The sequence below is a fragment of the Aedes aegypti genome, chromosome 3 (genome assembly GCF_002204515.2).
Source record: "Aedes aegypti strain LVP_AGWG chromosome 3, AaegL5.0 Primary Assembly, whole genome shotgun sequence".
Classification (NCBI taxonomy): Eukaryota; Metazoa; Arthropoda; class Insecta; order Diptera; family Culicidae; genus Aedes; species Aedes aegypti.
In genome coordinates this window covers 117093697-117345348 of record NC_035109.1, presented here as the reverse complement: position 1 = coordinate 117345348, position 251652 = coordinate 117093697, and the positions used below count along the sequence as shown (strand labels likewise).

The following is a 251652-nucleotide window of genomic DNA, read 5'->3' as shown; positions in this document are numbered from 1 at the left end:
ATGACGTCACTCTTGTTTACAGGCACTCTAGGTGGCACCACTAGTCCTTAGCTGTGATGTTAAATTCACCAAAATGGCTTTGGTGAGTGAATTTGACGGACAGCGCCGACAATTTTTGTCGCATAGGATGCATCGAATGTAGCGCGGTTGTTGCACCATGACCAGATTCATTTCCCAAGCGCGTGCACGGAAAGAAATAAAAATTGTGATTGAAAACAAATCTGTAGGGGAAAATCAACTGATGATGATTGTTGTTCTACTATAATCACACGTTGCGTGAAAAATTATTGCAAACAATATCTATATAAATAAAAATGGAGTGGTGTTTGTATGTCACGAAATGGCTTCCGAACGGGTCAATCGATTTGAATGATTATTTTTCCGTTTTGTTCGTCAAGTGTTCCGACGTGTTTGTGTGTATAAAAATCCCAGGATATTCACCGGGAAAGTTGGAAAAACGAGCGTGAACAAAACTGTCATTTTGTATGGGACGATTTTCAACAGCCTACTTGATGGCAAGACGAAGTTTGCCGGGCCCACTAGTTATCAATAAAAATAAAATGTTTTTAGAAGTGCGCAGCAATGGCAAATCGGTCTGATGTATTCTGCGCAGTTCATACTTATTTTCCACACGCTCTCCTATAATTCAAGCGTGTGCTAGAATAAGGGCGTAAGTCACATGATCGATTTCTCTTCATCGATCCTCTCTTCTGTGAAAAAAAGGTGACAAGATGCGGCTTTGTTAGCATTTTTTTCACTTCAAGGCGCTAGGCAGTGATACAATCTTGCGTCCTGATTTGAAAAAATATGGACAAACTTGCGTCTTGTCGCTTTTATTCCTAGAAGAGAGGATCGATGAAGAGAAATCGATCATGCGACTTACGCCCTTATTCTAGCACACGCTTGAATTGTTTTTAATCCACTTTCATACCGTCGATCCGCCCCAAACCGGATGGCGTACAAGTCACTCAGCTCGCCGCAATTTGTAATTATGAATTAAGCATTGCTCATCATTCATGTACAGTGCTGTTCTGAATAATAGCAGCGCATGTCGATTTTCATACAAAATGCTCAACTTTGACATGCTGTAGTTTTGTTCCCATTCAAGCAATCGAGCTGAAATTTTCTCCACAGAACTACAAATATGATCAATTTTGTAACTACAAAATTTCATTTTTTTCTGAGTCCCTGCCGAAAAGTGAGACACTAGGTGAAATTTTTCGAAAAAATAGCAGTTTTTCATTTTAAAATTTTTCTTCTACAAATATTTTAAACATTTTCGGTTTAGGTGTAGGTTTGATAAGTAGGAGGAGATTGTTCCAATGGTAAGTGATATACAATTTAAAACTATAATGTCAAGCCGAAATTCAAATTTTTAAAACTGCTATTTTTTCGAACAATTTCACCTAGTATCTCACTTTCCGGCAGGGGGTTAGAAAATTTTGAAATTTTGTGTTTACAAAATTGGGCATATTTGTAGTTCTGTGGAGAAAATTTCAACTCGATTGCTTGAAAGGGAACAAAACTACAGCATGTCCAAGTTGGGCATTTTGTATGAAAATCGACATGCGCTGCTATTATTCAGAACAGCACTGTACGTGACGTATTTATGCTATATGTTACAAATATGTTAATATATTAGTTGTGGTGCTAGAAGACTTCTTGAAAATCTACTGAAAATCTTTCAGAAACCCTTCTGAAATTTTTATATGTGTTTATTTATCTGATCGCTCTGTGATTCTTCCAATAACCTCCTTGGGACTTCCTATTGGATTATCCCTGAAAACCCTCTTGGGTTTTTTATATCCTTCAGGATTATTTCCGTAAAATTTCCGTAGAATTCTGCCGAAAATTATATGTTGATTGCTTTCTAGTGGAATGGAATTTATTTTAAAAATCTGGGTTTCTTCTAGGTTCGGGGATTCTCACAAAATTCCTCGGGATTTCTTCTGGAAATCCATCCGAAATTATTATTTAAATCCTTATGATATTTTCACCGAAATCCTTTAGTAGTTCTTTCGTGAAACTCTTTGAAATTTTTTCGAATATCCCTCTGAGTTTCTTTCAGAAAAATGTCTTGAATTATACCTATTTATTTATTTCATTTATTAAATTCATGTAACTTAAGACATTCATCTTTTTTAATGTTACAATATGGCGTTAAACTAGAAAAGCACTTAATAATCTCTTAACAATATGTTCTCTTTAACAACACCTATCTACTGAAAGTTCTGCAAGAGGTTCTTCTTGAAGCTAGGAAATGAATATTCATCTGAAATATTCTCGGAAACACGCCAGAGACTATAATAATAAAAATCTTTTCTTTCACTTCACTTTCTTCCGTGCAAATTCTTGGGAGTGTTTCGGATATTCCTCAGATATTCTTTTGTAAATCCCAATGAAATTCTTCCAGGAATCCGTGTGGAATACTTCCGAAAATCCTGTTAAGAAACTTCCAGGTGTCTCTCGGGGATTTTTTTTTTGAAAATCAATCTTTATGGAATTCTTGCCGAAACTCTTCGGCAAATTTCTCTGAAATTCATCCGAAAAATCCTCTGAAATTGTTTGAAAATTCTCCTAGCACTCTTTAAGAAACCCTTTTTATATTCTTACAGATTTAAGGTGATTGATTTTATAGATTTATTGTTTCTTCCTGAGATAATTTTGACTATCCGGATTTTTTTCCGGAAATTCCCTCGTGATTATTTAGAATTTTTTTTTCGAAGATTCTTTGAGAAAAAAAACTCTGTGATTCTTCTGGAAATTCATAAGGAAGTGTTCTTGACTTTTTCGTGATTTTTGTGTGATTTTCATTGGAAATTTTCTAAAATCCTTAGCGGAATCTTCTGAAAATCCCTCTTGAGTTCAAATAGAAATCCTTCAAGAAAACTACCCGGCAGCCCCTGGGACTTAAAAACACCTATGAGATTCTTTGATTACTGATTTCTTTTTCTGATAATCTTCTTAAAGTTAAATGGTTCTAAAAATTCCATTTGAAATTATTCCGTAAATCTTTTTGGAGTTCTTTTGGATATCGGAATTATCTGTGAATTTTCTTTGAATCTTTCAGGGATTCTTGTGAAATAACTTCTGGGATTCTTATGGATATCACTGTAAAAAACATTTAAAATCCATTTGAATTCTCCTCGGATTTTTTCAGATATTTACGAAAATCCTCAAGTAATTCGTTTATAAATCTCCCTGATAATATTTTAGTGATTTCTCTGTGGTTTTTCTGTAAATCGACCTGGGGTTCTTCCGGAAACCCTTCTTTAATTCCAAAGCAATTTCCAGAAGAATTTTCAGAAGGATGGGATTGGGCTGCAAAATGGTGAGTCGACAATCAGGAAGGAGCGACCAACACAGCTCTGGTCCTCACAAGTTCCTACCTCGCGCTTCCACGGGTCAAATGATGACAAAGACCGCCAGCTAAGAATTGCGAACTTAGCTGGTAGTGCAGCCTGGGCACTGTTGTCCTTCTGACATCAGCTAGAGTGAGGAGGTGCGTTTCGAGCGTCTGTACACCAGGAGGTGCGGCTCAAACAGCGTCTGTTCTGGCATCCAGCGGCTGAGTATGAAACGCTGTATCACGTCAGCTACACCTAAGATGGCAGTCGCATCAACGTGATGTAGGTAGAGCGACCCCGGTAAGGTAGCATACCGAATTCATTATCCACCACGAAAAATGGAGAAAGAAGAAGAAACGAACGTTATTTTCGGCAACCGACCTGGCAACGAAATAAGGACTATGATTGGAAACTCGGTACCTGGAACGTCAGGACCTTAAATGAACCTGGACGAGTGAGCCTTTTGGCTCGTGAATTGCGAAAAGTTGGTGTGTGCGTGACTTCAATTCAGGAAGTGCGTTGGCTAAGATCTGGAGAACGTGAATTCAGAGCGGTAGACCCCATCGCTAACACGACTTTCAAATACAACATCTACCACAGCGGTGGCGATAAAGCTGAACACGGAGTCGGTTTCATAGTGATCGGGAAGCAGATGAAGCGCGTTATTAGGTGGAAGCCGATCAACGAGCGGATCTGCGTATTGAGGATTCGGGGCAAGTTCTTCAACTACAGCCTGATCAACGTATATGCACCGACTAACGACAAACCCGATGACGTGAAGGACGCGTTTTACGAATGTCTCGACAAGACCTATGGAGAATGTCCAAAACACGACGTGAAAATTGTCATCGGCGACGCTAATGCGCAGGTCGGAAAAGAGGACTTCTTCCGCCCTATCATTGGTAAAGAGAGCCTTCACTCTGTTACCAACGACAACGGCCTACGTTTAGTGAACTTTGCTGCCACCAGGGGGATGGCCATCAGTAGCACTTACTTTGCACGCAAGGATATCCGCAAGCACACCTGGCAACACCCAAATGGCGAACTTTGCAACCAAATCGACCATGTTCTGGTAGACGGCCGACATTTTTCCGATGTCATCGATGTTAGAACTTTCAGGGGTCCTAATATTGACTCAGACCACTATCTCGTTGTAAACAAAATTCGAGCGCGATTATCAACCGTTTCGAGTTCTAGAAATCGACAATCGTTGCGTTTCAATATCCAACGCCTGTCAGCAGATGGTGTAGCAGCGGACTACCATCAAAAGCTCGACGAGCGGATGAGCGAAATCGACGAAAGCGTCAACCTCAGCGATCTGTGGGAGTCAGTCCACGGAGCGGTGAGCACAGTAGCGCGAGAAGTGGTGGGCACTGCTCAACGGAGACCAAAGAACGGTTGGTTCGACGAGGAGTGCCAGAGAATGACGAACGAGAAGAACTTGGCTAGAAGCCGGATGTTGGTGTCTGGTACCCGTCAGAGCAGCGAGCGGTACAAGGAAGCAAGGGCAGCCGAAAAACGGATCCATCGCAGAAAGAAAAAGGAGCATGAAGAGGCAGTAATTGCTCAGGCGCAAGGAGCTATGGAACAGAACAACATGCGACGGTTCTACGAGTCCGTAAATGGTGTGCGGAGAAAAACAGCGCCGTCTCCCGCCATGCGCAACGATAGCGAAGGAAACTTGCTGACGGATAAAATAATGGTGGCCGCCAGGTGGAAAGAGTACTTCGAGTCATTGTTGAACGGAGATAATGGAAGTAGATCCGGTTGCAGAATTCAAATCGATGACGATGGACAGGCTGTGGAACCTCCAACGCTAGATGAGGTAAAAAAAATGGGCTGAAGAACAACAAGACTGCTGGGAAGGACGAGCTCCCGGCCGAACTTCTCAAACACGGGAGTGAGCAGCTGCACGAACTCCTTCACCGTATCATATTGAGGATATGGGAGGAAGAACAAATGCCTTCTAGTTGGTTGGAAGGTGTCATTTCCCCTCTGTACAAGAAAGGGCATCGACTGGAGTGCGCCAATTACCGAGGGATAACACTCCTTAATTCGGCGTACAAAATCATGTCTGGAATTCTGTTCAACAGATTGAGACCGTATGAGGAGTCCTTTGTCGGCGAATACCAAGCTGGTTTTCGAGAGGGCCGATCAACGACGGATCAAATGTTTACCCTGCGTCAAATCCTAGATAAATTCCAGGAGTACAACTTGCAGACTCATCATCTGTTTGTAGATTTCAAAGCAGCGTACGATTCAGTGAAGAGAAACGAGTTGTGGCAAATTATGTCCGAACATGGCTTTCCGGTGAAGCTGATTAGACTGATTCGTGCAACGCTTGATGGATCGAAATCAAGTGTGCGGGTGGTGGACGAGATTTCGTCATCGTTCGTAACCTTAGATGGATTGAAACAGGGTGATGCTCTTTCTATCTTGCTGTTTAACATAGCGCTCGAAGGTGCTATCAGGAGTGCCGGTATGCAGAGAAGCGGTACCATTATCACACGTTCTCATATACTCCTTGGCTTTGCGGACGATATCGACATCATCGGGATTGACCGTCGGGCAGTGGAAGAGGCGTTCGTGCCTTTCAAGAGGGAGACAGCGAGGATTGGGCTCACAATCAACACCACAAAAACGAAGTACATGTTAGCTGGTGGTCAACGTGGGTCCGGACATGATAGTGGTAGCAAAATGGTGCTAGCTGGTGAAAAGTTTGAAGCGGTGGAAGAATTTGTGTATCTTGGAACACTAGTGATATGCGATAATGATGTTACCCGCGAGGTGAAAAGACGTATTGCAGCTGCGAGTCAGGCTTTCTACGGGCTCCGTAACCAGCTGAAGTCCCGTAGCCTGCAAACGAAAACAAAACTCGCGTTATACAAGACACTGATCCTTCCGGTTGTCCTATATGGCCATGAATCATGGACATTGAAGGAAGTCGACCGGAGAGCTTTCGGGGTGTTTGAGCGTAAAGTGCTGCGAACAATACTCGGCGGTAAACTAGAAAACGGCATCTGGCGGCGTCGCATGAATCACGAGTTGTACCAAGTGTATAAAGAGGTGGATATTGTCAAGCGCATAAAACACGGCAGGCTGCGTTGGGCTGGTCACGTTGCCCGTATGCCGGAAGAACGACAAGCAAAGATAATATTCAACAGAGAACCCGGACGAGGCCGCCGACTTCGTAGCAGGCCGCGCACACGATGGCTTTTTGCGGTTGAGGAGGACTTAAGGGCACTTAACGTTCAGGGCGACTGGAAGCGATTGGCCCAGGACCGAGCCCAGTGGAGAAGACACATCCATTCGGCGCAGATTCATCTTAGCGAATTGTAGCCCATCAAGTATCAAGTAAGTAAGATATTTTTCCCGAAGAATCTCAGTGCAATTTCTGGAAAAATACCAGAACGATTCACGGTTGATCTTACGAAAACTTCCGGTAAAATTCTTGAATGCTTATCTTTCAAGCAGAATTCCAGTCGTATTTCCGAAAGAATCTCGGCAGAATTTCATGAAAAATTCCAGCAAAATTTGTGGAAGAATCTTCGAAAGATTTTTTGAAGCCCTCCAGATAACAGAGAGAAATCAGGGGGTATTTCAGAAGAATTTCCGAAATCCTAGGGAAATACTCGAAAAGAATTTCTTCAGGAATCCTCAACAAAATCTAGTTGAAAGGATTTGAAGGATCCTCATAAAGATTTCCGAAAGAATCCCAGAAGGTTTCCCGAAAGAATGCTAGAAAGATGTCCGGCAAAATTCATACAGGATTTTTGGAAGGGTCCCAGAAAAAAATCAAGGATATTGCCGTAAATATCTCAGTGGAATTGCTAGGAGAATTTCAGAAAGATTATCGAAAGCATCCTCCAAAGTATTCAGAAATGATTTTCGAAAGCATCTCAGATGTTTTCCGGAAGAATACCAGAGGCATTCTTATAAGAATACCAGAAATATTTCCGGAAAAAATCCAGGGTTATTTTCGGAGGAATTCCCAAAGAATTTCTAGTAGAGTTGTGCATTTTTTGGCAAAATCATCTAAAAATATCCAAAAGAATTGCATCAGGATTTTGATAAATTTAATTTATCCCCATAATTAAAAGACAATTTTAATCAAAATGAGCCCAAGATTAGTTAAGCCGAACATGTTGCTCCTTCGACAAATACCAACAACAAGCATTGCTATAAGTTATGAGATTTTTTCGTAATGCACAACCACACACTCAGCTGAGCTCGGTTAATTTTCATTCTTTTGCCGAGATCCGCACAGCTGAGCGGTCAGCAACTCAGATGTAGCTGATATGTCAGCAATCAAGTTTGGTTATAGCAGCACCTTTGGGTGCCGTTGACATCAAACGTCACTTCTGCTGAGATGTCAACAAACGAACTTTAACCGAGATTTGCACAGCTGAGATCGGCATTCTGATTTAAGAGTGCAGTATAAACGTTCTCCCCTTCGTTTGTGTACTACTTATAACTTAAATCATTTTAATTAAATACGTTATTCTGTCTTCTATTGTACATGGCGACATGTTGGAGCTGCTTTCAAAAAAAAACTTTTACATCGATCAACCAAAGCATAGAACGTCCAACAGCGGAAAATAATTATAACCGATTTCAAATCGTGCCGACTGCCGCTTTTTCTGTCCGCGCTCGCTTTCTGCAGAGCTGTGAAAACAGACTTTTGTGCCTTTTCTTTCGCTCTCCTTCAACTCAACAACTCAGCACGATCCACCTTGGGGTGGATTGGTTGTTGCAGATGAACACTTATCGTGTAGCGCGACATCATCATTGCTACCAAGATTGCAACTCACCAGAAAAACGATAGGTATAATTAACAACAGCCCTTTTATTTAGCTTAAAGTTGCTGCTGAAAATGTTCTGCACTGGAAACATGGGGATTTTTCCGTCGCTTCGTCGGTGCTTGAAGTCCTCGTTGAAGAACATCGTGACCTGTGTAGAATAACAAAAAAACTAATGGAAAATAAGCGCCCTTACCTTTGAGCTGGGATCCATCACATATCACATGAAAACTCACCTATATCCTTTTTTTAAGGTGATTATGATAGATCCGCGGTTTCGACATCGTAGCGTTGCAGGAGGTTTGCTGGACAAGTTCGATGGTGCGAACGTTTGGAGGTAATCATACCATCTACCAGAGCTGCGGCAACACACGTGAGCTAAAAACAGCTTTTATAGTGATGGGTGTTATGCAGAGGCGCGTGATCGGGTGGTGGCCAATCAACGAAAGAATGTGCAAGTTGAGGCTCAAAGGCCGGTTCTTCAACTTCAGCATTTTAAACGTGCATAGCTCTCACTCCGGAAGCACTGATGATGACAAGGACGCATATTATGCGCAGCTCAAACGTCAAGATCCTCGTAGGGAATTTTAATGCTCAGATTGACCAGAAGGAGGAGTTCAGACCGACGATTGGAAAGGTCAGCGCCCACCGGCTGACGAACGAGAACGGTACGACTAATAGATTTCGCCGCCTCCAAGAACATGGCCATTCGTAGCTCCTACTTTCAGCACAGCTTCCCGTATCAGTACACCTTGAGGACTGCTGAAGCAACATAAAAGCAGCCATCAAAACGCGGCCAAGAGCATCGTTGGGTAAGTGGAAAGGTGGACATGTAACCATAGATTTGATGAAGAATGCAGGCAGGTTTTGGAGGAGAAGGATGTAGCGCGGGCTGCAATGCTGCAGCAAGGAACGCGACAAAACGTGGAGCGATATAAAAGGAAACAAAAGCAACAAACCCGCTTATTCCGGGACAAAAAGCACCGCCTGGAAGAAGCGGAATGTGAAGAAATTGAACAGCTGCATCGTTCACAAGAAACGCGAAAGTTCAACGAGAAGCTCAACATATCCCGAAAAGGCTTAGTGCCGCGAGCCGAAATGTGTAGGGATAAGAACGGAAGCTGGAGTATGTAATGATTGTGCCTCGTATGTTAAGTGGCAACACTTATGTGAAGAGTATGGCGAATGACGCATGCGCCGGTAGGGCAGTCGGCGAGCGCGCCAAATAGAAGGAAGAATGTAATGTTTGCCATTCATCCATAATGTGATTCTTGATCGGTACATACGTGTTTAGTAAAGCTTTCTCGTTGCGTACAGTAGTCAAGTTGCAGTTGTTTTCTTTCCTACCGAAATTCTGGTTCCGCGTTCGCTTCGGCGACCCTGTTTTGCGTTGTGGTGTATCCACCTTTGCCCAAAAATCTTGACGGACGGACGTGAGGTAATTGAAAGGTGGAAGCAGCACTACAATGAACACTGAAGTGACTACGTCAGCACGGTGGATGAAGGAAACCAACCAATTCCCACATTGAGGGAAGTTAAGGATGCTCAAGAACAACAAGGGCGCTGGTAAGGATGGTATTGGAGCTGTACTCATCAAAATGGGCCCGGAGAGGTTGGCCTAGATTGTCAGAATCTAGGAAACGGAACAGCTGCCGGAGGAGTGGAAGCAAGGGGTCAGCCCCATCTACAAGAAGGGCGACAAACTGGAATGTGAAAACTATCGTGCGATCACTATCCTATGCCGCCTACAAAGTGCTATCCCAAGTGCTCAATTTAGCGAATTCATTCTCCAGTTAGTCTTGAATTGAATTTTGTTTCCAAAATCGCATTTTACAGCTTCACAAACTATTTACTTTTGCATATCGCTGCCCAAACTTGCATTGAAAGAAAAGTATTCTATCATCTTTACTTAAATAAATCAAATAGTTATTTTTTTAATGAGTAAGATAATTGTACCTATTTGTAATTTGTTCTTTGGTTCACCACCATTACACTAAAGCATTCTGTCACTACAACTTGTTGATCTTTATTTTCAACAATCAACAATCGTATATTTATTTCCACATGGCAACGCGGATTTGAATATCGCGGGTAGCTAGATGAATTAGATTGCAGCTTTGCAAGGCAGACACAAAAGTGGGTATTGAGTTTGTTTCTCTTATATGGCAAAATACAATACTTTTCTAAAACACCAAAAAATTACTTTTGGGCATCGATAGCATTATGAACATTGCTGACAAGAATTGTTAAACACATAAAGATTGAATTCTGTGGCAAATTTAGCAAATAAATTGACTTACAAGCTGGGAAACTTGCATGCAAGTTGGCTGATATAGTCAACTTTTGGATTTTCAACAGGAAATATTTCAAAACTAGACTGTAGTGTCCGGAAGGAGGAACCAGCACATTTATTTATTTATTTATTTATTTATTTAGGTTTACATCAACAGACTATGGATAGTCCCAATGATATTAAAAATAAAAACAAAAATACATATTATATAACAAAACAAACATGACAAAACATTGAATATAAAAAAGTCAAGATCGTAAAACATTTCAAACTTAAAATATGTCTTCAGTCCCTCCGGCCAGCGAAACAGCTAGAAAATTTACGACGAAGCATATTTCGTGTCAGATGGAAATCGAAGATCGACGCCACAAGATTAAAAACACGTTGCAGACCATGAACAGCATTGCTCAATCCATAATTGGTGCGACGAAATGGAAGCCTCATCATCGAACTATTCCGCAGTGGACGAGGTTGCACGTTCAGATGCATTTGTTGCAGGATAGCTTCGCAATCGATTCTTCCGTTTAGAGTATCGACGACGGCTAAAGCTCTACAAACGCCTCTTCGAATTCGCAAAGGTTGCAAATCGATCAGTTGGCAGCGGCTCTCGTAACTCGGAAGGCGTAAAGGGTCTTTCCAAGGTAGCCTCCGAAGTGCAAAACGAAGAAATCTCCGTTGAACTGATTCGATTCGCTCGCATCCGTTGTTGTAGTTCGGACTCCAGACCGCAGACCCATATTCCAATGTTGCTCGAACGAGGGAACAGTATAACGCTTTCAGGCAATAGATGTCGGTAAAGTTCTTTGCAGTTCTAAAGACGAAGCCAAACGTTCTTGATGCTTTATCGACAATATAAGCGATAAGATGGGAGAATGTCAGTTGCGAATCCAACAGAACACCCAAATCCTTAACGCACTGCACTCGTTCGATTGGCGTATCAAAAATGCTATACTCGAAGATTATCGGCTGTTTCTTCCGTGAAAAAGTGATTACGGAGCACTTTGCTGGATTGACGACTAGTCGGTTGAGATCACACCATCCAGCGAAGACGTTTATCTGGTCCTGGAGATAACGGCAATCTTCAATTGAGCATATTCGCAGAAAAATTTTTAGGTCGTCTGCGAACGTCAGTCGACGCCCTTCCACAACAAAGTGTACGTCGTTAAAATACAAAAGGAAAATCAACGGACCCAGATGACTGCCTTGTGGTATGCCTGATGACGCGTAAAAGCAGGGTGATCGATATTCTCCTAAAGCTACCTCCAACTCCAAGCCTATCGAGTTTGGCGATTGCAATTTCGTGGTTTAGCTTATCGAATGCCGCAGATAGATCGGTGTAAATCACGTCCGTCTGGGCCCGAACATTCATACTCTCAGTGATGTACGACGTAAGGCATAGCAGGTTGGTAGTAGTAGAACGGCCGATAGTGAATCCATGTTGATCAGCACTCAGATACTGTCTGCAGTGTGCGCTTAGCAAATCCATGACCACCAGCTCGAACAGCTTAGCTACAGCATTCAACGATGTAATCCCACGATAGTTGTTAACGTCACGCTTGCTTCCTTTCTTATACACGGGAAACATTTCGGCTGTTTTCCAGCAAGTCGGAAATGTACCGCTGGTTAGCGAAAGCTGAAATACCTTGAGAAGCGGTTCCAACAAGCTGCCAATCATTCTTTTCACAAAAGCAGCTGGAACACCGTCTGGCCCCGGCTTGAACGAAGTTTTGAGCTGTGATGCCGCTTTCGAGATCGTTTCTTGAGTAAGGTGTATGCTGCTAAGCGTTTGATTAGCCAAAGGCACATTGTTAGCCGCGGAATTGATGGAATCGACGGAAAGTTGTTCGTTTACAAACACACTTGCAAACTTGTTTGAGAACAGATTGCAGATTTCCTCTAGGTTAGACCCAGTAGTGCCGTTGAATGTCATGGATGATGGCAAACCAACTTCCTTCCGCTGTTCGTTCACATAATTCCAGAAGGATTTGGGATGCAATTTTAGTCGGCGTTGTATTTTACTCTGATGACGATGAAAACAGAAACGACTCAAACGCTTGTATTCATAGTTGAGTCTAACGTAGTAGCATTTCGATGACCATGTGCGAAATTTGGTAGACCGTCTGAGCGCTGCTTTCTTCTTCCTCTTCAGCAAAACAAGATCGTTGGTCATCCACGGAACACGTGAATCGGTCCGAATGACTTTTTTAGGAACGTGCCTCTCAATGACATATGCCAGGACGTGAGAGAAGGTTAGTGCTGCATTATTGACATCCGTTATTTCTAGAATGCAATCCCAATCTGTCTCGGACAACAATTCAGCTATACTATGGATATCAGCTTTGCGAAAGTCATATGCAACAACCAATGGACTAGAGATGAAATCACGAACAACATTGGTTTCGATGGCGACTACTAGCGGCGGATGATGAGAAACAACCTTGACCAAAGGTGCAGGGGCCATCGATATGAAAGGAGCAGTATCACGACCACTCACGAAACAGAGATCCAGGTAGCGGCCATTTTCGTTCATCACGTGGTTGATCTGAGCCAGAGTAGCAGTACTGTAACAATCAAGAACAGTGATTCCCAAAGTGGGCGAATTCGCCCCCCTGGGGGCGATTTTTAGGCACAAGGGGGCGAAAATTTGTAAAACAGAATTTGGGGGCGAAAAATCAAGAAAGGGGGCGAAAAAGCTAACAAGGGAGCATTTGAAAATAATTACTCGTAACCTTTGGAGGACACACATCTGAAGGTTAATCAATTCCAAACTTAAATATTTCCAGGACTATTTTACCTAAGATCGTTATATCTCTAATCATGGTCATTTTAAAATTATTATAGACAACAATACATGATTGTCAAACACAAAATACTTGTGTTATTCATTGAGCTTTCTAAATATCATGTGAGTTTTAAGAATTGTCAGCATTTGAGATTTTCACGAGATTTTGCAGATGGCCAATATATATAAGGATATTTTTTTGTATGTGAACTTTAAGGTTTGGAAGTTAATATTGCTGGCATCCAGATTTTTACAAAATAAATCTACAGTACCATTTGTGATGTTTCAAATCATTTTTCAAACAAATTTTGGAAAATTTAGCCTACAAAAATCGCGTTCCAGCGATGCTAAAAACAAAAAAAAACTCTATTATTAAATAGATATGAAGAAATTTCAGATATGCGTTGTATTTGTACGTACCTACAGAACGTCCGAAAAATTCGAGTTTTTCTTGGTGTTAGAAAAACACCCTTTTGATAAATTGAATTGAAAAATGAGTTGAAAAACATTCTGGATTTTCATATAATTTTCAGGATTTTTGGATTGGATAAAGAAAAGCGTTAGAAACGTCAGGCATTTATTACTCTGAAAATTGTTCCAGTAATTTTAGAAATAGCAGATACATCACAATTCACGGGGTGGGATCTTTCAAAAACGAACACCTCTGAATACATACATTACATTACATTTGTTAAGTTGAAACTGGACCTAACTTTTACCAACTAAATCAGTGGCCTGCAATGTACGCAACATATTTTTAAAATCGATATTATAATTTACAGCCCAGGTCACTGATATTTAGGAAAATATTTTTAAATGTATATAATAGTTATTGTATTATGATTCTTTGGATATGCTAGACGAAGGCACTTTTTGAACTTATTAAAATATTTGAATCGCATATCAGGGGGGCGATTCCAGATTAATATTGGCCTCAAGGGGGCGAAAGTTGAAAAAGTTTGGGAAACACTGATCAAGAAGATTGACAGCACCAACGTGAAGCGAAGTGCGTTGATAATCGGGACACAGAAAACCACTGTGAGTTGGAGTCCATGCGATGTCTGGCAAGTTAAAATCACCAAGAACGATCATTTCGTCACTAGGGGTGGCATATTCCGAGACGACGGCGATAGATTGACAGTGCGTGTTGATGTAATCCATATCACGAGTCCGGTCCGGAGGGATGTATACCACGCATAGATAGAGTTTGCGGTCGCTAAGCTGAATAGCCACCCAAACTTGTTCCACAGAAATCCAGGATTCGTTTTCGATTAGACTTGCTTTAAGCCGGGTATGGACTCCCACAAGCACGCCACCTCCAACCGTTTTGCAGCTGTTATTCGTATTTCTATCGCAGTGGAATACCTCGTATCCTTCTCCAAAAATGTAGCTCGAAACTGTTCGAGAATCAAGCCACGTTTCGGTCAAGACTATGACATCATAGCCGTGGTCCAAAAAGGCTAAATGATAGTCGTCTATCAGACCGTTCATTCCTCCAACATTTTGATAGTAAATTATGACGTCGGATGCAGTTTGTTGAGCAGCGGCAGCACTGGAAATGGGATTACTATCAGGTGCGGAAGCATTGGATTGCGGATGGTACTTGCCGACATTCGGACTTCGGAAGACCCCGTCACCCACCCCAAGCACAGGACCGGGACGGCTGCAGGTCGCTGGCTGGAGAGGCTCGACTGTGTTGGGAGGATCAGGGGCTTCCTTAGTGCCGACGGTGATTTTGCGTCCCGGTGATGAAGTATCTCCATTAGAGGAAAGCAGTTGAACGGAACGGTGAAGCGACTGTTGCGTGAAAGAAGTAACTCCATTCCATGGAAAAGAGCGTTCAGGTTGGCTGGAAACCGAAAAACTATCAGGCGATGCAGAATTCTTTATTTGATCATACTTGCCGATATTAGGAGTTCGGAAGACCCCGTTTCCCACACCAAGCACAGGACCGGGACGACTGCAGGTCGCTGGCAGGAAATGCTCGACTGTGTTGGGAGGATATGGGGCTTCCTCGAGGCTGGCGGTAATTGTGCGTCCCGGGGATGAACTGGTTGGAAACGTTGCGACTCGAAACAAAGGTGATGTATTTGAAGGCTGACTGGAAACCAAAATGCTTTCAGGCGATGCAAAATTCATTTTATGTTTGTACTTGCCATTACTGGGAGTTTGGAAGACCCCTTCTCCAGACTCACACGCAGGACCGGAACGGCTTCCTCATTCCTCACTTCCTACTCTTCACATCTGAGTCCTAATTATTCATTCCTCACTCTTCATTCCTATTATATTTTAAAAGACAATTTACATTTATTTGGTAAATAGTGGTATTTTGGTGCTTGAGACAAAACCGTGTTCCGCAGAGCTATTGGACAACAATCCTGCAAAGATGGTGTTCGCGTCAAATCCGGTTGGCACAAGAAGGTGGAGAGCACAGCGCGTGCGAGGTGACTTGATCAGGTGCAACAAGATCTGGAGAGCATATGGGCCAAAATCGAAGTTGGAGGGCCTCAGCCATGGACCGAGTAAATTGGCGTAACATCGTTAACGAGTTTTATCATATTAATTGATGTAACATCAACTAAATAAATAAATAAGGTGATTATAAAACGAAGCCAAAATTCGAATTTTCAAGTGCACAAGACTGGAAAATCTGACGACAGTTCGCGTTGAAAATCAATCAAATTACTTGCTTGCTGGTGGGATAAATTTTCAACGCGGAGCGCTGTTTAGTTCTCAAGTCTTGTGCTCTAGAAAATTTGAGGTGTGGCTTCGTTCTATGACCACCTTAATATTAATAAAACATAATTCAACTAATAAGCTCACTGTTGTAAAACGGTAAACCACAAATGGAAGACTTTGACGGCTTTTACGCAGATTCACAAAATACACATTTAAATGCTTATTCCAAAATTGTTATAATAAATTCTAAAACTTAGAATCAAAATGCATATTTAATAGAATATGTAATGAATAAATACTGTTTAGATATCAAATGATTGAAAATAAGTGCATGAATACTGCTCTTGTTGAGTGAACATCATTTTGAGTACTTTTTATCTCGATTTTGAGTTGTCTTGTTTCTCCGTGTAGCACACGCTTGACTTGATCATCGATTTTTTTTGTTCGATATTTTTGATGCAATCGCCCATTGCTGAACACTGACAGATTTTCAGTTTGTTGTTTTTCAGTTCGGTTGAGTTTTTCTTTCGATTATATTACATTCCTAAACATTAAATTTTTTTTCATGTTATAGTCGTTTGTTACAGTTTAATTTATTATAATAATCTATAGTGTCATGGATCCAAGTGCTGGACCGTCTTCATCCCGAGGGCGCGGTCGACCATCTCGTGGTGCTTCACGAGGCAACAGTACTGGTCGGCCTTGGCGGGGTCGCGGTTTTTGGCGTCCATACAATCGTGGTGGTGGATCAGGGCCTCCCCGCGAGCGTCCCGTTGGCTATGCCCTGCCTCGAATGGACGGCAATGGAGAACAGACCGACGATCCTCCCACGTCTCCGGGACTGTTGCCGGTTGGGTCTCAATCTCAGCCGCTGCTCTCAGTTATGCTGGAAAAGGAACCGTGCGAATATCCTGGTTGGAAGCTGTATCTGCCTCAAGAGGGTTGGTATCTTTAATCCTTTCAAATTTTAATGTTCACTAAAATGCTCAAATATTTTAGGATATCGTGAAGGTTCATCCACTTTGCAGAAAATTCAAGCAGCAGAACGACATTACGCCAAGTGTCCGGACCAATACGAACTATCCGCAATCAAGACAAACTTGTGGTTTGAGTTGGATATTGGAGTGGGTGAATCGGATTCCGCATTTATGCAAGATTGGCCCACATTCCGACAGGATTTGGTTGACAATCCCGAGCAAACTTTGGCCATGGCTGGTCTGGCGATGCACCAAGTTGTTACCAAAGCCCTTATGGGAGATCTCACTTCGCAATCGTCCGAACTATCTCAATCCCACGACAAACTGATGCTTCAAGCCATCCGGCCAAGAGTTGTGGGTCACGGACCAGAGGTTCACCTGCGACACATGAAAATCAACAGCTTCGGAAAGTTGTTTGCCGTACGAGGAACCATCATAAGAGCGGGGAATTCTCAGGTTAGTTTTAACATAAACATGAATTCTCGAGGTGAATATGAATCGAAGCCACAATCCAAGTCTTCAAAAGCACAAATCCAGGGCTGGTAGGGGAAGAGCAGCAGTTTTCGACCAATTCATACGATTTAGGCCTACTTGGTAAGAAAATCTGGAAATTGGCCCAGATTCCTTGTAGGTCGAAAATCAGTGCTTTTCCTCTAGTAGATCTCTTTTTAGAAACTTGGTCACTATTTTATTGCAAGTCTTTCAAAAGGCTCCTTCAGAGACTTACGCGAATATTCCACCGATTTTTTCAAGCAAACACTTTAGGAATTCTTCAGATATCTACTGGAGTTCGTTCTGAAACTCATCGGCCGATTTATCATGGGATTTTTTTTTATTGATTTGGTTTTACATCAATTAGCTTGCCAGAGTTGCTTAATATCAATCATATCAGCTGATGGCTGATGGTCTAAAACTATCACTATCACTTCCGAGCTATCAATATCACTTTGATTTGACAACCAACAGCAGTGATGCGACATCGCACTCTAGATCATAATCACTGCGGAACGAGTGATCACGTGGTAATTATCCATGCTATTACTGTTTTTCAGTGACCAACAAATAGTTTCATCCTACCTGCAACACTGTCAAAAATATCGTACTGATAAATTGCCATTTTAACTGCTTAATTTAAAGCTAAACTTAACCCATCAGTGATATTTATTGTCTATCGCCATCAAGGCACATGTGATGGAGTAGACAGCATGAAATTGATATGATGTAGATTGATCCGAATTGTATCGCAGTCGGCCTGTACAAATCAGCAAATTTTAAGCGTTGATAGTGACAGCGAGCAACCTCGCCAACAATATTTCGCCAATTCACTGGGTTCATGGCCGCTTTTCTCCAGACATCCTTTTGTACGATGACATGACCAGTCGATCAGTGGCTAGAATCTGGGTTGTAATTTTGGGATTGCCTTGAGTGAACCTTGAATTTTAACAAAGATTTGTAACAATCAACTGGATAACATCATACAAAGAGGACAGTCTACTGTCTAATGGCTGTGCCCTGCAATAATGAGTGGTAACCCTTACATACATACATACTTTGATAACAAAAGGCACCATCAGATCATTTGCAGGGCTGTTACAAAAATTCCAAATCGGTATCCGCGAAAATCGCGACATCTGAAATAGAAGCCATTTGAAGTTATGAATGACTTTCCAAGGTTTCCGCAAAAAACATAACATTCAAAAATTTGTTGACTGCTTTTTTTTCTGATAAGGAATATTAAATACACAATGTCTTTCAGATCTACAGCTGTGTTAAGAATACTAGTAAAACAAGCCGGTTTCCATACAAAATGATCCACTTTGATATGCTGTAACATTGATTCCCCATGACTAATCGGCATGAAATTTTTAAAGAGAGCTACTAATATGCTCAATTTCATTATCACAATATTTTTTTCCGAAACGCCGGTTCAAAAGTTATGCACCACGCGAAATCGCTCAAAATAATAGCAGTTTTTGTTTTAGGAATTATTGTTCAGCAACAATTTTGTAAAATATTGATTGGTGTATACAAGTGTAGAGATTGTTTAAACGACGAGTGAAGAAAATTTTTAACATTAAAAATACAGCAGATATTTGAAATATTAAAACCCTTACAGGTCGATTATCCGGAGTATCGAATCCTCCGGATAATCCAATCACTAAAAGAATATCTTAAAGTTGCAAAAGCAACTCCTGTTTTTAAATCCGGTGAAGTGCCTGATCAGTAAAATTCAGCCTGTTATCAGTAAATTTTTTGAAAAAATGCTGGTAAACAGGTTAGTAAAATTCATGGATAAGTACAACATATTATACAAATTTCAATATGGCTTCAGAAAAGGTTCCAGTACCTCTACAGCGATAGTTGAACTTGTCGATTTTTTAATTGACATAATTGATAACAAGTGTGTTATTGGTGGTCTTTTTATAGATCTTAAAAAGGCATTTGGCACCCTAAATCACAATATTCTTCTGCAAAAATTAGAATACTATGGAACATGAGGTGTAGCAAATAATATCATTAAGAGCTATTTGAGCAGTCTTGGGAACTGTGACCGCAATTCACCACAGTTCATCGATTCTGCCATTCCACCAAAACACAAAGCAGCAGCAGCATCAATACCATCAGGCGTTGCGCTGCCAACAGTTCACACACTGCTTGACTGTTTTTGTCTCTCCACTATGACCATTTTCGGGCAGCCATTCCAAGCTGAATGATTGAAAAAAGTGTAAAATCATTCAATCGCTAATATTTTGCTTGTGTTTTCAACTAATTGAAATCTATTAGCTCTAACAGAAAGACCACAATCATTCCGTTACGATACATATAAACAAGTTCAATTTCATACTGCCTTTATCGAGCAAAAATGCAAAACCCCGAAAACCGCAAAAATCGTGTCACCACTGTGCTCGAGTCATTTCGCATTCGGGGTTGAAAAACGTTAGGAAGAAGAAGATTACATTTTTGAAGAGCCGTGACATTTTTTTGTTTTGAACCGTCATGGTTTGCTTTGGATTTTGATGGTCGTGTAGAAAGATGTAAATGTAGAGGCGGTAAATGTTTGCTCCAGTACTTTTCTCATCCCTGTATTTGAGTAACAGACATCAATTTGTAGCAATCTAGGACTTTCGAGGTGCTTTAAAGACGATCAATATTGGCGTTCCCCAAGGCAGTAATATAGGTCCTCTTCTGTTCCTTTTATATATAAATGACCTTGGAAGACTACCTTTAAAGAGAATTCCGAGACTTTTCGCGGATGATACAGCGATTTTCTATCCTAGTCTGGATCCTTCTGCTATCATTCTGAGCATGAACAGTGATCTACGCATTCTTATGCAGTTTTTTGACTCCAATTTATTGTCACTAAATTCAATGAAAACAAAATATATGTTGTTTCATTCCCCACGGAAAAAAGTAAACTTTGATATACATATTTGTATAGGACAGACCGTAATTGAAAGGGTGTACAATTTTAAATATCTTGGTTTAGTATTAGATCCGTCACTTTCATGGGGTATCCATATTGATCAAATTCAATGAAAGGTCTCATCTCTTTATGGGCTAATATATCGAGTGAAATCATTTGTTCCTCGTTATGCACTGCTTAAATTTTATTTTGGATGCGTACATTCTCATCTCCAATACTTCATCATCGTTTGGGGTCATGCCTGTCAGTCTAAATTGAAAAAAAAACTGCAAGTTTTGCAAAATCGATGCTTTAAAATCATTTATTCCTTACCACGACTATATCCTACCATTCAAATCTATACAAGCTTACCACATAGCGCTTTACCTCTACGTGGCCTTTGCGACTTACAGTCTTGTTTGTTTGTTTATGATATTATAAAAAAAAATCCTAACATGCATACTAACATGGTATTACCTGCTAGTTCCCACAGCTACAATACAAGACATGCAAGTAACTTGGTCAGATCTAGAGCCTTGACCTGTATCGGTCAAACGCGGATATCATTCAACGGACCTTCTATATACAACAAAATACCAACGCGATTGAAAGCGATCAACAATAGAATTTTATTTAAAACTAGTTTAAAATAGTACTAAAGATCCAAAATCAACACATTCCTGAATTGATTTCGTATCAACTGCTTGGCAGTTTCGGATGCTACTTGATTCTCCACTTGGAGAGACGCTTTCGCTTCCGTATCTGTATTTCCTTTCCAGGTTTACCAAGCTACTTTTTTCTCCAGTAAAGGAGAGAACTTTTCACTTGGCTGCTGGATTTATAATTACCTTGTACTTAGAGTCCGTGGTTTCGGATAAATATGAACCCTGGAGTGAGCTTTGAACTTGATTTATTTCGTGTCAAATGTACAAAAGTCATCTTAACTCTACAGGTTACACTATTGATGTATAATTATGTAAAACTGAAATGATGTTGAGTGGAAATTTCCATATACCTTTTAGGTCCAGGGATTCACAAACGTTTTATTAATTTTACTTGCAAATTTGTTGGTAGTGTATTCGTCCCTGAAGGGGCTAAATTTTATTTGTCTTATGCTTATATACTATGTCCCTTTCGAACCTGGTAGAACTCCTAAATTATCGTTGTTTTCATCGTTTTTCTCCGCCAGATCCGAAGAGCCTATTCAAATAAGACGAGGTTCCAAGTGATAAAATTGCGCGACATTTGTAACGCTTAAAGGATCTAATTGTATACTTTCTGAAGAATAAACAGAGATAAAATCTTAACCTATGGGCTTCGTGGCCGTGCGGTTAGTGTCGTCAGGCAGTGATCTAATCGTGTCATGGGGTGTGGGTTCGATTCTTGCGTTAGCCATAGAAACTTTTCGTAAGGAATGTTTCTCGGCTGTGCCACTGGAGCATGCTTGTCCGTTGTCTAGTGTTAGGTTACAGTCTGTGCAGCTAAATGGCTGAAGACGGTGTCCGTGTCTCTTTATGCGCACTCGTCTCACGCGTGGGCGTGTTTTCTTATCTCGAGCGCAGACCTAAATGCTTAATCGTTCCTAGACGGATGATGCAATTGCGTTATGTAAATGTGATCCTTTTTATCGTAGTTTGCTTTTCATTCCATCTTATCGTCTTTGATATCGACATCGAACGGGTCTCGACAGGCTGTTAAAATTTTACTGATTTTATTATTTGAACCGCTGCTAATTATCTCGCGGCGATAACTGCCAGTTTTCTGATCTTTTCATTTAATTGATAGCACTATGTTAAATGTTCTATGTATGTTTTACTTAATAGTGTATAATTATATTTTTAGATTAAACCAATTTAGTTTCTACTGGGACACATTAAAAGGAACAAAGTTCCACTGGGCATCCCTAGATATATTTAGTTTTTTTGTAGTATTCATCACTTGCGTTCACACACCAATATAATAATGTAAAAGCAAGTGTAATTATTGTAAATTTAGATGAGTCCAGTACCAGGGGGCTCGATGCAGAGTGTTTTGGTGTGGGGGTTGTCCACCAGTAACCCTCACACCAAAACACTAAAATAAAAATTAAAATCTGCTATATAAAAACTTAAATACAGGTATGTTCCGTTTTTATCACGTTCCGATTTTGTTATTCCGTTTTTATCAACACAAAAAATGTTTTTTTTATTATTTGTTTTTAAATGGTTAAAATATAAACTGAAAACTTATTTGTAGCTATTTAAATGTTTTTCAATAGCCTCAGGGTTGAATTTTCGACATTATGTTGGTGTTGATCACCTACGATACATAAAAGGTGTCAAGTTATATACGATTGAATAAGGTTTGATTCCTTCCTTTCCCAAGTTTTCAAATTTAGCATGGGCTGATGGACAAGATTGATGCATCTTTCAACACTCGAGAGTTGCTCTGGCCACGTCCTAGCAAAAATGCAAAAATGTGGCGATTTTGATCTTTTATTGAGGAGTAAAAATTGCACTCAACATTTTCAACAAAGATCCTCAAACGATTCGAATGAGAGTGCAAAAAAATACGAGGATTTTTTTCTGGTACTCTTTCTCTCTTGTTGCTAAGGTCACATTTACCCACACTTTGAAAGAACACTTGAGTGTCCCGCCCGAACACTTTTGTTATTGAATTTTGCTCTGTTCTGCATCTTCCTCGCTGATTTCTTAGATCTTATACCAACTACCTTACGCTTATTCATAAACCTTAGCCAAAGAGATTCTAACCAAAAGTTCTATTTTGGTTAAGCTTGTTCTGGAGTTTGTACACTTTTGTGTTCTTGAAAAAAATATTCACTATCCTTTTACCAAACAAAATAGTAGGACTTTAATTTAGGTTAGTGCTAGCCAATTCGTGATTCATTGCAGAGCTAAACGGTAAAGGTGACGCTATAACGGTGATTAGTGCATCCCTGGAGGATGCGAACAGAAAATCTACAAGCAGCCAGGCTGTTGTCAAACTAAAATTTTCATGAAAATGATCAGAGTACGCTTAGAAATATACGGTCGTGAATTGGACACGTTAAAAATTGTTATACAATTTATGTAACACAAATACCGCCAACTGTCAAATAATTATTATGCTTGGTCCATATTATGCATGAGTATTGTACAACTGCTCAAAATATGTTTCTATATAACAACTTTTTGATTAAGTCTATTCATTGGGTTCATTTGCTGCATTGAACTGAAGGAGCTTTGTGCGAAGTATTTTAAGTGTGCATTTTGATTGTAGATTCCTACGAGACAAGCAAACACACAAGGGTTAGCACTCGTGGAAAAGATTGTGTTCAATTTGAACAACCTAGCCTAAAGAGTCCGCACCCCCTAGGTGCATCCCAGTCGAAGTTGGTAGTGATAGTGAAGAAAAATCACCCAATCATTCTACAGAATAGATTTTGACAGGAAACCGTTGTTATTCATAAAAGCTTGCAAAACTATCGCAACATATTCCCACATTTAATCACCAATCGGATTGTGTGCAAATGTGGAGTGAAGAACTAGCCATATGTGTTAGAATTCACGTTAATAAAGAAAAAAAAAGAAAATGTGCCTTAACAAAATAAAAAAAAAACTCTCAGTTGATAACTGCGGAAGTGTTTATAAGAACAGAAGGTGAGAAAAGGCTATTCCTCAGTTGCGATGTAATGTCTGTATGGTATTACATCCCAACTGAGGAAAACCCTTTTTCTCAGATTACTGTTCTTATTAAAAGAAAAAGGATGAGCATAAACAGAAGAAAAAGAAATTGTTTCGTGTCTTTTCTTGAAAAAAAAAAAAGACAATCATCAGCTTGACCCACTTCCTTGTAGTTAATTTTACAAATATGACGCATCTCATTATGTAAAGCACATTTATGTAATAATCGGTTTAATATTCCATATTAAATACAATGAATATCTAACCAACAAAATATAAACTATTAAAGATTTATAGCATAACAAATAATCATATTGATTGATTGGAGTCTGCAATCAACTTTATTTACGATATTATACGAATAAACAATCTTAATACCAATCACAGCTCCGAAACATCAATACTGTGCATGTATATGATGAAATTATGTATTATCCTGGCAAAACCGCAATTTTGTTTTAAAATTTGTAAAATATTTTGTCTAAGAAAATTATTCCGTTTTTGTCACGGTTCCGTTTTTATCAACTGAAAATTGCCGATCGTGTTGATAAAAACGGAATATACCTGTATTATCTTTTTTTTTTGTTTTATTTATATGATGCGGTGGCGTAGCCGGAAATTATTTCTGGGAACATTAGGGGTCTTGGCCAGCATACACAAAAAAAAACCTTTTTAAAACCCCATCCGGATGATCGAGTCTAACATTCCGGATAATCGAATCACCGGATAATCGAGTCCGGCCTGTATTATTTGAGCGATTTTACCTTTTAATCGGTGCTTTGAAAAAAAAAAAAATTAAATCTTGTGATAATGAAGTTGAGCATATTTGTACTCTATTTAAAAATTTCATGCCGATTGCTAGTAGGGAAACAAAGTTACAGCACCCTAAAGATGAGCATTTTGTATGAAAAAGGGCTTTCACTATTATTATTCGGAAAGGTTTTTAAAATACCACTAGTTACGTTATCGAAAAACAGATAAAGTTTAACTAATTTAAATATGATGATAAATCTTCGAGCTGTTTAGTAGAATACCTATAAGTAGATAAAAAACTAATTTAATACTATACCATTTAATTCCACTAGAGTTTGTATCCTTTGACAGATACGCGTATTTAGACCTCAACTGTAAGGCCGTCTTCATTGTCGTGTACTAGACAGGTCGAAATACGCGTATCTGTCAAAGGATACCAACTCTAGTGGAATTAAATAGTATAGTACTAAATTCGTTTTTTTCATCTACTTCCCTCCCCTTGGTTATGCGACCTTGCCGCGATGGGAGGGCATAATCCATTAGCCCATATGATGGAAACCAAAGGCGTAACCTGTAGTGGTGGTATCACATTTTGGCACTTTTTGCTTAAAGCCGCGTCATAATTCATATGGCATAGACGCAATAATATCTCGGATGTGATCCAACGGACATTCTGCGTCATTGATAGAATTGATGCCCATTTCAAATAATTAATCTATTCGAAGTGGACATTAATACTATTGGTGACGTTCAGTTTGCCTTTTGCTGACCAGAATGATCCGTAGCCACTCTTACTATTAGCTAGCTAGATACATCGTTATCATATACGACGTAGGGATTACTTAGGAACTCTTAGGAAAATGACTAGCAGATTCACTGAGTAGAAATAAGTGGCGACAATCTTATTTTAATATGGTTTTTACATTGCCATAATGAGAAATACCTCTTTTGTAAAAGCGGTATAAATAATCTAATTCCAGCTTCATTTTCGCAAAATTTACAAGTAGAAAGTAAGCGTTGTGAAGCATCGCATTTGCCACCAAAAAGTGAATCTTGTAGGAGACTGTAATAGAAGCCTAAGGTAACTTTACTCTTCAATATTCACTATAAAAATGACTATGAAAAGTAAAACGCTGAAATCGATCATTAGGGTACACTTGCTAGTTTCGAAAAATTGTTGAACAGACAAGGAAAGCGACTTTTTTCTTTAAGGATATATGAACGTAATGACCAATAAATACTTTTAACAACAAAAATGAAATTAACTAGAACTACTGCTAAACAGCCTAATTTTGTTAAGACTTGACGACAATTGACATTTAAGATTCTAATCTTACGTAAAAGACAGGAGTAATCAGAATAGCACTTGAATGACAAATTATTCAAAACCATTTCGACTAAAGCCAGACCGAGGGTTCAGCCTTGACAAGTTAAGCTGTCAGGCAGCTCCAACTGAATACCATACAAAAAAAAAAAAATCGTTTTTTCCATCTACTGAGTTTAAATATTTTATATAAGGTACCGTGGGGTAAGTGGATACAGAAAAATCAATAGTTAACTTCATTGTTATATACAGCTAAAGTGAATAATGTAATTCAAACTTTTTTCTGTGGATAACAAATGAGGGACTATTATACTTCAAATCGTCATTAATTTCTATTTTTCTAATTGTTATGTATTGAGTATGAGAGACTTAAAAATTTGCGCCAAATGATCCACTTGCCCCACCATGGTGGGGTAAGTGGATCATCAATTAAAAAAATCTGTTCTCGAAACAAATGTGGTGTGATTATGTTTAATAAAAATGATATTACTCTCGTTCTTGCTATTAGTGCTAGTAATGTTATATTATAATACTTCAAAATTAAAAAAGTACCTTTATTTAATCAAAACATAATAAAAAGTATGTATATATTAGTTCATACTAAATCTAACAAAAAAAAAAAACATTGACTCTAGAAAAAAAAAATGGAGAAAATTCATCCATTTATACGCATAAGTTAAACAGAAGTATTGTTGGATTATTCCTAACGATATTTTCAAAAAACACTCTTAGTTTAAAAATATTAGTTACTTTTACTTTGGAATAACAAACCGAAATCCTTCAGTTGCTATCCGTCTCCCAGTCAGATCAGACGTACACGGGTTTCGTTTTTCGCTTTTGAGATTCTTTTGTTCGTACTAAAATGCCGGTACCGCGTAAAAATTGTGTCGTGTTAGACACTTCAATTTTACCAAAACATCCGACTGTAGCGGATATCAAGAAGTTCATCGATGAGGAACTCAAACTTGAGATGTCCGTAGTGAAAACTGTGCAACTGCACAATGTTAAAAATGTGGTGTACCTTGCAGTGCAAAGCCAAGAGTTGGCATCTAGAGTTGTCGCTGCGCACCATCTAAATCACTATATGGAATGTGCTGGGAAGAAGCAGGCAATCCCTTTGCCAATATACGTTGAAAGCGATGCCGTCGATGTGCGTCTCCACGACCTTCCAGAGGAAATGGATAATCTTGTGATTGCCAATCATATGCGTCAATATGGCGAAGTGATTAGCATCCGCAACGACGTCTGGAGAGATTACTTTCCGGGCCTCAGTAACGGCGTCCGCGTGGTGCGGATGCAGCTTAAAATCCCGATCCCATCCTTCATAACGGTTGCGGAAGAAGTCACGTCAGTATCACATTTTTCTCAAGTGCGCACCTGTCGCACTTGCGGTAATAAATCTCACCCGAAAATGCGATGCTCAGAAGCGGCAATAAAATATCAATCGCAACAATCCCAAAAAACATCCAAACCCACACCGCAGCCACCGTCGGCCGTACAGCAGCAAAACCCCGTATCCGAAGAACAATGGCCATCTCTTTCTCAAACGACAACCGCTGGAGGCAAAACAACTAAAATGAAAACCAACAAAAACGACGTTAAGCGTCAGCGGTCAGTAGATTCGGCCGACTCAGAATCAACCAAACAGCTGAAAAAACCTGCAACATCGACCTCAAGCGAAAGTGATAGCAGCCTCATTGTTGTTCCTGATACTCGTCCCGCACGGATAGGGAGACGATTATCGTACTCGCACATCGAAGATGAAGACTTGCGCCGCCAATACATTGAAGAGGACGATAGGCGAATTGAGGAATTAATTAGACAAGGCTATTAATGAATTGTCAATTATTCTAATGGTTTTCGGCTCCGTTATGCTAACGCGATTGAGCCTTTAAAATAAATAAATAGAATAAAAAAAAAAAAACCGAAATCCTTCTATTTTATTTATGAACATATGTGTATCATCTGTCTAGAACAATTTATATGGTCAAATAAGGTACGATACTATGCATTTAATTGGAAAATTAGTATATTTTGCTCTTTTACAACTCAACTTAGATAACACACGAAAAATTTCGTGTAAATTTTGAAATTATTATTTTTTATATTTTTTTATTCCAGAAAGGTTGAAAAAAGTTTTAGGTGGATTAATTCAAATTTTCTATGGTCAATTTTACTAATTCAAGCTGGGAATGGAAGAAAACAAAGGAAAACAACATTTGCGGATATTAAATCTTAATAAAATTCTCGTAAGCAGTCTACCAATAAATGATAATAATTCTTGATCCACTTACCCCACCCCATTAAAAAGTAGGGGTAAGTGTACCATGTCCAATATATTTGTATTTATTTATAAAAATCACATATTTTTCATTGTGATTCATTCAATAAGAACTGAAGTGCTCACCATGTGTCGAAAAAAGTAGAATTCGATTTAAGACTGAGATACAATGGATTTTTGATTGATGGAAAACAATTTTCAAATTAATTACTTTTTGCAGCTTACAAGTTTGCTTGTGTTAGTGTACGTGTAGTACCAGTTTTGCAATAGTATCAGTGTGGGCATAAGAATATAACCTAAAACGATGCTATGGTGCGAAAACATTCAACATATTCAAGTATTTATGCTTTATATTGACAAATTATCCACTTACCCCACTGATACCCTTCCCCCACTGTACCTTAAATATGTTTTATATATAATTATTCGTAACAAATCAATAGGTATCGCAGAAAACTTTTAAGTAAGCATTTAAACAGCCAAAGAGGATACCTAGAAAGTAAAAATAGAAAATCTGTGACTGTAAAGAGACTAATTCTTCGAATTTTAAAGTTTTCAATAGGAAGACGTAGATTTACTTTTACAACAAGAATTGCCTCATGATGAACGATTGTTGGTATCTAACCAATTTGGTTTTTCTATGATTTGGTAAATCCGCAATTTTTGCGACAGTGTTTTATGCACTCGCGATTTTCGCGTCTGGCGTACCAAATCCGCAAAAATCGCGAAATCCGCGAGAATCACGAAATTCGCGACTGTTGTAACAGCCCTGCATTTGATTATCAAACAGATATATTTTTTTATTGAAGTGATAATACTTATCGTTAGCCAAACTCCTATCATTGAATATAAATTTTTAGTCATCTAATATAGAAAATTCATCAATCATTTATCTATTTTGAAGAATTTCTTGAACCTGGAATTATTTTTCAGATCCTTGAAAAACCTGTAAATATCAGGGAATTTTATTTCTGTGAATGAGTAGACACCCTGTGAGAGCTGCTTGGTTTCCACTGTCCGCTGTGCTGACGTAGCTGTCGCTTTCGCTGTCCTGACCTTCTGTGCCTGTGTTCTCTGCGCCATTCAGGTGTTCATCGTAGTGCTGCTTCCACATTTTGATCACCTCACGCTCGTCCGTCAAACTGCTCATCGTAGTGCTGCTTCCACATTTTGATCACCTCACGCTCGTCCGTCAAACTGCTCCCATCCTTATCCCGGCCCATTTCATCTTGCGGCACGAAGCCTTTACGGGATGTGCTGAGCTTTTGATAGACCTTTCGCGTTTGGGGACGGCCCTGGTGTAGTGGTTAGAATACACGCCTCTCACGCCGAGGACCTGGGATCGAATCCCATCCCCGAGATAGTCACTGACAAAAAAGTTATAGTGACGACTTCCTTCGGAAGGGAAGTAAAGCCGTTGGTCCCGAGATAAACTAGCCCAGGGCTAAAAATCTCGTTAATAAAGAAAAAAAAACCTTCCGCGTGTCTCGCGAACGGTACAACAACTCCATCTCTTGGCATTCCAGCCCTTCCAGGCGGTGCTTTTTGTCCCGGAATCGGCGGGGTGCTGTTTCCGCTTCAGTATGTATCGTTCCACGTTTTGCCGCGTAGGGTCGGTGTTCCCTTAGTGGACGGTCCCCTATAGTCGCACTAGTACCTTTTTACGACCGTTTCGCTGGCAATCGTAGCAAAATAATTTTTGACATGAAGATCAGTAGCTATTTATCTAAGTACCATTGACACACAGCTCGATTTTGTTCAAAATATGGTCGAAATAAATAGTTTTGCTTAAAATTTTAGCTCCCTTGCACCTATAGTTAACCTATTGTTCCTATAGTAGCACTACTAAGAGAAACTATTTTGTTATTAAACAAAATAGTTGATAAATTAGGAACTTTTTTACATCAATCGAACGCTTTCGTTCCACACTTCAAAGGAAAAATATATAAGTTTTGTAAAAATACGGTTTTGATTTGTGTTTTGCCTATTCCGTGAGGCTAGTGCTACTATAGGAACAGAAATTAGGAATAGTGCTACTATAGGCACATGTGTTCCTATAGTGGCACAAGCGATAATAAATACAAAAACATGAGTTTTCTTATGTTTCATAATTTTTCCACAAAGCCAAGATAAAAAGCTTTCAGATGATCTAAAAGTAATTCCGCAGGCTTTATTTTTCGATATTATACGAATATTTGTTCTTAGCTATGCGGCTATTGGTACATCGACCCTACCATGCTGCAGCATTGCAGCCCGCGCTGGATTCTTATCCTCTAAAACCTCCTGGCACTCCTCGTCGAACCAATCCTTTCTTGAGCTCAATTCCATATATCCGACAATGCTTTCGGCAGCATCGCTAATGGCTGCTTTGACTGTTCTCCAGCAGTCCTCAAGAGGGGCCCTGTCGAGCTCGCCCTCATTTGGCAACGCTGCCTCAAGATGCTGCGCGTACGCATTGGCGACATCCGGTTGTTTCAGTCGCGCTAGATTGTACCGAGGCGGGCGTTAGTACCGTACATCGTTGATGACGGATAGTTTTGGGCGCAGTTTCACCATCACCAGATAGTGGTCGAAGTCAATATTAGCGCCACGATAGGTTCTGACGTCGGTTATAAACTAAAACCATGCGAAGGGAAACTTTAGGTTCGTTCAAGTTTGATAACATCGTGCGTGTTACACTTTACTTTTTTTAATGAGGGTGTTCTACACAGCGTAACAAAAACGACATTTTTGTGTGTCTCAAGGATCAAATTATGTGTCTATAGTCGTTTTGGGGTTACTGAATCTGATGTCGTTGTCAGAAATATTCCAGCACGTCACAATTTTGAACCGTAGGTTGCCAAAGTTGTATACATCATTGGTATCATTGATCTTTACATGAAATATAAAGTATGATTTATCAAACATTCAGTGATCTAATTCAATAAGTATGCAGAATAGGAATTCAGCTTTTATTTTAGATACAATTTGGTTTAAATTGTCCGATTAAATTTATTTAAATCTTCTTGTTCAACATGATTGCAGTCTCCATACAAAATTCCTCGTTTTTCTTATATGGCAAAATACAGTACTTTTCTAAACCAAATAATGAAGATTGAATTCTGTAGCAAATCAGTTCGTAAACGGTACGGATCGATAATGCTACAGTCAATAATACTATTTAAACATATTTATGGTTATTAACTCTTGCTCAAGAACGTGTTTTTGGATAAAACTACAAGAGATTCATAAAACTGTTGCCAAGTTCACTAGTACTTATCAAACATGAAGTTTTTTGTTATGCATCTGAATTATTCTTGAAGAAGTGATCAAAATTACTGTATAAACTAGAGGAATATGCAAATCTACATAAAACAAAAATAAAACCAGCCAGAATCTAAATTGTTAAATGGCTTACGAAAAAAAAAATCCAAAATAAGGGATCGACTTTTTACTTTTAAAAATTCTAGTTGTGGCTTCATTTCGTATTAAATTAGGTAAAGATATAGATGAAAACCCGTTGATCATTTTCAGGTACTGAACTCGTGGATGGCATTCCGTTGTTCTCTGTGCCATGGTCAGCAAGCGATTCGTCAGACAGACGGAATGTTGACTCTCCCCACATCCTGTCGAGAAGGATGTAAAGCTAGGAGCAATTTTATTCCACTGCGATCATCCGTATTCACGAGGACGGAAGCATTTCAAACTGTACGCTTGCAGGAATCTATGCTTGGTGCTCGCTCAGGACACGGCCAGGTTCCCAGAAGCATTGAGGTGGAGCTTACTCATGAGCTGGTAGATGCTGTTTGTCCTGGAGATGATGTAACCATAACGGGAATCTTGAAAGGTCGTCCTCAGGAGGAGAATAGCTCAAAGGCTCGCACCACAGCCAGTATGTATAAGATGTACATGCAAGCAGTGGCTGTTCGTAGCAACAAAAATTCCTTGGCCAGTTGGCATCGAGCGGCAGAATTCTCCGATTTGGATATGGAAGCCATACGAATGATTAGATCTGAACCCTGTCCGTTCCGTTTACTGGTTCAATCTCTATGCCCGATGATATATGGCCACGAAATGATTAAGGCTGGACTATTACTAGGATTATTTGGAGGTGCCTCTATAACCAAAGGCCGCCGTTCTGAAATTCACGTTCTCATTGTTGGCGATCCCGGCATTGGAAAGAGTCAAATGCTGCAATCCTGTGCAGAAGTGTCTCCGAGGGGCATTTTTGTTTGTGGTAATAGCACCTCAAATGCCGGATTGACTGTTGCTGTTCGAACAGAAAAATGTACTGGAGGAGCATTGGAAGCAGGTGCTTTGGTACTAGCAGATCAAGGTGCTTGTTGTATTGACGAGTTTGATAAAATGTCGGGAAATCATCAGATATTGCTGGAGGCTATGGAACAGCAAGTGGTAAGCGTAGCTAAAGCTGGAGTCATCTGTTCATTGCCCGCACGCACATGTATCCTTGCTGCAGCCAATCCATCCGGAGGCCATTATGATAAATCGAAAACCGTTTCGGAAAATTTAAAAATGAAGCCAGCTCTCCTGTCTCGATTTGATTTGGTTTTCATTCAACTGGATCGACCAAATGCTCACCTAGATAACTTGCTGGCCGCTCATGTCCAGCGATTGCACGGAATGCAAAATGGACAACAACCACAGGGTGCCGCTTTTCAGGCACTTCTCATCGGAATGGGGACAACAACTATACACGGATCGCAAGCCGAAACACCTCTTCACGAACGATTGAAAATCAGAGCCAACGAGAAAATGGACTTACTACCAGTGGAGCTTATACAAAAATACATAGCTTACGCTCGTAAGAACATCCATCCCAAGCTAACAGAAGCTGCAGCCCTAGAGATTAGGAATTTTTACGCCGAAATGCGCAGAGCTCAGCAGGGAATGGACTCCATACCGGTGACAACTCGCCAGCTAGAGGCCTTGGTGCGTCTTACCCAGGCCAGGGCACGAATGGATCTCGAATCAGAGGCAACTCTTCAACACGCCCAAGACGTTATCGCTATTCTGCGGTACAGTATGATCGATGTGTTCAGCAACGACGTGGGCGATCTGCAACCGAATCGTCTGATGAACGGCGCCGGTGTGAGTCAGACTAGTTTGGTGAAACGATACGTGCGGCTGTTGCAGTCCAAGGTGGCGACGCAGAACAAAACCATTTTCTCGCTGGCGGAACTGAAGCAGATGGCTGGCGTTGGTACGGATTTCAACCGGTTGCTGGATGCGCTAAACATTCAAGGCTTTTTGCTCAAGAAGGGACGCGATTTGTACAAATTCATGGCGGATTGAAAGTAAGTGGGAAATACGGATATTCTCTATAAAGCTGTTGGTACATTTAAAACTTGTATTATTTATATTAATATGAAATATTTTCAGTATGTTGAAATTAAGCTCTTGATTTCTGTATAAATATATCCTATGAAAAATTGATCTCGATGAAGTAGCTGGTACTACAATGAAATTGATCAAACTAGCATCGGTTTTTTTCAGTGTACCTGTTTTGAAGAAATTCCTCAAATCATCTGTGCATCCCTAGTGAAGCGCTGCCTATATTTGATTTGCTATTTACATTCATATTCAATCTGAGACATGTACTTTATAGGTACTAAGTTAATTGAAATAAACAGTATTGACACTGTACTGTCAAGTTAAAAATTGTTCTGTCCCGGATAATCCGGGACGTCTGGTCACTTTAAACTAAACTTATTATTTTTACGAGCACAAAACTTGAAAACCAGACAACCGTTTGTGCTGAAAATTTGATCGACCACCTGCGAGTGACCAGTGAGTTAAATTTTAGCGTTAGCGTAGCTACGTTATACTTCGTAGATTGGATACTAGCAATATTAATGTGTCATTTGATAATCTCATCCAGACTGCTTTCTGGAACAAGACTGACCTAAACCTAAACCTTGGCCATGCCCATCTTTACCGTGACTTGGGATAGGGGAAGGAAATGTTGATGCAGTACAGTAGAGGCCACCGACTCAGCAACGCCCTCATAAGTGCTACGGAGGTGGAAGTTGGTAGGGATATATGGGATGGTGAACAAACTATGTCACGCTAAATTTCAACTTTTTCGACCCCCTCCCCCCCTTTGGACGTTTTTTGTATGAGCCCTCCGAAATTTTTGTAAGGCTGGTCACACTTGGTTTAACCCCCTCCCCCCCTCGGAGCGTGACGTAATTTGTGCATGATCCCTAAGATCAGGTCAGGATTTGCCTGTAAAGCTGGCGATGGACCCAGAGCATTTGTGGTTAGGTGTTAATATTTTAATTATTTGAATGCCGGCATTCAAATGAGGAAAACAAATGTTTTATTCACAGTTTAATTGATTACACTTCGAAAACGGTAGAGATTGTCTGCTCAGAAAATTGTAACAAACAGAAACGATCCCTCCAGGGTCATCGGGTGAATCCAAATAAAAAAAGTAAAATTGCCTACATTGAATACAAGACACTATTATGCGTATCAATCGACTCGCAAAAAAGCGTCCTCCATCGATTCACCATAGACTACTAGGGTGATATCGTCGGCGAAGCCAACAATCTTAACACCCGTCGGAAGGGGCAGCCTCAGTACGTCATCGTACATCACATTCCATAACAGCGGGCCCAGGATTGAACCTTGTGGTACTCCCGCGGTAATTCGAACGCTTTTCTGCCCCTTCTCTGTGTCATACAGTAGAATCCTACCATCAAAATAGCTTTCTAGAAGCTTACACAACTGCACCGGTACCTTGAGGCGATGAAATGCGTGGGCTATCGCTTCCCAGCTTGCGCTGTTGAACGCATTCTTCATATCCAGAATGACAACCGCGTAGTAACGGATGCCGCTCCTTTTATGGTCGATTGCTACCTCAGTTGTCTGAACGACCGTCTGGATAGTGTCCAGAGTAGATTTGCCTTTCCTGAATCCAAACTGGTTGTTGGCCATTCCATATACGGTATTATCCTGTTGAAGATCAACCTCTCCAATAACTTGCCCGTCGTACCTAGTAGACAGATAGGTCTATACTTGACGCGAATGATTTCACGACTTCTGCCAGCTCTTCGTTCGTCACTCTCGCCACTTCTTCTCCTTCATCTGCCACATACGGCGCTGGGGGTCATGAGCTTATGGGATGGTGCGGGAAGAGTACATCGATTATCGATCGCAGCAACTCGGATGACTACTCTTTGGGCGCTATGGCGCCTTTGGTCTTAGCCAGGCGTAGGCGTCACCCCATGGACTCGAATTGGCACTCTCGCATAGAAGCATGCCCCAGAGTCTATAAATGGAGAGTTGCGCGAAGAGACTTCTTTCATTGATTGTTCTTCCTTGTCTTCAAAAATAGCCCCTATCTGTTTGGCTGGTCTGCTCGATAGGTAGATGGTTTGACAGTTCGATAGGTAGATTTGGTTTCAATCTTCGCGCAACTCTCCTTTCATAGACTCTGGCATGCCCGTTTTCGACTCTTGATTTCCTTTTTGAGAGCCAACTTTGCCTCTCTGAATGCTGCACCGCGTTTTTCTCTTTGGGTGTCGGCCAGGGTAGACGCGTCACGCGAAGCGACGTGAAAATCCTTTGGAGTTTGACATTTCATTATTAATAATTGTTATTCCTTCCCGTGCAATTTTCGCTTCGTTTCGCAATTCGCGTCTACCCTGGCCGCGACCTTGTGCTTCTGTGCGTACGCGATGCATTCTTCGTCTAGCCCGAAGGCAGATTGCTCGAATATTTGCAATTGATTCGCACCATCAGTACACCGGCGGCCTGTGCTCTCTAGTATACTGCCCATAAACGCATGTCAGTCCCATGTTTGCTGGATTTCCTATTCACATGGGACAGTTATGCGTTTATGGGCAGTATAACCGTCATCAACGCGCAAGTTCATGGTATCTAAAAGGTTAGGACTACAAAACGTCACGTCGATAATCGATTCTGCACCATTTCTGCGGAAGGTACTCACTGTACCCACATTTTCCGGCTCTACATTTAATGCGGCCAGGGATTCCAACAATAGCTGGCCTCTTTGGTTGGTGCAGTGGCTACCCCACAGTGCTGCCACATACACAGATTTATCTGTAACTAGTGGTCCCGGCAAACTTCGTCCTGCCATCAAGTAGGCTGTTAAAAAACACTATGAAACATCCCATACAAAATAAAACTTTCATTTACTCTCATTTTTCCGACCTTCCCGGTGAAAATTCTAAACTTTTTGTGCGCACAAACACGTCGGAACACTTCTCGAACACTTCAGTCAAAGAGTTACTTAAATCCGTTGACCCGTTCTCGAGCCAATTCGTGACATACAAACACCATTCCATTTTTATTTATATAGATTACACAGATTTTTTCCCGTTCTTGCCACAGATTTTTAAAATAAAAAAGATTTTTAGGATTTTAGGATATTTCACGAGTTTAGGACACCATTTTGGAAGATATAAATCAGATATGCCTTTACTCTGTTTAGTATTTCTCAAAAACTTAACTATTTTAATATTTTAGAAACTATTATGAGCATGAGCATGAGCATTGATGACCGTACAGTTCGTAGTTGCTACTCCGTGATTGACAAGAATCATCGAAATTGTACAGGGAACCAACAGATGTAGCTTGGGAGTAGCATACCATCTTCAATGTACATTTTCGAGGACTCTGAAATTAGTAATGCCAATATCGGCGCCGGCCACGTCCTTACGGTCATCGGGGAAGGGAAGGAATGTTAGTGTGACATCCATTGTTACTAAAGACCGAGTATACCTCTGCATCTTCATGGTTGCCACGGGAAGGAGTTTTGTTAGTGGGAGGGCTTCAAAGCTACATGATCAGGATTCACCTTGGTAAGTGATGCGATTCATGTAACCTCTGTTTAGAAAGTTATCTATCAATGCGTCGACATCTTAAACATCGAACTATTCAAAGGTTTGAATCTCGAAATTTTATAAAATATGAATAAGCGCTTATGTCAACACTTAAAGTGACGAACTATTCATAGTTTGTTCAACAAATTCATAAAAAACACATGTTATGATACAAATGTGTTATTACAAGCATGAAACGAGCTCACCAATTGGTAATCCATTCTCGTATAAGCAGGAATATAAAATAACCCCGATGGCGCGCGAATGAAGTGCTAACTGAAAAAAACCCTCTGAACGCGAAAATGAATCGGACAGCTTGGGTCTTCGCAAAGCACTGGGCAAACGAACGAAGCCAGCGAAAAACACTCCGAGTGCGCAAAAATGAATCGGACTGCTCGGGTCGTCGCAAAGCACTAATCAAGCGAACGACGTCACCGAAAAAACACTCCGAGCGCGCTAAAATGAGAATCGGACTGCTTGGGTCTTCGCAAAGCACTGGGCAAACGAACAAAGCCAGCGAAAAACACTCCGGTCGACCATGTGGGAAATTCCTCAATCTACCACCTTGGGGGCGCGTATCAACTGCAACTGTTGATTTTTGCTATCGCAAAACCGTCATTTGAGCTAGAGAATACTTCTTGGATTGGGTATCGTCCTGTCGTCCCTATAACTGCTAGCTGTAGAGACCTATCCGCCACCCAGCTCCCGTTGCTGGCTGGTATGCAGTATGGATCCGATAGTAACACAACGTCAGTCTTGGTTTCCGAGACTGACTGCCAAATCAGCTGCTGGGATGCATCATGAGGTGTCCTGAGTAAAAATGTATATAATATGACTAAATAAGCCCTTCAGAATAAATGTGTAAAAACACGAATGAATTCCGTTGAACGGTTAACGAATGCATAAAAGGTTGTCTGATGATGACCACGCAGACGAAGGTCTGAACAGAGCCGAAATAAAGAACGATAAGCAGTCGTATTTGATACTTCAAAGCAACAAGTTTACTTTTACCAATCGTATCACAGTCTTGCTTAGGGCAGTCCATTTTATATAAGTTCCGGTTTACGGACATTTCAGTTGGCGACGAGTGTGAAAGGGAATCATATTAGTGCAAAGTGTTGGAAAGTGAAGCCATCGGACTAGCAGCAGAAGTGTTTAATCAATAGCAGAACACTTGGACCGACGCTATTTATACGGACGCCATTCTTACGACGGATTTTCTTTGCCTCGATTGGCGGTAGTCAGCAGCGCGCTAGTGCAACAGACTGCATAGTGCACCAATTGCTGGAAGGCTTTGTAGAAGAGCCGTTGTGACGTACGGCATTCGTCGGCAATTAATTGACCAAAATCAATCTGGTGAGGTAAGATAGTTTTGGTGATTTGTAATTCTTAGTGGCTTGGTTTAGCGCCATTTTGAAGACCGAACAATTGGGTAGAACCATAAAAGAACTCCATCTCTTTTTCATCAACAGAATAATACCTTAAGGAATTGAAAAGAAATTTTTCTTAACAATTACATTGTTTTATTCTTTTTATTAAGAGTGATTTTCTTTTATTTAAATAGACAGTTTCTTCTGGAGTATTCAGCAGTTGTTGCCATCATTGTTGAGCGTTATTGAACCGGCGTCTGTAGGAAATTGGGTAGTTTTCCAACCGCACGACTAGACTGAACTGGTTCGATCAACATCGGTTCCTATCTTACCAATCGTTCTGGCTATCATCGATTTCGGCTCCTATCAATCGTTTCGGCGCACGTAGGTCTAAAATACGTCAACTGACGGCTTGCGTGGTTGGGTCGTCGAAGGGCGAAGTCCGCAAGTTGCAAACTCCAACTCCTACCCCGATCGGCAAAGGCTGAAGGACATTTTCGGTGAGTTCAATTTTCTTTTTCAACCTTTGGGAACCATATAGTGCATCTTTTTGTAAGAAACGATTGTTTTATTCTAGAAATAATTCGTTCAATTGCGTTGATTATTAGTTTTTGTGATTTTCAATAACATGGCTCAATCCAACATTAATAGCACGTTGGAGCCTTACCGTAAGGGCAATTCTTTCGGGGATTGGATTGAACGTTTGGGCTTTTTTTCAACATGAATAAAGTCCCCGACGAAGAAAAACGGGACCATTTTATTACTCTGAGTGGTCCTACAATTTTTAGGGAGCTCAAATTGTTATTTCCAAATACTAATTTAGCGGAAGTTCCTTACACCGAAATGATAACCAAGTTAAAGGCACGCCTTGACAAGACGGAATCTGATCTTGTGCAAAGATTGAAATTTAACTTGAGAGTACAGCAACCGGATGAATCATTAGAAGATTTCGTGTTGTCTGTTAAGCTTCAAGCAGAATTTTGCAACTTTGAAAATTTCAAACAAATGGCTATTCGTGACCGCATTGTTGCTGGTATCCGAGACAAATCTCTCCAACAAAGGTTGTTGAATGAAGAGAAATTAACGCTTGAAACTGCAGAAAAACTCATTGCAACTTGGGAAATTGCGAGGAATAATGCGAAAAACATGGAGTACAGCAACAATGTGGATCAAATAGCTTCCTTAAAAGGTTTCCCTGGGGCAAGACTTAACAAATTGGCAGCTACGATGGAGTTGGCAGGAAGTGCGAATGCAAATGTAGGGGCTGACCGAGGCCGTGGGTCGGTCAAAAATAGATTGGGTTATTCTCCGTATCATAAAGATGAATGGAAGCAGAAGCAGAATAGACTATGGCGGAATCGTGGACAGGACAAGGAGAGAAATCGTCAATCAAACCGCCCTGATTATTCTCAACTGATTTGCGACTTTTGTGGTGTCAAAGGGCACATTAAACGAAAATGTTTTAAATTGAAGAATATGCATAGGGACGCCGTGAACATGGTTAATCAGAACACTTCTGGATCCAGCCCGGACGATTTCCTAAGCGATATGGTGAACAGGATGCGAACGGATTCAGAGAGTGAGAATGAAACAGACGGTGAGAATAGAAACAATATTTTTCAATGTTTGCATGTGTCGTGTATTAGTAAATTAAGCGAGCCTTGTTTAATAAGTGTAGAAATTGAGAATGTTTTGATTGATATGGAAGTGGATTGTGGATCGTCAGTAACCGTTATGAGTAAAAAGCAGTATTTTGAAAGTTTTTCAAAAGATTTAATGAAAAGCCAAAGAAATTTGGTAGTTGTTAATGGAGCAAATCTCAGTATAGAGGGAGAAGTGGACGTTTTTGTAAAATTTAAGGGAATTTCGAGAAATATGAGGCTTTTAGTGTTAAATTGCGACAATAATTTTACCCCTTTATTAGGGAGACCGTGGTTGGACACATTATTTCCGGAATGGAGGAACTTTTTTGTGAATTCTATAAATTTCAAGCATGAGACGGACCAAATACTAGATGAAATCAAAATAAAGTATAAAGATGTTTTTATTAAAAACTTTTCTAAACCAATCCAAGGTTTTGAAGCCGATTTGGTTTTAAAATCGGAGGTACCGATTTTCAAGAAAGCCTACGATGTACCATACCGATTACGTGATAAAGTTCTTGAATACCTATCCAAATTAGAACACGAAAAAGTAATAACACCAATTAAGACAAGTGAATGGGCTTCTCCGGTAATAGTCGTGATGAAAAAAAATAATGAAATAAGGCTGGTAATAGACTGTAAAGTTTCTGTCAACAAATTTATTATCCCAAATACTTATCCGCTGCCAACAGCTCAAGACGTTTTTGCTGGTTTGGCTGGCTGTAAGTTATTTTGTTCATTGGATCTTGAAGGTGCTTATACACAGTTGTTCTTGTCAGAGAGATCAAAGAAGTTTATGGTAATAAACACTCTAAAAGGACTTTATAGATACAATCGTTTACCACAGGGTGCTTCATCCAGCGCTGCAATTTTTCAGCAAGTGATGGAGCAGATTCTAAATGGAATTGAACATGTTTCGGTTTACTTGGATGATGTGTTGATTGCTGGGAAAGATTTGGATGACTGTAAGCAAAAGTTAGTTATAGTCCTTGAGCGGCTTCAAAAGGCCAACATTAAAGTGAATTGGAACAAATGCAAATTTTTTGTAACAGAATTAGTTCATTTAGGTCATGTAATTAGTGAAAATGGATTAATGCCTTGTCAAGACAACATTTCCACTATCAAACAAGCGAAAGTACCAAGAAATGAAACTGAACTAAAATCTTTCCTAGGATTAATCAACTATTACCATAAATTCATTCCAAATTTATCTTCTAAGCTTTATTATTTATATAATTTATTAAAAACTGAAGTTACATTTCACTGGGATTCCAACTGTGATGAAGCATTTGAAGGCAGCAAAAAAGCATTGGTAGAAGCTCGTTTTCTAGAGTTTTACGACCCAGATAAACCAATAGTAATTGTTTCTGATGCTTCAGGATATGGTTTAGGCGGAGTTATGGCGCATTTGATTGAAGGAGTTGAAAAACCAATATATTTTACATCTTTTTCACTAAATTCTGCTCAACAAAAATATCCTATCCTACATTTAGAAGCACTTGCTTTAGTCTGCACTGTAAAAAAGTTTCATAAATTTTTATATGGTAAAAAGTTTTTCGTTTATACGGATCATAAACCACTAGTTGCAGTATTTGGTAGAGAAGGGAGAAATTCAATTTACGCTACAATATTGCAGAGATTTGTGCTAGAGTTATCGATTTACGAATTTGAAATACAATTCCAATAGCATATGGGAAATGCTGATTTTTGTTCACGTTTCCCTTTGGACAACGTAGTTCCCGCTGATTGTGACGTTGAGCTAGTAAACAGTATTAACTTTGGTAGGGAAATCCCTATTGATTTTGTCAAGATTGCTTGCAAAACTAAGGAGGATGAGTTTTTACAGAATATTATTTCGTTTATGACAAATGGATGGCCGGCAAAAATAAACAAACAATTTATTGATGTATATGCAAATCAGCAGGATTTGGAATTAATAGACGGTTGTCTTCTATATCAAAATAGAATAGTAATACCAGCATCACTAAAAAAGAGCGTTTTAAATCTTTTGCATGCAAACCATGCGGGAATAGTAAAAATGAAACGACTTGCTAGACGAAATGTGTATTGGTTTGGTATCAACTCTGAAATTGAAAATTTTGTGACAGCTTGCGATATTTGCAATAGTATGATGATAGTTCCGAAAACAAAGACAGAATCTGAGTGGATACCAACGACGAGGCCTTTTAGTAGGATACACATTGATTTTTTTTACTTTGAGCACCGTACTTATTTATTAGTGGTTGATAGTTATTCTAAATGGATCGAGGTAGAATTGATGAGCAATGGTACAAATTGTGATAAAGTTTTAAGAAAGTTAGTAGCAATTTTTGCTAGATACGGATTGCCTGACGTGCTGGTATCAGACGGTGGTCCTCCATTCAATGCTTATAGTTTTGTTGACTTTTTGAAGCGACAGGGAATCAATGTTCTAAAAAGTCCACCATATAACCCTTCCAGTAATGGGCAGGCTGAAAGGTTGGTAAGAACCGTAAAAGATGTATTGAAAAAGTTTCTACTTGACCGAGAATTCTCTCATTTAAATGTGGAGGACCAGATTAACTTGTTTCTAATTAATTACAGAAACAATTGTCTTAATATTGAAGGAAATAATCCTTCACAAAAAATTTTTTGTTACAAGCCCAAAACTTTCTTAGATTTGTTAAATCCAAAATCTCATTACAAAAAATTTTTACGAGAGGCCAAAGTGCATGATAACCTAACAACTTTTAAAAATGCAGTTCCAGAGCATGATGATATTATCATAAAGAAAGATGGAAATGTCCCGAATAAATTAACTGATCCTTTTGAAAATCTGACGCCTGGAGACGAAATATGGTATAAAAACCATAACCCTCATCATACGGCTAAGTGGCTTAAGTCAATTTTCATTAAAAGGCACTCTCGTAATACTTTTCAGGTGCAAATTGGAAGCGTGCTCACCATGGCACACAGCAATCAACTTCGCGTACCTAAGTGTGGGGACTCCTATAATAGGCCTAACGTTCGTTTAATTCGGCAACAGCCGATGCTTGGCACTACTAGCCGGGAGGAGTTTTATGGCTTCACAGCAGACGAGCTTAGACGTGACAGGAAAAGGAGATACCCGGTTGAGAATTCAACGCATGATCCAGATAAATTGCCGGAGATGAGTCTTAGGCGTTCAAAAAGACCAAGAAAAGCAAAAACTGATGAAGATTTTATTTATTTGTATTAATTTTTAGTTGAAATATGCTGATCTCTTTTCTGAGTGTTAATTATTAAAAGTTATTGTAATTTTCGATTTCTTTGCTCTGATATATGAACTAAAAACATTGTAAATAATTTGAATTTATAACTTCCAAAGGGGGAAGGACTGAGGTGTCCTGAGTAAAAATGTATATAATATGGCTAAATAAGCCCTTCAGAATAAATGTGTAAAAACACGAATGAATTCCGTTGAACGGTTAACGAATGCATAAAAGGTTGTCTGATGATGACCACGCAGACGAAGGTCTGAACTGAGCCGAAATAAAGAACGATAAGCAGTCGTATTTGATACCTCAAAGCAACAAGTTTACTTTTACCAATCGTATCACAGTCTTGCTTAGGGCAGTCCATTTTATATAAGTTCCGGTTTACGGACATTTCACATCACAGTGGTTTAAATTTAACTGTGTTACTTCCGTTTTGACTTGTTTGATACTCTGCTTGTGCCCGGACATTTGGGTCCGCCAGTTAAGTGTCCGTTGTCTGCTCTGTCGACACATATTAGGCACTTAGCGATTTGCTTACAATCGCTTGCCCTATGGCCTTCGGTGCCGCATTTTCTGCACATCTTACTTCTGTCGGGACCATTGCAATTGCACGACTTATGGCCCTTCCCGAAACACTTGAAGCAATCTTCAGGAGGCTGTTGTATGCAAAGTCGGCAAACCGACCAGCAGAGTTTATGAAAAGAGAGTTGCGCGAAGATTGAAACCAAATCTACCTATCGAACTGCCAAACCGTCTACCTATCGAGCAGACCAGCCAAACAGAAAGGGGCGTTTTTCGAAGACAAGCAAGAACAATCATTTAAAGAAGTCTCTTCGCGCAACTCTCCATTCATAGACTCTGGCTTTGTTGGCCTCTGCGACCTGCAGTCTGATCGCCGCCACCTGGGTGCCCTGTGAGTCCTTTCTAAGGTGGATGGTCTTACTCGCTACGTCGATGTCAGCCTAGACCTCCGCTGCGTCGGTGACCTCATCCTGATTTTTACACTGGAGAGTCGCTTCAGCAGTAAGGGATCTTACATCAACGTCGTTGCCAATTACTTCTTGTGTCAGTTGCTTATAAACTGCACCCTTTTCCTTGGCGTTTTTCTTTAAGACTAGGATCATTTCACCAATCCTATAGTTCGCCTTATGCTCCGCACGTCTGCGCCCAAAGGCGATAACTTCTCAATGCTTCGCATCGCCTTCAGAACCTCGGCGTATTTCGCTTCCTCCGTTTTGATAACGAGGGCTTTACCTAAATTCCTACGTTTCGTTGTTTTCGAATTAGCGCTCTCCTTGGGCTCCGTTTTCAGTTTCCTCTGTTTTTTCTTATTTCCAACTGGTATCCACGGGTTGCTGATGCCTTGCGCCCTTGGTTCCTGTGGAACCATGGGCTACTTCGCCTTAAGTGCAGGGCTGTTACAACAGACGCATATTTCTGGAATGCTTCTTCATTTTCGTTCGGGTTCGTGGTTTTTAGAGAACGAACGATACGAAAGTTACGAAGCATGACGCGCAACAGAGAGTGAACCGCTCTCTGTTGCGCGTCATGTGCGGTTCAGTTCGCTCTTCTTTTGCGAGCCGCTGAGCCACTGAACAACAATTTGCCATAGTTCATCGATTCTGCCAGTCAACCAAAACACAAAGCAGCAGCAGCTGCCAACGGTTTACACACTGCTTGAATGTTTTTGTCTCTCCACTATGACCGTTTTTAGGCAGTTGAATGATTTAAAAAAATGTTAAATAATTCAATAGCTTATGTTTCGTTTGTGTTTTCAACTAATAGGGCGATATTCAAAACTGAGAAGGCAATAGATGGCTCTTTTTCAGAGGTTATAAAAACGAAATCCTGAAGCAAAGAAACCACCATGGAAGATGAACTAAAAACAAAAAGTTATTTATTCACATTACGCTTGATTTCTAATTACTACTTTTTCGACCCAGTTTCCTAGTTGGTAGTAATTTATATTTTTCATTATTGAGGATTTTGCCCTCTAATAGACTCACACCTAAATAATTTTGTCACACCAAAATATTCTCCCACCATGTTTGCCATATATTGGATGGCGTCGTAGCTAACAAAACTAACACGTAACGCACATGTAACGCATTATGTTGGATTGTACATTGAATGCAAGTTGCGTGCTTCTATGAAAGTGCCATAGAAACTGACGTGTGAGTATTTATTTTTAAACGTTCAAAATGTGCATGAGAATCTATTCCTCAACAAAACGAACAATATTTTCCATACGTTTTGACAGTTCTCGACTACCATTCTTCCATGCGGTTGTGTTGAAAGTTTGAGCAATTTGAGAATCCAGCGTACCGCGATCAAGTGGAATACAAACATCAGTGTCGCTGCTCGTTGGCCAGTGAGAGAAACTGAATGTCCGAAAGGTTGTTGTCTATACTTTTTGTCGCTGGCGCGAACTGTTAGTGGTTCTGAACGATACGAACAGTCGTTACCCTATTGTGCTTGTTTGGGAGCATATTTTATCTCTAAATAAGTTGCTGCTCAAGTCATGGGGTAAGACACTCATTAATATTGGTATTAATATCCGTTAATACGGATTAATATATATATTATTTTTATGATATCATCGAGATAGCCACGACATCTGACAGAAGTATCTTGAATTTAAGTCAATGTAGGGGGCTTATGTACAAGCGGCTAGGGATCGTGGATTGTATGTCTTGCGGATCTGACATACCGCAGGAAACAAATTGTATCGGAATCGAGTTGCGGAATGGCCCGGAAATCTTAGGAAGATGTGGGGCATTGATGGCAATGAAGCTTTACCGAATGTGATGCACCGTACAAGGTGCCAGTCTCTTTCTAGCCAGACAAACAGTGTGGTCTATGTTGCATTTCTCATATATTTTGCTCAATATAGAGAATGGAGGTGAGGATGTTCTAATCACTGAATTTATTAGTGGTATTATGGGGAATATCCTGGTCTGCAGGGACCTGTCAGGTATAGACTCTGATATAACTCCAACACATATTATGCTTCAGGAATATGTTTTCTTTTCTTTTATTTTGGCTAAAAGGCAATTCTGATCCATTCACTCATCATAATATCACGACCAAATGGATCTGAGACGAATTGACAATAAACACAACTTGTTTATTCATATAAATAATCAATTTGCCTTGGCAACTTCGGCAACAGTCAAACAGCAAAACTCCATGCATACTTGATAATATTCTCAATATCAATATTAATATCAATAATAAATAATAATATTTTAATACTGGATCTAGTGTCCTGCCCCATGGCTCAAGTTTAATGTTTTTTTTTTTATTTTTTTTTTGTGATACTGCATTGTAGTTACTGAGACATGAACTGTTTACACTCTACACCAAGTTTTTCACCCATTTATGGCTGCTAAAAAAAATAAATTTACAAACCTTGATGTTTTATGAGTCTTATCCTTAGTGCTATTGCCTGAAAAAGTCGAATCCAATGCTAAACATGGCAGAAATCTACATTCTTCCAAAGTGATCCATAACCGTGGTAAACAATCATTTACTGGCCCATATGATGGATCACTAGTTAGAACTGCTAATTTTCAGTATTTAGAATAAACAATCAAGTAAAATGTCTTGCAAAGATGAATTCATACCAAATCTAAGCGAACGAGCATTTTTTATGCTATAACATTTGAATTTTACCACCTAGGGGAGCTTATGAATTCTGACTGCACTTCTTACAGAAAACGACCATATAATGAAAGCTGTATGGTACCAACTAAACAATTGTCAAAAACACCGTTATTTAGCGGTTGAATGTTTTGCTTATGATTACAAATAGTAGAAGACTAATAGTATGACTTGGCAAAAATATGTTTTACGTTAATGTTTATGTTTTGAGCGAGTTATTCGATGTTGAACACCAAAGTGATCAGTAAATGTGTGGGCATGGTACTTGGTACAACTCATGATTCATGCGACGCCGCCAGACGCCATTTTCTTGTTTGTCGCCGAGGACTTAACGCTCAAAAGTTACAAACGCTTTCCGGTCAACCTCTTCAACTATTCAAGCTATGAAAGTATATACCAAGCTGTGTCTCAACACAAGCAACTAATGTTTCAAAAACTTTGATCCCAAATAATGAAAAAAGTTGATGTTTTATACGCATATCAATGATGATTGCAACTCCCTCACACACTCCATTGAGTCGATCATTACGATAAGTTTGTACCTATCTCTTTTGAGTTTTGATTCAAGTTTCAAATAAGTTTCAGTAATAACTGCTATATGTAATAATACTTGGTGCTTAGTTTTGTTCTGTATAGAACAACCAAAAAAACCATTCAGATCGATGCTGATATGTTAGAACAGAATTGACATAAACGTCGTTATATTTCTAATGGATCTCCATCTCCAGTGATCTACATAAGATTCAATATTTTGTATAAAGAATATAAACAACAGTCGGGGTACGATTTTTACGAGATCCAGTCAATTTGTTTGCTCCACGGATGATATGGACATTGTCGGCCGAACATTTGAAAAGGTGGTAGATCTGTACATCCGCCTGAAACACGACGCAGCAAAAGCTGGACTGGTGGTGAATGCGTTTAAGACAAAGTACATGCTAGCTGGTGGGGCCGAGTGACAGGGCTCGCCTAGGTAGCAGTATTACGATGGACGAAGATACGTTCGAGGTGGTCGATGAGTTCGTCTACCTTGGATCCTTGCTGACGGCTAACAATAACGTTAGCCGTGAAATACGGAGGCGCATCATCGGTGGAAGTCAGGCCTACTATGGCCTCCACAAGAAGCTGCGGTCAAAAAAGATTCACACTCGCACCAAATGTACCATTTACAAAACGCTCATAAGGCCGGTAGTCCTCTACGGGCATGAAACGTGGACGATGCTCGAGGAGGACTTGCAAGCACTTGGAGTCTTTAAACGTCGGGTACTTAGGACGATCTTTTGCAGTGTGCAGGAAAACGGTGTGTGGCGGCGAAGGATGAATCACGAGCTCGCCCAACTCTACGGCGAACCCAGTATCCAGAAGGCGGCCAAAGCTGGAAGGATACGATGGGCAGGGCATGTTGCAAGAATGCCGGACAGCAACCCTGCAAAGATGGTGTTCGCTTCGGATCCGGTCGGTACAAGAAGGCGTGGAGCGCAGCGAGCTAGGTAGGCGGATCAAGTGCGTATCGATTTGGCCAGCGTGGGGCAGAACCGAGGATGGAGAGATGCGGCCACAAACCGAGTATTGTGACGTGAAATTGTTGATTCTATGTTATCTGTTTAGATGTTAACTAAATAAATGAAATGAAAGATCCTCTTCACCAGTGATCAACATAAATTTCCGCAAATCAATATTTTGTGTAAAGAATATAAAAATTCAATTCAATCTTGGGAAAATAACTCAATCGAGCTTGTCCAGTTTTTATATGACCAATGCAAAATGGCTGATCAGCTGATGGTGTGCGGATGCCGAGTGCTGGAATGCAGTTACTACGGCTGTCACTCACATTATGTTAGAATTGCAGTCCCTATGGCGCGCTGACCAAGAGTTAGCTGCAGAGGATGGTCCCTTGTAACATTGTTTAAGTCGGCTAGGAGAAGCAGTTTGCCTAGGCTACTTCTGCTACACGTGTTGTGCTATATGCACAGGCCACTCCCCGAAGAAATACCGTAAGGTGGTTCCGGGGATATAAGGGTCTGAGGACAAGGGTAATGGCGATGCACTGTTCACCACTTGAGCAATTCTAAAAGAATTGCTCAAGCAATGTGCATAGGCTTGCTTTAGCGGGTCGTCGTTGGTGCGTCATCCCCGCATACCCTGAGTTACCTTCTCAGGGGATTTATTTGCAGATTTCCCCCCGAAAAAGATCACCTGTGCTACCTGTAGTATGCAGAGTTATCGTCGAATAAAATAGTGTTGAACATTAATCACGTCTATATGTATTAGATAAAATCAATTTAGATTATGTGCCTGGATAAGATAAACCTCGATATGAATATATTCGAACCATCGTGTATTAGTCTGCACGAAAATCCGAATGATTATCTGAACTGGATGAAGATAGTTGAAGTTGTGAGAGAGTATAGTGCACCAAGAGCAACCGAAAGGATCTTATATGTATGCGTATACGCATGCGTATGTATATGTATGCGAGTGCATCGAGAGAAAACGAGGAAAGCAAAGAGAGACGAAATGTATACTGGTGTACGTAGCTAAAGGGCGAGTTTGTATTGATGTGTGAGTGTGAATGTACCTTCTCAGGAGAGGAATGTTAAGGAAGTGGGTACAGCCTTCATCACGAGAGAAATTGGATTCATTCTGTTGGTTATATTTGGTGCGGCCAGACCTGTTTCGCGATACGATGGCATCGAAGCGAAAATCGGACCGGTTAATGTCGGCGGAACGGCACGACACTACCATGGGAAAGAAAGGGTTTAAGGCCTAGTCTAGAGCTGTTGGTTTAGGTGTAGAGGTTTCTACATCATTCAGTGTACAACTATTACTCTTCACTTCCATAAAAAGAATAACCATCGGGTTCCAGTTATGAGAGCGACATTTTGTCTCGGCCACCTTTTGCTACAAGACGCACTTCTCAGGATTTCGGATATCATCGAATGAAAACCACTTGCCAGCTATTTAAAAATAAATCTCTTATTTACATAAAAATGTCGTTTTAAAGATCATACAAGTTATTTTACCTACTTTGAAAAAGCTTAAAATGTCTTAAGGTAACCTACGGCTATGGCAGCTGCTACGTTGTGCCAACATTGGCTGCCATAGCCGCAAATTACCCTAGATCAGAATAAATATGTACAGTCTTGAACTAAGATCAGATCTAACATTACATCTGGGTTGGAAAATGTACCTATGAATGTACAAAACACATTCGTAACATTCACACATTCGTAATCCGTTCGAAGGTGGTTCGAATATTTCTCTTCGCGCTCTCGTACAAGGAATGGTCACTGGGAATTCAACGTGTAGGCCTGTTTATATTTTTGACCGACGGTGCTTTGGATATTTCAACTAACAAAGTATGGAAAGTGGCGATACTTCCTAGGACGGAGATTCGTTTGACCTTTAAAAGACCTGTGATGCATTGGGAAATGTGTTCTCCTAGCTTTGTGATAAGGTATGTACATTTGGAAGTAGATTGTTTAGTTTAAAAGAATAAATATACAAAATCTGTGCCTGTCGATGGCAGTCGCGGTTAGATACCTAAAGAGATTAAAACAATTTCGTCGTTAGGGCAGTTGTAAATTTGAGCGTCAGGTTCACAGATCTGCGCAAAATGGAAAAACAAATGTAGAAAGATGTCGATTCATCATGTGTTTTCAATACTTACTCATGGTTTCTTGCTGAATTTCAACTTTGTAGCTAGGGTTATCGTAGGACACTTCATTCTTCCGAGGAGGTGTGATCGTGGCACTTTGCACTCGCCGTCTGGTGAGGATTAGCAGTAATATCAGCGTTGACATGACCGCTAAGGCAGCTATGACTGCTACCACCACTAATGGTCCATAGTAGTCGCCTGGAGCGCTGTCCACACCAGCTACTGACAATTTACCTAAAATTTAAAAGATATGTTATTGATAAACCCTGAACATGGAATAAACATCTTCCTACCTGTCTTTCCAGGTAACGCTGGACCACCGGGTTTGGTGATAAAGTTCACCACATTACTCTTCTTGATGCTTCCGTTTGTGAGATACATTTCCAACCATAGTCTGTATCTAGTGCCTGGCTTAAGGTCCATGATAAGAGTTCCTGTCGTTGAATCTCGTTTCGCAACTTTGAACACACTGAAAATATAGACGAACTTAGTAAATCTAATCAAACTACTCCATTCATCGAATTTCTTACCTCGAATCCTCTTTTCCGCTATCACTTTGGTATATCGCACGATATATGTTAATATATTTGTCCTCCGGGTATGGCACACCGGACCAGCTAACTTCGACGCTGCTCGCTTTAACTTTGCTCACATTCACCACCACTTCGAAACCGTACATGTCGACCCTCTGGGCAGTGGTGAATTGCAACATTTCTCCCGCTCGCACTTCTTCGCCGTGTCCAGGGAAAGGAATGAAGAATATACCAACCTCGTATCTCGTTTGGGGTTTCAAATTTTCCAGCGTGTATTCGTTGAGTGCCCGGTGGATCAGTGGAGTAGCGTCATAGACCATTCCATCAATCTCCTTGTAGCGAAGTTGGATGCCGTCCACGTAGTCAAGTTCTTCATCGTCCAACTTGCGCCACGTGATCTTGGCCCATGTAGCGTTTACATCATTCGTCTGCAACACCGGATCTTGAATAATCTCCTTGAGGAAGTTTGTGGGTTGTCCCAGATGTGGATAGTGCAGGTCGGTGTTGATCAGTGTCGGGGGAGTGATCACCCGATCGGACGGTGTTCGGACGTTGTAGATTTGACTAGAGGGTTGTGAGTTGACGTCGCGCAAGACCAGGGTAATCTTCACCCGGTATTCAGTGTTGGGTTCTAGGCCCGGCAGTTCAAACTCAAGCTGCGAAGTAGCGATCAAATCGTCTGGTGGGGCAAAAACTTGCGACTGCCAGGTGGAGGTGTCGTTGTTTCGGGTACGCGTGTAACGTAGCTCTACGCGGCCATGCAGTCCTACGTAAACCTGCGGAACGATGAAGATAACCCGAACTGTATTCGGATCGATAGCGTCCAACGCGAGAACCTTGAGATCCGCTTGCAGGGATGGAAAACCGAGGCCAGGTCCTATGGAAGATGATTAACATTAGATTATTAGAGATTATTTTTAGACGACTGATCAATAATTAGTTGCTTCTTGGTGCTACTTGGGTTCAGTTTATACAAAGCTCGTTTTGCATTGTTTCTCGTCATGTAAGGTACCTCGGGGCAAGTGGGACATAAAAAACGATAGTTCAAACAGATTGTTCAATATAATTTAAAAATGTCAATATTTTGTGCATGAATTTGATAATGTGTCAATAATGTGTGTGCATGAAATTGATCGAAAAATTTCGAAATTGTGAAAACCTTAGTAAAAAGATGGACAATGAGCCATTAGACTCAGTTACATCGCTAAACGGGGCAAGTGGGACACATCCAGTTTCATGCGTGAAGCCACATCAGTAAGTCAACCATTACAATAATAGGATTGATAAATCATAGATTTTTAATACATATTTGATGAACATAAGGGATCAACCATAAAATACAATACGTTTTAGGAAGAAAACGTAAATGTAAGGTTATATCACATCGCATTTAATTTTAACTGAAAATTCCTCACTAAAACCGTAAAGAGTTATAAAACATGTTCAAAATATATCATTTATAAGTTATCAATTGAAATGCAGCACGTAAATTTTCAATAATTGACGAATTTTAAAATATTTTATTACTATTTGTTATTACTGTTATGCATGGCGGAAAACCACTTAATGGTATGGAACTGTTTTCCGCAACTACTGAATTTGGTAGAAATATAAAATAAAGTTCAATAAAAATAGGATAGTAATCGTTCTCATGATGTATTTTAAATTTTATCTCTGCCTTCGTTCAATTTTAAATTCATATTTCAAAAATAAAAATAGAAAAAAAGTCGTTTTTTCTCCCTATTTAAAAATTACGTAGTATAAGATTGATTTTTTTTTATAAAAATCATTCGTTTGAATGTTTTAGTGATACTCTCTAGGAAAATGTTTGAAACATGTAGGCAAAGTTTTGAATAAAGAATAAAGATATACTGGAGGAAAACTCCCACTTACCCCGGATTCTCACTTGCCCCGGGGTACCTTAACTTAATAAACGGTAGGGTTGTCCTAAAAATGTAGAACTAATTGATTCTCCAACTTTCCTCCTTTTTTTGAGTGCGACTCAAATTCGAAAATAAAATTTGACGTTGTTTTCAAGTTTAATACAGGTATACCTCGATTTAAGTAACATTTTGATTTTAGAATTGTCCATGAAATCGAGACAAATTTTTTATCTCACTTTGTTTTGTGATCTGCATCACCAGAGTCTGTCACTATCGCTGAAAAACTAGTTTTCGACACAAGGCTCAGTGTTTCAAGGCTATCTTGAGTTAACAACTTTTTGTTGAAAAAAGATTGTCATTGTAGTATTGCATTCTAATACAAATTGTGTACGTGTTTTCATTAGAATATCGTTGAATACAAACAAAAACTGCTCTGATTTTGTTTTATTTATTTGTTTATTTAAAGGCTAAAACGCCATGAGGCATAACGGAGCAGAATTCATTTGAAACATTACAATTTCTTTTATCTAATGTTAGCTTCAGGGAACCGTAAATATCGTGGTTTATATGAGGTAGGAGATAAAAAAATAGGTAACGATGGTTAATGATCTTTTCAATGATATTCAACAGCATAATATTCTAGCGGTATTGCTAATCAATGTGGAGCGAACACAACGATAAATTCCCTATTTTTTCTACGGAATCATAAGTAATTATTCATAAACTACGTAGACCAGACACATCCTAACACCCGCCCTCCCTAAATGACCTAGCGGTTCATGGGCAGGCCCTAAAATAATATTTCTGGAAAACTCTGAAAGAGCTTTTGGATTATTCTCTGAACCCTACAAGTCCACGAAAGAGAAATACGAAATTTTCAGATTTTCGAAACAATCCATAGAATAAAATTGTGTTTAATAATTACAATTCACGCTAATCACAGATTCTACCCTATTACCCCGAACGTACCATTACCCCGAAATCCATCTCTCCGAATGCTATTTCACCGAACTAATTATTATCTTGACATTATGACTTTCATGACATTTTCCCACGATATTGGAATTCGGGATAATGTGATTCGGGGCTATGGGTCGTTCAGGGTTATGGAATTCTGGGTAATGGCATTCGGGTTAATGACATTCGAGGTTGTGGCAATCGGGGTAATGGGGTAGTATCATATTAGAGATGGTCGGGCTTCACATTTTACAAACCCGAACCCGATCCGTACCCGACATATTTTATTTTTTTCAGACCCTGACCCGACCCGAACCCGTGAATATTTTTATTGTTAAACCCGAACCCAACTCGAACGCGAAAAAATTTCGTAGTTCAAACCCGAACCCGAACCTTTCTGTTTGAAAAAGTTGCAAATTAATCATTTCTGACAAATAAGCAAGCTTCCAGATTGATGCTCTGTTCAAAATGCTCGTTAAAATCGACTCAAACCCGACCCATACCCGACATTTTTCAAGCCCGAACCCGACACGTACCCGATATTTTGTAGCCTTTCAAATCCGATCCGATTCCGAAAAAATAAAATCTTCAAAACCGACCCGAACTCGTCGGGTTCAGGTTCGGGTTCTGGTCGGGCTTAGGATTCCAAAGGCCGAGACACGACCCAGTGCCGGATTTCAGCTTCGGGGGGCCCGGATCAGATCTCATAAAGGGTACACATTTAAGCACGTTTTGGGATTATACAAACAAACGTATTGAATTTGGGTTGTGAATTACATGTTCGGTACAAAGATGATGAAGTGACATTTTCCTCGGTTGTAAGCTATAAACATTTAAAAAATCGACTATTTCCGAGCTTTACAATAGTAATTTCAGGTTTATTTTTTCACATTGGACGAAAACAAACTCTTAAAGATAATTGAATCTTTTCACCATTCTTCATGTTATCAATTAAGCAAAACAAAAACAAAGACACTGATTCATAAAATGACAAACACGTTTTTTTTCAAATTGTCTGTGAAATGATCCTATTTTCATTGCAATTTCAAATGACGCATAGCATAGCATACACACTTAGATTTTTTCTCGTTGTTCGGTAATTTATTTTACCGGAAACGTACGGTAAATAAATTTTTACTGATGTTTCGGTATTACAGACGAGATTTACCGAACAACCTTAAAAAAAATAAAATATCAAAACAAATTTTACCGAAATCGTCGTTTTATGTACCGAAAAACGGTAAATCGTTTAGAGTCGCCGTAGACTGTAATTTTTTACCGTACTTCAGTTCATAGTGCTACAATGCTTTACCGAACGAATGGTAACTTGAAATGTCTGAGGCCGCCATATTTGTTTCGAAGTGCTTGTCAACACGATTTTATTGCATCCGATACGTTTTCTGTTTTTGAGGCCGTGAACACTGTTTAAAAAAAAAACTACAGCAGTAGGGGATGAGCGTCTGGTACTTCTTTTCCGTAAGTACAACCTGAGTGTTCCTATTAAAAGCTAATTTTTAACATGTAATAAAATGTTTTCGTTGTAGTATCACCGGTTTTGTTCGTGAGCGGTGAACAGCTGCAAATGAACCAGGATTGTTTTCTTATACAGTGAGAGGCAAAATAAAGTGCCCACCTTACCAGTTTTCGAATTTCTCTCATTGATTTGGTTCAAATTAAAGTTAACACACCTAAATCTTTTGTGATATTTTATTTTTGATGTTCTTTTAAAGTTGCACTTACGAAATTTTGATTAAAAAAAGAATTTTACTTAAAGAAAAAGAAAATCAATTTGTATTGAAAAAAAAGTAGTGACAAAAATAAGTGCCCACTTCCTTCTTGGCCCCAGAAAAGATGATTTAAGAAAAATAAAAAGCAATTTAATAGTTAATGTGTCCTCCTTTGGCCTTAAGGACTTGCTGGAGGCTCTTCGGCATGCTTTTCACCAGGTTTTGTAGGTGTTGTGGATCTAGTTCTTCCCAGGCGCGCTCCAAGGCTTCAAAATAATTATTTTTGTTGGTAACACCAGTTTTTTCAACCCTAGCATCGAGAATCGCCCACAAATTCTCGATGGGGTTGAGGTCTGGGCTTTGTGGAGGCCATTCCAGCGGTTTAATCCGACAAGACCGGAAGAAAGACTTGGTCTTCTTTCCAGTATGCTTCGGGTCGTTGTTCTAGAGAAATATGAATTTCTCTTCAAGGCCCGTCTGGATCAGCGAAACCTCCAGATTTTCCAGCAAGATGTTAATGTAGGAATCTGCCGTCATTATTCCGTCGATTTTCACGACGCTTCCTACTCCACTCCATGAAAAACACCCCCAGACCATCACATTTCATCACATCACACTTCCATGCGTCACCGTTCCTTGGATGTGGCGCTCCTGAAGCTCGAGCTGTCTAACCGAGAGCGGCGGGCTCGTGTGTGATGCAGAGCACCACATCCAAGGAACGGTGAAGCATGGAGGAGGAAATGTGATGGTCTGGGGGTGTTTTTCATGGAGTGGAGTAGAAAACCTCGTGAAAATCGACGGAATAATGATGGCAGATTCCTACATTAACATCTTGCTGGAAAATCTGGAGGTTTCGCTGATCCAGACGGGCCTTGAAGAGAAATTCATATTTCTCTAGAACAACGACCCGAAGCATACTGGAAAGAAGACCAAGTCTTTTTTCCGGTCTTGTCGGATTAAACCGCTGGAATGGCCTCCACAAAGCCCAGACCTCAACCCCATCGAGAATTTGTGGGCGATTCTCGATGCCAGGGTTGAAAAAACTGGTGTTACCAACAAAAATAATTATTTTGAAGCCTTGGAGCGCGCCTGGGAAGAACTAGATCCACAACACCTACAAAACCTGGTGAAAAGCATGCCGAAGAGCCTCCAGCAAGTCCTTAAGGCCAAAGGAGGACACATTAACTATTAAATTGCTTTTTATTTTTCTTAAATCATCTTTTCTGGGGCCAAGAAGGAAGTGGGCACTTATTTTTGTCACTACTTTTTTTTCAATACAAATTGATTTTCTTTTTCTTTAAGTAAAATTCTTTTTTTTATCAAAATTTCGTAAGTGCAACTTTAAAAGAACATCAAAAATAAAATATCACAAAAGATTTAGGTGTGTTAACTTTAATTTGAACCAAATCAATGAGAGAAATTCGAAAACTGGTAAGGTGGGCACTTTATTTTGCCTCTCACTGTAGGTTAAGCGCGCGTTCGAGTTGTTGGTGATGTTTCTGATGGTGTTCAATGTCCCACCTTCACCAACAGACATGCAGTTACGTACTTCTCAAACATGTCTTATCGATTAAAAAATGGAAACACTAAATAAATCGATTAATTTGATATCAAGATAAGATTCATTGTTTATTTTAGATCATCTTATTCTATTCCGACTGCCTGCTGTTACGAACAATGCGTTCGGTAACTTATTGAACAATTCGCTCGGTAATAATTCACGAACATATTGTAATTTTTTGATAGCTGCCTTTTGGTTTTAATTACAGACTGTTCGGTAATTCTTAACATTACCGAAAGCATTACCGAGCGCTCAGCGGTTTATATTTCGTTAAAAAAAAATACCGGAGTCGGTGATATTTTCTAAGTGTGTAGCATAGACTGTCAATGGTTGCTACTCCATGATTGATCGGAACTGGTAAGAATTGCACTACGATCCAAATGAATAAGGGATGGGAGTTTCCGCTTACTCTCGAAGTGCAATTTCAGCAGATCTAATATTATTGATCAATAACGGCGCCGGCCAAGTGAGGGAGGAAAAGATCTGGGCGTCACCTCTAGTCGATGATGCGATCCACGGACAATAGACCTATTCATATTTTCAAAAATGTCTGGAAACTCCACAGTCAACATATACTTTGATTTTTCATTGCGAAATGAACTTCTGGCCAAAATTTCACTCAATTTACAGTAAATTTAGTTGTGCTTCAAATCAATTATGTATTTTTGGACTGTTTTCAAGCTTTAAAAATCATAACTACCGAACGAAACATCAAAATTTATCGGAAATACTTCTACATAGTAGTTTATCCGATTCTACGAACTTTTTCCGAACACAATTTTATGATTGGAGCAAGTTTTAACATAGTTTGGTTGAGGTTTGTATCTCGAGGTTCTTGAAAATCTCTTTTTTCGGGAATTGTTTTCACTGAAATTTCGGATTTTTAATTTCCAGACATGATGACAATGCATATCTAAAAGTCAATCCCGTTCAAAGATACCATTTACGAAAATAAATTGTAAAAAATATGTAATTATGAAGCACATTTGTAAATCCACTGTGGGTGAGCCAAAAGCACCACCGTGAGCTTCAATGAATACAAAAAATGAACACGTTAGCACTGCCTTTTCTCAGTCGATGATGATGATTGTTTTCAAATCGTTCTAAATGATCAGTGAAATGCGATCAAAACAATCATCACTCGGAAAGAAAAAGCAATGCTAACTTGTTCAATTCATTCGTTTCCGGTACATGTGTCATGCATGATTTAACTATCATCAGGTTGCGATGCGGTGCTCGATCTTTGGGCATTTATTGTAATTTATTGCCTTTAGCAACATGTAATCTGTTGATGGTCAATGAATGCATAAATGTATTATGTTTGATTCCCGTTGACTAGGGCCTGAAAAAATTATACCAATGCATGTTTTATATACCATGTTTATTTAAAAAACTGTAATTTCTGGGTACAAATTTGGATCAAACAATGTTATAACTCAATTTAATCTTGTTAGCGTGTTCGACAAACTTTAACAGAATAGAATTAGCTTCCAAATAGTGGTAATAGCAAGTGGTTTTGATTTTCCACATGCTAGTTATGATTTTTCAAACCTTGAAATAAGCCCAAAAACACATTTTCAACTTGAAGCATACTGAAATCTTTATCTTCTTCTTCTTCTTCTTCTTTCTGGCGTTACGTCCCCCTGGGACAAAGCCTGCTTCTCAGCTTAGTGTTCTTATGAGCACTTCCACAGTTATTAACTGAGAGCTTACTATGCCAATGACCATTTTTGCATGCGTATATCGTGTGGCAGGTACGAAGATACTCTATGCCCTGGGAAGTCGAGAAAATTTCCAACCCGAAAAGATCCTCGACCGGTGGGATTTGAACCCACGACCCTCAGCTTGGTCGTGCTGAATAGCTGCGCGTTTACCGCTACGGCTATCTGGGCCCCGCAGAAAAAAAATCTTTATCAAATGAGCTGAAAATTTGACCAGACATTGTTCTTAGCATGAGAATTCCGAATACTGCTTGACCGGTAGATTTCCAGACATTTTTTAAATATGAACTGGTCTAATGGACAAGGGTGAAATATACGACTTATATTTAAAGCTAGTTTTGTATTTTTGTCTCGAGAAGTTTTTGGTAGAAGCTTTAAAAAATACGTCAATATCTATAATGTCGAACAATTCAAAAGATATTTTTATCAATGACGAAAACTGTAAATTACATATATTTCAAATTATATGCAACAGGAATAATGCCGACACTTGTAGTGCCGAACTATACATAGTTTGTTTGAAAATTACATATGAGTATTACTGTGCATTTTGTCTCGATTTGGTAGAAGTTTTTAAAAAATACGTCAACATTCACAATGTCGAACAATTCAAAAGATAATTTTTAATAATGTCAAAAAGAGAAAAATATATGTATATTGAAATTGTATAAGAAAAAAGCATAATGCCGACACTTATAGTGACGAACCATACAAAGTTTGTTTAATATTACTTAAAAGTTACGCTTTCAAGAAAATATGTGTTATCACAAGCATGAAACGAACTCACCAGTTGGTAATCCATCCTCGACTGAACACAAAACTTCTTGGCGTCCCGAAAACAAACCGTCTTGCTTGGGCCTTCCCAAATACCTACCCAGCAAGACGCTCCAAAACAGAAACAAATTCTTCCGCGACGAAACCACGCGCGAAACCGTGAGCAAAATCTATCCGACGACGCAAAACCGAACTGTCCTGCTTGGGCTTCACGAAGCACTCTTTTCATTGCAATTTCAAATTACGAGAGCAAAAGTTGTATCAAGAATTCTACGATTTTTCCTCAAACAGGGTAATGCTACTTATTTACGAGTGTCTCTTGCCCTTTCCTTCTCCGACCATCCCCCCTTCCACAAAACTTTCGATTATCTGTTATGAATCCTTTCGAATGAACCGATTATCTATTATAAATCCTTTTAAACTTAATAATGAGTTTTTTCATGTTATTATGTGCTCGGCATAATAAGCATAAACTTTTAAAATCATATAGATCAAATTTCTCTCTACTTTCTAATTTTTCATTTTTTCACTTGAACGTTTTCGACCATTGGCTCGTTACATGAATCTATTTATAATAAAAAAAAAGGAAATTTTATTAACGATTGATTCTATAAAGCCCTAAGTAGTTTTCAGTTTTCTCTGGAGGCCTTTTTTAAAAATAGTAGTATTTATATTCTCTGAGGTATATTCAAACTTAACCAAAAGACTTTACTGAATTCAATTAAAACTTCATCAACTACGGCATACAAAATAGTAAAGGTACTTACTACCGCGTCACAAAAGAAGTTTTTGATAGCGTTGCAGATATGTTTAAATTTTAAAGTTCTGACAGGACACCAATAAATTCCTTGAATTGAGCAGTACTTTACAGGTTAAGCCTATTTTAAGGATCTTGTAATGGGGCCTTCCTTAGCCGTGTGGTTAAAGTCCGCGGCTAGAAAGCAAAGCCATGCTGAAGGTATCAGAGTTCGTTTCCCGGTCGATCCAGGATCTTTTCGTAATGTAAATTTCCTTGACTTCCCTGGGCATAGAGTATCATTGTACTTGCCACACGATATACGAATGTGATAATGTCAACCTTGTCAAAGAAAGCTCTCAGTTAATAACTGTGGAAGTGCTCAAGGAACACTCAGCTGAGAAGCAGGCTTTGTCCCAGTGAGGACGTAAATGCCAAGAAGAAGAATAAGAAAGGATCTTGCATAAACTTGAGGCGCGTCTTCAATTCAAATATTTTTGAAAACTAACTTGAGAAGACTATCAAAAAATTTGGGTCAACATCCATGATGTTTTTTTGTAATCAATTGAAGAAAAGAGATTAACGATACTATAATATTTGCCCCCCTTTTGGGCCAGATTCTGCCTTTCAGCTTAGTGTTCTTATGAGCACTTCCATAGTTATCAACTGCGAGCTGTCTTTGCCTATTGACCATTTTTGCATTTGTATATCATGTGGCAAGCTCGAAGATACTCTGTGTCCTAGGAAATCGCGTCTGGACGAGATATTTTTCAAGATTCTTTTTTTTTGGTGTTTTTTCGTAGGTCAGGGAAGTTTTGATCGATTTCTCAAACATTTTAGTATTTAAACATTGAGTAAACAGTCATCTCGTCTGATTTGTAAAATGGATTTTTCTGCTCCATGAAAGACACTGTTGAATATGGTGCATTCGAGTCGGGAAAAAATCTTAAACGAGATAACATTGGGTAATTTTAATCTGCAGAAAAAAAATCAAAACACAGATAAACAGACATTACATTCTATGCATCGAAAACTTTTTTATTCATCGGCTGATTAGCACGTCATCATTATCAATCGTCAATATTAACCTCCTTTTCCCGAGCAGCCTAGATAGCCGCGGAGTATAGGTAGCGATTGTTTCAAATGGCTAAGAATTAACACTACGGAGTGCCTATTCCTGTGGTAAAAGTCCACTTCACACGTGACCCATTATTCATGGTGTGAAGCGTACCGTGCCTAGGAATGAATGGCTAGGAGGGTCTAAATAAAACCTAACCGCAAACGGAGCCTGTGGAATACCTAGGCGCCCTCCACAGTATTGGGCCCTTCCTGTGCTACACGGAGCAACGGCGCAAGCGACTTTGTGCTTTTCCGGGATAATCGTCTGCCCTTCTTCAGTCTCAAGCCTGAGGCGAAATAAGGGTGGGATTATGAATATGTTGTTTTCTAGTTCAAATTATCACTTATATGGATTCACATTAAGTATTTTATACAGTGTATTATGTGCTTTTTCGTCTTTGGCAACTTTTAATAGATACCGATCTGGTTTTTTTCGTTGCTGGTCTTTTCAGTAATGAGATTGAAAAAAGCTTAATCCTGCCTAGTTTGAGTAGCGGCTACGATTAGGATAGCATAGATCAATCTTCAGCATAAAAGAACAGCAACGATCAATCTTTGCAGACTCATGCAAAATGGTACAGCCCAATTGGCGCTAGTTCAAGAACCTTACTTCCGAAAGGGGTACTTTTTTCTAGGTAACCTTGTGGACCCAGTTTTTGCTACTTTCAGTAAACATGAAATGGCGAGCTTGCGTGTCGTGCCTCGTACATGCGTGCGCGATGAAAAAGCAATCGTTGCTACACTCATTTCTGAGTCAACAACCAGAGTTATATGTGCTGTCACAATTGATGTTTCTGTTAGTGACCTCAATAGGAAATATTTTGACGAATAGGGTCCTAAAGCCCTGTCCCTATTTTAGTGCCAAACGCTTAAGTTTAGGCCAATAACACATGTTTACTCAATTTTCTAATGTTTTCCGTTGGTTTGAGCCCAAAAAACTTTTTTTTTAATTTTGTCACACCCCTTGGCTTAAACTCAAATTTTGGGTGTATTTTGTTTTCCGTGTCCCTTCCGAAATGTCAGATAGGAACAACCCCAGTGGTCGAACTAAAACCCCTGTGGTGTTTTTGTCGACTAAGCGAACGTCAAACATGATCTTAAGTGTCAAGGTTCATTTATGGACCCAATTTTTAAATTAATGTTTAAACATGATATAGCCGTTATTTGAGCGGAAAAAATTGCTAAAGTAGTTGCAGTAAGGTGCTCTTTCGTGTTATTGAATAAAAACAAAATTTCATTAAACATTTTAGGACCCAATTGGCATGTATCACATGAAGAATCATTATCATTATCTGATCATTGCTACATCTTCTTTGAACATTCAAACGTAACTTCACAGACTTTGCGTTTTTTGATACCACAACATCCAAAATTATGGAAGCTTTTGATGAAGCATGTCCTCTGCAGTCGAGACTGACTCAGGAAACAATGTAGAAAGAGTTGAAAACAGATGCCGTTCAGCTGGATCAGAGTCGTTCAAGTCGGCTCGAAAGGCTTACAAAAAGGCTCTTTGCTCTACTGAACGATCCGAATTTAAAAAAAATGTGCAAATGTTTCCAGTTTGAGAACTAAAGAACTTTAAAGACACCGACACGTTAATGCTTCCAGTGGGCATTTTGCCCTTTGAAGGAAGCACCACACTAGACAACGGACTAGTTTGCAACGCCCAGTGGCACAGTCGGAAAACATTACTCACGAAAAGTTTTCCGCCCGCGGTGGGAATCGAACCCACACTCCATAGCATGATGTGGCTAAATGCCTGGTGACACTAACCACATGGCTACAAAGCCCACCGAACTTTAGAAGCAATCCTGCATGGGTGTTTTCTTGGATATTGAGGGTGCCTTTGTAAGCTGCACGAAGCTATGAGCTGCCTACACTGATTACCAATTGGATTTATCAAATGCTCAAAATCCGACATCTATTCTCGACATTGCGTCAAGCTGCGATTCGGAAATGGTTTTTTTTTTTTTTGGATGGCCCCAAGGAGGAGTCTTATGACCACTTGTGGAATACGCTTATGGATTTGCCGACGACTTTCTAGCTTTGATAGTTGGTATGTGTATAAGCACCCTATTCGACCTGATTCAAAGTGCTCTGCAAGTAGTCGAGAGTTGGTGTCGCCAATATGGCCGTTCGGTTAATCCGAATAAAGCATCTATTGTTTTCTTTACGGAAAGTCGAAACCTTGATGGAATTCGACCTTCACGTCTTTTGGGCACTGAGATTCGTGTGACTGATCAGGTAGAGTATGTCGGAGTCGTTCTAGGTTCCAAGCTTTCTTGGACACCTCACATTGATTTCAGAGTCATAAAAGCTTGCATGGCCTTCGGTCAATGCCGCGAACCACGAAAAACCTAGGGCTTCAAACCCAAGTATATCAAATGGATTTACACAACAGTTGTTCGTCCAATATTCGCATATTAATGTCTTGTGTGGTGGCTAAAGAGCGAAGTGAGAACAATCCAAAATTTGACCATCTCCAAAGGACGTGCTTGTTGGCGATGTCTGGTTCGTTCTTTACGATTCCCAAGGCAGCATTCGAAGCTCTTTCGACGTTGCACCACTACGTATGCATCTTAAACAAGAAGCACTTTCTTGCTCTTAACGATTATGGGTATTGGATCTACTGGACACAAAATCGGTGAATCGTAGATCTACACACACTTCGTTATTTCCATTTTTGGTGAATTGGGACAAAATTGTCCTTGCTTCAAGAGATCTCACAATTGCTTGTCAGTTTCCTTACAGGACATATACCACACAATTTTTTTCACGGGGAGAGTGGAGGTCTGGCTATTTGGAAAGAAGTATACCAAACAATATAGTATGTTACACTGATGGCTCCCTTCTTGAAGATAGAGCATGTGCTGGGGTATATTCTCGTGAGCTAAGGCTAAATCAAGTTTACTCACTTGGTAGATACCTACTGCACCGTTTTTCAGGCGAAAATATTTGCTGTGTGAATTCAAATTCTGTGATAGATTTACTTAACAAATTGTTAGAAAAAGAAAATGTCAAAATATTTTTTTTGTTACAGAAATAGAACGCTTTGAGAATAGCTTTGAAAAGGACATAAATTGAAAGATAGGTACAGCTATTAGATTAACAGTAGAATCTAAGATGATGTGTGCAAAATGAAAACCTGTTGGTGGTGACGGTGGTGACTGAGGTCTTTGGTGCGGTACAAGTCCAATGTCTAACGGCTCACCGTACTGGTTGTAGTTGATACCGTTACCGGAGGCCGCCCCCGGATGCTGGAAGGGAATGTTCTGACCATGCAGGATGGGACCGGGATTGGGATCTTGGGCGTGAATTTGCTGCAGCAGCTGTTCGATGCGAATGTTCGGTGGAATGTTCTGTGCATTGCCCCCCAGTGCGTTGATGATCTGCTTATCGAGCGGATGATGAGGTAACTGACCACCTGGCGGAAGCGGAACCGAACCTGGTGGACCGTTTACGTGGATGTAAGGATTGTAGTCGTTGTAGCCAGGCTTAATTTCTGGACCGTAATATCCTGGTGGTCCAGGTCGCTGAACGCCAAGTGTTGCTGGTTTTTGGACGTCGCCGTACTGGCCGTAATCGCCTGGCCCAGAAGTCTCGCCGCTAGGGTATATATTGTTGAAATGATCCTTCTTAGAATCCTCCTTAGGATGTTTCTTATGGGGTTTCTCCTGGGGGACTTTCGGCGGCTTTCCGTCGACGGTTGGGTAGAATGGGACGTTTGGAAGGACGTCCTTTGGCGTTTCCGATTCTTTCTCCGGTTTAGTCTTCTCCCCTTTTTCGCTTTTCGGCGTCTTTGTCGGGAGAAACTGATTGATTGTATCGGGCATAAGGAGAGGTTTAAGCACGTCGTTCCCTGAAAGGTATTATTAGAGAGGGGTGTTCTGATCATGACAATGATGCGATTTGGTGCTAAAGAGGCATAACAAGTGCTTGTGAGATATGAACACATGACTAGTGGAAGAAAGAAAGTTGAAGGCAGAAGTGAGTAATACAGATTGCAATTAATAGGAACATACCGCTGATTGCTGGCTCTCCGCCGGAACACGTCCAGTGTTTGCAACAGTCGTCATCGGGAAGTGGTGCTAGTCGCGCCATTCGAGGATTACATGGCAGGTTCGGTGGAGGAGTAGCCGGAACCGGAGGACAAGCGGGTCTGCATTCGACTTTACCTGATTCACAGTAACAATGTTGATCACATCCTGTGAGATTACTTGGAATTTCCGACCAGTTATCGAAGTTATGTCCCTTGAACACACATGTACCGTTGTCAATGCATCTCATCCGTTCTGGACAGCAACGTGGCGCTATTGCACGGAACGTTGCTGGTTCTGGTTCCCATCGCAGACAGTGTGGATCTAGGACGTCCAACCCAAAATGGGATGGACATTCAATTTTAGCACAATGCACGCCAGCGTCTGTACACAGACAAAGCGAGTTGCATTCATCGTGAAACTGCTGATTTTTCGTGTACATTTTTCCTTTGTATTCACACTGATCGATTTCTCCGCTAAATTCATGACCGGCGGTGGTCGACGGAGCAGGAGCTGCCGTAGAAGGGGACATCATCATCATTCCAGCGCTCTGCTCATGATCATCTAGAATTACGTCGCAAAATTCGCGGTTGCAACATGCATCATTAGGATCTGGCACTGTTACACAGTGCTCTGAACGAGTTTCGTTCATCGGAGGACACCGCGGTGCACAATCCAGTTCACCTTCGCTGGTGCAAGTACAAATTTTGTCGCATCCCATTTCAACTTTAGCATTCACATCGTACGACTGGTTTCGATAGATGCAACTGGTCACAATCGCTGTAGACGTCGTTTGTATCCTATCCGTCGATTCATCCGTGTGATCTGCGAAGAGATTTATTCAGTAAATTAGTGATCGCAAGAAATGCTATATCCGAAAATCATGCTGATTTGAAACAATCTAAAATTAGAGCAATTGAATTGCGAAACATATTTCACACCTATTCCGATCGCATAATGTATCGAGCAATACCTAACAAAAACGCCGATCTGTATCCAGATAATTTTACGAACCGATTTCAAACCCCAGTTTTCGTCCATTGGTCACCACTGGCACTAGCACCACGACAACGCAATTGTGGACGATTCCGGCGTGCGGGTAGGGGAAATCAATTTGCAATTCCAATTTTCCGATTTGTACGCGTCTTGCAAAGTCGTATTGTTTGGATTGCATTTCTGTTTATCGGCGCGGAATTCGTCTCGTCTTCGCAAAGTAAAGAAGCATGCAATCTGGCGATTAGGTAACAATCGATCATAAATCTTCCCGCTCGGACCGTCCGAAGCGTGGTTGGATTGTGGAGTCAATACGATTGGGTAAGCAATGGAGATGGTAATCCCTATTCAGTAATAATGAAACAGAAGAGAGACATAGGCAGTGTGATCTTCTGTAATGAATTTTAGGTTAGCGGTTTTACGTACTAATATTCAAATTCGTGATTTCTTAAACTTATAGTACACATTGGACTGAAGGACAAACATTTGTTTGACACTGATAAAACTTATGATAGATTCAAACGAATATTTGGATCGCGGCCAGATCGTTGGCAAACAATACATTTGACACCGTGTACTGATAGCTGTAGTTGTTCTCGACAATCACTCAAGGGATGACTTGCTTTAGGCTCATTTCAAAAAGGTTAAGATATGTCCAAACTGTTTGTTTTTTTTTAATTCGTTATTCATATATACTAGATTTGTTCATATACAAGAATTTAAACTTACACAATTTTCTCTTTTTGGTTTGTTATTTATCGTGATGTGTCTATAGTTTGCTCACGCTACTAAATTCGTTCACTGACAACCATAGTTCAGCGAACTTACGTATTCTCGGCAATCTAAGCCGATGCCGATTGTAATTTTCTTCGTCATCAGCAGACGAATTACGTTTTTTTTATTGACATTTTTGCGCTGCATAATCCTCCATCGATTCACACCGACAGACTTGTTAAAAGCTTTTTGGAAACGTTTTCACAACGCTTCGAACATCTCTTGTCACTGTGACTATATGTTGTCGGTAGCTTTCCCTTCAAAACTGGAACTGTTCGGTAGCTTCAAATTACAATCTGTTTTTTTTTGTACATCGTTTGACTAATGTTGTGGAAATGCAATAGTCACAAAATTCATTATATTTTATAGAACTAAGCAAAAATTAATATGAAGGTCAACTTTTTATGGTTCTCAAAAGATTGGCTGAAAATCTTAACAATACATGTTGTATATCCAAAAAGCTAGGCTTCAATAAAAAAAAACAGTTTTGTTGTACCAATAGTTTTTAAAATATCTAAAACAATTTGATCAGATTTGAAAGAAAAATCATTTCAAATTTAAAATAATCTGAAATGAGCAGAGTTTTTAGTCTAAAAATATTTACTATTGAAGTCATTTTTTCTGGCTTTGCGAACCCCTATGGAAACTATGGATATTTTCTTGATAATGATGACTTTTATAACTTATAAAAAATTGAGATCTTTCCTAAAGAAATTACGAATGACGGATTCTCCCAATGGGATTTTTTTCGTAAATACAATGAAAAATTAACCTAAACTAACATGTTTGAGGATTATATGGATTTTTAAGATAATTTATTCTTTAATTATAGTTTATTGGGATTTCTTGAAGAATATTTGAATGAACTGGACACTGCTCATAAATACTCAACCCAAAACAATGTTATGTGCCAAAACAGCACTTTCTTCAAGCTAATAAAACACGACCCCTTAGGAACTATTATAAATCGATGAAGTGGTAGAGTAAAGATCTTCTTGAGCGCTTCCATGATTCACTGTGGCATGGGGATTTTTTTAGTCGAATTGTCTGCAACTTTGCCATAAGAAGCACATTAATACAATACATATGGAGGCCAAATACGAGCTCAGAAGCTTTCAAAAATCCTCTTGCTGAAGTGAATCAAAAATTCCAAAGATTCAAGGTGATTACATAAATTCAAAATATTCAACGGAATTCGAACCGTTAGTCGATACTGCACAAAAAAAACTGAAAGCAAAATATTTAACAAACAAAATTTTCAAATTATCATGAATGAGATTTAGTTAATTTAACGACTTAACGAATTAATCAAAAGCAATGTGGGTCAAAAAATAAATGTCATATTGTTGCTTGAAATCTAAGTGATATATCAATATGCCTGTCATGTTTATTTTATAGAATTTTCGCACTTCTATCAAAGCTAAAAACTTTAACCTAACCCGGCTATCTGCGGAGCACATGGGGTTTAGGCTTTGTGGTTCTCACCTGAGACGCGACCCGCGGAGACGGTCTTCTTTAGATGCGATTGCTGCGTTTTTTCTTATTCCATTCAGTGTGTTCATCAATCTTGCGCAAGCCGTTCAAGCTCTCACATGACCATTTCAGCAAAAAACTATTGCGTGTGCATCATACGGCATTTCGAGTGAAATTTCGTGAAAGCAAACGTTACAAACATTATAAATAACTAGTCTTGTGTTCAGATTTATAATCATCTTTGAAAACTACTGCTCCGCTGACTGAAGTTTTTAATAATAGTTTATTTTGAATACAATACTTTTCACTTTTTCAGCCATAAGAACGACGGGCTGCATTGGACGTTTTGTGACAGCGGAATCTGGGCTGCATATGACGTTGATATTTTTCCTCTTCGCGAGTCTCCCTCAGGTTTTCACTTAACGATCTATTATGGTCTTTTACTCAACAGTCTACGGTCTCGATTGCGGTAACCGAGAAAAGGGGAAAACAACTCTGTACCACGCCACCTTTCTTTGGCTTGGGCTACAAGTCCGATGGCCCCCTGGAACTACCTTATGGTATTACTTTAGGGGGCGGAGGGCCTGTTGATGCCACTACGCCTTTTCGTCACCTCTTGCTCTATTCGATCTAGCTACAATTTGTCTCTTCAACGTCACTCACATTTTGGGGCCGGCCACACACCTGGACCATGTGAGACTTTTTTCGATTGATGCTACTGTGTTTGTTGATGCGCTTGTTTCTTTTACTCTGCTCGTCATGCTCTACGGGTGGACCGGTTGGATGCCGAGGTCAGTCTTGCGATTCAGGTTGAGGGGTGACTTTCGGTTCGCAAGCGCTCCGACTACCCAAAGCCGGCGGTTTGTCGTGATCGATACTGCTCGGCGTAGTTCCCGACGGTGAAACAAGCCTACTCCAATTGAGAGTACCCCGACGGAGGAATATCTCCCGAAACCGGTAACGTTACACGTTGTTCATACTCCGTTGTTGGCCGGTAGGGTGCCGAAGTCGGTCCAGCGATTCCGGTTGCAGAAAGGCTTCCGGTTCACTGCCGCTTCCGGTTCAAGCCGGTGATACGCTCCTACTACTGAGAATAGCCCCCGACGGTGGATCTATCCTACTCAGACGAAGATTTCTCCGGCGGCGGAAGATATTCCGAACCGATGCTATCCGAACATATGCTGAGGTCGGTCCTGCGATTCCGGTTCACAGGCGCCCCGACGATTATTTGCCGGTGTTGTTTCGCGATCTACTAGTCCCCGGCGGAGGATCTAGCCTACTTCGACTCGATGGTGATTGGCCAAGTGTCAGAGTCAGTTCAGCAATTGGAGGGTGCTTGCAGTTTGCAGCCGCCTTGACGACTTATTACCGTTACTACGTTACGCTCTTTCCTCATGGTCTAGCCCCCACTGAGGATCTAGCCTACTGCGATCGAGCCCGATGGTCTCCTCTCATCAACAGACTGAATCGTCGAGTGCCGAGGTTGGTCCGATAATTCCGGTGGCAGGTTGGCTTCCGGTTCATCAGCATCCCGACGACCCGCCGTCAAGCGCTGCTCTCTGCGTCTCGTTTCGCTGCTCTGCTCGCCCGTTGCGCTGTACGCCAGACATTATTTGCACCACCATGTTGGTCATCATATTCCAAAGATCGGGATAACTTCATTCATTCCGTGTACCACACATTCTACGCTAAAGTACTCTCCAAAAGCAGCCGCCACCGTGTTTCGTACTATGTTGAACCTCGGGCAGTCGAAGACAACATGTTCTGGCATTTCACCAATCTCCATACACTCAGGACAGAATGGTGAAGACGCATGGCCGTATCGATCCAGATACTGCTTGAAGCAGCCAAGACCTGACAGGAACTGTGTCAGGTGGAAGTTCACTTCTTCGTGCTCCCTGTTCACCCAGGCCAAAAGATTCGGGATGTGCCTGTGAGTCCACCTTCCTTTCTCGGAGGCATCCCACTCTTGCTGCCACTTAGCCAGCGAAAAAAATCTTGCTAACTTCCTCACAACTCGGATCTGTCCGGACCATTACAGATTGCCGCTTGATGTCCGAAGTCCATGCACTTGAAGCACCTCATCTGTGACCTCTCGGCTCGGCTCAGACAACCAAAATGTACGTACAACGAAATCATCTGGAGGCTTTACATGTGCAAAATTTCACTTATAAGATGTCGCGATAAGGCCTTCTACGTACAAAAGTAGAGGCGATATACGTGCATATATTATGTGATGAATAATAGCATACAATGCGAGTGCATAAATTATCTACCGAACTAACCTGTGATCTTATACGACTCAGCAATCAACTCCTGGTAGGCCGAGCTCTTGATCACCGGATCGTTCTTCAGCTCGAAGAGCATTTCTCCCCTCTGAGTGCGCCTCATTCTGACAACGTTCTCTCCGAGGTCTTTCAGCTTCGAATGATCTCTGACGTTACGAAGAATCGCCTGCGTACGTGGTTTGGTCGTTTGCCTTAACAGGTATGGCGTACCCCTTCGATCGCTCACGCCGCGGGCGGCTAATCACTTCCTTCGTACTTTCCTTTTGCTACTGGCAAACGTTGTAGCTTTCCGGTTCTCGCAAACGCGTTTGCGTTCTCACCTTCTGCCGCTTAATCCTCCATTACGCTATTGTCTGGGATGTTTTCCATTTTGTTGGATCCCCCTTCCAAGCCACTATCTTCCTCCGTCGTAAGTAGTCGCCTTCGTGATCCCATGGTGATCTTTGCAAGCAGTGAGAGCCGTGCTAGGGTGGACACGGTCTTTCATGGGCTACCGCAGGCCTGCCCAACCTTTTTGAACCGCGGGCCACATTTGAGCAATAATATTGCGCGGCGGGTCAAAACATTTGTAACGTTTTTTTTAATCATAATTCTTTTGTAGAAAATACAAGATAATTGTTTTTGAGCATCATACTAAGGATTCAGTTTTCTATAATGAAAGAGTTCCATGATTACGTCAGTATTTATTTCAGGAATCGCTGAAAATCTTGACTAATTTTTATATAAGAATCGTAATAAAGATGTTATAAGAATCTTACTCAGAATTTTGTCACAATTCTGCCCATCATTATTTAAAAATCATGGATAGGAATGTGTAACAATCATTTTTGACAAAAATCCAAAGCAGGTTATACCATCAGTATCTTCATTCTAAAATCCTGTTATGTCTGCGAGATATTTGACCAGGATTGTATATGAATCCTGTTAAGATTGTGTGGAAACACCGCCCTTGTAAAAAAATTGGTTCAAAAAAATTTTTTGATTATGGTTTGGTGGGAATTATGCCTAATAAGTTTTCTGTAAAATGAATATGCAGGGTTTTGTAAGTATCAAGCCTTTGCGGTGATAGTCTGTTCAATTTATTTAGTCATTTCTCATCATCAAGTTCAGTTTCCCCTACCAAATATTGAAGAAAGTCATGACATATTGTTGTTAAAATCTTTATTGAATTACAGTGATTATTAAAAAGTATGATTTCTCATTATGAATCTCAAATTGATTCGCGCAATCTTGATTCATGCTTCGAATAATTTTAACGCTTATTAACTTCAAAGAAGAGTGCTATCAAATTTTATATTATTAACAATTACTAATTAATCACGAATTGGGAAGTTGCAAAAATGTTACCCTTTGTGTTAGTTATGATATTTTTTCTGTATCCCAATCCGCAAAAGTTGGGACAAACAATTGTGATCCTTGGCATGTTATAGCTTCAAATAATTAAAACAGTCTGCGGGACAGATGTGAAAAGAGACTTCAAACTCTTCGCGGGCCGCATAAAACGACGTGTGCTACCGTATGCAGAACCAGATCGGCGCAAGACAGGAAACGTTCAACTGTGCCAATTTCCATCGGCTAAGGTGGCGCGGATTTAGAACGTACTCGGAGGTTTGCCAAGCATGGCTTTGCTTTATAGCCGTGGACTCTAATCACTCGGCTAAGGAAGGCCAACATTAATGTAATAGGGTCGATTTGGGCTGCAAAATGGTGAGTCGACGGAGTCCTCACAAGTTCCTACATCATGCTTCCACGGGTCGACGGATGTCAAATGACCGCCAGCTAAGAGTTGCGTGCTTAGCTGGTAGTGCAGCCTGGGTCCTGTAGTCCTTCTGACTTCAGCTAGATTGAGGAGGTACGTCCACCGAACGTCTGTTCACCAAGGAGGTGCGGCTCAAACAGCGTCTGTCTGGTATCCAGCGGCTGAATAAGAAATGCTCTTCCCCGGAAGCTACACCTTAGATGGCAGCCCCATCACGGCGGATAGGGAACCTTAGGCTAACAACCTACTGTCCCCGAAACATCAAAAAATGTTGAAGAAACCGATAGAGAAAGATTACGAACTGATTTAACGGCAACGACTTTTAGCGTGAAACAACGGACACGAATTGGAACATGGAACGTACTAACCCTAGCCCAGCAGGGTAAACTGGCACAATTTGCCAACGAGGCGTGTCGCATGAAGTTGGAGATCCAAGGACTGAGCGAAGTCCGTTGGCCAAACTTTGGAGAACATAGAATACCATCGGGACAGATTCTGCTATATTCTGGGCACATTAGATTTTTTTGTCCGTTCCAAAAACTCATGATATTGAAAAACCTGAATGCATTACACAATCATCAAGTGTTGTCTATCATAATTTGAAAATGATCATGATTAGAGATATAACGGTTTAAGGTAAAATAGTCCTGGAAATAGTTAAGTTTGGAATTGATTAACCATCAGATTTGTGATCTCCAAAGGTTATGAGTAATTATTTTCAAATGCTCCCGTGTTAGCTTTTTAGCCCCCTTTTTAGATTTTTCGCCCCCCAAATTCTGTTTTACAAATTTCCGCCCACTTGAGCCTGAAAATCGCCCCAGTGGGGTGAATTCGCCCACTTTGGGAATCACTGATCTATACTTTAGTGGATTTTTACTAAAGTTTTTGAATTCGAATCCCAATCCTAATAAAGCCAAGAACATATTCTTTATTTTTTATCAGAAATAATTGCCCTGAGAAAATGTTCTAGATTTGTGGGGATAAAACATAACAAAAATTATATGCTGATGTTCATGGAACGAAATGTTGAACAATAGATATATTCATTTTTATGTCTACCAAAGCTGTGACTGTTTAAAATTTAAACTATGATTCATTCAAAGATTGACTCGATCCCATAATATAAACAAGGGTCAATCTTTTTTTAGCACTGAACTTGTTCATAACAAATTTTACGATTACCTAAAATGACCGTCGTAAAATATCGTTTCATAGATCAAAATGAAATTTAGCAGAATCAGTATAAGCCCAGAAAATTTGAATGTGCAGCGAAATATCTGATTTCCGTCTACCCCTAATAGAAATGCTTTGGTTTAAACAAAAAACTCGTACTTAAAAGTCGTTTGAAATAGTAAAAAAATTCGCAATAATGTTTCTTAGCATATCATTAAACCGGGAATATTTTTGAAATATCGGGAAAAAACCGGGAGAAAACCGGGAATTCGAAATTGACTTTTTACTGGCCACCCTGATAAGATTAATTTGTAGTTTGAAATATCTCTTTTCATACCTCAGTCGTATTTTGTAAAACGGGTTACTTAGAATTTTCTTATGAGCATTTTGAAAAACATTATTTTGTGTTTGATTTCACTTTGTACTGGGTGAAATGGTCCCCCTACGGGGCAATATGACCCACTATACTAAACCTTATTATTTTAATAAAAACATCGTTTACAAGACATAATGTTGAAAAAGACAATATGTGTAAGAGGGTTTTGTACAAAAACTGCTAAAATCCGATTTGAATCATAAAATTGTACGTTCTGCTGACAGTTCAATACATTACGATTCTGAGATCTTCATCTCGATCTTCATTTTTCAAACATTGTTGTTCAAATAATGTAATCAGTTAAAAATTATAGTTTTAATCAAAATCACGTGCGATTATATAAAATTTCAATGAAACTGCAAAAAGAGCATATATTGATTGCTTACACAGCGTAACAAAAATGACATTTTTGCGTATCTCAAAAATCAAATTATGTGTCTCTAGTAGATTTGGGGTTGCTGAGTCTAATGCCGTTCTCAGGAATGTTCCAACATGACACATTTTTTTGCTCTCGATTTTTTCAACATGCTTGCAGTCTCCATACAAAATACTTCGTTTCTCATATGGCAAAATCCAATACTTTTCTAAACCATCAAAAAATATCTTTTGAGCACCGACAATATTATGAACTCTTATGATAAGTGCTGTTTAATACATGAAGTTTGAGTTCTGTGGCAAATTAAGCAAATAAATTGCCATACAAGCCTGCAAACTTGCATGCAAGTTGGCTGATATAGTCAATTTTTGCATTTTCAACAGGGAACTCAAAAACTCAAAACTAGACGTGCTATGATCTTTTTAAAAACGGCAATGGATTCAGCAACCCTTAATTAAATAAGTGGTGGTATTTTGATGCTTGAGACAAAAACGTGTTCCGCAGTGTTATTTTTGTGATAAGATAGCTTTAACGGGCTATGACCATATTGCCCCGTTTCTACATGTTTTATTTAAGTTCTGTATCTAATGATTTTTTTTTAGAATCTATACAATTTCGTGCACATCATGCCTATAGATACTGGAAGAATGAACCACTGTGAAAAAAAAAATAAAACAATAGACAAAACTTTATGCAAAGCTTATTTTTTCATCCAAAATCTTCTAAGATTTTCGTAGTAGCATAAACATTTTAGATGTTCATGAATATATGAAGTATAAAATAAGATTTTAACACAGTTTTCATGGTAGTGGCTGGTTGAAGCATACTTTATGAGTTTCTAAGGTTTTCGGGATTCAAATTGGTTTTTTAAGCTCAAATGAAGGGTGACCCATAATGCCCCGTATGACCATACTGCTCCGCCTTCCCTTATTTTCAAATAAAAAGAAATGAATTAAAATTATGTTTTGATTCCTTAGTTTTAGAATTTTATTCAACAGCAACCCATAACTAAAACAATTGTGATCCCAAGTTATACTTATGAGGGTTATAAATCAGATAATTATTGATCTTTATCATACCTGTAACTTTCTGTGATTCACAAACCAAACAGTCAGTCATGCTGTAAATTCGATTTTTGTGACTGACTGGTAATCGATCTCATTTTCCCATTCAATGAAACACAAGTATTGTTATTATTACTTTTGTTTATAATTGAGTGGCTGGATTTCGACAAAGAAATTGAACTGGAATTATTTAAGAAAAGCAATGGAATTTAAAAGCGTAAGAAGAGTTTTAAAAAAATGTTAATAGGGTAATCCGAAGCAAGATAGGTTAGTGTCATTTTTGAGTCCAATAAAATATATTTTGATTATTATGATTTTTCGCGTAAAACATTGCTGTTTTCGGGACGATATATGACTATCATTATAAAGAAATTGTAGGATTCAACATAATTCAACTTCAGTTGTTTCTGTGTCATATTTTAGGCTTCGTGATTGTAGAGAAAAACATTAAGAATATTAAGAAAGTATTAAGAATATTGTATTTTTGTCTTGAGTAATATTAAATTCCATGTAGGCTGACCCATCTTGGCCCCTGTAAAAAATACGGGGAAATATTGGTCACGATTTGAAAATTGTTCATCAAAACGCATGTTTGTTATACCGTACAACCCCGTAATTTGAACGGTGCCTCATGCAAACCATCGGGGTTCATTTTTAATTTGAACATCTAGTCACCCTAGAAACGTGTTTCTGGTCACCTCTTGCACTGTTTTGTTTTGATTCTGCGTTCCGTTCCACAGCGTTTCTTTCCAGTTTACTCCGTTCCATGAGCTAAATGACTTTTGAACCATTTTTAATCTGAACGATGTGGAAATTAGCGGGGTACAAATTAAAAAGTGTTCAGATTAAATGTGGTCAAACCAACGGGGGTACCCGGTATAATTATCTTTGATCGTTTTTCATTGTTACTTGAATTTTGGTTTGTATTAAGGGAGTTACAGGCATCCATTGGTTAGGTGAACCATCTTGTCACATCCTACCCTGAATGCCCAAATTTTGCGCGATGCTTCATACTGAACAATGAATCCGAACTTTTGCACGATGACTCAAATGACTGTTTTAATGATTTTTTTTTAATAGTTTTCAGATTTTTCCGTAAACATTTCGCAAGTGCATTTCAAGGATTATGAGATTCTAATGCCGTTCTGGTTCGAAGTTTTGGTCGGTCAAAAGTTGAGAAAATCAGTTTGAAAAATGTCAACTTTGAGTAAAAATTTAGTGTCTAAATGTCTACGAAATATTCAAGATTAGCTTATTTTCTTTCGGATGAAGAGTTTCAATTTGACGTGAAATCACAAAAAAGAGCAAAACACTTTTGTATGTTTTAAAGGGATGACCCCAAACTTTTGCACGAGAGTGTACAGAGATAACTGCTCTGCATTTCTTCAGAACAAGTGATCTAATCATTTAGATTAGGTTGATGGGGTAAGTAAAACTTTGCTGGTTTTCGGACTACACTATTCATCATCATCATCATCATTTTCACCATCACAAATCGTCGTCAATCACAAATCTCCGCTGTTCAATCCAAACTAATTTAAAGATTCCACTCACCTGACCGTCCATCCGTCAAGCGTTCCGAGGGGCACACCAGGGTGGCGCAGCATTCGTCTGTTTTGGAGGGGCTCTCGTAGCAGCCGGCGGCGTCCGGCAGCGTTTTTCCACGTTTGATGAACGGCCTTGCACAACGCGGCTCGCAGCGCCATTTACCATCTGCCTCGCAGGCGCATCGTTCGTCGCATCCCTTGTCCACGGTTTGGTTCGTCTGAAAGGAGCAAAAAGTGAATGTTTTAGCGACACTTTGAGCTGGTATAACATGATGTGATGGGGGCTGTGTTTGCATTAGACGTTGAGCCTGTTGAGCTGAGCTGATGGCACTAGGGTTATGGTTGGGGCTCACTGCTGTAGGCGTTGCAGATGACATGTGGCACGGTGGGTGGAAGTTGTTTGCGAATTGCCGATCACCGAGCAGCAGTGATTGTCCTTTCCACATGGCTCTAGTGAAGAGCTTTGCAAAAGAGTTAACAGTTTGATAGTGAAAATTCACTTTCAAATGCATTGTACTACTGGGAAAGGGTTAGAAGCACAGTAGTAAAAGCGGATTAAGCTTTATTTCAATCTCTAAATTTCCCAATCACATTTACGGCTTTTAATTATGACTTTTTGTAGCCCTGCATACTATGTCATTTAGGGAGTCCATCTGACCTTAGGTTGTATTTTTTTTTAAAGTAAAGTTTCAGAAGATTCGGCCGAGAAAAACCCTCATGCCAAAGTGAATCATGAAAGTGCTCAAGTAGCTCTGCACCCTAGCACTATTTATAATGTCTGTTCCTATAGTAGCTTTTCACGACGTATGCAAAACACAAATCAAAATCGTATTTTACTAAACTTTCATATTTTCCCTTCAATGATCATGAAATAACTCTAGACTGCATTTGATTTGATATTTTGATTGTGTGGATCAGAAAATGACAGAAATTTCAACTGATGTTCAACTGACATTCAATATTTGAATGTCTTTTAAATTTAAGATATAGATTGCGCCATAATTGCACCTGCTTTCGAATTCAAACCAAGCAATGCCTCTAGTGCCCAGTGCATTCGTTCTAGACAGTTGAGATGAGCTCGTGTCCTTCTGCAGCAAGGTTACCAACTACAATCATCGCAGTTAAATCGAGATGGCTTAATCTCCTTAATTATTCGAAGAGTCGATGGTACACCATGAAAGCGGCCGGGCAGCTATACGCGCAGATTGATTCATAATTTGCCGCTATTGAGAAGATGAATTGCTTTCATCCCTGAGCCTAAAGTTGCGACAGTCAGAGCAGAAACGGACGCAGCACGTTTGAGTTTGCTTCAATTCAATTCAAATCACTATACATAGACTCCAATTTGTGTTCATTATTGTACGACGATCGTACTACTAACCTTTTCTTTTTCTTTGCTGTTTGCGGCTTCTAGCCGCGGTTGTTTGGCACATAGTGCCTTATAGTTTTGCCCCTTAGTCATCTCAACCAGAGACGACTTTATGAGCCTATTACCACATTTCCTAATCTTGCGCGAACGCGTAACGATTCGATTCATCATGTAGGTACGTAAATTAGGATATCCAAAATAAATTACTTGAGTGGTGATGACACCGAAAAAGCAATGTTCAAAATTTAAATTTCAGCCTTTTGGCTTTCATGACGAGTTTTGTTAGTTTGGGACTTTTCAAAGCTGAGTTCCGTTTTTCGATGCAATCATTGCCATTTCTTTCTTCAATTATGGTGTGGTGATGTTCCATCGTCGCGACAGTCGGGAACCATGACTCACTGATTGTTGTTCGGAAATGGCGCGGTTTGCATGCAAATGAGCAAATGCGAACATCTTTGTCACGCGAAACGGCATGTATATAAGAGAAAGATAATCGTTTGTTATAGCACCAAAATTTGTATTGTTTTCTTTTCATACTTTAGTTATTTTACGATACATCTCTGAAATAACTCCGAAAGCATTCCTAAAAGAATAGCTGGCGAAAATCTCATAATAATGTTTGAAAAATACCAAAATTCAAAATTCTTTAACCCTCTGTTTCCCATGGTAGCACAGGTGATCCACTGATTTTCGACGAACGCTATATAAACCGAATTGATGCGATTAGCTTAATATTTATTGGAATAAATTTATACACTATTTTGTCCCTTCAAACATCGACATACTATTAAAAAAAATCAACTATCAACTATCAATTTTTATTTATAACGATTTTGAATAATTAAGCTTAAGCTTGAAGGAGGCAAAGTCTAATAGGACAAGACTCGAATAATCTTTTTTATTGCGCAAGTCGAATTACGAAAACTTATAAAGGAAATACCTTTGTAATTATTGCTATTTGAGCAAATGAATTGCACAATTTTAAACTTTCCTCAAATAAGACCTCAACTTACAAGCTAGCATATTAATGCTGTGCATTATTACAGCTATAATTCAGAATTTTATTTTTGATTATATTTCACGATACGATTCGAAAAAATAACAATGATTTTTAATATTAGAATTTTTGCCAAATGGTGCTACGAAATTATGATACACTGTGCAAGTAAAACATTCCATGTAATACACTATGATCGGGCTCCATACAAGAAGGCGTCGAAAACTACCTCAGTTGATTTTGAGATTTTTATGTTTTTTATCTTTTCAGAACATACCTTATATATGTATTATATTATTATCCTTGATTGAAATTCGACTAAAATTTAAATGTCTTCAATTTTTATGCTGTCAAATTTTCTGAAGTCAAAATACTAAAAAATGTGTTTATAAAATAAGGTACAAAAATTTTGTTTTATAAATGCAATATTCCCCTAATTCTCGGCATTATTAGAAAGATTAACACCTTTGTGGAGCATGAGGATTGAAAAAAATGGTTGACGTTTCAATGTCATTCAATATTACACTTAAGTAATTTTGATGATTTTTAACATGAACACAACTTTTGTCGCGTCATGTTGCCGCAATTTCGAATGGTGCAGATCAGAAAGTTTCTTTAGATCTTACAGAAACGTTATTTTTTTTTTTGCAGAAACTTGCTGATTTTCGTTTGAGCTGTTTGAATAATTCAAAATTTCACATATATTTTGACGCCATTTTTTAAACTGAGCTCATTTAAAATGTATTTATCCACTCTTTATACACATTTGGATCAAAATCGATCAAATATAAACAAAATTAGTGCTTTCAACCAAATTTGATTGCATTTCTAATAAAAATGCGTTTTAAAAAACGATTTGATTTTTTTTTTGCGTAATATGTGTATAGTCCCTTCCAAAAACCACAAAAACACCAAATAACATATAAGTTGCTCTTTGATTAGAGGCTCTTCTACAAATAGGCATGGTCAAACTTGTGAAAGCTAGAGAAAGTATGAAGCTTTTGCAATGTGTTTCAAAATTCATTTTTTTATTTAATGTGGTAAAGTGTTTAAAACATCGTTTCCCAAACTTGGTTTTCGCGACCCCCAACAGGCGTATTTGCCTTTTTGTAGCTTATGCAATGTGTTTGGGCAATAGAAATATTAGTAGTAGAACGCTAATGCCGTTGTTCTCACAAAATTTAATTAGTTTATTACCACCTTTAACTGTATCTTTTCATGGTTTGTTCGATGCCATGTTGTAGTGGATGATTTAAACATTTATTTGACACTTTGAGGATCGGTACTCAAGCTGTCAGCGCGTGGCAAACTAGATGTTGGTAACACTAACAGTAGCGACATTAGCATTCTTAGGTTAATGCTTCTACTGTTTGGGAGCACCTGAACCTCCGTCATCCAAACTTTCATACAGTAGTCCACGCTGCGTACAACTGCTTCATGTGCTTAGCTTACAAATAGCTCATCGTCGGCTATCACGGTGTCTCTGGTAGAAAACATTAATATAAAAAAAAAAACAGTACCGTAAAACGGGGTAACTTTGATAATGCGGGTAACTTTGATAGTGCGTAACCCATCGCATACTATACCAAATATCATAATTTCTGTTAATCAGTTAAGTAAAACGAATGCAAAACTAAAGAATATTAGTATGACACTTCATGTAAGAGCGGTTTTCATTTAAATAAAGAACATTTTAGGCTATTTATACGTATTCAAAAAAATTACACAATTTTAGCATTTTCGAAACGCTTACAAACAATCTGTTCTACGATCACTATTTGATGTAGTTTTGAATAGTTGGCCACTTATCTTTGATAGCCTAATTATCATAGAACTTGAATACGGTCTCAAATCTCTTAGCGAAAAGCATTTTCACAAACTGGGACCATTTTTGTAATCTAAGTCAGAAATTTCTATATAACGTTAAACGCCTAGAGGTATGCAATGCCCTACAAATGTTCGTTATTCATTCAATTTTGTTCGAATCATACTCCATTATCAAAGTTACCCCAAAACAGAAAACCAACTTTCGATTATATGAAAAATTATATATCCATTCAAAATAAATCTTTTGCCAATTTATCGACTGTAATCGATAGCTAGGATGCCAGTACTTGTTTTAAAAATATAAATTGTAAATCTTTGAAACAGTTTGCATAAATATTGAAGTTTTCTTCGAAAAAGCTATCAAAGTTACCCCGTTTTACGGTATCGCTAAAACACCCACCAAATGAAAGCTTAAGCTTTCCCCTTTCATTTGAGACCGGTTTGGAAATGTTCTATCGGGGGGTCCTGAACATTTTTTTTTATTTTAATAAGAGGTAGGTACCATAGGTAATCTTCATTCACCAATAGTATACTACCACGAATCGCTTGTGCCATATGATGACCACTCAATGGAATCGTAGAAGGTCATGACAAATATTTTCATGATACAAATTTGTTTTTGTTTTGGCAGTGTTGCTTGAGGTGTCGCGTTCTTAGAAGGTATAGCGAAGAATTAGTGCTTGTGTCGCGTAATAAGTTATACTTTTATTGCTTGTGTCAACGTTTTCGTTTGCTGATTAGAGGTATGTCTGTTAATAATTGAAATAAATAGATTACAATTTTGCACATATTTTTAAATATATATTTACACTAAACTCTGTCAGGAGACCTGAAACATGAAATCGAAAAGCCACGAAGATAATCGTTCGAAGGTTTGCGTACTGTGTTTGAAGAAGCAGTGTCTGCAACCGTTATCAACAAAAGTGGTTGATATTATTGAAAAGCACATTCTTCGCGACATCAGAATTAAATCTTGGTATTATCCTACAAAAATATGTCGAGCTTGCACTTTTGAGGTTTATTCATGCAGTAACCAAAATAAACCTGTACAAATATAAATACAATCTAAAACTTTCCACTCGAAGCAATAGCATTTGTTTGTGTGAAATATGTAATGCTGCGAGAACAACAATCTCACCAAAACAAAAGGGAAAACGTGGTAGATCCAGTACTACTGACAATGCAAAAAGGAAGCGCCCATTGAACTTGTGTTCGATCTGCTACTCAGAGAAGCACAAAGGCATGCGTCATGTTTGCACGAGTGCTACAACGCAACGCAACTTGGTCAGCATCATCCAGACTGCTCGCGCTGATGAATCCGCGGTTGCCCAATATATGAGACAAAAACCGACAGATGAAGAGGGCCAAGTGCAGCTGTCCAATCTAAACGGTTTACCATCCAATTGGAAATCGACTCCAAATTCTGTGCAACCAAACAAACCCCATTTGTCCGCTGATGACTTGTTTTTGATTAAAAAACGTGTGACTTGAGCACCATACGAACGTTGCAGCTGAGCAGCTGTCTACGGGGTTTGGATGTTGAAATCGCCCCAAACATCGCTTTCAAAATCAGCAGACTCAACCAATCAGTTCAGGGATTTTTTGATGTAGCACATCTATACTTTCATGTAAACGATAATGCTGAAACGGTATTAAAACCAGTAATATACTGTAATAACGTTCAGGTGTTGGTTGATTATGTGACGTCCAAAAAGGGGGTTGACCTGGGCAGTTCGTTCTGCAAGGTTGGTGTCGATGGAGGAGGAGGGTCCTTTAAGGTGACCCTGTCGATTATCGAGCATAATTCCGACGTCACCAGGACTCAAGGCCGATGTAAGGATATTGGCGTAAAATGCTGTTGCTGCTTGCTGTTGCTCCTGGCGTACCGGAAAAATATAGCAATATTGAGAAAATCTGGACGACACTGTTACATTTGAACAATTTCAAGTGCTTCATTGCTGGAGATTTGAAGATTGCCAATCTGCTTTGCGGAATAATGGGACATAGTTCAACATTTCCTTGCCCATACTGTACCGCGCAAAAAAAACGATTTATCCAATGTAGCTGGTCATCCACGAACTGTGTGGACCACAATTTAGAAATCTGTAATGGAACAAACGGCATCGTACTGTTTTGAAAAAAATGTTCAGGACCCCCCGATAGAAAATTTCCAAACCGGTCTCAAATGAAAGGGGAAAGCCTTAGCTTTCATTTGCAGGCTTCAAATTTATCCCTATCATTTATCATTATCACGTCTATCTTTTGATACTATCAAATGATACTATCCCTATGGGTAGTGATAGGGATACTATCACTTCTTGAAAAATGATGGATAGAAGATAGTCTATATTATCTCTATCAATTGATAGACGGATGGAGATACTATCAGCATTTTTCCATCACTGATGGATCAAGCATATCTTTATCATCTATCTTTGGGGAAAAAGATACTATCAGCAAATTTCCATAGCTATCCCTATCTATCCTATCATTGAAACAAACAGCGAAACCAAAATCTTGCGCATAATGGGAAAAAGCTAATAGAAATAACTCAAAGTATGTTCTCATGGGTATTTTCGGAACGGGCACGACGAGGGGATGACGGAAATCGATGTCCGACGCCATTTTGAAATCCAAGATGGCGGCCTCCGGATTAGTGAAATCATTGCAAACCCATGCAATATGGGTATTTTCGGAACGGGCACGATGAGGGGATGACGAAAACCGATGTCCGGCGCCATTTTGAAATCCAAGATGGCGGCCTCCGGATAAGTAAAATCATTGAAAACCCATGCAATATGGGTATTTTCGGAACGGGCGCGACGAGAAGATGACGAAAATCGATGTCCGACGCCATTTTGAAATCCAAGATGGCGGCCTCCGGATTAGTGAAATCATTGGAAACCCATGCAATATGGGTATTTTCGGAACGGGCATTTTGAGGGGATGACGAAAATCGATGTCCGACGCCATTTTGAAATCCAAGATGGCGGCCTCCGGATAAGTAAAATCATTGAAAACCCATGCAATATGGGTATTTTCGGAACGGGCGCGACGAGAAGATGACGAAAATCGATGTCCGACGCCATTTTGAAATCCAAGATGGCGGCCTCCGGATTACTGAAATCATTGGAAACCCATGCAATATGGGTATTTTCGGAAAGGGCACGACGAGGGGATGACGAAAATCGATGTCCGACGCCATTTTGAAATCCAAGATGGCGGCCTCCGGATTAGTGAAATCATTGGAAACCCATGCAATATGGGTATTTTCGGAACGGGCACGACGAGGGGATGACGGAAATCGATGTCCGACGCCATTTTGAAATCCAAGATGGCGGCCTCCGGATTAGTGAAATCATTGCAAACCCATGCAATATGGGTATTTTCGGAACGGGCACGATGAGGGGATGGCGAAAACCGATGTCCGGCGCCATTTTGAAATCCAAGATGGCGGCCTCCGGATAAGTAAAATCATTGAAAACCCATGCAATATGGGTATTTTCGGAACGGGCGCGACGAGAAGATGACGAAAATCGATGTCCGACGCCATTTTGAAATCCAAGATGGCGGCCTCCGGATTAGTGAAATCATTGGAAACCAATGCAATATGGGTATTTTCGGAACGGGCACGACGAGGGGATGACGAAAATCGATGTCCGACGCCATTTTGAAATCCAAGATGGCGGCCTCCGGATAAGTAAAATCATTGAAAACCCATGCAATATGGGTATTTTCGGAACGGGCGCGACGAGAAGATGACGAAAATCGATGTCCGACGCCATTTTGAAATCCAAGATGGCGGCCTCCGGATTAGTGAAATCATTGGAAACCCATGCAATATGGGTATTTTCGGAACGGGCACGATGAGGGGATGACGAAAATCGATGTCCGACGCCATTTTGAAATCCAAGATGGCGGCCTCCGGATTAGTGAAATCATTGAAAACCCATGCAATATGGGTATTTTCGGAACGGGCGCGACGAGAAGATGACGAAAATCGATGTCCGACGCCATTTTGAAATCCAAGATGGCGGCCTCCGGATTAGTGAAATCATTGGAAACCAATGCAATATGGGTATTTTCGGAACGGGCACGACGAGGGGATGACGGAAATCGATGTCCGACGCCATTTTGAAATCCAAGATGGCGACCTCCGGATTAGTGAAATCATTGCAAACCCATGCAATATGGGTATTTTCGGAACGGGCGCGACGAGAAGATGACGAAAATCGATGTCCGACGCCATTTTGAAATCCAAGATGGCGGCCTCCGGATTAGTGAAATCATTGGAAACCCATGCAATATGGGTATTTTCGGAACGGGCATTTTGAGGGGATGACGAAAATCGATGTCCGACGTCATTTTGAAATCCAAGATGGCGGCCTCCGGATAAGTAAAATCATTGAAAACCCATGCAATATGGGTATTTTCGGAACGGGCGCGACGAGAAGATGACGAAAATCGATGTCCGACGCCATTTTGAAATCCAAGATGGCGGCCTCCGGATTAGTGAAATCATTGGAAACCCATGCAATATGGGTATTTTCGGAACGGGCATTTTGAGGGGATGACGAAAATCGATGTCCGACGCCATTTTGAAATCCAAGATGGCGGCCTCCGGATAAGTAAAATCATTGAAAACCCATGCAATATGGGTATTTTCGGAACGGGCGCGACGAGAAGATGACGAAAATCGATGTCCGACGCCATTTTGAAATCCAAGATGGCGGCCTCCGGATTAGTGAAATCATTGGAAACCCATGCAATATGGGTATTTTCGGAACGGGCACGACGAGGGGATGACGAAAATCGATGTCCGACGCCATTTTGAAATCCAAGATGGCGGCCTCCGGATTAGTGAAATCATTGGAAACCCATGCAATATGGGTATTTTCGGAACGGGCACGACGAGGGGATGACGAAAATCGATGTCCGACGCCATTTTGAAATCCAAGATGGCGGCCTCCGGATTAGTGAAATCATTGGAAACCCATGCAATATGGGTATTTTCGGAACGGGCACGACGAGGGGATGACGGAAATCGATGTCCGACGCCATTTTGAAATCCAAGATGGCGGCCTCCGGATTAGTGAAATCATTGCAAACCCATGCAATATGGGTATTTTCGGAACGGGCACGATGAGGGGATGACGAAAACCGATGTCCGGCGCCATTTTGAAATCCAAGATGGCGGCCTCCGGATTAGTGAAATCATTGGAAACCCATGCAATATGGGTATTTTCGGAACGGGCACGACGAGGGGATGACGAAAATCGATGTCCGACGCCATTTTGAAATCCAAGATGGCGGCCTCCGGATTAGTGAAATCATTGAAAACCCATGCAATATGGGTATTTTCGGAACGGGCGCGACGAGAAGATGACGAAAATCGATGTCCGACGCCATTTTGAAATCCAAGATGGCGGCCTCCGGATTAGTGAAATCATTGGAAACCCATGCAATATGGGTATTTTCGGAACGGGCACGACGAGGGGATGACGGAAATCGATGTCCGACGCCATTTTGAAATCCAAGATGGCGGCCTCCGGATTAGTGAAATCATTGCAAACCCATGCAATATGGGTATTTTCGGAACGGGCACGATGAGGGGATGACGAAAACCGATGTCCGGCGCCATTTTGAAATCCAAGATGGCGGCCTCCGGATAAGTAAAATCATTGAAAACCCATGCAATATGGGTATTTTCGGAACGGGCGCGACGAGAAGATGACGAAAATCGATGTCCGACGCCATTTTGAAATCCAAGATGGCGGCCTCCGGATTAGTGAAATCATTGGAAACCAATGCAATATGGGTATTTTCGGAACGGGCACGACGAGGGGATGACGAAAATCGATGTCCGACGCCATTTTGAAATCCAAGATGGCGGCCTCCGGATAAGTAAAATCATTGAAAACCCATGCAATATGGGTATTTTCGGAACGGGCGCGACGAGAAGATGACGAAAATCGATATCCGACGCCATTTTGAAATCCAAGATGGCGGCCTCCGGATTAGTGAAATCATTGGAAACCAATGCAATATGGGTATTTTCGGAACGGGCACGACGAGGGGATGACGAAAATCGATGTCCGACGCCATTTTGAAATCCAAGATGGCGGCCTCCGGATTAGTGAAATCATTGAAAACCCATGCAATATGGGTATTTTCGGAACGGGCGCGACGAGAAGATGACGAAAATCGATGTCCGACGCCATTTTGAAATCCAAGATGGCGGCCTCCGGATTAGTGAAATCATTGGAAACCAATGCAATATGGGTATTTTCGGAACGGGCACGACGAGGGGATGACGGAAATCGATGTCCGACGCCATTTTGAAATCCAAGATGGCGACCTCCGGATTAGTGAAATCATTGCAAACCCATGCAATATGGGTATTTTCGGAACGGGCACGATGAGGGGATGACGAAAATCGATGTCCGGCGCCATTTTGAAATCCAAGATGGCGGCCTGCGGATTAGTGAAATCATTGCAAACCCATGCAATATGGGTATTTTCGGAACGGGCACGATGAGGGGATGACGAAAATCGATGTCCGGCGCCATTTTGAAATCCAAGATGGCGGCCTCCGGATTAGTGAAATCATTGCAAACCCATGCAATATGGGTATTTTCGGAACGGGCATTTTGAGGGGATGACGAAAATCGATGTCCGACGCCATTTTGAAATCCAAGATGGCGGCCTCCGGATTAGTGAAATCATTGGAAACCCATGCAATATGGGTATTTTTGGAACGGGCACAACGAGGGGATGACGAAAATCGATGTCCGACGCCATTTTGTAATCCAAGATGGCGGCCTGCGGATTAGTGAAATCATTGGAAACCCATGCAATATGGGTATTTTCGGAACGGGCACGACGAGGGGATGACGAAAATCGATATCCGGCGCCATTTTGAAATCCAAGATGGCGGCCTCCGGATTAGTGAAATCATTGGAAACCCATGCAATATGGGTATTTTTGGAACGGGCACAACGAGGGGATGACGAAAATCGATGTCCAAAGCCATTTTGAAATCCAAGATGGCGGCCTGCGGATTAGTGAAATCATTGGAAACCCATGCAATATGGGTATTTTCGAAACACGCGACGAGGGAATGACGAAAATCGATGTCCGACGATTTTCGTCATCCCTTCGTCGCGCCCGTTCCGAAAGTACAGTGGGATTCCGTTTTTGGCAACGAAGTCGAAATTTTTAGTTGCCTAAAAAGAAACAGTTCCAAAATCGGAACCCATTTTTTTTATTTTAGTTTTTAGTTCTTAGTTTTGAAAACATCATTAAAGTGTTATTACATCATCCTTATGGAACCATACGGCATCGAGACTTCGGAACGGTTCACTTCGAAGCATATTTCCGTTGAGAAGGACTATGTAATGAATCCCTGTAATGTTAAATGTGACAAACGTCCTACATACTTTTTACCACGTAAATTTCTTCAATTATTATTTTAGTAGCTTTGTGCACACTATTTGTATGTGAGGGTCATGTAAAATCAATAATCGCATAAATGACCTTTATTCATTAACTGTACATTTCCTTAAAACTGTGTAAGAATACTATAAATGAAATGTATTTTAATATTTTACAGAGACGTACTTATAAAACAATGGCTTTGACTATTACAAAACTGAATGATTTTTTTATTTAATGAACTTTGAAAAACTGTTCATTTTTTAGGCCCTAGCGTAAAATTTAACAAAATAAGGCATGTAATTTTGCAGAATACACAAACAAGCATATTATCATGTTTATTTGATATAAGTTTTGATTGAGCATGATATATGTTATGAAACTACCGTATGAAATCAACGAGAATCCACAGAATCCTGCTATGAAACCTGAAGAGCCTGATAAGAATCTTCGGGTGCTCGTAAGGAATCTACAGGATCACGTTTGAACTCTGAAGCATCTTGCGAGGAATCCGCAGGATTCCGCCTAGAATTCTCAGGATCTCACTTAAGATTTTAATGCTATATTGCTGAAAATTCTTAAATTCTCTGATTGAAAATTTTGAAAGCTTATAATTTTAGCAATTGCACTGTCCAAATTTCTCTGGAAACCTTTTAAAAATCCTCAAAATTTCGCAATAAATACTCAAAATGCCACTAGAAATCCACATTATCGTACTAGGAATTCATAGGAAGCTTTAGAAATCTTAAGAGTTTGTTAGGAATCACCATATTTTGGACATTATATCCAATAATCATTTATACAATCTCAAGATCCTGCAAGAAACCCTCAGTTTCCGATAAGAATTTGCAGAAATCCTCAAGAATACGTTGAAATATCTGAGAAGTCCCCTAAAACCACGAATCTCCGGATTCTTCGGAGTATAGTTACGAAACTTATTGACCCAGCTCGTTAAAACATAATGATTATCTTATGAGGCCCATATCCTTGATCAAAAAAACTTGTATACAATGTTGGATCGTCTTTTAACCAATCTAACGTCTTACAGAATTCCTAACAAAGCGGGAAAGTAGTTCTAGATAGCTGACGCAGAAAGATCAATTTACACACTAATACCACAGACAAAGTTTAAACAATCTCAAGCGTATTTATTGCACGGTTTAGTGATAATACAGTGAAACCTCCATGATTCGATATCTGTAGGGACTATCGACTCATGGAAATATCGAGAAGTAGAAACAAATGCTTTGGAAAGCTGATTGAGGGGACCATCATAGTAACCATGAAATTTTGTTTTCAGTATGGTTCCATGAGTCGATATCGAATCATGGAGCATCGACTCATGGGGGTTTCACTGTATTCAGAATAAAGTGTTGTTTGCACTGTGGTCGCATTTGTCATCATGGCAATGGTATTGCTGTTTGAATTTGAGATGCAAATCCTGACTAAACGTCCTCCAAATGCGGTAACACGAAACAATCAAAGGACACCCAGCAACGATTGTATAAATCACCACCGCCCAAGCAAGAAAAATATATCTTTGACATCGCATTTCTTGTGAAAAATCTTACCGCATTTGGTGTTCCCGCATTTGATATTTGCATTTCAAACGCACACAGCAATATTAAAAGGCACATTGTAATTCTTGAAAAATGAAATACAATTTAGTAAAATATGTAGACGGTTTTTTGGATTTTATGTTGACACTTTTGCAATTCTTTAGAATAACGCAATTTATTTCATGAAATTCCTTGAAACTTATGATACACGACATATTGTTTTATTTGTTTCTCTTACAGTGGTGTTTTTATATACGCAATGTATGCAATTCCATAATAATAACAATAGTGAACTAGGAAGGTGAGACGAAATTTATAGCTCTGTATGAGTCATAGACTTTCTGTGGCTCTTTTGTCAGTGCTTGTGCTTTGTTCAAACAAGCTGATCCAAAACTGAAGCAAAGCGGTTTTAATAAGTGTATGACTTACTGGCAGACTCAAGTAGGCTGGTCACTCAGTATAAATGCCTAAGAAAAAATAACTGTTCTCTAGTTGAGATACTTGTGGAGATTTATGGCCTCATAAAACGCTGCGAATACATGACCAATGACCATCCCGAAGTAAATAGGCGCGTACGAGAGCCCTTAGTGGTTAGTAAGATTTGGGGGAATATCGAGAAAATTGAGCTCTGGAATGTAGTCAGTGAGTAGTTGACTTGCTTTTCAAATGACTAAAGCATCAGACACAATGATATTTACAAAAAAATACAAATTTCAGTGGTATTTAAAAATGTTGCCAAAAACGGATCCATTTGTTGCACAAATCGGGAGGAGCATAAAATGGAGCATGCCAAAAACGGAATCCCACTGTACTCATATTGCATGGGTTTCCAATGATTTCACTTATCCGGAGGCCACCATCTTGGATTTCAAAATGGCGTCGGACATCGATTTTCGTCATCCCCTCGTCGTGTCCGTTCCGAAAATACCCATATTGCATGGGTTTCCAATGATTTCACTAATCCGGAGGCCGCCATCTTGGATTTCAAAATGACGTCGGACATCGATTTTCGTCATCCCCTCGTCGCGTCCGTTCCGAAAATACCCATATTGCATGGGTTTTCAATGATTTAACTAATCCGGAGGCCGCCATCTTGGATTTCAAAATGGCGTCGGACATCGGTTTTCGTCATCCCCTCGTCGTGTCCGTTCCGAAAATACCCATATTGCATGGGTTTCCAATGATTTCACTAATCCGGAGGCCGCCATCTTGGATTTCAAAATGACGTCGGACATCGATTTTCGTCATCCCCTCGTCGCGTCCGTTCCGAAAATACCCATATTGCATGGGTTTTCAATGATTTAACTTATCCGGAGGCCGCCATCTTGGATTTCAAAATGGCGTCGGACATCGGTTTTCGTCATCCCCTCGTCGTGTCCGTTCCGAAAATACCCATATTGCATGGGTTTCCAATGATTTCACTAATCCGGAGGCCGCCATCTTGGATTTCAAAATGACGTCGGACATCGATTTTCGTCATCCCCTCGTCGCGTCCGTTCCGAAAATACCCATATTGCATGGGTTTTCAATGATTTCACTAATCCGGAGGCCGCCATCTTGGATTTCAAAATGGCGTCGGACATCGGTTTTCGTCATCCCCTCGTCGTGTCCGTTCCGAAAATACCCATATTGCATGGGTTTCCAATGATTTCACTAATCCGGAGGCCGCCATCTTGAATTTCAAAATGGCGTCGGACATCGATTTTCGTCATCCCCTCGTCGCGCCCGTTCCGAAAATACCCATATTGCATGGGTTTCCAATGATTACACTAATCCGCAGGCCGCCATCTTGGATTTCAAAATGGCGTCGGACATCGATTTTCGTCATCCCCTCGTTGTGCCCGTTCCAAAAATACCCATATTGCATGGGTTTCCAATGATTCACTAATCCGCAGGCCGCCATCTTGGATTTCAAAATGGCGTCGGACATCGATTTTTCGTCATCCCCTCGTCGTGCCCGTTCCGAAAATACCCATATTGCATGGGTTTCCAATGATTTCACTAATCCGGAGGCCGCCATCTTGTATTTCAAAATGGCGTCGGACATCGGTTTTCGTCATCCCCTCGTCGTGTCCGTTCCGAAAATACCCATATTGCATGGGTTTCCAATGATTTCACTAATCCGGAGGCCGCCATCTTGGATTTCAAAATGGCGTCGGACATCGGTTTTCGTCATCCCCTCGTCGTGTCCGTTCCAAAAATACCCATATTGCATGGGTTTCCAATGATTTCACTAATCCGGAGGCCGCCATCTTGGATTTCAAAATGGCGTCGGACATCGGTTTTCGTCATCCCCTCGTCGTGCCCGTTCCGAAAATACCCATATTGCATGGGTTTCCAATGATTTCACTAATCCGCAGGCCGCCATCTTGGATTTCAAAATGGCGTCGGACATCGATTTTCGTCATCCCCTCGTCGCGCCCGTTCCGAAAATACCCATATTGCATGGGTTTCCAATGATTTCACTAATCCGCAGGCCGCCATCTTGGATTTCAAAATGGCGTCGGACATCGGTTTTCGTCATCCCCTCGTCGTGCCCGTTTCAAAAATACCCATATTGCATGGGTTTCCAATGATTTCACTAATCCGCAGGCCGCCATCTTGGATTTCAAAATGGCGTCGGACATCGGTTTTCGTCAACCCCCTCGTCGTGTCCGTTCCGAAAATACCTATATTGCATGGGTTTCCAAAGATTTCACTAATCCGGAGGCCGCCATCTTGGATTTCAAAATGGCGTCGGACATCGGTTTTCGTCATCCCCTCGTCGTGCCCGTTTCAAAAATACCCATATTGCATGGGTTTCCAATGATTTCACTAATCCGGAGGCCGCCATCTTGGATTTCAAAATGGCGTCGGACATCGGTTTTCGTCAACCCCTCGTCGTGCCCGTTTCAAAATACCCATATTGCATGGGTTTCCAATGATTTCACTAATCCGGAGGCCGCCATCTTGGATTTCAAAATGGCGTCGGACATCGGTTTTCGTCAACCCCTCGTCGTGTCCGTTCCAAAAATACCTATATTGCATGGGTTTCCAATGATTTCACTAATCCGGAGGCCGCCATCTTGGATTTCAAAATGGCGTCGGACATCGATTTTCGTCATTCCCTCGTTGTGCCCGTTCCAAAAATACCCATATTGCATGGGTTTCCAATGATTTCACTAATCCGGAGGCCGCCATCTTGGATTTCAAAATGGCGTCGGACATCGATTTTCGTCATCCCCTCGTCGTGCCCGTTCCGAAAATACCCATATTGCATGGGTTTCCAATGATTTCACTAATCCTGAGGCCGCCATCTTGGATTTCAAAATGGCGTCGGACATCGGTTTTCGTCATCCCCTCGTCGTGCCCGTTCCAAAAATACCCATATTGCATGGGTTTCCAATGATTTCACTAATCCGGAGGCCGCCATCTTGTATTTCAAAAATGGCGTCGGACATCGATTTTCGTCATCCCCTCGTCGTGCCCGTTCCGAAAATACCCATATTGCATGGGATTCCAACAATTCTTACACTCCTGAAGCCGCTAAATATGGAATTTAGTTAATTTTCTATGCCCATAGTCCAACAATTTTTATTCTATAATATTATCAATTGATAGAGATAGAACCTCTATCATTATTAATTGAGAGATGTTTTACTGATAGTATCCTGATGAGGAATTTTTGGGATAGGGATACTATCTCTCTATCCTCTATCTCTGATAGAAACCGTTCTCTCAGTGATACTATCAGAGATAGACAGGAAGTGATAGTATCATCTGGCTGAACTGATAGTATCAGTTGTCTATCAGATAGATGATAGTATCATCGTCTATCTGATAATTTTGATGCCTGTTCATTTGGTAGATGTTTGAGCGATACTGATTTTTTTATATTAATGTTGTTCTACCAGATACACCGTGCTATGCGTTATCAGCATCTAGGGTGATGTGCTAGTATCCATCGTATTAAGCATTGATCAGTGAGAACTGAAATTTTCCCACTATTGCAGTTAATGATGCTGATACAAACCGATGCCAAACAATTCTTTCTCAAAACGGCTTTAGCATTGTACAATAACATTTGATAAATCTTGATCTCTTTTTGGAAATAATGCAAAGAAAAAGCATCTTACCGTATTCTCAATCCGTCGTATCGTTTTCAACTCCGTCGCAATCAGTTTCCAGAATCGTCTCACAACTTACGGCTCACTGTGTGTATTGAGTGGTTAAAACACAACATATCAACGCTATAATAAAATGATTTACTAGAATATATAGATCTACGGGCATCTCCCTCCATTCCTTCAGCATGATGGAATATACTAATTTCCTTTAAAATTAATTGTTCGTCATCACAATTCAGTCTGAACATATGAACACAATTCCTTTTGACCGTACAATTATGGCATTTGCTCACAGTACAGCGAAAACAACACAATCAAAGGAATCGTATTTTTACGTCGAGCGTCGCCCACACATTGATGCACACAAGCTTTTTTTTCTCAGTACGACGGATTGAACTTTGTTTACATTCTCAATTATACGCGGCGGTTGAGGAAATTTCGTAAAATTTGGTGATTTATTGAAGTTTTACGGCGTGTGATTGGAATGAAATCCTTCAGTGAAGAAGTACGAAGGTTTTCCATAGTGAAAATAAGTGCCCGGCGAAGTAAGTCACCAACGGGGGCGGGAAGAAACTTGTGTTGGAAAGTGGTGTGGCTCAGTCGATCGCTAAGCATTTCTCTCAAATCGTGTTCGTCCATGCGATTTCGGTGAAAAAGTGCAAAGTGGATGATTGAACTGAAGTTATTTACCAAAATACAGTAGTTTTAATGCATTTTTGGTGTACAAGTGTATACACCATAACAGCTTTCAGAAAATTACACTTGGATAATGAATCTATGTTGCAGGTAAGTTTGAATATCCCCCGTAGTGGAACATTTAAAGTTTGATACGACGAATAGTAGCGCTTACGACGAAGAAGAACAAAACCCTACCTACCATATTCAACATGTGGTGGTGAGCGAGAGAAATGGTTCGGGCACAGACAAACAGACGTAACACTTAGAACAAATCTCGATCAAAATCATAGTCACGAGGACATGTGCGCCCAATGCTAAAATTATTGTATTTGGCTGACGGGCCAACAGATGGCGGTAGTGTGCAAACGTCAAACGCGAACAAAAACGATGCGAGCGCTGTGGGTGGCGGATTGTCCACCTACCATATTTTTGAATCGATCGTTAAAAAGGTGGTCGATGGACAATGATGAGAGTGTGACGTCTGTTTGTCTGTGGTTCGGGTTTATCTCCTGGATCGGATCAACACCTTTAGATCGGTTTGGGGTCATTTACGAACCTTAATCATAGCACGATCATCGGCTACCGTGCTAGCTATCGGGTCTGAAGAGAAACTCTAGTGCCTGTTGAATCGCCGGTGGAAACGGTCCAATTGAACTTACGCTCGGTTTTGTTTTATTCAACCCCCTGAAGAAAGCGCTAGTTCTTGAAGCCTACCATCATCTGTGTGGCACTAGTGCTGGACTGAGAGAGAGGAGACAGCTGGCTTAGATTGCGAGCTCCCAAAAGTCAAGGGAATTTGTCATCAACTGTCACTGAAAAAACGCACATTCGAAGGGCAGAGCGTGAAAAACCGTCAAAATTTGGTCAAACTAAAACTGGATGTGATTCAAAATGCAGGTTGTTTTCCTGTGCTTTCGCATATAAAATGGTTGAATATTTGAATATTGTCGATTCGACTCAAATTGCTATTGTTTTTTTTTTTTTTAATTTTATGATCTTTTTGATAACAAATGGGATGTGAAAATGGTTTTGACCTAGTTTGTGCTCTTCCAACCATTGTGCACAACCCAAACATGAGAAGAAAAAATCAAAGAAGCCAAGAAAACAAGCCAGTTGTCAGTGAGCTGTCTCCTCTCTCTCAGGTGCTGGAGTAAACAAATTTAGGCTGTACCCTCACCAAACCCCGTGCGGAAGCGACAAATGTCGTATGAGAAAAACATTATACTATTGATAATCGTTTATCGTTGTGCCTAATAAACGTGGCTAAATTATCTAGCAATTACAGAAAAACTGGATAAAGTAATACGCACTCACCACCAGATTGATAGGTAAAATATGAATGTCGCGTCCGAAAACGAGTGTGTCTCGTTATCAGAACAAAAGTTGTTCTACCATCGTTCATTGGAATACTCTTTGGATCGGCCATCGCGTAAATGGATCATTGAAGGTAGTTTTTGTCAGTGCTCATCGCATCAAAACAAAGGCGCCACTGTATATGGGACTTAACATTGTGACAGCATTGCTGTTCTGTCAAACACACAAGGCTACGGTGGCGCTATCTATGCTTTCCATAGCGGCCGTTTTGGTTATTTTAATGATCCATTAAGTCACTTTCGGGCTGGACTTCAGCGCAAGGGATTATCTTATATATGAGTTGTCCAGCCGAAACTGGCGCTTTTCTTAGTGCTAACACCATCTTTTCGATTTGCCTGTAATCGAGGAATCGTACGTTGAAATTTGTGCGACATCAATGTAACATCTTTGCGACCTGTATGCGACTTCTGGTTATGATCGACGACATTGGCTGGACTTCAAGTTTATGTGTGTATATCAGGACCAACCCAATTGTTTACATTTGGTACGAGTTGGTCAACTCCTGGGAGGGAGGCACCGATACTACACACGAAATTGGATACAATTGTTTTCCAAATTGCAAGATAACTCCAGTTTGCCATCGACAATCAAGGCAGGCTTAGTGAAAATCGCTAGTTTTCAATTGTTGTGTGCCTTCGATCTTTCTGGACAAACATTGAAAAAGAATCACAGTTTTCAGTTTTAATGAAAACAGTAAAAAAAAGCCTCATTCCAATACGTTACATTCAATAAGAATTAACGGTGCTCTCGTGACGTTACTTTTAAATGTGCATGAATTGATTCTAATTCGATTTTTGCTATATTTGATGTAATGCAAAAATATGCTTAGGCTAATTACGCGCTTTTATCATGTTTGTCCATTGTTTAAGATCCGGGCTCACAGTGACAGTTCGTGACAGCAAAATCTCAGCTCACTGTGACGTAGAGAAATTTTGTATTGGTTTCTCCCTCTCAGGTCAACTCCCACCGTCGACGACGAGAAGTCAACAAGGATAGCACTGCCTTCTACCACCGATACAAGTATCTCTGCAAAATCATCGCACTCGCTCCCATTCGAGTAATTCGGAAGATTCGGGTCAACCATTGACGAAGCGTTAGACATCAACAATTCATTCGGCAGCATCCGGAGCACGTGCTACGAAGAGGGAGCATCATTAATGAAGAGAATAGTAGGGGGACTTACGTATTCTCGGCAGTCTAAGCCGATGTCGCACTTGTTCTGTAATTTTCTCGGACATCAGCAGCCAAATTACGTGTTTGTGTGTTTACATTCATGCGTAGCTCAATCCTCTTTCGATTCACACCGACAGACTTGTTAATTTTTTTCTGGGAACGGCAGCCTCAATCTCTTCGGCAACTTTCCCATAAGCGCTGCAGGCGAATCTGTTCGGCAGCTCCAAATCAGTTGCATTTTGAGGCGTGTTCATTTGAATTGATGACATCTCTGGCAAAATTGTTTGTTCCGTCTCGCAAATCTCGTCAGCAGGAAGCTGGCAGAGCAAAGAATCATCTGAATATTTTCATTGGTGTGTTTTGACATTAAAATACTGTGTATTTGGCGTTTGAAATTTGTTTGCCGATAATAGTCGAATGGTGCCGAAGCCGTAAGTATCCCTATGTAAAATGGCCAGACATGAAAATCACATGCATCGAATTATGTAATATTCATGAATTTTTACTGATGTATGAAAAGCAAACCCATTCCATGCCATAAAAACTAAGAAATTACTTGGAATGACATGCAATTTCTCGAATTTCTGAGCGCGCTTCGTTGTAAAAGCACTTGGTCAACACAAACTGCATACTTTTATCAATTTTCATTGTTCATCCAAAATAAATTTGTTACATATCTCACGTAGTTTACAACATTCATGAAATGAGCATGAGCATGATTGACCGCCCTCAGATGCTACTTCGTTATTGCAAGAACAGCTGTACTTACACTGGGAACCAACAGACACTACTCGGGATCAGTAGCATCCTCAATGTGTAAGTACTGGTGCTCTCATTATTATAATAAACAATAACGGTGCCGGCTGCGTCCGAATGCAGGTCAATTTAGGGATGGGTAGGAAATGTTGACGTGTTACTTGCTTTATGGAAGCTGAGGAGTCCTCTGCACTTCCACAGGTAGACATTGGGAGTTTGTATATGGGAAAGGTTTGGGTAAAGGTTTCGTTTTGGGAAACGATAAATATGTAATTTGAAATGAATGCACCTTACCGGATTCGCGATATTGCTAGATAAAAGCATTGAACGCCGAACAAGTGTTCGTCGCTCGCCTTCAGGAGCAAGCGACAAAATCAAAGGATCAAACACTACTAACGCGATCCGATACTATTCCACCGTGCTACGCGAACGACGCGTGACCAGTGATGCCACATACACAGATTTATCTGTAATTGCACAGATTATTTCCTCTTCATGCCTACAGATATCTGCGATTACAGATCACAGATTTTTTGATAAAGAAGATTTTTAAGATTTTAGGATCTTCAACTAGTTTAGGACACAGTTTTGGAAGATATAGAACAGATATGCCATTCTTCTGTTAAGTCTTTAACAAAAATTTTTTTTTCTTAAGCTGTCAGAAACAATTACGCATCTTTAATGTACCTTTCGTAAAATTAGTTCAAATTAATAATTGCTAACATGCAAAATACAGCCATAATACGTTTGCAAAGGTTCTTTTTGATCTAAAAAATGTAATTTTGTATTTTTTGCACAACACAGATTTCTACCATGATTTTTAAAGGTTGACCTAGGATAAAAAAGATTTTTTCGGCCTACACAGATGAGATTCAGAAAAAATGTGGCATGGCACACTGCGCGTGACATGTTTGATCCTGCCCTCATCGCCCGCCTTCACAGGAGCGTCAGGGTCGAAGGATCAACCAGAACTAGCGGATCTCGACACTTGTTCACTTTTTCTCGACCGACGCGCGACGTGTTTGATCCTGCCCTCATCGCCCAAGCAAGCGTCAAGATCGAAGGATCAAACAGAATTAGCGGATCGCGACACTTTTTCTCGGCCGACGCGCGACATGTTTTCTACAACATTCATGAAATCTGATCAAAGTGAAATGGAGACAAGGTAGGGTGCAGAGCTACTTGGGCACTTCTATGATTCACTTTGGTATGGGGGGTTTCTCGGCTGAATTGTCTGAAACTTTGCACTAAGAAGCGCTTAAGTATGATGTATATTCTGACCAAATATAAACTCTGTAGCTTTCAAAAAATCCCACTGCCGAAATGAATTAAAAGTGCCAAGAATAGGATTCGGCACCCTAATTTTGCATCTAATGACAGAATAATCCAATTTTCCCAAGTCTTGTTCTTGGTCCACTATGACTTAACACCGACCATATGTGAAAGAAATCTAATGTCGTTTTCGTTTTTAGGAACTGGGTCGGTGATCAACACATAAACAAACCAATGTCAAATGAATTGTAGTTCGGTCGAACCTGAATCGGGTTGGGGTTGAAACTGTGAATCAGAACGGGTTGCGCCAGTTCCAACCTAGGCTCAAAAACGAATTCGACATAACTATTATCTATTCGTAAAAAATGTCTGTTCAAATGAGAAATTCAACTCTCATGTCGTGGTTTTTGTTAGGTGTCTTTTTGTTTGTTATTTTTGGGGGTAAAAGGTCTCTAAAGCTGTTTTTTAAACCATTACTAGCCCTATGATCTCCAGAGAAATTTTCGAGAAAGTACGTCGCTGATGTCCATAAATCTGAAGCCCATTTCAAGAGAAAGGCTGTTTTTATGCTTAAGTTTGAATGGAGCAGTTTCTTCATATCTGACTTTGATCGTTGAAATCACCTTTAGATCACTTGATAAGCATTCTTGGTTTTCGTGGAAATTGAACCAAAATCACCTCTTATTCATTAAGCCGTGTTTTCGTTTAAAATCAAGTAAATTTACGCACATTCATCGAATAATTTTTAGTTTTGAAACTGCTCTTGCAGTCTCAATGATGATAATGATTACGATGATGGATCCTTGAACGTCACGTTGGTTACACATTTAGAATAAACAGATATTTTCATCAAGGATAAGAATTGTAATTCCACTACAGTTTATATCTTTTGAGAGATACGCGTATTTGAAGGTAAGGTCGTCTTCAGTGTCATGTACTATAGTCGACTTCTGAATTCCTTTATAAAATGCAGAGGGGGCCTTCCTTAGCCGAGTGATTAGAGTCCGCGGCTACGAAGCAAAGCCATGCTGAAGGTGTCTGGGTTCGATTCCCGGTCGGTTCAGGATCTTTTCGTAAAGATAGAGTATCATCGTACTTGCCCCACGATATACGAATGCGAAAATGGAAACTTTGGCGAAGAAAGCTGTCAGTTAATAAGTCAGTCATAAGAACACTACGCTGAGAGCAGGCTCTGTTTCAGTGAGGACGTAAATGCCAAGAAGAAGAAAAATATTTAAAATGTCTGCTTTACAAAATAATCTGTACATTTGATGAAAATTTAAGTTCAAAAATTGACTGGGGCAATCACTTTTATTACAATTTTGAGAAACAAAACTTTGATTTCACTATTGGAGCTAAAGATCTCCTGTCTAAATTCAGAAAATTCGGAAATACTGACTACATCAATCCTAACTTGATCATAGGAAAGGATTATAATGGAAAGGTTCCGCTGTTTATACATTTCGATGAATGTGAGTGGGCAAACTTTCAAAAGGCAGATGCTTTTATCAATCATGTCATATAATCAAGAAATGATACCGATTTTATCCATGCATCAGAATCCTTATCGTTTTTCAGACTAAAGATCTAAATAAATAAAAGATTAGAACAAAAAAAAAAATTGAATATTAATCCATTTTTTCCTTGTCTTAAGATCATTCTCGACCTACTGGGAATCCGAGACTTGTCACTTTTTACAAGGTTTAAAATGTAACTAGGACTAGGTAATAAGTATTTCCCTTCGATTACTGAAACTTCCGGTTCTCCTCATTAGAAGTAGTCAGAATTATGGTTCATTAGTAGATCTTTACCCCATAACGCACTACGGAAACGTAATCTACCGGTGTTATGGGTTAATAACCTGGGTGAAATGTTGCTACAATATTTTGTTCGAAAAATTTGTTGAAAAGCCGAGGCAAAAAAAAACGGTTGCTCTGCGTAAACTGTTTTGGTAGTTGTAAGAAGTATGTTGAAAATTGATGAATGAATCAATTTAGATACAAAGGTATCGACCGTGATGATTTTATTTTGAAATTGTTTATCGGCATATCGGTCTATTTTTCCCTCTTACTTCGAGCAAAATAGACCGATATGCCGATAAACAATTTCAAAATGAATCAATTTAGGTGAAAAAATGTCATATTTTCTAATTCCGCCTCAATACTTTTTTCCGTAGGTGATGATTAAGTACAAAAAAAAACAATTTTCTAATCCTTCAACACCTATTCAAGTCGTAATTTGCTACCACCGCTTTCCAAGCTCACTCATTAGGCTTAGTCAAACACTTATGGTTAATGATACATGGAGCAACAGACCAATAACAGCAAACGCCTCGTACTATTGTCTTGCCACAAGTAGGTTACACCCGGTTTTCTCCGACCGTGATAAGAAATCATTTCCATGATAGTTCGCAGACACAAACATGCCGCCCAAGTAGCTACAGCGGTACCTAAGTGTAAATGCCTCCAACCGTGAGCAAACTTCCGACGAGTCGCTTCCATTGCTTGCTTCTGCACAGTCAGTAGTAGCAGCGGGTGGGTCGACCTTGAACTTTAAACAGAACTGAATGCACACAATACCCACAATTGATCCCGAGAGATGAAGATTCGCATTACATTCAATCTTCGAGATGGCCCCCAAATATCTTCATTGTTGCAACCGCAAATTGATCATTTCTGGAGGTTGGATGCATTGTTGAGCGTGTTAAACTTACGCAAGCGTTAATATTCATGAATGATAAAATGTACTAACTGGTTGGTTGGTAGTCTGTTAGTGTTCCATTTTTGACGATTTCCGAACAGGATTTTTATCTTACTTTTGTGCTTCCGTTTCCACAGGCAATTAAAAGTGGTTCCAGCGCAATCGAATTTGCCACTCTTTGTGGGTAAATGCGATGGTTTGAATTATGGTAGGTGGGTACAAAAAATCACATCAATAGCTGTTGATTTTTTATGGGACTGCGTCGAGCAATCCGATGGCTAATTCGTTATGCGAGGGTAATTTTGGACAATAGTTACACATCGTATGTAGGCACGGTGCGATAGTTGGTGGTAATTAATTAGTGCGCTAGAATTGTGTGGTAATTTCGTTACGGTTCGGTTTCCTCCATAGAACCGATCAAACAATATCACTTCTATGTGGTTTGCAGCGCTCAACTCCAGTGCGCTGCATAGGATTTTGGATGAGTTGTGTATTAAACACATAGGGCCACCACTCTTGAATTGTAATTTATCTTGGAAGTATAAACTACAAATAAATGAAGTAAAGGAATGTGGAAGTTTGAATTAATCCAGGTTAATTTTTATACCATGATAATCGGTTAAAGCTTAACACAGCGCAACAAAAATGACTTTTTGAGTGTCTCAAGGATCAAATTATGTGTCTCTAGTAGATTTGGGGTTGCTGAATTTAATGCCGTTCTCAGAAATGTTCCAGCACGTTAGGATTTTTAGCTTCAGGTCGCCAAAGTTGTTTTAAACACTGGTTTAATTGATGTTTACATGAAATTTAAACTTTGATTTATCAAAATTTTTCGTGATCTAATCTATCAAACATGCAAAATAGGCCTTTAACTTTCAATTCATATTTAATTAGGTTGAAATTGCACGATAAAATTTCGATTAAATAGATTTTTCTACATACTCAACAGTCTCCATATAAAACTCTTCGTTTCTTTTATATGGAAAAATACAATACTTTTCTAAACTATCAAAAAATAACTTTTGAGAATCAAAAATATTATGAACTTTGTTGATAAGTAATGTTATACACATGAAGTATGAGTTATGAGGCAAATTAAGCAAATAAATTACCTTACATGCAGGCAAACTTGCATGCAAGTTGGCTGAAATAGTCAAATTTAACATTTTCAACGTCCAGTATCTCAAAATCTAGACATGCTATGATGTTTCTGAAAACGGCAATGGATTCAGCAACCCTTAATTAATTAATACTTCTACTTCCAATTAGACGTGTATTTCCAGAGATATAGACAAAACGCTTCTATATGTTTTTTAATGGATGAATTCAAACTTGTATACGGTAGTGTAGGCACCAGGAGAGTATCATAGAGCAATGCAGTATCTTTTTAAACTTCTTTCCAAGCAAATCTTCATTGTGTCAATATTAAGACAATATTGAAATGTGCAGTCCTAATATACATATAACAAAATTTATTTACCATTAACCACAAACTCTTGCAAATAAAAAAATGAAAATGTCGTTTGAAGATTTGATGATTTATAGTAAACAAAATTCACTATGGGGGCAATATGGGCCACCTTTTGTTTTAGCTTAAAAGCCCGAATTTTGATCCCGATAATCTTAAGACTTCATAAAGTATGCGTACCGTGAAACGCGCGCGGAAATCTGATTTTGTACTTTATATATTTATGAAACTGAAATGTGAATGCGACTATGAAAATCTCATAAGATTTTAGATGTAAAAATGAGCTTTGCATAGAGTTTCGTTTATAGTTTTAATTTTTTTTCACAGCCATTCGTTCTTCCACTATGTATAGGCATTATGTGTACGACATTATATAGATTCACTAACGTCCGTTGTTTAATGTTAGTTATGTTCAGTCTGTGCAGCTGTATGGCTGAAGACGGTGTAAATTGTCTTTTTTTTTTAAATTAATTGTGTTACCCTTTCCTTAGCTTAGCTAAGCTTAGACTGATTACACATGTCAATGGTTGCTATTCCGTGATTGACCGAAGTCAGGATCCTGAGACAACCGCAAAAACAAAATCAGGCTCCCAGCGTCGCTTAGTGACAAAACTGCGAATTTCAAGGCTTCTCTAATGCTCGTCCTTGAGTTACTGGTTAACTTTGCCGAAGACGTCATCTTCCGTAGTGCTCAGAGGTTCCTGACATAACCTCAAAACAAAAATTTCATGCTCACTAGCGCCACCTAGTGGCAAAATTTCGAATTTCGTGGCTCAAATAATGATAGTCATTGAGCCACTGAACAACTTTGCCGGAGACCCCATCTTCCTAAGTGGTCAGGATCCTGACATAACTGCAAACAAAAATTTCATGCTCACTAGCGCCACCCAGTGGCGAAATTTTGAATCTCATGACTTTTCTAATGACAGCACTTGAAATACTGAACAGTTTCGCCGAAGACGCTATTTTCCTAAGTGGTCAGGATCCTGACATAACCGAAAAACAAAAAAAAATATGCTCACTAGCGCCGCCGAGTGGATACATTTCGAATCTCATTACGTTTCTAATGGTAGTGCTTGCGCTACTGAACAATTTCGTTATCTTCCTAAGTGATCAGGGTCCTGAGATAATCGCAAATCAAAAGTTTCATGCTCACTAGCGCTGCCTAGCGGCAAAATTTCAAATCTCTTGACTTTTCTAATGATAGCGCATGAGCTACTGAGAAACTTTGCCGAAGACGCCATCTTTCTAAGTAGTCAGCATCCTGAGATATCAGAAAAACGACATTTCGATGTCCACTAGCGCCGCATAGTAGCAGAATACCTCATTTCAATGGCCACCGCATATTACCCCATAATCTACTGAACAATTTTGCCTAACATCATGACCCTTTATTTTGATTACTTTTTAAGACATTGATCATTCATAAAAACGGTCGTTAATCTGAATTCCATTTCGGGGTGAAATTGTCAATATCAATGTTTGGCTTTACATATATTGAATTTGGGCCTTCTGAATCCGAATATGCTTGCCAAATTCAAAAAAAGACAATATGTATAGAAGTACTTAATCAATAATTTAATTTCAAGAATACCATGGAAAACGCCTAAATGTAGTCAAATTCCAAAGGATTTTTCTTACATTGAAATTGAATTATTTCAACAAAACAAGCAAATTAGTACGAGTTTCGATGGTAAAATTTGGGGATATATCTTAAGCATTCTCACAAACATTCAAGCTGACACAATGCACGGTAGTTTGCGAATACCCTTTAATGGGTAAAAATTCACCCATTTCCGACAGAAGTGCCTCTCCACATTTAAAGAGTAAACACGGTTTACTCTTTAACTGGTAAAAGCGGTTTCTGTCAATGAATAGGTATTTTTTTACCTTTTTTGTAAATCTCGCTCACGGCATAAAAAGGGTAAAAATTTACCCCTTATGCGATTAATAGATATCCATAATTATAATAATTATAATTATATCCTCAACTTAAAATAAAGACCGTTGAAATAAAATTGTCAAAAATAAGGGGATTTTATTATAACAATCAATGTTTTACAAAATCAATCACTTATCAACTAAGTAAATATGATTTTCACACCATCTGCTCCGTAATTTGAACGGTGGCTGGAATCATCTGGCATCTGTTGTAGCCTGCAGGAACAACGACAGTACAACTTACCGCTTGTTCAAGTATTGTGTAAAAAATAGTAGAACTAAAACAAAACAAACAATTTATATTTAAACTTAGTAACTGCGCACAAGACATCTGATATTTATAAAACGTGGCTTTACTAAAATGGGTGTTCATTTACCCATTTTGTTTTTCTGAATTCCCCCATTTTTTGACAGATACATGTTCTATTTGAAAAAGAGTAACTTTTACCCTTTAAAGGGTATTCACGGTTGTTGTGTCCAAATCCTTGTTTAGAACTAGATTCTGAATGTCTATCAAGGTCACACCAGGATCACAGGATTCTGGAGTTTTATATTATTTTCATAAAAATAAACATTCTCTAATACAAAAAACTTCACTACACACAATTCGACAATATTTAAGACATTCAACATTCATGGTTGAATTGATTTTGGTTCCCTAGTAGTAAGAAATAATTATTGGATTATTAGAGTATCTCTCATTTATCACTCTCTGTAATAATCATGATCCGCAACACTTCATGAGAGTCTGTTTAATGTCTATTGCTACAGCTCTGATTGTATCGCGGGGGATAACAGAAAAACTATCTGAACAAGCCCCAAACTTGGGGGGAACTATTGCTACATGATTTTCAGAGATTATTTATTATGCCAGTAAAGTAAAACATCTACCTCCAATGGAAAATAAGCGAGAAACAATCGTTATCATCACTCTTTCTTTGGGACTCTCCTTCGCAATTTCTTACAACTTGCTTGGGTCTTCTTGACGATCATGGACCGATGCAGATGCGATGTTTTTCCTCGTCTGCTTTGATCATGCTTCGAAATCAATTGAGAACGAATTCTGCAATGCCTGATTATTAAATGACGTCTGCAGTCGAATCTATAAAAACAAGTTGAAATAGATTCAGATCCATATCAATTAGTTGGGTAAAAGTTGATTGAAAAGGAAGCTGGGATGTTTGTCATCCGACTTGACTCAAAGACCCAACGGAATAACTCGAAACCGAATGACATTTCCAAAAATACATGATCGAAAAAAAAACTTTCCGGACGATTTCATTTGAGCAAGGCAATCCGTCAAAAATTTCCGAAATGGCAGTAATTTGTTTTTTTTTTCTTTTTCTGGATGATAAATTAATCCTTCTTCGTTTTAGATGAACTTCTTCCTCTAACTTGTTCTGGTAATCACTTAATTCACACATTTCATAAGTGTTTTACTGCCTTTATCTAGAATCCCATCGTCTACCGTTCTACAGCTACTAAACCCATTGTCCGTTCAGCAGAACGGGACAACAGGTACGTACTTAATCACAATCTGAGCTAATTCCATGGTTACTCGTCTGGAAAAGCATGAAACCACATTTTACAGGCAATTAATTTGATTTTCCTCAACGACCACCGTAAACAGTGTGCAGCCACACCACATGGGGGCAGGTGTCCATATTTCTGATTCCATACTACTGGCCCACATTTTCCTGTCCCACAAATTCTCCCCGACGCAGAGAGTCAAACCCAACAACGACATGGGCGTAGCCAGGACCGCCGGTGCCTCGCTCTGGTTTTTCTTGAATAGTATTTTTCTGGGACTGAACTAAAAACGAAACAAGGATGGGACTAGAGCTCCGTTACATAGTCAAATAGCAGTAGTACCAATCTGATTCCTCAGAGATTAAATCGATTATGTTTGCTAGGGGCGCGCCTTCTCTGAGATGTAAAGTTTCTATGAAGGGCGTAAATAGCGGGACCTTTTCATTATATTTGATCACTAAAGAACGGATAATACCACAATAAATCTTAATAATGGTCGCAGTGGCGCATCCGAACAAAAAAATAAATATAAAACTCAGTATATATCCGAAATCTATCACAGAGGTTTGAAAAAATCCTCTTTGTAATCAAAATTACATACGAACAGTTCCTAAGTATAAAAAAGGTCTCTATAAAATACCTTTCAATTGACCCTACATGAACCCAAAGACCTATAAAATTCAGCTGCAACTTTATTTCTACTAGAAGAAATTTGAAATGAAATTCTCGACTTTTCCCGCATTTTGCAAGTGTGGTTATCCTGCCTTCATAGCTTAACGTTTCATGCACAAATGGTAAAATTTGTTAATAAGCTTGCCCCCTCCCCTTATGTAGATCCTGACTACGCCCATGAACAATCGATAATTACCTTGTACTCGACGCCATTGTAGATACACTCATCGACGACCATCATGTGTTTCACGCTTTTGTTGTGGTCCATCTTCTCAGCGCCCTTTGGCTTCATCTCTTCCGGCTGCACTTCCTCCTCATCCTCGTCCTCCTCCATACTGATGTCGGACAGTTCCGGCAATGCGGTTTGATGCTGCTTTTTCACCTGGGCTGACGTCGTGGTCGGCATTTCTGTTGTGGGACCTTTAGTGGTCACCAGGTCGGGGGCAGTAACGAAATTGATTGGCCCATCGGAGCCAAAGTTGATGGCACGACCACGAGGAGTAACCTCGGCTTCGGATGATGATCTCATGTCACTCATTTTGAGCAACTCTTCCGACGAGCTTTCACCGGCCGGAACAAAGTGATCCAAAATGGAAGGTGGATTAGCCGGATTTTGATCATTGCTGACCTCTTCGGGGGTCTTAACGTGCAGCAAAACCGGTTGCTGCTGAATGGAGTGTGATGAATTTTCGATCGAGGTCACACCGATTGGCTCCACGGTGCCATTTTGCTGCTTTGTGGCAACATCTGACTCGGTGCTTACCTCATTCGCGACGGGATTCGACGAGGTCAAGTGGGAAGTTGTTGTTTCCATCAGTGATGGCCCTGAGGCGTCATTCAGACCTCCACCATCATCAGACTTAAGTGTTGAGCTTTCCGGTGGGCTCTCTTTGGCAATCGGATCATTTTGGTTATCGTTGTCTTTGCTTAATGGTAGAACGTCTAACGGTATCGTAGTGGATGAGGAACTTTCTGCTTTTATGGCATTGCTTTCTACAGTGCTGGATTCAGCGGTTGTTGTCGAGACATCTGAAACAAGCAAAGAAAATAGAGGATTCATTAGAATTTTATGTCTATTGAACGGTCTTGTCACGTGAGCGAAAAGCACAATGAAGCTAAACCTTGAGCCAATAAAAGCCGTTCACTATCTATGGCAGTTGGGTGTGATGGGTGCGTTCCTGCACGTTTGCCATGTCTTTATGGCGTGTATCAATACTTGTTGGGAAAGGAACGCCTATCGAGCATGTTTTCTCGAGCTATAGTGAAAAGTGGAGGCGGTTATTTTGAAAACTTGTAATGTACTGCACAGTATGCATCAAAAAATGATGAAAATTATGCATTAGAGCGATTCTAATTTTGAAAAATGTTTCAAAATCGAAATCATGCTTACCATAAAAATAGTGTTCTGAGAAGTTTTGAACTTTCTAGGTGATGATTTAAAGGTGGCCCAAGGACAATGTAGGTTTATATGAAAAATACTATAGAGAAATATTGAGAAATGTTCCAAACACGCTAGTACTGTAATGTGAGTACAAAATTATTCTTCCATAGTAAAAACTCATTCTTCAAACCTTAATGAAGGAGGTTGCGGAAGATACTGATCCATTTTGAGCTGATTTTGTTTGGGATTTTAGTACATGTTTGCAGGGCTATAATCCTATATTAAGCTAAATAATAGCCAACAAACTCATGAATGTCTTTTCTGCTATCCGTCGGATTGAATTTCGTTAATGTCAAGAAGAAGAAGTTTCCTATGCGTTCCAAGGGAAATATGAGACATATCACGTGAAGAAATATCTAAGATTTATCAAAAAATGGACTTTTTCGCAAACTGTTTAGCCAGCTGGCGTACGAGGGGTCCACCAATTTGAGAAAATCGAAAGAATCATCCTTTAGTTTTAGCATATACTAGCGATCAGTGACATGAAATTGGAATTCTTACGATGGGTACCGATGGCGGCCTGTTTTCAGCGAAAATTGCTCACCCATGATGCTCTCGACAATCGTTTTTTTAACTTATTTTTTTTTATATCCTGCAAATAAAGAATAAAACAATATGTTAATCAGTCTTGGAAGTCTCTTCCTCTGTGCTTACGGCAGCCAGTATTAATAGCTCAGAAATTCCGTAGGTACGAACAAGTAAAAGGTACCAGAGTCATAAGGAATATCACTTGAGATGACATACCAGTCCTTTCCCCTTTAGAAACATTCTAATAACTCTTTAAAAAGCCACATTCAATAATTATAATAACAACTCATACAACGAACAATCGAAAATATACCTAAAAAATTCCACAATTGTGTGTTCATAGTACTTTTTTCATGACTACAACAAAACATTCATATCATTGGATTCAAATTGCTCAACATTACATTTGACAAATTCGTCAACACTAAAGAATAATTTCGTTCAACTCAAATTGGCAATTTCACCATACTCTCGTTTCACAAAAGAACAACTATGTTCACAATATACGGCAATTTCACCATACTCAAATAAATAAAATTGGCAAACTCGCCACCTCAAAGAAAAACGATAATCGCCAACACACGTTTCCATGATCCTCATCGCCACTTTATATCCTGCAAATAAAGAATAAAATAATATGTTAATCAGTCCACAGTCCGGGAAGTCTCTTCCTCTGCGCTTACGGCAGCCAGTATTAATAGCTCAGAAATTCCGTAGGTACGAACAAGTAAAGGTACCAGAGTCATAAAGAATATCACTTGAGATAGGTAGACATGACAATTTCGAGTACCCAGTTAGGGTATTGAGCTTGAGCTTGAGCTTGATTGGCCGCCCGTAGTTGCTACTCCAATATCGCCAGATCAGCTGCACTTACACAAGGTACCAACCAGATGACTGTTTGGGATTGCCTGCCACGTCAGAATGCAGACCAATGAGGGGAAGGGGAAAGAGTTGATGATGCATTGAACTGGCTCTCAAGGTAGACCGTATATAACACTGCGTCTACGCCAGTTCATGCGGGAATGGTGAATGGGTGGAGTAATTGTATGGCAGAGAGGCTTGCTGATTTGGTTAGCAGACTGCCTATGTATCAGGTGTAAGGAAAGGTATGCTCTAATGATGGAAGAATGGACGCGTAGGGAAACGGTTTATTTCTGTCCGTCTCGGGTTCTAGCAAATGCTATGAACTGTGATATATTAAGAGTGATAGATAGAAGCAAGTGAAAGGGATTGAACCCATGACCTTCTGCTTATGAAGCAGAAGCGGTAGCCATTAGACCACCACCCCCGTCTATTGAGTACTCAGTTAGGGTATTGTTTGGAAATTGTGATATTGGAAGATAAATTATTCGTTATTATTCGCACTACGTATAAAGAATAACTACGCAATTTCTACAAATTTCATAAAAACATGCTGTTTTTGTATATTTATTATTATCTGACAATTTCATTGTCAGGTTATTTTTCTCTTCAAAAATATACTATTGTTAATTTGACCCCGTAATCCCCATAATTTCCTTTATTTTATAAAGTTCTACGGAGAACGTTGCTGTACGGGTTTTAACTGATAGAATCCATGCAAAATTTTCATCTCAATGACACAATTTCACCCAAAATATCATACAAACCTAGGATGCATAGGGAAGTTGGGCAGAACGGGCCCCGTTGCTCATTTCGGAGATCTTCCCCATACGCGAAAAGGATGGGACACATATTATGTCACGATAAATTTTGAATTCTTAGACTCCCTCCCATTTTATAACGCTTTTTGAATGAGATCTCCAAAAAAAAAAAATTTAAGACTCGTCACGATGTGGATCAGTTTCCCTCCCTTGAGGAGTGACATAGTTTGTGCATGACACTGAACTATAACTAACTTTCGATTGTTGAGAAAATTTCCTTTCGAATGAGCTGTAAACCGTTCTCTGAGTCTGCATTGTTTGGAAGTTATCATTTTTTTTCACCTGTCTTTGGGATTGGATTTGTGCACAAGTCCAGGATCTACGAATATACGAATTTAAAAATGGTCAATCAGCAAAGATTGTTCTCAGTCAATAACTGTGGATAGAGATGAAACGATGTTTTACAAAAATGTCGACGAGAAAGTATTCATACGATTCAAGCAGTTTCTTTTGTATCGCACTGAAAAGCTTTACGTCTTCACTGGGACAGAGCCTGCTTTTCAGCTTAGTGTTCAATAAGCACTTCCACAGTTATCAACAGAGAGCTTTCTTTGCCAAATTGCCATTTTCGCATTCGTATATCGTGTGGCATGATAGGGTGCAGAGCTACTTGGGCACTTCCATGCTTCACTTTGGCATGGGGGGTTTTTCTTGGACGAATCGCAAAATTGCAAACTTTGCAAATAGAAACACTTTAATGCGACGCATATTGTAGTCAAATATGAGCACAGTAGCTCTCGAAAAACCCCACTGCCGAAGTTAATCAAAAGTGCCAAGAATAGGATCCGGCTCCCTACTCTATGCTCAGGGAAGTCAAGGAAATTTCAATGGATCATTAAAATAATTAAAACGGCCGCTATGGAAAGCATAGAAAGCGCCAACGTAGCCTTGTGTTTTTGACAGAACAGCAATGCTGTCACAATGTTAAATCCCATATACAGTGGCGACTTTGTTTTGATGCGGTGAGCACTTGCAAAAACTACCTTCAATGATCCATTACGAAGAGATCCTGGACCGACCGGGAATCAAACCCAGACACCTTCAGCATGGCTTTGATTTGTAGCCGCGGACTCTAACCACTTGGCTAAGGAAGGCCCCCCGCACTGAAAAGTATCGATTCCAATTTTACTTGATATCGAATCAAAAGTATCGAGTAGGTATTTACTCGGATTCAATTTCATCGATTCATCCCAAACTGTGGAATAGAGTAGTATTTGATCCTTTGCTCGCGTTACTTGCACCTGCGGGAGCGGGTGATGTGAGCAGGATCAATCGTGTTGCGCGTCGCTCGCGTGGCACGAATAAATAGTGGCATCGCGTTAGTAGTGTTTGATCTGTTGATCATATCGCTTGCTTTTGCGAGAGTGAAGTACTTGAACACTTGTTAGGTGTTAAGCGAAGTATGCACTTCAACAGAAAAGTAATCGCCTATCTCGATGCGTGGGAAATTTCTTGCAAGAAATGCTCAAGAAATGCATTTGTCTTCGATCGCAGTACGCAGTTGGAGCTCACTGTAGAAAATTTCTTGACCATTTCTTGCGCAGGAATTTTTACTTTTCTTGAGCTGAATAGCATAGCTAGCTTTAAACGGGTTAGGCGTGAATGTATCATGGATCGTATCACCAACCGCTGGTGACTCCCAGATCTTTACCTTATCCCACTAACCCAATATCATTTCCATGACAACTGTGGAGATGCAGAAGATTCTTCGGTCTCTAGTAACGACGGTTGACTAGCTAACATTCCTTCCCTTCCCCGAAGACCGTAAGGAAGTTGCCGGCGCCGTTATTGACTTATAAAATTTGAGCTCTCGATTTGTGCACATTGAAGAATGGTAAGCTAATCCCAAGCCCCATTCATTAATTCCCTGTGCAACTTCAATTGCTCTAGTCAATCACGGAGTAGCAACTACGAATTGTACGGTCATATATACTCATGCTCATGCTCATGCTCATCCCAAACTGTGGAATACTAAGCTGAAAACCATGCGCTGTCCCAGCTGGAGCGTAACGTCATGAAGAAGAAGAAGAAAATATATGCTTAATGCAACCGATTTCAGCCAGAAGTTCCAAACAGAGTTGCTCACTGTCACTATCAACGCTTAAAATTTGCTGATTTGTACAGGCCGACTGCGATACAATTCGGATCAATCTGTATCACATCAACATCATGCTGTATACTCCATCACCATTGCATTGATGGCGATGGACTATGGATATCACTGATGGGTTAAGTTTAGCCAAATAAAATGACAATTTTTCAGTATGGTATTTTTGACAGTGCTGCAGACCGATTGAAATTACGCGTTGGTCAATGAAAAACATTAAAAGCCTGGATAATTACCACGTGATCACTCATTCTGTGGAGATTATGATCTAGAGTGCAATGTCGCATCACTTCTGTTGGTTGTCAAATCAAAGTGATATTGATAGTTTTAGAAAATCAGTCATCAGCTGATATGATTGATATTAAGGTGAAGATGAATCAAAGTCAAACTTCAAATTTGCAAGAGCACAAATCTGGAGAATCGAAGACCCGTTTGAGCTGAAAATTTATTCGATTGGCCACCACCAGCTGGTTACCAATCGATTAAGTTTTCAGCTCAAACGGATGTATAGTTTTACAGATTTGTGCTCTTGAAAATTTGAGGTTTGGCTTCGTTTTATCTTCACCTTAAGCAACTCTGGTTTCAAACAATGCATGAACAAACAAGACTGTTGCTGTTGCTGGACGTCTATATTTTTCTTTTTTTCCGCCCGTACTGTAATGTTAACATAATTATGAAAACTAATCCATACCAAGTACGTGTGTGGAGTTGAACGCCAGCCTAATGTTTTATTTTCCCAGTTTTCTTGTCCCGAGACCGGCCAATTTGAGTACAAGCTTGATTTATTACTTCGAAAGTTAAATCATGCCTCAGATTGTTTTCAACATTTATTCGACCGTTCTCAAACGGGTCACGTGTGGCTCAGTTCAATGACTATCTAGTATGGGAGAGTTACCCGTTTGGCTTGTTAACCTAATGAAACGAAACATTGGCAACACGTGATTTGGATTAAGTCTAAAACGCCGTAGCGGTAAATGCTCAGGGGTCAGCTTTTCAACATGATCATGGAGGAAGTGGTGGGTTCGAATCTCGGTCCAGTCGAGGACCTTTTTGAAGTTGGAAATTCTGTCGACTTCTCAAGGCATGGAGACTCCTCAGGTTTATCACACGATATAAAAATACAAAAATGGTGCTGACGACTCTTGCTAGAGATGTAACGGATTATGAAATGTGGAGTCCAGTAGGAAAGTGTAGTCTGGAAGAAGTGGGTGCAGAACTACTTGGGCACTTTCATGATTCACTTTGGCATGGTTTTTTTCTCGGCCGATTTGTCTGAATTTTTGCAGTAAAAGCGTCTCAGTATGACGCATATTGTGGCCAAATATGAGCTCTGTAGCTTTCAAAAAAAAAAAACCCACTGCCGAAGTGAATCAAAAGTGCCAAGAATAGGATCCGGATTCCTATGATGAATTATTAAGCATATGAAATTGATAATATTTAAATTCCTCAGCAATACAGCTTTTACATGTTCACTTGAGCATATTGGCCAAACACTCACAAAAAAAATCCAATCAAAGTTGCTCTACAACTCGAAGTAAAGGAACAGGATCGGGCTTTCGCGCTAAAGAGTGAAGAAAAAAAACAAACGCACAGGAAGGCAGACGCTAATGTTGTTGTTTGTTTGGGTGTTTGTTGTTGACTTGCTAAGCAGATCGTTCTTTCCCCATCCAATATCAACTGTTTGGTTGGTAGTGAGGGGAGACAGGAAAAACAGGTTTCTGTCGTTCAGGCGTGTTTAAGTCTTTAGATGCCAACCGGGCTGTAATGGTATTCAACCGGTTAAATAGAAGTGTATTGGATTCGCACGGGAAAGCTGTTCGGCGATCATCTTTGAATACGTGTTTGAACTGAGACTGTGATCTGGTTGATACTGAATGAGTGTTTTTGGATTTTTATGTTACTATGATCTGCTAGTGTAAGGTACCCCGAGGCAAGTAAGAATCTGGGGTAAGTGGAACCTTCCGTCAAAGCTCATTTAGAAAATGTTTTTCAAAAGGGTATTCTTCTAGAAAGTTGAAGATACAATAATACGAAATGTATTTAGTACACAAAATGTTATTATTTGTATTATTATGCGCTCCATGTAACAGTTGTCAATTCTGAGCCATTTTCAACTTACATGATGAATTATGTTACGTTTCACTAACTTTCCCAAAAATATGTTCATACTCGGGATAAGTGTACACGTACACGTTTCAAACATTTTCCTAGAGAGTAGCACTTAAAAATTTAAATTATTTTTTTCATCAAAAATGATTAAGTTCAAATTTCGTAATTGTTAGAAAGAAAATATCTACTTTTTCTATATATTTTTTTCTGTTTCAATTTTTGAAATACTAATTCTAAATTGAACAAAGAAAGAGATGAAATGGTCGGCGTTAAGTTAGAGTGGACTAAGTGATATGAAACATATCAAGAGAAAAATAGGATTAAAATTTAACACTTTGTAATTTTTGAACTCGTTCAAATTTTGATTAAATATTTCTACACATCTTTTTGTTACTTTCATGAAAAAAAAACATAATCCAAACCACTAATAAAACGATTTTTTAGTGAACTATGTGCACTTGGTTCACTCTTACTGAACTAAAGACCACCGTTCAGTGAACTGGTTCACTCTGAGTGAACAATTTCCAGGCAAATAACAATCATTCAATTCTTGCATGGTTGAAACTGGGTGCATATATCTAAGATTAACAGATTACCAACATCCTTCGACATCAGAATAGTAAATTCTTCAAAAATCCATATCTTCAATTCAGAAATCAGTGGCATTAGCATAGCTCGAAAATTATAGTTTTGTAGGGTCAGGGCCAGAAATATTCTAATATGTGTTCAGTCAGAATGGACCAAATGAAAATCTTGAACACCTGTAAAAATAAACAGGTCCAATAAGTGGATTCTAGGACATTCCATACAGACACCATAGAACTACCGAAACCTTCTATCGGACTCTGAAATCGATTCAAAAAATACAATAATCAATCAGTTAATGGCTTTTTGATACTTGGTCCACTCTGTCTGCATATAAATTGTTGCAATTTATGACCACCCATCCAAATATGGTAAATGGCCGACATTCAAAATCTAACGCATCGAATTAAGCACTATTTATGAATTTCTATTGATGGATGAGAAGAAGAATCATTCCCTGTCAAAAAATCTGGCAAATGGTAATAAGTACTTGGTCCACTCTGACAGCATACTTTTATCGATTTTTATTGATCATCCAAAGTAAATTTTCTCCATACCTATCGCAGTTTACATAATTCATCAAATCTGATCAAAGTGGAATGGAGGTAGGGTGCCGGTGCCAATGGTTGTAATGTACCAGTAGATTGGACTACGGAACAGAACGTACATTTTTCGATAAAAACGACATGTGCTATTTTTGGTGCATAGATCGCGTTTAGTCGAATTGCCAAATTTCAGCTTTTTATTTCATCAAAAAGTCATATAAAAAATTAAGTTTACGCAAAAAAATTGCTCCCTTGCACCAATAGTTGCCGTCGTGTTCCAGTAGTGGATCAATGGATGGAAGCAGTTTTTAAAAGTGATGTATAAAAATGGAAAAAAGTCCCAGAGATGATCTTTATGCTTCATTCGAAAGATATTAATTGCTGTTCCGAGGGAAAAATGTTAAACCTTTGTAAAAATTTGCCATTTTGTTTAAAATTCCTTGAATAATTCCCGAACGTCTACTTCTGGAGCACTAGCGCAACTACTGGAACACGTATACCAATAGTGGCACAAGCGATTTTATGTTAAAAATTTAGTTTTATCACTCTTTTTATATTTTTTTCATATAGTAGAGGTTAAAATCTTTTTGTTGACGCCAAAAGATCTCTGCTAAGGCTTTTCGTTATTTTGTTATGATTTTTTATAGCTTAGGTAGTCCACTAATGGCACCGGCACCCTAAGGTAATTTTGAATCTAATGGAAGAAAATTACAATTTTTCCAACTTTTGTGCTTGATCTACTCTGACTTAATGCCAAATGTCAAATGCATCGTGAGAACGGTTCTTCTTTTTTTTTATTGAACTTTATTTGTTATTTCTACCAAATTCAGTAGTTTCGGAAAACAATTACATCTCATTAAGTGATCTACTGCCATGAATAACAATAATTACAGAACATATTAACTATTTCGTCAATTATTGAAAGTTTACGTGCTGCTTTCCAATTGATAACTTGTAAATGATATATTTTGAACTTGTTTTATTCATCTTTGCGCTTTTAGTGAGGAATTTTCAGTTAATATTAAGTGCGATATAACATACCATTGTACGTTTTCTTCTTAAAACGTTACGTATTTTAAGGTTGATCTCTTATGTGTTTCGTTTAGCGAGGTAACTACTCATTTACAAACTTTCTGGTAAAGTTTTTTACAATGTCGAAATTATTTGATCAAATTCATTCACACACCAGAAAATATATTGCCAAAATATGACTGTGTTGTTGGTTTTACAAAGTATTGACTAATTTGTTTGAAGTATTGTTGTTTTAGATCCCACTTTTAATGATATTTTAGTGTCGCATGCAGTCCCTTCATCTTTTTAGATTTTAATAAAATTTGAGTAGTAGCTTTGATTTATCTTCACCTTAAATGTGACATTTTTTCTGGCAAATAACCATTTTTGCATGGATTAAAGATACTGTATTCACTTGAAAGTCGAGAGATGATGCTCTAATGGAGGGATTCGAACCCCCGACCCTCAGCATGATCTTGCTGCGCTTTCATAGTTACGACCGTTTTGGTCTTCGATTTATATACGATCGACGCTAAGTCAGAGTGAACCAAGTGGAATTTTTCATATTAGGAGAAAAACGGGCTGAAAGTTTAACATTTTGCAATTTCAACGTGTTAAAAATTTGATTCTATATTTCCACACATCTTTGTGTTACTTTCAAACAATATAATATGAAGTGTTAATCATGGAAAAAACATGGATTAATTGTACCTGGTCCACACTGACTGGACACCGTTCAGTCCTTTGGTTCAATTTGACTGAACAATTTCTTGGAAAATAACAATCTTTTAATGTTTTCATGGTCAAACAGGGTTCATATCTTTAAGATAAAAAGATAGCAATTTTTTTCATCTTTCTTCAAGAATTCATATTTTCAATTATAGAATCAGTGGCACTACGATAGCCTAAAACTAAAATTTGGTTGGGTCAGTGCATTGAAGACCAGACCAAGCGAAAATATTGAGTACTGGCCAAAACATACTGGTCTAATAAGCGGGTTCTAAAATATTCCACACAGGCCATACCAATTTGTTAAAAATTCAATGATCAAAATCAAATGCATTGGATTTTTAAATTTTGCCAATTCCCATTGATTGGTGAGTGATTAGATTTCGAAAAATCTAACAAACTACTTGGAATGTATATCATTTTCTCGCATTCCTCAGCGCGCAGATAATTTTCGCTGTTATAGTAAAAACCACTTGGTCCACTCTGACTGCATACTTTTATCGATTTTTATTGATCATCCAAAGTAAATTTGTCAGTTTCCAACATTCATCGAATCTAATCAAAGTGAAATTGAGTTAATGTAATTTTCCATCCGTTTACAGAATAATCCGTTTTCCGCAAATTTTGTACTTGGTCCACTTTATCTTAACGCCGACCATTTGTAAACATAAAGTATCATTGTGCTTGTCAGATGATATGGTAAGAGTTCTGCTAAACCGCACCAAGCGCCATTTTTGACGTTGGATAACGTCTTACGGCAACATACTGGGGTACAATTTCGGAAAACGAAAAATCGCTCGCGTCACGAAAAGTGGTTAGATTTTGACTGTTAATAACTTATTAATGCCCGCATAGATTTTTGCACCAATCGATTGGAAATGTTTCTACGAATCTATTCCAATAATGAAAACTATTGATTTCCATGACTAAACTATTGAAAAATGGGTAAATATCGAGGCATGTCTTATTTTCCATAGAAAAGCACATTTTTCTTACTGTTATAAGGTTTTGACGTCTTTGTACCCTAATTTCGGGTGAAATTGATCATTTTTCATGGTTTTTCTTGTCTCTTTTCAATAATGTTGAAAATGTCAAACAACTGAATGCAGGAAAACAAGTACGACGATCAGCCTCTTTGGCTCATGTGCCAAATATTTAGTGTTTAGTGCTAAAAATCATCCTTTAAATGGAAAATCGGGGAATCGCATTTCGGGGTAAAATTGATCACTTGTCAATGCGATTATTGTTCTATTTTGAAACGACTCTACATAATGAATATGAGCTCCCTGAATCCGAAAATGCTTGCTAAATTCTTAATAATGCAATATTTGAAGAAATAATAAATAAATAATTTCAAGAATTGCGATGAAAACGCTTAAATTTAGGCAATTTCCTAAGGAAATCACTGGTACCGTAAAACGGGGTAACTTTGATAATGCGGGTAACTTTGATAGTGCAAGACCACCAACATATTAAACGAAATAACGAAGTTTCTGTCAATCAGTTAAGAAAAACGACTGCAAAAGTAAAGAGTATTAGTATGACACTTCATGCCAAAGCTATTTTCGTTGGAATCAAGTGCATTTGAGATGTTTTATTCAAAGATTAAGCATTTACAAGATTTTAGCATTTTTACAACGCTCACAAACAATCTGTTCTACGACCACTATTTAATAAAGTCATAATGAGTTCGTCACCTACCCATGACAGCCTAGTTATAGTAGAACATTAATTCGGTCTCAAATCTCTTAGCGAAAACCATTTTTACAAACTGGGACCATTTTTGTAATCTAAGTCAGAAATTTCCATATAGCGTTAAACGCCTAGAGGTATGCAACGCCCTATAAATGTTCCGTAATTCATTCAATCTTGTTCGATTTATACACCATTATCAAAGTTACCCCAAAACAGAAAACCGACTTTCGATTGTATGAAAAATTATATATCCATTCAGAATAAATCTTTTGGCAATGTATCAAGAGCAATTGATAGCTAGGATGTCAGTACTTGTTTTAAAAATATAAATTGTAATTCTTTGAAACAGCATGCATAAATATTCAAGTTTTCTTCGAAAAAACTATCAAAGTTACCCCGTTTTACGGTACCGTAATTTCGGGTGAAATTGATCACTTTTCACGGTTTTTCTTGTCTGATTTCTATAATGTTGACAATGCCAAGTAACTGAATGCAGGAAAACAAGTATGAAGGTGAGCCTCATTGACTCAAGTACCGAGATTTTCTAACAAATGTAATTTTAGTGCTAAATACTATGTCTAAAATAAAAAATCGGGAGATCTCATTTCGGGGAGATATTGAGCACTTAGCAAGGCCATTATTGTTAGTTTTCAAAACAACTTTACATAATAAATTTGAGCTCCCTGGATCCGAATATGCTTGCCAAATTCTTAACAAAACAATATTTATAGATATAATGAATGTTTAAATTTCAAGAATAACGCAGAAAACGCCTAAATGTATGCAATTTCCTAAGGAATTTCCTGATGTATAACAGAAATTCAATTATTTCGACCAAATCAACGAATTGGTACGAGTTTTGATCTTAAGTATCCTCACAAACTTTCAGGATTATACCATGTCCAAATCCTTGTCTAGAACTACAAGTTTATTGATGTTTGTCAACACTACACCGTACAAGATTTTGAAATTTTACATTATATAGTACGGTACGAGTTTGGAAGATGAAATCGGGCTCAGGGATATATTTTAAGCATGCTTACAAACATCACTTACTATGAATAGTGCCGTTGTCGTCGTCGCTACCTACAAGTAAATGCACACATAGAAGCAAAAATGCTACCGCAGTCCGACCCGAGCGACGGGAACCTAAACTTTGTTTGTCATTGAACTCCGTTGAAAACTAATCAAGCAAAATTATGATTGATAAATAAATAAATTAATTAATCAATTCATAGTAATAGATGAAGTGTCTCTGGTTGTAACTCTTTTACGTCGAATGCATTGTTGTGACCCTGAAAAGGGCCGTTTTGTTTGAAATGCTGCAATTTATTTTAAGCGCGTTCTCCACGGATACGACGAGTCAGATGGATGTCCTTCGGCATGATGCTGACAGGTTGGTATCCTCAAACAAACCGATCAGTTAGGCCACTCGCAGGACGCCGTCTGCAGGACCATGACGGCCGAGCTCTAGAATCGCAGATTTGGCTCTGCGGAACTTCTTCGAGTTTAAAAAAGACATAATGCCAATCATCGTGACTAGCAACTTTAACATCGATTTGAGTAAAGAGGAGAACATGGAGCTCGCGGACTTCATGGAGAAGTACCTCAACCTCAAACTGGCTTAGGAAACCAATAAAGCAACTATGTAATCTTAGTGGATCATGCGTGGACCTAACGTTCGACCGAACTATTTGTTTGGGAAGCAAGGGTTACCGCTCATGCGTCTTCTTCAATCGACCGATTCTATCGGTGTTGAAGTGTTAACCGAACCAACCAAATAATAACACACAATGTCCATAATAGATCAGAATGACATGCAACAAATAGTAAAAAAAAAAATGATTGGAATTTTATCCGTAGAAACCTTTCATAAGTTCGTGACGGTATCAAGCCAGGAAATAGAAGAAGCTAACGTTATCCAACGTCAACTTGGCGGTTGTATCTTGGAAACAACCTCTTACTTTTTCCAAAATTGAGTTGTTTACACCAGAGGAACGAAGTAATCGTAACCTTTTCACCATAAGAATATCGAGTAATCCAAACACTATCAAGATCAACATTTTCCTTCGTCAGGACATGAAAAACTGAAATAGTGTCCAATCCAGGGAAGTATACGCAACGAGGTAAGCCTACCGTTCATGTTTTGCGAGTGTGTTAGTATGGCTCGCAACGCGGCCTAACATCCGTAGCGTTTGCTGTCTGATGAGGCCCGTGCTTTTGACCTATGCTGTTTGGATCGGCCCGCGAGATAGATTATAGCGAGGCGGGATTTATTTGAATTTGACAGTCGTGTACCCTCCCTGGTCAAACCAGAGTGAACCCTAAACCGAAGCAGGTTATTAAACGTTGTAGGTTTCGTTTGTCTGATATCAAGCAGGAGTTTTCCAATTTCTTCCTATAACTGCGCTGTTTTTTTAATCCATGCAATTCAAAGAAACAAATAGAGGAGTTTGGCATGTATGTCAGTGAACGGTTATTAAAAATTATTCTTGGATTGTGCACAATGTTTAGACAAACACAAATTATTTGCACACCTTGTTTTGGGGGCCCAAATAGTCTTAGCGATATACGCGCAGCTCTTCAGCAGAACCAAGCTGAGGCTTGTTTTGTGTATTTTACCTAATACTTTTCTATAGAATAGATTTAACTATATATAGCTAAGATAGGGGATAAGTCACTCAGGAGAGATTGATAAACGCGAAGTGTCCCAATTTCGTTTCAGATCAGACTGTCTGATATAATTTATTTCCGGTTTAGTTTAGCCCTTCGGCTCTGCCTATCGATCACATACATATACAGCTTTGTATAAAGAATCACATGTAATGTATTCGTTCTTATGCATGTAGAACACAACAGCTTGCAGGTTCGAATCCCATCGGTCGAAGATTGGAGATTTTTTCCACTTCCTTGGAAATTTTTGTGCTTTCACACGTCAACAAAAAAAAAAAAAATGCAAGAATGATAAATTGGCAAAGAAAACTCACAGTTCATATCTGTAGCATTTAATACATTTGGTTGAATGGATATTCGATAGAAAATTTGGTCGAACTGGGGTTACTCAGATTATTGTCAGAGTGAAATTTTGATGTTAATACACAATAGGGGAGTGGTATATGTTATTACTGCCAGAACAACATGATATCAAGCAAGAAATCTTAAAATACAGTATATAGTCAAAAGTTTTACGCATGTTTACAAAATGTTCAAGGTGATATTTTTATATAGCTGATTCGGGATAACATTGATCACGCTTGTGACGGGTGATCAATAGAGTGACGCAAATTTTGAAATTTTAGCTCCCCTATACTTAAACGATTTTTATTATGGTAAGTAGCATCCTCCTAGAGTTTGAAATGATTCGGAAGAAATTTGACTGTGCACACGCGATTTGAAGTTTATATGAAGATTACAATGGAAAACGCAAACCTTTTGTTTTCAGCCCCTTATCTCTTCATCATAAAATCCGTTCAGCTACAACTTTGTCGAAGACCACATTTCGATTGGACGTCAGAATAATTTACTATTCATCATCATAAAGTGGGTTTGCATGCAGCATGCTTCACCAACTGGTCGGCGTTAAGTCAGAGTGGACCAAGTGACATTTTTCATATTTTGAGAAAAATGGGTTTCAAGTCTAACGCTCTGTAATTTTTGAACTCGTTTAAATTTTGGTACAATATTTCTACACATCTTTGTGTTACTTTCAAACAATATAATGTGAAGTGATAATCATAAAAAAAAAACATAATCCAGAACCCTGATAGAACGATTTTTTGATGGACTATGTGTACTTGGTCCACTCTGACAAAACTAAACATCACCGTTCAGTGAGTTGGTTCACTCTGACTGAACAATTTCTAGGAAAATAATAATCATTTAATGCTTCAATGGTCAAACTGGGTGCATATCTCTATGATAAGCAGATTATCAAGACCCTTCGACACCAGTATCGAAAATTCTTCAATAATCCATATCGTCAATACCGAAATCAGTGGCATTACGATAGCTTGAACATTTAGATATTGCAGGGTCATTGCATTGAAGATCAGAAATATTCAAATATGAGTTCAGTCAGAGTGGACCAAGTGAAAATCTTGAATACCGACCAAAATATATTGGTCTAATAAGCGGATTCTAGTACGTTTCATACATACACCATAAACAAACTACCATAAACTTCTATCGGACTCTGAAATTGACTCAAAAAAATGCAATAATCAATCAGTTTAGTGCTTTTCAACACTTGGTCCGCTCTGTCTGCACAGAAATTGTTGCAATTTCTGACCACCCATCCAAATATGGAAAATGGTAAAAATCATAATCAAATGCATCGAATTAAGTAATATTTATTAATTTCTATTGATGGATAAGTAGAAGAATCATTCGATGTCGAAAAATCTGACAAATCTCTTGAAATGTTTTTCATTTCCTCGCATTCCTTAGCGCGCTGATCATTTTCTCGATCACTTTTATCGATTTTATTGATCATCCAAAGTAAATTTGTTACATATCTCTCGCAGTTCACAGCATTCATCAAATCTGGTCAAAGTGAAACGGAGGTAAGGTAATTTTGCATCTAATGAGAGAGTAATTCAATTTTTATCATACAGTCGACTCTCCACTTCTCGATGTTCTACATCTCGATATCTCCCCCTATGTCGATGATTTCATAAGTCTGCATACATTTTTACTCTCCATATCTCGATATTCTCCTTATCTCGATATCTCCATATCTCGATGTGTTTCTGTTGATTTTTCGTTCTCAATTTTCTCTCCGTATGTCGATATGACCAATATCGAAGGTTACTAGACCAACATTTTGGGATTCAAAACAAATTAGGAGCGCAAAATGACGTCTCTTTGTTTTTTACTTTCTTGGCAACGGAGTGTTTTCTATCTAGTATTCATCAAAAATTTGTTCTCTGTCTCGATCTCTCCCTATCTCGATAGTCCCTTCAATATCGAGATGTGGAGAGGCGACTGTAATTGACAAATTTGCATCAGTCTAGTGTTCAATATAAATGAGATTTTTTTCGCTCACACAGTAAAAAAATAGTTTCAGCGAAATAAATATTTTTTTCTGTAAAAAACATAATGTTTATTTCTAAAAAAAAAAAAGTCATTGAATATTAGAGAAGGGACCCTGATCAGCCGTACGACGCAACTTAGTCGCGATGCTCTCACAAGAGCGCTGGATGGCACTGACGTCCATCTTCCGGATCGTCGATTTCAACTGCTTCGTATCCTTGGCCCGCCAAATATTTTTGTTCACTAATGTCATCCGTAATCATGGGAATCACTGTTTCGATAAGTGGAAAAATTTACGTATGAACAAAACTCATGTTTTGAAAAAACCTGAAAATAATTCAACGAAGAATGTTAAGGTACATCGAGGCAAGTTGAAACGGCTGGGATTAAGTTGAGATGACCAGGTATCGTAGTGAAATTTAGTAGTGACCAGAACTTCAATTCCAGAAAGAATAAGTTAAAAGATGAAATAAACTTTTAGGGAAGAAAATTCTGCTAAAATTTATTGGCAATATTTTCAAAACTTTGCATTTCATCTTGCCCCACCCGTTTCATCTTGCCCCGGTGTACCTTAATATGATTTTATTACGAAAAGGGTCGTTCCGATGAACGTTACCCCGCTGATCAATTTTACCGTAATTTCGGGTGAAATTGATCATTTTTCACGGTTTTTTTTATGTCTGTTTTCTAAAATGTTGAAAATGCCAAACAACCGAAAGCAGGAAAACAAGTACGAAGGAGAGCCTCATTGGCTCATCTACCGAAATTTCCTAAGAAATGTCATGTCAGTGCTAAGAAATATCTCTAAAATTAAAACACGGGGGATCCCATTCCAGGTCCAATAGATCACTTGTCAATGAGATTATTGTTGGTTTTCTGAACAAATCTACATAATGAATATGAGCTCCCCGAATCCGAATACGCTTGCTAAATTCCTAACAATACAATATTTATAGAAATAATGAAATGTTATGTTTCAAGAATTACGAGGAAAGCGCCTAAATGTATGCAATTTTCTAATAAATTTCCTGATATCGAACAGAAATTCAATTATTTCAACGGAATGAGAAAATTGGTTCGAGTTTTGGTGATGAAATCTGGTTTGGGGATATATTGTAAGCAACTTCACATACTTTCAGGTTTATACCATGTTCAAATCCTTGCTTAAAACTAGAAGTTCAAGGATATTTGTCAATACTGTACCGTAGGGTAAATGTACCAATAGTCGAGGTACTAAGCACGGTTTAAATTTATTCAACCCTTTAAAATTCAAGTAGCGCAATAAATGTGTATTTTATTGTTGTAATGGGAAGTAACGATCATTTACTTAATGAGAAAACTGATTTCATCGCAGTAACGTTAAAAATAATACCTCCACTTTTGATACACTGTTCCTTTGGTTGAGGTAAATTTTTTATTTGTGTTCCTATAGTTGCGGTATCCGTTGTTTTCTTATGGGATCCTCAACTATAGGAACTCTTTACCGCAACTATTGGTACAAGTGAGAAAAGTTTATGCAGTTCTGGTGGTATTTTATCAATTTTGAAACAATTTAAACGATTTTTTCGGATATTCTGTCATCGTGTATTAATAAGACAGTACGTTGATCGGCGGTGTCGCATCTACAGCAAATTTAATAAAATCAGTGTAAATGGCACTACCAAAATTTTACATAATTTTCATAGAAATAAACATTTATTCACGCCAAAAACTTCACAACACACAATTCGACAATATTTACGATAAACAACGTTCATTTCAGGTTACATTGATATTTGTGTTCCATTGGGAAGAAATAAAATCGTGAAACACGGTGATCAATTTCACTCTAATTTACGGTACCACAATATAAGGCATAATGAAAAATACCAAAAATTTCATAAAAGAAGGGAAGCGCAGGGAAACGGTTTTTTCTCCGTCTCGAGTTCTAGCGTTTGCTATAAACGGGTAGTTTCGAGAGTGAGAGAGTAAACGACAGAAGCAAGTGATAGATACAACTATAAAGTACAAGGAAAGAGACGGGCCTGGGATTGAACCCATGACCTTCTGCTTATGAAGCAGAAGCGGTTGCCATTAGACCACCAATGTTAAACATGAAAAAATGAAGAATTTTTACCATGAAAGCAACTCTTGTTGCATCGTGTCGCCACGATTTGCAAATTTCCAAGTTAGAGCTATTTGAATAGTTCAATATTTTACTTATATTTTGACAATATTTTTCATATTAGACCATTTGAAACTTTATTTATTCACTCTCCATACACATTTTGAAAAGACTCGATCAAATACAAACAAATTATGTGCTCACAATTAAATTTTATTGCATTTCTAATAATTTCTTTAAATCGGTTTAAAACAAGTTACTTAATATGTGAATAGTAGCTTCTGAAACAATGAAAATTGGCCAAACTTTATTTATCCTGACCGTTGTGTCTGGAAGAGATCAGTTGAATTATAGGGTGATTAGTGTTTCCTGTCAGTAAAGATAATAATCAAAATATGCATCTATGAATTTTAATTTATATTGTAGGGGAGATCCCCCAGTACTCGCCAGCATGATCGAATATAATCATATTTTGAAAATATGAATGTATTTTGTACCATATTCAAACGAAGTGTGGATTTTTGGATATAATTCTGGTCAAACACCTCCCGTAACCCAGTTTCGGACAGCTTGGTTTGTTATATGATATATTTGTAATTTTTGCACCAGTGTCTCAAAACACATTCATTTTTTATTGATTCCGTCGATGATGGTATCAAACATGCAATAAAAATAAAAAGAATGAACATTCAGTGCAAAATAGTAAAATGTGGTATTTTGCATCATATATGAAAGAGGTTTTTGATGGACATCTTGCAAACTAAATAAATCTGAAATTGTTCTAGTGAATATTGCAGATGCATTTAATTGGATATGAAATACTATTCCTGGAGTAAAAACATGCGATGATGTACAAGTTTACAGAAAAACAGCCATTTCCAGATTGTGTCCGGTATTGGGAGCCACCTCTCATGATTGGCCGATTTCATACTAGAATTCCTCATTAAAATGTAATGTCAAAATTCATATTTATATTTTCAAATTTATTTTTGTACGATACACAAATGATAATATTTATCATAAATGGGAAACAGCAAAAAAAAAAAAATTTTCTGAATTATGAATTTAGTGGCGTAAGTAGACCTATAACGTTTGTTTTGACAAAATATAGATTGAATTCTTCTTCATTTACCTCAATTTTCAGTCACATAGTTGATCCTATGGGTTTTAGCTGGTAGGTAGGCACGTTTTCCACGGATAAGTATTTTAATGAAAAGCCACAACAATTGTTCCAGAAAGCAGTAGCATGTTACCACAATCTATTAGATTAACGAGGGAATAGTCAAACATTAATTATGAAAAAATATTAAAATTCTTTTTTGCATATTTTTTTTCTGTGGTCATATATTTTACTGACAGGACTCACCCTATATCCAATAATATTATCAATAATTTCACACAAATATATTTGTAATCTTCTATCGCCACGATATGTACTCTTTAAATATTGGTGATGTTAAATTGAGTTTATTAAAGAGTATTGTTTTTTATATTATAAGCAAGTGCATTTAACTGTAAATAAATTGATCTGCTATGACAAATAAATGTTAAGAAAAAGTTAATAACAGCGAAATTTAGTTTTACCAAATTACGATAATAGTGTTAGTAAATGGAAACCGAATTTAGTATCAATAGAGTTTGTATCCTTTGACAGATATGTGTATTTCAACTTCAACTGTAAAGTCGACTTCAGTGTGGTGTACTAGAGTCGAATACCTTTAATTATAGATATTCCACTAAACAATTCGATGATTTACTATCATGATCGTGTTGCCTAACACAATATAAGCAATGAATACAATATTTGGAATAATACTGTTGAAGATTTTGAAAATAAAGTTGGACTCTTTTCTTCTTGGCACATTTGATACATTCTGGCTTATTTTAGGTTATTGAATTCATATTTATAAACAATTTGCTCTAGAATTTAGTTTCAGACAATTAGGCTGGAAAAAAATCTTTGATACCAAAATGAACCATGGTGGTGCCCAAGTAGGTCTTTATCCTATTACATTTAATGTCTTACCTTCTAAACTGCTCTGCGCCGCACAAACTGCAACCACCAAGCACTGTAATCCAATCAGCCAAATCAGCCGTATCAGTCGGTGGTTTGATTTTCCCATTTTCCTCCGCACTTTTCACTTTTCCGAAGCTATTCCGATACCACCTTAATTTAGCACTCTGGTGCAGCAATAACACAATACGGGTGCTACCCGCGGTCGGTCGGTCGGCGTTTTCTTCTTCCGGCACAGTTCGTAAGAAGTAATTTCCAGAGCAAAAAAATGAACTCAAAATATCACTAGCAAATCATCTCTACGATTCCAGTATCACACTAATTGCACAACCGCGCCTCAATCAAACAACACGCGCCACTGACTGCCAGCGAAAGTAACCCCCTGACTGGCTCTACTTTTTTTTTCTTCAGCACTACGATCAACTTTGATGTTGATGATGATGATGATGATGAGGATTGTGCTTCTTATGCAACGACGATGACGACGATCGGTCATAAAACATTTTCTTCTTATGGCTCCACCCAGATGAAATCGATCACATTTTTGAACCCGATCTTCGAGACACAAACGCGCACCTTTACTTTTAATTTCTTCGATTGGTTTGACACCTTTCTTGCCCCACAAAACCACCTCGTGTTTCGTTATCGAATTGATGATCAACCACACGATGACGGTAATAATTCCCTCTTTGATTATTCACGGTTTATCCCGCCTGACGGATGATGAGCATCTGTATCCGATCTTGGCTGTAATTAAAAAAAAAAACGAAAAAAATGGCATCCGATTAGGAAATTTTTTGTACATAATGAACACTTGTGCTTGTTTTGTCGCCATGTTCAGATATTAGTCTAGAAATAGTCTAAAAAGACGACAACTTGTTTTCATACGCAACTTAATAGGTACTGGTAGCTTGGAGTTGACTGACAGTGAATGCTGTAGGCAGGTGAGTTGTTTATTGTGTGGGATAGTTTTACGTAAGCTGGGATTTTAACAGCTTTTTTACGACTCAATGTTTTTGTCAATGTCGTCCAACTACTGCTTCGCGCGAAAGTAGCTCTATGAATGTTACAGCAGCACACAGTGGGTGATTATTTTGTAATAAATTATCTGAATCTAGGTTTGCATACTTTGTGTAAGTGTTTCACCTGAAACATTGAGATATTTGATGTGTATTGTGTATTACCGTAAATTCGGGTGAAATTGATCGCCGTATTACATGATTTTATTTCTACCTAATAGAGCGATGATAAATGGATTTCTGTTAAATATTTTTAAATTATTTCGCAAACTGCCTATATTTCCACGGTATTATTGAAATTTGCAAATCAACGAAAAAATGTGCAAGTTGAGTACCAAAGGGCGGTTCTTCAACTTCAGCATCATAATCGTGCATAGCCCTCACTCCGGAACGGACGAACGCGAGGTGATCGAAAGGTGGAAGCAGCACTACAATGAACACCCGCATGGCGCAAAGAACACAGGCACATAAGGAAGAAGGAAGTTACATATTGTGACCAGTACATTTGCGCTTTTCCATGCTCGTGCATGTCAGGTTCAGTAAACTAAAAATTTACTCGATTTTTTTTTCTTTTCAGACGTTTGTAAATCAGACAATCAGTTTGTTCAGACAAACCCCATAACAACTGCAGCGATTTACAATATGTAAATTGGATATCTTGAGCCCAAACCATCTGATCGAAACACCATAATAGATGTTTTTAATGATCCTATGCTATAAAAAAAAACTAGCACTGTTTGTACATTTTATCACACATTTCACGTTACCCCTCACTAAACTTGCGTAAACTTCCATTACTTTTTGCACAGCTTCACGTTTCCATTTGTATTTTAATAACAAATACCCGATTAATACGAAACATAATATGTAAATTACCAGTTCAATTCACCGCCTGAGCTCGGTTTATGTAACACCGAGTATAAGCCAGTAAAATCAATACAGCATATTTTAAATCTCTTCAACCGCCATTCGATCACACATAAAAAAAACACTAAATCCAGATCCTATCGGACAGCGACCACGCGCACGATTTGAACGGTCCGAACGCGAAAGAGCAACTAAAAAGCGCGCAGCAACGCCGATTGGAAAACACGGCACGCATGTTGTGTCGAGGGGTCTCAAAGCTCGTCGCCGTCGCGTCGATGGATGGATGTATGTACCTAGGTAGTAGTGAATGGCGCCACGGTGTGTCTAAAACCGTTTTTAGACAAAAACAATGACCATCAATTCTGTATCCACCATTCGAAAGATGGTATCCTAGCATCCTCGCGTGAATTAAAAAATATTTAATTGGGAGAAATGAAAGTTATAGTGATTTGATAAAGCACAGACAAACAGACGTAATACTTGGAATAAATTTGTTCAAAATCCATCGTCCAGTTCACACCATAATCATTTGTTGAGCACGTTGCGTGAACTAAGAATTTGTGATCGTCCTGCAGAAGGCGCTAGTGTGGAACGTCAAACACGAAGAAAAAAGTATGCGTGCGCCTCTGGTTGTGAGGTTTGAAACATATGTCGAATTCGTTTTTGAACCTAGGTTGGAACTGGCGCAACCCGTTCTGAATTACAGTTTCAACCCTAACCCGATTCAGGTTCGACCGAACTACAATTTACTTGACGTTGGTTTGTTTATGTGTTGATCACCGACCCAGTTCCTAAAAACGAAAACGACAATAGTTCAAATTTATGGTTAAATTAGTGGCTGATTGGAATTTCATCAGTGTTACGTGTGTTATCTGTGGATTGAGGGTAGTTTCCAATGGATGTTTTCAAATGCTCATACTCTGTATTGTTTACCATTGAAAAACTAATCAAATATTCATAAGGTTCCCATTCAACACTCGTAAGACTTCTAATAAGCATCTTACATCTTAGACATTTCGCTGATGGAATCACAAGTTATAGCGATTTGTGTATTTGAGAACCTATTCATATGGTTTATTTAAAGGACAATATATGTGACCTAGGCAAACTGATAGATTCTATCAACAAAACAAAAACAAATATTCATAAGAATGACACTCGATATTCATTTGATATATGCATTTGAGCACCTTTTCTGGAATTTTGACGACATTTTATCGAAGGAGTACCAAACCACAGTGATTTTAAATTTTCAACAGCTTAAAAGTTGGTAAATATAGGCAATTTTTGCACTTTCAACAGCCAATATCTCAAAAACTAGACGTAGGATATTTTTGAAAACGGCAATGGATTCAGCAACCCTTAATCAAGTAAATAGCGGTATTTTGGTGCTTGAGACAAAAACGTGTTCCGCAGTGTAATAACCGCATAACAGTCACATTGAGATTATAAATGAGCCTCGTAACGTAGCAGCAAAGAAATTTTGATCTGAATTATTTTCTGAATATTGACCCTATTTGCCACATTGCACACTGGTCCAGGAAACTAATTTAGGCGGACATGAGGTTTTCGTCAAGATTTATTGATTTTAGAGCCATAGTTTATTTAGAGAATATGTTCAGAATTTTCAGTACTACAAAATGTATGGAACAAAAATTTTTTACGGTGATCGCAAGAGTGACGTATACGCCAACTTTTTTATTTTAACGAATCGTAAGTTGGTATGTTCAGCAAAGTTGTAGCAAATGATCATAGAAACAACTTTGCCGAACAAGCTTTTTCTCGGTTTTGCTTCAGAGCCGAGATAATTAAGTATTTTTAATAAAAAATCGTTTTTTGCTCTTAAGTGTTTTATTTTTTAGTTTTATTGGCCTACTATGTTCTACAAAGTTTTTATACTTATCATTTGCTACAACTTTGCTGAACATACCAAAGTTGTATTTCTTATGGTTTTCATGTTATTTGAGTTTTTCATCTTAAAATTAGCTATTTTGTATGCCTTGTATCTCAACTATGAGCACCTCAAAAAAATATATCTTTCCACAAAATGATTTTGCAGTCTTTTAAGTACCTGTGAGCAAAATTTGGAGAAGATGATATTTTTCTATCTCGTTTAAAATCGATTTTACTAATAGACGATATGACATAAATCCATATTTATTGAATATTCATACATGTTCAACTCACAAAAGTCATGGCTACCTTAGCATATCAAACAAAAGGTAACACGTGTATTTATATAGAAATATAGAGTACATCGTCTTTCAGTTATTTTCGATTAACTTGGAAGCTTCTGCAAGAAATTCATCGTATTTTCCTCTACCAGTATTTGATCTATTCCTAAGCACGATCACCGGGTTGGAAGTCAACATAACCCGTATAAAATACATATACAAAATTTACAGTCCGATTGGATTCTGTGGCATGATTTTCCCAGAATCTTCTGATGGATTCCACGTTTCATGTTTTTCTTTGGTAACGCGGCATGCCGGATAACACCACTTCCGTGCAATAGTTGTAGACGTATCAGTAAGTGTAACAGCATTCTAAAGGATCGCCACGAAAAGCCCTCAAAGGAAGGTTAGGGCTGAGACTGTACGAACCTAGCTACAACTTTGCTGAACATACCAACTTACGATTCGTTAAAATAAAAAAGTTGGCGTATACGTCACTCTTGCGATCACCGTAAAAAATTTTTTGTTCCGTACATTTTGTAGTACTGAAAATTCTGAACATATTCTCAGAATAAACTATGGCTCTAAAATCAATGAATCTTGACGAAAACCTCATGTCCGCCTAAATTAGCTTCCTGGACCAGTGTGCATTGGCTGTACAAAATTTCAGCCTCAAATAAGCACTTTTGAGTTCCTGGTTATTTTTAGAAATTTGAGTTTCCTCCCATACTGCCATAAAATCCACACTTGGTATTTCATTTACTCAATGCCTACTTTTGTCGAATGTTACAAATATGCAGTTATGGGCAGTACTTCGGTTCAATAATCGGACACTCTTTTCAATCAAATGCTTCATAATCTACAAATAAAACGTATAATATACTTTATCTTCCTCGTTCAAAATCTCATTCTGAAATTTTAAAATTTAAACAAAACAAAGATCCGGTGCCATAAATGCATATTGAAATGAATAAATTCGAATCTTTATTAATCACTATATTCTATTCTTCTCTCTATTAGATGTTCGTAGATTCAGGAAGAAGATATACAAAAAGCATGTCATTTCAGCTAAGGATATCATATTTATAATTTTCTGTTAGCTTTTGTTTTTGGCGGCGCAGTTTATTTGAAAACGCTCCGATTTAATTTCAACTAATATTGATTTATGTTCCAGTCCTAAAATCGTCGAAGACTGAAAAAATCAACGCAAAAAGACTGCACAACCGAAGACAAAAACAGAGACAAAAATCTCGTCAAAAATAGTCAAAACTAATAGATCAAAATATAAATTTGACGAACATCGGTTTCGAGAAAATGTTTAGATTACTATCAGGTGATTACTTTTACTTACGCAAAAAAATGGTTTCGGAGCATTATTTTCTTAATAGTTTTTTTTTCAAGTCGATAAAGCTGCTACGAATCTTTTAAGATATATTCATAAAGTAGAGAAAACTATTGTATACTCAAGTAAATTTACTTTGAGTCAACTAATTTATAGTTGAATTTTTGACGTTTGTAAATTCAATTAAATATAGCTATGTTTACCAATAAAGTGTCAAATCAACAATATTTATAGTAATCTCAAGACAACATAAAACTATAGTTAATTCGACCGGACAAATCATTACGAACACTCGCTGCAGAACAACAGAAGATAACGAACCAAAACGATCGTGCGGTCAGAGTAGCCAGAAAGTTGATGGAAGAAATGATACCGAGTGGAAAGTATACCAAACACGTTCGAAGAAAAAATGAATGCGATGTATGTTACATTATTTTAATAGACATGAATGCACCGAATGGTGTAAAACGTCTCTAATAAAAAAAAAAAAAAAAAAAAAAAAAAAAAAAAAAAAAAAAAAAAAAAAAAAAAAAACTATATTTTGATCTCCGTTTACATATACTAGGGTAAGTGTACAAGTCCCTATTTCGCCATACGTGATTACTTGAATGTCTTCAAATTTTAAATTGTTTTGTGTGTTGTAGTAGTAAGACTTAAGATATATCTTGATGTTAAAACATTCAAAAAGATTAAAAATGCAAAAATTATCGAAATTTCACTTATGGCCAAATAGGGAACCACTATGGCCATAACTGGTACACTATCTATCTATCTTTCTGGCATTACGTCCCCACTGGGACAGAGCCTGCTGCTCAGCTTAGTGTTCTTATGAGTATTTCCACAGTTATTAGCTGAGATCTTACTGTGCCAATGGCAGCTTGGTCTTGCTGAATAGCTGTGCGTTTACCGCTACGGCTAACTGGTACACCTTCTCTACATATTTTAATGCCGATCTAAAATCTCCCAAGAATTTGATATTTGTTGATAGATTCCTTTGATTTGACGTTCGTGTATGAATGAAATGAAACAACAATAGGGGTGTTGTTAACGGTGGATATAACATTCGTTTGAATGCATGGCCCACTTAATTATGCTGACGTGAATGAGAATGAAAAACGGTTTTCAATCAAAAGAGCACTCGAACGGAAAACAAGAACAGGGGTGTTTACCTTATAATAAATTATATGAATATGCTCTCAAATACACAATAACTTGTGATTACTTCAACGAAATGTCTTCAAATTCAAATGAAAGATATTTGGATTTTTTTGATGTTGAATGGGAATCTGATGATAGGTTCATTCATGAATTCCTCGAGAATTTCATTCAATACTGTTTAACCCTCTAATACCCAACCCCGCCTTTAGACGGGGTACACTTTTGAATTTTGTGTATTTTTTCGTAGCTCAGAAATTAAAATGATTTTATTTTTGGCTTAAACCTTGACTCGTAACACGCATATAAGAAATTTTTTTTATGATTTTTGAAACTTATTTGTATTACTGAAAATTGTTTGAAAAATTGTATTCTTATATAACCTACAAATGCCTGGGATTTTTTTTTCTGTTCGGAACATAAACCACTGCGACCAATATTTGATCTATCGTAGTATATCCCGTTTCCTTTGTGTAGTGCATGTCGTTTTACTTTGTCACTATCGAGAAGTGATAAAGCATTCGGTTTTCTTACAGTTGTAATTCCTAACTTGATCACAGGAAAGGATACTAACTGAAAGGTTCCTACCATTCGAAGAGTGTGGTGCATGCACTCTCCACAGGCGCGCCCCTTTATCAGGCAAAATTGGATCCCTCGATGAAGCCAAGAAATTACACCGATATTGTCCATGCATCAGAATCCTAGTCCTTAATTCTTCAAACTAGAGAACGAAATAAATAAAAGATTAGAAAACAAATTGTTGAATTCGACTCATTTTTTTCCTTGTCTCAAGATCATTCTCGGCAACTGGGAAAACCGAGACTTGTCACTTTCAATAAGGTTTAAAATGTTACAAGGACTAAAAGTGTTCCTTTGATTACTATAACATCCTGTTCTCTTCGTTTAAAGCAGTCAGGACTAGGGTTCACTGGTAGATCTTTACCTCATAACGCACCACGGAAAGGTGATCTACCCGCGTTATGGGTACAATGCCTGGGATTCATTTAACGTGTATTATAAAAATTCGTAACTTTTATATTTTTCTACGATCAACCTATCACAGAAGAAGAGCCTGATGGTATTGAAATAATTTCAAATCTGTTTTTTCCGTTAGTTACACGGAAAATGAAAAATGTTCCAGAAAAAAATAATAAAATCAAAAGTATAGTAAAAACTCAAATTTTTATTATTGTCAAAAATCAGTAACCAGAAGAGGCTTCAAGAAAAAAATTAAAAGGATAGGGAAGTTCAAAAATAAAAATATTAAAAATCAAAAATCAAAATTCATAAATTTGCGAAGAAAAATAATTCGTTGCCCAAACCGTGTTTAGAATGATTTTAGATAATATTTAGATCGAAAACAAAAATTTGGGTATTAGAGGGTTAAAAACAAATCTAGAGAATCCTGCCGAAATTTTTTCTCAAAATGAATGTTTCTGCGCTAAGAACACACCAAAAAAATAATCCATGGATACTGAAGAAAATTTCTTGGTTTTTATACTGTAAGAAATATATCCACAAACATTACAGATCAAATCCTTGAATAGAATGTTCGAAACGCTCCTGGATGAGTTTGAAAATAATGTTTAGGAAAATTCATGAGGAAGTCTCCGGGTGAAACATTCTTTGAATTATGCTTAAAAGAATTCCACGAAGTGCTTCGAGGCAATTATCTATGCTATTTCGAAGGAGTTTTGAAGAGTTGACTGTATTTTATTTGCAACGTGGTATATTAACCAATATTTAAACGTCAAAAATAGATTACTATTACCAAAAGTAAAATTACCCGATTTTGTCTGGTTCCCCATTTTGTCAACCTAAAATTCATCAAGGGTCTGACAAAATCGGGTCCCTACTGTATAATAAGATGGGGATGTAAACCCCACCTACACCTCCACTGCAATCCTGCATGCCTTCTTGAAAAGCACTGTAAACGGCAATTTATTGCAAATTTGGTAACCTTTTTTTAACTTTTTCATTTCTCTAGAACTTTATAGACTGGTGGCATAATGGTGTCCAGGAAGTAAAGAAGGGATTTTGAGTCAAAAGATCAAATGTAAATGAGTTTAGGATTGACTACTTCAAGAAGTTATTGGGTGTATTCTAAACAGACGATATTTTGCATTTTTTATTGCCAACGATTGTGGACAGCAAGCGTTTGCCCGGTATAAGGCATTTTCTGCAAGAGAACATTCACAAATTACGTCCAATAATTTAAAAAGCAGGGATTCATGAAAGTTCAACTATGGACGCATTAGGTATAGGAAACGCTTGACATATGTAGGTTGTGGGAAATGGACACTATGTGAATATTATTTTAAGATTTATTATAGTGATAGTAAAAATGTAGATACATATTGTTGCGTATATAGTTATTTAGTTCCTTCAATATATCCGTGTTTATTTTATTTTTCCATTTCAAACGATATTTCATTGATAATTTACTAAATCCAATAAGTTCACTTAATATTTGCAAACTCAGTGTTGAGGACCGAGCCTTTTTTTAGGATTGCAGAATCCACACTCTTACGAGTTCGACTAATGTCAAACTTTGATCACATTAGTATCTGTTAAAACTGAGACACCAATATTGACAATTCGAGTGACAATTAGAAGTTCGGCTGTCAAAACTTCGGCGAAGTTCGGCGTCGGCATTCTAATTTAGTGCTACGCCGACGCATAAGGATTGCCTTTGTCGGCGTAGCACTGTGGTGGAATGCCGACGCCGATCTTCGGCGAACTTTCGGTGATATTTCATTTCTCTCATGAACTTCGGTCTAAAGTTAATTTGAATGCTCAATACATTTTTAACCCGAGGCATCTGAAAGGCTAGTTCTGATAATAAATTCAGTTAGTTTCCAGTACCTCAAACAAGAAGCATCTCGAGATTTCTTGTTAAAGTGACCCCAAATAAAACAGTACGGTGAAATTATTATATACCGAGTGCAGTGAATCACTGTGACATCCCCAAGGTTCTGTGTGAACGTTACAAGGTCTTCGTAGTGTTCTGGATCACACATTGTCCGTCGCTGGTGAGTCGGAACTCAAGAGTAGGATCCTTCTGTAGCCACATCCTGCCACTCCCGGGCCGTTTGCCTCAACACTCAGTATCACCACTTCTGCATTATTCTCAAATCCATTATTATCTCCCGTGAGGAGAAATACGTTAGTGCTGTTTTTGTGGTTTAGGTAGAAAGACGGTTAGCACCAGTTTTTCCTTCAGGACCAGGTATAGGTGGTCGGAATCGTTTCGCTATTAGCTAACAATATAAAACCCGCCCTGGGGTTGGGTTTCTGCCGGGCAAACTAAACTTGACGGACGGTCCTCTTTGAGGTGGCGCTTAAGCCGTCCGTTTTTCGATCGAGACCACGTGTAGAGAACGAACGGAGCTTAACCGCATTTAGTGTGCTACAGTTGGCCAAAACATTGGAAAATGAAAGACGTAATTTTGGAGTCCTCCATAATTATAATTACGACGTGCACTTTCTGTCTTTCGATACTTTCCGCCTTTTGGCGCTTTTCGTCTTTTCTGACTTTCGATGTTTTTCTCCTTTTAGTACTTTCTGCCTTTCGGTTCATGCCGTCTTCTGCTAATTCTGCCTTTCGGTCTTTTGTGAGTGATTTTTGCTAGAGGTTCTGTTTTTGTTACATGAAAAGTAATCAACGTTTTTTATTAACATTTTGTAATCCAAGTCCAACAGTAATAATGTCAAACAATTGATTGAATGTGCATTTCCATGTGTTAACATACCTATTATCAAAGTTACCCTAAAACGAAAATAAACTATCGATAATATGAAAAAAAATATAGGTGCTTTCAAAATGGATCGTAATGCAATCTTTCAACTGCAATCGATAGCTAAGGTACCAGTATTTGTTTTAAAAATATAGAACAAAAATCATGAAAACGAAATGCAAAAATAATGTGATTTCCAATTAACAAAACTATCATAGTTAGTCCATTTTACGGTAGGGTAAAAGCACCGGTTTTGGCCAGCCTAAGAGAAAAAATCAATAAAAATTAAATGGAAAGCCGTATTTATACTACAAATATGTCAAATGCAAGCTTTCAATCCATATTATGTGTCTAAAACATCAAAACTGAGCTATAACCATTTTTTCGCTTTGAAAATCCCGTTGGTCAATATAGGCCAACGAAACCAGTTTCGGCCAGAGATTTATCTTCGGTTCCTAAATTGGCCAATCGCATTGATTTCTCATGGGAGTGGCCAAATTAGGAGTGCCCTGGCCAAAGTAGGTGTACGGGAGTTAAAATTATAAGGAAAATGAATTGTTTTTCTTATGTTTTGAATCAATTTGGACGAGTAAATGAGTGTAACTCTATCATGCGAATGTGATCTACTGAACACAACAGGTTTCATGCTGATTGGCTTTATAAAACGGTGTATAATCCTCTATGGCTACAACTGGCGTATGGCCAAAACCGGTGCTTCTTCCCTATGAGATTTTTTCAAACACATAAATATACCTTGAAAATGGCCCTAAATTTTCAAATAACTATAACTTCTAAGTAGATGAAAAAAACGAATTTAGCACTATACCATTTAATCGCAATACACGGAGAAAACAGAAAACCCATATTTGAGTATTTTTTAACTTGTTTTTCTCTCCCTATTTCATTCGCTCCTTCTATTGTTCTCAGAGAGTGAAGAGCAAAACAACCCAAAAACCGAACCTTTGCGCGTTACCTCAAACTTGAATAAGTGGCATAGTGCTGAAAATTGAGTTATTTGATCTGCCGGTTGAGTGAAAAGAACTTAGCCAGTAGTTTTTTTTCGCCTGGGTACAAATGAAAACAACTTCTACCCCATTAACTCAAAATTAGGTTAAGTGGAACGAACTCACTTTTGAGTACTTCATTTTCTTCGTGTAGAGTTTGTATCCTTTGACAGATACGCGTATTTAGACCTCAACTGTAAGGTCGTCTTCAGTGGCGTATACTAGACTCGGGAAATCGAGTCAAAGTCAAAGGATACAAACGCTAGTGAAATTAAATGGTATAGTACTAAATTCGGTATTTTCATCTACTTATATGTATTCTACTAAAAAACTCGAAGATTTATTATCACTATAACTTCTATTTCCCTGGATGAAACATGTTCAAATTAACTAAGAGGACGCTTGGATACTATATTTTTCGTATGGTGCGTACAGAATCCAAGGACATTTTTTTTTCGTTAATAACGGTTACAGACACACCGTGGGCGCACTTTGGTGAGCATGTGTGAGGGACCGTACCGCCACGGTCGCGTTTGGGGCACTTGGCACACTAAATAAGCTGGTGCGAGTGGGAAAGGGGTGAGCGGGGCATACCGGGGGAATCTACGCTGCTGCTGATGAATGAATCAGTCACACGGATAAACTGCAACGCGGCAAACAATTTACGAAATCTGGGCTGCGCACGGTTTGACGTCATGTTCTGCAAAATATGAACGGTGCGACTTAAGAAGGGGTGTGAAATTTGGTGAGTCTCAAGCGGATCCACTCGGCCAGTGTAGAGACATTTCTTGAATAGTACGCTCGGTAGGAATCTTTGGATGCAAATGTTAAATCTTGAATATTAATTTCATAAGGGTCTTAATTCTTTGCAGAAAAATAAACCAACTTTTTTGCTCTGAATTATGTAGTGCTGTAATAGTCATTACGCAACTGATTTCAATTCCATAATAACTAATAACACAACGCTTTTTCGGCAAGTCTCGTTGAACAAGTTTACTATTATTCGTTAGTTAAACAAATACTTCTTCTATCTATCCTATAAAAATTAAAAAAGGAGTTATCGAAAAAGCTTTCAAATTTTGATCTGTTCACTCTGTCCAAATGGCAAAGCCGATACTGGGTTGACTCTGTAGTAAAATGTGTCATCTAACCACCAGTTTTTCTTTTAGTACTGACGCTCAATAGAATGCCACACTTCTCGGGGAGCAACTGTTGGGGCTTGATGCGTTGATCGGATGGCACATTCAAATCGCCACGGTTGATGAATGGACCAACGTAGATCACCCTGAACCGTCAAAACTGAACCCCGACCGCCTCTTTTTGCCTTGGGAAAATCCACACATCGCTCGCGACATTGCTGACGAAGCGGAGAACATCGACGGGGGATCCGGATGGGGGCCTGTGATTCCGACGTCCGTCTGCTACTTCCTCGAAAGGAATCGAGAAGGTAAATGATTGAATGATTTGCCAATTACACGCGTGATTTTGTGATTTATTTATAGCATCACACACAGCAGGTCGGCATTTCGGGTGAGACACGAGAGCAACGATGTCATCGGATAATGAGGGGGCGCTTATGGAAATTCGTTCGCCAGTCATCGCATTGGAAATTACATAACGGGGATGTGTTTACCTTGCAATTATACCACGTGCGTACTGGTTGCCACTATGAACAGTAGGGTGTCACAGGAAAATGTTCGACAAGTCATGGTGCTCAAGCCTAGAAGGAAAGATATGGTTACTTATAGCATTTCTGTAGAACAAGACCACTTTATAAAACATCATGTAGATTTTGTTCTACAAAAAATGCTGTAGGGAGCCGGATCCTATCCTTAGCACTTAGGCCACAATATGCGTAGTATTGAAGTGCTTCTTATTGCAAAATTTCAGACAGTGCCCAAGTATCTCTGCATCCTGCATAAGCATATCTTTCATTCTAGGGTTAAGCACCTTGAGTTTTCGAACATTGATTTTTTTTCTGGGACACCCTAATGAACAACTAACGACTCGAACAATATTCTTCGGAGTGCTGTCGTTGCCGGTGGTGAGTAAGATTAACGAGTTGCTACCAGCGTTGCGCTAATCGCTGATGGAGAAGCATTTAATAAGCTGATTGGGATTCAGTTCTCGGTGAGGTGGTTTTGCCATATCAAAGCTTGTTATAGTCAGTCAGCCGGTAGGTATGTGTGTAAATGTCATCGATACTGTTTAGCAAAGCAAAGCTCAGTGGAAATAATATTTGTTGATTGTGAGTCACACATCTATATGATGCTTTAATGGCATTGAGGCTGGTTGACAATTACAATTGATTGCATATGGAATGTCGACAGGATACGTTGTTAATGTCGAATGATGTTACCCGAATGTTCAATTACTCTGCATGACATTACTCCAACAACGAGGTAAAAGCAAAATCTATCTTCAGGGTGTTCTTAAGCATTACAAATATATATATTTCAATTAGAGTGTCCATCCCGGGACATCCCGGGACAAAAAATCCCGGGATTTGTAAAAATTCGGGATTTCCCGTATCCCGGGAAATTTTTTTATCAATCCCGGAAATCCCGGGAATCCCGGGACAAACATAAATATCCAACTAAAAAACACTTGCTGTATTGGTCGGATTGGGTATCGAAGTATTTAAACGAAAAGATCCATTCGTGCATACAATACAATGCAACATGAACTCAGTACATACCTACCATACTAACTAGTTATCTTGCATCATGTATGGACAAGCATTGTTTCACTTGTATATGTGAATCCAGTGGATTTCGAAAATTTGCCACATGGGCACCTATGTGCAACGTCAATTGTCACTTTTTGAGGTTTGTGTACTATTGAAGTTGGTATTTTTTATTGTTTTAATATTTTGATTTATTATTTTCTCGAAGTAAGTAATAAGATTCAATTACAAACGAATATATAAAATATGGCTTTTCTTTTAAGAATATGGCTGAAATTTGGAAATACTTTGAAAAGCTACCCGCAGATAAGGACAAAGCGCGATGCTATAAATGCGAGCAAATTCTTTTATGCAAGGGCTCCTCAACCAGCGGGCTGCTACGACATATGAAAAATAAACACGAACTAGATCTGAAACCGTCTACGAGCAAAAGTCGTTCGGTAGCCAAGGATTCTTGCACGGTTTCACCTGTTCCTATGAAACAAGCATCAATGCTTAAATTCGTGAAACGCCAATCGTTATCGGAGATTGTGGCACGTCTTGCTGCAAAAGATGGGTTTTCGATCAATGCAATAACGAGAAGTGATTTTATTAGACAGTCCATAACAGCGCGTGGATTTTCACTACCAACTTCACGAACATCGGTCATGAAATTGGTGACTGATTTCTATAAAGATGCAAAGTTACGAACTGAGACCGAAATTCAGGATAAAATTCGAAGAGGCAAACTCCTTAGTCTCACCCTGGATGAGTGGACTAGTCAGAGCAACAAGCGCTACATAAATGTGAACGTTCATTTTGGAGACGGATCGTTCTATAACCTCGGACTTGGCAAAATTCAAGGGTCGCTTCCTGCTGAAAAAGCTTTGGAAATTGTGAGGAACATGGTGCAGCAGTTCGGCGTTCACGATAAAAACATTGTCGCTTCAACGACAGATGGAGCTCGAGTAATGGTAAAATTTGGAAGAATTTCTGATTACTTCCACCAACAATGTTACAATCACGCGATTCACTTGGGAGTTTGCGATGTCATGTATAAGGACCAACCATCAGTTACAGCAAATGCTGATGAATCAGATGACGATGATTCAGATATAGAAAGTCAAGATGGTGATTTTCAGTCGAGTTTGTATAAATAAATCACTTTGATTAAACAAGTTTATTAAATAATAAATTTCTATTACAGATTTGTACGCATCACAATTCGGAGAAGTTTTGAAACGTATCCGGAAATCAGTGAAAATTTTTCGAAAGTCCCCTGTCAAAAACGCAATTTTACAGGAAAAAATAATCAAGAAGTTTCAAAAGACATTACAATTGCTTCCTGATGTAAAAACCCGATGGAATTCAACTGAAGTGATGCTTGAACGCTTCATACAAACTTTTGATTGTCTAAGAGAGGCACTAGAAGAAATTGGTCTTCCTGATTTGGTTTTGAACACCGATCTCGAAGTGGCCAAAAGTCTTCATGAAGCTCTTCAGCCAGTTAGACTTGCATCGGAGGCTTTGGGTAGACGAGATGCTACTTTGCTGTCTGCGGAGGGAAGTTTGAATTTCATGTATGCAAAACTGAAGAAGACCAACACCAAAGTCGGCAGCGATCTCTACAACTCAATCACAAAACGGATAAATGAGCGGCGCCATAAGGAACTCATAACTGCTTTGAAGTTTTTGCAAGGTCTACCTTTGACATCAGTTCCAGAGTTTGAGAACTCATCCAAGTCTCAGACGATCAAGTTTATTAAGGAGCAAGGAGTAAGATTAATTCAGGATTTTCATAAGGACAACGGAGGATTAACCGTGGATCATGTTGAACCTGAACCGTCCAGTATACGTGAAGAGCTGGAATCGGCTATCAAAGAGTTTTCGAATCCAGTACAGACTGATTCATCATTGATTGATTTTTCAAAAGTGATAACAAAGGAACTTTCTTTGTTTGAGCTTCATGGAAAATTAAGTCGAAACCTCGATATGATCTTTGATGCGCTTAAATCAATTAAGCCTACGTCGACGGATAGCGAACGCGTTTTCTCGGACTCTTCTAACATTTGCTCCAAGAAGCGCACCCTACTTTCCGATGAGAATGTAAACAATATTTGTTTTTTGAAGTCATTCTTCCAGAGAATTGATTCAGAATAAGGCTTAAACCGGTTCATACATATCATTTTTATTTCATTACTATCTATTTCTCAATAAAGCAGGTTTCAAAATACAATATTACATTTTTTTTTTAATTTATTAGAAAAATCCCGGGATCCCGGGATTTCCCGGGAAAAGCAACATATTTTATCCCGAATCCCGGGACAAGCAAAATGGTCGGGAATTGGACACTCTAATTTCAATGCAATCGCTAAGCTGCAAAAACTATACCATGTTACGATTTTTTTTTGTTACATATAAAATAATAGCATCAACCATCGACATTTATGACACCAACAAGATTTTTTTACATCAATTATGCTGTAAAGTTATTTTCCCTGTAGTTTATAACACGTCTTTTTCTGAGAATTCCAGACTTCACGTTCCCTCTCCTGGGGCCTGCGTTAGCCAAGTGATCCGTGGCTACGAAGTAAAGCTACGTTGAAAGTTTCTCTATTAGATTCCAGGCTGGTTCAGGATTTATTCGTAACGGAGATTTCCTTGACTTCCCTGCGCATTGAGTGTTATCGGTCCTGCCACACACATCCACATCACCTTTACGTGGTGCGTTACAAGGTAAGATCTAATGGGGCAGCAGGGACGAAAGTCCAGGGGCTTAACGGACCCCCCACCACCTTTGCGAGATTGGGAGTTGCCCAGGATGTGGTGGAGTTCACAGTCGGCTCTGATGAGCCTTCATAAATACCACAAAAATCCGAATGCAACCCTGTCAAAGCGATCGGTGCTGCAACAGGAGTGCCAACCGGGACATCAGGATTGATGCCAGTAAGATCCTGATTATGACATACTGGTCGCGGTACAAACGAACAAGGCATGGAACTACGAGTAGAAGTGCCTCGATCACATTGAGACCAACGCCAGTCCATTAAAGGGCGGAACAAGGGTGAAATGCTCATTCTTAAAGCAAATGACAATTCGTACATGGAGGTTTTGCGTGCTATGCGGTCGAATCCAGATTTAAAAGAGCTAGGAGAAGACGTTCAAAAAGTCAGACGTACCCTCAATGGTGAGATGATCCTCGAGTTAAGAAAGGAGTCAAAGGCAAGCAGCTCTTTCTATAAAGAGCTAGCCGAAAAAGCCATGGGGGATAAGGTGGAAGTAAGAGCTGTGTGTCCGGAAGCGACTCTCGAATGTAAAAATATGGATGAGATTTCAACGAAGGAAGATCTGAGGTTAGCCATGCAGCAGCAGTGTGCATTGGGTAACGTTCCAATGACAATTCGCATGCGGTCAGGCTGTCTGTTAACGCAGCGAAAAAGGCCCTCAAAACCGGCAAGATCAAAGTAGGCTGGTCGGTTTGTCCGATTAGTGTGTCTGAACAGTAGAAGCATTAACCTAAGAATGCTAATGTCGCTGGTGTTCGTGTGACCAACATCTAGTTTGCTGCGATGTGACAGCGTGAGCACCGGGCCTCAAAGTGTCAAAGGCCAAAACAAAACATTCTCTGTTGCGTGGGATCGATCAATTAATAAAAAATAACAATTAAAGGTACCGTAAAACGGGGTAACTTTGATAGTTTTTTCGAGGAAAACTTGCATATTTATGCAAGCTGTTTCCAATAATTACAATTTATATTTTTAAAACAAGTACTGGCATCCTTGCTATCGATTGCAGTCGATAGATTGCCATAAGATTTATTTTGAATGGATATATAATTTTTCATATAATCGAAAGTTGGTTTTCTGTTTTGGGGTAACTTTGATAATGGAGCATAATTCAAACAAAATAGAATGAATAACGGACATTTGTAGGGCATTGCATACTTCTAGGCATTTAACGTTATATGGAAATTTCTGACTTAGATTACAAAAATGGTCCCAGTTTGTGAAAATGCTTTTCGCTAAGAGATTTGAGACCGTATTCAAGTTCTATGATAACTAGGCTGTCAAAGAAAAGTGGCCAACTATTCAAAACTACATCAAATAGTGATCGTATAACAGATTGTGTGTAACCGTTTCAAAAATGCTAAAATTGTGTCAATTTTCAATATTCGTATAAAAAGCCTCAAATGTTCTTGATTCCAATGAAAACCACTTTTACATGAAGTGTCATACTATTATTCTTTAGTTTTGCATTCGCTTTGCTTAACTGATTGACAGAAGTTATGATATTTCGTTTAGCATGTGGTGGGTTACGCACTATCAATGTTACCCGCATTATCAAAGTTACCCCGTTTTACGGTAATAATTAGTTAAATCAGTTTTGTGACAACAGCGCCATTAGCGTTCTACTACTAATATTTCTATTGTCTGAACGTTATCAGCTGGTAGCGTGCTTTAAGTGTCTCGGGTTTGGTCATATTGCACGGTTCTGGAATGGGCCAGACAGAAGCAAACTATGTAGAAGGTGTGGAGAAGAAGGCCATAAGGCTCAGCATTAGCAAAGTTAGATGTTCATCTAGCCAACGAAGGTACTATCAGCACAATTAGCGCTTAGATTTGAACACATCACTTTGAACCTCATTGCAGACGATTTACGGCAGCACTAACTCGTGCGTGCGATGCAAACATGCCTAGAGTTGGGAAACCAGTTAACGGTCGTTGTCCAGCCAACTGGTGGAACTCGACCATTGCCGATCTACGTGGAAGCTGCATACGAGCCAGAAGGAAGATGCAGCGGGCTTGCAACAACGCTGGAATAGAGGAACGTAGGCTAGTCTACAGAGCGGCAAGATCCGTAAAAGTGAAATCAGGCTTAGCAAAAAAGCTTGTCTTCAAGAACTCTGCGACATAGCAAACGCGAATCCGTGGGATGACGCGTACAGAGTAGCTATGGCGAGGTTAAAAGGACCAACTATGCCACCGGAAAAGTGTCCGGAGAGAATAAAGGTCATTATTGACAGACTGTTCCCGCAGCACGAAGCCACAACCTGGCCGCCCACTCCTTACGAAGTGCAGGATGGAGACTACGAAGAATCTAAATAAATAAATGAGGAGTTAATCGGTGTGGCGAAAGCCTTGGACACAAAGAAGGCCCCAGGACCAGATGAAATCCCAAATATGGCTCTGAAAACAGCGATCGTTGAGAACCCCGATATGTTCAGGACCACACTACAGAACTGCATTTACGATGGCATATTTCCAGAGTCCTGGAAGCGACAAAAAATTGGTGTTGCTACCAAAGCCGGGTAAACCGCTTGGTGAATCTTTAGCATATAGGCCGATATGCTTGCTGGATACGTCCAGCAAACTGATCGAGAGAGTAATCCTGAACAGGCTTACGAAGCATGCGGAGAACGAGAACGGGCTGCCGAATATGCAGTTCGACTTCCGGAAAGGAAGGTCTACTGTGGACGCCATCCAAACTGTTGTGGAAACCATGGAGACAGCTCAGAAGCAGAAAAGGAGTGGATCACACTAGACGTGAAGAACACTTTCAACTGCGGTAGCTGTAAAGCAATCGCCGATTCGTTGCATAGCATGAGAGTAGAGCTATTTTCAGAACCGGTTACTGATATACGAAACAGACCAAGAAGTAAAACGTACTCAAATTAAGGTGGGCGTTCCTCAGGGCTCTATTTTCGGCCCGAGTCCGTGGAATATTATATACGATGGTATCCTGAAATTCAATCTTCCCAGAAGCGTAAAGATTGTTGGCTTTGCGGACGATGTGGTGCTATTGGTAGTCGGTGAATCAAGAGAGGAGGTGGAGGTAATCGCCACCGAGACGAGCGATACTGTAGCAGATTGGATGCAACAATCGTAAGATAGTGCAGCAGGCAAGAATCACGGTTGGTGATTGCATCATCGACTCGAAGCGAGAAGCTAAGCATCTGGGGGTGATGATTGATGATCGACTTAATTTCAACGAACATATCGATTATGTCTGTGAAAAAGAGGCGAAGGCGATAGCAGCGTTATCCCGGATCATGACAAACGGCTCTGCGATTAAAAGCAGGAAGAAGCGGCTGCTGCGAGCGTCACAACATCGATCATCAGATATGCAGGTCCAGCAGACGTGCTGACACCATCAGAAAATGGCAACACCAGTGGGATCAAGCTACGACTGGCAAATCTGTCAATGTGGATAAGAAAACCACATGGTGAAGTAAATTTTCACCTAATGCAGTTTTCGTCTGGACATGGTTGTTTCAGACAATATCTGCACAGGTTCGGTCACCGTTGTGCACCTTGATGTGATCGTCGAGATTGTTAAGAGCAAAAGCAATATCAGCACAGACTTGAAAACATGTCTATTGAAATTGCGACAAACAGCCCTAGCTGCAAAGCAGAACTACAAGAAAGCCAAAGCACAAACTTGGCAAGATAGAAGACAAAAGAGACAAGTCGTGTCAGACTGATGTGTTTTTCTTCTCAGGCAACGCGAATATATCTGATGATATCAATACGTGGCGCAAAGACGTGCAGTTGCTAAGGGAAAAGTGACCTACGTGGCCATCCTGCAGATCAGAAAAGAGGCCAATACCAAGCCTACGGCCAAGAAAGCCAAGAAAAAAGAGCCACGGAATAGCCCAAAGCAGGCAGTGCATCCACAGGAACCACAGGCGTAAGGCAACAGCAACCCTTGGATACGAGTCGGAAAAAAGAAAGGAAGGAGAAAATCGAAACGTAGGAATTTAGACGAGGCCCTCGTTATCAAAACGGAGGAAGCGAAATACGCCGAGTTCTGATGGCGATATGAAGCCCGGAGAAGTTATCGCCATTGGGCGCAGAAGTGCGGAGCATAAGGCGGACTAGGATTGTGATATGTGTCGACAGAGCACACAACGAACACCTAAGAAGCGGACCCAAATGTCCGGGCACAGTGGAGTATCGAAGCAGCCAAAACGGAAGTAATACAGGTAAATTTAAATCACTGTGATACTTCTCAGTAGCTGCTTTGGCAGTCAGTCTCGGAAACGAAATCCGACGTTGTGTTACTACCGGACCCATACCGCATACCAGCGAACAACGGGAACTGGGTGGCGGATAGGTCGCAACAGTTAGCAGCTATAGGGATGACAGGACGATAGCCAATCCATGAAGTAATCTCTATCTCAAATGACGGTTTTGCGATAGCAAAAATCAACGGCGTGTTCTATTGCAGTTGTTACGCGCCCCCAAAGTAGTCGATTGGGGTATTTCCCCACATGGTTGACTGAGGTTCGAACCGACACTCTGGATCTAAACGGTGAAGAGATAGTTGCTGTGCTATCACGAGCTTGTGATGCTTCCATGCCGATAACAGCCCTTCCTAGAGAGAACAGGCCACCGGTGTACTGGTTGGTGCGAATCAATTGTAAATCTTCGAGCAATCTGCCTTCGGGCTAGACGAAGAAAGCAACCCGCATACACAAAAGCACAAAGAGATAAACGCGGTGCTACATTCAGAGAGGCAAAGATAGTTCTCAAAAAGAAAATCAAGAGCTGAATACGGGCATGTTTCGTTAGCCTATGCCAGAGTGCCAATTCGAGTCCGTATAGTAACGCCTACAGAGTGGTAATGGCTTAGACCAAAGTTTCTATAGCGCCCCAAGAGATGTCACCTGAGTTGCTGCGATCGATAATCGATGTACTCTCCCCGCATCATCTCACAAGCCCATGGCCCCCAGCGCCGTATGCGGCAGATGAAGGAGAAGAAGTGGTGAGGGTGACGAACGAAGAGCTGGCGGAAGTCGTGACATCATTCGCGTCAAACAAGGCACCGGGACCCGATGGTATCCCGAATGTTGCCTTCAAAGCGGCAGTGAAAGCGGATCCGGACATGTTCAGAACCACGATGCAACGCTGCATAGATCAAGGGATTTTCCCGGATATATGGAAGCGACAGAAATTTTTGCTACTACCAAAGGCGAGGAAATCACCAGGTGACCCGTCGGCGTAAATTTATCTATCCACTAGATACGACGGTCAAGTTGTTGGAGAGGGTGAACCTCAACAGGCTAGTACCGCATACGGAAGGTGCGGACGGCCAGTCCAACAACCGGTTTGGATTCAGGAAAGGATGCTCTGCTCACTGGATGCTATTCAGTCAGTCGTTCAGACAGCTAAGGTGGCAATCGAGCATAAAAGGAGCGGCATCCGTTACTGCGTAGTTGTCACTCTGGATGTGAAGAATGCGTTCAACAGCGCGAACTGGAAAGCGATAGCCCACGCACTTCACCGACTCAAGGTACCGGTGCAGTTGTGTAAGCTTCTAGAAAGCTGTTTCTACTGTATGACCCAGAGAAGGGGCAGTAAAATGTTCGAATTACTGCAGGAGTACCTCAAGGCTCAATCCTGTACCCGATGTTATGGTATGCGATGTACGATGACGTAATGAGGCTGCCTTTCCGACGGGTGTTAAGATTGTTGGCTTCGCCGACGTTATCATCCTAGTGGTTTATGGTGAATCAATGGAGTAGAGTTAACAACAGTGCACTCTATCTCCATAGTTGAGGGCTACTGATTTCACTTTTGCGCGGATTCCGATCCCTCACTATAATGCATTCGATTTTGAAACCTGATCCATTTTATAACTGTCGAACGAAATTCACAGGCTCCAGTCATCGGGGTCCATGACCGAGGGCAGCAATATTGCAATTCCATTCAGACGCAGATATACATAACATAAAAAATAGATTAGTTCAACTTCACAGTGACAAATTTTGAAATCCACTGCCTGTCTCTCACGTCATTGCGTGACTGCATCGCAGAGATCTCGTGTCATGTCGTCTGTAGAGAAAAGCACAACCGGCAAACACAAAAAAATCATGAATTCCACTCGTTTTGCATATTATGTGCACACCAACAACTTCACACCCACCACAAAAAGTAAGGTGGGCCACCGGCAAAACCAGGCAGCCAACGAGATCAAATTGCTGTTTTTCAGCACCTTTTCGCAATGCAATCTCTAATTACCCGGCATGCATATCAAAATGCATTATCTAACACGTTCGTTTGGTGCATTTCTCTGCAGACCATTGCTGTGGAACTTTCGTCCATTCCAGTCGGTTGTGGTTGTTTCAATCTGCGTCCACCACACCTTCCGCCAGGTAGCTGCGACAATTCCCAATTCGAGACTGTGCACAGTGGTTCCATTTGTTCTAGTAGAAGTGGTCATAAATCATGTTATGAAATACAAACAGTACCATCAGGAATTGTCAAATCAGTAACTGTTTGGCTATTAAAAACTCTCTTCAGATTGTTGTCTTTGATATTACACTCAGGCAAATGGACTATCGATTAACATATAAAACCCTTATGAAAAGTCGCCATAAGAAATTGGATTGAAATTCATAAATTTGCCTTATGAAACCAGAGTTTGAAAACAAAAAACGTTTTCGCGGCAACCTAGAATCGCACCAAGAACCTTGCGATCGATAGGCCCGAGCGTACACCACGCGCCTATCGAAGCCTTGATGTGGAATGATGCTAAAACAATACATAAGCGTTCGTATTGCAATATTCGTTCCACCTTTCATAAAGCAAAATGTATGAAATTTGATAGTCCAGTTCGCTGCTTGTACTTCAAATTTTAATAGTTTATAAGTCTTTTCTATCTTTATTAACAAGATTCTTAGCCCTGCGCTTTATTTCCCTTGAAAGAAAGTCATCTTTACAACCCTTACGTCATAAATGACTATCTTGGGAATGGGATTCGATCCCAGGCCCTCGGCGTGAGAGGCGAGTGTTCCAACCACTATACCAGGTCCGTCACCGGATATTGTCTGTTATAATTAGAGGGTCTTGTTTCCCGGACTTGAAAAAATCCCGGGATTCGGGATTCTTTTTCCACAATCCCGGAATTTCCCGGGATTTTACAAAATTATTTTGAAGCTAGCGAAAAGCAGTCGAAATTCATTAGAAGTGTAAAATTTCTGTGCATTTTATGATCATACAGAATTGAATGTGTAATAAGGCTTTGAAAAATACACTCAACGTTGTCAATTTGTATGACATTGAAACTATATTTGGTTTATACACTTTTCCAAAAGAAGGTTGTTCTCTTCTTCTAAATTGGTTAAAAATTAAAATTTGTTTTTTTCAATACCTTGAATGATTTATGTGAGATTCACTAAATCATGTTGAATTATAGTTCATTCTTCTTTTACGCGACTTTTTATGACATTTGTGTACAACATTGACGCAACTATATCGCGATTGAACGGAATATAAGTAAATGAAAACCGAATTTAGTAAGGAAGGTGTACCGGTATTCGCCATGTACCAGTTATTCATCACCCCAGATTATATAGCGTTTTGCTTTAAAATGATACGGAAACATTCTCAGAAATCTCAAAATTTGCTCATGAAATAATAGAAAATAATCATTTTCCTTAAAATGTTTGCTCCTCTGTGCCTTGTTTCGCCATGGCGTTCCTGATTCGCCACCCTTCATAAGAAATCAACGTAGGTGGTGAATTGAGGAACCGAAATTAAAAACGTGGCGAATACTGGTGCAACTGGACTTGTGATTTATTTACAAGCAATATTCTTCCTTAGGGTGGCGAAAACTGGCACACATCCCCTTTCATAACATTTAATTCAATTTAATTTGACCTGAACAGTATGGCCGTCTCTAGTATAGTATACTCGAAACGGTTTGAAACTTGAACCGGATATAGACAAATTTATGGTTCCATATCACTAATAAGACCATACAAAAGTAAAAATATTGCGACTCCTACTTCTTCTCTCATAAGAAAAAAAAAAGTACTACTGTTTGATAAGAAAAAACATTACTGTATGAAATTATATCAAAGAAGTACTTTTTTAATTATGATAGAGGGTCTTAAACATTTTTGCAGTCTTATGGGCACTAATCTCATACGAAAAAAGGTCCATTTCTCCACGATGCATTAAAGAGGACTTTTTGTCTTTGCGACGCTCTTAATAAACCATCCAACTAATTATCTCCGTATTCCTCATCCATCACAAGAACATAGTAAAAACTGGTTTTGACTGCTGAAGAATACAAATTTGTTCTTAGAACTAAAGTGAAATTCTAAATTCCTGTTTTGAGGTAATGAAAGGCAAGTAGACAACGATTATATAATCATCTCATGTTGCATAAAATGATTTTTTTCTGCTTGCTCAGGCCTTATGATGTTTCCTTTGAAATTTCGGGATTTCCCGGTATTTTCGAAAAATATCCCGGGATCCGGGATTTTTTAGATCCCGGGAAATCCCGGGCAAGACCCTCTAGTTATAATTGACAAAAAGGGGCTTAGAATACCGTAGCGGTAAACGCTCAACTATTCAGCAAGACCAAGACTTTCGAGAGCTCTGTCCCAGTTAGGACGTAACGCCATAAAGAAGAATAAGAAGAAGTGACCAACAGTGGCTGGGCTAGCATTTCTATTTCTGTGTTCAAAATTACTTAAATTATTGAACAGGTTCACCCTATTACTCCGAATGTCCCTACACTGTCGACTATTACCTCGAATGAGCTCACGGTGCTCCAATTACCGTTATTATCAAATAAAATATACCATTCAAACGGCAGTCAGCAGTTGATTCCTGACGTTGTTCTGCACATCTGGGCCGAATTTGAAAAAAATCCTTAGTCAGAATTTCGAGTTACGCCCTTTTGAAGTTTATATGATAGAAATCACACGAAATATGCCACTTTAACTTGTTTAAAAAAAAGAGATTATAATAAAAAATTTTAGTTTTATTTTTTCATATGGTTTTAGATATTAAAAAATACATTTTTCAAAAAAAATTCTCGACCGACATTTGAAAAGGGCCAACGCTATGTTTAGTTTACTAATAAGCCAATACACGAAAAATGATATCTACCAAATTAACGCCTGGGAGTGATTTTAGGAAATTGTCCAAAGCGATCAAATTTGTATGAAAAATTCTTGGACAGGATAAAGAAGAATAAGAAGAAGTGACCAACAGTGGCTGGGCTAGCATTTCTATTTCTGTGTTCAATTGCAGTCGATAGATTCTGTGTTCGATTGCAGTCGATAGATTGCCATAAGATTTATTTTGAATGGATATATAATTTTTCATATAATCGAAAGTTGGTTTTCTGTTTTGGGGTAACTTTGATAATGGAGCATAATTCAAACAAAATAGAATGAATAACGGACATTTGTAGGGCATTGCATACTTCTAGGCATTTAACGTTATATGGAAATTTCTGACTTAGATTACAAAAATGGTCCCAGTTTGTGAAAATGCTTTTCGCTAAGAGATTTGAGACCGTATTCAAGTTCTATGATAACTAGGCTGTCAAAGAAAAGTGGCCAACTATTCAAAACTACATCAAATAGTGATCGTATAACAGATTGTGTGTAACCGTTTCAAAAATGCTAAAATTGTGTCAATTTTCAATATTCGTATAAAAAGCCTCAAATGTTCTTGATTCCAATGAAAACCACTTTTACATGAAGTGTCATACTATTATTCTTTAGTTTTGCATTCGCTTTGCTTAACTGATTGACAGAAGTTATGATATTTCGTTTAGCATGTGGTGGGTTACGCACTATCAATGTTACCCGCATTATCAAAGTTACCCCGTTTTACGGTAATAATTAGTTAAATCAGTTTTGTGACAACAGCGCCATTAGCGTTCTACTACTAATATTTCTATTGTCTGAACGTTATCAGCTGGTAGCGTGCTTTAAGTGTCTCGGGTTTGGTCATATTGCACGGTTCTGGAATGGGCCAGACAGAAGCAAACTATGTAGAAGGTGTGGAGAAGAAGGCCATAAGGCTCAGCATTAGCAAAGTTAGATGTTCATCTAGCCAACGAAGGTACTATCAGCACAATTAGCGCTTAGATTTGAACACATCACTTTGAACCTCATTGCAGACGATTTACGGCAGCACTAACTCGTGCGTGCGATGCAAACATGCCTAGAGTTGGGAAACCAGTTAACGGTCGTTGTCCAGCCAACTGGTGGAACTCGACCATTGCCGATCTACGTGGAAGCTGCATACGAGCCAGAAGGAAGATGCAGCGGGCTTGCAACAACGCTGGAATAGAGGAACGTAGGCTAGTCTACAGAGCGGCAAGATCCGTAAAAGTGAAATCAGGCTTAGCAAAAAAGCTTGTCTTCAAGAACTCTGCGACATAGCAAACGCGAATCCGTGGGATGACGCGTACAGAGTAGCTATGGCGAGGTTAAAAGGACCAACTATGCCACCGGAAAAGTGTCCGGAGAGAATAAAGGTCATTATTGACAGACTGTTCCCGCAGCACGAAGCCACAACCTGGCCGCCCACTCCTTACGAAGTGCAGGATGGAGACTACGAAGAATCTAAATAAATAAATGAGGAGTTAATCGGTGTGGCGAAAGCCTTGGACACAAAGAAGGCCCCAGGACCAGATGAAATCCCAAATATGGCTCTGAAAACAGCGATCGTTGAGAACCCCGATATGTTCAGGACCACACTACAGAACTGCATTTACGATGGCATATTTCCAGAGTCCTGGAAGCGACAAAAAATTGGTGTTGCTACCAAAGCCGGGTAAACCGCTTGGTGAATCTTTAGCATATAGGCCGATATGCTTGCTGGATACGTCCAGCAAACTGATCGAGAGAGTAATCCTGAACAGGCTTACGAAGCATGCGGAGAACGAGAACGGGCTGCCGAATATGCAGTTCGACTTCCGGAAAGGAAGGTCTACTGTGGACGCCATCCAAACTGTTGTGGAAACCATGGAGACAGCTCAGAAGCAGAAAAGGAGTGGATCACACTAGACGTGAAGAACACTTTCAACTGCGGTAGCTGTAAAGCAATCGCCGATTCGTTGCATAGCATGAGAGTAGAGCTATTTTCAGAACCGGTTACTGATATACGAAACAGACCAAGAAGTAAAACGTACTCAAATTAAGGTGGGCGTTCCTCAGGGCTCTATTTTCGGCCCGAGTCCGTGGAATATTATATACGATGGTATCCTGAAATTCAATCTTCCCAGAAGCGTAAAGATTGTTGGCTTTGCGGACGATGTGGTGCTATTGGTAGTCGGTGAATCAAGAGAGGAGGTGGAGGTAATCGCCACCGAGACGAGCGATACTGTAGCAGATTGGATGCAACAATCGTAAGATAGTGCAGCAGGCAAGAATCACGGTTGGTGATTGCATCATCGACTCGAAGCGAGAAGCTAAGCATCTGGGGGTGATGATTGATGATCGACTTAATTTCAACGAACATATCGATTATGTCTGTGAAAAAGAGGCGAAGGCGATAGCAGCGTTATCCCGGATCATGACAAACGGCTCTGCGATTAAAAGCAGGAAGAAGCGGCTGCTGCGAGCGTCACAACATCGATCATCAGATATGCAGGTCCAGCAGACGTGCTGACACCATCAGAAAATGGCAACACCAGTGGGATCAAGCTACGACTGGCAAATCTGTCAATGTGGATAAGAAAACCACATGGTGAAGTAAATTTTCACCTAATGCAGTTTTCGTCTGGACATGGTTGTTTCAGACAATATCTGCACAGGTTCGGTCACCGTTGTGCACCTTGATGTGATCGTCGAGATTGTTAAGAGCAAAAGCAATATCAGCACAGACTTGAAAACATGTCTATTGAAATTGCGACAAACAGCCCTAGCTGCAAAGCAGAACTACAAGAAAGCCAAAGCACAAACTTGGCAAGATAGAAGACAAAAGAGACAAGTCGTGTCAGACTGATGTGTTTTTCTTCTCAGGCAACGCGAATATATCTGATGATATCAATACGTGGCGCAAAGACGTGCAGTTGCTAAGGGAAAAGTGACCTACGTGGCCATCCTGCAGATCAGAAAAGAGGCCAATACCAAGCCTACGGCCAAGAAAGCCAAGAAAAAAGAGCCACGGAATAGCCCAAAGCAGGCAGTGCATCCACAGGAACCACAGGCGTAAGGCAACAGCAACCCTTGGATACGAGTCGGAAAAAAGAAAGGAAGGAGAAAATCGAAACGTAGGAATTTAGACGAGGCCCTCGTTATCAAAACGGAGGAAGCGAAATACGCCGAGTTCTGATGGCGATATGAAGCCCGGAGAAGTTATCGCCATTGGGCGCAGAAGTGCGGAGCATAAGGCGGACTAGGATTGTGATATGTGTCGACAGAGCACACAACGAACACCTAAGAAGCGGACCCAAATGTCCGGGCACAGTGGAGTATCGAAGCAGCCAAAACGGAAGTAATACAGGTAAATTTAAATCACTGTGATACTTCTCAGTAGCTGCTTTGGCAGTCAGTCTCGGAAACGAAATCCGACGTTGTGTTACTACCGGACCCATACCGCATACCAGCGAACAACGGGAACTGGGTGGCGGATAGGTCGCAACAGTTAGCAGCTATAGGGATGACAGGACGATAGCCAATCCATGAAGTAATCTCTATCTCAAATGACGGTTTTGCGATAGCAAAAATCAACGGCGTGTTCTATTGCAGTTGTTACGCGCCCCCAAAGTAGTCGATTGGGGTATTTCCCCACATGGTTGACTGAGGTTCGAACCGACACTCTGGATCTAAACGGTGAAGAGATAGTTGCTGTGCTATCACGAGCTTGTGATGCTTCCATGCCGATAACAGCCCTTCCTAGAGAGAACAGGCCACCGGTGTACTGGTTGGTGCGAATCAATTGTAAATCTTCGAGCAATCTGCCTTCGGGCTAGACGAAGAAAGCAACCCGCATACACAAAAGCACAAAGAGATAAACGCGGTGCTACATTCAGAGAGGCAAAGATAGTTCTCAAAAAGAAAATCAAGAGCTGAATACGGGCATGTTTCGTTAGCCTATGCCAGAGTGCCAATTCGAGTCCGTATAGTAACGCCTACAGAGTGGTAATGGCTTAGACCAAAGTTTCTATAGCGCCCCAAGAGATGTCACCTGAGTTGCTGCGATCGATAATCGATGTACTCTCCCCGCATCATCTCACAAGCCCATGGCCCCCAGCGCCGTATGCGGCAGATGAAGGAGAAGAAGTGGTGAGGGTGACGAACGAAGAGCTGGCGGAAGTCGTGACATCATTCGCGTCAAACAAGGCACCGGGACCCGATGGTATCCCGAATGTTGCCTTCAAAGCGGCAGTGAAAGCGGATCCGGACATGTTCAGAACCACGATGCAACGCTGCATAGATCAAGGGATTTTCCCGGATATATGGAAGCGACAGAAATTTTTGCTACTACCAAAGGCGAGGAAATCACCAGGTGACCCGTCGGCGTAAATTTATCTATCCACTAGATACGACGGTCAAGTTGTTGGAGAGGGTGAACCTCAACAGGCTAGTACCGCATACGGAAGGTGCGGACGGCCAGTCCAACAACCGGTTTGGATTCAGGAAAGGATGCTCTGCTCACTGGATGCTATTCAGTCAGTCGTTCAGACAGCTAAGGTGGCAATCGAGCATAAAAGGAGCGGCATCCGTTACTGCGTAGTTGTCACTCTGGATGTGAAGAATGCGTTCAACAGCGCGAACTGGAAAGCGATAGCCCACGCACTTCACCGACTCAAGGTACCGGTGCAGTTGTGTAAGCTTCTAGAAAGCTGTTTCTACTGTATGACCCAGAGAAGGGGCAGTAAAATGTTCGAATTACTGCAGGAGTACCTCAAGGCTCAATCCTGTACCCGATGTTATGGTATGCGATGTACGATGACGTAATGAGGCTGCCTTTCCGACGGGTGTTAAGATTGTTGGCTTCGCCGACGTTATCATCCTAGTGGTTTATGGTGAATCAATGGAGTAGAGTTAACAACAGTGCACTCTATCTCCATAGTTGAGGGCTACTGATTTCACTTTTGCGCGGATTCCGATCCCTCACTATAATGCATTCGATTTTGAAACCTGATCCATTTTATAACTGTCGAACGAAATTCACAGGCTCCAGTCATCGGGGTCCATGACCGAGGGCAGCAATATTGCAATTCCATTCAGACGCAGATATACATAACATAAAAAATAGATTAGTTCAACTTCACAGTGACAAATTTTGAAATCCACTGCCTGTCTCTCACGTCATTGCGTGACTGCATCGCAGAGATCTCGTGTCATGTCGTCTGTAGAGAAAAGCACAACCGGCAAACACAAAAAAATCATGAATTCCACTCGTTTTGCATATTATGTGCACACCAACAACTTCACACCCACCACAAAAAGTAAGGTGGGCCACCGGCAAAACCAGGCAGCCAACGAGATCAAATTGCTGTTTTTCAGCACCTTTTCGCAATGCAATCTCTAATTACCCGGCATGCATATCAAAATGCATTATCTAACACGTTCGTTTGGTGCATTTCTCTGCAGACCATTGCTGTGGAACTTTCGTCCATTCCAGTCGGTTGTGGTTGTTTCAATCTGCGTCCACCACACCTTCCGCCAGGTAGCTGCGACAATTCCCAATTCGAGACTGTGCACAGTGGTTCCATTTGTTCTAGTAGAAGTGGTCATAAATCATGTTATGAAATACAAACAGTACCATCAGGAATTGTCAAATCAGTAACTGTTTGGCTATTAAAAACTCTCTTCAGATTGTTGTCTTTGATATTACACTCAGGCAAATGGACTATCGATTAACATATAAAACCCTTATGAAAAGTCGCCATAAGAAATTGGATTGAAATTCATAAATTTGCCTTATGAAACCAGAGTTTGAAAACAAAAAACGTTTTCGCGGCAACCTAGAATCGCACCAAGAACCTTGCGATCGATAGGCCCGAGCGTACACCACGCGCCTATCGAAGCCTTGATGTGGAATGATGCTAAAACAATACATAAGCGTTCGTATTGCAATATTCGTTCCACCTTTCATAAAGCAAAATGTATGAAATTTGATAGTCCAGTTCGCTGCTTGTACTTCAAATTTTAATAGTTTATAAGTCTTTTCTATCTTTATTAACAAGATTCTTAGCCCTGCGCTTTATTTCCCTTGAAAGAAAGTCATCTTTACAACCCTTACGTCATAAATGACTATCTTGGGAATGGGATTCGATCCCAGGCCCTCGGCGTGAGAGGCGAGTGTTCCAACCACTATACCAGGTCCGTCACCGGATATTGTCTGTTATAATTAGAGGGTCTTGTTTCCCGGACTTGAAAAAATCCCGGGATTCGGGATTCTTTTTCCACAATCCCGGAATTTCCCGGGATTTTACAAAATTATTTTGAAGCTAGCGAAAAGCAGTCGAAATTCATTAGAAGTGTAAAATTTCTGTGCATTTTATGATCATACAGAATTGAATGTGTAATAAGGCTTTGAAAAATACACTCAACGTTGTCAATTTGTATGACATTGAAACTATATTTGGTTTATACACTTTTCCAAAAGAAGGTTGTTCTCTTCTTCTAAATTGGTTAAAAATTAAAATTTGTTTTTTTCAATACCTTGAATGATTTATGTGAGATTCACTAAATCATGTTGAATTATAGTTCATTCTTCTTTTACGCGACTTTTTATGACATTTGTGTACAACATTGACGCAACTATATCGCGATTGAACGGAATATAAGTAAATGAAAACCGAATTTAGTAAGGAAGGTGTACCGGTATTCGCCATGTACCAGTTATTCATCACCCCAGATTATATAGCGTTTTGCTTTAAAATGATACGGAAACATTCTCAGAAATCTCAAAATTTGCTCATGAAATAATAGAAAATAATCATTTTCCTTAAAATGTTTGCTCCTCTGTGCCTTGTTTCGCCATGGCGTTCCTGATTCGCCACCCTTCATAAGAAATCAACGTAGGTGGTGAATTGAGGAACCGAAATTAAAAACGTGGCGAATACTGGTGCAACTGGACTTGTGATTTATTTACAAGCAATATTCTTCCTTAGGGTGGCGAAAACTGGCACACATCCCCTTTCATAACATTTAATTCAATTTAATTTGACCTGAACAGTATGGCCGTCTCTAGTATAGTATACTCGAAACGGTTTGAAACTTGAACCGGATATAGACAAATTTATGGTTCCATATCACTAATAAGACCATACAAAAGTAAAAATATTGCGACTCCTACTTCTTCTCTCATAAGAAAAAAAAAAGTACTACTGTTTGATAAGAAAAAACATTACTGTATGAAATTATATCAAAGAAGTACTTTTTTAATTATGATAGAGGGTCTTAAACATTTTTGCAGTCTTATGGGCACTAATCTCATACGAAAAAAGGTCCATTTCTCCACGATGCATTAAAGAGGACTTTTTGTCTTTGCGACGCTCTTAATAAACCATCCAACTAATTATCTCCGTATTCCTCATCCATCACAAGAACATAGTAAAAACTGGTTTTGACTGCTGAAGAATACAAATTTGTTCTTAGAACTAAAGTGAAATTCTAAATTCCTGTTTTGAGGTAATGAAAGGCAAGTAGACAACGATTATATAATCATCTCATGTTGCATAAAATGATTTTTTTCTGCTTGCTCAGGCCTTATGATGTTTCCTTTGAAATTTCGGGATTTCCCGGTATTTTCGAAAAATATCCCGGGATCCGGGATTTTTTAGATCCCGGGAAATCCCGGGCAAGACCCTCTAGTTATAATTGACAAAAAGGGGCTTAGAATACCGTAGCGGTAAACGCTCAACTATTCAGCAAGACCAAGACTTTCGAGAGCTCTGTCCCAGTTAGGACGTAACGCCATAAAGAAGAATAAGAAGAAGTGACCAACAGTGGCTGGGCTAGCATTTCTATTTCTGTGTTCAAAATTACTTAAATTATTGAACAGGTTCACCCTATTACTCCGAATGTCCCTACACTGTCGACTATTACCTCGAATGAGCTCACGGTGCTCCAATTACCGTTATTATCAAATAAAATATACCATTCAAACGGCAGTCAGCAGTTGATTCCTGACGTTGTTCTGCACATCTGGGCCGAATTTGAAAAAAATCCTTAGTCAGAATTTCGAGTTACGCCCTTTTGAAGTTTATATGATAGAAATCACACGAAATATGCCACTTTAACTTGTTTAAAAAAAAGAGATTATAATAAAAAATTTTAGTTTTATTTTTTCATATGGTTTTAGATATTAAAAAATACATTTTTCAAAAAAAATTCTCGACCGACATTTGAAAAGGGCCAACGCTATGTTTAGTTTACTAATAAGCCAATACACGAAAAATGATATCTACCAAATTAACGCCTGGGAGTGATTTTAGGAAATTGTCCAAAGCGATCAAATTTGTATGAAAAATTCTTGGACAGGATAAAGAAGAATAAGAAGAAGTGACCAACAGTGGCTGGGCTAGCATTTCTATTTCTGTGTTCAAAATTACTTAAATTATTGAACGGGTTCACCCCATTACTCCGAATGTCCCTACACTGTCGACTATTTCCCTGAACAGCTTAGAAGATAGTGAAAAATATATAGTGCTGGCAACATATATGGAAATGAGCACATCTCGTATGTCTATCCGAGATTATCAAATAATTTGAAAAATCATTCTTCTGAAGCATTACGAAAGCCAGCAATCATTTGTGTTCAACATTTATATTTCTATCTCCTGGAGATCATAATTGATCCTCGTAAACGTATGGAAATGTAAAATAAAACTCATTTTTCATTGTATGTCCTATGGACGGTACCAATGTGCGATGCGGTGGCACTTGAATGACGACTGACGATTCCGAGCGGGGGAAAATGGTCTGATTATGTCAGTTTCCATGCCGGATTCAATTTCCCCTCTCGCCACACAGCCAACTGGTGTATGCAAAGCGGCAATTACAGCGTGATTTGGGATGTTCGAATTAATGCAGGAAAAATTGTCACGTAAAATACGTGCAGTTTGGTTGAATGGATGGCAAGGCGCAGAACGATCATTTATGATGCTGCGGTAATTCACTTAATGATGTCGGTTTGTGAGATTGTGTATACTGGGGACTGCTTGTATATTTTATCTGTTTATTTTAGTTGTTCAGAGCTACAGGTTCAAAGCCCTGATAAAGGTGGGTGGTTGTAATGGCTATGACCGTGGTCATCTTGTAAAGAACAAACGGACGATGCTGTATCGTGTCAGTACCGAGGAGGCAGCCCCTCTAGCACGATGTAGGTAGCGCAACCCTGGTTAGGTGGCCTATCGAAGACTCTTCACCAACCAAGTAAGGCAAAAGTAGAGCAAACAGATTGATTTTACGGCAAAAGACCCGGCAACAAATAAAGGACAACGATTGAAAAGTTGGGTCTTGGAACGTAAGAACTTTGAATGAACCCGCGCGTGTTGGGCTCCTGGCTCGTGAACTGGGGAATGTCGGCGTGAACGTGGCAGCTATTTCTTGGATAGCTGGCTGAGAACCGGAGAATGTGAATTCCGAGCAGAGACCTTATCGCCAACACTTCATTCAAGTACCACATCTACTACAGCGGTGGCGACATAGCAGAACGTTGAGTTGGCTTCATAGTGATTGGGAAGCAGATGAAGCGAATTATTTGGTGGAAACAGGCAAGCGAGCGAATCTGTGTGTTGAGAATGAAGGGCAAGTTCATCAACTACAGCCTGATCAGCATATATGCGCCAACGAACGATAAGCCCGATGACATGGAAGATGAGTTCTATGAGAGCCTGGATAAGGCCTACGGAAAGTGCCCAAAACAAAATGTCAAGATAGTCATCGGCGACGCAAATGCGTAGATAGGGAAAGAAGATTTCTTCCGACCCGCCATTGGAAAGGAAAGCTTCCATTCCGTTACCAATGATAATGGCCTGCGGCTATTAACCTTCGCTGCTGCTAGAGGGATGGCAATCAGCAGTACCTACTTCGCACGAAAGAATATCCGCAAACACACCTGGCGACACCCGAGTGGCGATGCCTGCTCCCAAATAGACTACGTGCTGGTTGATGGGCGACATTTCTCAGATGTCATGGATGTCAGGACCTTCTGAGGCCCTAATATCGACTCGGATCATTATCTAGTTTATCTAAAATTCGGGCGCGGTTATCCATCGTCACGAGTTCCGGAACAAACAGAACTGACAGTCGCTTGATGAAAACTTGTGGACTGATAGGGTAGCTGCACAATACCGCCAGCAGCTAGACAATCAGTTGCGAAGAATCAACATTGCTGGAGATGTCGACAGCCTGTGGGACCTATCCACGAAGCTGTGACAACAACGACGTGGGAAGTGATTGGCACTGGTCAACGACGAAGACGAAACGACTGGTTCGATGAAGAGTGCCAGAGAGTGACAGAGATGAAGAATGACGCCAGAAGCAATATGCTTGTGGCCGGTACCTAAAGGAACAGAGAGCGGCAGCGAGAGTCGAGGAAAAGCGAATCCACCGCAGAAAGGCGGCACGACGAATGTGTGGTAGCTGAAGCTCAAGAAAGCATGAACCGGAATGATGTACAAAGATTCTATGCAACGGTCAATGGTGCGCGGCACAATACCGTACCAGTGGCCGCCATGTGCAATGATCGAGAAGGGAATTTGCTGACCGATAAAATGGCGGTGGCTGCCAGGTGGAAGGAGCACTTTCAACAAATGTTGAACGGTGAAAATGGAAATGTAGCGAGGAACAGGATGAACATTGATGATGACGATCAAGCTTCGGAACCGCCGACCATAGGAGAGATTAAAAGGCTATTAGCGAACTGAAGAACTGTAAGGCTACTGGGAAGGACGAGATCTCGGTCAAACTTCTCAAGCACGGAAGTGAGCAACTTTATCAGTCGATCCACCGAGTACTTCTGAAGGTATGGGAGGACGAAGAATTGCCCACCGGCTGGTTGGATGGCCCCATACGCTTAATCTTCAAGAAAGGTCACAGACTGGAGTGTGCCAATTACAGAGGAATTACCCTGCTGAATTCGGCGTACAAAATTCTGCCGTGCATCCTGTTTAACAGACTGAGACCGCTCGAGGAGTCCTTCGTCGGCGAATACCAAGCTAGTTTTCGTGAGGGCCGTTCGACAACGGACCAGATGTTTATCTTGCGAATGATCCTAGAAAAAAAAAAACGGGGAGTATAACTTGCAGACTTACTATCTGTTTATTGATTTCAAGGCGGCGTACGACTCAATGAAAAGAAATGAGCAGTGGCAGATAATGTCTGAACATGGTTTTCCGGCGAAACTAATTAGGCTGATACGTGCTACGCTGGATGGTTCGAAATCAAGTGCTCGGATCGCAGACGAGGTGTCAACCTCGTTCGTGACGTTAGACGGGCTGAAGCAGGGAGACGCACTTTCGAATTTACTGTTCAACATTGCACTCGAAGATGCTATTAGAAGATCTGGCGTGCAGAGAAATGGCACTATTATCACGAGGTCGCACATGCTCCCTGGCTTTGCGGACGATATAGATCTAATTGGAATCGATCACAAGTCAGTTGAAGAGGCATTCGTGCTTCTGAAGAGGGAGACAGCGAGGATAGGCCTGACCATTAATTCTACCAAAACGAAGTACATGTTTGTGGGTAGAGATAGAGTCAGGCTTGGTGGTGTAGGTGCTGAGGTATTGTTTGATGGGGTTGTGTTTGAAGTTGTTGAAAAATTTGTTTACCTTGGAACACTTGTGGCATGTGACAACGACGTTTCCCGCGAAGTGAAAAGACGTGTTGTGGTTGCGAATAGGGCCTTTTACGAACTACGTAACCAGCTTAGGTCCCGCAGCTTGCAAACGGAAACAAAATTCGCCCTGTATAAAACAATGATTCTTCCGGTGGCTCTTTACGGGCACAAAGCGTGGACGATGAAAGAGTCAGACCGGAAAGCTCTCGGTGTTTTCGAGCGTAAAGTGCTGCGGACAATACTTGGTGAGAAATTGGTGTGTGGCGCAGACGCATATATCACGAATTGTAGCAAGTGTACAAAGATGCGAATATTATCAAGCGTGTAAAATACGGCAGTGGGCTGGTCACTCAGTGCAAATGCCGGAAGAAATAATTGCGAAAATAATATTCAGCAGGGAACCAGGTAGATGTCGGCGGCTTCGGGTAAGACCACGAATACACTGGCTGTACGCAGTGAAAGAGGACCTGGCGACCCTAAACGTTCGGGGCAACTGGAGAAGTTTTGCCCAAGACCGACGAAGATGGAGCTCTACAATACGCCCGGCAATGGCGTGACGCTACGCTGTAGCCATCAAGGTAGGTATTTTACTTGTTTGATCAAACTTGCCGATTGATGTTCAAGATGATAAATGCCTGAGTTTGATGAGTAGGACAATTATGTTCAAACGAAAACAGTTGTTTTGTCGATTAACGTAAGCATTGATTGAGAACAGATATTTAAGTTTTGCACACTTAGATTATATCACTACTACAGCTTATTTTATTATGTTAATAAGATACACTCCCATGCAAAAGTGTCGGGTCATCTCCAAAAAACATGCAAAAGGTTGTTGTTTATATCTCCGTAATTACACGTCTTATTGGAACTCTATATGGCACTTGGAGCTGCCTCCTTGGTATAGAACTAATGATTTACACCGACCAACATAAATATGGTGCATTGCTACTGAATATTGCAGAACGTTGAAAAGTTTAGCATTACCAAAAAATTATATTGTTTCGGGATTATCAGGTGATCTCCTTTAAAAACATATCCTTAATGCACTATGAAGTTTTATTTTATTTAGAAAAATACTTTCCGCTACGCAAGCAGGGTTGTCATGTCTATTACGGCTGTGAAGTGTGGGGTCGTGACGGACTTTGCTTTTGCTTGGCGTAGTTGGTTAACGCGCCCAGCGTTTGTTATTTATTTATTTATTTAGTCGTGGGATCGAAGCCCACTAAAACGATTCCATCATTTTTCAGAATGTTACAATTCAATTTGTCCATATAGACTTTTGTGTCTACGAACTTCAGGTACTTTTCCCTAGGTTTCAAGCGATGCTAAATTTTAAAATGCTGCAATACTCAGTATTGTATTTAAAGAATCTTATTGATGTGATTGACATTCAACAAAACAAACAAATTTAAAAAAATGAAGATATTTAAAAGGTAAAACATAGTATTGAATACATTTGAAAACAAAACACATTATGTTTAGCTCTTGATACTTATTTCAAAAATGTATTCGTTTTTCCTGCATTAGTTCGTTAAAACTAGTAACATTATTAAATCCTGTCATGCAAAAATGTGAAAAATAGTCAATTTTGCCCGAAATCACTGTAAATATGTCAAATAGTTAGTACTGAAGGCTTGCAACTTTGACATTTACGACCACATGACTATAGATACCCAAAGTTACGAGAAAAACAATAAAATATTCAGCGCATCCAACGACTTCATTGATGACCTATCATCAAATGCTATGTACAAAATGCTAGTGAAGAAGATGCGGCATCACATTGGAAACAATCCTCTGCCATTCTCTCAAATGGCAACCATCTCCGCGCGAACATTTACGACTGCACGGATTAAAACTCGCAATTTAGGCTAGCGATTCTCCGGAGAATCAATTTGGCCTCGGCGCGTTTGAGAGTGCTGTAAAATTGATCTGAGCTGAAGAAATATCACACTAGTGGCATAAGCGGTGATTTATTCAGTTAAAAAAAAATCAAAAGCGATGACCACGGTGGCATTGGTGCTGGTTCTTCCCACACTTCGCTCAGTTAAATTCATAGGTTTTCATCTCACAGTCGAAGAATACTTGCTCCTCTAAACCACGGTAGACAAACAGAGCCCAAGAGCACACAGCATACACAGGAGACCGTGATCATCATCGTTGTGAAGCGGTCGACGATGATGCGATGTCTGCGCGCTTCCAAATTCTAACTCGCTAGCTTAGGTTAGTCGGCAATCATCTCCTTGGTGCAGCAAAGTCGCGACTCTAATGATGGCTTGTAATGGAAAACGATCAACCACCGCTCGCTGCCACCGTCCAATCAATCCTCTTCGCGGGTTTCAATGTTTCTGGTGCAGAGCACTGTGGCGAACTAAACTTGGAGGATTTTAACGATGATAACTTCAAAACCAATGCCTCTATACACTTTAGGAAACGGTACAATTTAGTGAGCTATACTATACTGTTACTACAGGCCGCAAATATATGTCAAACGTGCTAATAAAGCTTATTTTAATATATATAGACTAGTTTTTCAGTTGAAAATATCCTGAAATTTATGATTTGAAATATTCAGTTGTTCACATCAATATCTCTATTGCTTCACTTTTTTTTTTTTGGCTCATTGACATAGATTGAGTAAAAGGAAATCATCGACAAGTAGGTGAAAGTTCAAGAAAAATAGTTTTGTTTATGTTGCAAATGGTCACAAATGTTTGATTTGTCACAGTCCTTATTGCTGGTGAGAACCTCGCAAAAAGGTAAAAGGGAATCTCCAACGTTTGGGCCTTTTAAATGCTGTAACTCACGTTTATTCGGGATGGTAATGCATGGCAGTGAGCAAACGACCCGAAGAGCATGACACGGCTGCCATCGGTTGGAGGATGTTCTATGGGAAAATAGTTTTATGGATGAGATTGAGTTAAGGTGTTCCACTTATTATTTGTTTGATCTGATTTTTAAAAGACACGGACACCGTCTTCAGCCATTTAGCTGCACAGACTGTAAGTTTCGTTCTGAATTCATCTCGGTAGATGAGTCTGGAGATTGTGGATATATAAGTATCATTGGCGTAGACAAGAGGGCATTCCATTCATTTCTTATATATGTTTGTACGAGTTTGGTGTTTGGCAATACAGTTAACTCTCCCTTACTCGATATTCCGTATCTCGATATCGAGTTAGAGAACCATAGTAAAAGTTGGTTTTCATGGTCAACTCAATGGTCCCTTCAATATCGAGTAAGGGAAAGTTGATTGTACAATCATTTTAATTTGTTAGAACTAAATAAGGCTTTTAATAACATTTTGTTGACAACATATTATATTTCATTTGTCGTAGCAGTTCAAATTTTTTTTACAGGTGAGTTGACTTCACCTACTAATAACAGAAAAAAAACGCCTAAAATTAACTTAACCTAAATATATGATGCATTATTCATGGCAGTAGAAGATTGCAACGACTTCTGTCTAAAATTATCAATAATTTTTATTTTTTGTAACTAATTACAGTCGCCTCTCCACATCTCGATATCGAAGAGACCATCGAGATAGGGAGAGATCGAGACATAGAACACATTTTTAACGAATACTAGATTGAAAATCACTCCGTTGCCAGGAAAATCGAAAACAAACAGATGTCATTTCGTCTTCACAAATTGTTTTGAATCTCTAAAATCTAGTCTAGTAGCCTTTGATAATGGGCATATCGACGTACGGAGAGAAAATTGGGAAGGAAAATCACATCGAGATAGAGAAATATCGAGATAAGGAGGATATCGAGATATGGAGAGTTAAAAAGACACTGACACGTTAATGCTTCCAGTGGGCATTTATGCCCTTTGAAGGAAGCACCACACTAGACAACGGACTAGCATGCAACGCCCAGTGGCACAGTCGGAAAACAGTCCTCACGAAAAGTTTACCGGCCTGAGGCGGGAATCGAACCCACACTCCCTAGCACGATGCGACTAAATGCCTGGTGACACTAACCGCACGGCTACGAAGCCCACATTTTCCTGGTATTACAACAGCTAGTCCATATTGGTACAGCATACAACATGGCTGGCATGAAAATTGGTTTGAAAATTCAAAAGCTTGTTCTTTAGACACAGTTTTGATTTTCTATTAGTAAGTGGATAGAGACATTTTACACATTTGTTACATTTGGCTTGAATGCCCTCAATTTGATTTTTGAAAGTTTAATTTTTATCTAGCATGAGCCCTAGATACTTAATTTCATCAGACCAATTTATTGGAACCCCTCACATCGTGACAACATGTCTACTTGAAAGTTTCAAATAAAGAGCTCTTGATTTATGTGGGAATATTATTAGTTGAGTTTTGGAAGTCTTTCATACCTGGAGTTCTGATAATTAACCTAATACCAATAGAATATTTCAAGAACTATGGTTTCGAAAGACAAAAAAGAGTTCATGTTTTCTACGCCTTAGAATAATGATAGCAGCTCCACTACATGCTCCATCCAAGTGATCATTATGATGAACAAAAAAGTTTGGATCTCTTTTGAGTTTTGATTTAGGTTACAAACATGTTTCAGTAATAACTCCTATATGTATCTTAATAGCTCTTAGAAAATTACCATTCGAAAAAATAGGCATTTGAATCTAAAATTAAAAAAAAAATATTTGAATTCATTATAGAAGCGTAATATAATAATTATTTTATCAGCAAATTTTACACGAACTTGGACTGCTTGAGAATTGTCGGAGACTCTGCCTGGGGAATTCTGGCTTTGAAACAAGTTGCTTTTCATCTGCCTGGTACGAGCCTCAACAATTAGTTTACGAACTGTTTTGATTTTGATCCGAATAAGCCGATCGAACAATATTCGGAGAGTGTTACAGTTCGCGAACCATAACAGTTCGTGGCACATCGCATTCTGAGAGCCCTATGAATGTAAACATTCCATTCTCTCGTTTGGTACGTGGCACGAGAGCGTTCAAGAGCAGCAATTCTCACAGACTGCAACAGTATCGAGCCATTCGGGTTATTTATGTTTTGCATAAAATTGGTAATAACTTTCACATTTTCTGGTAATGCAGCCTTTAACAATCTAATTATGTTCTTTTGTGCCATTGAACATTGAACAACTTTGGTTGCAAACATAGCACAGAATATTACAAGTGTTGACACACAGTGATCGGTGCCAAACAATGGGTGGTGTGTGTCTGTTTCGTTTTCGTTCATGACTCGTTATCTTCCACGAACGAAAATTTCATGTGTGTTGTATGAATGCAGGCAGATAAATGGGATGAAATTATGGCTCGTGTGTCAATGAGCCTCTGTACGTGCCATAAATTCTTGTGTTCTTTTGACTGTGCACCGTGTGTTGGTGCTGTCTCGCTCTCTCTCATGGGCAACTTGAAAACAGGGCGCACAGCAAAAATTAAACGTTTTTTAGCATGCATAGGCTCATGATCGTTAAAATTTCTAAAGCCTGGACGTGAAGGGCAATCCCAAAAGTTAGGTTGCCGCCGCAATTTGCGTATAGATTTTTTTTTGTACAGGACAGAGGTCCTTATCTTGAGAAGAACCTCCGCAAATCATACATTTAGCATCCATGCGCCAATGTTTTTACCATGACCCCACTTTTGGGAATCTATGACATTTGAACAAATGATATTTAGTCGAATGACATTTAGTACAATGACGTTTAGTCGAAAGTGCATTTCGTCGAATGGAAATTTGGTCGAAAAAAATTTAGTTAGCTTTAGCATTGAGAAACACATGACAGTTGGGTGAAAGGGCATTTGAGTAGGAATTTTGCAGCAGGCCTGCCCAACCTTTTTGAACCACGGGCCAAATCCCCGAATTATTAGCGGGCCAAACTTTTTTGGTTCACAAGAAAATTTCATTTTTTTTTTTTTTATAAATCGTACGAAGTGAAGATTCCTTTAAAGGTTCTTTTTGAATCATGCATTTATAAGAACGAAAAAAGCAGTTTTCTTCAAAATGAACAACAAATCTATTTAGAAAAAATAATGTATCCGTTTCTTCATTTTGTCAATTACGGTAAATGGACGTTTTTGTTTTTTTGTGGTGTGTTGACCTCTTTGAAAAAAAACAGCTTTGAAAACTTTGACAAACACTTTATTCTTACTAGAGCTTGAACAGTTGATTTCTGTTGGAAATCCAGCGCAGGATTCTGTAAAACGACTTCTGGGATTCTGTTATGACCTCACATAAGATTCTGTAAAATTTGTGCTCGCTATTATGTTAGGATCCAGCTGATGATTTATTTAAAAATCCTTTCTTGAACTCAGTGTTAATAATACTTGACATTGGAAAATCTTTTCAAAATTCTATAAAAAAAATCCACAAACGTATTATATAGAAATTTTTTGCAGAGTTATTTAACCCGGACTTTGTGAGAATCTTGCATAGGATTTTCGAGAATGATTATTGTCTTTAGAATTACATCAGAATCTTCTTAAAGTTGCATTTTAAATTATGTTTTAAAGTCTGGAAAATGCAAAATTTGGTAAAAATCATACTCAATATTGTATTAGAAATTTACCTGGGATTATCTCCTACTCGGTGTTATTCTTGGCTAGAATTCTAAGCTTATCATTTTGTAAAAATCCTTCCCAAGTTTTTTGTGAAAACCGTGACCACGATCCTATTATAATGTTTTTCTGATTCCTTGCCAGGACAATCCCTCCTGAAAATGTTTAAAATGTACATACAGGATTCAAGTTTGTAATCCAGTTAATTTTTTTTTGGCTTTTTCGCCACAACATTTTTAAAGTATGATAGAAATTAGGTTTTTTTAATAGTGAAGGCAGTTATGGGAGAAAAATTTCCCTTGTGCTTAAACCTTATTAAAAACTAGTAACATTTAATTTTATTCTTTGGTCAATCAAGTCAGTTGAAATACATTGAAAAAGTTTTATCATACTTCATCATCAAATTGAAATATGCAAAGGCTTGAAATTAATCTTAATGGTGATATAATTATCTTCGATTTCTTGTAATTTCAAGCTGGTGAAGTAGCCGGAAGAATCTTCAAACTCATCGCGCATAAAAGGAACCCGCGGGCCGTACATTGGACAGCCCTGTTAACAGTGACATTTTATCGTTGAAACACAGTGTTTGCGATACTTGCGTTTTATTTTTACTTTTCTCCTTATCATTTTTTCATTCTGCGAGTCGGATTAATCTTGACTAGCTGAAGCAACTTAACTTTCGTTACCGCAGAAGACTCTTCTCACATCACCCGACACACAAAATAAACATGATCCTTTAGTTTCATTTGTTGTTTTCGTTCAAATTATTTATCAACTTATTATCAAATTCAAAATCGTCGACACCGTCATCACATTTGCTCTAGGAATATATTTTAGCTGAAAGACACAATAATCTGATTCACTGTGTGTAGAAAAACGTAGCATATAGACAGTTATTTTGAAGTACTTCGTCAGAAGCGTTTCGTAAATGCAATGGCTATCTTGATTGATCCTATATTAGACGTATACAAATGCATTTTAAGCAAACAATTCGAGGTGACCAAATAGTTATATGCCCGTTCCTAGTCTGGTCCCCGCATTTCAAATTTCCAATCAAGTTTGTACGCTTGAGATCTGAAAATCAGAAGAGTTTCCGAGAATTCGCACTGAGTATCATTGGATAACGATCAGCAGTTTTATATAAAGAACGATGAAACTTTGAAAGATAACTGAATTCAACAAAGCTTGATGCTATAAAATAATTGGAAGGCATTTTTTTAAAGAATGATGATATTTTGAAAGAATAATAACTTCAACAAAAAAATCAGCATCAACATGGAAAAACTTTTTTCTGTATATATCGAGTGAAATAAAACGGCCCGTCCTTCTTTCCAAAATGGGTGAAGAATAAAATAATCGACAAGAATAATTTATCTTACATAGACAGAAGTACACATACTAGCCTCGTTGAAAAATAATTATCATTGAGATTGATTCATTTTTCACTTCTGATGAAAAGCATGTTTGAAATAGATCCAATGTTCGAATATTGTTTAAAAATTACGGTTCGTGTCACCTTTATATGCTCTACCAAATGATTCTTCAACCAACCATTGCAAAATAATCTTCCGAACAAATGTCCGATCGGCCAAGTGCCGTTGGAATGAATATCATTTGGCGAAATGATCAAAAGCAATTCGACCAAATGTCCATTCGATCAAATGTCCTTTCGACCAAATGTACTTTCGACCAAATGTCATTCGACCAAACGTCATTCGACCTAATGTCTTAAAGCCACTTTTGAGGTGTTCTTACTTGAGGTAGAAATCTATGACATTTGGTCGAAAGACATTTGGTCGAATGACATTTAGTCGAACGACATTTGGTCGAAAGTACATTTGGACGACTGGACATTTCATCGAATGGACATTTGGTCGAAAAGGTTTAGTTGTAACAGCACGCATATGATAGTTGGTCGAACGGACATTTCATGGAAAGGATAGTGGTCGAATCTAAATCGTATGGAAACAAAGTTATAAGTTTAGTCTGACTATAGTTGAGAGTAGCATTTTTTCGCTAATAGAAGAGAGATTGAAAGATTGAAAATGTATCAGTCATTTTACTTAGAATCTCTATGCGATAAGCAGAATCTTGTTATTCAATTTAATGGACGCTCTCCCAACATATTGATCAACCTCCTGCATTTTTAATGTTTCATGCTGTTTTTTCGTTCAGGCATGTAGGGTAGAAGCACCGGTTTTAGCCATACGCCAGTTGTAGCCATAGTGGATTATCCACCGTTTTACATAGCCAATCAGCATGAAACCTTTTGTGTTCAGTAGATCACATTCATATGATAGAGCTACATTCATGTACTCGTTCAAATTGATTCAAAACATAAGAAAAACAATTCATTTTCCTTATAATTTAAACTCCCATACACTTTATTTAGCCAGGGCACTCCAAATTTGGCCACTCTCATGAGAAATCAATGCGATTGGCCAATTTAGGAACCGAAGTTCAATCTCTGGCCGAAACTGATTCCGATAGCCTATATTGACCAACGGGATTTTCAAAGCGAAAAAAATGGTTTTAGCTCAGTTTTGATATTTTACACACATAATATGGATTGAAAGCTTGCATTTGACATATTTGTAGTATAAATACGGCTTCCCATTTATTTTTTATTGACATTTTCTGTTAGGCTGGCCAAAACCGGTGCTTTTACCCTACTGAAATTCGAGACAAGTAGATCTTAAATGGAAGCAAGCCAACTTTTGTCTCCTCAGTTAGCTCGTTTTCCCTTACCCGATACATAGAATCAACACAATTTTCATTTTAAATAATCCAAAGCTTTTACTGCCAACTATGTTATTCACCCGAGGTCATCAAAGCCATATATTTGTTTGAGGAATTTTATTAAACTGGAAGTAACAAAAAGCCAATTGACCATAAGTGGAGTTATCGATGTCTAACATTCACTTCGCCATAAAGGTTTTCCTTAAAGCAAATTTATCCAACCGTTTTAATTATGATTTCCCCATTCAAAAATCTTACCCATTTACGTAAGCTTCAAGACCTGGAATTCAAAGAAAGATCCCGAACACTCTCTCTGAATTCTTCCATTAGATGAAGATCAGCAGTTAACTACGAAGAAAGATGACATTTCAAAATAATAATAAATAATGAAAGCAATATGTTCACAGCGTTGAATGATAAAATAAAAACTTGTTGAGCAGTTTTTCAAAGAATGATGTTATTTTAAAAGAATAATAAATTCACTAGAACTAAATATTTCAGTCAATGTGTAAAAAAATATTACTAAAAAATTCATTTTATCAAAAGATGTATGGAATTTGAAAATAAAACTACATTAAATGTCCCATCTTTTATTCAACAACAGGTAATGATTCAGATTACTTGAAATAATGCATCATCTCACCAACTTTGCAAAACTTAAAAAAACAATAAATAATTTCACCAAGTAATATTTTAATAAACCATTTAAAAAAAAAATCACACAAATTTCCGTTCAACTAAACGTCATTCCAGCAAAAAATAAGTTCCAAAGCAATTCGACCAAATGTCCATTCGACTAAATGTTCTTTCGACCAAATGTAAATTCGATCAAATGTCATTCGACCAAATGTCATTCGACCTGAGAGCAGAATGAATTTGTGTACACCATTTTTCTGAAATTCATTGACGGACAGACGCATAGCCTCGTGAATATCTCAGGCAACAAATTTTTGTTGTTATGTTTGATAATCCGCTTTTCAAAACAATACTTTTATGAGAGTCTGTTGTGAAAAAATGAAGTAAATGAGTGCAATTGTGTTTGGGTAATGGGGCGTTCCTTAGCCAAGTGGTTAGAGTCCACGGCTACAAAGCAAAATCATGCTGAAGGTGTCTGGGTTCGATTCCCGGTCGGTCCAGGATCTTTTCGTAATGGAAATTTCCTTGACTTCCCTGAGCATAGAGTAAAATCGTACCTGCCACACGATATACGAATGCGAAAATGGCAACTTAGGCAAAGAAAGCTCTCAGTTAATAACTGTGGAAGTTTTCAAAAGAACACTAAGCTGAGAAGCAGGCTCTGCCTCAATGGGGACGTACATACCAAGAAGAAGAAGAATAGGCATTTGTGTTTCTGGTACCACTTAGGCCGTATGTCAATTTTGATGATTTCTAAACACGCACATATTTCTTGGAGACAGTTCCAACGATTTCTATGTTCATGTTATAGAAAGATTCTTAAGATACTTCTGATTGTTGATTTATTACCAATCACATCTAATTAAATGAGCATTTATAGTACTGAGTATACTTCATAGATTTCCTTTGTGCTGTTATCAGAAGCCTGGTTTTCAAAAAAGAAGAGATCCAATGTTTAAAATACGTTCTATGGACATGGCGTACGAATCCTTCGATTTCGCTCTTCTAGGGTGGAATGATGATCAAAGATTGAATCTATATCTCTGTTGTACTGACCCATGCTGGAATGTGCAAACATATGTAACCCATAGAACGTTTTCAATTGATTTTATCGTCTTATCGTCTACATAGATGTTACCTCGCATAACACATACCACAGCAACGACAGGTTCCCTTCAACTAGAAACAATAACTACCAACATATGTGAGCGATTTTCGGAACTCACGTTGTCCAAGTTAAGTGGCCATGCTTGACACGCTATTTCAGCAAACCGTCCAAAACTGAGTTGTCCTGTATTTCTCTTCCCTACTCGAAAATTCAATTGTTGTCGAAACTTTTCCCATAAAACGCTAACTGGCCATTACGATTCGATGCAACTTCGAAGCGGCAAAACAGTGAAAAAATATCAAACAACAATTTGCATTCGTAATCGCAACTGCAGATAGGTGTAGTAGGTAGTACTGCAAACAAGTCGAACGTGTCATTGCGTTGCAAACGACCGAACGCATCGTATAAAAGAGAAAGTTTTCTTCATTGGCGTGTCACTGCTGTTGGACTGTTTTTACTCCTTCCCGGGGCGGCTTCTTTTCACCCCAAACCCAACAAGGGAACGACGTTCAAGAGTTGAATTGCTGAAGCTGGAGAAAGAGGTGCAAATTTCAAACCGGTTATTTGCGATCTGCTTTTTTATTCAATTTACTTTTGCAACTAGGTACACATGCATGGTCGGTGACGATAATGGTTAACCCTTTGTCTGTGTCACTTTGAAGGACTGAAGAACGTTCAATCATTATTATTTACATTAGCGGAATAACAAGTTGAAGCTATTTATTTTTCTGTAGCCACTTACCCCGCCGACCTTTTTTTTATACAGACAGAAGGTTAATCCCCCTAGCTTGGACCCCTGTCAGGCGAAGCGCGATAGACGCCGTCCAAAGACCTTGAAAGAGTGGGCGACGGGTGAAAGGAATCACGGCGGCGGTGACGGTCTGGCCTGTAAACCAGAGCACTGTCCTCCTCAGTTGGACTCCGTCGATATGGGGGACTCAAAGTTTGGCATAAGAAAAAAACGCATTGCCGCTCCTTGTGAATCTTGCCGAGGTTGTCGGCATCATCGAGGACAAACCCAGCTTGACAGCTTACGGCTAACGTGACGTTACAGCCAGCAGCCACATTCATGACACACCTTTTGCGCGCAAACATGCGAATTTAATCCGAGCGAAACGGCGAACCAGAAATGACCGTTTGCTTAACCATGTGCGTGCGGGGAGGTCTCTTCTGGGGATCGATGATGGGAGCCGGTTTTCCGACACAGCTTTCTAGCAATCCAGTCTAGCAGTGATGGAGTGAAAATGAAAAGTCAGTGAAAATGTGCACGGTTCAAGCACCTTAGTTGGCTAGTCGATTCGATGAGTGGCTGCTTTAGAAGAATCTATGACAAAAGGTCGAAGGACAAAAGGTCGAGTGACAAAAGGTCGAATGACAAAAGGTCGAATGGACAAAATATCGAAGGGACAAAAGGTCGAAGGGACAAAAGGTCGAATGGACAAAAGGTCGAATGGACAAAAGGTCGAATGACAAAAATGGTCGAATGGACAAAAGGTCGAATGGACAAAAGGTCGAATGACAAAAATGGTCGAATGGACAAAAAGTCGAATGGACAAAAGGTCGAATGACAAAAAAGGTCGAATGGACAACAATTTAGGAAGAACAAAAGGCTATTTAGATAAAAAAGCAAGTTATCACAAGCGCAACAGCTCAAATAGACGTGACAAATACGCGCATATTTTCAGAAAGACCATACTGAGGGAGGTTCAATTTCAGCTGGTCAACGATCTTTTCTTGGTGAAATTTTATTAGACCTTCCAGGTCGTAGTGCATCCAGAGTTACTGTGTACGTGCTGCAACCTTATGTGCAAGAGCCACATTCCTTTCATGCTCACCCGTGCACTGTACATTTTGAGACCTACGTTGGTGTTCCTCGCTTTTTTTAGGGTAATTTCTCAATGCGTCTCATGCGCTTCGTCACATACGTTGTTTTAAAACAGCACAATAATTGATGTGAAGACAAAATTTTAAAACGAGAATCGAAATTGTAGCTTCCGGATTGCGCGTCTTCGACCGTATCATGAAGACCATCTAGACACCTGCATAATAAGATAAAAATAGCTGTAGAGACTATTCGTTACTGAGCAGTTGTTTTTTGGATACCGATGGCGAGCGTAGCACCGAGCAGCGCATGTGTTAAATCTCCCCTAGCGCGCATTCAGAATTTGTGTGGTTCTAGCGCAGCACACTACGATTCTGATGCGTTGAAAGGCGGTACTCGTTAATTCATTTATGTTCTCCTGGTAATTATGTAACTCTAAGTACATCGAGGTCCATGCCACTCGATGTGCTATGTGTTGGGATGCCGGGTGCTGGAATTCAGTAACTGCGGCTGTCATTCAGATTATACTGGAATTATAGTACCTATGGCGTGCCGCCATGAGTCGACTGCAGAGCAGAGGGTTCTAGGCGGCTAGGAGAAGCAGTTTGCCTAGGCTTTTTCTGCTGCATATGTTAAAGTGCTATATAAAATAGCCTCCCGTCGTAGTAAACCCATCAGGTGGTTCGGAAGAGAAATGATTCTGAGTCCAAGAGAAATGTATGTGTTTTCTGTAAACCTCCATTCAGAGCATGGGTAGATGTCAGATCGTCAGTGATGCGACATCACACCTGCATTCCTTGAATTATCTTCTAATGGCTGGGGTTGCTGATTGTCTCCTAATAAAAAGCATGATGCACAAATGCAAAAATGAATAAATTATCAGAAAAGCTCTCAGTAAATGCTAGAGTAGCTGAGAAGCAGACTCTACCCTAGTTGAGACCTAAGGATGATTATTTTTCCCTGATGCTAATTTAAATCAGTCGAAACCAACAGTCAGATAAAACTCTAATGCATGCTCTAAAACAGCAAAACTTGAAAAGAAGGAAAATCCTTTGTTAGAAATGCAATTGGAATGCTCATGAACACTGTTAAACATGAAGAACAGACGACATTTATAAGAAGGCAACATATCAATTGAGAAAATAAAAAAAGGTGTAAACGTGAAATCCATGAAGAACAGCCGATGTATAAAAGAAGGAATAATCGTCGATACAAGTGTCTACAACAATACAAAATCACTATAATGCATAACTCCAAAAGAACAGCCAATGCTTAAAAGAAGGACAAATCTTTATTGAAAATGTATCAAATAAAAAGCTAATAATAATTTGTTTATGCTTTGAAGTATCAAAATAATAACAACCGACATTCAGAAAATGAATCTTTTGTTTGGAAAATAATAGAATTAATACAAATTATTGCTTCAAACGATAGTTCTGAAGAACAGCTATCATTAATAAGAAGGAAAAACTTCAGATGAGAAGGGAGGAATTTGTGGTTAAAATGTTATCAACTGAGGGTACGACAATCATTTCAACGGTACAATTTAGACTTTTCGTCCATTCGACCTTTTGTCCATTCGACCATTTGTCCATTCGACTTTTTGTCCATTCGACCTTTTTTTCCATTCGACCTTTTGTCCATTCGGCCTTTTGTCCATTCGACCTTTTGTCCATTCGACCTTTTGTCCCTTCGACCTTTTGTCCATTCGACCTTTTGTCCTTCGACCTTTTGTCATTCGACCTTCTGTCCTTCGACCTTTTGTCCTACAACCGCTTTAGAAAGGTGATAAGCGACATTTGTCATATTTGTCAGCTTGTTGTGGGGGTGAGGGTGGAAGATTACAAATGGAAAGTGATTTATGCCTTGGGATTATTTGCTAACGAACACACTCAAAGGTTATCTCTTTGCATCGAAAGTTTGAATAGCGAAAAAAATAAAATGAAATTAACACTTTTTTCATTTTCATACGTTTACATAATTACATTCATCCAAAACAAGGGTCTACCCTATTTGGCGTAACGCCATTTGGTATGATGCCGTTTGGCCTAACTCCATTTGGCATAACAGCCATTTGGCATAATTTGAAGAATGCATTTTTAAAATTTGTTTTTCCCAATTTTGGACTAGGCAAATCTTATGTATGTCACTTTAGACTCTAGATATAGAATGGAATCATTTCCAAATTCCCACCGGCGCCTTCCAAGTCACTTGAAGCTGAGGAGCATACAATTTGGCACCAGGGAGTGGCCTCGCTTAAATCAAAATTATATTGTTTTGTTTTGTTTTCTTTTTTTTTTTGCACGGTAAATGGCTGGACATGGCGTACCATTGGTACCTCGCGTACCTGCAGGAATAAAATAGACCCCTTTGTGCGGTCCTAAGCCTCTTGCCCAGCAACTCCTATCCCTACCTCCTCGTGGTACTGGCCGGGGTACGAGTAACCTTAGGGAAGATCTGGTAATCAATCCCGGTGGGAACTTTGGTCGTATGCTGACAGGGAAGGAGGGGTTTGCTTTTGCTTCTGCAAACCTGGAGCGTCTGTACTCCATGTTAGGAGCGGCTCACAACAGCGTCTAATCCCCATGTCAGGGGCGGCTGATCATCGTCCGAGTGCCAGAGAAGGACTCTAAGCTAAACTGCGCACTATGGCCCTCCGAATATTTTCGGGGAATCAAGAGACTGGCAGCACTATACCAACCAACACGATGTTGCCGTAGCCAGCATTAGAAGGCTCAAGCAAAGACCCAAACTGACAGCCAGCTTCAATGCACAGTGTTGCGCAGTTTTGATACTGGCTACGACAACATCACAATCTGACAGTCCCTTGGGGGGAATGGTCCTCCGGAAATCTAGAAGGTTGGTGTCAGGCCCTGCAAGCCAACCCTAAAAACACATCAGCACAGGAAAGTCAACGAGAGAATACGGACTGGAACAATCGGCAAAGATCACAGCGACGGAAATGAACTAGCGATTGGAAACTCGATACGTGGAACTGCATATCTCCAAACTTCATCTGAAGCACACGCATACTCTCCGATGTACTGAAGATCCGTGGTTTCGACATCGTAGCGCTGCAGGAGATGTGCTGGACAGATTCGATGGTGCGAACGTTTAGAGGTAATCATACCATCTACCAGAGCTGCGGCAACACACGTGAGCTGGGAACAGCTTTTATAGTGATGGATGATATGCAAAGACGCGTGATCGGGTGGTGGCCGATCAACGAAAGAATGTGCAAGTTGAAACTCAAAGGCCGGTTCTTCAACTTAAGCATCATAAACGTGCATAGCCCTCACTCCAAAAGCACTAATGATAACAAGGACGCATTTTACGCGCAGCTCGAAGCTCGAGCTGGAAAGTTCAGCGCTCACCGGCTGATGAACGAGAACGGCCTACGACTGATAGATTTTGCCGCCTCCAAAAATATGCCCATTCGTAGCACCTACTTGCAGCACAGCTTCCCATATCGATACACCTGGAGATCACTTCAGCAGACTGAATCGCAAATCGACCACATTTTGATCGATGGACGGCACTTCTCCGACATAACCGTCGTCAGAACCTATCGTGGCGCTAACATTGACTCCGACCACTACCTGGTGATGGTGAAACTGCGTCCAAAACTATCCGTCATCAATAATGTACGGTACCGACGCCCACCCCGGTACAATCTCGAGCGGCTGAAACAACCGGATGTCGCCAATGCGTACGCGCAGCATCTTGAGGAAGCGTTGCCGGATGAGGGCGAGCTCGATAGGGCCCCTCTTGAGTACTGCTGAAGGACAGTCAAAGCAGCCATTAACGACGCTGAAGCAAGCATTGTCGGATATGTGGAACGGAGCTCAAGAAACGATTGGTTCGACGAGGAGTGCCAGGAGGTTTTAGAGGAGAAGAATGCAGCGCGGGCTGCAATGCTGCAGCATGGTACGCGGCAAAACGTGGAACGATACAGACTGAAGCGGAAACAACAAACTCGCCTATTCAGGGACAAAAAGCGCCGCCTGAAAGAGGTGGAATGCCAAGAGATGGAGTTGCTGTACCGTTCTTAGGAAACGCGGTAGTTCTATCAGAAGCTCAACACATCTCGCAAAGGCTTCGTGCCGCGAGCTGAGATGTGCCGGGATAATGATGGGAGCATCTTGACGGACGGACGCGAGGTGATCGAAAGGTGGAAGCAGCACTACGATGAACACCTGAATGGCGCAGAGAACACATGCACAGAAGGTCAGGACAGCGAAGGCAATGGCTACGTCAGCACAGCGGACAGCGGAAACCAACCAGCTTCCACGATGGGGGAAGTTAAGGATGCCATTCAACAGCTCAAGAACAACAAGGCCGCTGGCAAGGATGGTATCGGAGCCGAACTCATCAAGATGGGCCCAGACAGGTTGGCCGCTTGTCTGCATCGGCTGATAGTCAGAATCTGGAAAACGAAACAGCTACCGGAGGAGTGGAAGCAAGGCGTTTTATGCCCTATCTACAAAAAGGGCGACAAACTGGAGTGTGAAAATTATCGTGCAATCACCATCCTAAACGCCGCCTACAAAGTGCTATCCCAGATTCTCTTCCGTCGTCTGTCACCTATAGCAAACGAGTTCGTGGGAAGTTATCAAGCAGATTTCATCGACAGCCGCTCGAGAACGGACCAGATCTTTTCCGTGCGGCAAATCCTACAGAAATGCCGTGAGTACCAGGTCCCTACGCACCATTTGTTCATCGATTTCAAGGCGGCATACGATAGTATTGACCGCGTAGAGCTATGGAAAATCATGGACGAGAACAGCTTTCCCGGGAAGCTCACAAGATTAATCAGAACAACGATGGACGGTGTGCAAAACTGCGTGAAGATCTCGGGCGAACACTCCAGTTCGTTCGAGCCTCGGCGGGGACTTCGACAGGGCGACGGACTTTCGTGCTTGTTGTTCAATATTGCGCTTAAAGGTGTCATGCGAAGAGCCGGACTTCGTAGCACGATTTTCACGAGATCCGGACAATTTGTTTGCTTCGCGGACGAGATGGATATTATTGGGAGAAAATTTGAAACGGTGGCAGATTTGTTCATCCGCCTTAAACGCGAAGCAACACGAGTCGGGCTAATGGTGAATGCGAAAACAAAGTACATGCTAGTTGGCAGAACTGAACGCGACAGGGCCCGCCTAGGAAGCAGTGTTACGATAGACGGGGATACCTTCGAGGTGGTGGACGAGTTCGTCTACCTCGGATCCTTGTTGACGGCTGACAATAACGTGAGCAAGGTTCTGGAACAACGGAAGTCGTGCCTACTATGGGCTCCAAAGGAAACTGCGGTCAAGAAAGATTCACCCCCGCACCAAATGCACGATGTACAAAACGATCATAAGACCGGTAGTTCTCTATGGGCATGAGACGTGGACGATGCTCGAGGAGGCCAAGCTCTTGGGGTTTTCGAACGCTGAGTACTAAGGACGATCTTCGGCGGCGTGCAGGAGAACGGCGTGTGGCGGCGAAGGATGAACAACGAGCTCGCTCAACTCTACGGCGAACCCAGTATCGTGAAGGTAGCTAAAGCTGGAAGGATACGCTGGACAGGGCATGTTGCAAGAATGCCGGACTACAACCCTGTAAAGATGGTGTTCGCTACGAATCCGGTCGGAACAAGAAGACGTGGGGCGCAGCGAGCTAGGTGGAATGACCAGGACCTGGAGAGCGTAGGTCGCAGTCGAGGATGGAAAGAAGCGCCCATGAACCAAGTGAATTGGTGAAATGCTGTTGGCGAGGTTTTATCAAGATAATTGATGGTAAGCCAAATAAATAAATAAATAACATTCACCATAAACCCCTCGGAATGACAAAAATATTATGTTCAAGCAAAGTCCTTGAAAAAATTTCAAGAAAACCGCCGTTTTCATGCCAGACTGAAGGTAGTCCATTTTGCCCCGGCGGGCGCTCTTACCCCGTTTTCCCATATCTAAAGTACATAATTGATTATTTTGAAAAAAAAAACTCCGCTTCAGCACAACACTTCATATTGAGTAGTTTTAATCCGATATCGACTAATCGCAAAACAGTAAATCACTCAAATTGAAAAATAAGTTGAATGAGACAAAATTAATTTCTTTGCCAACAACTCAATTTTGAATCATTCTGCTTAGCTGTCAAGATGAGAGAGAAAGGCTTGATTTTTGCTTGGCATTTCCGTGAGCATAAGAGCTCCCAATCAGCTGATTTGGAACATCTTGTAAATAGGCCTGTTAAGGTACGTAGGGTTAAGTGCGTTTTTGGCATTACATGGCATATACTCATTAGGAACCTTCCTTAATTCTGCGATTGAGTTATCGTCCTACACCTATAAGGAACATCCAAACTGATGATGAATCTATTTAGGCAAGAAATTTCCTTGGTTTGTGCTAATGATGTTTATGATCAAATTCATCACAGTGCATTTCATACCAAAGAAGTCCCCCAGTCTTGACTCAAACTGGTTCAACGCCTGCAAGTGCAACAGCTCTGAGAAACGATTTCGCGGGCGGACGCTCACTTATCTAATTTAATAAAACTGGGACGATCATAACACGTTCATTGAGGAACGGCTCCACAACGAATACGTTAATCTGTTTGTTTTGTCGTGAAGCTGCTGGCGCATCTACCGGAAGCACACAATATAGAACACTCAACGGTCCCGTGCTTACCGAGAGCAATTCGGAGAAGTAGTGTCATAAAGACGAGGTCTGTATGATATCAAAAATCTACTTTCTGCTGAGATACCTCACTCGGTAGTTGAAAGGGATGAATGACTCATAATGGATTACGGAAGAGTGATATAAGCTACATTTTAATTGGAATCAGCTCAATTTGTCTGTTCAGCTGGAAAGATGTACAATGCATTGTATCCGTTTTAGTCATTTAACAAATCTAAATCAGGGAACGTCACTCCCACAGTATTTCTCGTTTTGCAAAAGCACGACAGCAAAGCGTAAACGCTATAATGTCCGAAAATAATTCCGCTTGAAAGAGAAGAGCCCTCAACATGACCCATCGATGAAAGAAAAACGGGTTAAATTCTCTTGAGGGTATGGAGGATACTACGAGCCAATCGCCGATACGGTTTGTCCATTTGCTTCGAGGAAAGTGTGCACAAGAATTTCTTAAGCCCCATTCTCAAGAACAGCCCAAGTATAAGCCCATCAAGGCAATGGCAAAGCAAAGAAAATAAAGAAATGTAGAGACGCAAACAATGTCGATGGAGGAAGAAAACGAAAATCTTTCCGAAAAGAATGCGGTACAAGCAAGCCGGCATTGTACGTTCAACATTGCGCATAACGAGGTGGATGCTGCTGTTATTGTTGATGTTGTTAGACCGGCTGATGATGATGATGGTTTTATAATGGGGACAAGAAAGGTGGAAAGTGGAGAACGACAATACGAGAGGAAACTATAGTATACAGCATACGGCCACGAGACTATAAGTAGAACCGTAAACAACCGGGCTGCCGCGGTCAAGTCTACGAAACCGGTTTCCCGCAGCTGCGAGTCCTCATCCCGAGGCGCGACTTTGGTCAATCGGAGTGTTGATTGGGGCTTCGGGCTAAGATAGGACGAAGGGCGGTGAACTCTGTCGTCAGGTCAAACAAAGCCCTCTGGTTTGGACTATGGGAAGAGGTATTTATGCGAAGTTTTCAACGTAAACACCATCCATGTATGATACACGAAACAGCCTCATCTATGTATTGGACTTTAATTTTAAAACTGATTTGATAGAAAACAACAAAACAAATTAAAAATATTAAGGATCGACTAACCATAATCGATATTTTACGTATTTCATCCAAAATAAAATATTTTTCAAAGTGAGAATTTAATATAAGAACGATTATCTTAAACATACTGCATCGTAAGGTCGTAGCAATAGTAGCGATAATGGGGGTCTAGCGACCATGAAAGCTCATTCACAGCGTTACAAATATAAAAGTTTTGCGTATTCCAAGGACCAAATTCAAGTAACCACGAAGCAATACATGAATACTTTATGTTTGCTCTATAGTGTGCTATCAGATATTGTTTTAAAATGACATAATCTTTAAGAGCTTTATAAAGCACAATTAAAGTGGGATAGGGTCCAACAAACTACAGGACTAAATGATATTTTGCCGTTCTAAAGATACGTTCAGAACTGCATTATTTCTGATTTTTTCGATGATCTTTTGATGCAGATGTATCATCAAATTGTTAAGTTCCATTATCACAGCAAATAATGCATATATTTTTACATTTTTAATGCTTGGGGTAGGTTTTCCTGAAACCATTAAAATGCACTTGGTCCAATCTGTCTGAACACCGACCAATTAATGCAATTCTTGGTAAAGCAGTTTTAATGCACAAGCCGTACTAAAGCATTTATGTTTGTAGTTTTAGGGTTCATGATGGATATTAGCTTAAAATAATGTATATTTAGGGCTTGCTTTAAAAGTAAACAAAACTATGAATCCATTGGCTACCTTTTAATGGTTTTCTTTACCATCTCAATGATTTTTTTTTGTTGGAATGGAGAATGGATGATGGTGTGCTGGATTCATGGCGCGTTGGTGTCCTGTGCTAAAGCTGCCGATGTGATAAGGTAGGATACAAGTTCCTCATAAACGAAGCCACTGTGTGTGTTAACTATTACTATTCGCCCAGTTATTACGAATAGAAGGAATTCTCTTCGGTGATTGAACAACAGTGATTTCCTTTCCACATCAATAGAAAGAATTTAATCACCATTCTTTCTCGTTGAGGAAATAACAGAACTTAAGCCACAAAACAAAGCCATAGTGCATTGAAAAGATTTCAGGGGAGAGAAATTGATCGGTAGTCTTATAGATAAAATACAACAATTCTGAATGAATACATATATTCTTAGATTATGAAAGAAAGTAATTTCATTATAAAAATTATTAAACGTAATGAGCGAGTGCGAACGTGCTTGATAGTCTTATTTATTTATTACAGATTCGAGTGCGTTTAATGAGGTTATGCAATTTTGTATGACAGAATAACTGTATATTCGCTCTAAACGCTTAGTATAGTCCTGAATTAAAAAAAAATGCTACAGAGCATTTACAATGTTAATCAAATGGATCATTGCTTGACAGTTAATGAATAAATACATGATAACATTATTAATGTAAAAAATGTTGACTTTCGATCAAATTAATGCAATATTATATCATTTCATTATTATATACTTGGGATGTCTCTAGATGTCTCTGGCTTGTGGTTACTTGGGATGTCTCTAGAAAAGCGTACTTGATTTTAAACGTATGATGCTTTCGAAGAAGTTGTTATTCATAGAGTTTTGCATCTTATCAGAAAAATATTGAATAGGGTGGCCCTTATTTATGTTTTGATTATGAATCAAACTTTTTTGTTTAAGAAACGTTTTGGTTTACTTGCGTTCTTCAAAAAAAAATCTTCTTTCTAGCGTTATGTCCCAACTGGGACAGGACAGGACTTCGCAGGATAGTGTTTCTCTTAACGTTTTTGCATGTGTGTATCGTGTGATAGGTACGAAGATACTCTATGTCCAGGGCCGTATTTACGGGGGATCCAAGGGAGCCGTGCCCCCCGGGTCCTCACACTTTAGGGGCCCCTACAAAATACGACTAAAATAATAATTATTGAACATTTATGAAATATTAGAAACCGATGAATCGGTGACAACTTTCTGAACCACATCGAAATATTTGAAAATTTTAGATTTATTATCAATAAGTTTGTAATCCTGTGAATTGAAATCTAAATAGTTTTCAGGCTTTTCTAAAGTGTGCCCCTATGGGAGAGAAACCGATACGAAATTTTTGTACGGCTCATAGTGACGGCTCTTAAACAATGGACAATTATGATAAAAGCGCGTAATTGATCACACATATCTTACAGTTTTTGTTTGTTCCTAAGAGTTTTTTTTTGTACTCTTTAACATACATCTAAAAATAGAAAATAAATAAAATAACATCACCGCAGTGAATATTGAATTTGAATTTCATAGTACAAATACGTCGAAAACTAAGAAAATCCAACATTAATCTATGTAAATAAAAATGGAGTAGTGTTTGTATGTCACGAAATGGCCTAAGAAAGAGAAAGCGTATTTGCTTGATTATCGCACAGTTAGGTTCATGAAGTTTTCTGACGTGTTTGTGTGTATGAAAACTCAAGATATACACCGGGAAAGTCGAAAAAACGAGAATGAATACAACTGTCATTTTGTGTGTGACATTTCATGGTATTTTCAACACCCTACTTAATGGCAAGACAAAGTTTGCCGGGACCACTAGTTTGATATATTTTCAATAAATTACATTGAACTATAATTGAGGGGCTCAAAGCAATTGAAAGGGGAATTTCGGTTGATTTCGAGTTAAATGTACTGAAATATTATACTTTTTTCAACCTTTCCAACAGTATTATTAAGTGGTTTTTCCATTTCGAAGAATACCATCATTTGTAGTAGATTGTTTTTTTGCTCCCATATTTGTTGTATTACTGTATTTCTGGAAAGCTTTGAAAACGTTTTTCTCAAAAGTAAGTTTTGTCACACATTTATCTCAATTTGCGCTTATAATCAAAGACAAAATAAAGCTCTTTATGACCCTTGAACTTGCCCAAAACTTTATGGTACATGAGATAATAGAGAAAAATCTAGAAACGTTACCCGAGCAGAAGAAAAGTGCTACTGAATACCAAACTGAGGTATTCCATACCAGATAATTTCTAATACTAACAAACTGAATGCGGTATGAATGAGCCATGCATGAGAGGTAAAATTCCTCAAATAATATGTCTTGCATGTTCTTCTTACACCTAACTGAATCAAACCCACAAATCTCAGTTTAGTCTTGCTGAATAGCTGAGAGTTTATCGCTACGGATTCCGGTCAATTTAAGAATTTAAAAAATGTTATTATGAATGACGGCTAACCAGCCGAGTGGAAGTTTAACAACTACCGAAAGCTAAACATTACATATATTTTGCAATTGGATTGCAAAATGGATGGTTAGCCGTAAACAACGATTCATAATTAAAAACAAGTATTTATCGAGCAACGGACTAATGTTCCGTAACCGGTCGTTTGAGAACGTCGCGACCCATTAGCCCACACAATAGAAAGGTCAGCCAGCACAGTTGCTGGCTAGTGTAGTATTTCCATTCCTAAAAAATAATGCGCTCTCGGGCTAGGCATTGGATATATATATATATATATATAGAAAGCGTTGTGTTAGGATGGGCATCTAATTCTTCCGAAAGAGGTGCACTTTGCGGAAAAGGACCACGTGATTATTGAGCTGAAATCGAATTCAGGTTAACTTCTGCGTTCATGACTCCTCTCATGGCGTTGGGGTAACGCGCCCCAACTAGAGATCAGGGAGTCGTGAGTTCGATTCTCACTGAGAAGACGTGTAACTTTTTCGCAAAACTTCACATCAATTTGTCCATTTAATCCGATTGCAAAATATATGTAATGTTTAGCTTTCGGTAGTTGTTAAGAAATTATTGCCGTGTGTGAGTAAACTGTGGAAACACGAGACAATGGGCGGTATGAATAAAAAGCGATGAACTTTACTACATGTAGGATCTACTCAAAAACAAAATCCACAAAGTTTACTACACTTTTGGAACGAATAAAAAACCTTTCGAACATGTAGTACCTACTACTTTCGAACATGAGCAGTGACTGATGCTGCACGTTAAGAAAATTCTATTCAGAGTGCAGAGTGACGCCTGCACTTTAAGAAAATTCCATTCATAGTGACACTTAATATCAATAAAATCATGCGTACATGCCAAATTTGTCGCTTATTCACACGACAAATCATATGAAAATATGAATACTACTACCCATGTAACCACTAGCCCGCTAATTCGCCTTTTTGGCATTATTGAGCTGTTATACGGCTGATATAGGGCATGTCAGTTGTATTATAGCACTATATTGGCACGCAGGGCGAATTAAAGTGCTATTTGCTTACTTGGGTTCATTCCCGCTATACATCGTGTAATCGTGTATGGACACTAACTCATGTATATTATGTAATTTTACACGATTCGAAGTATAAATTTGCGATAAATCTAGCATTCCCTTTGTGTGCAAATAAATTTTATGATGATGATTACGCAGATTTTTCTGAGAATTTTTGAATTTTAGCTAAAAATCTGTGTCCTATAAAGAGATCTTGAGATTACAGCAATTGTGGAATTATAAAGTTCCTAACATTTTCGAGATTCCAGTACTGAGAATTTGATGAAATAGTGGTAGAATTTTGAGCTTCCTCTGTGAATTAAAAAAAACAGCATGTTGAACTCCGATGTAGTATTTCTGAGGTCTTCTCGTTATTTCGGTAGGTTTCCTGGTAGTTTCCCTGGAATTCTAAGAAATAAAAATAAATTCTCACAATAGTGGTTGCATTGAGGATTTTTTTTTTACATTTTTACATACAGACATTCTAAGGTATATACTATAATTGAAGATTTCCTCTGAAATCCCAATGGAACTGGGAATCAAACGGATCTTAAGTTTACAAGAATTCCAAAGATTTGGACCAGAGTTTGCAGGAATCTCACTGAAATCTAAGAGATTCTTACAGAAATACCGTCTTGAAGATACCCGAATAATTTCAAAAGATTTATAGTCAGATCAAATACCGGATTTATAATGTTCCCAAAAGAATTCCAGAATTGTTGTAACAAATCTAGAATGCCTATCGGAAACCCAGAATTACTATAGGGATTCCAGAATTCCAAAGGAAATCAGAGAATCTGGGATGTTAGTCAGTCAGTCATTCTTGCATAAAATTAAAGCAGAAATACATCAGACAACCAAGAATCCCTAACAAACAACAGGATTATCGTAATACTAGAAAGAACATAATTATCGTAATCTTTGTACCTGCCACACGATATTCACATGCAAAATGGTCAATTGACATAGAAAGCTCTCAGTTAAAAACTGTGTAAGTACTCATAAGAACACTTAGTTGAGAATTAGCTCTCTAACGTCAGAAAGAATACCAGATCTCTCAAATAAATTAAAAATTCCTTACCGGAATCTCAAAATTCTTTTCGAAATATCAAAATTTCAATGGAAACCTCAAAACATCTGTCGAAATATCAAAGTTAACATCGTTTTCCCATGATATCTACTCAAAATTTAATTATTCCATTCATTTCAACAATCTCAAAGCATGAGTGCCAACTTCTGAAGCTAACTACCAGTAGCTTTGTAGTAAATGCTATCTTTATTCATAGCAACGCATTGTTTGTAGTATGTTCGAAAGGTGTAGTAAGAGAAATGACACAAACATGTTCCACTCGTGTTCCACATATAGCGTTTACTACCGATAATGTAGTAAACTCAAAAAGGTCAAAAAGGTGAGCCAACTCATCCATGATTTTTTGACTGCTGAGTTGCGTGATTGACAACTCACGCATGAAAAATCTCAAGCGTGAATTATGAAAAATTGAGTTTTTCACAACACTGAATATATGTATCATTGCTGATACGATAAATGATCAGACTATCACCTATTCTATTGAAAATCATAAACTTAAGTAGATAAAATTTGAATAGAAACTAACAATTCGATTTCAGCTGTGGTCGATTTTAAAAAGGGTCAAACCAAGTCCTTGTATATCCGTCAAAACATGTAAAAATCTAAAATTTGTATTGCCTATCCAAACGTATGGATATTTTACATAAGTAAATTTGATATGAATTGTTTTTATTAATATTGAAAATACCGGAAAATCTATGATTTCGTTAACTTATCTTATGTGGAGAGAAAAATTAGCAATTTTTAAGAATTTTAGCAAAGCCGAATAAAATATTATACAAAAATTCGTATGGAACATCATCGATACAATGTACTTAAACTCACCACATCGAAGGATTTCGATAAAAACATTTATTATTAGTTAAGTTCCAACATAACTCATAAGTAGGGTCTGTGCTGGCCAGATAAGAATTGATTTTCTAATGTCAAAATTTTTGATGCAAAAGGTTATTAATCAAACCAAATTTTCACAAACATCGTTTAAAATAACCCTAGAAAAAAAAATACATTAAAAAAACATTTGTTTGTAAAAATATTGTGATATTCATTATCAAAGTCGTGCCCATGCTTTTTGGGACACCCTATCAGTGATTTCTTCAGAAGAAAAATTTAAAGTATTTCTCAAGAAATTCACTCAGAAGTTGCTCTGAGTCACTCCTCCAGATTATTGTTAAGGAAAATTATTTGAATAAAAAATAAAATTTTACAGGACTACTCCTGATGCTTTGTCCTGAAACAAATCTAAGAAAATTTTCAGTTATTAGGGGAATTTGAGTAGTAATATTTTCAGAACACTTGTTAGGTATATGTAGAAGACCTTAAGATGAATCCCTGAAAGCATCTTTGAAATAATTTCTCACCTATTCTTTGAAGAACTTCTGTTTTGATACTCATAAGTATTATGAGAAAAGTTATACATAATAGTAATTCCTAAGGACATCGCAAAAAAAAAAAAAAATGAAAAATTGGAAAATTCAATGCAATATGTTTTGGACAAACTTGGTTATGATTTCTGGATAATTCATTTCTATTCAAATAGCTTGTGTTGTACCAAAAACTACTTTAGTTAAATTTCTTGAGTGCTTCTTCATGCAATTCAAGCAGAAGTACCCCTAAAGATTTTTTGTGGGAAATCTCTGTCTAGAGCAAAGCTTGTTCTTAGTGAAATGTGTGATCGAGCTCCTGAAAAATCCAGGAATGATTTTAAGACGACCCAGACAACCAAAATGTACGTATAACCAAATCACCTTTTGCTTTATGCGATGCTTATATGTGCAAAGTTTCACGTATAAGATGTCGCGATAAGGCCTTATGCGTACAAAAGTGGAGGGGATTTACGTACATATTTTATATGATGAAACATAACATGCAATGCGAGTGTGTAGATTTTCTTGCGAATTGGTCTACACTCTTATGCGACTTTATTTATGATAACAAAGTTTATTTGACAGCTGCTACGGATTGATCCGACTTACTTTGTAAAACTATGCGGAACGAAACAAAATGTATATATAAACTCATAAAATAGCGTTTTATGCGAGGAAACTCATCGATCAAACGATTTCACCCACCATTTAGTGCGGGAGTGATGCAGTTTGTACAAATAAATGACTTTCGTCGTATACTGCTATGCGACTTCTGGTTGTCTGGGGAATCCTTCGATCATATTAGAAATTTCTGATGAAACTTTTCAGGAAGCTTTTATAGAATTCAAGTTAGCGTTTATTCCTTAAACATTTCAGAAGAATAATTTGAAGAATTGCTGGAATAATCTTAGACTAAATCATTGAGAACTGTTCAGAAGTATTGAATGCAAATTTTCATATGAATCCCAGATTGAATTTCATAAGGAATTTTAGAGAAAACTTTTCGAAGGAATCGTTGGAAAATACTATATACACTTAACAGCTTATTTTTGGCTAGAATTCCTTCAATAATTTGTGTAAATTCCTTCTATTTTTGCAAAAAGTAGGAATATGAAGAAGTTTTTAGGAGAGTAATTTGTTAATTTTTTGATAAAATGACAAAAATTTTCGAAGTAGTTCTTTAATATTGAAACATTCACCTATGATACAATCTTCTAGAATACATCATATTTTTTTTGTCTGAACGTTCCCATTCTTCATGGACGTGCTGGACATACTGCCATTCCACAAGTTACATGACAAAGTGTAACCCTTTGGACTAATTACCGACTCGTGGGGTGAAGCATTACATGCGCCGTCTACCGAGCCAATTGGAACCGCTGCCAATTTGTTCGTCACCGTGGCGAATACCTACCTATCCAGTTTTCCAATTTTCCCAGTTTCATAGTAGGTTACCGGGTATTCACCGAAAACCAAACAATAACAGAGCACCGTTCAGTCCTCGGCTTAATGACACCCCATCGGAGCTGAATAGTTAAACATGCACCAATTGAGCTCGAACCAATCCGAAAGTGTGCAATTACATCATACTGACTTTTCCTCTCTTGTTGTTGCAAGGGTGTATTTTGCCTGTAGCTGAAAGTATCCAACAATTGATGGTCCATGGCAAAATCGGCAAAACCTATTGGTGTGGTGTTCTTCACTGACAGCTTTTGGGTAATTTGTTGGCTAGTTCGAACAAAAGAAAAGCCGACGGTAATCGGTTGGGATTTTGTTCAAGGAAGATAGTTTCTTGTGCTAAAACGATTCATTTTCCCATGTGGTCAAAGATCGATGACAAGAAGGAAGGTGGTGATGGAGTGGATCTATGACAAAAGGTCGAAAATTTTATATTAAAGGGAGAACTTCCCAATAAGAAATATATTTCAAACATTGGTCCTTTCGGCATTTTGTCTTTAGACATTTTGTACCGAAACCTACAATGCCGGTGCTACAAAAGTTACAATGGAACCTCATTACTTTTCAGTCTACCTTTTTCTACATATTTATTTCTTTTCGATGCTTGTTTGGACCCTTGACTTCGATATTTCGTTGGATCCGTTAGCAAAAGCTAGCAGTGGACACCGTCTTGGGAAACAAACCTCTTAAAATGTCTCTTTTTCTTCTTCACCACGAACAAAATGAAGGATGAATCTCTAACTTTAAAATTTTCTTAAAAAAGGGGTTAAAGGTAAAACATCTCGGAATCCAAAGATGGCCGTCACAATGGCCGACTTGTGCTGCTACTCACGTTTTCAAAGGAACTAAACTGGAGAAATAGTTGGAAAACTTTTCTGATCTTCTTATTTAAAGCTTTCTGCTAGTGCACAAAGCCAAAATAAAAAGTTCACTGTTGTTGGATGCTTCCTTGGCGAGATTTGTGCCTTTGAAGTTTCAGTGCAATCTTAGAAGTTGATTCCAAACTGTTTCACCTTTAAACGTGGCAAGAATGAAAGAATCGACGTTTCTCCCGAATGCGTGCTTTCTTTCGAAGGTGAAATGATTAATGTTAATAATTGCATCGAAATGAGCAATCAGTTCGATGCTCTAAACAAATTTTCGACCATCAAATCGAAGCAGTCTCTAGTTTAGGCTCTTTGATTCAAGCGAGGTCAGTTGTTCCGAGGAGTATTTAGGCAGAAGGTCTTGAACTCCATTAGAGGAATCAAGGTTTCCTTCCAAATCGCAAAGAAAAAAGACAGTCGCGATTTGCCGGAAACTCTTAAACATCTCAAGTGAATATAAGTCACCCGAAGAGATCAAAAATGGAATAAATGATTCACTAACACAGTTCGAATGAAACATGTAGATTTCTGAGGCATATAATGCACATAAGGATTATAATGGATATGTACATAATATGTCATGTAAACTTCAATCATATGTCATGTATTCCAGCAAGTTCTAGTCTGATTACATGATTTCATACTTATATTTACACGACGTCATGTTTGCATCGCATAAATGAAGTTTACATGACTTGTAATCTCCATTATTTTCAACAATGAGTCCAAGTAATTATTATGAAAAAGAGGACCCAAGCTGGCATTCTTCTGAAAAGGCTTTCCCAAGAATATTATTTAGTTCACTTTAACAAAAGCGGAGGTCCGTTGTCCTTCTTCTCTGGCCGACGTTGGGTTTATTGAAAAACTTTAGGAGTCCACCAAAGATCTTACGAGACATCATTCAAAGATTTTATCAACAATTCGCAATATATCTTGAGACGAATCTGCCAAAAAAACTATTAAGAAACTCGAAAGATTCATGTCAAAGTTCTGAAAAGTCATCATAAAACGAGTTCATCCAGGAAATTTTCGTAGAATACATAAAAAAAATATGAAATCCCCTGTGATTTCTCTAGATTATTCATTTTTCGTTCTTTAGGGAATTTATTTCCAGAATTTATATCCAGAAATCGATGGTCTATATACTTTTGATTTCTTCAATGGTATTTTTGAATGTATCTTTGAAATGTCGCAAAAAAAATATTAACATAAAGAATTTGTCCATCAATTGTTTAACAGATTTTGTTTCTGAATGTTTTGAAAAGTTGACACCAAACTCAATTTTATTTGAGTAATCTGAACAATTCCACCAGAAACTATAGTTGAATTTTTTGACACCGTGCTACAAAATAAGATATATTTCACAAGTTTCATTTAATTTATGAATATTTCCGAGAGTGCTTACCAATACAAACACATTAATTAAGGCTCAAAAATAAACATTTAGCTGATTGTATTACATTTGCCAGAATCCATTTGCCAGAATGATTGTTGCCAGAAAACCATTCTCCAGAATGTACCATTAGCCAGAAAGCCATTCCCCATAATGGACCATTTGCCAGAAAACCATTTCCCAGAATCCTTTTTTCAAATTTTCAACTTTGATATGAAATCTATTGGTCGAAAAAATATGGAAAACTTTAGGCTACCGGAGTATTAAAAATTGTCATTTGAGTATTTTGGGTGCAGAGCTACCTGGGCAATTCTATGATTCACTTTGACTTGGAGAGTGTTTCTCGGTCGAATTATGTAAAACTTTGCAACAAGAAGCACTTGAATACGACACTTATTGTGTCCAATTATGAGTCCAGTAGCTTAAAAAAAAACCACTACCGAGTGAGTCAAAAGTACCGAGAACAGGATCCAGCTTCCTATTTGCAGGCTTGATAGAAACTCCTCTGCGAGGCAAAGAGGAGGCGATTTTGCCGTTTTTCTGAGGAGACAAAACTGAACTCAAAATTTTCAACACAGATCCTCAAGCGATTCGAGTGAGAGTGCAAGAAAACGCGAGGATTTTTTTAGGTACTCTCTCTCTCTTTTGTTGCGATGCTCACCTTAACTCACGCTTCAAAAGAACTCTTGAGTCTGCCGCCCGAACAAACAGATTTAGAATAGAAAGGAATTTTACTCTGTTGTGTTTTCTGTTTCATCTTCCTCGCTCATTTTTCGTTGCCTCTCTGCTTACCTTTTTTTCGCTCCCTCGCAAAGAGGCAAAGACAGCACGCTGCTCTAGAGTATTTCACCGAACTCTAGTGATGTTGAGGAGCATTATCAAGCCTGCCTATTTGTACTTATAGCACGAGACATTGTATAACCAACTTTCAGATAATTTTACCCAGAAGAGTGGACAACTAGCACTGTATAGCTACTGCAAAAACTTTATTGGACCTTAACCAGATTTCCATTTTTTCCTGCATAACTGACCTGAGAAAAAAGAGCGAAAATGTTAGGCAAACATATTTTAGTTGAATGGATATTTGACTGAATAGTGTATCTTTGTGAAATATCGCAAAACAATTCAATTCATTGAAATAAAGGAAAATTATATTTGAAACATCATCAGTTTGGCGCCAATAATTATTTTATCACTATAACTCAAATGAAGAAGGCAAAATTGAGCTAAACGTCCTTTCGGTCATATATCTGAATTAATTGTTCAAAAAAATAACTTTTGTTACCTCGAAAATAATTTTGAACCACGTTTGTTTAAATTATAAGATAGTTTTATATCATTTGCGACAGGCTGCCCACAAATTCTTCAATTTTTAGTAATAGCCCTGATTGCAAGTTCCAACTATCTGGTACCGGATATATTCAGAAATCCTTTGTAGGACTGCCAAGTGGGCATGATCCACGGTGGAAGCCTCTGACCGCATTTTTTTTTCTTATATTCAGCCAATTGCTGTAAGAAACAAATGGGTAATGGAGATTCATTCGCTTGAAGATTACGAATCATATGTGTGTGTGTCATGGTTACAAATTTCAATATAGCTTCTTTATTTGGAGACAGGCATTGACTTTCAATTTTACGATTCTTGCATTTTATTATTTCGCTTCAATCCACATTGCAGTATTTTTATTCCCACCTGTCTTTCATTTAAAATTTGTAATCACTGTATTTATTGAAAACTGAGATGACGAAGTATTGTTGACATAACAACAAATTTTCAGTACAATTAAGAAGAACAGTCAATGATGTAAAGAAGGGTGAATCTCCTTTGAAGCATATAAGTCCTCGTATAAAATAGTTCTAAAGAACAGCTTGATACTCAAAGAAGGGAAAATATTCAATAGAATGTTGAAAATAGAATTGTCTCTAATGGGTGTTATAGAATAATTTGGCTTCGTGGCCTTGCGGTTAGCGGCGTCGGTCGTCTAGGCGTATTGTGTCACGAGGTGTGGGTTCGATTCCCGCTCCAGTCGGTGGAAACTTTTCGTCAAACGAAAAATTCATCACTGGGCCACTGGGTGTTTCGTGTTGTCCGTTGCCTAATGTTCGTGAATGTTCAGTCTGTGCAGCCTTTGGCTGAAGACGGTGTAAATTGTCTTTTTAAGATGATGATCACAGCAATGAAAAAAATAGTCATTTTTCGGGAACTATGAAAAGCTAGAAAGCCTATGATATTTACCATAGTTTGTTAAAACATTTTATCGTAGAAAAAGGTGAAAATCTTACGAAACAATTATTTTTCGTTTCAATTTAATCGTATGCCGAAAATCATAATAATTTTAGGGATTCAATTTTTTTAGTAATGAAGAAATATTATTTTCTGGGGAATGGTCTTTCTGGGGAATGGCTTTCTGGGGAATGGTTCATTCTGGCAAATGGTTTTCTGGCAAATGGTCCATTCTGGCAAACGGCTTTCTAGCAAATGTCAAACAACCATTTCGCTACAGAAACTCGCTCAGTTGTTCGAACTAACAATAAAAGGGAAAACAAATCCCTATCATAACAATTTTGTTGTTAAAGCCACGAATTTTCAATATTTGATGAAAAACCAAATATAGTTTCAAATATTAGGCATCCTTGTCCCACTTTTTACCTTGATATAAAAAGTTTGCCCAAACAAATAAAACAAATCTTTTTAAATTGAAATTAAAAAATGAAAGCAAAATAATAAATAATTAAGCAGTTCAAATCATACATCATGAATTTCATAGAAATTATAGGGTATATTTAAGTTTGTGAAAAAAATCTACATTTAAGACGGGGTGATGATGTAGAACAGGTGCTCCACGCAACAAAAAAACTATATAAAAAAATGCTCTGTGAGCCGAAAAGGCTGAAAACCCCTGTCTTAGGGAATCCTTTGCTAGAAAGAGAGAGGTGCCTGGAGAAATTCGGGAGCTTTTCCTGGAAAGAATGCTAGTGGTTTCAATCTTAGAAAATTCATGGAGAAACTGTATGAAATCCTCATATACAGCCATTCCACGACAAACCGATCTAGTGGGTCACCGAATTCCGTGAAAATTTGCTATTTTGTTCCTTATCTGAAATAAGGATACACGTGCTATTGGATTTTTTTGATTTGGGTGACCATTTTCAAAATAGAATGACCAAAAAATCGAGACTTTTAGAAAAAAATACAATTTAACAAAAATTGTTTTTTTTTACATGAAAAAATAAATAAAAAAATTCCGTTTTTCGTGTTTTGAAGGCCTTGGGACCAAAGTTAGCTTTTCATTTCGTCCAAGAAAATTGAAAATATGTCGAGCGGTTCAAAAGTTATGTTTTTAAAAATATAAAAAATTTGCGATTTTTCTTGTCATCCTATTTCGAAAATGGTCACCCTAATCAAAAAATCCTAAAACACGTTTATCCTTATTCCGGATAAGGAACAAAATAACAAGTTTTCATGGAATTTGGTGACCCACTAGATTGTTTTTTCATGGAATGGCTGCATGTGGGTTTCATGTGCGGTTAGTATTCCCAAGCATTTAGCCACATCGAGTCATGGGGATGTGGGTTCGATTCCCGCTTCAGCCGGAAAGCTTTTCGTCTGAAATGTATTTCACCTCATGCAAAATGGTACACCCCAAGTGGTGCTAGCTCAAGAACCTTACTTTCGTAAGGGGTACTTCTACTTAGCTAACTTTGTGGTCCCAGTTTTTGCTACTTTCAGTAAACATGACATGGCGAACTCGCGTGTTATGCTTCGTGCATGTGTGCTCGTTGAAAAAGCAATCGTAACTACATTAATTTCTGAATCAACAACCAGCGATGTGTGTGCTGTCACAATTGATGTTTCTGTTGATTGCATGCAAATCGTCTACTAGAAGCATTAACGTGTCGATGTCTTTAAAAAAATCCAATCATCTTGCTTTCCTCCATCAGTAAACTCTTTGAAAAGGTCATTTTGAACAGAACGTTTGCGAATGTCTCAAGCCTTTCTACCAAAGCACGAAGCCTGCGTGTCATCTGTTGTGGATTGCAAAAACTGTTGGATATTTTTTAATCATACTTGCAAAAATGGAAGATTTCTCCCAATGCTTCCAAAACTCAACTTATAATATTCCCACATAAACCGAAAGCTCTTTATTTGAAATCTTAAACCAGACATGTTGCCATGAGACCCCTCTCATCAAATTGGTCAGATGAAGTTAAGTATCTAGGGCTTATGCAAGACAAAAATTCAGCTTTCAAAAGCACATTGAGGGCATTCAAGCCAAATGTAACACATATGTAAAATGTCTGTATCCATCAATAGAAAATCAAAACTATGTCACAAGAACAAGCTTATGATCTTCAAACAAATTTTCAGGCCAGTCATGTTGTATGCTATACCACTATGGACTAGCTGTTGGAAGGAAGAAAGCTCTGCAGAGGATTCAAAATAAAATTTTTAAAATGGTTCTTTTTCCCTAGAGAAGTTCTAATGAGTTACATAGAATATCCAATGTATGGAATAAATGTAATCTTTTTTTAAATTATAGAAAAAAATGGATGCAATCTTCTTGTGCCACGATTAATGCGTTATATATTTGAAGTAAGTTAATTGAAACAGCTTTGTATCATTAAAGAACATTGCGACTTTAGAATATAGCTTGTATTACTTCTGAGAGATCCATCGTCATACTATCAGATTGTGTTTGCTCAATACAATGAAACAAAATTCAATATCCTGCAAATTGTTTGTTCCAACACGTAATGAATATTGCATTGTGTGATGGTCAATGAACCAAAATCTCTACATTTGTATTCAGAATGACCATTACATCATGCCGAACTCGATTATTCAGTAATAGGTTTAACCGGTAGCCATGCAATACAAATAATTAAACAGCGATGGAAAAAAATCTTGACCCTTATTAAAATGAACCTCCACAGGAGAGTAGCGCTAATTGTGGAATGCAATTTCTCTTATTAAATGGTAATTCTGTTTCACACCACTCCAGCAATAATTACAATTGCTTCCTGAGCTGCCTGCAGTTTCAAACTGTGTTATGCATCGTTTTCACCTTTCCGCCTCCGTCCACCAAAGCAAAGTCGTCGTCGTCGTCGTCGGTCAGACAGTTTGCTTGTAATATTGTTGCACAGTTTTGTTATGTTTATGTTTTTAAAACGTTGCCTGGCGGCATAGACTCGAGCCGCGCAAACACACCTTTCGATGCCGAGTGGTACCCGCGGAAAATTAGTGCAAACAACAATCACATTACGGGGGTGTAGGGGCATCATCAACCGGGCTATAAAACTGCGTGATATTGAATTATGAGAGTGAAATCACGAAGGGTTTCCGTTAGCAGGAATACATCAGTGGGGAGTTTTTTTTTTCGATGTTCAGTTTTGAAATGGGGAATTCCTAGGAATAACTTACTTAATGATTTAAGTTTTCATCTATTATCAATTATATCGTGTAGCAAATAAACACCATGCTAGATCCAGTCTAGTTTTAATGCAACATATTTTAAAATTTTCATACATAAGTTTCATGCATACTGTGCACAGTACTGAATTTCTAAATCTGTACAAAAACACTGCTTCAACTTGAAAGACGAAAAATTTACCAACTAGGGTAGATGTACCAATAGTGGAGGTACTAAGCACTATTGAACTTCATTTAACCGCCTAAATTTAAGAAGCGCAATTAATGTACATGTTAGTGTTGTAACGGGAAGTAACGACCATTGGCTTAATGAGAAAAAATATTTCATCGCAGTAATCCACGGCATGTCAGTGAAAAATAATACCTCCACTATTGGTTCACTGTTCCTTTAGTTGCGGTATATTTTTAATTTGTGTTCCTATAGTTGCGGTATCCGTGGTTTTCTTATGGGATCCTCCACTATAGGAACACTTTACCGCAACTATTGGTACAAGCAAAAACAGCTTTAGCAATTTTAGTGATATTTCATTAGTTTCAATCAGTTTGAACGCTCTTTTCAACTATTTCGTGTATCAACAAGCCAATACGTCGATTGGCAGTGTCGGTTCAGTGGCTAATTTAATTAAATCAGTGAAAACGGCACTACCGCAACTATAGGGACACCCACAACTAAGGGAACACTTACCCTATGTTTCGTTTTTTTTATTATACAAAAAATAGTATAAAATACTGAAACTTTGGCTATTTATTCTGTCAAATCTAGTATGTCAATTTAAGGTGTTCGTTAGCCTAGTGGTACAGTCCGTGACTGCAAATAAAAAACATGCTGAAGATGTCTGGGTTCGAATCCCGGTCAGCCCAGGATTTTTTCGTAATGGACATTTCCTTGACTTGCTTGGGCATTAGAGTATCATTGTGCCTGACGCACGATATATGAATGCGAGAATAGACGAATTTCACGCCAACTCGACACGCGATTGGCAGCACCCCTTCAAAATTCAATGAAACTTTCTGGATGTCAAAAGTATGTGAAACTAAGATACTTTGCATATTTTGTATTTTCAAAATCGATCTAGACTAACATTTGAAAAGGGTCAAAGTTTTTTTTTACTTTTTTTTATAAACCCGTATAACTCGAAAACGGTAAGACCTACAAAAAAGTGTTGTATGGGGGACTGTCGTGAAATTTCCTGAAGTTTTAGAAAAAAATATTGAAAAAATAAAAAAACATTTTCTACACCGAAAAAACAATGATTCAAAACTTTAAAGTCGATTTTAAAAAACGGCCATTTCAGATTTTGATCATCCTTAAGCAAAAAGTTTCGTAATTAAATTTATTAAAAGTCGTCCATACTTTGCAAATTGGGCGTATATTAGGGAAAAAAGTTTTTCTAACAACGAATTTGTCAAGTCCAAAACTGATTTTTTTAGTAACTCTGACAAAGAAAGCTCACAGTTAATAATTGTAAAAGTGCTAACTGAATATTAAGCTGAGAATCAGGCTTTATTCAACTTGGCACTTAATGTCAAGAAGAAGGAGAATAAGGTCAATTTTTGAAAGCATTATAGCAATCAAGTTTTATACCTTCTAAATATGATATTTTTCTTATCATTCTTGTTTGTTTTAATATTGATGTCTTATACTCAGATGAAATTATAATTAGGTTCAACTGTAAGGCGTTACGTTGGTTTTGAGCGGATTTTAACCGTTCCTGAAAAAAATGCATACTTTTTTCAAAAATGTATATTTCAGGAAAACATGAATCTCTGTAATAGCTACCAATTTGACCAATTTTGCATGTGTATAAGATAAAATATGTAAAAGATTCTCTACTGGTGGTATTTGAACCCTCGACCCTCAGCTTTTCTTCTTATTGGCATTAACGTCCCCACTAGGACAGATCTGGCTGCTCAGCTTAGTGTTCTTATGAGCACTTCCACAGTTATTAACTGAGAGCTTTCTTTGCCAAAATTGCCATTTTCGCATTCGTATATCGTGTGGCAGGTACGATAATACTCTATGCCCAGGGAAGTCAAGGAAATTTCCATTACGAAAAGATCCTTGACCGACCGGGAATCGAACCCAGACAACTTCAGTTTGGTCTTGCTGAATAGCTGCGCATTTACCGCTATAGTAAATCATTCAAAATAACGAAAATTGGTCACTACCACTGTGTGTGTGTGGAGATCCACTGCAAATTAGGCCAGTCTCTGACAGACTGAGTGGCCAGTGCAAGCCAAGAGCGCATAGCAAATTGATGTTATTTAATCCGATTATTGGTCAAAAACTGCCAGCTTGAACGGAAACATACGGGAAAAGCGGCTTTATGTGCCACTATTTCCAACAGTCTGTCTCTAATTTGATTGCAGAAGCTACAATCGACGGATTTCAGGATGAAGAAATTAATCAGATTACGTGTCAAATAAAAAATGAACACTTATTTACATGTTATTTGATCGTCCGTGCCTCAGCCCAGAGCTTAATTAGATGAAAGTGAAAATTTTAGAACAAAAACAGACAGCTAATTGCTGCCATGTTGATCGTGTAGTGTATTAGCACGAATCAGGTATCAGAAGGCCGGCTCCAGAGGCACGTTCTCCGCCATTTGGGAGATTTGTGCCATCGCCATATTTGAGCCTATTTCATCATCTACCCGATGGGAGAGGAAAGGGAAGGGCAAAATGGGAGGAAATAGGAGTGGGGTCCCTTGAAGAGGGAAGATCGCATAAGCGAATTGAGAGCATGTAGCTCCATACCACAATGGGTTCGAGCAGCGCCCTAAAAAGGGCACTACAAAACGCAAGAGCGTAAAGAGAGCCTATAGCTCATTACCACAGCGGGTTAAGAATAGCAGAATGTCCTGAAGATTCAGGCTTCTGAATTCAGTTTCACTTAATAAGTGTTTACCAAGTAATTGGAATCGCATTTGCGCAAAAACTGGACAGTTGCATATCAGGTGATACGAAGTTCCATAATCGGAGTCACAACTATCACACACAAATGAGTCAGCACGCTGAATATTTGCCATGTGATAGTTGAGTCGGCAGTGGCCTGTCAACGCTCTGACCAAGAGACTGCAATTCTGCTTTGACAGATTTGTTAAATACTTCGCCACCCTTGGAGATGGCTCAGTAATGTACAATTTTGTTTGACGACACGACTCCAAACTATTCCAATATTGCTTGTGCTGAGTTGCCGCCCAAGGATTTATCTGAAGCTTCACCCAACACTTCGAAGCTGGAATAGGCGGCTCAGGGCCAATGGAGTCATGCGATGCTCCATCGCGAGCTAGCTCATCAGCCAATTAATTTCCAGCAATGGAAGATTGGCCAGGTACCCATACAAGGTATACAGAGTTGACTGAATTCAGTTCCTCAATTTGAGTTTGACATGCGATAACAAGCTTCGACCTTGAGTTGGCCGAAGCAAGAGCTTCAATAGCAGCCTGACTATCTGACATATTTTACAAACAGCCAGACGTATAAGCAAAGTGACAAGCAATTGTGAGATCACTCGAAGCAAGGACAATTGTGTCCCAACTCACCGGAAGCGGAAACATTCGAATCACTAGGATTTCCAATGGACGGAGAGAATCCATGGAATTTGGTCACAACCAATTCCCAGTGTATGTAGCGATGATCAGATAATGATTCATCATCTGATACATACCAATTCGTCAACTTGTGACTGATTCTGTTCGAGCAGAGCATTATGTCTAACACTTCTTCTCTAGCAGATACCATGAAGGTTGTTAACTCAGAAATGAGTGTAGCAACGATAGCGTTATTTACGAGCACGCATGCACGAGGCATGGCACGCGAGTTTGCCATTTCATGTTCCCGAAAGTAGCAAAAACTGAATCCACGAGGTTACCTAGATAAAAGTTCACAAAAATAAGGGTTTTGAACTAGCGCCATTTGAGCTTTAGCATTCGCATGAGTCTACAAAGATTGATCATTGCTGATATTTTATGCTGAAGATTGGTCTAACAAAGCTATCCTAACCGTAGCCGCTACCCAAACTAGGCAGGATCAAGCTTTTCGCAATCTCAGAACGAAAAAGACCAGCAGCGAAAAAAAACATATCGGTATCTCTTAAAAGTCGACAAAGGCGAAAAGCACAGAACACACTGTGTAATACGCATAATGCGAAACCATAGAGGTGAAAATTTAAACTAAGTTAGTATAACAAATGCAAAGTCTGCAAATTTACATTCTTATGTTCATATAGAGATGTAGCGATGATCAGATAATGATTCATCATCTGATACATGCCAATTCGTCAACTCGTGACTGATTCTATTCGAGCAGAGCATTATGTCTAACACTTCTTCTCTAGCAGATACCATGAAGGTTGGAGGATTTCCTACAATAAGTAGTCCAAGATTTGAACTACTTAAGCATTCCATAAGACTGGAGCTTCTCAAATTGATATCATTGCCCACAGCAGAAGGCTTTTTCATAGGCAGTGAACGACAACTCGTTTGAAATCATCCATTGGGGATGGTTCATCATGTGGTAAATACACCACAAAACGAAAGACGTATTTCCTATTGAGGTCACATACAGAAATATCAATTGTGACAGCACATACATCTCTGATTGTTAACTCGGAAATGAGTATGGCGACGTCAGCGCTATTTACGAGCATGCATGCACGAGGCATTGCACGCGAATTTGTCATTTCATGTTTCTGAAAGTAGCAAAAACTGGGTCCACTAGGTTTCCTAGATAGAATTTTACAAAAGTAAGGTTTTTGAACTAGCGCCACTAGAGCTGTACCATTTGCATGAGTCTATAAAGGTTGATCGTTGCTGACATGTTATGCTGGAGATTGATGTAACCAAGCTATCCTAGCCGTAGCCACTACCCAAACTAGGCAAGATTAAGCTTTTCGCAATCTCAGAACGAAAAAGATCAGCAGCGAGCAAAAACCAAATCGGTATCTCTTAAAAGTCGCCAAAGGCGAAATGCACAGAATATACTGTGTAAAACGCATAATGCGAAACCATAGAGGTGAAAATTTAAACTAAATTACATTAAATGTATTGATAATCCCACCCTTATTAAGCCTCAGGCTTGAGACTGAAGAAGGGCAGCCGATTATCTCGGAGAAACACAAGGTCACCTGCACCATTGCTCCGGGTAGCACAGGAAGGGCATAATACTGTAGAGGGCGCCCTGGAACTCCACAGGCTCCGTTTGCGGCTAGGTTTTATTTAGACCCCCTAACCATTCATTCTTGGGCACGGTAAGCTTAAAGCCGTATGAATTAGGGGTCACCTGAGAGGTGGACTTTTACCACCGGAACAGGCAGTCCGTAGTGTTAATTCTTAGCCAGTTGAAACAACCGCTACCGACACTACACGGCTATCTAGGCTGATCGGGAAAAGGAAGTTAACATTGATTATTAACTCCTGACGTGCCCAAACAAGCCCGACAACTTCAGTTTGGTCTTGCTGAATAGCTGCGCATTTACCGCTATAGTAAATCATTCAAAATAACGAAAATTGGTCACTACCACTGTGTGTGTGTGGAGATCCACTGCAAATTAGGCCAGTCTCTGACAGACTGAGTGGCCAGTGCAAGCCAAGAGCGCATAGCAAATTGATGTTATTTAATCCGATTATTGGTCAAAAACTGCCAGCTTGAACGGAAACATACGGGAAAAGCGGCTTTATGTGCCACTATTTCCAACAGTCTGTCTCTAATTTGATTGCAGAAGCTACAATCGACGGATTTCAGGATGAAGAAATTAATCAGATTACGTGTCAAATAAAAAATGAACACTTATTTACATGTTATTTGATCGTCCGTGCCTCAGCCCAGAGCTTAATTAGATGAAAGTGAAAATTTTAGAACAAAAACAGACAGCTAATTGCTGCCATGTTGATCGTGTAGTGTATTAGCACGAAACATTGTTATCAAGTGCTTCATTCAGGTGTTAAGATTCCAGCCCGCATCGAATGCAAAAGTGATGTACCAATCGGCACCATCCCACCCACATTTCCACGGCTGCCGTTTCAATCCATTGTTGGGGTTTCTCCTTGTAGCTGAACGTTCATCTTCCCCGTTGCATTTGGTTCGATTCGATCGATCGGAGCGAAGAAATGCAAAAGTTATGCCCGCGACTGCGATGCATTGGTGTAGCTAGGATTTTTTCTGGAGGGGTCACAGCATTAGGCCGTACCTTATTTTTCGAAAATGTGAAATGTTATAACTTCATCATTGTGAAGTGCTCGTTTTGGTAAGAAAATTTGAAGTCCGTACGTGGACGCTAAGTGGTCCCCCAACGACCCTAAAGGTATTAAGTGTAGATGATCCCGTGCGCCAAATCGAGCTCGCTGCTCTAATGTACGCAACCTGAGTACGCTACAATGACGAACTTATAACGTTTCGCATCTTAGAAAAATAAGGGACGGCCATCACAGCATACATTGGTGTCGATTTCAGCAGATCGATCATTTTGTCTTATATCATCGAAAGCATTAACTATTACAGTACTGGGACAGTGCTACAGTGCAGACATCAACATTTTTAAGCTTCGCCATCGTTCTATAGGTATTGATAAAGTTTTTGAAGAGCATCATGAATAAGTTATACTTTCCATGCATGCATTAAAATATTGAATACGGTGAAGGTTCAGAGATTAGGTCCAATTTTGTTGGTTTTACCTACCAAGAGTATTTCAGAGTTGAAATGATGGGACATGCATGAAACCGTATGACAAACTTTTTGAAACAATTTTTAATTGATCAAGGTACAGTGGTCACACTATTATGAATCACTTTGTCATGATTTTGAGTCAGCCTGTTCTGCATGCAATTCAAATGGAAATGGCCCATAATAGTGGGTGACTCATAATAGTGTGACCACTGTATTTGACAAAATGTGTTACCTGTTTTATTTTAAAAACTAATACTCATTTATGCAAAAAATGGTCATTGTTCAAAGAAAGCTCTCAGGCCATTAACGTGGAAATGCTTGCTAAAGACCAAGCTGAGAAGCAGATTTTGTTACGGTTGAGACGTAATGCCAGGAAGAAGAAGAAATACATGGAATGATTTCCACTCATTTCTGCATGAAAATTATGAAACTCCAGCTGTCACACGACAACGGCACTAGAGGTTCCAAAAAAGGTCTAAAATATGTATCTAGTATCTGAAAATGATCAGAACCACTCTGTTATCTACGACAGGGCATTCATTTACTTCTGAGAGGCAAATTATGAACCTTAAGCTGTCGAACGATGTCAGTGCATGATATTCTGGAAATGTCCCTATAAGGTCCCATACTGGAATTGATTTCCGATGAGCATGTTCCCGGAATGATCACAGTAGTTTCTAAAATTAAACAGGTGATACACAGCAAAAAATAATTACAATATCACGTCATTTTAGATGCAAATCATTCTCGTCGCAAATATGATGTACAATTACATATTTCTAATGTCCAAAAACTATCCGGAGGCAGATGAAAATTGATCTAGCAATCGATAGAACCGGATTGAACTGCCGATTCAGTGAGGGCAATCCAAAAGCCCTGCCTCTCGGTCATCTCACCACTTTGAAGGAGGAATGACAAATTTTATACAAGTTTTGTAATGTTGGTAAAGAACGATTTGTTGGTATTTAAAACGGAATATTGTAGAAAATTGGATTTGATTGAATGGAATTACGTTCAAATATTGGTACCTACATAGGTACAATTTACGTCGGCCTATATTACTTTTTTTTTGCTGTGTACATTTTGGCATATAAATGAATTTTATATTTATTTTTTACAGTTTTCGATTTCTTGCATTTCGCCTATTATTTCCGTTTTGAAAAACCCTAGGTACCTTTACAGATTTTGAACAGATTTTAAAACAATAGCACATCTTTAAGTTCAAATACCAAATCTACGTCTTCTAATTTTTTACATCGTTTCTTTGCTTATCATGACTTTAACGTCATATGTAATATAAGTTTTTTTAGTATGTAAGGCATATACACAGCAATAAATAAATTGTAATATCACGTCATTTTACCTACACATCAGTCCCGTCGCAAATATGATGTAAAATTACATCCTTAAACGTACAGAACCAGGTTGAGAAGTTAACAAATAGATGTAAAAGTTTGACCGGGATTTGAACCCTGTTCTAGCTCGTTAGAGTCGCGTCCGATACCACTCGGTCAACTCACCGTGGTGATGGAACTGAGTTCAATCTATTACAGGTTTTGTGTTCATACTAGGAATGGTTAATTGAATCCGATCGATGAAAATGCCAAAAAACTTATTTCGAGCAGCAACACAAAACTTGTATCAAGTTTAATTCGCTTCCTTCAGCCTGGTAAGATGACCTAGAGGTATCAGACGCTGGACCAGGGTTCAAATTCCGGTCAGATTTTAAATCTAGTTTTTTAAGTTTTCAAATCGGTTCCATCTTCGATTTTCAGCAGTAGGTGGCTAGTTTAACGTACCTCTAGAAAAAAAAGAATAAGAAGTTTAATAAGCTACTCTTCCGGAACAATTGTTTCATTTTTTGAGAATTTTTTTTTGCAACTTTCTCCCGAATCTTAAAAGCTCCATGAATTTTTCAGAAATTTCTTTTAAAAAATCCACTAATTATTCTTGCAGGATTTCTTCTGGCAATTCCTATACATATTTTACCAGCAGTTTTCACAGTTGTGAGTTCCTGCAAAAATTTCTCTATCTAAGATATCTCCTTCATAATCATTTCCTCATGACTTTCTTCGACTAATTATCCAAAAAATTATCTAGAAAATCAAACAAACTTCCAGGAATGTTTTTAAGGATCCTCGATGTTTTTCTTAAGTTTTCTCTTGGAAATTCAGTTGGATTTTGTTTTTAAAACCCATCCTAGATATTTCACCGAGGTTTTTCACAATTTTTCAGGGGTTTCTACAAATGTTTAATGTTTATTGATTATTTTATGATATTGATAAGCAAATATTGAGAATTACTTCCACCCAGCTCACCGAAAAGTTTTCCAGAGGTTTCTCACGAATTTAGTAAGGTACCCCGGGGCAAGTGAGAATACGGGGTAAGTGGGTCGTTTCGTCATAGCTCAACTAGGAAAAGTTTTTCATGGGGGTATTCTTCTAGAAAGTTGAAGATACAGTGACAAGGAATGTATTTAGTACTAAACGTATTGTTATTTTTTTACCATGTGGTTCATGTAACAGTTATCATTTCAACGCCATTTTCAACTTGCATGATAAATTGTGACACGTTTCACGTCTTGCATTGACTCGCAAAAAATTAATGTGTTATAAATCGAATTTCCATCAGTAAGCTACAATTTTCAGTATTATTACAAGCTGCTAACGATAGACCAGTATTTTGTTTACATTTCATATGAAATTTTTGATGGTCTATCTTACCCCAAAATATGTTTGTACCCGGGGTAAGTGGGACCTATCAAAACAAAAACCAGAATCAAAACTTTTCGTATACGTTTCATACATTTTCCTAGACAGTAGCACTAAAATATTCCAACGAATGATTTTTATCAAAAAAATATCTCAAAAACTCAAATAACGTAATTGCATAAAAGGGGAGAAGAAAAGTGTAATTATTTTTTATTTTTTTCTTACTTATGAAAAACGACTTCAAAATTGAACAAACACGAAGATGAAATTAGAAATGCATCATGAGAACGATTACTTTTCTATTTTATTTGAACTTAATTTGTTATTTCTACTCAATTAAGTAGTGATGGAAAACAATTCACCCCATTAAGTGGTTTTCTGCCATGCATATAAATAATAACAAAACATATTTATAATTTCGTCAATCATTAATTGTTTATGTGCTACATTTTAATTATCAAATTATAAATTATATATTTTGAACATGTTCCTCTTTACGTTTTTATTGTGGAATTTTCAGTGAATATTAAATGTTAGGAGCCATACTATCAAATAAAGGTTTTCTTTCTAAAACGTTACGTATTTTGCGGTTTATCCCTTATGTACATCAAATATATACTTAAAATAAAAAATCTATGATTAATCAATCCAATTATTGTAATGGTTGACTTACTGATGTGGATTGACGCATGAAACTGTATGTGTCCCATTTGCCCCGTTTAGCGAGGTAACTGCTTCCAATGGCTCATTCTAAAGCTTTCTTCCAAGGTTTTCACAATTTCGAAATTATTCGATCAGTTTCATGCACACACCAGCAAATATGTTGCCAAAATGTGATTGTGTTGTTTAATTTGAAAAATGGAGCTTGAGCTTGAGCTTGATTGGCCGCCCGTGGATGCACTCCAGTATCGCCAGATCAGCTGCTCTTACACAAGGAACCAACCGAATGACTGCTTGGGACTAACAGGCATCCTCAGTGTATAAGTGCTGGTGATCTTCTATATTTAGGCAACAATGGAACCTGCCACGTCAGAATGCAGACCAATGAGGGGTAGGGGGAGGAATTGATGATGCATTGAACTGACTCCCACGTAGACCGTATATTCCACTGCATCCACGCCAGTTCATGCGGGAGTGTATGGATTGGGGGAAAGGCATGGCAGAGAGGTTTGCTTTTGTGGTTAGCAGACTACCTATGTATCAGGCGTAAGAAAGGCGTGCGCGTGGAAGTAGGAAGCGTTAGGGAAACGGTTTCTTGTCCATCTCTGGTTCTAGCGTTTGCTATGAACGAATAGTTTGAGTGTGATATATTTAGAATGGAAGATAGAAGCAAGTGAGCGATATACAACTACAAAGTACGAGGAAAGGAACGGGCCTGGGATTGAACCCATGACCTTCTGCAAATGAAGCAGAAGCGGTAGCCATCAGACCACCAACCCCGTCATTTCACAAATTTCTGCTTGGATTTATCAAAAAACATTGTTGCTGATCATTTCATACACCTGAAAAAAAAAATCAACACAATATTTGCCGAAATGTCTTACGCGATTAATGATATTGCACGTAATTTCTGAAATTGATGAAGGTATTTGCTTTCAGAATCTTGATGAGTTTCTGATGGAGTTTTTTTTACTAAATTATTGACGAAATAAATAGTAAAATTTTTGAAAGAGTTGAATTTTACCTTCTTTTGTAAACTTCTGGTCTTGTATTTATTTTAAAGAAGTTTCTCAAGGATTTTGACGTTATTCTGTGGCGATATAGCTGAGCAATTTCCTTCTTAAATTGTCAAAATCGTTCCTTGTGAAAAATTACCTGATAGAATTTCGTAAAAAAATCCCCATTCGATATTTCACGAGCTCTGCCGTTTCTGCGAGAACGTTTTTATTTGAATTTCTAGTTTCTCCAGAATGTCCTCATGAAGTTATGGAATTGCTAAAAGAGTAAATACCTAAAAGTATTTTCAATGAAATTTCTTATATAAATAATTGAAAACATATTTTGCCGTAATATTTTTTTTTAAGAATATCACAAACTTTTTATGAAAATTTTAGCCATTTTTTGTTTTTACCATTCTTCTTTTTCGTAAAATAAATATTATCAAGAATTTTCATTGAGAATTCCTATAGAGATTTTTTTGTTTTCAGATGGAATAATCAATTTAAGATTGAAAACTGCAACAAAAATCTGATGAAATTCATGAAGGAGTTGCAACCTGAACAATATGGGAATCTATAATAATAATACAGTTTTTCAATGATTTTCATGATGTTTTAATAGAAACCAGCATAACGTACATACTTAAAGAGTATATTTTCAGAGTTCTGGAATATATTATGACATAATTCTGTAACATTATGAATATAATACAAAAGAAATTCATGGATGAATTTTCAGTACATTTTTTGCAAAGTTATAACAGATTACTGATTACGGATAACCCAAAATATTCTTTGTGCAGAAAAAGCTTTTTTCAAATGAAAAAAAAAAAACTTGCTCCTCTATTTTGTACAATACATTCATGTTATGTTCAGTCTGTGCAACCTTTGACTGAAGACGTCAATTGTCTCTTAAATGTGGAACCTTGATTATTGAAAAAAGCATCTGCACATCGCACCAAAATTCTGTTATTTAATTCTTCAACTTATGCAAAAAGTAAGTTGTCCATTCTTGGAAAAGCTAGATCGAAGTGTAAGAACTGATCGTTTTATAAAGTGGACACCTTGTTCATGATACATATTTTTTATTTATTAATCAAATCGTAATCGGTTTTATGTGCATTTTTCAACTACTACTCTACGATGTCATAAATATATAAGATCTAACAAAATGATTTTGGTTATGTTCTTCCTTAAAAGTTTTTCCAAAAACCCTTATGAAAAGCTGCTCTTTAAAGTTTAAAATTATTTTTTGCATAAAAAAAACTTCTTTTTATTCTACAAATTGTATGTTGGTATCCTTTACTCTTCTACTGAAGGTAGAGCTTCAAAACAATTAACAATATTCTATCAATCTTTTACACTAGGTTACTTTAGTGATTTATCGCTTTATGGCTAAATTTACTGAAATAAATTTCAAATTTAGTTTCGATTACTTAATAAACTACATATGCATAATAGGAAGCTGAATTGTAAGTAACCGCGTTCTAAAGTATAAATTTAACTCTTTCTGGTTGTTTTATTAAAAAAAAAGAATACTTTTTAAAACATGTACCGATTTTTACCGATATACTGCAATTTGTAATCGATTTGATCCAAATATTTTGATCGGTAATCTTAGAATAATATATTGTGAAAAAATACATAAAAAAATCCGTTTTCAATACAGCAGTGTTGCCAATACTGATGATTTTCCTTGCACTTTGAGAGGTCTTCTGAAAATAACGCATTTTTTCTCTGTTGTGCTCTAAATATGACGTGGGGACTATATAAGCAACTCTTTGGAGGCGTAAGTAATTTTTCATATAAAGACTTCATTAGCACTACCATCAGGACGTACTTCGAACCAAAAAATTTACTCATATCAGTCCCCTTTATATATAAAATATTTAAACTGTAAATGAAAGTGAAGTTGTTCATATGATATCTGGACAATTGTTGCTCCAAAATTAACTTGATTTTTTTTTCAAGAACTTTGTTATTGATGATGCTTTTAAAGAACAAGCCCTTTTTGAAAATAAAAAAAATAAATTGTTGAATTTTTCAGGCAATTTCCAATAATAATTAGTCGAACGATGTACAGAAAACCGATTACGATTTCGATAAGAAATTAAAAACATAAGATAAAATATTGTTTTATAATATGTTTTTCATCAAATAATGTTGAGTATTTGAAAAAATTCTGGGGAGGCAGGGGCTCCGGCCCTTTCTGTTCCTACGTCAATGCCGAGAAGCCTGAGTGATGATGCAGTAGTGTGGTCTCTCTGTGGCTAATCGAGCTGAATGGCATACAGACGGCCATTACCCAAATGCCGGACATACCAATCGGTGTAGCGTTGCGAAACATTCCTTATGCAGTCAGTCAGGCAGGCAAACATCATCCAACAACCCCATCTACAGATAGCGTGTGCTCCCGTCTCATTTCCCGCCAACCGTCCAACAGTCAATGAGAAACACTCTGATGCGCTGCTCAGTGCTCAGAGACTCAGACCATTCGTCTGCCAGTGCTAAGAGTAGGCGATATGATTTATTTTCATGTCGATGCGAAACGAAACACGGAATAACTAACACTACGATAACGATACGAAACGAAATATGAACAAGTACACGAAACTCAATGCGAAATGTCTAAGAGGTCTTACATTCGATCGATTTGATTAATGATAATAGAATAATGGGGACCGACCTGGTGTAAGAGTTAGAATACACGCCTCTCACGCCGAGGACCTGGGATCGAATCCCATCCCCGAGATAGTCACTTATGACATAATAGTTATAGGGACGCCTTCTTTCGGAAGGATAGTAAATCCGTTGGTCCCGAGATGAACAACTAGCTATTAAATATCGCATACCCTTAAACAGTACCGAACTTCAGCTGCAGTGCAGTGCATCCAAGCAGTGGGTAACATCATCTCCAGCAAAGAGCGAAGATGAGACGTCGTTTTTTTCCTTTGACTAGTGATTCTGCTGTAGTTGCTTGTTGCGCTTTCGTACTGAGTGCAAATGATGGTGGTGATGCAGCAGATCCATGTTGCCGAAGCGTACCATACAACATCGAATCGAAAGCACAAATATAAAAGCTGCTTGGGAGGAAGAAAATTATGTTTTTGCTCTTTCTCTTTGCTTTTTTGCTTCATCTTTACTGAGAAGGAAAAGTAGGTACTGATATTGGCAAACTTTGCTATGTTTTAAGTGATCTTGCCGAAAAATTCATCAATGATTTTCTTAGGGTCTCACCAGAAATATTTCAAAATATAAACTATCACTTCTCACGACTCTATAAAAAATCAATTATTACTTCGAGTTTTTCCAAAAGTCTCGCAAGAAAATAAACATATTTACTTTAAAAACTGAGGGAATAATTGGAATAATGTAGAAATTAATGCTTACAATACCATATTGTCGTAATCTCTAGGAACGTATCATTAATTGAACATAATTCCAATAAACAATGCTCCACTTAGATTTTAAAGTTGTGTTCAAAATTGTTAATTTATTCGCTTAATTTGCCACAGACATAGACAGATATTTCCACGATAAATAACATTGCCGAAGACCGCAAAGCAATTAGATGCTTGTGAAAATCTTCTCTTTTCTCATCAAAATCCTCTCACATTTTTTTATTAGAATCCTCTATTGATTCTCATCAGAAGATTCTTATCAAATGTGTTCCAGGGTTGTCATATGAATCTTTTCAGGATTATAATCAAAATCATCTAATGATTCACATCAGAATCCTTCCAGAGTTCTCATCAGAGTTCTACCATTCTTACCAGAATCTTCTCGGAATTTTTATCAGAATCTTCCTAGTATTTTCATCAGCATCCTTTGAAGACTCTCATCAGAATCCTTTCAAAATTTTCATCATTGGGCTTCAATGCCACGCGGTTAGTGTCATCTGGCAGTTAAACACATCGTTGTCAGAAATGTTTCCCGGCTATGCCATTAGAGCATGCTTGTTTGTTGTTATGGCTAAGTAGCCCATCATTCGTTTTGCCAGCCATGTTGATTTTGCAGCTCGCAATTTCTAAGTGATAAAATTCAGTCATCATTGGTAATATTCATTTTGGAAAGTATCACTACTTGCGCTTACCTGCAGAAAGTCTGCTGATACTTTTGCAGCTATCTCAGTGCAAAACCAAGTCATTTTCATTAAATCGGAATCGTGAGACGAATTTGCCACAATCATCGATGTCCAATACACATTTAAATGACGGCCTACTTCGCTGAAGACGGTGTCCAAAACAGATTTTTTTCAGAATTCTCATCAGAATCTTTTCTGAATTTTTATCAGAATCTTTCCATAGGTTGTAGGACGAAAGGTCGAAGGACAGAAGGTCAAATGACAAAAGGTCGAAGGACAAAAGGTCGAATGGACAAAAGGTCGAATGGACAAAAGGTCGAATGAAAAAAGGTCAAATGGACAAAAGGTCGAATGGACAAATGGTCGAATGGACAAAAGGTCGAATGGAAAAAAGGTCGAATGGAAAAAAGGTCGAATGGACGAAAGGTCAAATGGACTACAAAATGTACCGTTGAAAAGATTATCTTGCACTCTGTTGCTAACATTTTGACCACAAATTTCTCCCTTCTCATCTGAAGTTTTTCCTTCTTTTAAATGGTTGCAGTTCTTTAGAATTACCGTTTGAAGCAATAATTTGTATTAAGGCTATTATTTTCCAAACAAAAGAATAATTTTCTGAACGTCGGTTGTTTAGCATAGAGTAATTATTATTAGCTTTTTAGTTGATACATTTTCAATAGAGATTTGTCCTTCTTTTAAACATTGGTTGTTCTTTTGGAGTTATACTTCATAGTGATTTTATATTGTTGTAGACACTTGTATCGATGATTATTCCTTCGTTTATACATCGGCTGTTCTTCATAGATTTCAATTTTACATCTCGCGTGTATTTTTTTGTTTCAATTGAAATGCTGCCTTCTTATGAATTGTAACGGGAGTTGGGAGGGTGGAAAAAGGAAGGAGCGAAACAGCCTTCGCTTAAGCGCCAGGCAAGTGCAGAGACTTACCGCGAAGGAGCGTGTCTATCTCAAAATCCCGTACCCGACTGAGACCTCAGGGCGAGTCCTTGTCTTAAACCTCCAATCCAAAACCGAGACTTCTGAACGCACGAGCTAACTACAACAGCCAAAAGATTATAAAAATACAGGGTGGACCGGTTTCCTTTGAAGGTTTTCCAAATCCAGAGCCTATTCTACGACGAACCCGGAGTAAAACTGGATTAAAAATTCCCTTGGTACGACCACTTCTCATCAAATCAGTACAATGATACTGAAACGTTGGCTTAACATTTTTAGATATTTTTATTCTTGCAACTATTGTGCAATGCCTACGCTGCCTTATTCCATCGATTCGTTCTTAGGATCTAGTGTTAGTTTGCAATTTACAATGTTTGATTTTCTTGCTACTTGCCCTTTTTTGTGCTCCTGCTTACGCTACTGCCCATTCGCTGCAATCTCTAGGCCAGCGGCACGTGGTAGCCGTGCTTCCAGCGGCACGTGGTAGCCCCTGATGGTAGGCAAGAGGTGCTTCTCCGTGCCGAACGTAACCGTCGTAACCTCGTTGTGGGATTCCGTTCGCCGTGGGGAGTCGGACTAGTGGCTATCCCGTTTAACTGTCACGGGCGAGGGGCCGTTCACAGAATTTGATGACGCAATGACGATCGCATCACGTCACAAGTAGCGATTTTCACACGGGGCGTCACGGGTGGCGATACACTACGGCTTAGACTGGTCCTGGGGGTTAGACCTTCGTTTGAAGGAAAATCTTCAAACGGGTTCATAAGAGCAATTAGCACTGGGCTATAGGGGCACAATTTGAGGATTTACCTGTTATTCACAGAACGTGGTTAAGGAAGGGGCCTTAAGCCCTGTATTGGTTTAGAGCACCAAGCCTAATTAACAATAATTCGATTAGCTAAAGGGCCTTTATCTAACTTTCGACAAACTTACAACTCACTTTCTCACATTAACCGATTTCACTAGTGTTTTTACTTTGCTAGTTCTTATTAAATCAATGGGGCTTACATTTGCCTCCCACTACTAGTTTTAACTTGGACACTTTAGTAGCGCTTTTTCACTATTTGGCACGTTTAGGACAACCTTTCGCCTCGGTGGTCAGATACAAAGAGAACGTTCAATCTGGATTTCGGACCTTTCATCCTACTATCGTTTCGCGAGGCTATTGTTTTAGTGATCATGCCTTACATCCGTTCAGTTTCGGTATCGAAAACCGCCAACTTGAACTGTCTTCAATCTGCATTGGATAGGAATCAGAGAGTGGGAACGCTTTCGCTGTGGATTTAGACGAGGGCATATTTCGTATGCTGTTGAGGTTTGAATTTTAATTTAGGCAGGGATTGAAAACATTTTTTACAGCATAAGGAATATCTTTTTTTTATAGGGAGGAAAGTTTGTAACTTTGTTACATTACCCCCTACCAACGGTAAAAAAAATAAATGAAGGAAACTGAATTTATTTTTTTTTTTTCTAAAAAATTAACCAGTTATATCAAAATTTAACCTATATTTAATTGAACTCTTTCATGAACAAATTTTTTACTCTAACAAATGAACTATTGCCTAATGTGGTAAGAAATATTGAATTAGTTGTATGGGTATTTTATTTTTGTTGTTTTGGGAATTTGCGAGGAACACCATTTCACAATATTGAACTTTTACTAAATTTTACTATAACAAAAAAAAACCTTTTGGGTACCTCCAACATTTTGGAGAAAATCAGCGAAATTAGCGCGATAACACCTATTTTTAAGGTTTACTCGAGAAACCTCTCGAATATAATCAATCATTGTTTAAATGATGCATATAAACTGTTACTTCCGAATCAGATCAGAAAATTCCAAAATTTAACTTATTATAGTCGACCGTTTTGCATTTCACTCAAAACAATCTTAATTCAATGACGATGTTCAAAATAACATCAACTTAACTTACTGATGGTGTTCCCAACATTGAGCCTCTACTGTACCAGTCGGAATGAAACGGAGTGAAACGATAAGTTTTTACAATTTGAATGTAAATAAACCGGTGAAGAAAAATATTCAGAAAAAGCTGCTGTATTGATGGAGATACGAATTTTATCACCTATTGCTGATAAATGCACGCCAACATATACTACAGGTAAGTTTTTTAATGAAATATAGTACTAATGATTTGCATTAGTGTAATTTAGTGAGAGAGATAAAAATTAAAACATGGAACCTTGGTTTTGTTGTTGTATTAGCTGAAATCTACTCGGCCTATTCTAGTGAACGCGACTATTTTGTGATTGGGACACTGAAGTTTGAAAAGCTATTTTTAACCATTCTCACTGTTCTATTTTTGTTTATTTTTCAGGGGTTGTTCGCGGTCAGAAAGAGGAGCTGGAAGGAGAATTGCTCGTAGTGAATGGAATGTGTTTTTGGAGACAATCCCTTCCGCTGCACTCTGGGGGCCAAACGTAAGTTTGTGTTTTTATGGATTAGATCCGTAGTTAGTGCACTAAAGGCAACGTTCATAGCTGGAAATCCTGTTGTTTACTTCTTTTGTAAATCGCTTGCATGGAAAACTCCTAGTTTGTTGCCATGCAAGTCCTCCAACTCATAGCAGGATGAACCTATTAGCGCTATGACTTTCGCTGGAGAGAAAGGATTGGCTAACTTGGCTGAGAATTTTTTTGATTTGCTCGACTGGAAGAAATTTCGTTTCATGACAGTCTCACCGATTTCATATGTTGGGGCGTTTTGATTTGATCTGAGATTATAGTGCTTAGAGTATCTATTATACGCTTTCCGCAGATTTTCTTTATCTGTTTCGTGAATTTTTTTGAGGTTTTCGTTCATTTCCATTGGTTCAACCGACATGTCAGGGTTAGTGTCCCTCAAGTGACTGTATTCAACGCCTGAGCTGATGTAGTTGCGTGCATAATTTACAAAATATGGCGTGAACGCTGTTGATTCATGCACAGCTGTTCTAATTGCCATCGCTACTTTTTGGATGTCTCGATCCCAGTCGGAGTGATCGTCGTTTATATATGTTCTTATAACTGCTGCAATCACCCTATTGACTCGCTCAGTTGGGTTGTTACAGGGGTGGTAATTGGCGTTACGCCAATGAGTAACGTGATATTTTTTTTATAATCTTTCAAATTCTTTCGATTTGAATTGGGGCCCGTTATCGGATATCAAGATTTCCGGGACCCCGAATAATAGGAATACCATTTCCTCGAGGAATTTTGTCAAAGCAGCCGTTTTGGCTTCCCGCATTGGTTGAATTATCACAAACTTCGAAAAGTGGTCTGTTACAACCAATAGGACAGAGTTTCCTTTCCGTGACCTGGGAAGAGGACCAATATAGTCTACTGAGATAGTTTGCCATGGTAGTGAAGCAATTTTTTGTTTTCCCATCATTGGTTTATTGTTGGTGTTGGGATATTTGGTTTGCTTACAAGTATCGCAACCCTTGCAATACTGGCGGACGTCGTTCTCCATTCCTGACCAGTAATACCGTTCCAAGAGCTTCTTGTAAGTCTTATTTCGACCAAAATGACAATTGTCATGGGCTTCTTGTAAGATCTGTAATCGCTCTTGTTTCGGTGGAATATATTTCCATTGAAACTTGGCGTCAGAGAGTCCTGATTGTACGAGTTTATAAATTCGATTCCTGACTACTCTAAAATCTTTATAGTTATCGTGGTTATTCAAAATTTTATTTTTCAAGTTTTCGTAATCCGCGTCTTGAATCTGAATGCTATTTACTGCCCTTGATAACGCATCTGCTGGGATATTAAGTGAACCTTTCCGGTATTGTAATTCAAAATCGTACTGCTGTAACTTTAACGCCCAACGAATCAATTTTGCAGAACCTTTTTCCGCGCTGATTTTATTTAACCAGATTAAGCTTTGGGCATCTGTAACAACAGTAAACCTAGATCCCTCAACATAGTGTTTGAATTTCTCGATTGCGAGGATAACACCTAAGCATTCTTTTTCCGTAGATGCATATTTTCGTTGTGACGCAGACAGCTTCTTCGAGAAAAACGCTATTGGCCTCCGTACATTGCACATTGGTCCCAAAGCCATATCTAGGAAGACAAAAATGATTGTGCCTAAACCGTCAATTTTAGATATATGGTGTCTTCGGCAAAGTTTCTCCATATTTTTCAGACATTTTTTTCAGAGATGTGAAATTAGGGTGACCCACATGGTTTACGAAATCAGCACATAAACTTTTTTGCTGACGCATTTAGGACTACACAATGTTCTACAATGTTTTAGAACAATCGATTTGGAGCAACTTTGCCGAAGAACCCAAATTTCTATCTCTTATGGTTCGTGAGTTATGATTTTTTTTTATCGAAAAAGTTAGGGTGGTACTGAAAAATCAGTTTTTTCTTAATAACTTTTTATACGATAATTTCTCGCAAAAACTTTGTTCCGAGCACTTTTAGAACTTTTGATTGCGCAACTTTTTGCCGAAGAAACTACTGTTCTATCTCTTATGGTTACAGAGTTATCAGGAATTTTCTTCGACAAAATGGTTGTTTTCAAATGCCGATATCTCCGAAAGGAGCAAACGGATTTTCAATCTTTTGTCAGCATTAGAAAGATTATTTTTTTCTCTGTTTATGGTGAAAAAACTGTGAGGACGTTTTTTGTTTGAAAAGATTGACAAAATTTTGAAAATAATATGTTTTTTAACCGAAAATTGTCCATAACTTGAAAAATATTCGAGATAGCTCTTTGATGCCTTCAGCAAAAATGTGCAAAATTAAAAGTTCTGAATATATATGGTGAAGAAAGCGAAAAAAGAGATATTTGCTAGAACAATTGAAATAACTGTATGTAAAGTCATTTAAAATTGAATTATCATGTATTGATATCGATCATAGTAAGCGGAATCTGAGAATCTGAAAAAGAAAAAAATATTTGCTGAAGCAGACTAATTCGTTGTGGCAGATTTATTGGATTTGATTGAATTGAATGGGATAAGTTGGATGCCCAGATAGAACAATTGCAGATACTTCTATATTTCTATGCGAGGATATCACGGGAAGTAAGGTTTTGATAATTTGAAGGAATTTTTCAAAGTATACGTTTTGTTATCGTTTAGGGTTGATAATATAATAAACGGGACCGGTATTGAACGCATGACCTTCTGCTTAGTAAGCCGAAGCGGTAGCAATTTATAACCAACCACGGCATAGGTTAGCGGGACAAACATTATGTCGCGAGAAATAACAGGACTTCGTTTATGGATTAATGTTCCTTGGATCACTATTAACGTTCAACGCGCCGTCATCGTAATCATCGTCATCATTGAAACATAAAAAGCAGTTTTTCTGTTCGAAAACAAAAATTATTCGATGAAAATGTGTTCACTGTGTTTCGATTGGAGAATAGAATGCAGTGAACACATTTTCCTATGTATTTTCTTGATTTTGAACGAAAAAACTGCTTTTGAAAATTCTGAAATCAATGACGGATCCTGCCCCCTTAAAACTGATTCAGCAAATAACCTCCTAAGATTTCGCTTACTGTGATCGATCTTATTTCATTACATATATTTTCAATTTTAAATGATTTACATACAGTTATTCCGGTTGTTCCAGCAAATATCTCTTTTTTCGCTTTCTTTATCATATAAAATTCGGTTTATGGTGAATATTTCTTGAAGCGTTGATTTTTTATGAATAGTTTGTATGAAGCATTTTCAAAACTTTCTATTTTGCACATTTTTGCTGAAGGCACCAAAGAGCTATCTCGAATATTTTTCAAGTTATGGACAATTTTCGGTTAAAAAACATATTATTTTCAAAATTTTGTCAATCTTTTCAAACAAAAAACGTCCTCACAGTTTTTTCACCATGAATAGAGAAAAAAATAATCTTTTTAATGCTGACAAAAGATTGAAAATTCGTTTGCGCCTTTCGGAGATATCGGCATTTGAAAACAACCATTTTATCGAAGAAAATTTCGGATAACTCTGTAACCATAAGAGATAGAACAGTAGTTTCTTCGGCAAAAAGTTGCGCAATCAAAAGTTCTAAAAGTGCTCTGAACAAAGTTTTTGCGAGAAGTTATCGTATAAAAAGTTATTAAGAAAAAACTGATTTTTCAGTACCACCCTAACTTTTTCGATAAAAAAAAAATCATAACTCACGAACCATAAGAGATAGAAATTTGGGTTCTTCGGCAAAGTTGCTCCAAATTGATTGTTCTAAAACATTGTAGAACATTGTGTAGTCCTAAATGCGTCAGCAAAAAAGTTTATGTGCTGATTTCGTAAACCATGTGGGCCACCCTAATTTCACATCTCTGAAAAAAATGTCTGATAAATATGGAGAAACTTTGCCGAAGACACCATATATCTAAAATTGACGGTTTAGGCGCAATCATTTTTGTCTTCCTAGATATGGCTTTGGGACCAATGTGCATTGTCCTGAATCTGGACAAGTACTGCACCAACTGCAACATCTGACGCATCCGATTCTATTATAAATGGCTTTCTGAAATCAGGATTTGCCAAGACGCTTGGTGACGTTAGAACAGATTTAAGTTTCAAGAAGGTTTCTTCAGCTTCCTTTGTCCAGTCAATTTTTCCCTTACCCTTTTTAAGCAAGTCAGTTATTGGCGATGTTAGATCGCTATAACGGTCAATGAACTGTTTGTAAAAGGATACCATGCCAATGAACCTTCTAACTTCTTTCTGTGTCTTTGGTGCTGGGAAGTCTAGTATTGGACGAATTTTCTCACTGTCAATTGCTAGGCCTTGTTCCGATAGAATGTACCCTAGGTAACAAATCTTTTTTTGACAGAACTTGGATTTGTCTACACTAATTGTTAAATTAGCTCTTTTTAGCCTTTCCGCGACAACTCTTAGAAGACGGAAATGTTCGGACAAGGAATTTGAGATAATAATAATATCATCCAAATATACATAAATATTTGGTTCTAGGTCAAATCCTAGAACCATGTTCATGAGCTTAGTCTGTGTCGTCGGTGCACCCTTGAGCCCAAAAGGCATAACTTTAAATCTAAAAAGTTGTCGCCCCGCTCGGAATGACGTCAGATCCCTACAGGCTTCTTCCAAGGGGATTTGCCAGTAGGCCTTTGATAAGTCTATTATTGAAAAATACTTTGATTTTTCAATTCGGCCCAATATGCCCAACATGTCTGGGAATGGGTAAGCTTCACTCTTAGTGATTTCGTTAATTTTTCGGCAATCTAGGCATAATCTCCATTCACCAGATGCCTTCTTTACTGGTAGTAAAGGGTTGCACCACTCAGACGTAGATTCTTCAATAATATCTAATTCCAGCATTCTTTGGACCTCCTTATCTATTTCCTTTTGAATGTGTGGCGAGCATCGATATTGAGGTGGCTTTTTCGGCTTTGCTCCTTGAACCAGTTCTATTTTGTGCGAGATTACCTTGGTTCGACCTAATTTTCCATCGTTAATATTTTTGAAGATATCAACTATTTCTTGTAGCTCGTTGCAATCTTTTGGTGACAATTCGTGTTCTGTACTAATTCTTTCTACTTTTTTAGGATTTTCTGCAAATGGCAGCTCTAGGCTATCATCCGGCGTATCATCTTTTTTCTGTTCAACGATTGAAGCTGTTGGATGATCGCCTCCTGATCCGTGAAGTGATCTTCTACTAAGTAGAGGCTCTCGCTCTCATCGGTCCCTTCGGAGGCAATTCTTCGAATCACTCCATTTTCGGAAATCGCAGGGACGATTTGGAATGTGTTCCAGAAGTCGACACCTAGGATCAGTTGCTTCGTCAACTGCGGTATTAACAACGTTGGAACCACATTCTTATGTCCATTGTAAGTATATGGAATTTGTACTACACCTTCACAGCCGTACACAGTCCCATCCGCTGTCTTTATTTGAAGATTGATAGGTTGTACTTGGAATTGATGTTTTTCAATTAATTCCTTAGAATTTATTATACTAGCACTCGCTCCTGAATCAAGTAGCGCATTTACAGTAGTTCCCAAAATATTCACTTGAATATGAGGACACTTTTGTGGTTTAATATTTATGTTGAAAGATTGAGCAAATTTCGAAAAGCTTGTGGGAGTGTTTTCATCCGAAACAGAAAAATCCCTCCCTACGATCTTTCCGTGTACTCGTTTTCCTGCTGTGTTGGAGGAAAACGGTGATCATTTGGGCAATTAGATGTAACACAGTTCATTTGTCCACAGAAATGGCAGAATATCTTCTTTGGTCGATTACAATCCCTCCAGAAGTGACCAAACTGGCGGCAATTCCAGCACAAAATGTTATTCTGAGCATTTGCCTCCGGTTTTGGTTCTGCATTGGTTGCATTCGGAGTCATAGCCCTTGGCTTTTCGACATTTTTCTTTCGGTTGATTACTTGAGTGATTGCGTTTAGCTCTTCAGTCTCTTCTTCTTGAGTTTCCAACAAATCTATCTCTTCTATGTTGTTAATTTGATGGTTTTTGTGTCGTGGATAAGTTGTATAGTTACGATACATCGCCTTATCTAATCCATGACAAATGAGTATCAAATCTTCAATACGGTCTATCCTATAAATCGTAAGGAACGGCTTATAGCTATCTCTCATGTTTTCCAAAAGTATGTCTAATTTTCTGGCTTCGGTCATGGGCTTGGTCAGCTGCTGAGCTAATTTCTCAATTGCTCCGACGAACGCATTAAATGTTTCCTGAGGCAATTGCCTTCTGTCTAACATTTGTCGTTCAATTACTTTGTCTTTGTTAGGGAGTTCAAAGCGAAGTCGAAGCTGGTGTTTGAAACTTGTCCAGTTAACAAATTTGTGGCAAAATGATAGCCATTCCACTCTTCTGCTTCCGAGCCTTCTTTAAAAAGAAAGTTGGCTTGGCTAAGTAATTCTTGTTCGGGAATCCTATTATTTTGAGCTAATATTTCCACTCTGTTGACAAATTGTGTTACAGTAAGCCCTCTCGCATCTCCACTGAAATTAATTCTCCATTTACTAATTGGAACCTGCCATTTGTTTCGCCAATCTGACTGTAGACGCACCCCTTGTACCGGTGGCATATTCCTCAGTGATGAAACATGAGATGCCACTGAATTAGGGTAAACTGGTCGATTATTGGGTGGACCCTCCCTGTTTCTTTGCGGTTCTGCTCTTAGTTGTGGCTCTTGTAGCCAACCTGGTATTTGTTGCTGTTCAAACTGATGTGGATATGCTTGTTGTTGAGCCACAGGATGTGGAGCTGGTGGATTTGGTGACAGAGGTTGTATCAAGGGTTGTTGTAGAGTTAGAGGTTGAGAAAATGGGTTAGATAGAGCAATTGATTGGTCTGCTGGTGGTGTTGGAATAGGTGGTAGCGGGGATAGTGGCGGAGGTGGTGGCAATATTTCTTGTTCTGACCAAACAGGGGTCGATGATGATTACTGATTCATTGCTGATTTCAGCTGATCCATCATTGATGCCAATTGGGTGGACAAAGTATCTTGAATATACTTGTTTATTTCGTCCTTCCATTGCTCAACTTGAGACACTGTGTGTGATTGATTTATCGTTTCTCTTCTCCTTGGAAGTAAGGGTTCCTGATTACTTTCTTCTCGAATATTTTCGCGACCTCCTGCAGCTATGTCTAACTGACCCTCTTCGTCTAGAAACTGAATTTCGTCAATTTTTTTGGTGAAATTTTCTATTGCACTCCTTCTTCTATCTTCAGGACTTCCGTACCTATCAATCAGACCTTCAATATCCGCAATCAATCCATCTCGGAGTCTTTGTTGTTCTCTTGTAACCGTATTTGCCCTCATCATTCTCAATCTATAGTGTCTCAAACGTGAAATATGTTTCGGCTCGGGGAATAACTCTAGAACATGCTTTATGTCCAGAACTTTCTCCTTCACCAAGCCATATTCATCAACGATTGATTTTTTTCCCCTCAACTGTCTCGGTTTCCTAACTTCTTCCAATTGAGCGTTTCTTAAAGCATTTCGCCTATCTTGTAGGGTTCCCTCCAAGGGTAAACACCTTATTTTTAATTCGAATTCAACTTCATCAGCCAATAAATCATTGGGATTAATAAACGATTCAAACTGTCCCATTCGTTCGGAATCCATGTTTTAATCTACAATATTGTTTTTCTTTTCAGGTATACTCAGCAACCCAAAATAGAGGAAAAAATAAGAAATTCAGTCAAATATAACACTAATGCTTCTAATAATATTGTGAACATCAAAAATATATACAACTTAAACGTAAAATTTCAACTAATTCACCTCAAATAACTAATTCAATATTTCAATAACTTAACAACTAAAAATGAATGAAAAAGAGTTCAATAAAATATGCTTATAGTTCAAAAACCAAAAATAATCTAATATCGTTTTACTCAAATCCGTTAGTTGGGCGCCAAATGTAACGGGAGTTGGGAGGGTGGAAAAAGGAAGGAGCGAAACAGCCTTCGCTTAAGCGCCAGGCAAGTGCAGAGACTTACCGCGAAGGAGCGTGTCTATCTCAAAATCCCGTCCCCGACTGAGACCTCAGGGCGAGTCCTTGTCTTAAACCTCCAATCCAAAACCGAGACTTCTGAACGCACGAGCTAACTACAACAGCCAAAAGATTATAAAAATACAGGGTGGACCGGTTTCCTTTGAAGGTTTTCCAAATCCAGAGCCTATTCTACGACGAACCCGGAGTAAAACTGGATTAAAAATTCCCTTGGTACGACCACTTCTCATCAAATCAGTACAATGATACTGAAACGTTGGCTTAACATTTTTAGATATTTTTATTCTTGCAACTATTGTGCAATGCCTACGCTGCCTTAATCCATCGATTCGTTCTTAGGATCTAGTGTTAGTTTGCAATTTACAATGTTTGATTTTCTTGCTACTTGCCCTTTTTTGTGCTCCTGCTTACGCTACTGCCCATTCGCTGCAATCTCTAGGCCAGCGGCACGTGGTAGCCGTGCTTCCAGCGGCACGTGGTAGCCCCTGATGGTAGGCAAGAGGTGCTTCTCCGTGCCGAACGTAACCGTCGTAACCTCGTTGTGGGATTCCGTTCGCCGTGGGGAGTCGGACTAGTGGCTATCCCGTTTAACTGTCACGGGCGAGGGGCCGTTCACAGAATTTGATGACGCAATAGAGGTCCCCAAGCAAACTGCCACGAACACCAACGAACAATCAATCTTACACAAGTCGATTTCCTCAGAATGAAAACGTATCGGTGTTTGTTTGACGTCACTGAGCTTTCGGTAAACGGCAGGCCAACAAGGAAGTTGTTGTTTTGCAGCAATTCTGTTTATATTTGGATTCTCACAGCAAACAAAAGCAATGTTGTGACAGTTCTCACAGCAAACAAAGAAAATTTTGTCAACATTGCACTACTACGCAGGCAACTGGATTGGTCTATGACGATCGCATCACGTCACAAGTAGCGATTTTCACACGGGGCGTCACGGGTGGCGATACACTACGGCTTAGACTGGTCCTGGGGGTTAGACCTTCGTTTGAAGGAAAATCTGCAAACGGGTTCATAAGAGCAATTAGCACTGGGCTATAGGGGCACAATTTGAGGATTTACCTGTTATTCACAGAACGTGGTTAAGGAAGGGGCCTTAAGCCCTGTATTGGTTTAGAGCACCAAGCCTAATTAACAATAATTCGATTAGCTAAAGGGCCTTTATCTAACTTTCGACAAACTTACAACTCACTTTCTCACATTAACCGATTTCACTAGTGTTTTTACTTTGCTAGTTCTTATTAAATCAATGGGGCTTACATTTGCCTCCCACTACTAGTTTTAACTTGGACACTTTAGTAGCGCTTTTTCACTATTTGGCACGTTTAGGACAACCTTTCGCCTCGGTGGTCAGATACAAAGAGAACGTTCAATCTGGATTTCGGATCTTTCATCCTACTATCGTTTCGCGAGGCTATTGTTTTAGTGATCATGCCTAACATCCGTTCAGTTTCGGTATGGAAAACCGCCAACTTGAACTGTCTTCAATCTGCATTGGATAGGAATCAGAGAGTGGGAACGCTTTCGCTGTGGATTTAGACGAGGGCATATTTCGTATGCTGTTGAGGTTTGAATTTTAATTTAGGCAGGGATTGAAAACATTTTTTACAGCATAAGGAATATCTTTTTTTTTTATAGGAAGGAAAGTTTGTAACTTTGTTACAGAATATCGGCTGTTCTTCATGATTTACAGTGTCTATGGGTATTTCAATTGATAGAAAAACAAAGGATTATCCTTCTTTTGAAGTTTTGCTGTTTTCAGGGCTATGCATTAGAGTTTTATCTGACTTTTGGTTTCGACTGATTTAAATTAGCATCAGGGAAAAAATATCATTTTTTTTTTTATTATAAGACCCCATCTAGGGTTAGGTCTTCTTCTCAGCTACTCAAGCATTTACTGAGAGCTTTTCTGATAATTTGATCACTTTTGTATTTGCACATCATGCTTTTTATTAGGAGATGATCTGCAACCCGAACCATGAGAAGATAATTCAAGGATTGCGGGTGTGATGTCGCACCAATCTACCCAAGCTCTGAAATCAGTTTTACAGAAAACACATACATCACTCTTGAGCTCAGACTCATTTCTCTTCAGAACCACCTGATGGTATTACTTCGAGAAGAACCTATTGCATATAGCACTTTACCACATGCAACAGAATAAAAACCTAGGCAAACTGCTTATCCCAGCTGCCTTGAACATTGTTACAGGGATCCAGCCGAACCATCCAACGAGTGTAATGCACCTCGATGCAGTTATATAATTACCAGCAGTGCTGGGAATGGTAATAGTAGGGTAAATTATGTATTTTGGACAGGCTAAGGATATGTCTGGAAACGGCGATCGATTACCTGCCTTAGATACTAATATTTTATTATGTTATGATACTTATATGCTTAATGCATCATTGTTTTCTGAGTTTCTGGAGAGAAAAAGCTTACAAACTGTAGCAATAGGTGCCAAAATAGCGTTTTTTAATTGCCTGTCTGTTATACATTTCGGACATCAAATATACATTTTGGACACCCTCATGTGAATATAATTTGGACAGGGGCGTTATCTCACTATCTATTCAATGGTTTCTTAAAAGAATGATCTTATCATAATGTTTGAAGAGTTTACATGTGACTTATGCATTTTTTCGCTTATTGGATGTGTATATTAGTGATAATCAGGCTTGATAGAAACTCCTCTGCGATGCAAAGAGGAGGCGATTTTGCCGTTTTTCTGAGGAGAAAAAAATAAACTCAAAATTTTCAACACAGATCCTCAAGCGATTCGAGTGAGAGTGCAGAAAAATGCGAGGATTTTTTCAGACACTCTCTCTCTCTCGTTGCGATGCTCACCATCACTCACACTTCAAACGAACTCTCGAGTCTGCCGCCCGAACAGACAGTCCTCGGGGAGTTGTGAGAGCACCCTTTTTTGATGGAATTTAACTCGGCTTTTTTTTGTGCTGCATCTTCCTCGCTCATTTTTCGTTGCCTCACTGCTTAGCATTTTTTGGCTCCCTCGCAAAGAGGCACTGGCAGCACGCTGCTCTAGAGTATGTCACCGAACTCTGATGATGTTGAGGAGAATTATCAAGCCTGGTGATAATCAATAATTTTATTTAATTGAAGCAAATATCATCAGATCCACGAAATACGCCTGCAAGTATGCATGCATGCGATATTCCAGTGCGTTTCATCAGATGGCCAAATTATATCAACTGAACAAAAACCGTAATCTATTTTGGACACCACCTGATTTATGCCTTATATACTAATGTTAAGATTTTAGATGAACTTAGCTTCAATTTTAGACATATTTTGTCATATTGCCGCCTTTACACTTTTTATGAATGCTTATTCTGAGCACTATTATTGCGTTTAAAGTATGTTCTTGAAACATACATCCTCTTGCATTCGTAGGTTTCACAGGTGTTCTTTTGATACAATTTACAGTTTTGATATTTTTGAAGCCAATTTGTAATTGCTATGAAATTTGCCATCATTATTAAATTGCATAGTGTATTAATAATGCAATACATGATTTTCCGTACATAAACTCCTCATCATCTCATTGTAAATGAGCATAGAACAAGCAGCCTGTCCAAATTATATGCATTTCCAAGTTATATACGTTACCCTAGTAGGCTTGAATTTCGCGAAAATCACGTGGCTCTCTCACTACAGTAGTTTAAAATCGTGAATCTCATCAAGTAGCCTATATTGGGTACATGAATTTCTCTAAAACAGTAGTGTCATTGAAGGCTCTAAATGCGGGAAATGCAGCGGGAAATAGAACATTTTTCTACAGTAATTTTGGGTTGCCCTTAGCAACGGATGTTTTGCAATTTTCAAGGCTGTTTGCCTACAGCAGCGATGGGCGTGAGTTTCACTGGCTTCGCTGAATGTGATTGGCTCTGTTTGACTACTGTAGAGTGAGTTTCAGATTTTTTCCCAACCCTGATTACCAGGAGAACATAAATGACCTAACAATTCTCCAACCAAACCGCCTTTCTACGCATCAGAATCGTAGTGTGCTGCGCTTCACGAAAATTCTAAAAGCGCGCGCTAGGGAAGATTCAACACATGCGCTGCTCAGTGCTACGCTCGCCATCGGTATCCAAGTTGTACAACAACTGCTTAGTAACGAAGAGTCTCTACAGCTATTTTTACCTTATTATGCAGGTTTCTAGTTGGTCTACATGATACGGTCGAAGACGCGCGATCCGGAAGTTACAATTGTTTTTGAACAACGCATGTGACGGACCGCATGAGACGCATTAACAAATTACCCTGAAGGGGGGTCCGTAGCCTTGAGGTTACGCTTTCGCTTCATAAGCGGAAGGTCATGGATTCAATTCCCAGCCCCTCCAAAAAAATAACCCGTCCAGCCACCAGAAGACGCCGCACGGAGGACCGTGCTTAGGGGAACACATCCATCCTCCGTCAGTATCAGATGGTGACTGAGACAAACTGACCCACTTCGCAGGCAGCTAGCCTCAAACGACTCAGGAACACGGCAAAACGAACCACCGCAAGAGCAATGGACTATGGCTTATGGAAATCGATTGGACCAACAGCAGAGCACTCTCCTACCTGCTCGGTGTGAGAGCAAAAGAGCAGAAGAGAGTGAAAGCAGATGTAAATATAGACATATACAGTGCACGGGTGAGCCTGAAAGTCTAACAAAATTTCACCCCAAAAAGATATTTGACTAGTTGAAATTGAACCTCCTTCAGCACGGTCTTTCTGAAAATATGCGCGTTTTCGTCACGCCTATTTTATCTGTAGCGCTTGTACTTGGTTCATTGATAACTTGCTTTTTATCTAAACAGTATAGCCTTTTGTTGTTCCTAAATTTTTGTCCATTTTTTCAGAATTCTCATCAGAGCCTTTCCAGGATTTTTATCAGAATATTCCCAGTATTCTCATCAAAAACGATCCACAATTCTTCCTGGACTTTCATTATAAGTATTGCAGGAATCTGATAAGAATCCTTCCAGGATTCTCCTAAGAATCCTTCCAGGATTCTCCTAAGAATCCTTCCAGGATTCTCCTAAGAATCCTTCAAATATTCTCCTTCAAATATTTACAAAATTCTCAGCATAATCTTTCAAGGATTCTCATTAGCATGCTTCTAGGATTCTAATCAAAATCCTTTCAGAATTCTCATATGAATCCTTCCACGGTTCTTATTAGAAACCCGGATTTTTATCAGAATAAAACTTAAAGTAGCATCTGTACGAGCAGAATGCGGGTAGGGTAGTTTACGTATTGGTGGCAGTCTAAGCCGATATCGCACTTTTTGTAATTTGCTTGGACATCAGTAGACAAATTACGTCTTTGTCTGATTAGATTTATGGGCTGCTCAATCCTCTATCGATTGACACCGATGGATTTGTTGAAAGCTTTTTTGAATTGTATTTACAACGCTTCGAACATCTCTTGTTAGTGTGACTATTGTCGGCAGCCCAATTCTCTTCGGCAGTGTTATTCGAAAAACACGCCAAGCCGTTCCCATAGGAGACGTTAGCCACAAGAAAGGACGTTCCAAGTAATACTGTTTCGTATGTTAAGCCCTCTTCAACATTTAATCCAAGTTCTCTCACCGTTTCCCTTACGGTTCCCTCTAACATCGAAGAAAATTGATTGATATGCCAATAAACAAATTGAATATTCCCATAAGAACTGCAGGCAAATCTGTTCGGCAGCTTCAAATAAGTCGCATTATAAGGCGTGTTCAATTGAATTGATGACGACTCTGGCGAAATTGTTTGCTCAGTATTGAAAATCTCATCAGCGGGAAGCTAACAGAACAGAGAAACATTTTAAAGTTTTCATTGGTATGTTTTGATAGAAAAATACTGTGAATTCGGTGTTTGAAATTTGGTTGCCGATTATAGTCGAATGGTGCCGAAGCTGTAAATTATTCTATTTTCTATTGACAATACCTGGTCTTTTGGAACCAAAAACGGAGTTCTAAAACTGAGTCTAAAATGACCATATGTAATCAAAATGACCAGGTTTGTTTCCGATGGTCTTTTTTTTATTTTATAAATATGATTTTACATGTCACAATATGGAAAACATAATTAGATTTGGGATGGTTCTCAAAAATCCCATACTGAGAGTTTAGGCCTCCTTTGAACATGTCAAATAGTCAAGCGTATTGTGGTTGCAATTAGCGTTGGGCAAATTTGTCCAGAACATCGATGTTACTGAATCGATTCACATTTCAACTGCCGAATCGATTCACCGATTTAATCGAATCCTTTGAATCGATGTTTTCAAATCGATTCGAATCGGATGAAAATTGACATTTATGTAGCTTGAAATGAGACCAGATCAATTTGCATTCGATTCCAACATCTTTCAATCAAATCAGTTTCGAAAATTTATCGAACAAATTTACTACCTCAAGATTACATCAAAATATGGTTTCTTTTCCACAAATTTATTAAGAAATATTTAACGATTTCAACAAAATAAATCGAATCAAAAAATCGAATGAAGAGAATCGATTCACCTGATTTTAGGTGCTCCAAACATCGATTCAAAAAATCGATTAATCGGAAAGCAAACATCGATTTTCGGAACATCGATTCAAAATCGCCCAACGCTAGTTGCAATCTTTTATTGTTACGATTATTGCATTGCACATCTAGTTTTGGTTCATTAAAAGCGTTTTTTTTTTCATTTATAAGCAGGTAAAATCAACTCATCGGTGAAAAATCTGAACTGCTACGGCAAATGAAAAGTAATAAGTTGTTAACAAGATGTTTATGAAAGCCTTATTTAGTTGTATTATATAAGGATAATAGTGTTGCCTAACGCAGGACACCTAGATACAAGAAATGAATGTTAAGTTTGAAATAATATTAATGAAGGAATTAAAAAAAGCTTAGAAGCAGGCTTTGTCCCAATTGAGATGCAATTCCAGAAAGTTAAAAGTAGATGTGATGACGCATATATATTTAATTATTATTTTAGAGTACATTAAAGGATTACTGACAAGCAACTTCTATCATTCCATATTTACGTCTTTTTATGGTATCCAGCAGAAAGAAAAAAACATATTGAAGGAAATGCCCGCGCAAACCAGGAAAACAATTCCATTGCAAGAGAAAGACACGCTTGATCACTTCCCATTTTACTTCACAGAGTTTCTTAACGTGGAAAACATGTTTTCAAACCTGTTGCAGCATGAAACGCTTCTCAGAATGTCCATCTCTGAAAGGCCTGCTTTCACGTTTCTATGCGCTTCCATCGGAACTTCCATGCAGTGATAATGTCATCTTCCCCATCAAGTTTTCGGTTTTTGTCATTTAGTATCCAATTATAAACTCACACTTTCTATTTCAATGAGCACTACCCGAAGCGAGAAATGACACCAAATGCACTATTTGAAACCAAGCAATCAAGCAATCAAGCAATCAACAAAATGCGATAGATCCGTCCATCAAGCAGGTAAGTAGCTTTGTAATTTGCTTTCAAAACATCATAAAAGCGTTCTCACACTCTCCGTTGTTTATCTGCACGAAAATTTTGGTTGAAACCGGCAATTCCATCAACCTGCATCCACGAAAACAAACCCACGAAAAAAAAAACAAACATTCCATTACAATAAACCCAACCTGGAAGGGATGCATTCAACAGGGCATTACACAAGTTTTCCCGCGGCTCTCGATTAACTCACTTTTAGCATGCCATCAGCGTAAAGAGACGTTCAAAGCCTCAACAATCCAATGCTGTCACCGATGAGGAGACGTTTCTTCCAAAACGGGGGAACAGTTCTCTTCGCGCAGCCAGTCGAAAAACCTTGAGCGTGATTTCGTTGCTGTCAAAGGGACGACAAAGGGTGAGCCGGGAGCTTACACCAGATCACGACAAAATCTCCGCAGCCAAGTTTAAGCTGTTCTTCGTCTTCATCCACTCACTGCGATTATGTTGAAACAATCCAATCGTCTTCCAAAACACATGGAGCTTCACTTTCCAGAAGCCTGTATCTACCTACACACCAATAGCACTCACCCCTTCAAATATCCTCACATTTAAGACGCCGGAACGACTTGGGATCGACACGTGACGCGCGGACAACCGGCACCGTTGGCGTCCAGAACTCAACTGTTGGCAAGTTGTTTGCTTGAGTTCGACGCTGCTACAGGTGAGAAGCCGATGCGCAATGTTGTGAGCGCGGATTATTTTGAATCACGGCGACTCGTCACGGTACCTATGCTGTACAGGTGAAGACTCCAGCTGGATGCAGCGTGATGCGCGGGGCAGTGTGTTGTTGATGCGCGCATCGCTTAGGCGGGCGCCGCGAGAGAGAATGCAGAGAACGAGTAGCAGAGCGCTCAATGTTTGGCTCTTTTATGTGTTATCCACTCTTTCGATATGTTTTAATACGAACCGGTAAACAGCCTAATGTTAGGCGCAAAGCTACCGGTTTCAACTCCAGAGTCAAGACTCTAGAGTGTATATTCGTCAAATAGGCCAAAGGAAAAGGTAGAGTGAGTTTATAGCAGAGAAAAAGTAGATTTTGTATGAAAATTGACAGGAAAATGAAAGACAAGTTCATCCACTTCAACTGGCTTAATGAGAATATGACCGTTGAACTTTTCAAAGGGGTCACTGTAAACCGGGAGCAAATTGATCGCTAGGGCGAATTTGATCAGGTCGGCACCAAAAAACATTTCCTCCCAAGGATGCTGAAGGTTTCGTTGGAACCACATACATTCCAAGTTTTTGTGTTTAATGATGATTTTGAACTATTTCGTTTTCATTGTGGTCAGTTTTGCATTGAAACATTCACACTTTTTGAAGGTGTAAGCAATACATTTGCAAATGTCGGTGCTAAATAAATCACTGGGGCTATGCCTACATGTCAACTTTGTTGTGTAAGCTTAATTATTAACTACGGAACACATATCAAGTATAGGTTTTAAAACCGTTTATTCACAAATATACAGATTTTCAAAGTTTAATTTTTCAATGAAATTGTCAAATACTTGAGTTGTAAGAATTTTGAGATCATTTTTAGATTAAGGAAACCCAGATTTAGTAATTAGGAAAATTTTTAATTCTTAAACCTGCTTTGTTTGCATGATGATCAATTTCACCGCAGTGTGTCATTTTATTTTTTTGATATTAAATCTATTTTTATTATATGTTAAATATTATTTCATGAAAAGTCGATAACACAGACTAATAAAGATCAATGAAGTACTGATTTTGTCAATATTCATTTGGCAATTTTTGAGTTCCAAAGGATAACACAACAAAAAGTTGTAAAATAGTGATCAATTTGCCCCCGAATTACGGTACAGTATGGCTCATAAAAAAATGCGAAAATTGTTTGAACGTGAATATGGCATCCACAACCGTTATTTTCGTTGTTTTTGTGAGTGAATGTAATTTCTGATTACTGTAGAATATTCTGACACAACTTCAATATCTAGGACAATTTTTGTCATATTTTTCTTACTATACTAAATAATGTAATAAAGCAAAAAAGTTTAAAGGTTTTGTACGCTCAAAGTTCAAACAGTGTCTGATTGTCGCTTACTCTGGTGATAAGCTTTTCACCTTCAAAAATCACACTTTATTGTTGGAAATTTCAGTTTGTTCGGTATCAGAGGATGGACGAGTTTTTCATGGTCACAATCAAATGTTTTGCCAAAGTCTTAGTTTTGGGGGTATTAGCGTCTTATAGGTTTGATATACCTTTATTTTTTGTTAAAGTTTCGGAGGTCTATAACAATTTTTTGAGCATGAATTTGTTCCTTAGGTTAGAGACAACTAATATCAATACTAGCTCATATGTTTTGAGCAAAACAGAGCCGCTTAACAAACTTATATGCAGGTTCAACCACGGCTGTCCAAAATGAGCCGGTTTTTTGAAAAAAAAAAAAAAAAAAAAATTGTGTCTCCAATTATCCAGGAATGAAAAATGGAATTCTATCATTTGCTATGGGCAAATGCTGGAAACAAGGCCTGTAAATAATCTCACGCCATGATGTTTTAGAAGCTTTCATCATAAAGATATTGAACTCGACGATCGCATGATAAAAATTGAAGGTATGCTTTCAATTCCTCTCAAGTTAGGTGAAAGTAACAGATAAAAGTCATGTCCAAAGCGAAAAACTTAGTCTGAATAGATTAAACAAAACTAATAATGAATAACATTTATGTTTCGTTTACATTTTCTTTATAAAAACTACCATAAACAAGATATGACGATTTTCGCATTTTTTTATGTGCCATACTGTATTTGGACTCACTGTGACTGTCGACAACGACACCAGCAGAGAAATCAGAGAGACGCATCGAGGCTGGAAATCGTGCCCACTTTAGACTCCGTAGAACTCTTCGTATTTGATACCTGGTCAGGCACGAAGAATGACTTACGAAACTATCGCGGAATTGCGATTATCTCTTGTATCCCTAAACTCCTCGAATCTCTCGTGAAAGACAAAATTTTCCAGGAAGTAAAAAAAACAAATTATTAGCATGCAGCTTATCAGCTAGCTTATCAGAGCGTCTGTTCTCTATGCGGCTCAAAACAGCGTCTGTTCTCCATGTTAGGAGCGGCTGATCATCGTTCTAGTGCCAGCGTGGGACTCTAAACAGTGCTGTGCACGATGATCCTCCGGCGAGACAGGGGGTTGGTGCAGGCCTTACAAGCCAGCCGTAAAAATCATCAGTACAGGAAGCATACAATGTAAATTCGGACCGGAACAATCGGCATAGACGCAGGCATCGAAAACGGACTAACGATTGGAAACTCGGATCATGGAACTGTAAACCTCTCAATTTCTTGGGAAGTACCCGCATTCTTTCCGAATTATTGAGGGTCCGCAAGTTCGGCATCGTAGCGCTACAGAAGGTTTGCTGGAAAGGGTCGACGGTACATACTTATAGGGATGGTTATACCATCTACCAGAGCTGCGGCAACAGACATGAGCTGGGCAGAGTTTTTATCATGATGGGCGAAATGCAGAGGCGCGTGATTGGGTGGTGGCCAATCGATAACAGAATGTGCAAGTTGAGGATCAAAGGCCGTTTCTTCAATATCAGCATAATCAACGTGCACAGCCCTCATCTAGCAAGTGACGATGACGATAAGGCCGCTTTCTACGCGCAGCTGGAACGTGATTACGATGGTTGCCCATTAGGGTGCGGCTTATTTTTCAAAAGTTCCCAAAACCAAAAATTCGTGTGCTCTACTGAATTCAAATCACATTAAAAGAGAAACCTCAAAATCTGAGCCAAAAATATTAACATTTAGAGGTGGCGCAAGCGCCTTGAAGGTGAATTTTCAAGTTATAAAAAATGACCTTCAGTGAAGCAAACATAACTTTGTTATTTTCCAACTAATTTCAAATCTTTTAGCATCATTATCTAGAAAATTAAATTTATGAAAACTCTGTAGAACATCAAATTTGTCTAAAATCAAAACTAGTCATAGTTTAAAATACTTTTATACAAATTTTTACTCATTTTACTGAAAATTTCAACTTAGTTGGGCCATAACTTCTTGAATACTCAATCGATTCCGAATCTTTTTACATGTTTTTGAAGCAAATTTAGTTGTTTTCAAACTGTTCATACAACACATTTCTCCAAAAAATGGTTTTGCTTAAGTTTTTTACCAAAAACTATCCAAAAGCATGAATTTTTAATGAAAAAATCAAATTTCTTTTGATTATTTAAGCTTTTTCGCCAGAAATTGCATTTTTTCTATAAAACTTAAATTTAGAAAGCATCTATCCTTTATTACGAGTTGAATAGCGCATATATTTTTCAACATATGCAAACATAGTTTGGTTTCAAAATTATTTAAAAGTTGTTGCAAACTCCTTCTCGAAGGTTTAACAAATGAGAAAAACCAGTTTCAGCTTTAGAGATAATATTTAACTGGCAACAATTTGAAAAATCTGGCATTTTTCGTTAAAAAATCATGTTTTTGTGCAGTTTTTGCTGAATAACTTGGTCAAGACATATTTTTAGTGAAATGTGTTGTATGAACAGTTTGAAAACAACTAAAATAGCTCCAAAAGCATGTAAAAAGATTTGAAATCGGTTGAGTAATCATGAAGTTATGGTCGAACAAAGTTGATTTTTTTAGTAAAATGAGGAAAAATTTGGAATAAATTACTTTTAACTAAAACTTTTTTTGACTTTAGACAAATTTGATGTTCTACAAAGTTTTCGTAAATTTAATTTTGAAAGTATTGATGCTAAAAGTTTTAAAATCGCTTAACAAAGTTATGATTACTACACTGAAGGTCACTTTTTATAACTTGAAAATTCACCTTCAAGACGCCTGCGCCACCCCTAAATGTTAATATTTTTGGCTCAGATTTTGAGGATTATCTTTCCATGTGATTTGAATTCAGTAGAGCACACGAATTTTTGGTTTTGAAAACTTTTGAAAAATAAGCCGCACCCTATTGCCCATGCCATGATGTCAAAATCGTTATCGGAGATCTCAACGCTCAGGTTGGAGGAGGAATTTAGACCGACTATAGGGAAGTTCAGCGCTCACCAGCTTACGAACGAAAACGTCCTTAGACTGATTGATTTCGCCGCCTCCAAAAACATGGCCATACGTAGTACCTACTTCCAGCACAGCCTCGCGTATCGGTACACCTGGAGATCACCCCAACAAACTGAATCGCAAATCGACCACGTTTTGATTGATGGAAGACACTTCTCGGACATTATCGACGTCAGAACTTATCGCGGCGCAAACATCGATTCGGACCACTACCTAGTGACGGTTAAAGTGCGCCAACGACTCTCCGTTGTGAACAACATTCGGTACCGACGCCCGCCACGGTACAATCTGGAACGACTCAAGCTACCCGAAGTCGCAACTGATTACGCGCAAAGCCTTGAAGCAGCGTTGCCGGAAGAGGGAGAGCTCACCGAAGCCCCTCTTGAGGACTGCTGGAGTAGTCTCAAAGCAGCCATAAACAACGCAGTGGAAGGTGCCATTGGGTTCGTGGAAGCAAATCGACGGAACGGTTGGTTCGACGAGGAGTGTCAGACGGTTTTGGACGAGAAGAATGCAGCGCGGGCGATGATGCTGCAGCAAGGCACCCGTCAGAACGTGGAACGATACAAACAGAAGCGAAGACAGCAAACCCATCTATTCCGGGATAAAAAGCGCCGCCTTGAAGAGGTGGAGTTCGAAGAGATGGAGCAGCTGTATCGTTCTCAAGAAACACGAAAGTTCTACAAGAAACTAAATGCATCCCGCAAAGGCTTTATGCCGCTAGCCGAAATGTGCCGGGATAAGGATGAAGGCATCTTGACGGACGAACGTGAGGTGATTGAAAGGTGGAAGCAGCACTACGATGAACACCTAAATGTTGCAGAGGAGGAAGATCAAGACAGCAGGAGGAATGGCTTCATCAGTACGGTGGATGAGGGAGACGTGCCAACTCCCACAATAGGTGAAGTTAAGGATGCTATCAAACAGGTCAAGAACAACAAAGCAGCTGGAAAGGATGGTATTGGAGCGGAACTTATTAAAATGGGCCCGGACAGGTTGGTCACTTGTCTGCACCGATTGATAGCCAGGATCTGGGATACAGAACAGCTACCGGAGGAGTAGAAGGAGAGAATAATATACCCAATATACAAAAAAAGTGACAAGTTAGAATGTGAGAACTATCGAGCGATCACCATTCTTAATGCAGCCTATAAAGTGCTTTCCCAGATCATCTTCCGCCGTCTATCGCCACTGGCAAGCAGATTTGTGGGAAGTTATCAAGCCGGTTTTGTGGACGGGCGATCGACGACAGACCAAATCTTTATGTTGCGGCAGATCCTCCAAAAGTGTCGCGAATATCAAGTCCCTACGCACCACCTATTCATCGATTTCAAAGCGGCCTATGATACCATCGACCGCGAAGAGCTATGGAAGATTATGGACGAGAATGGTTTTCCCGGGAAACTGACTAGACTGATCAAAGCAATGATGGATAGTGTACAGTGCTGTGTGAAGATATCGGGTGCATTATCGGACCCGTTTGAAACACGCAAAGGACTTCGACAAGGTGATGGTCTTTCCTGCCTCCTGTTCAATATTGCGCTAGAAGGTTATGAAACGGGCGGGCTTCAACATGCAGGGCACGATCTTCAATATATCCAGCTAGTTTATCTGCTTTGCTGAAGATGTGGACATTGTCGGAAGAACGTTCCAGGTGGTTTCTGAACAGTATACCAGGCTGAAACGTGTAGCAGATAGGGTTGGATTGAAGGTAAATACGTCGAAGACGAAATATCTGCTGGCTGGAGGAACCGAGCGCGATAGAGCTCGCATAGGCAGACGCGTGACGATCGACGGGGATGAGTTCGAAGTGGTGGATGAATTTGTCTAGCTCAGACCATTGATAACGTCGGATAACAACTGCAGCACAGAAATCCGAAGACGTATCATTGCCGGAAGTCGTGCTTACTATTAACTCCACAAGACCTTGCGGTCTTGTAAACTTCACTTCCGTACTAGGTGTTCCATGTACAAGACGCTAATAAGACCGGTAGTCCTCTACGGGCATGAGACGTGGACAATGCTCGAAGAGGACCTGCAAGCGCTAGGAGTTTTTGAAGGACGTGTGCTTAGGACGATCTTCGGCGGAGTATGTGAGAACGGCGTATGGAGGAGAAGAATGAACCACGAGCTTGCTCAACTCTACGGTGAACCCAGTATCACGAAAAGTAACTCATGAAAGTAACTAATTCTAGCGAAGCAGAAGAATTCCAGAACGCAATTAACTTATTCTTCACTTGGTGCGAGGAAGTCTCTACTGGGCTTGATCGAATGGTCACTCGCTGGTGGTGACCAATTGATCAGGTTTTCAGCTTGAGCCGCTGTTTGGTTCTCTAGATTTTAGCTCTTGAGGGTTTTGGTTTTGGCTTCGTTTCATCTTCGCTAGAAAAAATCGTTTTTTTTTGCGTCGTCACGTCGCCGCAGTTTTTTTTCGTTTTAGTTTGCACGTATTCTGTGCGCAATCGAGTTCAGATTTTCGCGTCGCCCGAGTGATATTTTGAATTTGTGAAATGAGCATGCTGATTAAAGTAGCTACAATCAAGGATGGATAAGGATAAATTTGGTGAGCTCGTTTCATGCTTTTATTTCAAATGAACAACATCACGGAGAACAAAATTTAGTGTTCGTTAACATTTTTCCGCTTAAGTTAACTATTTTTAAGGTTAATTTAGAGATAACTATAAATATAGATGATTAGACAGTATATTGTTTAAAAACAACTATACAGTATAGTTGTTGACAACTATATTTTTTATTGAATTTACATCCGCCAAACGTCAAAATTCAACTGTAATTTAGTAACCTCAAAGTAAATTTAATTGAGTTTATAATATTTTGCAATGTTTACTCAGCACTTTGTTCTGCTTTATCAACATATCTGAAAACATTCGCTGCTGCTTTATCGATCTAAACAAACATTGCAAAGATTAAAATAAAGTGCATGTCGCAAACTTGATAGGTGGTCTCCTGCGTGAGAGGTGGTTATCTTATCACCTAAATTATTCCTTGAAAGTTCAAAGAAGTAGATTTGTGAGCATGACTTGAAGTCTAGAGATGTGAATGTTTTCTGATAGTGATAGTTATCCAAATTATAATTGATATAGGTACAAGTGGATAGCTGAATCAATGAAGTGTGTGTATTTGATTTGACTTTAATTAAGTGTTGGCGTAAGTTATTTTTACTTCGGAACAGCTATTTGTGAGTAGTTAAAAATAATTAACGGGATAGTAATCTCAACATAAAGAAATTTTTCTGCGTGATATTATAAAACGTATTTTTACCATGACAACGGTGGCAATGTTACTTAAATGAATTGATTTAACAAAATATGAACAGTTCGTCACTGTAAGTGTCGACATAGACTTTTGTACACTAACATTAAAAACCCCATACCTTTTCCTTTACCTGATTTTTATCATTTAAAAAAATAACCTTTGTATGGTTCGACGCTAAAAGTATCGACTTATCATATGTTGACGTTGTCTTTAGAGTACTGATAGGTGATTTTTTGAACTGAGGTTGCATAAATAGTCATCACAACAAAGTATGCTCCGCGAATCGTATTGCACGTGTGCTAGCGATTGATTGTTCGCGAATAAAGTTTTATGATTTTGAGGATTTTTCCACTATTAGTTATTGATTTACCTCCATATATGCTGTTCGTGATTCTAAAACCATTCGAACATTGGTTGAGCGATAAATAATAGCGCGAATGCGGCATAATTCAAGTTGATCGCTACTTGTAACAACATCCGATAAACTCTTAAGGCTCAAGAATCCATCATTCAATCATCAAAAATTATAAAACCAGTTTTTTCGTTCAAATTTGAAGAATTCCACATGAAAATCTATCATTGCATTGCAGATACCAAGTGCAATATAATGATAGATTTTCTTGAACATTGCTTTAGTTGCGAGCAAAACAACTGGTTTTGAAAATTTGTAAAACGATGATGGTTATTTTCCTCTTAATACCGCGACAAACAGTGCAATGGATGCTTGATATATCCGTTCTACGCGCGCGTAATGAGGCGTTAAAACCATGCTGCTGCAAAACCAACGGCCCTCTTAGATTATTCAAATACTGTGTTGTTGAATGCTAGAGACGTTTTTTTTTCATCCTTGATTGAGGTCGTTGGGTGACTTCTGAAATATGCATCGGAAGTGACCCAACAAACATTTTTGCTGAACAAGAGCTGAACAAATCACTCTTAAGCTTATTTCAGTTAAATAAACTGTTGTTCAGCTACTAATGTTACTTGGGGAGTCCCATCAGAAGGCATTGAGAAAATGGACTTAGAGGATTACAAGCTCGATATCCGTACGAATATTCAAAAAATTCCAGTAGATTGAAATATGTTTGAATCTGAATGAAACGTTGACAATTTTCTTTTCACTCCAATAACATTCCGAAAAAATACAAAGATAAACAAAACAAGCTTCATATAAGTGTTTCACTGTGCTTGAATCTGTAGTGGGACTGATATGCGGTTACTTTTCAAGATGGGACCATCCAATTTAGTGTTTTTCCTTATTTTACAAAATGTGTTGTCTCGTTAGTCCAGCTGAAAAAGCAAAGGAAGATACGTTGAAATATCAACTCAATTTTGACGAAAATTAAGTTGGGACTGTCTGGCAGTATGGTGTTTAATAGTTACTAACCGTTTCAATAATCTTTCCTTATAACACCGATGTCCCTGAATTCTCAGGGGTTCGCCCTTCTTGCAAAGATACAAGTCTAGAATTATTGAATTTAAGAAACGAAAAATTATGGTAACATATAATCAAGTACTGATTCAAGAGACAAAGCAAGATTAAAACAGCTTTGACAAACTTTCAATATTTTCAACATTTTTGATAGGATAATTTCAACACTAGAATAATATTAACAAATTAAGTGACATGCAATAGGAGTCCTTAGCCACAGCAAAACTAAAACTTCAACGTAATTTTGGATATTCGGACGTTATTGGAAACTTAAAAAAATCTCTTTCTTGAGCTGCGAAAAAATGCGCAGCTGGAACGTCGAAACTTTTGTGTTTTGAAGAAACGATTGTATCAAGAGTTGAAAAAGCTTTTTATTATCGAACAAACTCTAGAAATAAGAAATTATATCAATTTACTTTTGTTTTACGAAAGCCATTCCACTGTTCAACACATGAGAGACAAGAATATCTGAAGATTAGAAATAGAAATAGAAAAAGGTTTGCGAGATTTTGCAGAAGATAACTTTTCAATTTCTGACTACTCTAGGGCCGCACTACTCCAATATTAAAAACTCCGCGGGCTGCACAAAACTTTGCTGAAGGCCACATGCAGCCCGCGGCACACTGGGGCAGATCGCTGTTTTCGACGACCAAAACCTCTAATACTCTGGATATGCACCCTAGAGGTTTAGTGTCTTCGATAAAGTATTTTGGAATAACTTGTACTACATTTTGACACATTCAGATTTGATCTAGCTAAGTAAAAACTGATCTAGATCAGTTTTATCTTTTGATAGGAGCGTCCTAGCAAAAAACTTTCTTCTGCAAAGTTTTTCATTGAGGCATTTTTGACATTTCTTCGGAAGACACATACACTCTATCACTGACGTGGATTACGATATATGACAATTTAGTAAAAACAGTCAAAAAATCGATTTTGAGCATTTTTTCATACAAAAAAATTGTCAAAAATATGTTGTCATCAAGTATTAGAAGCTTAACTATAACAAAGTAAATGAACATCGTTTGCTAGCAAAATTTTCAGATTTAATTATATTTTTGGTAAAAACAGTCTAAAAATAGTGTTTTACAATATCCAGGATAACTCGTGAAGCGGCAGATGGCGGCAGCTAATTTTTTGTATACGACTAGTCAAGAACATAAGTTTCATTGTCGCGAAGAAAGAAAAGTGGGGCCACGTGGGGCTTTTTTGTTGTGGTGGTTTGAAAATTTGATGAAAATATGTTAAAAAATGCTTATATTTGAGAAACTTTTCATGAATTTATATATTCTCAAATGTATTTCTAAAACATATTGCATGTTGATGAAGTGTTTTGAAAAAGTCATCACCAAACTGGTATCGTATAATATGGCTTTTATTAAACACAATACTATTACTCTAAAAAAATCAAAGGATAGATAGATAGGTAGATATACATATGGGACAAATTATCTTGAATTCCGTTTGAAAGTTTATTGGAACACCAGTTCAGAAATGACTTCTTCAAAACACTTCGCTCAAATCTCAAAAATGGTTGCACAAAATCACTTAATTTTTTCACAACAGATTCCCACCAATACAATACTATGTTTTGAAAAGTGCATGACAGAAGAAGAGAAAAATCTAAAAATCTGTGGCCTAAGATTTTAAAGTGGGTTATGCCTACGCGTCGGTCTCCCAAGAAATTTCGGAACTCATGTCATCGATTTTTTATGGAACAACATTTAACGTTTCATTAATTTAAAAAATGACATGGGCGAAATTGATCACCATATAACAAAGCAGATTTAAAAATAGAAACATTTTCCTATCTACTAAATTTTAGACTCCTAACTATAAAAATGATGTCAAATTTCTCACACCTCGTGTGTTTGATAATTTTATTGTCAAAACTGTAAAGATTTCTATGCAAAACGGATTTTAATAAAAATGAAATAGTTCAAAATCATTATTAGATATCTATAAACTAGAAAACATGAAATGTCTGTGATGCCAACGAAACATTAAGGCTAAGTAGCCCGTCATTCGTTTTGTCAACTATGATGACTTTTCAGCTTGCATTTCAAAGTGATAAAACTCAGTCTTGATAGTTTATATTGACTTGAAAAAGTATCACTGTACGCGCTAACGTGCATAAAGTATGCTGATACTGTTTCAGCTGTGTCAGTGCAAAACCAACTGATTTTCGTTAATTCGAAATCGTGAGATGAATTAGCAACAATCATCAGCGACGCGTATAAATTTCAATGACGGTCTACTTTGCCTTAAGCATCCTTAGATTTTTTTTCAAAATCAAACCGACCTCTCTCCCCTAACTATTTTTCTGGTAACGCCTCTTCTGCTAGATATAAACGGTTAGAAAATGTTTGATTGAATCATGGCTCCAAAATGAACAAACCATATTCATAAGCAGGAATCTGGAATTAATTTCAATTGTTATATAAATTCTCCCAATTTAATTTATTTAGCATCGAAGACCAAATTTTACAACCCTCGGCTGTTGAAGGTATCCTTGTGGGAAAAGAAGGCGCGATATCAAATATTTTGTTTTGTTTAGTATTTTTATCTTAATGCGATATTGTGAGCACATTTTCAATTGCTTGCCCGTCCAGTGGATTACAATAGAGTTGTAACAGATTTTGTTACTCAGTTAGCGTATTGTTATAATTTTGGCTGGTTAGTAGTTAAAATAATGAAAAATTATAATACAATTTCTTCTACACTAAACAAAACTTAAACATATAGTTTTAACTAAAATGTAACTTAAACTTCAAACCAAACAAAAATATAACTTATTTCGTAATTTTCTATTACTGAATTACAGTTAACTCTCTCTTACTCGATATTTCGTATCTCGATATCGAGTTAGAGAACCATAGTAAAAGTTGGTATTCATGGCTACCTCGATGGTCCCTTGGATCGCAGTTACACTGGTTTTGTGTTCTGTAACTCGATATCTCCCTAACTCGATGGTCCCTTCAATATCGAGTAAGGGAGAGATGACTGTATAACAAAAGTTGTTATAACCAATTGCTTCCAAAGTTGTTATAACAAATTGTATTATAATAATGTTTTAAATTGAAACAAATTTAAAACAGCCTATGTTATTATAAATGATATTGCTTTAATTATGTTATAATTTCCTTCATCAACTTAAAGTGATTCTAACAAAAATGAATCAAAAATTGTTATTTGTAACAAATCATGATATAATAGTGCTACAATTTTATTGTTATCCACTAGTCGGGTAGAAATGTCATAAAACTCATTCTCATTATCCGGCAAGTCACGTTCCACTTTGTGAGATTTTTACTGTCCAGTGTCTGTTGCTCTTATGAAGTGAATGGAAGAGTAGTCACTCAAGTGAATGAAAGCAATCGCACCTATTCCTTCTTTGAAAATCAAACTAATGTGTTTCCTCTTCATAGAGATTTAAATTTCCTTTTTTATCCTTTTTTTCAAATTACATTTGTCCATATGCAGACATGCATAATAGGCTAGTGAGCACTTTTGAAAAGTGGATTACTTTTTTTCTATCATTTCATCTACCATTTTGCCTGCCAAATCAGTAAAATTCACGCTATTCCACTATTGAATGGCACGTTCACACTTCAGCTAGTACATATAGGTATGACTTGGTTCTGACAAGTTGTCCCCTGTTTGGGTTCTTAGTTCAGGGACCAGTTTTATTCACAATACATGTGCTAAGCTGCAGACAGTGTCATGAACTTCCCTAACATTGGCTGTTGCTCGGAAGTTGTAAAACAGAGAAAAAAAACGCGATTTTTCCGGCTGTCATTTATCTCTGTTTTGCTTTGTTGCAACTTTTCCGCTCTGCATTTACGATTGAAAGTGTATAGAAACAGGACAGTGCTTAACTTCG

The 251652-nt window shown here is 38.9% G+C and overlaps 2 protein-coding genes and 1 long non-coding RNA gene across 10 annotated transcripts; 2 read left to right on the top strand and 1 right to left on the bottom strand.

Annotated features, from left to right (window-relative positions):
• The first annotated feature begins 16369 nt into the window (after positions 1-16369).
• LOC5564347 (DNA helicase MCM8) lies at positions 16370-33644 on the top strand. The gene is made up of 3 exons (XM_021850212.1): positions 16370-16841; positions 16900-17333; positions 31814-33644. The coding sequence occupies exons 1-3, from the start codon at positions 16517-16519 to the stop codon at positions 33590-33592; spliced, it is 2538 nt and encodes an 845-aa protein (XP_021705904.1). The 5' UTR covers positions 16370-16516; the 3' UTR covers positions 33593-33644.
• Positions 33645-50019: 16375 nt separating this feature from the next.
• Positions 50020-238628, bottom strand: LOC5564334 (putative epidermal cell surface receptor). Of its 8 annotated transcripts, none has more exons than XM_021855809.1 (10): positions 238534-238628; positions 130040-130774; positions 108643-109475; positions 77598-77808; positions 65753-66592; positions 64876-65589; positions 51250-52129; positions 51013-51188; positions 50732-50953; positions 50020-50668 (listed from the first exon to the last, which is right to left on the bottom strand). In XM_021855809.1, the coding sequence occupies exons 2-10, from the start codon at positions 130134-130136 to the stop codon at positions 50661-50663; spliced, it is 3981 nt and encodes a 1326-aa protein (XP_021711501.1). In that variant the 5' UTR covers positions 130137-130774; positions 238534-238628; the 3' UTR covers positions 50020-50660. The 8 variants fall into 8 exon arrangements, with proteins under 8 accessions (XP_021711501.1, XP_021711504.1, XP_021711507.1 ...); XM_021855812.1 differs by lacking the exon at positions 238534-238628 and adding an exon at positions 131923-132108 and having other exon boundaries at positions 65176-65589; XM_021855815.1 differs by lacking the exon at positions 238534-238628 and adding an exon at positions 131923-132108 and having other exon boundaries at positions 50020-50604; positions 65176-65589.
• Positions 221508-227580, top strand: LOC110679860. Its single transcript, XR_002502761.1, has 3 exons — positions 221508-222155; positions 222372-222474; positions 227564-227580. It is a non-coding gene; the product is annotated as an uncharacterized LOC110679860 (long non-coding RNA).
• Positions 238629-251652: the final 13024 nt, after the last annotated feature.

Bases quoted from the DNA above. Each gene is read 5' to 3' on its own strand.
- LOC5564347 (XM_021850212.1), top strand. From the start codon at position 16,517: ATGGATCCAAGTGCTGGACCGTCTTCATCCCGAGGGCGCGGTCGACCA. The intron at 16,842-16,899 runs GTTGGTATCTTT...CAAATATTTTAG, and splicing joins GCTGTATCTGCCTCAAGAGG to GATATCGTGAAGGTTCATCC. The intron at 17,334-31,813 runs GTTAGTTTTAAC...GATCATTTTCAG, and splicing joins TAAGAGCGGGGAATTCTCAG to GTACTGAACTCGTGGATGGC.
- LOC5564334 (XM_021855809.1), bottom strand. From the start codon at position 130,136: ATGGGAAAATCAAACCACCGACTGATACGGCTGATTTGGCTGATTGGA. The intron at 51,189-51,249 runs GTAAGAAATTCG...CTATATTTTCAG, and splicing joins AGCGGAAAAGAGGATTCGAG to TGTGTTCAAAGTTGCGAAAC. The intron at 50,954-51,012 runs GTAGGAAGATGT...TTTAAATTTTAG, and splicing joins AGCGTTACCTGGAAAGACAG to GTAAATTGTCAGTAGCTGGT.